The sequence below is a fragment of the Diorhabda carinulata genome, chromosome 1 (assembly GCF_026250575.1).
Source record: "Diorhabda carinulata isolate Delta chromosome 1, icDioCari1.1, whole genome shotgun sequence".
In the NCBI taxonomy this organism is placed as follows: Eukaryota; Metazoa; Arthropoda; class Insecta; order Coleoptera; family Chrysomelidae; genus Diorhabda; species Diorhabda carinulata.
The window spans coordinates 28,779,476-29,019,723 of NC_079460.1; the positions used below are offsets into that span (position 1 = coordinate 28,779,476).

At 30.6% G+C, this 240,248-nt stretch overlaps 8 protein-coding genes across 13 annotated transcripts; 3 read left to right on the top strand and 5 right to left on the bottom strand.

Annotated features, from left to right (window-relative positions):
• Window positions 1–2,901: 2,901 nt before the first annotated feature.
• On the bottom strand, window positions 2,902–17,931 carry LOC130896258 (polyadenylate-binding protein 1-like). Of its 2 annotated transcripts, none has more exons than XM_057804230.1 (5): window positions 17,522–17,931; window positions 9,524–10,090; window positions 8,194–8,925; window positions 3,996–4,232; window positions 2,902–3,218 (listed from the first exon to the last, which is right to left on the bottom strand). In XM_057804230.1, exons 1-5 carry the CDS (start codon window positions 17,712–17,714, stop codon window positions 3,064–3,066), a joined length of 1,884 nt encoding a protein of 627 aa, XP_057660213.1. In that variant the 5' UTR covers window positions 17,715–17,931; the 3' UTR covers window positions 2,902–3,063. The 2 variants fall into 2 exon arrangements, with proteins under 2 accessions (XP_057660213.1, XP_057660222.1); XM_057804239.1 differs by having other exon boundaries at window positions 8,224–8,925; window positions 17,522–17,918.
• Window positions 17,932–22,531: 4,600 nt separating this feature from the next.
• On the bottom strand, window positions 22,532–37,051 carry LOC130896285 (polyadenylate-binding protein 4-like). 2 transcript variants are annotated; one of them, XM_057804288.1, is made up of 5 exons: window positions 36,065–37,051; window positions 31,243–31,809; window positions 28,437–29,138; window positions 24,099–24,335; window positions 22,532–23,031 (listed from the first exon to the last, which is right to left on the bottom strand). In XM_057804288.1, the coding sequence occupies exons 1-5, from the start codon at window positions 36,255–36,257 to the stop codon at window positions 22,877–22,879; spliced, it is 1,854 nt and encodes a 617-aa protein (XP_057660271.1). In that variant the 5' UTR covers window positions 36,258–37,051; the 3' UTR covers window positions 22,532–22,876. The 2 variants fall into 2 exon arrangements, with proteins under 2 accessions (XP_057660271.1, XP_057660264.1); XM_057804281.1 differs by having other exon boundaries at window positions 28,407–29,138; window positions 36,065–36,561.
• LOC130896270 (SAFB-like transcription modulator) lies at window positions 36,802–50,942 on the top strand. 3 transcript variants are annotated; one of them, XM_057804252.1, is made up of 13 exons: window positions 36,802–36,898; window positions 36,972–37,148; window positions 37,819–37,891; window positions 39,288–39,463; window positions 40,613–40,658; window positions 41,160–41,268; window positions 43,849–44,125; window positions 44,220–44,450; window positions 44,550–44,657; window positions 44,901–45,292; window positions 46,348–46,694; window positions 46,752–46,893; window positions 50,674–50,942. In XM_057804252.1, exons 2-13 carry the CDS (start codon window positions 37,026–37,028, stop codon window positions 50,792–50,794), a joined length of 2,145 nt encoding a protein of 714 aa, XP_057660235.1. In that variant the 5' UTR covers window positions 36,802–36,898; window positions 36,972–37,025; the 3' UTR covers window positions 50,795–50,942. The 3 variants fall into 3 exon arrangements, with proteins under 3 accessions (XP_057660235.1, XP_057660244.1, XP_057660252.1); XM_057804269.1 differs by lacking the exon at window positions 36,802–36,898 and adding an exon at window positions 49,310–49,425 and having other exon boundaries at window positions 36,905–37,148; XM_057804261.1 differs by having other exon boundaries at window positions 36,870–37,148.
• Window positions 50,943–69,212: 18,270 nt separating this feature from the next.
• On the top strand, window positions 69,213–102,266 carry LOC130901791 (NGFI-A-binding protein homolog). The gene is made up of 7 exons (XM_057813395.1): window positions 69,213–69,562; window positions 85,169–85,601; window positions 87,530–87,979; window positions 89,496–89,652; window positions 97,558–97,640; window positions 97,967–98,054; window positions 101,756–102,266. Exons 1-7 carry the CDS (start codon window positions 69,331–69,333, stop codon window positions 101,948–101,950), a joined length of 1,638 nt encoding a protein of 545 aa, XP_057669378.1. The 5' UTR covers window positions 69,213–69,330; the 3' UTR covers window positions 101,951–102,266.
• A 3,504-nt stretch (window positions 102,267–105,770) lies between these two features.
• On the bottom strand, window positions 105,771–151,215 carry LOC130901782 (protein tolkin-like). Its single transcript, XM_057813383.1, has 11 exons — window positions 150,817–151,215; window positions 138,763–139,181; window positions 124,005–124,056; window positions 123,100–123,417; window positions 116,573–116,751; window positions 115,849–116,079; window positions 112,586–112,924; window positions 110,842–111,309; window positions 110,412–110,777; window positions 108,795–109,513; window positions 105,771–107,585 (listed from the first exon to the last, which is right to left on the bottom strand). The coding sequence occupies exons 2-11, from the start codon at window positions 138,956–138,958 to the stop codon at window positions 107,454–107,456; spliced, it is 3,000 nt and encodes a 999-aa protein (XP_057669366.1). The 5' UTR covers window positions 138,959–139,181; window positions 150,817–151,215; the 3' UTR covers window positions 105,771–107,453.
• A 2,247-nt stretch (window positions 151,216–153,462) lies between these two features.
• On the bottom strand, window positions 153,463–185,110 carry LOC130894934 (uncharacterized). The gene is made up of 13 exons (XM_057801984.1): window positions 184,922–185,110; window positions 180,091–180,402; window positions 178,794–178,926; window positions 178,377–178,537; window positions 171,870–171,971; window positions 171,292–171,604; window positions 166,689–166,865; window positions 165,315–165,385; window positions 156,886–157,215; window positions 156,154–156,289; window positions 154,811–154,971; window positions 154,143–154,244; window positions 153,463–153,863 (listed from the first exon to the last, which is right to left on the bottom strand). The coding sequence occupies exons 1-13, from the start codon at window positions 184,992–184,994 to the stop codon at window positions 153,547–153,549; spliced, it is 2,388 nt and encodes a 795-aa protein (XP_057657967.1). The 5' UTR covers window positions 184,995–185,110; the 3' UTR covers window positions 153,463–153,546.
• Window positions 185,111–192,278: 7,168 nt separating this feature from the next.
• On the bottom strand, window positions 192,279–201,580 carry LOC130901798 (protein ABHD8-like). Of its 2 annotated transcripts, none has more exons than XM_057813414.1 (7): window positions 201,359–201,580; window positions 200,725–201,260; window positions 200,005–200,305; window positions 199,668–199,915; window positions 198,678–198,851; window positions 197,762–197,972; window positions 192,279–194,951 (listed from the first exon to the last, which is right to left on the bottom strand). In XM_057813414.1, the coding sequence occupies exons 2-7, from the start codon at window positions 201,105–201,107 to the stop codon at window positions 194,940–194,942; spliced, it is 1,329 nt and encodes a 442-aa protein (XP_057669397.1). In that variant the 5' UTR covers window positions 201,108–201,260; window positions 201,359–201,580; the 3' UTR covers window positions 192,279–194,939. The 2 variants fall into 2 exon arrangements, with proteins under 2 accessions (XP_057669397.1, XP_057669389.1); XM_057813406.1 differs by having other exon boundaries at window positions 192,279–196,965; window positions 201,359–201,543.
• Window positions 201,581–205,468: 3,888 nt separating this feature from the next.
• LOC130894354 (electron transfer flavoprotein subunit alpha, mitochondrial) lies at window positions 205,469–210,353 on the top strand. The gene is made up of 6 exons (XM_057801165.1): window positions 205,469–205,705; window positions 205,901–206,041; window positions 206,289–206,553; window positions 207,722–207,937; window positions 208,852–209,003; window positions 210,103–210,353. The coding sequence occupies exons 1-6, from the start codon at window positions 205,679–205,681 to the stop codon at window positions 210,277–210,279; spliced, it is 978 nt and encodes a 325-aa protein (XP_057657148.1). The 5' UTR covers window positions 205,469–205,678; the 3' UTR covers window positions 210,280–210,353.
• Window positions 210,354–240,248: the final 29,895 nt, after the last annotated feature.

Here is a 240,248-nt window from a genome sequence, read left to right on the forward strand (position 1 = left end):
AGTGACGTGTGGTACATTCCAATATAATTTGCTTATTTCGACTCTTGGCTTCTCAGTTTCATCGGAACTTATTATTGCATCAGTATCATCACTTGCACGAATTAATATCAGATCCTGTTTCATATTGATAATTTTTTAAAAATCTTCAAAAAAACCAGATAAAAATCGTAATAGTATACAAACATTGAAATTTCCAGTTGCGTCAACCAACACCTTTTCACTCTTCATTTTTGGGAACCATCCCGCGTTTTGCATGAGAATACTCTCATTTTCATTCAGAGACAGGTAATTTTTTATTGTCGAAACAAGCCTTACATCACGTACAGAATCTATTACGACACCGTTCAGCTCATATCTAAGCTCACACAAGAATGCGATAGCGTTGTTGATAAATTTCAATTTAGTTGGTATAGTGCCTGTAGAAGTTTGCAGCTTTCCTTCAATGTATAAATAACTGTTTGAGGGTAGTGTATATGCATCTCATAATTATAGTTCAATTTACCAGGTATGAAGGGCTGATATGTGTGAAACTGGAATTGCGCAATAGTGGTATCATTGAAGGGCTCATCAGCAACATGTAGGATCTCCATTATATAAGTACTTTGAATCCAAGATATTTCAAAAATTGTCTATTTTTGGTTGTGAGTAGTGTCTTTGCTTTTATCAAACCGATGCCCCTACCAGAAATGGGGACCTTCCAATTAGAATTTTTCCAGGTGATATCAAAGGCAAATATAATTCCATTATCCGACCAGTATTGGAGAAGCAACGAGTGAGAGAAAGAACTGGTTCCGTACCATCTTCATTATTGAAAGTAGTAACAACCCGAAATATGAAAAAAAACCGGAAAGGGTATGTTGATGGAATGTTACCAAACCAATTGACTATAATTACTGTGATGATTACAATCAAATAGAAGAAAGATTAGAATTAGTTGTAGCTTTTCAGGCTGCCGGAAATACTGGTCATTCAAAGGAATTTGTATATATTATTGAAGAGTTGCGTGAGGCTGGAATAATTCAATAAATAAAGCGGAAGTTTATATCAGTAGTTCGTAAATCATCAAACAATGCCTATCAACAAATTTGGTAGCCACTTCCTTTCGAAATCAACCCATGATCGAGTGATATACTTAAATCATCGCCTCTATATCTATGCCAGCCAGATACCTATCACACAAATTTCATTCTTCGTTTAAAAGGTCAAAAGACTAAATTGAACAAGGAATTTTATGTATTGGATAATGGAGGAATTGCATTCAAATTTCCAAACAGTTGTAAAATTTCAAGTGTATCTCATTATAACGCCGATGGTGATGTAGTACTAAACAATGACATTTTCAAACTTCATGCACTTACTGGTGTATCCATTATAGAGGGGGATGTTATCAAGTTTAAATTAGGGTTTCCCACGTCCATTTGCATTGAAATGCTGCTGGAGTCTTCGATACAAAAAATATATATAAATGAGTCTTGGACTACATCATGGATCGAAGGAAAAATGTAATAATGTTTGTAAAAAAGAATTCTTATATAACTCTCTCTCGAAGAATGTAAGACAGTATTGATACGCATTTTCAGGCTGTATAAACCATTGCAACCAACTAAATCGATTGGCTCAAACAAGATCGCGCAATACTTCTACATTCATTTGGTTATATGCATCTAATGCGGATATGGTTAAAGGACGGGAAAACAACACCTATTTGTGAATTACCTTTAAGACACTCTAAGCCAAAATATATTTATAATAAAAACAATGTGTGTGCACTATCAAGTGTGTTATTTTATATATGATGCTTTTATAATGAAATAAAATGTTTTCAATATTTTATTGTTTCAATTCGTCAGGAATGTATAAAAAGCAACTCTCTCGTTTGTGATTCTTTTAATACAGCATAACGCTAGAGAAGTATTTGTGTGTTTTGATCAGTTGGCGTAGACTAATCGTAATTATTATTTACGAAAAAATAATTTTTGGAACGCTTGGTATATGATGACTATGATTTTGGTGAATTTATCGCGATTAATATTGAATAACGTAGAGTCAAGGTTTGTTGTCCTTGTTTAAAGTTTTAATTCTAATTTGTGTGTGTAATTTTACCATGTGCATACCGGTGCCGCCTTGCTGTGTGTGTAAAGGTATGCATCACCTACTTTACTACAATATCATCTAAAAATATTCTTCGATTTATTAACATATTAATAGCAAATCATTGAGTGATTACGTCACCCCAGCTGATAATTAATACTGTTGCGGTTTTGTGATAAATTCACTTCTTATAATCGTCAGCGAACGGTGGAGTGGTGGGGGGCATCTGAAGCTGCCCATACTCTACTTCTTAACTTCAATTTTGAAATCCAATATTTTCTAAAAAATTCCATATTAAATTTAATTTCCAAATCAACTTTGCTTTTATTTGAGATTAACTTGAGATAGGAGATTTCAATCTTTGAGGCATAAGTCACAATTTGAAAGAGCCGAAGCCATACAAACTGAAACGAAGAATTGAATATCATAGACTTTGAAAACTAGTACCATAAAGGTAAATTGGTTTTTTTAGAATTCCACATTTACAACGAAAACTTCTTCAGTTCTATCATCACAAAGCGCATCCCTCACTATACAATCATTCAAGTACTCAGAAATATGGTAGATTCTGGAATAAAAAGGTTCGCTAACAAGCACAAAGCTTGAATACAGCTATGTACTACAATGAAGAGAACACTTAGTTATTTTGCTATTTTAAGGCATACTTTTACAAATTTATTATTCTAGGGTAGAATATAATTGTTGACTGAATTGGCATAAGAATAAGAAGTCGCAAGCCATTATTCAAATTAATGTTTGTCAAGTAGTTAGAAATAAAATAGAAATAGGAGTTTGGTTACAAAAACAAAGTTATTTTCTTTTATTATTTAATTTGAAAAGCATGTGTACAGGAGAATCTAAAAAGTAATTCATTCTTTAAAAAGTAACGCACCAGATCTACCTAGTACGATTTAGTTCTTCCTGTGCATATACATTCAATATGGGCGAGATTTATAAACCCACCAACATACTTCAATCTTTTTTTATTTGAGTAGCAGCTTGTTTGGCTTGATGGGCTTGTAGTACAGCGACTGCTTCTTCCACTTTGTTCTTCAGCGATTCTTGATGTTCCAACATGTGTAGCAGTTCTGTATTGTCAATTTCCAGCAACATACCAGTTATTTTACCTAAAAAAATATTTTACATTACTTCATCAATGAGAATCTGAATCACTTATAACTAATAAAAATATTCAAATCACAACTTTCCTCACAAGTCAAGGACAACGAAGCATGTAATGCTTCATAAATAAGTAAACTATTTTATGTTGAATTTCTAAAAATCCAACTGCCTAGATAGAACTATTTCTAATTCCTTCCACATTATTTCATACTTTCAGTACAAGATATTGATTAGTCGAAAAAACTAGAGAGATGGTCCTTGTGCTCAATTGCCACCCTCGGCGGATATTCACATTATTATAAATGATCCAAGTATATATTCGCCATACCATTCACTGTTGTGCTTTTATGTACAGTACTGTTCACAAGATCCACGACGTGTAGCTTGTTCTGTCTCCTTATAATGGAACTCTAAAATTTACGCAGAATCGTTTGATGTTTGTCGGCGACTTTGATGAAGGTTTTTTATAAACATCGGCGAGTAGTTTGTAATTTTTTTTAGAACTAATTTCTAGGAACTGTCTAGAAATGTCCATTCTGATATATATTCGAGCTTGTTTAACAGCGAGTTAGTTTATGTTAAAAAGTTGTAGTGAACGGAACAAAATTACAAAAGTAACTGGTGAATTTAAATAAATTATAAAAGTTAGTTAAATCATTACAGTACTACTTTCTCCATGAAGCACAAACCAGATATGGGAATTGTCTAGGATTTTTTCGAAAAAATGAGACTAAAAAGTCTGAATTAGATTAAGCAAAATACATTATTAACATTTTTTTTACCTGCCAAATCAGGGTACATCCGCTGAATAAGTGGGAACAATCTTTCTCCCAACATTTGTTTTTGTTCCTGTGGTGGAGCTGCAGCCAACATAGTAGTGGTGAGTGGTTCTTGGCCTTGAATATGTACTGCTTGTTGTACGGGTGGCGCCGCTCCTTGTAGACCCATAGCTTGTGGTGGATTTCTCATATTAGAAGTATATTTGAAGTTTGCCGTTCGGTTACCGGCTGCCACAACACCTATAAATTATGAAATAAATATTTAACTCAGTACGTATTTATTTTTGTGAATAACTGAATAATCATTTGTTTTCTGCCATATTTTTTCAAAAATGATTAATTTCAGTTTTCAACTGAAAATCGTGGTAATCACTTCGGGTACAGCTCTACTTAAGTATATTTTGTTTAAACATATACATTTAGAATAATACAACAGAACAAATCAAATGAGTTATCAATTATTATTATTAATTCATAGCAACCAACCAAAAAGCTTAATTCCAACTAGCCTTTTAAAATGTATGACTAGGTATTTGAATTTAAGTCAAAAGCCCAAAGTAGAATATTTTTGCAAAAGACACAGGAATGAAATATGTAATCGCTATTAATTCTAAATAAGAACTACTTAATTGAAATATATCAGATTTTTCAGGAAAAGTGAGGTATGAACCAGTTGCATAATTTTCAAGTTCCACATAAACATTTTGCGTAGATAGATATCAGCGCTTCGACGGTTCAATTTGGAATTTCAATAAACAAAAATGTAGACAAACAGAATATAAGTTTCGTAGAGGATATATTTTTATTAATCGGAGTTTACTTGAATGTCATAGGCACCTCTATAAGCAATTAAAAACCTTGTTGAAAATGAGGCAGTTTTAAGGCTTTTTGCTTTACCGAAGTGTTTCTTCGGTAAAGCAAAAGAATCAGAAAACAATCCCTGCAGTTCTAATAATCTATATATCTAAGGGTTTTGTTTGGAACCAGAGATTATAGCGCCTCCTTCTTCAGATTATTGAACAAGTAGGTGACTATTCAATCCAGTGTTTGTCAACATGACAAACGGAAGTAATAAAGCCTACGCCGCATGCATATTTCTGCATAGTGAAACTGAAGATGGTAAAGTTATAGTCAACCTTGTGCAAGCTAAGGCACGAATCAATATTTGTTCCACAATGCCTCTACTCGAGTTGATGGGAGTTGTGATTGGCATTCGATTGTTGAAGTTAGTGAAAGATGTTCTTCATTAGAAGGACGTTACCGTGTAGGGCTGGTCTGATTGTACAACGGTTGCGTGGATACAGCGCCAAATTGGTTCTTGTATAACCTGGCTTCATGTTCTGGGGCAACTCAACCCAGCAGATCTTCTTTCAAGAATTTGCAAAATCTATCAGCTTTTGGAATTGCAACGGTGGGAGGGCCCATTGGCTGCGCCAGGCTGAAACATGCTGGCCCCAGTCCCATTGCACATTCCATAGATTTCGCGTCAGAGTCGTGAAAAAACAGACAAATTCTCATCTGGCTGGAAGCATAAACAACTGTTGGCTCTATAATTATTTCTCAAAATTCGAGCAGATTGTGCGAATGGTTGCCTTTATGAGAATTTTTGTTCAAAATTGTCACAATAAACGGAACGGGCAGACTAAAATTGAGATGTCCGCTGCTTAAAACGTGTGAAAATTGGTACAAGAAAGTTTGGATTCTCTAAAAGATAAAATGATTTGTGACTTGCGCTCTTTTAGGGATCAAACTGGCGTTATAAGGGTGAAAACCAAGATTGCTCAAAGACATGATTAAATTCATGAAACAAATTCTACTTTCCTACAAACATTCTGTTGTGGAGCGGTTGTTTGTTGATAGTGATAAACGACTGGGTTATGTTGGATCGCAGACGGGTTATGCAGAACTGTATTACCTGTTGCCATCATGGCTGTAAAAAATTTATACAAAATCGCCTTGTCATATGGTTTTGTTTTTGAGGTCTGTGGGACAGATTATGCCTTTATGATGACCAAAAGGTTTGGATTGCCTCGGTCAGCTAGATTAACTGGGATAAAATTACCAAATTCTGTAAAATTGAAAGAAATTCAAGCCCCCTTCACCTTCTTGGTGAGGCGATTTTTTCGAGAGGATGGTGCAAATCGTGAAATGAGTATTATGTCTCCTTGACACAATCATATAGCAGTTTTTGAAAAATATTCAAGCAAGGGAAATCCAGACTGTGACGTCTTTTACTGTTATAACATCAATCAAAGGTTATAGTATCGTCAGTTACTGCTAGATAACTTTGCATCCAAATACCTTGGGTGGACTCATAGAAGAGGAACATGTGAACGTAAAATTGTCTAAAACTAGTTCGTGAGACTGATAGCAGCATTTGTGTACTGTATTTAAGCACATTCAAAGCAATATGGTTATGACCGCTTCAAAGAGTTTTCCCATTAAGGATTGACGTTGTTGCGCTATGTATTTCGTTTCTGTCATTCTATTTCCCAATTTGTTACAATTAGTTAATTTCATAGTTTTTTTCACAGGTTTTATACTTGTATATTGAATAAACGACAACACATCTTTCTGCTTCGTTTTTCTTATCTTTCCAAATTAATAATATACTGTAATTTATCTATATATAAATAATCCGTATTGGAGAAATGCAGTGACGTTTAGTAACTCTCACTTCTTTCTTGACCTGTTCCCAAATTTCAATTTCAAACAGGACATTTTTCTTTCAACGAGTTTCCCCTAAAATTAAGTATCCAAATAAACTTTCAATTTATATTGGAAAAAACGAAACTTATCCTTACTTCCATGAATTACTGCGAGAAACAGAAATAAGACATAGAAATAGAATCGAAAATTTTCATCTTTGAATGAAATCTGAAAAGAGCAAACTGAACAGCATCAAACCAAGAATCAAATAATGTGCGAAACAAAAATTTCAATCACTGGAAATAGTGCCAATGATAGTAAATGAACAGAACATAGCCAAATTTACTTACAGGTCTGCATTTACAGTGAAAATTTTTGAGCTTGTATAAGATCTGAATACCTTTATTTTTGTTTTGATGCAATCTAATTGCAACCATATGTCATAAAACAATTACTGTGATTTCGAGGATATTGAGTACTGGAAAGAAAATAAAAGGAAAAATCTAGCTCGAATCCGGATGAAATCTGGAATAAATTTCACTTTCTATTTTTTTTGCATATTATTGGTGTAATTGCAACTATTTCATTCCTAGCCAAACCCAAGCATGATGTAATAGATTATTGAATATATGTTCATAATATACAATGAAACTACAGAGCTGAAAAAATCCAACATACAGTATTTTGTAAAATATCACTACAAAAGAAGTAGACTAGTTAATGTGGATTTTAGTTATAAAATAAGAGCAAATTATCATCAAAAAATAACATTTTAGATACTAAATTTTTATAAACCGAGTCAAGTTATCTTGTATGTCTAGATTTTTCCAACTATCAGTTCTTATTAATTACCACAATTAGAATAATAAAATTACCCGCACCAATGTAGAAATTTTAATATATGTTTATTTATGCTAAAATAAAAAACGTGCTTCTAAAATTTTATAACAATTTTTGGGTACTTCAATATTAAAAAAAAAGCAGTAATAATCAACAGTAATAGGCAAAAGTTTAGAAAAACGTTTTTAAATGAATACATACTACATTATGTAAGGTCAGATACTTTTTTACTAGTCATTTATTCAATAGGAACAAAAACAAAAGAACGTGTAATTAGTTAAATCAATCTATTAAAAATTAGAATTTTGTTAAATAAATATCTAACCTTTTGGTTCAGGTTGGTTTGTTGGTCTTTAAATACACCACTATATTAAATATAGTTGTTAGAATCTAAATTCTCTTCAATATACAAATGATGAATATAATTAATGAAGATTTAATCTATACTCAATAGTAAATAAGCCTGATATCACCTAAATTTTGATATTTTGATTAGGAATATAATAATTGTAAGGATGGTAAAGGAATTTATGAATCTTTTTTTGCTGTATTATATGGTGTAGAGAATTCAAGTTGATACAGATGAATAGTTTATGTGAAACTACAAAGTATAATAAACAAAATTTCAATCCAATAAAGTTACAGAATTCCATCAATAAAATTAAACAAACTACCAACAAACTAAACCTGAACACCAAATCCCTCCCATTACCTTGCCCAGCAAGTGGACGGCCTTGCATACTTGGTGGTTGTTGTCCAGTGATAGGTCTAGGTACACTTATGTTGCTGCGCATTGCTGTGGATTGATTCGGTGGACGAGCGGCAGCTCTATATGTGTTAGGCATACCGGTATATGCTGTAGCTCCACCTTGGGCGCCTGGTCTTACTGGAGTTTGAGCTGGCCATCTGGGGCTCGCACGAATTTGAGTCATTTGTGCCGGTCCATAGAAGCGCTGGGTAGTTGGAATAGTGGGAACAAAGTAACCGCTGGACGCTCCTGGTTGAATGAATTGACCCATCTGGTGCATGCGCATATTTGCCATGCGCTGCATGTATTGAGAAGTTAAATGGGCTTTACGATCTTCTTTGCGCTGAGCTAAGGCAACATACAAAGGCTTAGTACCGACGATTCTACCATTCATTTCAGTTACTGCTTTCGTAGCTTCTTCTGGAGAGGAGAAACATACAAAACCAAAACCCTTACTACGACCTTCTTCCATCATTACTTTTGCTGAAGTTATGGTTCCGAATGGTGAAAATTCTTTGCGAAGACGTTCGTCGTCGATAGTGTCATCCAAGTTTTTAACATAGAGATTTACACCCTGGTAACGATTGAGTCTCTCCATTTTCAAAGCTTCAAAACGACGTTTCAATTCTTGTTGTCGCTCAGCCTTCTTTTGAGCCCTTCCAACATATAAAGGCTTACCTTCTAACAATTCTTTACCTAGAAATTAATCAAAATATTGGTTAAACACATCTCTAGTTTTAAAATTGAACTTAAATTACATCTATTTCATCCACATAAATTAAAGGAAATTAATACAAAGGTTCATTACCATAGTATAGTGAGTAGAATTTAGTTTTATTTTTTTTTAAGTACTTTCTATGATTTCTGCTTCTAGTTTCTAAGTTGAGTTCTTGTTAAGTATTAAAGAAGATAAAAAATGTATCAAATTACTGATAATTAACAATGACATTAATAATGACATGTGGTATTGTCAGATACTATTGAAAGTATATGTGCTTTGTCTCAAAATAACGTAACTAGTCTTGTCTTTACAATAATACTTTCAAAATAATTAACACTTGATGTACCTTACAGGAGAGTGAGAGTACATTTTATATATATATATATATATATATATATATATATATATATATATATATATATAAATACTAAAACAGCTGCATTTAATACTGAAAATTGATTATTAGACATTTTATATGTATATTATATACTAAATCTTCTCATTGAACTAATAATAACCTCAATACTTCACAAATTACTTGCAGTAGACTATAGAAAATAATTGTATACTCACCATTTAGAGCTTCAACTGCAGTTTCGGCTGCTTCTGGACTTTCAAAAGCAACAAAACCAAATCCTTTTGATTTGCCATCATCTTTACTCATTATTTTATAACTTGTTATTTTACCATATTTTTCAAACATAGAACGCAATTGTTCTTCGGACAAATCTTCTCCAAAGTTCTTAACGTAAACGTTAGTGAACAATTTTGCTTTCTCCCCGAGTTCCTTTTCTCTTTCTTTGCGGGGAATGAATCGGCCTACATATACTTTTTTACCGTTCAACAACATACCATTTACTTTTTCAATAGACTTATTTGCCGCTTCTTCAGTTTCAAAGTGAACAAATCCATAACCTTTACTTGTACCATTTTCATCTTGAGCCACTTTACAGCTGAGGATATTTCCGAATGCCGAAAAAGTATCGTACATTGCTTTGTTATCAATAGAGCGGTCCAGGTTTTTGATAAAAACATTTCCAACGCCAGATTTTCGCAAGGAAGGGTCTCGTTGGGACCACATAATGCGAATTGGTCTGCCTTTTATCAAGTCAAAATTCATAGTATCCAGAGCGCGCTCAGCTGAAATAAGAAAATTATTTTGTTAAATTATTAAATTGGCTACTTATTTAATCCCTGCAAAAAACATTTTTGCTTAAAATGGATGTAGTTAATGCAAATAGGCCTGCATTTTGTAGGGACAAAATTCACAGTATCCAGAGCTAAAACAAAAAATCGATTTAATGAACATCCTATAAATATATTAAAGAGATTTCAACTATGATATTAACATTCTGATATATCCTGTTGGGTGGTTCTATTAGCATCATCTACACATATCAATCATTAAAAATGTTTTCTCTTAAAACATACCATGACCTTGACAAGAATGCCTCAAAAAACAGGCGCTGCTTTAAATGTGCTACTATACAAATGCGACAAATATCAGCACCATATAAAACCCTTCAGTATAAGGATTCAAGACAGAACACCAGTCCCTCGGCAAGAATTGTATTAACAGAAGTATGACCTTGAAACTTTTATGCAACTTTCTTCTTCAAGAATTTTAGTTCACCTTGCCAATAATTTTCTTAGGTTCACCTACTAAACTACAATTATCCTTATGCTTAATGTATCTGGCAAAAGTAAAATTCTTTAATAAATTCATATATATATATATATATATATTTTTGTAATAAATTCTATTCAACTAGAAAAATCTTAATTATATTACTTTCAACTTCGTTGTTTGAAATTTGACCTGAATATTTCTGTAATGTGTAATTTCACCGAATGAGCAGGTTTGTAATGGAAAACATTCAATCAACATTATCAATAATTTGTACGAGTTCTATTCAAGTTGTTCTTTTATTGGTGTCTAAAAGATTAAGTAATTATAATAACACTTAACAAATCTTACAATATTTTTTGTGCTTGGTATTAAAAATGCAATGAATAACGTTTTTTGTAAGAATTATTCTCTAGTGAATTTACAGCTCCAGGCGGAGGCAGTAAGGCTCTAATCCTACAGCACATATTGTCTCATACATGATCAATGGACAAGACTTGTTGCAGACCAAGCTAGAGTTTCAATTTCTACTTTCTGAAGATAATTTTGTAGTACTCTAACCACGTAGGGGCATATAAAATCATGCATTAATAAAAATTCCTCTCACAAAAGGGTATCAATATGGTACCACACGCAGTTCTAAAATAACTGTAAAACCTTTCACAACCAACTTTCTGATTCAGCGTTTCAGTGTTCCTGGACAATCTGGAGACACTGTCATCGATAATATGAGTTAAAAAGAAAAATTGACATTAAGTAGAGTAATTTGAGTGGCAATTTTGACTTGATTGATGGCTCCGATGCCCCAATGTCGATCTTCTCCAGATCTTTGGTTATTATTGGTTACTAACGTAACCCGGAATCGTACCAGTGCTCTTATAAATTTTGTCTTTATACTTATTACTGGCCATAAGAATCATAAAATTGTTCTTCTGAGAATGTTATCAACTTTATATCAATATTATGAAATAGGCAGCTTCTTATGTACTAAATACAAAAACAGTGACTCAAAACATTGAAAAGATCGTCAAAAAATTAATATCTTAAATCCATTGTATCAGTTTAAAAATTTGACAGCAAATGTTTTAGTTTCAAAAATTATACGATAATTTTTGAGCAGCGTATTTACACAGAATAAAAGTTCAAGAACAATGGCAGTACATATATTACATAATTTTTCACATATTAGAAACTTATAACCAACAGCAATATAACTTGGTATGGTACTAATTAAGAAAAAATATTGATTACAAATTTAGTACTGTAACTATATCACAAATGGACTAATGCAAATTATCTTATCATTTAAGTCGAAGTGGTATTAAAAGTGAAGTAACTTGAAATATTCAGTAGTATCAAATACTCCGCCACATTGGTTTTTCATGCTTGATTCAAGATTTTGAAAATAATGTGAAACACACAAGGCACAATCAACAGTCTTGAATTTGCACTAAAAAGTCGCGCATGAATTGATGAACACAAAGTGTAGAAACAATTCGCTTAATATTACAAACTCCAAATTACAACAATTATCAAACACGTTCATTTGGCATGTAAACCTCAGTCCCTTAGTCTAATTTCTTAATTCGTTGTCCACCATGCACATTGGTACTTAAAACAAATTCAAAATTCTTACGAATAGAATACTAAAATTTCTATTTCCTAATCAGATCCCCCAATTCATCAACTAAAGCTCCTTCAGTATTATAGACAAAATGCAGCAACGGCTATATTTGTTATTCCAGTTAAATAAAATTTATAGAACCAAATTTGTTATCCAATAGCATTTTGAATAATTAAGACGAAAGATCGTATATCATAGTCTTTGAAATGAAAGACTGCAAATATATAAAAAAAATAGCTTTTGAAAGACTTATGGCACACACGTTCTCTGATATACCGGAGAGACAACCAGCTAAAAATCGAAATTCAATGATTTTTATGTGCGCTGTAGTAAACTTGAATGTATGTGCGAGTCGTTCCAGAATAACTGCAGATTTTTGGATAATTCTGGCTAATTCCTTAGGTAGCGAGCATCAATGCTCTCCCGGTCGCGTTAATATTAACGATTTTGGTAAACATTTATCCACAAATAATTACAGTAATCTTTAGGATCTGAACTCAAGTCTTTTGTTCCTCGATTGTGCTAAAATTTCCCAGTTTGATATAACGTGTATAAGTTCTAGTCGGCACAATTTGTAAGCTTTACCAGAAATGTGGGTGGCCGGCTTTAGGTACTAAGTTTATTACTGAATGATCCACTGAACAAAATTGTACCAATTTACAACTAAAACAAACTTCTTAATAAATTTTAAAGTATACACCTGTGTTCAGGAAAATCAATTAATTTGTTAACTCATTGGCGAAGTTTTTGGCCGATTATTTGGTATAACTCATTATTATTATCATAATTATGTCAGAGCACAAAATAAACCGAAATGTGATGATAATCAAAGATAAACTAGACCAGTTCCATACAGGATCATCAACACATCAGGTGTGATAAAAGCCCGTTATATGTGCTATTAAAATGATATATCAAGTTATTTATAAATATAGTAGGTAGTTTTAAGTAGCACCGCATATTTTTCTTTCAATGACCTTCACATCATGTTTAATATATTTTAATTGCAATATGGTATAAAAGGTATTTAAAAAGTTGACTAATAGCGGAAAAAATTCAGAAGTTCAACGTCCTATATAAGTCGAGGGAACATTTTGAAATCTACTGAACAAAGCGTTATTTTTCATTTATGATAGAAGTTTGATACTTGGCAGTTATGCACAACTTTTCACACCCGATAAAAATGACAGTATTTATAGTGATCTAAACCAGCGACCATATTTCTAAATTATATATACATTCTATTGGAAACGCTAATCAATGAGTCCGAATTAAAAAAATATTGTATTTGAAGTATTCAACTAACAAGTATATAGAATTTAAGCTTTGTTCGCGGGACTGATTCTGAATCAGTTGGTAAAAAATTTAGAATCGCCGTAATGCGCATGCTTGATTCCTAACCTATTCAGGATACTCCATTATTATTTCTTTTTATGAGGGTTTATTACCACTTCTTAATATTAGGAACTTATTGTTAATAAATTCTAATTCATTTTAATGTTACCACTCTTGTTAATATCACGTCTGTTTATTGCATAGTTTAAAAGTTTTTGATACAATTTGATGTAGAATTGAATATTTTGTGAAGCTTAAAATCAAGCTTAAACTATATGAGAAAAAAAGAACCATCAAGTTTTTATCTTTTCACTACAAAACACATTTTTTAGTTAAAATCGACAGATACTATCTAAACTTAAGATATCTCATTGCACAATAAATACAAACTGCTATTGAAGCATATATTAAATTAAAAAATTTATATTGAAATGAATACGTAAAAAACAAGCCAACAAATCTAACAGCTGATACCATTTCAAGATGACCCCTACTTTTTTGTATTACGCATGAGCAACCGAACGGAACTATTAATCCTCTAACAAGATCCGAGAACTGCTATAACTGATACGTAACCGGAAACGGTGTGACCCGCGAATACGGAACTTTTACTCTAAATTCAGAACTCATCGCCCCGCGAACGACAATTTTGGAAGTGCTATTCGAAATCAGATCCGCGAACAAAGCGATTACTCGTCAGTTGCAGTATAAAGTGCGCATCACTTAAATTGACATAATACTGATTGAAATAGTCAACCGGAGCAAGACGTCATGGTCGTCATATTTGTCGCATTCAGCGGACAAAACCGTTTTGCAACTATTGAACGACCCTAGCGGAATCGTTTGGTGACATTCGCTATAAACTAAATACGTTCTGGAGCGGACATCATGTTTCGGAGCGCTTTTAATTTGTGAGAGGTAGCGGAAGTGAAGTTTATTAAATCGACCTTGTTCTGTGATCAAACGTCAAGTTGTACCATTCTCAGAAGAAAAATGATTGAATTAATTTATGAAGATAAGAAAAATGAAACAGAACTGCATGAATTATTCTATATAATTTCGTTTTAAATTATAATGACAATTTTTATATACATATAAAAGTGGGTGAATTGTGAATACACCTTGTAATTTTTTGTAAAGGAACTAGACAAAGTACCTCCACATTTACCACTTATTAAGTCCAATACCAGTAACCAAAATATCGTCTGTTTCGAAAAGATAGCCGTAATAAACTAACAAGACACAGAAAACAAAAGTCTTGACAGCGAACGCTCAACATGTTCCCGATCGTTACAGTTATCACAGGTGACAGTACACCCGCTGAATGCGACCATTGTTATAGTTCACTTCCCAAAAAATTTTTGTGAGGTAGTGTGGATTCTTTCAAGATATTTAAAAAGTGTTCAATTAGTTTACTGTTGGATAAGATGGTGCATTGTGCCAGAAGGTATTTTTGCAAAATTCATCAAAGAAAAAATAACAAATTACTTAACATATATAAGATCGTCAACTAAGTTAAAAATTTTGTTTAGGAAGTGATCCCTGACCTGCCCTTAGAATGACAGTGTGTGACGTCAACTCTCCTGTAGTCTATTAACAAATATAAATAAAAATATATAAAAAAACTTCAAAATTGCCATTAGCTGAATCACTCATTTTTTTTAAATATCAAAATTTAGTTATATAAAAATATATTTGTAAAAATTTTCCAGAGTTCCAAAAAAATGGAATTACTGATTTAATGTAAATAAATACTTTTATTAAAAATACATTTATGATAGACAATTGTATTGTCAAATAAAATTCAAAGATGAACTTGTTGGGTTTGTGAGTAATGCTATTGGAAACTTTTCCTTAGCAGTGCGTATGTTTACTTGGAATTCACTAGAAAGTGTGCATTTGTTCAGTGTTTATAATTGTGTCAACAGACTTTTATCAATATATTGCAGACAACGACTTTAAGATGCATAAATTAGAAAGTGGCTAGCCAGGCAACGTTCCCATGAAATAGGAAAGATGGCAATTAGTCTTGAATAGGGCAAAAGGGCAAACGACTGTCAACAGGCATCTGATGGAGTTTGTATTTGGCAGTTATTGATAGCACACTATCTCGTGATTTGATAAGAAAATGGACAATGCAGTGGTAAAAGTACGAATTTTCTACAACAACGGAGGATGCTAAACATTCTGGATGCCCTGTTAAGGTCTACAATACAGGTGTCGTTTTTGTTCACTATCAACCACAAATGAAATTGTGTGATAACTTCGCACAAACTTATTGTGTCAGTATTAAGATTCAAGACACTTCTCAGCGTACAACATGAACAAATCAGGATCAATTAGTACTTCATTGTATCAAATATTACACAAAAAAATTCAAACTGAACAACTGCTTTCAATTGTGGTAGTATTTATTGATACGAGTCGATACTTTAGTTATGAAAGGGTCTTGTTAGAAACTGTATATACCTTTTCATTACATGGTGAAAGCAAGTAAGGCTGCCATATTGAAAAAAGATAATTCAAAGAATTCGTACTGATTTAATATCTACGAAAGCATTATCTGTACAAACAAATGAATTAATTTAAAAATTGTTTGTATAAAACTATAGAAGCACATAATATAGTTTAAGTGCATGACCATTTTCAATGTTTAATGCCGCAAAAATGTTTAGCAAATCAAGAGTGGGAGTGAAAGCAAAGCCATGCTTGCAGGAGAAAGTATATAAACCATGTGGGTAAGAAATTTACTAGAATATTGAGTATTTTCCAATATAACTGGAGCAATAAGCAGCTTGATTCGTTTCATAAGCTAGTTAGATGCAAGCAACAATATACCTTAGGTCAAGTGTAAGTTGATAAAGTTAACCTAATAGAATATCATAACATAATTTATACAGAAACATTTACAAATTTATTATTTATATATTTCAAATAAGGTGGGCAGATGACCTATTGGTGATAAAGTATAAAGTAATATTTATGTTGATAGTAATTCATGTACATATTATAATAAATGGTTGAACTATATATGTGTGTAAGGTTAAATCAGTTGCAATCAAATAGGTTCCTAATATTTGAAATAAATTGTTTATTTTCACCCTTTACCTATATGTAACATTAAAATGTTTCAACAAGCCAACAACCTACCCCCTTTTATTTCAACACAGCCTTCCTCTTTAAACAACTTTGAATTTTCAATATATATATATATATATATATATATATATATATATATATATATATATATATATATATATATATATATATATACATACAGCAGACCATTTAATGAAGTTTCACAAAGACAATAAGATGAATCCTCAAAATTAATTAAAAAAGCAGAAAAACTACCTGTGAAGCCTCATTTTATTATTTACAAGATACCTTTTAAAATGTACAAATAGAAAATATATTAGAGTAGGTTCAAAAAAAACAAAAAACTCGAATTGTTTATCAGAAGAAACCAATCTAAAATTGAAAAAAGTAGATTTTCGTTTTTCATAAAATACAAAAATTGATAAACTGTTGGAAAATGTAGCAAAAAATGAAATATAACATATGGAGCAACCCTTTGATCTCTGCCTATATCCTCAAAATTTTCAGAGACTATGAGGTTATATAAAGGAAGCAATGGTCCATATACAATATAAATAGTTAATTTTTTGAAACAATATTTCATATTGTAAAATTCTTTAGTAATCTTTGAAAGTAAATAAATAATGTGAGACAAACGATGAAGTCTATTTCTTTCTAACACAACGTAAAATTATGAAAATTATAAATTTTATTAACTGTTCTATGCAGAGACATTAATGATTAATCTTCAAATAGAAAACATACACGTGTTTTACTTTATCTACATGAAAACCTGTTAATCATCAACCAGAAAATTGGTATAAAAGACACAAGTAAATATTTGGATATCGGGAACACAATTTTTTCATACGAACATTAAAAAATAAAACTGAACTAATTTCCTTACCATCAGCGGGCTGTTGGAAGTTCACATATGCATATCCCAAAGATCTGCGAGTTATCAAATCTCTGCAAACGCGAATCGAGAGAACAGGGCCAGCAGTTGAAAATTTTTCGAAAAGCATGGCTTCAGTAATATCAGAGTGCAAATCCCCGACGTACAAAGACGCCATGGGGTAATTTGGGGCGCCTGGATTCATTACGTTTTTTACTTTTTTACACTATTTTTCGATTTTTTTTGTATTTTTTTATGGTTTTTCTTATATTTTTTTGTATTTTTAAATTAATTATTTCACAATTTTAAGTGGGTTGTGAAATGACCACAACACCACTCACGCTCACAGACTAATTTATAACAAAATGGAGCAAAGGAAATAATTTCTCACGCATTTATATACTAAGGGGATGTGACGTGTTGACATTGACAAAGTCAATTTGACAGTAAACTGTAATTATCACGGTCTTACAAACGTATGTTAACTGACGTTAAACTCTTAAGAACAAAATACAGACTTTTAAGTTTATTTTTTTATACTAAATAATTCACTGTATAAACAAGAAAGCATTCTATGAATAATTAGTACATTAGTTTTGAAATAATTACAGAGGCTCAGTTAACTACTATAGGTACGTTTGTTATCGTTTACCAATAGCTGTTCGGAGCTAAAGTAAATCATTTCGACAAATCAAATTACATATTCAGTTTTGAGACATGATACAGTGAATTAAGCAATTCACAAAAGAAATGGTAGTAGTAAACATTAATTTGATTTTATGAAATTTTGTTGAATGTGTCTAGAAAGACGCAATATCATAGAACTAGAGTTTTTAAAATTCGTAATTGTTCGTTATCAATCATTTTCACAGGCTGAGAGGCTACACGTATTTTAATTTGTTATTTTCGTTTATAGTAGGTATTTTATTGTCATTGATACCAATTAAAAAAAGCAAACGTGGTACGTACGGAACGCCGCCCATGAAAGTTATAAGGTTAAGGGTCAATTTCACAACATCGACTTATTAAAGGTTATGGACCAGCCCAAACGATTTTAAATCGATGCCAACGCAGTGCAAGAGAGACAACATTATAAGGATAGAGCTAAAGAGGGCAAAATAAAACGAATTTATATCTGGAGCCTAGCGTTTGCTTCGTTTGCCTATGTTTAATTACGATACTTCATCTTTGAATTCCTAAAAGATCTTTAAGTGCCCTCTGTTTGTTAGTATCTTACCAACTGTCACTCATTATATTTTGGGATATTGATGATTTTAATAATGTTTTCAGTGATTTTCCTAGTAAGATAATTAACATCAGTATTAATTCTTTTTCTCCCATTGGAAATTAATATTTTCTAATCATTACAATGTTAAATTTAAGGATATCTTGTTATCTTGTCTCTTCATTGTACTTTTATTTATAGACTTATTGACCATTTCTATTATTATTTATGGATCAGGGTTTTTATACTCCATACAATATACTATTTTATGATTTGCATTATATTTATATATATATATATATATATATATATATATATATATATATATATATATATATATATATATTTCTCCAATTTCTTATTTCTCAGACCTTTTGATATATCAATGCATCTAAATGTTTCAAAATTAGTTTTTTTTGATAGTTTTTAAAAGAAAGATAAATTTTGACGTTTCGACTTTTCTTTAAGTCTTTATCAGAATATGATATTGACACTGACAATTTGCTTATTTATATTGATCTAAAGATCACCTTCATCATGAATATCAAAATAAGAATAAAATCAACTTAGAACTTTGTTCCAATAAGAAAAATTAATTTTTCCTTGGTTTCCACATCTCAAATATATTAAATTTATTAGAATTTACAAAATAGAGCTATAAATTTTACTTAAATTATCTAGATCTTTTTTATTATTTATAGCTTTTTCGTTCTTATGAATGTGAACCATTTCTAAAATTTCTCTTTTTCGTGTATTAGATTCCGTTTTAAGAATTTTTGAATCTTTATAATTAAAAACTGCATTGAGAGAAAATAATTTTCCGGAAAAAATGATAAATAACATATTCAAGAAAAGGATAAACAGATACTACAATCAATTTAAAAACAAAACTGAAACGATACATCAAAACATAAAACATGTTTCCTTACCATATGTACAATACCCAACAATTATCGAATTATTTCAATAAATATGATATTAGTATAAGTCATAAAGGACATAATACATTATCCAAATATTTCACTAAATTAAAATCTAAAACACCAAAAAACAAAAGAAGTAATATTATATATCAAGTGCCTTGTACTAATTGTGACGCTGTCTACATAGGGCAGACAACTCAGTATTTAGAAAATAGACTATAAGGTGATCAATACAATAAAAAAAACAAAACCATGATATATCAAAAAAACATTAATTCAATTATAAAGATTCAAAAATTCTTAAAACGGAATCTAATACTCGAAAAAGAGAATTTTTAAAAATGTTTCACATTCTTAAGAACGAAAAAGCTATAAATGATAAAAAAGACCTAAATAATTTGAGTAAAATTTATAGCTCTATTTTGTAAATTCTAAAAAACAACAAATAATTCAATTGATTAAGTACTGCTACATATTTGAGGCATATATGGGCGTAGTTTCTGGTTTAGAAATTGGCAAGATTTTATAGAAAAAATTATTTACTTCACACCTATTTGACTAATTCTACTTCTTCAGGTGCCATCTCCATTTAATGAAGATTGGCGACAATTTCGGCATACTTATTTCGGTCCTGAGTGGTGCGAATTAAAGATGATGTGTTCACACCAGGCCAACCGAGTATGTTTTTCAACCATGAATGTTGTCTGCAACCAGGTCCACGTTTTCTTTCGATTTTTGACTAATAGTTAGTTTAATTACCCGTATTATTTATATATCACATTTTAATACAATTAAAATAATTAAATTATCATTAGTAACCAATATTATGTATTAATTAGTATTCAATCTAAAATTTTTTAAGAATTTCTATTTTTTCTAATAATTATATTTATTTTATGTTGTCGATTCACTTGTAGAATTAGAAATATTTAAACACGATACCCCTTATTTATATGTTATTTATTTTAGCTCGTGTTTATTTCATTTATTTCGGATAAGGTAGTTTCATGTAAGTGTCTAGGTTTAAAATATTGTTTATTCACCTACACAAATATATGATTTCGCCCAAACAAACAAATAAAATATACCCATAAAATATCAAACACAATATTATCAATTGAATAATTTCATAATTTTGCTGATCATATTTTAGTCTCTTATTTAACGGAACATGCAGGAAATTATATTCTTTTTAAAATCGCACGTGGCCTTAAGAACGTGAAATTTAACTTATAAGTTCAATAACTAAATAAATAACACACATGTGTTAACATCAAATATTACTTTTGGAATCAAAATAAAACTTTAAAAGGTATAAAGCACACATTATACTTCACATTTTATTCCAACGTGACGTCACATTGTTCGAGAGAGATGGCGCATTCTTACAAACGTAGTCACCGACTTTAAAATTCTTTAGATTTAATTTTACAATTCGTTGTATTTTTTTTTCGTTTTCAATAATATGTATTCTCTATTTTACATTATGTCTACCTATTAGTTTCATTATTAGTTAGTTTGTGGTTCATTATTTCCAGACTGCATAATTTTAGTATGACTAGTATTCTATGTCATCACTGCCAATCTAGTAACTTTTCTAGTAGTGTGATTAAAGTTTTCTTAAATGGTCCTCTTAGTTTAAAAATAGGGTATACCTACAAGAGTGGAAGAAGTTATTTTTTTGTTTTAAACAACTTTTTAAAAATTACTCCGAAGTACTTTCTCAAAATTTTTATACCCTACTGTTTTATTTAAATACATTTTTGGTAGAAGAATTGTTTACGTAATGAATTGCTGAATTTTTGCCAATAATTTTTTCTCTATAGTACAGAATTTGTGAAAAACGCCTGTATATGTGTTTTAAATATTTTGAAACGAATTTTAAATTTGTAAATAATACTTTTAAAACAAAACAAAACTGACCTACAATACCTAACAAGTAATATGAAACAAATAACATAATATTCTGTAACTTACCTTAATTGCACTTCTCAAATAAATAAACCAAATTCGTAGGTAACCTTGGACCAAGTCTAAGTTTCACTTTAAAAATGAAGTTTTTTAAAAACAACATAAGATCCTAAAAGCTTCACGGAATATAGGGAGATATAGCACTTGCACTGAACTGACTCTAGAACCAGTGCAAGCAGTACAGTGAACTGGGTGAACCAGTTCTCTTGCGCTGCTACTAGCGCTTTAGGGTACACTTCCTAAACATTTCTGCTAGTGCAGCTATTAAGAGTAAACCTATTGTTTGTATTTAATGTTGCGAATTTCGACATTAGTCGGAAGGCTTTTAACTATACAAACACCAACTTGCTATTCCTCGTTGGCTCATTCAAAATTGGTGTTTGAAATACATTTTGTTCAATTTCATTCTTAATTCATAATTATTGTTGAAAATAAAAATTTTTTAAATAAAAAAATTTTCTCAACATTCCTATATTTTAATCATAAAATTTTCATAAATGTCATATTTGAATTTCCCCTATAATTTGATTCATGCTTTCCTAATATATTTCATGGGAATAAACTAAAACTTATTTTATATTTTACAAAAAATTTAATAGTAATTCAGGAGTCAATTGAAGGACTAAGACTTATAAGTACAAGGTACTGTAGAAACACACTTTCACAATAAAAAAGCAACTATAAATATTAAGTAAATAAGTTGGGTATTCAAACTTAACATTTTTTACTCTATAGGAAGTCATATATTATTATTATGGTTGTATATTAAAAATTGTTGAGTTCGATTCAGACGTTAAGAAATTAAAGATTTGTATGTTATTCCAAAATATCAGGAGTATAAAGGATATTTGGTTTGAGAGAGTTCTAACCTGCTAATTAAATTGAAAGAATAGAAAAACATAATTAAATTGAAGAGATAAATGTATTTGTATAATTTTATAAAGATTTTAAAATTAAACCGCTTTTGATAAAATAGCTTATCTATCAGTCTAATACAATTAACAATATCACAATATCTGAATTGTATTCATTGATATATAAAATTTCAACATCCCGTTTGAATAATATAATATACATATAAATTTCATTGCTTTAAAAGAACATGTTAATTCCCGATTTTCAATTTTAATGGGCGAATTGAAATCAATCATAATGAATCAAATAAAATAATTAAAAAAACAAAGATTGAGACGTAATATTAGTTTCTATTTTTTTATTTCCAGATGCTGTTGGTTAATGTAGAAAAGTTTAATCTTTTTTAATTGGGGCAGTGGTTTGTTTGGCTTGATGGGCCTCTAAAACAGCGACTGCTTCTTCAACTTTGTTCTTCAATAACTCCTGATGTTCCAGCATGTGTAACAGTTCGGGATTATCAATCTCCAGCAACATACCAGTTATTTTACCTGTGAACAAAAATTTGAATTTCATCTATGTATGAGTTTTTTATTTTGAAATAAACCTAACCCAACCAATTGTAGGAAACCACTTTCTGTTAACATTTATAGCAGTATAGTCCGATGTTTACCCTATTCTAGCTGAAATTAATATTTTTGATAAAGCTTGCTATTAAAGTGACAAATAAAAAATCACTAATAAATCATTTGCTACGGTCTCTGAAGAAAATGCTTACAAGCAAAGAAACAAGAAACATTGCCCTTCCTAATATATACGTTCACTTGATGTTTTTTCAACTAGAAATATTTAATGATAAGTGAATATTTATCTCGAAAGATAATGGACGAAAGAGGACCGAAAAATAATCGGAATTATTTTTAAAAAAATATTTACTTTCAATTTTTTTCACAAAACTACTATTACCCTTCAAAATAGTTTCTATTACAACTAATACATTTATCCCACTCATACTTTCACTGTTTGAAACATTCTGTGCAATCATATGTAGAGATTGCTGGCAGTTCCATCCTCGTTTGTATCTTTTTTTTGATTTCGACCATGTTGTGAAATCGATGTTTTTTATGTCTCTTTTCATGCGTGGAAATAAGTCACTCGGGGCCAGGGCAAGCAAGTAAGATGTGTGGAACAATGTGACAAAGCCATAGGCAAAATCTGTTGAATGGAAATATATGTAGAACCAGCTTCTTGTCTTCCACAAATAGAGTCTGATAAACACTGTTGCGCAACAAACAACGAGGTTTGTTATCAATCGACATGACGCTATTTTTAAGTTGTGAATAGCACTCGTTCACTTGGGTTATTACTATAGCATCACCTTTGTAACTTACGTTAAACATGAAAACAGTTCCACCAGTCTTTTTGCCAAGTAGAAAATAACATTTCACAGCTGCACGTTGTTAACTTGGCGTCATAACAAACGAACAAGACAGCATTACTGCCCACATTAATTTTATTCAGGTTATTTTTAGGTCCCAGTAGTATATTAGAAAATACAGCAAACATAATGTTGAAATATGGACAATATTTATATTGAAAAAATACTAATGCTCATTACCTGCCAAATCAGAATACATAGTGTGAATAAGCGGATACAATCTCTCTCCCAACATTTGCTTCTGTTCTTGTGGTGGAGCGGAGGCCAACATGGTAGTAGTAAGTGGTTCTTGACCCTGGATAAGTACAGCTTGCACAGGTGTGGATGGTCCTTGTAGATTTATCCCTTGTGGCGGGTTTCTTATACTGGAAGTGTACTTGAAGTTTGCTGTTCGATTACCAGGTGTGTTTCCAACACCTACAAAATTATTTGTTAACCTTTACTTAACTATAACTTACTTAATTATTCGCAGACGGCTATACCATCATTTCTCGATTTAATTACATATTTGTCGCATATTTTTTAGATAAAAATGTTTGGTATAGCCTTATTATTTTTTATTCAATACAATGCACATTATTAGTAAGAAGAGAATTATTGAATAAAAAATATCAGTTTTTATTTGAAAACAATATACAAGGTGTAATGTAGGTAATGTCTAGAGCCCATAGTACATCCATAAATAGTAGTACTTCTTGATGCACACTTTTCTCTATAGCTGAATCCTATTTTATGTTCCTTCCCCCTTTCTCCTTCAGGTCTTATCAGATTCTTTCTGTACCCATTGTTTCCATTTTTTCTGTCTCCTGATAATCTTTTTGTTAGAATCATGTTTTTTCTTTCCTTATTTCCTATTTCCCTTATTTGGTCCATCCACTTTCTAGCATATGCTTTTCTTCACATTACTTCCCGCCTTCCCTCTATCAGATTAAATTGTCAGGGAATGTCCATACCAATTTAACTATGTTCTCTAATATTGACTCTTGTTCAGTTATTTGTCTTATCTCTCCATTTCTTCAATTATCTCACTTCGTTTTTCCCTTATCTGGTGTTTCATTTCAATTGTATTCATCTTGTCTTCATAATTCTTTTTCCACGTCCAATTTTCGATTGTTACTATTGGTTTCGTTATTGTATTGTGGATCTTTATTTCCACTCCCATGTCAAGATCTCTTGTATTTTATTCTTTTTGTTTTGATCCTGTTGTTTACAAATTATAATCAGTTGGTTGGGTTTTCGAGAAGTCACTTTCATGTTCATGTTTTTTTTTATTTCTTTCAGTCCATATACTCACTAGCTTATGTGCACTGTTCCAAATGTTCATATTTTAGTAGTGATTATAATACATAAGAAAAATCATATCACATCTGACCCATATTTTTGAACGCAGCTAAACACCATCAGTTTATATTTGTTCAATTATTACAGGAACACCTTTTTTGCGCAGATAAGTCTGACGATACGGTAGGTGGTGACATCAAATTCATTCGGACTTATAATTTTTTCCAAAATCAAAATAGATATTTGAAAAATAAGATCCTAATCCATTCTTCAAAGTGTTGTATCTCCCTTCTCCATTTCCAGGAAAAATGATATTTCTATTTTATTTTTGGAAGTACTAACGCATTTAGGCATTAATGTGCGTAATTCTGGACCACCTTGTATATCACTTAATTGAAATCGATGTAGATGAGGCATGTCTTAATGGAATAAAATAAATTGATGACTATGATTACAATACTTTTTATATTGCCAGATTTAGACCTTTGCTTTTTTGGCACGGTTTTCTTCATCACCTGTTACAATGATCGAATTACACTTTCTTGGCGCTCGCGGCAAAGTTCTAAAAATTGCTCACAACATTCTACTCGACGCTGCTGAGACCTCGAGGCACTCACCTTGCACTAATTTTTGTCATATTAAATGCTCATGTAGGATCTTTAGAACACTTGTTTTGAAACTGCCGGTCGGTACTACAATTTTTTTTTGTTTTTAGGCGCCAACAATATCTCAACTAATTTAATGTTTACTGGAATAGTCGCAGAAACTCCCGCTCGTGGGTCATCTAATGATCCTCATCTCCAGCGAAACAAGTTAAGACAAATTTTAAATTGATGAAAATGATGGGACACAAATCACCATAAACAAGCCTACATTCTGTTTTTAATTTATGTTGATGTTGATCCTTCTTCAGTCAAACTCAATTTGGTACATTTTTCTAGTTAACTGAGTGGTCGTTCAAGTCATGCTATAAAGAAATTAATCGAAGCAGCAAGTTGAAACTTTATGTAAAGCTAATTAAGAGTAGCCATTGACGCGTTAATGAAGATTTTTGCGAACGCACTACATATAAGTATATAAAAACAATTTGCGACTCTCAACCCAAAAAAACTGTGTGGTAAGCTCTAATCCCAAAGTACAATGCGGTAGGCGACGAACTAGGTACGTTTGTGACACTTGCACCCTTAAGCATATATTAAATATTAGGGACTACTTTGAACTGTACCATTTACTACATTATAAAATCTAATTTGTTCGACTTGTATCTAAATTTATTTAATATGATTAGTTGTCATTAAGATAATGTTTGGTTGTATTTATGTTCCTTCCTCCTCAGGATTCATCATTTTTGAAAACGTTTTTATTTAGCGATCTACAAGTTTTCTTCTTTTTATAATGGTAGCCAATTATTATGTTTAATTTGAATGAAAATCTGTGAAAAAATATTTTTTTAAAAATATCCCATTTTTGCTTTTTTTTTCTAAAACAACAGAAAAATTTTAACAATTTCATTTTGATTCATACCAAGTGTATCTACTACGCAATTGTTATGCATTTTAACAAATTCCCATATAAAAAATTCCTAGTAGATAGATGAGTAGATAAAATAATAGTCCAAGTACATTCTAATCACAACAGAACATAGGGGCCATCCATAAAGTACGTCACACATTAATGGGGAGGGAGGGTATCACCGAAGTGTGACATCGTGTGACAAGGGGCACGGGGGGGTCAATAGTTTTGTGACGTCACATGTTAAAATTTAAAATACTAAAACGCAAAGTTTGGATGTGAACTGAAAATTTAAAAAATTTTATGAAATGTTGGACGTTATGTTGATTTTATTAGATTATTATTTAATAAAAATAAGTAAAAAATGATGATAGCTGTTTTCTCTCGATTATTTTTAATTACATTAATTTAAAAAATGTGTGACGGCACATCAGGAGGGGGGGGAGTTATAAAAATGTGACAACCTGTGACAAGGACGAGGGGAGGGGTTCAAAAGTCCTAAAATCCGTGTGACGTACTTTATGGATGGCCCTATATACACACTATATATATATATATATATATATATATATATATATATATATATATATATATATATATATATATATAGATTGATAAGTGATAGCTAGAATCTGAGGCAATAAGCCTCATGTTGAAAAACAAATGTTAAGTTATGTATCATGAATTTTCATAACAAAAAATTTAAAACCATAAATTTGACAAAATATGCCGTAAAATTTGAAAAATATGTCCAAATACGCGGGCCGCCGTTAAATGTGGAAAAACATCTAAAAAGCCTAAAATGCATTTTGCATATAATCTGAGCCTTAATAAATCATAACTTTACATAAAATTCTAAAGAAAATTTGAAAGGTGTGCTATAAAATAGTGTTGTTGACAACTGTTATTACTTTATGTATGCTATGTGCTGACAAGCCATGCATTAACATTGATTTTGGACTTTTTAAAAATTATCATTGTACAATGTATATTCAGAGCAGGTATACACTAACATAGTTTTTTCAAACTAAATAAATAAAGTGTAATAAAAGCTTAGAGAAACATTGGCTGTTCTCAGTAGAAAGCAAAAGCAACAATTAAAATAAGTACAAGATCAGATATCAGATAATATAACATGTCAAGCCTAATATCTGCACAAGTAAGTGTCAGGCTTTTTTGTTGGTTCTTTGATCACTCTAAAAACAAAATATAATACAAAAATTAGCATATCAGTAGGAATCTGAAATTGAGAACTTCAATAATTCTTTTCCATACTTCATTCTGTGATTTAAATATTCTAGAAATGTTTCATAAAAAGTTATTTTAAATTGTTGATAATATTTGTTTGTTAGAAAATTGAAGATTTTCTAAGATTCAGATGGAAACTAATTGAAATAATACCATATAAAAATGAATTTCATAAACTTTCTTATGTTTCAATACATGAGATAAATTAATTAAATTAGGTTTCAAATGTAAAAACCTCAGAAGTATGAATTTATGCTTATTTTAATTAACAATGGTGGTTGAAACTAGATTTGTTAATCACAAACATACATACACTAACAAACAAACATCAAAGCAAAGTGAAAAAAATAATTGTAATGTAACTGACGAAAAGATTGACTAATTTTTTTGCTGAAATTAAGCTAGTTGCCAACAAACCAAATCTGAATACCACAACCCACCCATTACCTTGCCCAACAAGCGGACGGCTTTGCATACTTGGTGGTTGTTGTCCAGTGATAGGTCTAGGTACGTTGATGTTGTTGCGCATTGCTGTGGATTGATTTGGTGGACGAGCAGCAGCTCTGTATGTATTAGGCATTCCAGTATATGGTGAAGCTCCACCTTGATTACTTGGTCTTATGGGTGTTTGAGCGGGCCATCTGGGGCTAGCTCGAATTTGAGTCATTTGTGCTGGTCCATAGAAGCGCTGGTTGGTTGGAACAGTAGGAACAAAGTAACCGCTGGACGCTCCTGGTTGAATGAATTGACCCATCTGGTGCATTCGCATATTTGCCATACGTTGCATGTATTGAGAAGTTAAATGAGCTTTACGATCTTCTTTGCGCTGAGCTAAGGCAACATACAAAGGTTTGGTACCGACGATTCTACCGTTCATTTCAGTTACCGCTTTTGTAGCTTCTTCTGGAGAAGAGAAGCATACGAAACCAAAACCTTTACTTCTACCTTCTTCCAACATTACTTTTGCTGATGTTATGGTTCCAAATGGTGCAAATTCTTTGCGAAGGCGTTCATCGTCGATAGTATCATCCAAGTTTTTAACGTAGAGATTTACACCCTGGTACCGATTGAGTCTCTCCAATTTCAAAGCTTCAAAACGACGTTTCAATTCTTGTTGTCGCTCAGTTTTTTTTTGAGCCCTTCCGACATATAAAATTTTTCCTTCTATCAGCTCCTTACCTGAAAAAAAAATAAAAAGTGGTTATCACATGAAATTTATTTAAAAAAATTGGGACAGATTGGATGTAATTAATTTTCTTCAAGAAAACAAATAATAATTGAGTCAAATTCTTTAATTTACTACTAAAAAATTCGAAAGCACACTAAATAAAACAAACCATACACTTTTTTGAAGATGTATCAACAAATTTTTTCTTCAGAAACTACACACCAAGAGTTGATAATTGTGACTATACTTCAAATATGATTCACGAGCCGTAGCAAATGTTATAGAATTTATCTTTAAGTACCTATATAAATAGAGCCAAAACACCAATTTCAAAAATTCTCAATAAGTCATAGAATGTAAGAAGTACTGTAATACAGTTTGTTAAAGCCATAGAAATTGTTGCATCCCTGACGGATTATAGGGCCTCAAAGGAGGGCCCAAAATTTCGAAAAAAATTAACTTCATTGCAACCAGATAAGGGCATTAGGTAATTGTAAGTGGAATGCAATCAAATCATTCTAGGAAAATAATTAGGGGTGACCTAAACTTAAAATTTTTATCTGCCAGTTGATTAAAAAAAAGTTATCTTCATGCCATGGATAATTTAATTCTAAACCTTTTTTCACTTGTAATTTCAGTCTATTTTAAAAGAAAATATTATTTGCACCTAGCGTTAGTTATGAATTTTATTTCAGATGTAACAATTAATAGATACATTTCAATAAGAACAATTTTGTGGAAAAATAAATTAATAATATTGTAAAAAGAAGATGAACATTTATAAAATTTAAATAAATTGCTGAAAATGATCATCACTTTCTCTTAGACACAAAATTATTCTTTGCCATAAATTTAATTCGACACTGGCCAGTAGCTGATGATGAAAAGTCTCTTACATTTACACTAAAATGAGGTGATGCTCCAAATAATGATCGATAAAGCCGACCCAAACATTAATCTCTGAGCCAAGTTTTGAGGTAACAACTCTTGCACTTTTTGGGCATGATATGGATGAAGTGAATTACATCTAATAATTCTTTGCACACATGATCATTATACGCCACTATGTCTAGATAAAGTTTCAAAATCAATGGTATCCAAAATAAGTTCTTCATTTCATATATTCATTTGAACAGTTTGACGTTCTCGATCAACACTATAAAACTTTTCTGTTTCTCTAGCCCGTCTTTAAACATTAGGAACTACTTGATTAGAAAACCTCCCCGGATATTCTCCTAGGCTTCTTCCGCGGCTTCCTTCACAACTAAAACCGATAATATATCCACTTGTTCGCTAAATGAGAATTTTCCACTCATCTAATTTTTTTTACATACACGAGGCTAAATCTATTGCACTCGAGTAGTTCGAGTGGTGTCTGCTGTGTTGAGATGCCTGTGAATATTGATCTTCAAATTCTCTAGGTTGTAGTTTGCAGGAAAGACGTGCCTTGGTACAGGATTACACAGGCTTGCACTTCTCCAAAGAAAGGAGTCCTGATAAATTGACGTTCTAGGCATCTGCAACGAACTCGGTGTTCATGAGCCACGCCCGCCTATCGAGGAAGTCTTTCAAAAACTGCTTTAGGTGGTATTATATTGGATAGCTCGGAAGAGCATTTGCCGTAATAGTATCGGTAAAGCAAAGTCAGGTCGGCGACCAGCTGTGGACCAGCTATAAATCGAATTGCTTTTTTCTGTATTGAATCGAGCTTCTTCAGAGTATGCTTGGGAGCCGAGCTCCAAATGTGCGACCATTACTCCAAAGATTGACGAATATGGGCCTTGAAGAGAATCATAAGCTTTTTGGTCTTAAAGAGAGCTCGAAGTTTTTGTGAAGCTGCCTTAATTAATGTGTAAATTTTTAGCAAAGTTTTTTGTAACTTTTTAAATAATATTGTAGAAAACATCTGTTTATACAATTTCTTCATGAAAATGACAAAGTTTCATGAAAAATTAGGATGGTAAAATGTTCTACGTATGGAGGCAAATTCCCCTCACATTTTGGGTTCCTCTATAAGCCTCTGCTCTGTCGGTTTTTATGTGAGATACCTAGTATACTAAATTTGATTTTTTTGTAACACTTCTTATATCAAAAAATTAGAATCCATATACTCACCATTTAAGGCATCAACTGCAGTTTCTGCTGCTTCTGTACTTTCAAATGCAACAAAACCAAATCCTTTTGATTTGCCATCATCTTTACTCATTATTTTAGAGCTCGTTATTTTACCATATTTTTCAAACATAGAACGCAATTCTTCTTCAGATAAATCTTCCCCGAAGTTCTTAACATAAACGTTAGTGAACAATTTTGCTTTCTCCCCAAGTTCCTTTTCTCTTTCTTTGCGGGGAATGAATCGGCCTACATATACTTTCTTACCATTCAGCAACATACCATTTACTTTTTCAATGGACTTATTTGCAGATTCTTCGGTTTCGAAGTGAACGAATCCGTAGCCTTTACTCGCGCTGTTTTCATCCTGAGCCACTTTACAGCTGAGGATATTGCCAAATGCTGAAAAAGTATCGTACATAGCTTTATTATCAATAGAGCGGTCCAGATTTTTAATAAAAACATTTCCAACGCCAGATTTTCGCAAGGAAGGGTCTCGTTGGGACCACATGATTCGAATGGGCCTGCCTTTTATCAAGTCAAAATTCATAGTATCCAGAGCGCGCTCCGCTGAAATGAAAAAAATAGCATATGTAAATAAAATGAGAAGTTACTTACATTATTTAATGGGAAATTATGGTGAAAAATTATAATAAAATAATTATTTGTATATTACAACAAACAATTTGCTGTAATTATAGATTCCGATGTATTTTGTCATTTTTTTTTTCTTTTTGAAACTGCAATCTGAAATTATGACTAACATTGAATTTTTTTAAAATTTGTTTTTCAAAATCTAAAAAATATGTCTAGACTACACTAAAATTATTTAAATTACGTTTTCAATAATACAATAATCATTTTGAATAATATACCTTGTTTCTCAAAGCAGACATTTCCGAAGTAATTTCAGTGTTGGATACTGATAGATTGACAATCCATAGAATGGTTGTTTTAAAATACGTGCTCATTAGTGAGCATCTGTCAGGGTATAATTTGGTAACACTTTTGTGAGATGTAATCCGATTAGTGAGTGACGTTTTACATTGACTAATATATTTTTTTGGTAAGGTTTAAACAAGAAATTTCATTAATTTGTAATTTTTATATTGTCGTTTGAAGGTTCTGGAAAGTATTAAAGGAGTAAGATTTATAGATAGGTAAGATATTATTGTTAGATATAATATGTTCTGCTTTATGTCAATATTAATATAAGGAGTATCATATAGAATTCGTTTCAAAAGATATAAAGGATATGAGTTTTCGTGGAAAAGTTTGTACAATTTTTTTCGCTTCGGTCGTTTCTGTCAAATATGTTAGCAAATCGAGGATAAATTTTATCAGTTATCATTTTCCCTTATTCTAAATCCATTAATCAATATTTCAATTTTGGAAAACAACAGGACTGTGACCGTCCCCTATCTGAATGAGGTCCATTAATTGGACCGCATTTTTATTTCTTGGCTCCGTCTCCATCTCTTTCCTCGACTGAAAATAAGTTAAAAGATCGTAAATTTTCTTCCAACGAGGAGGTCTGGTTTGCAGAGCAAGAAGAAACATTTTTTTTGAAAGGTCTAGAAACGTTGCAGGTTCGCTGTAATAAATGTATCCAATTAAGAGGAGAATATGTTGAATAATGAAATATTTTCACATTGAAAATTTGTTTGGTTCTACAGTAATTTTTCAATATATCGTCGTACATTGCCAATTATTTGTTAACTCAAGAAACCCAAAATAAATTTACATGAAGTATTAAATAATTATTCACTGAGAAACTGCCTCACTGTTATCACTAGAAAAAGAAACGATTATCAGTTCAATTCTCTCAATTCCATCTTCTTTTATGACATGTGCAACACAATTTAGCAGTGAATATTTGTCACATTTTCTAAAGCTTGCATTCAGTTCAGATCGAACCATATTCATAGTAAACTGTATATTTTTAAATTTTAATCATTTTTGTATGTCTTTTTTAATATAGATGTTGAAATTTTTTACTCTACGGCTGTGCATTGTCCATTACAATTACACCAACGTCTGGTGATTTTTTTTTAGAAATTCAGAAAACTAGTTTCCTTTTTTTACTTTCAAATATTAGCAATGCATTTTTAACAAATCTATGTTCAGATCCCGCATAAAGGATTATTAAACGTTTGCCTTTTTAGATGGATTTTTCACACCTGTAGACAATCTTTAAAAAAATATGACTTTTATCTTGAATAGAGGTGTGTATCCATATTTTAGAATTTGTATGACCTTCATTTAACCAAATTTCATCAAGGTAATTAGGTAATTTCTTCTTCATCTCACAATATCGTTGCTTTCTATCAAAATACTCTTTCTATTTCTTTTTAATTATTAAAAAAGGAGCTTCCAATTCATATAAAAATTAGTATAATTTGTGGCTTACTTAAAATTTATTTCTTTCATAACTTTATATAATGACAAAGAGAAATTTGTGTTAAGTCCGGGCATTTTTTATTTCAGCTACAATTTTATTCAAAATTTGTATTTTATTTAAAAAAAAAACTACGAACAATGCGTCGAATTATATTTTTTGTTGTATAATCGAAGGTTTCTTCAATTCCTGGAAACCTCCTCGATGATTAGAAGAGAAAATTATTCCAGTGTTTCTATATTCTTTAATAATTCGAAAGTCGATCTAGCAACTCCTAGAAAATAAAATTTGTATCTTTTAATTCAATACAAAAGTGATACAAAAGTGCTATTTTCGATGAATTGCCCGATGTTTTTAAAATTTGAAACACGATGGCATTCACCTTTTTCTCTGATCCATCATTTGATATTTGTTTATACTAATTCATAATGTTTTGCTTCACTATAGCTGATAAGTGCCCTAAAAATACAGAGCTCCTTTTTTTAGAGGGCGAATGATGTCTGCTAGTATTTGAAATGCTCTCTGAGTTCATTTTCAAATCAGTCCTGACGAGAACTGTTTTCATATTTTAATAAAAGAATACTAAGAGACCCAGATAGAACAAAATGAACATAATATATGTCAAATGTGCTGTGTAAAACCAGTTGCGATTTGACCAATCAGGAATCTACAGTTCAAATTTAAGTTTTGTTTAGAAACAGGATATAGTTCAACAACAGTAAAAAGTAAGACCGCATACAACAAGAATGAAGACTGAAAAACTACGCCAGTACCAGAACCTACACATTCTCCAGATTATCCTCTCTCTGATTATTCTTAGTTTCAAAACCAAAACCTTTTAAGTATTTTAGTTTTTCGAAAGCCTATTTAAAATGCACATCACAGCAATATTCATTTTAAGAAATATTATAGAAGAATATTTGCAAATGATTTTGAAATATGGAGCTTAAAGCCATTTACTATTTTTTGATATCATCTATAATATTTATAATAATGGACTCTGTCACAAAATTTAATTTTAAGTTTTTCGAAAGCCTATTTAAAATGCACATCACAGCAGTTGCTTATAAAACGTTTCCACTTTGAAACACCAGCTATAAAATATGAAGGACCATTTTCTTTTTTTTATCCTGAATTGTGGACCAATTTAATATTAGCTGTATCATGTATAGAAATAGGACCTGTTACACTATTGAAATAACATGTTAACCTTGGAATTCTTATGCAACTTACTTAAACAATTTCATTAACCTTGTGACTAGTATTGATTGCAGAATTATCCATATTGCCCATTAAACTTTAATGAAGTGAAAAATCTAACCTTCTCAAGCACATGAGTAATTATAAGGTTAAAAAGTAGATTAATTAAATAATTACACCTTATTATTTCTGACTAACCCGAGAAGTGAAATTTCATTTGTTTTACTTTCATATTCGCCGTTTGAATTTTAAATTGAATGTATAAATTCCTTGAACAATCTGTTTGGTATTAAGAAATTGGACAAATTTAAGTCTTCAGTCTTCTTAATAGTTTGATATTTGTAATAAAGTTTTATGGTAAAACCAATCATAAAATTATTTCAAACAGACAGAAAAATACTTTGGAGAAGTAGTGTATTCATTTTCCAAATCTATCTAATTCAAATACCAAATAAACAATTAATAAGCAATTATCCACATTTACACTAAAAAATTTGAAATCAGTTCAGAAATGATTTTATCATATCTATTAATATAAACTTTAATTTGTCATTAGAAAAACTAGTTTCATTTATAACAAATTATACTAAAAATTGAGTTCAAGAATATGAGTGAAACCTGCTTATAGAATAAAAAACAAGAACCAATAAAAAGAATACTGAAATTTATTTTTTTGGTAATCTCCTGAAATTGAGAGTCTGATAAGCAATTTAGAAAGCAAATATTTTTTATGTTGATGTTATATTGAAAAGCATCTTCATTAACTTCAGTCACACATGTTCCTTTGATAGACTACTTCCAGATTCACTATACCTAATAACTTTGATAACTAGTTGGAGATTGAAAAAATCCCCATGAAGATGGAAAAACATAGAATTAGATAAATTGAACATCTATTTTTTTTGAAATCAAATACATTCAGTTTGGTAATGTTAAAATAGATGCAACCAAAGGTGTTAATTAAATGAAAAAAAATCAAATCAGAATAATTATTATTCTATTAACAGTAGTTTATCACTTATTTAAGATTAACGATATAACGTATTTTCCAAGAATTTATAAAGATTAGAGCTAATTTATTAACAAGTATCTGATTATAATACAGTAAATACTCCATGATTTTTAATAATTGCAAAAACATTTCATTTTTTTGTTTTGCGATGCGAATTTAACATGCATATATACATACATAAACGCTTTCCATATGGAAGTTTAAAATTTACTCACCATCACCAGGTTGCTGGAAGTTCACATAAGCATAACCTAAAGATCTACGAGTAATCAAGTCTCTGCAAACGCGAATTGAGAGAACGGGACCAGCTGATGAAAATTTTTCAAAAAGCATGGCTTCAGTAATATCAGAGTGCAAATCCCCGACGTACAAAGACGCCATGGGGTAATTAGGAGCGCCTGGATTCATTCTGTTTATTTTACTTTTTTATAATATTTTACGATTTTTTTGGTTTTTTGAAATATTTTTTATATTTTTTTGTATTTTAAAATTATTATTTCACAATTTTCTGTGGGTTGTGAAACAACACAACACCACTCACATTCAAACACTAACTCAAAACGAAATGAATGTATATAGTCTACTTATTTATATATTATCCGGAAGTGACGTCTAACGAACTATAGCACAAAACCATAGAACTGACTTTCCTCTTACCAACAAAACTCACGGAAACTAGATAAGTTTGGAGTAGAAAATGTTGTGTTAGTGTGAACCGGAAATGATGTAATTACTGTGCATATTGGAGCGAATAATTCAAAATAATATTTTCCGTATCTGTTCGATTAAGTTAATTTCGGATGTAAAATCGATTTCATAACTATGGGTCAAAATAATACAAAATCATATTTCTCTGAGTGTCCTGAGGTTATTTTAGCTATTTATTAATTGTAATTATTAATCTCTCATCTTTTTTTCTAAAGCAATGGATCTGGAATTGAAATTCAAATCGACCTAAGAGGTAGATGATAATCGAGAGCTCTCTTCGTTCGTTTCAGTTCATTCACATATCGTCCCTTCCACTTGGCGTCTTGTTTCTTGTTAATCAGGTACGGGGAAGCCATATTCGTTTGCTTCCAAAATCGTTGTGTATAGTATCAATAGTAAATTTGTTTTTTATAGAATTTTAATTGCTTGGAATTTATAAAACCACACTAAGACTTCTTCACACACAAAATGTCAGACAATGATAGTAAAAAACTGTCTGGCCTAAGAGTAATAGATTTAAAGATAGAATTGGAGAAAAGAGGTCTCGACAAAAATGGCACCAAGCAAGTTTTAGTGGAAAGGTTGTCAAAGGTGAGTTTAGTAAAATTAATTTTCTAAAATCCTTTTCCAAGAATAAATATTGTTATATCCTATCAACTAAATATTGTATTGAAAATTTTTAATTAAATTAATTTATTCTTATCACCAACGGGTTAAGCGTCAAACATGTGTGTTATGTATAGATTTGTTTTTCTTATTTAAAAATTTTCTCAACGATCATAGGTCTATAAGTTGAAAGTGACATGCTAGCCGCCAATTATTATTATATGAATCAATGGTGGTAGAAGAGCAGCATTTTGATGTTGACAAACCTGCTTGGTTGTGTAACAAATAGAAAAGTTTATGATGAAAGGACTCCAAACACAAAACCTTTCTCTAAAAAAACAATATAAAAGTTATGAGTGTTTGAACATGGAAATATCACAAACAAGTTGATATAATGCACAGTTATGCTGTCTGACTCTTGAGTCAAATACAAAATACTTCTTAAATTCATTAGTAGATTAGGTTGAGTTTAGTAAGAATAATTGAAATAGCCACTACATCACTCGAGGGCGTGGTCCCTATTATCAGCTTAAGAAAATTTAGGAAGATCAACTCCTCAACCATTCATATCCATCTCTAATTAAAGAAATTATTGCACATTATTGTAATCATTTGATCAATTTTTTTAAATAACTAAAATAATTCTTATTTTTAGGCAATCTCTGATGAAGGTTTTGATCCCGAAACATATGTATTTGATGATTCTGAGAAGAAAAAAGATTCAACTCGTAAGTATTATATATTAGTAAATAGGTAGAAAGACTGACTCAATGACACATTTATAGTTTTTATTGTTGGCAATTTAAATGAAATGTTTACAAAAAAATTTATATAGGTTTGTTGAAATCTACATGTCCTTGTCCAATTTTAATATGTAGTCAAGATGAACAGTCTTTACAGGAATATTTAGTGTTCATTAAAAAAAAATATTTGATTATACACATTGAAATTTTTTTTATAAATATGTTAATTTTCTGGAGGAATATAGCTGTTCCTGTGAATCACTATTAACTATGGCAATAAGATAATTTTGTCTTTCAAAACTTTGTCATAAAAAATAGAACTGCACAACACTGCCAGATGCTTGATATTTTCTTCAATTGCATTTCACATAACTATGAAATGTTTCAAAATTACATTGAGGTTTTTCTTCTATTATTGTTACATTTTATGTTTCTAAGGGTAATGACATTACTATATTTTTGTTTTAATCATGTGAAAAGTAAATTATGCTAGTATTTCATGCATGATTATAGAAATTAGAGTACTTCTTCATTTAATGAATAATAAGGTAGACTCTTTGAATGGGCGAATTGAAAACCTTATTTTTCAAATATCTGCCAAACGATTTTGTTTGAGTTTATGTTTTGGGTAATTATAAACATCACAATAATTGATTTCCTGTCACTGCCCACGCCTTCCCATATGAATGCAGGGTATTTTTTTAAGGTAAAATAAGGTTATTGAGGTTACATTCTATGCAACATGAAATTAACCTCATGTCTTATAATCACTGTAATGGCAGTCATGTGTTTGGTAGATATTTGAAAAAATAAGTTCTAAATTCACCCCTGCACAGAGTGTATCTGTTTTCCTATTCAGATTTTGAAAAAATGTACATAAAGTAAAAACCTTATTTTTACTTCTAAAATATGTAAAATGCATTTTTAAATTATCTAAAAATATGCATATCAAGTTTCTCATAATACTACAACATGATAGTTATATTTTTTAAAATGCATATTGCTTCAAAATAATTGTGAATAGTGAAGTAAGGAGTAAAAACAAAATAAATAAATGAAATGAAATTATAATTAATTTTGATATTATTACTCAAGTCCAATAGAAGTTGAAAATAGATATCTTCATTTATATTGGAAAAAGGTTAAAAAATTAATTAAAATATTTACTTTTTTTGTGCTTCTTATGTACAATTTATAATCAATTCAAAGCAATATTCATTTTAAGAAATATTATAGAAGAATATTTGCAAATGATTTTGAAATATGGAGCTTAAAGCCATTTACTATTTTTTGATATCATCTATAATATTTATAATAATGGACTCTGTCACAAAATTTAATCATTATTTAGAAATAAATACTATATTCTAATTAAAACTAGGTGTGTCAACTGGAAATGATGAAAAATCAGATAAATGTGATGAGGTAGGGAGAAAATCCGAAGCAGTGAAGAGCAATGATGGTGATGCTGGAAATAAGAAAGATCTGGAACATGAACGACCTGAGTCACCAATTCGTCTTACTTTAGATGATGAAGAAGCTATAAATGAAGTAGAGGTAATTGAGATTTTTGTATTTTGTCATTAATGAAATTGTTTTATTTCACAATTTCAATAACTATGATTGATGTGAAAATTACTTCCCAATACAGAAAACAACGGGTTTTAATGTATAGAGGAGATTTTATTTGTCAATTTTTTTTCCCCTTCAGCTATCTGAAGTATGTTTTGTGGTATTAACAGTGGATGAATCGAAAATTTAAGTGAGAATTATGATGGATTGATTTTATTAAATGCAGTAAACAACAGGCATCTGAATATTTGAGAGAGCAAGTTTATCTATTATTCATGGATTTAGCTTAAGTAGTGTGATCAAGTGGCCTACCAGATCACAATATTTATCTCCAAATTTTTTTTGGGATAAATTAAAACAATGTTTAATGTTTATTCACATGGCTACTATAGAATTACAAATTTTTATGAATGTGCTAAAAATCAATTAACTTTGAGATAGAATTACAGTTGAATAGGTGAGATATATGATAATAGATTTGAATATTAATTAGTTGAAAGAAGTGGATTATTTGAGTCCTAATTACAATAAGATTTGGTAAAAATTGTTTTTCATCTTCTCATTATTTTTAAGTTGTTCTCAAGTTCATTTTGGTAATTTTTTGTTCAGTTTTTAGAATCTACCTCATTTCCAAATTATTCTGGTGGAAACAACTATTTTTTTCTATTTAAATTAGGTCTAGCTGTTCTGTCACAAATAATTTTTTAATAATTTTATAATAATTTTAATTCAATAAATCCACCTTGACCCAACCTTCCTTTTATTTTGTTATTGATCTATTTCGTTTTTAATAACTAGGATATTCAATGAATGGATTGATAATCCAGTGAAACAGTTGAGTTTATTATAATTTTCCGTACTGTTGTATTGAAAATTGCAATAGCTGGAATTAAGTCACTTAGAAATTTTACTTTGAAGTCCTACGCTCCACAATATTCAAATTTTCTATTTTTGTATTTCATCAACATTTTCAATAATTTTTTGACGCTTGTGATGCTAATGTAAGAATCCTATTCAATAAAAACATTTAGAATTTAATGTTTACATCCTCCATCTGTGGATAAGGTTTTTATACATTTAGGTTTTAAAACAAATTACTCAAATGATTCAATTAATATGAAATGTTTTTTACAGAGTGAGACATCTGACAGGTCTAAGGAAACTATAGGAAAAGATGAAGGTAAGTTTTTTTTTTCATTATATCCCTTTGTAGTATTGTGGGAATTTGTCAAAAACTAATTGCATATATACATATACAACGGATCTAGAAGATAATGGAAGCAACATTAATGTGAAGAAACTATGTAAAAGAAACCTTGAAGAATGAAGAACAAGAAGCTTTATTTTCTACAGAAAAGAAGAAAGGAATAGTGGATGATACAAATACAACACTTTTTTTATGGACATTATACATGGTTTCCAGAAACGTCCTTGAAGAGATATATTTGTATATGCAATTAGTTTTTTATACTTTGTGTTATAAAGAAATGTGCAAATGCATAAAAAATCGTGTTTAAATAAAAAAGTGCAGTGATCTCGAGGATTTCTTAATCATTTAATTATTATTTTTCATGTACAAATGAATCCAATTGTCAAGTTGTACTACTGCTAGATATCGGATTGGATGAATAATTGAAAGTTTATTATTAAATATGACATCGAATTTCATTTCTTCCTGTAGATAAGAAGAATGATGACGATAGTTCGCAGCCAACTGAACAGGGAGAGAAAAATGCTGTAGCCAATGGAGAAACAAAAGATGGAGAAAAAAGCGGATCGGCAGAAAATAGGTTGGTTTTTCAACACTTCAAAAGATCTCATCAAATGCTGCCTACTAACTTACGAATAGATAAATTCGTAATGATTTAATCAGTTTTCTAAAGTAACAAAACATAGACATGATTTCCAAGTCCAGACGTCGCTCCTCCTCCAGTTTCCGTAACAGAAAATTTAGGACATGGAGAAAGAAAATTGATGCTGTGATGCAGTTGAATCTGCTTCGCTTTAGGAAGAAATGATGAAGATAAGTTATGGAAGATATAAGAATGAAGTAAAATGTATGAATCTGTTTTCTGTGATTATTTTGGAATTGTAAACTAAATCAGTAAGAAATAAATATTATTTCCAAGATACATTATAAAAGGCAGCATAATGATGAGTCTTTAATATATAACCAAAAATGATATAGAGCATAATTCAAGTCTCTTGGTAAGGCAACAAAGGTAAAACATAAGAAGTTCTTCATGGAAATCTCATGGAAGGTTGTTTTATAAATATTACATTTACTGATTTTTAAGTTGATCATAGTTAGAGTCATTTTTATTATTTGGATGGATGCAAATATGATTAGAGTATTGTACACTGAAACTTCATGATTATTGAACGCCAAATTCATAATATCTTTTGAGTTACATCTACAATTTTGAACATGAGCTGAATTTTTGTTTTGTTGATATATTTATAGAAAAGAGCTACTGACTTGAAAGAAGTATCTAAAATATTTTTATTGTATTGGAACAAAATACTTCACTTTCTGCACAAGTTGAGTTAAACATTTGTAAAACTACCTGATGCTGTTAATTTATTTTTAATCCAAGACAGATACAGACAATTGTTATTTACTTATTCATTTTATACTTACTAAAATAAATTTGTGAATAAAATCTTAAATTTCATACATACAATTACATCTTTATTGGTGGCAGCCAACAGTTTGGATTTAGTGTTGGAAATTATTTGTTTTGTCAAGTTTCTACCTCTTGCTTTCTTGACCATTAAGAAATAACAGCTTAAGAGGATATTAATATTTCTTAGTTATCAGTTCAGAAAAAAAAAACATTTTACTGGCTTTTATGTTTTATATAGACATTATCTGTTTAGATCATTTTTAAATGTCTATTGAAAATTCTTAAATTTCTAATTCTCACAGATTGTTTTGTATGGATTGTAAAAATTAAGCCTTTTTTGAACATTTATGGTTTTATTGGATATTATATGCATATCTAAAAATAAAACTTTTTTACTTTCAATGTTTCAAAATGGAAAAAATAGCAATTATTTCTTGGTTGAGTTAATAATATGAATTATTGGTTAGAGTTATCCTTTTATCTATTTGCATTAAGATTTTAAGTATTTAATCACTATTAACTTTTTTTTGAAAGATAAAGTATCAAATTCAAGAGTTAAAACATCAACATACATAGAATGTGAAATTTTGAATTTGTATCTGCATATAATTATAATTATTTTGGAATTGAATAGACTGTTTAGAAGTTAAATATGCTAAACTGTTAAACCGACAGGGCGCATAAGCTTAGAGCTAAGTTGATAAACCATAATTAGATTGTTGTCTTCAACCAAAAAGGATTTATTCCATGATCAGTTAGTTCCATGCTATTTTTGCTTTGAATCGAGAAATTGTTTATTGTCAATAATTTTAATATACTACAATTATAAAATTGAGCGATATTTATATAATTAGAAAATGAAAAACCCAATAAGAGATGTAAATCATTTTGAGCTTCCTAATTCTCTCCATACATTTCATACTGATATGATTTTTTTGGTAATACTTGACGGGATATTATAATTTACTCCTCCGTTTTAAAGCTATAATTTGAAATATCTTTGATTTTGAAAGGATAAGTGATTTTTTTCAAAACAATATCATAATCAACTCGACTTCAAGTAAACTATAAAAATTTGAATATGAAGCAAACCATTTTTTCATGAATAAATGCTATTTTCTTGTGTTTCCATAATTATTTATCATTTTTTCCATCCACTTTCACATAAGTCTCTATTGCATAATTTTGTTTCGTATCACTTTTAAACAACAATACCAGTTTCTTATACAGAATTTTGCGTCAGTGGATTTGAAGTTTTCTCTCTTAAAATATGGTATAATGTGTTTATGGGTTATCAAATACGAACATTAAAAGAAGAAACTTGAGATTCGCTGAACATTTTGTGGCAATTGAATGTTAGAAATGACTGTATTGGTGACAAGAAACAAATAATGGATATTTAATTCACATTTTACCAAAATTTTGAGGTTTTGAGTACAAAGTGTACAACTATGCTGAATAAATTTAACTGAAAGCTTAGTAAAAATATTCTTAGTCAATATGTTACATAACCAATATACCAATATATAGAACATCCTGCAATGTCAATGCTACAAATTAAAAGAAGAAAGGGAAATACTTTTAGTAAAAATATGAAGAGAGCGAACAAAGAAGTTATTCCATCAATTTATCAGTTGGCACATTAAAACTGTATTTTTTGGGAGAACAGGGTACGATATTGTCTCTAATTATCTCTAATATTCTTTTGGTTCAGTTAATAATATTTTAATTTTACATTTCTAGCAAAACGTCTGAAAAATTGCAGAAGAAAGTAGGTATTAAATCTAATCCAAATGTTGTTTGGATAAGTAACGTAGCTCAAAATACTAGAGCTAGTGAATTAAAAGCTGCTTTATCAGCCTGTGGAAAAGTGACTGGGGCAAAAGTCGTCGTGAATGCAAGGTTTCCTGGCTCCTGTTGTTTTGGTTATGTGACTATGAGCTCTGTAGAAGATGTCGAGAATGTTATAGCCAAGCTCAATAATACTGAACTGAAAGGACAGATAATCAAAATTGAAAAGGTATATCGAATAATATATATATATATATATATATATATATATATATATATATATTTATTTATTTATTTATTTATTTATTTTTTCATATTTTCAGTTTGATCTGGTTCGAGCGGAACAAATGAAGCAAATGAAGGCAGAGCAAACGAGAGAATCAAGATCCCGAAAAAGATCCAGGTCCAAATCCAAAGCAGATGGTAAAGAGAAAAAAGAAGAAAAGAAAAAAGATAACGAAAACAAAGAAGGTACTGGGGAAGGTAAACCAGAGGGAAAAGAAAAGGGTAGAAGTAGAAATACATCTTCTACAAGACCAGATAGTGATAGAATGGTTAGTTTTCCCTCAATTCTTATGAACGTTGACATTATTCTAGATTTTTTTCTTTTTCATTTTGTTGGGTTACGCTACTAGAACAAATTTACTTTCCAGAGATCTAAAGATAGAAGAAAGTCATCTAAAGAAAAAGATAGGCGTCCAGCCCATTCTGGTTCTAAAGGTCGCCATGAACGTGATGTACTAACTTTTGACAAAATTCGTGTAAGTTGATTAAATTTTTTTATGAACTTGCAACTAAACAGCAGTTTTTTTGTCTTTTTCTTGACAAAAGTGGGAAATTCAGATTTAAATGTTGATGATAATGAATAATGTTAAAGGATCTATTGAATTGAATAATAAAATACGCTTTCTATGAATTTGGAAATGCTTTTTATTTTTAAGCAGGAAATAATATATCACTATAATAGTATGGAGTTTTATAAATCATATCGAAAATATTTGTAGGAAGAACGTGAAAGACAAAGACTCCGTGAGAAGGAAAGACAGTTACGAGAAGAACTCCGGCGCCGTCAAGAAGAAGCTTCACGTCAAAGAGAAATTGAAAGACGTCAACACATGGAAGCTCGTAGATTGGAAAGGGAGAAGGAAAAACTAAGAATGGAACGAGAAAAGATTGAACGTGAAAAGGTAGAATTGGTGAGAATGGAACGTGAAAGACAACGATTAGAAAGAGAAAAACTTGCTATTGAAAAACTTGAGCTTGAAAGAACTTTAATCAGATTAGATGAAGAAAGAAGAGCTGTCAAGAGACCAGCTCCATACCGCAGGGATGACTTTGATGACAGAAAAAGATCTGCTTCAGACAGACATTACAATGAAGCCCCTCCTCCACCAAGGTTTGTGTATTTTTTGACATTTGGATTATTAAAAGTGTACAAAATGATCAAAACACTTGATTATTTCTAACAAGATGGTGTAATATGTGGTCATATCTATACCCAGTATTTGTGATACTAAAAATATTCTAATAATTTTATTGTACTCTTTAGTTGGAGGATTTTCCTATTCCTTATATAGTATTCCTGTTGAGATATTATGGTTTAACAAAGTAAACTGTATTATTTTGTTGAATTATATAATACTGATTTTATTATGTAGTTAATTGGCAGATTGAAATTGTAAGTACATAGATTTTGTGATTTTGTCCCAAGATTATTTTCAGAAAGTTTTGAGTTAGTGTGGGACTTAAGGACATTTTCATAAGATGTATGAATTTAGCAACATTTTAATCAACATGTGGAAATAGGTCCTTGAAAACTAAGAACATACTTTGAAATTCAAGAATGTTAACCAATATTATACGTGTTATTATTGTACTACCCCTGTACCACTTCATATGGAAATTCACTTCCCAAGCCCTTTTATTTCTTGCAATCTAATTGATTTTTTGTGGATTTTGATTAACGATTAACTGGAAATATTTCAGATTGTTGATTTTTTCCCACCTATTATTGAAATAAGATTTCAACAGCAGCACTTAAGTTAAAAGTGCAAAAACCATTTTTCAATATTTTAGGTTCCTTATTTTATAATTAAATATATTTATAAATGAAATTCCTTCGTGCTTACAACTAATGCTAGTTGGCCAATATCATTTGACCCATTTTTTTTGTTTTCCATAAAAAAACTTTCATGTCCACCTCTTCAGGTCGTTTTCTGCTTCTATTAAGGAACAGTTGTTAAACCCGTCGAAGAGTCCTTTGGCAGAGCAACTGTAGGGACTTATGGATTGATTGTGATCGAAGCAATGCTTTTTTGTTTGGGAAAGTTCACTTGTATTAAAAAGTTGCCATTTAGTGAACTTTACCAATATTGTCACACTTTTGAAATCACACTGTAATAACTTATTCTACGATGTATCAATATTTAAACAATATTGGTTTTTAAAAAGTATAAAACAGAGAGACTCCAGTCCAAAGAAATTTGTCAACTCCCCTAAAGGTCGCCCACCATATGACACAAAACGTGATTTATCTTATCCCGAAAAACGAGGAAGAGATTATGACATGAGCCGTGCCGCTCCAATCGGTAGACCAAACAGTGGGCCAAGTCAAGGTGGCAGACCTTATGATGGTAGAGATGCTAGGTCGGATATAAGAGGAAGAGAACTGCCATCTAGACCTAAAGATGTCCGGTACGATGACCGTGAAAGAGGAGGTCGGGACCGAAGTCCACATTTCAGACAAGAAAGAAGGCCTATGGGAGACGGTAAACTGGATATACAAATGCCCTCAAGAGGTAAAATATTAACTCCTAAAATACACGTTCATTTGTAAGATGTTGCTTTTATTTTAGACGCTGGCCCCAGAAGTTTCGACAATAGAAGTGGCGGAGCTGCCGGTCCATGGCAAAATCAAATTCCAAAACCATTTGGAACTACTAATTCACCAAAATTTTTTGAAAAAGAACCATGGAGACCCAATCCCGGTCAAGACCGGTAAGTCGAATTACATTTGATCAGTTTACCGTCGGAAAGTTTTTACCACATAGGAAATATGTATATGAAGATAATTAATTTGAAATTAAATACAGAACATATTTATGAACTGAAGACTTTTTCTTTATAAATAGATTTTAGATCTATTAGTGAAAACCAAGATTTTCACACATCACAATTACCAAAAAGATGGGCTATTTTCAATGGAATATAAATAAAGTATCCGGAACATTCTTGTGAATGAATACTACTTTGTAAACAATGGTACCGGCGGCCAAAGCGAGCAAATTTTTCCTTCTTTATTTTTATGTTATGAATGTGATTCACAAATAAATAAATTTGAACTTGGGGATTTATGAAGTTCTCAAACCATTTGAAGTCTTGTTATTTGAGTTTCATCTTTTTTTTGTCATTCATACTCTTAATATATAATTATATATATGACTGAGATTGTTTCTATGAAAATTCCAAAAAATTGTTATTCAATGATATGTTTGTTTGTTGATACAAATAATATTTTGCATATGCTAGTATGTTACATTTCATTGAGTACATGTATTTAGCTTACTTGTGTAATAAAATATCTTCAAGGTTTTATATTGTTGTCTGTATTAATAATTTTTGCAGAATCAGACAGGAATTAAATATTTGAATAAACTATAACTCCATTTTTGAACAATATGATCAAAAATCGTTTAAAAATGTTAATTGTGACATGCATATAGGAAGTTAGGAACAAGGAAAACTACCTACTAGCAAGCCTATCAGTAGAACATATACTGTATTCATGGAGTAGTACATATACTAGATTTGCAAAGTAATGCTTTCAAATTTGTTGATAAAAGAAATTTTATTCTCTCATACATTTGTTTTTTGTTAAAAGTGAAGATAAATTTACCCAGCATGATGGAAGTTTTAAGAATCTATAAATATATCATTGTTTATTGGTAAAGAATACATATAATAATAAATATTTAGTTTTAAGTATGTATTTGCATTTCTATATTTTTAATGAAGGATTTTTTTCCTATTAGATAAAGATATTTTACCCAATCCTTCTGATTCACTTTCTTGCATTTTATTTCATTTCAAAAATGGTGAGAAAAAAAATTGTTTCATCTTATAAATCACAATTTTGTAGATGTACCAAATGCGACATTAACAAACATATTGTTTGTACAAACAACAATCAACCAAAGCAAAAGTAATAATAAATTGCTTCTTAATTCAGATTAATGAATTAAGCTACTCAACTGGGAATGAACAATTGCATCCTGAGGTATTTAATTCCGTAATGTTTGTACGGCAGTTATCTGGTTGTGAACGTACTTTCTACTGGTCATATACACAATATGATCTGCAGGCTGCAGATCTATCGATCAAGTGGACGAAGAAGATTAATCTAGAATTTTTTGAGTACTATTTCAATGTAATCACTACCATATAGTAACAGTCATTATTCTCCAAAATATAATATTTTAAAACTTGTCTCGTCCACGGGTGAATCCAAATTCTGGTCCATAAACAAAATCAACACTCCTTAATATATTCCAATTCTTTCTTTCATTGCACTATTTTTGTTTGTAGTCATGGTGGTTATTTGTTAAAAGGAGAATTAACCTTTGGCTATAATATTGCAGCACATTGTTAGTTTATCCAATTTAGGCCAACCAAATATTTTCCACTAAACTTGTACTATTGAGTTCCCTGAGAGCTTGTAACGTCAACCATCGATCCTCATGATCAGTTGTCTCCGAGATTGCCAGAACTCACCTTACATTTCCAATTTCTCCATCAAATACACTTCCTTTTTAAATGTTGAGCGATTGCTTTTTTGGAAAAACTTGCCATATTTTGGCTAATAATTTGACCCCTTAAAAATCAACATGATGAAAATAACTTAAATATATTGATAAATACAGCATAATGCGTTTTTTAGTTAGCATGTTATAACGAAGTTTTAGATCATCAATTATAATGCATTTTTTATTTTAATGTTGCTGTTGTAACTGTATGTTTTAAGTTCTCAAGAAATTGAAGATGGCAAAAATACTGGGTATATGTATTTCTATTTGATAAGCCATCTTGACATAGAATGTTTAAAATCATTGTACAATTTAACTATTGCTGTAAATACTAAAATAATTGCTTTCGCACTTGAAAATTTAGAAAAATGTGTCATATTCATCTTTAATCCAGGTTTTTCTAATTCACAAACGTTTATATGTAGAAGATTCCTGGAGAATTCGGATAAAGTATTTAATTTATTTTTGGAATGAAATAAAATCAATATATACTTGATATATATATATATATATAATATATATATATATATATATATATATATATATATATATATATATATATATATATATATATATATATATATGTATTTTGATTGACACTCATGACACAGGCGCAGTAATTTCATTAATCGTCCGTTTCCTCCTGTAACCAGTCTCAAATGGAAAAATCCGAATTTAATGTAGTGTGGAATTTCATGTGCCAAGGAAAATGGGCCTAGATGTTGATGTAAGTTCATTTAAATCATGTGTTTTATTGCAGTAAAAGTGAAACCCAATTAATTAATTGAATATCAAATAGCAATATTCTTATAAAATGTGTCTGAAAAGTATTAGAACTGGGAACCCAGTAATAAAATTATCAAGTGCATAAGTTATGTTACGGTAATTTGGTGTTGAAATAACATACTTTCCAAGTCTTAAATTACCATTTACAGACATTACTTTCACTTTTATGTAGAAACATTCGTTTTAACATTATTGATACATACAAAAATATCTACATATTTGATTTGAAATTAGGCAAAGTCATTTTTAGCAAAACAGATCATTAAGTTTAAAACAAAATCACATTTTAGGTAAATTAGAAAGAATTCTGACTTAATGGAAATTCCTAACAACTTTGGTTACATTCATACTGATCACTACACCAATCCTAATAATTATATTGTTTGACGTTCGTTTTGATAACGTATATAGATTATAGGTTATTGGAGCATAAATCAGGCAGCGTAATTGTGTGTTGGTGTGCGGTGGTAGTGAATGATGCTCAGTATCATCTATAAGATTATAAAAATACTTATTGGATGATTTAATATAGCCCCAATCTTTTCATGCATTTTTTGTTTGTATTTTTCTTTATTTGTATACCTAAATTTTAATAACCACTACAGAAAAGTCAAAATTTTTTACATTGAATAAAAAACCTGAATTCTTTTCTTTATAAGCTATAAAAAGCAGGCGGCTACACTTCTTGTATATTTGATACACTATGCTATTGTCCATTTCCTGGAAAGTATTCATACTCAATTTATTGTATAATTAATAGTACATCCTAAACAAATGACAAATTACAAATGTATTGTTTGGTAGTGGATAAGTAGACGGGCTATAAAGTTTGAATTTGGTTTATTATTTTATCAGTATCATAAACGCAAAAATGAAATATTGACTTTTTTGTTTACTATAGTAGTATTTTTAATTACAAAAAAATGAAGAAAAGTAGATCAAATTAGACGTTAAATGAAATTACTGTGTCTGAATACAAAAAAGTCGGTTTCTCATTCGCCTTGTACTTAAAAACTCAGAGCTTTCCCAATTTTATTATTAATGAACCATGTTTTGGATGTTGTTTCTTATTGGTTGGAACATATTTCTCACACAGGATCCAGACTATTCAAGTATATAAACATGAATGGCTAAAAAAATTGAACATCTGCTGTTAAAAATATATTTTACTTTTTTTTTTTCTATTAAGGTGGCAACAACCTGGAAGACCTTTTTCTGGTAACTCTAACTTAGGACCGGCTTGTCCACCTCCACCCGGCTTGAACAATTATCCTGAACCAAGATTCAATTCCAACATGAGAAAATACTAATTGTGTGAAAAAATTTTCTTGTGATTTGTATTTTATAGTTCAACATGCTTTTAAATTACTTAGACTTGTATAATTATATAATAAGGTACTAAATATACACAATTTACAAATGTCTTACACTGTCAATGTAATAAAAAATAGTATATGATGAAGTTTTTAAAAAGTACCCATTCCAGTGGACAGAATACGCTCGTTGAAGCGGCCAAAGAGCGAGATTGCAGTAGATTGTGAGTTTAAATGTAAAAATTAAAAATGAAATCGAACAATATATGAATATACCAGTTATTGATGTTGAAGAAGATCCACTGATAAGATCCTAACCTAACGCAAATGTATTTCCTTTTCTTTCCCAATGTGCAAAAAAGTTTCTCTGTATTCAAGCTTCCAGTGTTCCATCTGAGCGAGTATTTAGCAAAGGAGGCCAAATAGTAACTGACCTAAGATCGTCACTAACTGGAGATCATATTGACCAGTTGTTTTTTAACTATGAATAAGACGTTTGTTAACATTCCTAAAAATTTATAATAAACATTTTTCAAGATGATAATTTTTTGTTTTGCTTTTAATTGCAAGCCTAAATCTAAGACTAAAAAGTTTATTTTGAAACAAGCCCATTAAGAGCTAGTGATAAATTATCACTTTTAATTAATAATATACAAAAGAGGTTGTTGTGTAAGGTGGAGGTTGTAGACACCATCCTGTGAGAATTTGGTTTTATAAAATACAATGTTTCTTGCCTATTTTCATTCTCAAAAATGCATAATGGTTTTGGTACAGTTTAATTGAATTTAAAAGAGAGATTTTAAGTGACTTTATTACAAAGTAAAAAACTGAAATAGTTTTTTGTATGCTTAAGCCGTGAAATACCTTTTTAACGTATCGAAAGAACAGTTATCGCCGAGACCGCTTGCGGCGGAGTCAAGATAATCTTGAGGTCGTTAAAAAGTTTCGCGGCTATGACATACACACTATTTTTCGTACAATCGTTAAAATAATCAAATAATATAATAATTAATTTAACGATTAAAAAATTTATATTCTCAATAATTACTTCAACATAAATCGATATCAGAATCTTACTTCCAAATATCTTCTGTAGGTTCATTATTTGGTTTGTTTTTATTGGGAATCAAACCATAATGTCATCTGTATGTTCCTAGTGGTATACTCGCTCTTTATCTTGTTTTTGTAGGAATCAAACCACAATCGTTCTTTTAAAGCTTTATTTTCGATTAATCGAACACACATGTTGAAAAACTAAGACAATAAAAAAAAAGGAATATGAGCAATACAATAATTTAATACAAATTTTCCATTGCTAGATATAAAATTGTGCAAGCGATAGCGTACGATTTCCCATATAAATGAATCTGATATACGTATTGATGATAATAATATTACCAGTTGCGTATTGCTCTATTCTACGAGCCGCCTAAATATTAACTTAAGAGGTGCGAATAGGAAAAAACAGAGGTATTGGGTCCGGGTCCACTCATATGGCTACAGAGAAGCTAAAACATTCATAATTGGGACAAACCTGTCGCGACGAAAATACTGTAGCTAAGTAGAAAAAAAGATTGATAGGACTCATTACAGATATACAGATTGGGTCACTGATCCGTACCGCCTGGTTCTAAGGAATAGAAATTATAATACACATCCTCTGTTTCTAACAAGGTTTTATTAACACACAGAAAAAAATCATGAGACTAGAAAAACTTCCCCGTTCTTAATTATAGTAATACAGTAACAGGTTTCAAAGTGTAAAAAACGCGCTCATGCCGATAGTTATTCCATATTAAGCTCTTGAACCGTGCTATGCCACGAATTCACGGCAAAGTTGAAACCGTGAAAACAGGTAAGTTGAGGTGAGGTAAATGCAAGTGTCATATATATTAAAATTTTGTAAAAAATACCATTTTGATATTGATTGATAAGAGTAACATTGCAAGATTTATATTTGTAGAAGATTTGAAAGTGGAGCAGTTGTAAAAGAATAGTTTTTACTGCATTATTGTCTCTATCTAAACTGAATACTACCACTTTCATCTTTGAACATTTTAATGATTTACTTACAAACTTGAGACATTATAATTTATGTAGGTAAACAGTGGAGAATGGAACGTTAAACTCCTGAGCTACGTAAATGTGGTCATGCAGACATACTTTACCCCCAACAATGCCTTTCTTAAGTCATTGTCACTGTATTTCTTACCTTGGCTTTATTTTTCAGTTTCTAACTATGATACCTGCAAAATAAAAACTAATAATTTAAAGTTATTAGTTAGGTGACGTGTTACATTTACCAACTAAAAATATTCACCCTAACAACAAATTTATTATAAAGTATCTGAAAATCATATTTATCTGCTAATATTTTGTTGATATTATGATGATATCATAAATATCTGGCACCAAATAAAAAATGTATTTATTTCGCAGCAGTTCGAGATTAAATGGAGAGGAAACCTATTTTAAAAAGGAATAATAAGGAATACAGAAATGGTAAAAAGCATTTTCAAATTTTAAAATGTACTTTTTATATGAAATATATCAGAACCGAAATATAAAGTAGCAGAAAATTATGCACTTTAGAATATAGATGTATTTTTTATATATTTAAGTATAATTTTTTAAATACCATGAAATTTACTGAAAACACCACTTTTTTGCTTTCTCTCGGGAGAGCGTATCCTATATAATCCAGTCAAAATAGACAAAAATAAGTCATAACTCAGCCAAAATTCGCATAGAGCTGAAAATTGACAGAGACGTTAAATATATCATTATAAATGTCAAAAGTCCCCTTCGATCCTACTTCTGCAAAAAAATTTTATTCAAGGTCAAAAGTACAAAATTAAGGTTTTTTCCATTTTTCTCGAAAACAGTAAGTATTATCGCGAAAGTGGATGAGACAAAAGTTGTAGATCATACAATTTTCTACAAAAATGGTCCATTCACTTATTCTCTTATGACTCACCATTCGTGAGATATCTCGGTTTTAATCATTAGAAAATTCATATTTTACATAATATGCACTAAAATGCAGCCTATACGTCACCGGACGTTAAATATAAATGAAAATAAGAAACTATTGTTTTGTGTTACACAATAAAACTTAGATACATTAAATGAAGATTTTAAAATATAATTGAAACAGCAATAGAACAATGGAAAAGTTCAAATACAACTGTCGTTGTTGGGGAAGATGTTGATTTGTTGATATTACTGACTGCACGGACTCCAAATGATAAAATTATTTACTTTTTAAGACCTGGGAAAGTACAATCAACATTATATTCATCACAAAGTCTGACTGCATATCCGAAATGTCAAGCTCATATTTTATTTTTACATGCAATTACTGGTTGCGATACGACATCAGTAATTTTTAGAAGAGGTAAAACATCAATATTTAAATTGTTTTAGAAACGTAATGATTTAATTCACTGCGCAGAAGTATTTACAAGTTTTCTTCTTGCAATATATGGTGCTCCAAAAAAAATTGATTCCATTGACATATATAGATATTTGAAGTTTGTAAAATCTGCATGGAACAATAAAATAGTACAGTTGTCTTGTCTGCCTCCAACATCTACTTCTGCCTTACAACACTTGTATCGTGTGTATTATCAAGTTCAAGTGTGGCTAGGCAATGAGCTGGACCCAGAAGAATGGGGTAGGAAATTAACAGATAATTATTTGGAACCAATTCAAACTTTACTCCCGCCTGCTCCAGAAAAACTACTCAATACTATTTTTTGTAAATGCAAGACAGATTGTAGTAAAAATTGTGGCTGTCAAAAAGTGGGATTATTTTGTTCGTTAGTATGCATCAATTGTCAGGGTCAGACTTGCTCCAATATTGAAACCAATACAACAAATGAAGATATTTATGATATTAATAAAGAGACTATTGATGCATCCCTTTTCTTAGAACAGCGAACAGAAATTCTGCAAGAAGAAGAAATAATTGTCGAAGTAGAATTAAACAATCATGTTATATAATGAAATGTAGAAAAAAAAAGAACCTATTCCACTTTAAACATTAGCAATATTACTTTCTTTCAATTAATAGGATACGATCTGATTAAACTTTCTTTATTACAATAGATCGTGGAGTATACGTACTGGGGAAACCACGTTAAAAAAAATGCGCCAAGTATATTACATCATAGGTGGTGCGGTCACTAAAACCGCGATATCTCACATAAAATTTTTTGCAGAAGTAGGATCGAATCTGACATTTCATTTATAATTATGTATTTAATGTCTCTGTCAATTTTCAACTCTATGCGAATTTTGGCTAAGTTATAACTTATTTTGACTGGACTAATGGACGACGACTTTCGCACTGAATATATGTGAATTATAAATTATCGCCAATAATATTCAGGTTAAGACACATCTATATTTTACAGTGTTGCCGAGAACAAGAATTTGTAATCACCAGCTACGGTCTCCCCTATTGTTATAAGTGACAAGCGTTTTTTTGACTTATGATTGAAATTCTTTCTACAAACTAAACCTCATAAATGAATATAAAATTAAGAAAGCAGCTATTCAAAATTAATACATATTCATATTGTACCAATATATACACATATAATGTACATTTCGACAAATGTCAGTCTATCATAGAAATTGGATTCTGGTGCTCAGTAATGGAACTATTGTACTCAGACCCAGGCAGTTGAATGGTATATGGAGTGAGAGCATTCTACGTGGAGCCCATTATTTTGAGATGTTATGCCGCGTACCATTAGTCAATAATCAACCCGATCAACAGTTTTAGATGATTTCTTTCGAGTTGAATGAGACTGGCTCCCGGTACCTTGGATGGCCTTCTAAAGAGTGTTTTGGTGTATACAATATGGAGATTGTTTAGATCCACCTGTTTAGAAAGCTGCCTTCAACTTTTCTGCATTGTGATTAAACCATCGGGTGCGGAAATTGACATATATTATCCATCGTTATTCCCGAAGACACACTTCTCACACTCATACTAGTCTTCATTTAGTTCAACACTCTATATTTAAATTCAAACGAATTATATCAACGTGAACTGGTATCATTCCAATGACAATAGTCCAATGATTTCTATTCAATACTTGTATGTTTCGGTTAGAGCGATTTTAATTGATTTCTATAAAGAATTAGGAAATTAGCTCATTAATCTTTCCATTTATAATTTTCCAAAATTGAATTATATCATTTAAAGTTAGTTACTTCATTCAATATTACATGTTTTTATTCTAAAATTTGTCATTGCATGTCATAGTAATCAAAAGTTCAGATTGATGAAATTTATTTGAAAAAACTGGTAATTAAGCAAAAAATTTATTCAGTTCATACACATGTGCTGCAAGGTATACGTACCAAAGTGAAACGATTTTTCACTTCCCCTTCTAAAATTCAAGATTAAAATCCACCCTGTTGAATTGTAGAAAGGGTCAACGTTCGAGAGAATATACTTTAAATGACCGACTGAGATCCTTAGTATGTAAATTCGTTATAAAAAGTATTACTGGAACTCCCTTTGCCCTAAGCTGTTTACCTGTGCGGTGTATGACTAGGAATGATCAGTTTTTTGTATCGTTTGGAATATATTGTCTCTCGATTTAACGTAAGGGGTTAAAAAGTAGAAAAAAACACCGAAAAAAGATAACTACGATTCAGATTGGATGAGAACCTACTCACACAGGAATTCTCGCTGGACTTTTTTGCTTTTGGTTATTTTTTACTTTTAGACGCAACAATTTTAATAACAAAGAACTAGATAAATACAATTCAGTATAAATTTGATACATCTTTTTCTCATTAGGATCTATGAATATATATTTATTTGATAAATGTCAAACATAAAATGAAAAACCTAATTAATCAGAAGTTACATTTCAATTTCGGCCTTCACTAAAACCCTAGACTTATATAACCCTTCTTAAAAAATCCAGCATAAACTGCATTCACTTATACAGGGTGACCCATTAGTGTGTGAAAGTGCAATAACTTACTTAAGATAAAATATACAAAAAAAATTTTTAAATAAAAGTTGTTATATGTATTTGCACAGATACAGATTTCTAAAATATTTTGAGATTCAGTCTAAGCGTGAGACAATTTTTAATAGGACACCCTGTATATTTGTTCACCATCAAATTTAGCGTAAAATTCTGAATCTAGCCCTGTCTTTTCTTTTCCCATAAATTGTGACGTCGCCAAGTTGGAGCGAAAAATAGGCAGATTTCATGAAAATTGGTGCACTATAAATGCTGCCTAATGAAGGTTATTAGTGAGTAGTAATTAAACTTGTTTGGTAAGTACGAAAGTAAAGAATGGTTGAAATGTCTGAACAGAGTAGAAGTTTCGTTTGGGGTTCGGGATGTTTTTTAGATAACCATTAATTCAGGAGATTTCAATTAGCAAAAAGCAGTATATTAACTAACTAACTAACCATCTTATAAAACTATTTGATCCCTTCAAATTATGTCTGGTAATGTACACTCTAAAATTTTTAAGAAAATTGCATTTTTAGTTTATGATTTAAAAATATTCACCTTTTTAACAAGTAAACACTGAATGTGATGTTTAAAATACTTCTAGTTTTTATGGTAAAATCAAACCAGTAATTTTATACCTTTAAAAACTGTAATAAAATAAATAGGGTATCTACAAAACTAAATTAAGCAAACATCACCTTACCAACAAATGAAATGAAAATATCCATAGTTTTATTGAGTAACCTGTGAATTTGACATTTTCACAGTTTAAGTCAGAGTGATTAGTTATTATCTAGACGTATTACAAAGAACGAAGAAGCAATTAATATCATGAATTTTCTGATACAAGAATGGACAGATATGATTTTTGTAATAGGTGCCAGTAATAAGAACTGTTTACTCGCACAAAAGATTTAACAATAGAAATTTCCAGAGAGAAGCCAGCCAAGAAAAGAGACATTGGTAAATTTGTTTCAACGATTTACCAGAACTGGTAGTGTAGCTTACGAGAAAAGCGAAAGGTTGAAGAGTGCAATGTCACAGGACAAAATGCATCCTCACCGTATACAGCGCATGCAGGAACTATTGGATGAAGATTTTGAAAAGCGGTTAACTTTCTGTGAGTGGGCTCAAGAACAAATTCAACAAAACAGAGATTTTTTCAATTTTGTATTATTTGCCGATGAAGCAACATTTCATAAAAATGGGTTTGTTAATAGACAATTTCCATTAGGCAACAGATCAACCGCATTTAAACTGACTATCAGTCAAACAAGGTGGTCACTAAATGTATGGGATGGAATAATTGGGAATCATGTCATAGGACCATATTTCTTTGACGGAAATGTTAATGGGCAAGTTTATTTAAATTTGATAGGCGGCGAATGTGGTACCTACATAACGGTGCACCAGTTCACCATACCCAACCTATCAATACACATTTAAATAATGAATTTCCCGGACGATGGATTTGTTTAATTTGTTTATTTTGAGTTTTGTAGATACCCTATTTATTTTATTACAGTTTTTAAAGGTATAAAATTACTGGTTTGACTTTGTCACAAAAACTAGAACGTCACTTAAACGTCACATTCAGCGTTTACTTATTAAAAAAGTGAATATTTTTAAATCCTAAACTAAAAATGCAATTTTCTTAAAAACAGGTAATTTTAGAGTGTACATTACCATAATTTGAAGAGATAAAATATTTTTATAAGATGGTGAAGTAATATACTAGGTGCTCCATTTAAAAAAATAAAGGTTTTGCTAATTGAAATCTCCTGAATTAATGGTTATCTAAAAAACATCCTGAACCCCAAACGAAACTTCTATTCTGTTCAGACATTTCAGCCATTCTTCACTTTCGTACTTACCAAAGAAGTATAGTTACTTCTCTCTAATAACCTTAACTAGGCAGCATTTATTGTGCACCAATTTTGGTCAAATATTCCTATTTTTCGCTCCAACTTGGTGACGTCACAATTTATGGGAAAAGAAAAGACAGGGCTAGATGCAGAATTTTACGCTAAATTCGATGGTAAACAAATATACAGGGTGTCCTATTTAAAAAAAAACTTTACTTCATGTTGTCACGCTTATGCTGAATACTCTGTATACATCAAAATATTTTAGAAATGTGTATCTGTGCAAATATAACAACTTATATTTAAAAATTTTTTTTGTATATTTCACCTTTTTTTGTTATATTTATAACTTTTTTTATTTAATTGCTAAAATTCAAAGATTTAGCACTTGAATTATTCATAGATAAATCCACAGTATTTATAAAATGATTTACTATATGTATACAGGATGTCAATTTGAAAACGTTCCACCCTCCATATTTCGGCTCCTCTGGAAAATTCAAAAACATGTAAATCCATGTCATACATATTTTCAAAGGGGATAGTTTTAAGCTGGTTTGCAATTGAATTACATCAACCCTTTACTGGGGGGTTACAGAACTCCTAAAAGATGGAGGTTGAGTGATACCTCATTTTAAAAGTCTGCCTTTTCAAAAATATCAAATTCTCGATCTTTATGAGTAGTTTTATACAAATCAAGTTAAATCGCGATTAATGAGCAGAAACCAAAAAGTTTCTCGAAATATTTTCCATTATTTTCTAAACATTAATAGAGTTTGCTCTTAAACTCTCTATTTCGATATGTAGCTGTTATTCATTTCTTAAAATCTCCCAAATTGTGGGTCAGCAACTCGATATTTATGCACCTCTATGAATAAATCTAGAAATTTGTCGATCGCGGTGGCTATTCTATTGCTCCCCTTTGACCAACACATCTGCCAGAAAATGTATGAATCAACCACTGTCTACCTAGAGATTTAGAATTTTTTAGAATTTCAAAGTGACAAAAATTGCCAGAATGCTATACCTGGGTTAATTTTTTTCTCTTTCTTAATCTCTAAGTATAATACTTTGTATATAAAAATAATTTTTAGCTAAATATTATGCTCCTTTATTGTTGGATATTAGTAGTAAAAACACTATATCGTTAGGTAAAACAACTTCAATTTATCCATTTCAATACATATCACAAACTGTTTTCTATGCCTAAAACCTGTTTACAGTTTTCACCAGATTTATCGCGAGCTGCCAGAAAAAGGTCAAGTAGGCAATATTTTTAAAAAGAACGAGGTAACAGTAAACTCATTTTTCCATTTAAGATTTTAGGGAATGCGCCCGGCTCCGCTAGAGAGTTGATGTAATTTTATTGAAAACCAAGCTACAAATTGTCCCCCTCAGAAATAAGTGTAGCTTTGGAATTTTCATATTTTGTATAGGAAAAACTTCACCCTGAATCACTACTAGGGTAAAAACTTTATGAAAAAAGGATGATAGATGTCGAACTTGATTTCAATTGGTACACTATAATACTTGTACCCTTAACGTCACCCCTCTACCATTCACAGTTATCCTCTGAAAAAATTAAATCTTTGAACTTTGAATTTTTTCACAATCGTCTACAGCTTTTTATGAAATGTTCAATGGGTTTGTGGAACTAACACTTACTAAAACATCAAATTATTTACTAATTCGTCTGCAGCTAGAAACTCTATATATAGTATCATCACTTTCCAGAATCTTTGATTTCCTGTATATTTCTGATTTGCCGTAAACAAACAATAAGATCTTCTTGGAAATATCTCTATGAAACTGACAAACATAATGTAAACAGGCCATACAAATAAATAGCCTAGTGAAAATGGACAGAGCTTCCAGGAAACCAATAATTAATGTATTAACCAAACTATAGATTCGATTAATATATTACAACAGGACCGGGTTCACGGTCTATATCAACAATTTTGAAATGCTTTGCGTACATCCCTGACAACATTTGGAGTCAATAAATAAACGAGATTGTGGAACGAAAATTTTATAGATTCAGGTTGTATTGCAAATATCTTCAATTTCAGAGAAAGATATGTAAAAGCTTTAAACAGGACGATCAGTCGGCCACTCCGGTAAGCTTATTATAATTTATTTATCCGACGTTCTATTGAAATTTACATTGGTAGATTGTAAAAGTTAGTTAAAGTGTTTACAATAAATGTTCCGTAAATTATACCATTATATATAATGATGAGCATCTTACAAATCAGAAATTGTTCCACGATCGATCGACTGGTATTTAATCACACTACATCGAAATATTTGACAGAAAGCAGATTAACAAAATATAATACGTTGACATTAATATTGCAAATGACGATATGACGAGGGCTGTTACTTAAGTTTTGAGATAGACAAATAAAAACAAATATTTATAATTGAATATGGTTTTATTTTTTCTCCATTAAGATCCACTTTTGCATGGGTTTGAACCAATTGTCGAAGCATTGTAGTGATGGAGAATAATTCTGCGATTGGTATTTTTCGAAACTTATGCCAAACAATGCTAGTGTACCAATCAGAATTGACCGTTCTACGTTGCTCTAATTGAACGGTGGCGACATGTCCCTTTAATCCTAAAAAACAGGCGACCATTTGCTTCGAAGTGCTTCGAGCGCGAGCAACTTTTGCTGGATTTGGCTCGTCTCGCCAAATGTTCCTGCAATATTGAATGTATGGGAGTGGAACTATGCCGAAGTTCCCACGGTATGTCACATGACGATCTAGCAATATCAGTTTACGATGTTTTCTGGCAGAACAGCCGATTTTGGATGACCTTTACGAAATTCATACGAAAATGTTCGCGATTTAATTCCATTTTTTGACCAAGATGTATGTTTCAAGTATCTGTAAACAACTTAAATAGCACTCTTATGACAACATGTTCTAAATATATTCACCATTAAATATGTCAAATTTTATGATGGCAATGTCATATTTGACATATTTACATTACTGTTGCCGTATCTCAAAACTTAGTAGCAACCCTCGTATAATCCACACTTATCTTTCCAAATATTTACTGTCAAGAAAGTAACAGAAGTTGATCATTAACAAAGCCCGCTTGACGAGATTATAGAAATTTTTTGTCGCCGAGAAGATAAAACTCTACTATATACTAAACAGTAGTTAGGTCAATTATTTTTTTTATTCGGAATGATATTTTGTGTCCAAAAAGATAAGTGGAAAAAATAAAGCATCATTTTTCTAAATAAATTTCTAGACAATACATTAACTACATTCATCTGATTTGTATCCTGCAATTTTTTTTGCAGTTTCCAAAACGTACATCATCATTTAGAATCATCCTTTTTCGGTAAATAGAATGCATGAAAATAAATTCGCAGGGAATACTGAAATCAATTCCTGAAATAGATTCAACAGACATTTTGGAGTGATTATTCACTAACGTTACTCTCTTATTTCGGAGGAGGTCTATTTTTAAAATTATATTAGAATATATATTGCATTGATAGATTTCCAGACATCTTTTGATATAATAAGTTCATGCAAGGTAATTTAGTTGTTTCTTGTATATTAAAGGGAGTTTATTTTTATTTAGAATTCAATCACTAATCAAGAAATAAATGTCGATCTGATCGACGAGCTCATACCTCTTTTTTAGTAAAACCATTTTTCTGCGGTAAAGAACTTTTGAGTTTTCTAGGCGGAAAAATAAGCCACCTGATTTTCCAACTGTTTCTAAAATCAGCTTTATACCATGAAGAGGATTTTGCAGAGTTCAAACAAATTATCCGATAGGGCAGATCAGGGTTTCCGCCTAAATTTTCACAATTTTTAACTAGTCCCTAATATATGTGCGGTCTGTCGTTTTGCAGTGAAAGGCAACACCTGCTTCAATCTATCAGTTCTAGATAATACTCATACACATAGTCAAATTACTAGTTTTACTAGGCTTAAGCATGGTAAGCTTCGCACATTATTGTCGTACAAGATCCAATTCTCATTGTCTTGTCAACAACTTAAAAATCCTCACTATACATAAACCTTCATATAAAGATATTTGTAATTTTGCCATACTAAATTCTCCATACGATAAAAACTGTATTAAAATGCAACATTAATTCATTCAATTATCAATCATTTCAAAGTAATTGAGAGAATCCATAATAAATTAAAAGTTGTTGTAAAGCGACGATTACTTTTTTTATTGACAATGAATATCATAGTAACGGTCAAAAGCAAACAAAGGCAATTTGTTTTTCTTATTTTGAGGGGAATGTCTAATGCGTATGTATGGATGTGCAATATATAAATAAAGGCGCTAAAATATCACCCCTTAAGAATGAAAACAAGTACAACCCCTACGTAGAACGTAGTTATTTGCCGTTAGAGAAAGGATTTTTTTTAAAATATAATGTGAAAATTCATCATAACTGACATATGGATGATGGACATTAAAAATATATCGAATTTTATGACAAATGGCTAACTAATCGAACGACTCTTTACAAATCAACATGAAAACAGAAGGCAGTAACATAAGAATTCTCTCATATTTCGCAGTTATTAAACTTTCACTATAACTAAATAATTTAGATCAACGCTTGGACCCTTTAATTTTTTATGAAATAGGGACACTTCTTCTGGTATTTGAGAATATAGTATTTTATACGTTAATCAATTATATGAATCACCCTAAATATTTAATAGTTATTTGATAATAAAGCAAAGTGTAGTTTAAAGCCTGTTGAGATTTTCTTTATTTTTTGGAAGTTAAACCAACAGATATACATATTAAACTTTTAATCTAGTTAAATCAGTTGAGAATTAGTGTTGTTATTGTGAATTTATTTCGTGTTGATGAACATACGAAGTAAAAGCATCCAAGAGAAATCGATTTTTTTTTTAATTATCGGGGAGTACCATTTCTTCCTCTTCTGTCTTCGTAAGACCGTTACAAAATACCTATATTTTATACTTCGCTTAAGCACGTTGCTAAATGATAAATTCTTGTTATTTCTTCATTTGCACATAGGATGATGATCAGCCATTTTACATGGTTAGTTTGTTTTTGAAAAATATGAAGAAGACTTGGTGATTTTTTCCTACTGAAGAATATGGATTAAATATGATTAATAAAATTTAGTACTAGAACTAACGTAAAGTGTGGACTATGGCATATTTTTGAGCTGGGGATGGTTTCTACGTCTGTTCCAAGAAATAGCTCCCGAATACATTATGTGTACCTATTATTCAAAATGTTCTGCATTGCATTCGCATTTTTGAGAACAACGGTAACTATTATTCGACATGGCTAATAGACCAGCCGCTCACGGCTAGTAAATTATATCAATTAGTACTTTATGGCATTTTGGATGTAGAATAAGTTGTACAGTATAATAATTAAATATGCTACACATGTGAAATAAAATTTTCTCTTAGAGGGTGATCCATTTATGTATTATAATCACAATAGAGATTTAAATCAAAAAGCAACACAATTAATTGGATCTCAACCTAATAACTCAGATACTTTCTTAATGGACACTTGAGACTTCCCATTATAACTTTTGGTATCAAATAATTTTATTCTTCACGGTGTGGTAAATTCGGGCAGAAAAATTTGGGATGCAATATTTGTACATGTTAACTTGACCTGATTTAAGGATACTATTTTAAAACCAAAAAAACTCAATTATTTATAATTAAAATATTCCAATTGAATAATGAAAATTGTATATAAGTATACAACTGTATATGTAAACTTATATTTTCTAAAATATACAAAGTGATACGAATACAACAATAACTTAACCTAACCTAACCTAAAATATGAAAATCTCATTTAGGAACGGTTTTAAGTATATTATTTTATTAACATGTAAATTAGACTATACCAATTTAGTGAAAACCATTGTCTTTTTTCCGTTTTCGGATACTTATCTGCCTACTGTACTCAGGACCTGTGACACTTTTTGGCCAAATTTCCCGTGAAGTTAAAACGACCTTTGTGAAATTACTCTTGCTAGAATCCATATTAACTGATGACATATAATAGATATACTATATATTACTAGAATGGTAGAAGTACTACTCCAAACATTCCAGGATTAAAATCCACTGCAATAGTTAATGGGTAATATAGTAAACATCATAGCTCAAAGTAAGTTTTATGATAATTACAATAATATAATGTTCTTATTCATTTAAATAGTGTCTAAACGATGGGGTGAATTTATACACACGGTGTATCTTACTTACGTAATTTACTTATAAACTAACACTAAATAGACAAAGTACCTACCACAAGAGTATATTTCTTCCCATTCCCTCCTCTATCCACTATATTGCCATCGCAACATTTAAGAGAAGCTATCAATATGAAAAGATCTTGGATCGATGCAGCACTCTCGTAGCCGACCCATTCTAGCTTTCCTGCAAGTGAGGCGTATCGTTCGCGGCAGTCCTGGGGCTCTTACATGAACTGCGTCCACACCATAGCTCGCCATAAATTCAGCATCTGATCTTTGGCTTCATGTCAACCACACCTTTAATTAAGTTCCTGATCTGGTCAAGTTTATTCGCATCATCTTCTTCATGTATTGGTCTGACCTTATTAGATCCCGAAACCTTCGTGGTACCTGCATATTCAAGAGAAGGAGACAGCATCTACTTACGTCTTCGGCTGAACGAAACGAAGCATCCTCTGCATATCATGACCGCGTATGCCCTCAATAAATGCCTGAATGCCCAAACATTCCATCATGTTGTTTGGTGCGGATGGATAAGCTAATCAGAAAAGTCGGGTAATTTCTACCTTCTACCCTTGAAAAGTTTTGTCACGTTTATGCTTTCAGTTCTTCAGCTAAGATTAGTACAAGTGTTCTAGATGTTCGTAACCCTATCACAAGTCCAAATTCCTCTTCAGCTGTTTGAAGTCATTCGTTTAACTGTTTAACGTAATGTGTCCCTCCTCCATGGCAGAAAGCAACGACATTAAGGTGGAAGCCTCGTCATTGAATAGAAATGTTTCTGGATCAAATCCGTCACTTTCCAGTGCCACTTTAACTAATGATTATCCAATTCCACTTTTATCTCTGTCAATTTCAGGCCACTTAGTCACTTAGACATTTTTACGTCTCTATTTATATTACCCCACACCTGACTCCAATCTAATGCTCTTATTTATTTAAACAGTTTTTAAATGGTCGGGTAAATTTATACATACGCTGTATCAATTTAATTATAAACTAGCATTGAATGCATCAAACAATTCACTAACACTTATTTCTGAACTATTCACTAATACTAATTTATTTAAATACACCGTTTTGTTTACTTTTAACTAAAGATTACCACCGTGTAACATAGTCGAACAAGACCGCCTTCACAGTCTATATCGGTGGACGAATTCGTAAAAATATTCTGATTAATTTGAAATCTAGGTTTAAAGCAAAAAGATAATTTGAGGCAGATTAATAAATTTGAGTATACCATAGTATAATAAACAAATTGATATCCTTTATTGAGTTACATAACCAAAACAGCATTGAGTACTAGTTATCTGGACGGGTGGGTGGTATCAGTTGATGAATTTGATCTAAGAACAGTCATCGAACTTGTCAGATACATATACTTAAATATTAATTTTGAATTATTGCCATCTATGCGTCATGGCCATTTTCAAGAATTAACTGGAATTTATTCATAAATTTTCAATTGATATCTCTCTAGTTATCAATAAAATTTAGATATCTTTATAATTTCAAACATTATTAATTTTGTGTATTCTGTTGTAGATTTACTCGTATCTTAGCAGAAGTATTTCTTTGGACTGAGTTTGTATATAAAAATCACAAGAAAATCTCATTCAGAAACAAATATATAAATTTATTTCTAGACATAACCCTATATGTATAAATTATTTATGTACCGACATTGTATAAAGCAGAGATGGGGAACTTTTTTCTTCGCGTGCCAATTTTTGCTAACGAAATATATGGCGGGCCAAGTAGCACTACATTATTTAGTAAAATAGAAATATTGTTTTGATTTTTCTGAAACACTAATTTATTGTGCAATATTAAAAAATAACATTTTCAATTGCAATTAATTGAGCTCAAGTTAGCCGCGAAGTAAAAGGTTGAGGAGCGTTGGTCTTTGTGGGAACATGTGACATATGGAACTGTTTTTGTTTCTGCATGATTTCATCATAAGCCGGCTCCATTTGTGATGCTGATTTGCTAACAATGAAAAAAGGAGGTCATCCGAAAGCCTATTACGAAGGCAATTTTTCCTTAGTTTCATTATTGAAAACGTTTGTTCGCACAAATAGCTTGTACCAAACGTAGCCATTATTTTCTGGACATGGGCAGCTATATTTGGGGATTGTGTCCTAGATAAAGACTTATAAAATTCCAATTTGCTGGTGTTCAAAAATAGTTGCTTCAAATGGGTAGCGCGTTCGACGGCAGACGCACCTACTCGAGCTTCATTTTCGGTTTTCGCTCATATCCCAGTCCGCGCTCGCACATGTTGTTTTATGTGCGACGCGCACTGCCATTCCTGCTAATTGTATGTAGAGAATGTAATTTCTGATAACAAGAAAGCTGTACTTGATTTTTGTTTGACGGTCGCGGCCCGAATTTCAACGCTTTGAGGGCCGGAGACGGCCAGCGGGCCGTAGTTTCCCCATCCCTGGTATAAAGAATAGGATAGTAGAACAGTGATAATGTTAAAACCATTTGAGGCAATTTTGCATGCCATCTAGTAACTTTTACGTTCGTTCTTCATAAAAATGACCCGTAGCTTAGTGTCATCTGAAATAAACAGCACTATTTTCAACAATTAAATTTTTTTGGAAAGATCCCAACTAAGTGTGAAGTTTTCTTTATCTTTGAAATTCGAACCGACAGTACATTGTTGCCGATTTTACTTTTTATTACGAAAGTGACACGAATTACCTATTCGATAGGAATCTTTACAATAAATAGATAGGGCGTATTTTGAAATATCATGTTTCTAATAATGTTATAGCATGTATTCATCACGAACCGAAAATGAATTTAATATCAGTACTAATTATTTGTCACCAATTCCAATGTATAAAAAAAAGATTTTTGTTATGAGTTCGTGTAGCACTAGCAAATGAAACAAATAATTTTTCATTAATCTGTTAATCACTTAAATTTGGGTTTAGGATAGAAAGAAGGATCCTTGCACAAAGGTATATAAAATATATCTTTTCCTCTTTCTTCCTGGGAAAAATATTTTTGATTTTGTTCCGCTTTCGTACTGTATTAATATATTTGATAAAATCAAAAACAATAACTTGTAAAAAGTTCTAACTATACTAATATTTTAAATATAACGAGATGAAATATACTAAATGTATCATAATACAATATCGTACTAATAATTCAATTAATGACATTGTAGAATTCTTCAATTGTGCAATATGTCCTTTCTTGAAAAAATGCCGTCGTCGATATTCGGAACTTACTAAATCTATTTGTTGCTTATAATTCTAAAGATACCTAGATGATAATTTTTTAGCATGAAGGTTTTAACAGGTCAGAGGTCGGTTGAGCAATAAACATCTTATGACATTACCTAATGCTTGGACTTTCAGTTAAATTGTAAACAGACGGATTTCAATATAAATAGAGTAGGAGGAGTTAAAATTTTGTATTTTCAATACAATGTGAAGTTATGAAGTACATTATGAATAAATTGAAATAAATGAATGTAATAAAAAAAATGTTAGATTTTGGCAAAAACGTCAGGAATCACGGATTTTTGCTCTGAGGTAATTGCATCCTTCATATTAGATAACTAAATAAAACACTCAAAGTTTTAGTAAATAAATTTATTAGAAAATATCGAACAGAAATATTAAATAATGTAACAATAATAACTACACTTTTTATGAAATTGTTGATATAAAATCATAACAATTATAGACTTAGCGTTTGAAAAAATTATCAGAAACTACAAGTAGTACGGTGCTGTATATATTCCTAGTGCATTTTACAGCTACAACATTGTTAGTGGGAAATTCGAATTCCCATTCTTTATACAATATATGCGTTCTTGAAAACAAAAGTTATTTGCTTCAAATAATTATTATTTTATAAAATAGTAGCAATAATGTGATCTATAATAAAGAAGACGCGCTAAATTCGTTTTAAACCATCTACCCCACATCGCCGTTAGTTTGATAGATGCAAATGAAAGAGCAAACGAATTTAAAGTCTTAACCGAAATTATACAAAAAAATGGTGTTGCGTACTTTTCAAAACAATTACTATAGCCGAAAAAGAGTGGGGTTAGCCCTAGTGGGTAGGGTGTATGGTAGGTAAATCGAGAGCGTCGAGATTATATCGCGTAAGGATATAAGAATATTGGAACAAGGATGAAAAGGATAAAGTCCGGTGCCGTGGTCGGACGAAAACCCTCAGTCAGAATCTCGAGCTTCCGCAAGTAGAGGGGATGAGAGCGCGTAAAAGTGGGGAGTAAAACAAAATAAAATCGTCTTTTGGTGCAGTTCAAGTTTCAACGGTTCGTCAGTTTAATACTGCAACTGAAAACAACGAATACGGAAAAATATAATTATTGTTATCCTTATGGTACAATTTTTAAAAAAATCTAACAAATAATTATGGATGGACTATCGAGTAGCGAAGAGAACGGCAACGTTCCCGCGCCTATTTCGAGTAGTTCGGGTAATACAAATGTTCCGGTGGTGTTGGGAAACTGTGCTAGTGGTAGTTTAAGTGCTAGGCACTCACCAAAAGTGTGCGTAACGCCTGCTTCACAGATTCTTCTCCAGAGAAATTCTCTTTCTCCGAATGTTCCAAGGAAAGTGATGAGCAAGAACAACAACAACACAAGTTAGTTTATTTACAAACATAACTGACCTTATTTTTTTACATAACCCTAAAAATTTGTATTTGTTAACATAATTCAAAACAAACTTCAGTTGATCATATATTAAATGATTTACTACAATACCTAAATTAACTTAGTGAAAAAGTGAGAAAATTTCTTTTGTAATTTTGCATTGAATTAGACTTTCCACTTTCAAATAGAAAAAAATTCTTTAAAAAGTATACATATGGGGGTTACAAGTTTAGATTTCTAAAAATACATACTAACATTAAGTTACTTTTTATAAATTTTCGTACCCTGTCGAATTGATTTTATTGGTATTGAGGTTAGATTTTTTTAACTATAAATATTTGTTGGAATTGTACGTAGTTAGTATTTACCATATTTATTAGTGATTTATCACAAATTACATTCGATTTAATTCTTTTCCTTTGGCAGAATTTTGATCATTATATGTACCTAGAAAGAAATTTAATATGGCTTAATATAAATTTTCTAGTAATATTCCCACTGATTTTTCATTGTATGTCAGTTTTTTCTTCCTTATATCGACATTTTATAATAATAATATGATCGTTTGCTTTTTCATATTTTATCATTCCTGTCTTTGTCTATATAATTATGATTACCTAATAATCATAAAATTTCCAAAGTATACATTTCTCATTCATATGTTCCAGTAGGCTTTTCTGTAGAAATAATTATAAATTATATCTGGGAACGTACTTTACACCTAATGATCGTACTAGAACTAACCTATGTCTTTGCAGGATACACCGATTGATATTCACATACTTTTCTTCACTTTGCTTTGCTCCACGTTGTTTGTTAGGGAATCCGCATTCTCGCCGCACAATTTTGAATGTGGTATACTTAAATACCTCAAAACTTTCAAACTTGGAACATTAACTAAAAACAGACGTTTTTTGTTTCTTATATCCTGTTTTGATTAAAAAAAATTAACTTTAGCCATAATACTTAATTGAAATGAGCACTAGTATTTCCACGCAAATGAATATTTTTTGTATAAATTCATACCTACTTTAAAGTTCGATATTAAACCTTTTACATTTGACACTATAAAAATCATATTTAGAATTACTTTGACCCAGAGGCGGATTTAATTTATTCAACTGACGTATTCGTTTTTATATTGAGTTATTTCAAGTCTTGGCTAAAATTCACTGATTGCTTTATTCCAAGGAATCTCCAGTACTACGTCTCCTAATTATATTGCAGAAATCGAGTTTTTGGATATGGCATCATCGATTAGTTTGAGAATTACTACTATTACTAGACTAATTGCATTATATTATTCTCTGAATAAACCACTTTATAATTATAATTAATATGAGGATCTCTTTGGAGTTCTATTCCCACAACAGAGGCACTGATTAATGTTTCTTAAAAACCGGCCACTTTCTTTCAACACAGGCAAATATGATTTCAATATTGTTTTAATGTTCAGTATATTCAATGTATAACAATTCATATTGCCATCGAGTGAATCAAACAGTCAAATATGTGAAAATTATTTTATATTTGCGCCACCAAATTTTTTGAATCGTAAGTCGTAATTTTGAAGTTAGTCACTCCATCATCGACAATTTTGAGAACTCATCTTCAACTCTAAACTTATAGCATAGACATCAATATAAGAAGTAAAGGTAATTTTACGTTAAATGCAAGATATGTAAATATCATGGAACATCTACTTAAAATGTACTTAAGCTTACTTATATACTTAATAATAAAACATTTTCTCATATGCTACGGATTTAAGCGGATATATTGTGCAAGTTCAAATAAATATCCCTAATATTCAATAATCTACGACTAATAAAAGAAATATCACTACCTGTGTGTTGCGGTTATATTTCAAACAATACGTTGCGAAACAACATTATTCCTCAAACTGTATTTTATAAAAAATAACGATAGTTATTTTTTATTTCATATGAACTGAATATGACACTTTTAAAAGTTTACTGATTTGTTTAAGTATACATATTTCTCTTTGATTGCTCTTCGTTCTCGCGTTGCAACCAGTAAATTTTTTGATCGCACAATGAACAATTCTAAAATAACGGTTCTGACTACGACTAGTTGTTTTTCTATAGCAATAAACATTTCATTCATATTCGATACAATATTATTTAAAAATATTACCAAATTTACACTATGCAACTTGTTTACTTTACTGTTTTTGATATTTTCTGAAACTTTTATGTTGTAATCCTTGAACTCTTGTTTAATTGATTTTGTAGAAGCTAAAAGACGGTTTGGGTACATTATTCGTTGGAAGCTAGGAGGAAATATATGGTAGTGCTATAAATCTAGATTTTGAAAGAAATGACAGGGAATTGTTAGCAGAGAAACAGAGACTAAAAATATTTCGAAAATCAACAGTAGAGTCTTCGAGTGCTAAGTAGGAGGACAACATAATTAAGCTCAGCGGAGGCACACAGATTTAACCTCCGTCGTGGTTAATGTTATAAAATACTGATTGTCTGTGATCATTAGCGACAGGCTAAAGCTTGTAAAACACTTATTTTTGTTGTTAAACATGTTCGCTGTACATTTTATATTGCTTATTAAGACATTTTGTCGTTTTTGATCACAAACTGGATGATGAGTTTAATTCTCCTAAAACCGTTATTATCAACGTATGTTGGTTGATACGCATCAGTTTTGATTTTAATAATGTGTCTAATATAAAACGACTGTTGAAGAATGCTGAAAAGAATAATTAGAATATTTTTGGAATATATTATATTGTATTTATTTACAATTCACAATTATTTAAATATTAAATAAAGGGTGATACGAAAATGCAGAGCCACCCAAATCATCCTTTGCAGTTATTGAAAATAATCTAAGGAAGATTACTTACAATCTATTTAAAAATGCTCTACTTTCTATATTTTCCCAGCTTCCTATGTTTTTGTAATTCCCCTCATGTCTTTCAAGTATTTCATCTTGACTGCTTCTTGTTACTTTATATTTTAGTTGTAACATCTGAAATTGACTTGTATACGGTTTGTATAATATAAATGTTTATCTTCACAACCAAATTCTCTTCATGTTTTAATAATTACATTTGGTTAGCATCATTAATATCTCTGATCAGGACCATTTATTTTTAATCGTATACCAATTTTCACGAAAGTCTCTATGTATTGCAATATTTGAGGTCATAGAACAATGCTTATGATTTTTTTCGCGCCATTTTATCCTTCCTTTATCTTCAAGTGGCATATCCATCTAAATATATTTTTAAATCAATATAAAAATAAAACATCTCAAAAATTCAGTCACTCTGTAAATTTAGAATACATACATATATATATATATATATATATATATATATATATATATATATATATATATATATATATATATATATGCAAAATTGTAGGTATGTTTTGTACAGGAAACGGATATACTTTGGTTAACGAATAATCTACCTGAATATCATATCTAATCATTATGAAGACAAAAACTATGGTCATTGTTAGTATCGCAGCAATTATGAATTATACTGAGAACAAAAAGTTTTTTTTAAATTTTTGTTCTTTCAAATTATTATATCTATCGTGACAAGAGTATAAAAAGATCATTTTCTCGAGATAGTGTATAAGGGGGTAAAAAGCGTAGCATTATACGTTGTGGCATAGCTGGACTTATTTCCTAAATCAAATACAGAAGTTTTTTGCTGAAATGCAAAGAGTAAGATGAAATGATATGAATACTATTTTGCATTTTTTCACTTAAAAAAACAATATTTGATAGACACAAAAAACCGGTACTCCGCCTATAATGTCCCGGTCCTATATATCCAGGAAAAATAACAAGAATCGCCTCCTAATTATGAATATTATTTAATAAAAATAAAAACACAAAATGTTGGGTTTTCTTAACAATCACTGCCAATAGATCATTTCCTTTTCTTTCAAAACATAATTGTAGAACTCTACACAGTCCATCTTATAGTTGTAGAGAATTTGTAAGATTGACTCAAGGGACTCCACTTCCATCCTGCTTCTTTCATCAGTCCATTGTATAGTCATGAAAGAAAAAATTCTTTCTATGTTTGCGTTGTGAGCTGGTATTGCAAACAGATTTTGTGCAATGTTCACAATCTCGGAATATTGGTGAGGATTGTCACAATATTTAGAAAAACTCACCAATTTCTCATGACATTGCAATGGGGATTCCTTTTCGTCATTCCACTTTTCAAGGTTTTCTTCAGTGAAGTTTTTTAGTATTCCAAACGGATCAAATAGAATGGAATTTTCAATTTCAATTTTCTTCTCTTTCAAATAAGCAACTGTATTTTCAAAACTTCCCCATTTTGGGGAAATATTCCACACAGGTGCCATAAAACTTGTCAACTTCCTCTATAAAATTTTGTTCAACTGATTGTGATACTTCTGCTTTTTTAAGAACTGATTTAACATTAAAAGAGATGAAATTCTCCTCTTTTCCTCCTGGTAACAGTTTCAAGGAAATTTTTAGGACTTCCACTATCTCTATTACACTTTTCGTGCTCCCTTCAATTTTCTTTATTCCATGCTGGAACGTGGAAAGTTGGCTGTGAATAAAATGAGCTTCACTGATAGGATTGCTAAAAAATTGAACCAATATGTTTTTGGGCCTTTTTTTTTCATTTAGGAAAAATTCTTTTAGGGGTTCAATCAGTTTGATGACTCGTTCAACTGCTGGAAATAGAGATTACCAGCGAGTTTTCGAGTGACACATTATTGTCATATATTCAGTTCCTACGTACTCACAAAACTCCTTAAGCCTTTCGGTTCTAACGGTGAATATAGAAAAGTACGAGAATATTTTGACAATGATAGTTTTAACATCACAGCTCATAGTATCAGCAGCGTCTGCCCACAATTGTGTAAAATATGCGCAGAACAGCATATTCCCTAAATATTTTGTTACAATGCTGCCTTTAATTTAGTTACTTTTGCCTTTTCTTTCTAGACCACCGAAATTGGTGTTTGTATTGTCTCCACAAAATGCGACACATTTGTTTTTTTCAAGAGCCAACCTTTCCATAGTATTTAAACAAAATGGTGAAATTTCATCATGTTAGGGAACTTACTCTCAACAGTTTGGACTGAATTCCTTCAGTAATATCGAAAAACTGAACAACGAATGGAAATATTTTTGCAGCTTTATTGTTGCTGGCATCAGTAGAAATTCCGTAAAAAACAGACTTTTTGATTCTATCAAGACTTTCCTTTAAATTCTGGGGAACTGTTACTTTAGTTCTTGCCGAACTTAACTTAAATCATCAAACATGACGCTATTAAGCTTATTAGTACAATCACTAGATCTGAAACTTTGGTGATGTTTTACCGTGTGGTAGGCTAATGTAAGCTCGGCTGTTCGAACTTTGATGTTTTCACTTGACTGTGGTACAACAAAATAATTTTGTAACGTCTTACTGCTGCTCGGAGCACTAAATCTGTTAATATGTTTTTTTGACTTTATGTGATCAACTATGTCCGAACGCCCACCTTGACTAATACTAATAAAAGAGTTACACACAGAACACTCTGCTTCATAATCGAAACGACCTCTCTTAATAGAATAATTGTCACTGAATTTGCACGCACGTTTTGGCATTGCGATGAATCACTATTAATAAACAAGAAAAACCGGTATTGGTATTACTTTTACCTGACATAACCTCAACCACTACTATTTTGGCTGTAACAGCTATAACTAGGTTAGTGGGCGTTGTTAGTTCATATGATTGCCAACAGGTGTAGTGATTGTAGCACCACAGCCAATCAAATGCAGATGTGAGTCAAAAGTAACCGAGCAAAATCTAAGTTAAAACCTAATGATAAACTTTATACCAAAATTCTTTTTCAATCTAAGTTTTACTAATAGGGAATGCTGTATTTTATTTAATAAAAACAAACAAGTATTGTAGTTTATTCTTTTGTTCTAGTTAAAAATGTAACGGAAAATCTTAAATTATATCTAATCCTGCTAAACTGTATAAGCTTTGCAAGTACTTAATTAATTATATGAACATAAGTCTGAAACATAAAATGAGTATATTTGACGTCATTATAAAAATGTTTTCAAATAATCCTAGATAATTGCATAAGAAATTTCATTCCGTAATTTCATGCAAGCTATTATTCTTTTTTAAACAAAGTAAAATAAATGAAGAGGAGTAGTACATAGTGAAATAAAATCTGTAAGTTCAATAAAACTTTTGTCCTCGACTGTACTTTGTGAAACTCCAGTCCGCTATGAAATTGTCTGAACCGGTGAATGAAAAACTGTCTCGGAAACTTTTTACTGGTGGTTTTTTTCTCTAGACCGACAAACTCGTTGCCGACTAGTTTTTACCCTAAAAATTTTTCGAGCCCGAGAAAAACTCTAAATTATCGATTTCATAGCGCTACCGAAATTGAAGTGGGCATTCCACTCTACAAAAAATGCACACAAAAAGTTGTTCGATGTATAAAGAGATACAGGACCGAACTTTAACTATAATTAAGAGAGATAGACAACAGCTAACTTAATGTGACAAGATTAAAAATATACTTAAATCAAAACAATAAACACAATTAAAATGAAGGAGATATTATTAAAATCATGTTCAAAATACAAATAAATTAAAATTATAAATACGGAATCTAAGGTTACAGAGACATGTAACAGGTTAAATAAACGAAAGTAATATCGGAAATATTATTGAATCTCTGTTTGTTTTTGAATTAGTTTCTTGATGACTCTCATCCTTTATTTTTTGTATGGCTTTCCATAGCATATATTCATAAATAGAGCTCTAGACTTTCAATCAAAATAATATATAGTTTTTCGATTAGTGATAATAAATGTTTTTTCTTAAAATACATGAGATGTCAGTAGAAGTTACTTATTGGATCACGGTATATCCGTAAGACTAAATTAAAAGACATTGAGCAGTGTTAAAAAGGGTAGTCAGCCACATATTTTACCTAAAAATATTTGAGAATTATTCACTAGAATTTAATTTTAATTATTCCTATTATCGAATTGTCATTTTAAAATTTTTTAAGCAAATCATTAATTTGAATAATTTATTTTAATAATTTTGAATGTATTGGTTGAAATGTAGAAACTCAATTTAAACTCAATTGTACATAAATACAATGTGACAATTTTCAGCCCTTAATAATAATTTTTTCATGGATCATAATAAGCTTACCTAATTCCGGCTTACCTATATGTGTGTGAAATTGTGTTGAGCCCAGTCCTGAGAGATCTGTCTACGATATTAAAAAACTTATCCCATTTGCTTGGCCTCGATAATACCGTACGATTCAAAAGACGAAAGCAAGTTTTTGTGACAGAAGAAATATTTTATTTTCTTGCTTCATATCATTTGTTCTTCGTTCTTTTCAGTTAACTATATCGAATTTAATAAATAAACGTAACATTGTTTTTTTTTGTTTTTCTTTCACCTGAGTTCAGTCTATCATATTCGTTTTTGACCTCGGATTATACCGAAGTTTTCTCTTAAAAAACTCGAGAAATCAATATTAAGTTTACTTAGGTTTTCCCAGTGTTTAAAAATTGTATATGAGCTGTGACTAAAGGTGCAAGTGACTAAGTATTACGTATTGGTGTTTTTTGTTAAAGTGCTGAAATTGAATATGTCTTTGAAAGGGAAACTTTTTATAAGGTAATTGGACTCCGGAATCTATTGTCGTTCATGTTCTATATTAACTAGGTACTCTCATTCATATTCCGGTTTACTCTCTTTATATTTACAAGTGGTAGGTATGTAACTTCCCGAAAAACAGACATACTTTTTTCATGACGTTTTTGTCTTAAACCGTTGTTAATAAATATACAAAATTTCATAAAGATTATGAATTATTGTTCCGGTTATCATTGTAAGTCATTCTATTATATCAACTTATCTACATGAACGTTTCTACATACGCGTTTTCTTCTATTATAAAGAAGTTATTACATTCACAACGAAATTAAGAGTATATAGGTTTAGGCCACTTGACATAGAACAAAACAATCAGATCAAATTGCATATGATGAATCTTGCACTCACAAACTTTCGTCTTTTTATTTAATATGGAAGAACAGATCACACGAACAATGTATAGGTTTCTATCACATATCGTGGCGTTATACGAACTTGATGAATGAATAAATTAACGCCTTTCTTTTCTTTTCCATTTTCATTTCTATATTCATGTTTAGAATCATAGCAATTTATATTTGTACTTATCTAATCGCTCTATATGCTGTCCAAGGTCAATTGATTTCCACGGAAATTGGGCCGCTCCTATATTTTCCAAACTGATTTTCATCTCTTATAGGTATCAACAAAATTGAATAACCGTTACCAAATACATAGAAAAAATTAAGATCGTCTACGCCAACAAACTCTTCTAGTAAAAAATTGTAATGGGAAACTACATTGTTAGCCATTCTAATACTGTTATGACTGTGTCATTATGTCACTGACTATAGGTACTTTTTAGCAATGTAATCTACAAGGAAAAATATTCGAAAGTTCGAAATGAGACGAAATAGTTAACAGTTAACTGATTGCCTCTTCTCTACAAAAATATCCATAATCATCTATTCGTATTCGAGGATATAAAATGAGAAATCTGAATGGTAATGATTAATTTTTCGTAGGTTACTCGTATATGCGGCTTATATGCATGAACATATTATTGAACATAATAAGGTGGATTTTTTCAACAAAGCCTCTCTTAATATGTTCTTCATTGATGTAGAATGATAGAAAATTGATATATTTATATTTTACTGCATTTTAAACATCATATATATATATATATATATATATATATATATATATATATATATATATATATATATATATATATATATATAAACAAAAATTAATTACTTTTTGACTGAATCCATAAATATACGAAAATAATTTTGCTCTACTTGAAACTTTTAGTACAATGATTAATCTCGCTATTCATATTTCTGTAAATGTTGAAATTTGTCACCGGAATGTACAAGAAGCCGCTACTACACTGAGAAGCAAGACATTTTTTGTGTCCGACTTGATCTTATACCTCTAGTTTTTTTGACAGATACCTCAACTGAAATTGGAATTGAATTGCAGCCATATTGCTGGTATTTATAAGAGTTTCTCTAGAGAGTTATATATTTATGTGCATTCTGACTATAAATAGTTTTTTTTTCCAGAATACCAAACACAAGTTATACCGCGATTATGCAAATCACTTGTTATACTTATATAAAAAATTATTACATTAACAAAATTGCGATATTTTATTTATACAAGAAACATTTCACTAATAGGACAAATTAAATTAAGAGGATCGTCCGAAGATATTACAATTTACTTACATACAAAGATTATTGAAATACTTCATCTTTAATGTGCAATAGGTCAACCAAAAAGTTATTGATTAAATGAAGTGGTGCAAAATTATTTAAATAGTATTAAGATGACAACAACAATTTTCCAGTTTAGCAACAGAGTAAATATAAATCAAAGATATGCTGCTTGCTGCAGGACAAATTTTTAACAAAATATATTTATATAAATATTAAACTATGAAGCAGATTAGATAGCTTTAGCTTATTTTAGATAAGGTTTATGGTAAACATAAAAATTTAAATATTTGTTTGTATTTTCATAAAATTACCTATGTACTAAATTGGTCATTTTAAAATGTAGTAAAATTAAACGAGTTCCGTTCTAGTATTTACATAATTAGGTATTGTTTTTAATTTAGTGAACAGATTATGTCTTCATTTATAATCAATATACAATCTCTTATGATAAATAATACAATCAATAGAGTAGTAAAATAGCATCTAAGTTGTACGATATGTTCAACGGCAATCAATTCTACCCTCTAACAACAAGCACACAAAGTATTCCCCTCAAATACGTTTATTCTTTATAATCATTGGCAAAAAACTCTCACCCCCTTTTGTTTCGAAAAATATATATATAGTAAACGGGTGGTAACCGTCACCCTATAGATTCTACCCCCAGTTGTTTACTGTAAAATGGCCTAAAAAAGCTAGGGGTAGGAAAGTATGGCGACTAGTTGTATACTTCCGTTACAAGGCGTGTTTTGCATTGTACCAAATTTGGTAGGTACTACTCGATCTAGGATTGGGTGTTAAATGTAAGGGGGTGGGTCACGACGTATAGGGTTGCTGTTTAGTGTACCGACTACAGGTAAATTGTTAACCTTCAGAGAAAGGCGTTTTTTAGGCACTAGATATAAAAAGCTACCTCGTCAAGAGTGGATATTCTTTAAAGAATGAGATGGAGGTACATACTCATCAGGTGTGGGATTCTTGTTTTTTTCTCTTCATGATGTAGTGGTTGTAATTTTTTCACGTCATAAAAACTACGTGAGAATATTTTTTGACATAGATAATTAAAAACTATTTTGCATTTCCGGTTTTTTCGTAATAACTAAAAAATGCATATGTGTGGGAATATATTTCCATGCAATTTTTTATTGAAATTTTATCGACATGCTAATTTCCTTTTTCATTACTATAAACTTTCAGTTTAATTTCTATCTATATTAAGTGGAGTACAAATGATGAGATTTTTGCAGCTCTCTGTTTTTTAAATACTGGATATTTACAAAGGAATATACTTTATACTGTTCGTTGTTTGACGTGGAAAACTATTTTTTAGTCAGTACAAATAATATTTCTAGAACTAATATAAGATAATGTTATATAATATGCAGATTCATTTTTAAAAAGTGAGAAGGTTGCGAGGATTTAAACTGGTTACGATCTTATACTAGAGGAAATATAGACAAATGATGTATTTATTTACTACTTAAATAATCAATTGATTATTTTATTTCTAATTATCTCATATATTGTATCTATACCAAGGGAACATACGATTTGGTTTTGATAATCAGTCAACCAGAATAGTAATAATATCATATTATCATTTTTACATAATCGATAATTGCCTTCACAGGTATTATTTACATTTACCTACTAGGTAGGTATATAACAATAATAAAATTATTATATATATATATATATATATATATATATATATATATATATATATATATATATATAATTTAAACTGATCATTCATAGCTTCAATCAATGTGTATTCGGAAAAGGGACTTATAATGTTCAAACGTTTGCTTAGAAATATTTATTATATCGAATATTTGAGAATTAGCAACTTAGTCTATTCGCCACTTTAAAAAGTAAATATTCGGTGTATTAAGAGTCTGTAACGCGGAAGTTGTCTGGTTGGATAATTAGTAACATTAGAGATACAGGGTAGGACGGAAGGATGGAAGATTAGAAATCCTTTCCCCAAATTTGAGTCTGTAAAAGTGACTCTTCATTTTGAAGCAAGAAATTAATTTGCAAAAATACAAATAAAGGAAAAATTCTGTCAAACTGAAAGATATGTTTCATATTGGGGCTAGTTCTTGGTTGTGCTCCACTTTCTCGGTTTTTTTTTATATATTGACCTAAAAATATTTTGATCTTGTGATATAATTATTCGATAGGCCAATACACCTTATCATTGTGAAGTTTTCCTTGTAAATCCTGGTGATACAATCAAATAAAGAGGCTACGGTACATTCAGTACAATTTTGTTTATTTATTAATAAATAGTGATAAATAAAGTTAAATTCATACATTATTTAATTACTCGCATTAATTAACATGAAATTGCTTCAGTGAAATTTTCCACAATTTGTGAGAAATCATATTACAAGAATAAACATCGTTTTCTAATAACATATATAATATGTTATGTGAAATGTATTAATATATGTGTATAAAAAATATTTTACTTGATACCGTGAAATATTTTTTACAATTAGATATGTGCATGACTTCAAGTTAGTTATATTTTTTTTTTAATTGAAACAAGCTCTATTAGTGCAAAAAGTTATACAAATAATTAAGCATAATTAGGGAGTCTAAAAAATTTTCATGTAAACTATGAATGACCAATTAAGAAATTTATACTTATTGGCAACATGAGATTGCGAAAAAATAGAAAACGGGTCGTGATTCTAAAAAGGTGGGCAACTTCTGTTATAAATAATAGTTTCGATATTAGTAGATCTAAGTTCGTAAGGTTACATTGTTCTTTTCATGTTATAATGATCCAAGTTTACAAAATAATTAACCTTCTCAATAACCTTCAATTATACTTTTATATCTATTTACAATAAGAGACCGTCCTGCATGAATTTTATTTAATCAAGCGACCCTTCGGATTAATAGTTTTTTTGTAAATCTTAACGTTAGACAAAAAATGAATATAATCCTCTTCGTTTGGGCCATCAGTTCATTTGCGTGTGAACTGTACAAAAACCCTCGTTGTTATCTATCCATTTAATATGCGAGAACACGGTGTGTCAACATGCCTATTTGAATAAAAGCACCCACGAAAAAAACCAGGTACATCATCTTTTGTTTTTTTTTCGGACCTTCCAAGACTTTACCCCTTTTCTCACACTGGGCGATCTTTGAAACTTTTTTAGGAAGAAAAAAACTCAAATTTTAGATATGCAAGGAAGTGGAAGGTAATGTATGCGAATATTAATAAAAAAAAGTACTCAGGTATCTCGTAATGGCGTGTTCCTACCAAATAATAAAAGGGCTCGATCCTTTCTGAAGCGACTTATTATTTAAATTTACGTTTGCCCTTTTATAATGAGAATGGATTTATTCACCTGGTCATTATGATCTGATAGTTCCGTTTAGGACATATTTTAGTTTTTATGGAGGTATTAAAAGTTTTGTTTTGTTTTCAAGTTTCAGGGAGAGTTTTGAATATTGCAGGCAATAAAATATTTTTAATATGGGATGTTCCTATTTTTTTGAGAGCTATTCTCATATTTGTAAGTTTTTTAAAATTTTACGTACTTATTATCATAGAAGCGTATAATTTTGCTTTAATTTATCATTTGTGGAACGAAATCGATTATAGTTAAAAGAGAAACTCATCCGGTGTATGTGATGATTGTGAATTTGATTTAACTAATTCATTTCATTATGTAGTCTTTGCGTAACGTACCCAAGCTGTATAAAGGGATGAAACACTTCAATACTTGACTCTTAAAAAAGAGCCTAATAAAAAAACAGATCATACGTTTAAAAATGTAAAACACCTTGACTTACCATATCAACTTTCTTAACAGCTATAAAAAAATAAAAATTTAGTTCGTTCGAACAGAGTCAAATATAAGTTAAATAGAATTTTTAGAAATGGTTCATATACATAAAATTGGGAAATTGATAATAAAGACCTAAGCAATATGAGTAAACTTCATAATTCTATTTTGAAAATTTCAATGAAACTATAGATAATTCGAATTGATAGTTGCATATTTTTCGTAAATTAAAATTTGAAAGTGTTAAAACAGATAAAAAACAGGTGGTCAAAAATTTGAAAATATTTTCTACTAAATAATACATTATTTATTGAAATAGATTCAACATAAAAATATATTTCCTAGAATTACCTCTGTTGTTTCAAATATCGAAACATGGTCTGCCGCGTCGAGTATTGAATTACATCTCTTCGGATGAATGGCTCCTAATTGCAAGGAGAGTGGTTAAATTCATTGACCGGTTTGTATGTTCTTTCATCTCATCAGAGCTGTTGAACACCCTTAAGTTCGGAATTTTTAAATCGAATTGAACTTATCACCAGCCAGCCTTGCTATTTGGTCCATGTAATTGAAGACGAGGCATTTTGCTGCCTTCCTAACTTCCTAATCATCAGTTGGGTATGTCGACTTGTAGTTGTCGATGGTAGGGAATTAGCCTAGAAAGTGTTTTATCCTTCGAAATAATGCAGGCATCAACAATTGTAGGAATTCTATTTCAATGTATTAGGCGTACCTCGTACAATACCAGATATTTAATTTTTATATATATACACCAAAAATGGTGTGATAGAAAGACCCAACACGCTTTTTATTGGTTGTATCTTCCAGAAAAATTTTTACAGGTCCATATAATGTTTGCCTAAATGCAGTTCTCTATATGTAATTTTACAAAATAACTAATGGCTACGTCTTCACTAAGACAGTGGTTTGTATTTCAATGTATTATGAATTGGCTCTTTTTATTCAATGCTGTTAACTACGTATGAAAAGTTTCAATTTTTATTTTATAAAAGTCTTTGTGCCACACCTTAACAAATCCCTGAAAAGAATATAAATATTTTGTTCACATCAAATCGAACAATAGATACTGCAAATAAAATTTAGGAAAATAACCAAATTTTGAATATATTTTATTTATGTTAGATTATCGGCATTCCTTTCCACATAATATTTTTTAATAAGGCTGAAAAATTTCTTTGAAGATGCGCAAGTCTGAAAAAAACTACCAAAACAGAAATGCAGACACTGGGTGCAACGACAATTGAGAAATCGATAAAAGTGCAGGTCAGGATTAAATTAGAAATATAAAAAATGTTTTGAAATAATTCGTTTGTGAACTTGAACATTATAATGCATATTTGGCATATAATTATCATATATCTATGAAGTATTATAATGGTTTATGGGTTTCTCCACCAATAGAGAACTGGATTTAATTTTGTTATGAAAATACTATATAATACATATTTTCATAATTTTTTTTAAAACAGATAAATATTTGACGCTCGACATATCGAAAGGTCCAAGAAATAACAAAGAGTATTAACTATAATACATATTTTTGTATAGTACTTTATCATGTACTTTACAATAATTTCAGTCCTAGACGATGAATACATAAGTATTCGAAAGTTCGGAATGTATTAGAGTTAGTAATCTTTGGTGATTACTTTTGCTACATTCCCATTAAGAAAACGCTATATATATATATATATATATATATATATATATAAAATTTTTAGTCTGACTGTTTTTCACGTTTCAGGAGTGTAGTGTAGGTTTCATCTTAAGTGAAAAATCCGACTCATTTTGTTAAGTCGCGTTAATAAGGCGAATTGAATGAGGAAACGCGGTGCCCAACGTGCGAATAGCTAAAGCATGCGTAATTCTTTAGTCAGTATAATATGGCAAATATCAACTTAATACGTTCGCGTTTGATTCAGATGTCCAAAATTTTATGGTCGTGAATACTGATGCAAAGTCTTCATACCTAGTGTTTGAATCCTTCTTTTGTGTAGTTGTATTGCCTTTCAGCAAATATTCAATAACATACTTAATTTTACCAATTTTTAGACAAATATTCACAATTATCAAATAGAAACTAAGCTCCAAATGGCTAAAAGTTTAGTGCAATTCACTCAACGCATGCGTAAATATATTTCTGAACTTATATTGATTAGTGCTGACATCTTTAGGTGAGGGTCGGAAACTTCCTACCCTCTTTGTATGAGTTCTTACTTACTTTTCAGAATAGTTTTTTTCTTATTTTTGATGGGTATATAAATTAGGCATTCAATAATTTGCCAGTTTCAATCATCCACTCTATTATAAAACTTTTATATAATGCAACAATATTCAGGAAGAAATATGTACCTACTGGAATCTTCTACCAATATTTGTTTGTTTCAGTATTTCCTACATCATATCCAAACAATCAAGCTGAGCTCCAGTTATTTAGAGTGATGCAAAATGCGTCTCTACTTCTCTATTACGATACCCTCCTAGAAATGGGTGGTGACGATGTGCAACAGCTGTGTGATGCAGGAGAAGAAGAATTTTTGGAAATAATGTCATTAGTAGGTATGGCGTCCAAGCCACTACATGTCAGGAGGCTGCAGAAGAGTTTACAGGAATGGGTAACTAACCCATCAAAGTTTAAAATACCTTTAGTGCCGGGTGAAGACTTTGAATTAGAATTGTCAAGTCCTAGAGTGACTAGTAATCATGTGTTTTACTCTGATAGCGGTGATAATAGTAGGACAATGTATTCTCCTTCTCCTGGTGGTGATCTATGTGCCTTACCTCCCGTATCTAGCCCTGGCTTGACACTTAGCAACAAAAGGTAAATAATTTTCTCAGATCCTAATCCTAATCGTTTTTTAATTCACTCTCTATATTTGTTTTCTGAATATATAATAAACTGTCCCATTGAAGATTTCATTGTTAATTTAAATTTTATGTGAGACATTCACTATAGAAGAAATTGGATGTTACCCATTTTCTGCTGCCAGGGTAAAAATCATAATCTATTCAGTTTAGTGCATATAAAAGAAAGAATTTTTTGACAATAAATCCAAATTATACAAATAGTCTACTAAATATTATACATAAATTAAATATTAGCAGCGTTCAAGAATTTCAGTTTGGCATTGCTGGAACTGAACTGGGAGGACGGTACATTACTAAAGTTCTTTTTGTCTCATTATAAAATTGGAGCATTGTTTTTCTTATACCATTCATGTCTATGTGACAATAGTCTCAATCACCATTAATTGGGTATCCTTTCTTTAATTCCTCTTCTCTAACTTAAATTTGCTACCGAAGGATGAAAAACTAATCTTTACAGAAATTGAATTAATAAAATCAATGGTAAACCTAGTAATTCCGATGAATGAATGATCTATACCATTTTCAACTTTTTTTAGTTAGAAAAATTTCTTCACGATAGTAAATCTTTGATTTGAATCCACTTTGATTATGATTCACACTTTGCTGACACATATGCATATTCTGAACAAATATCAGCTTTTACTTGAATTATTTAATACTTATAAGAGTAGTGGCTGCAGATTTAGTAACTAAGATTGCATTTAATTTATTAGTTGTCTAATATTAGAAATCCAGGTCTAAATATCTTTTTAAATTGAGCTAATAACTTCTAGTAGTTCATTTTCAAATGGTTGGAAAAAATCAAGAGGTTTTAGAAGTTTGGAAAGGGAGTTCCACATGAATTAGCCAATGGCAACCTAATCAAAAGGTAACAACCTGAAGGTGGCTCGTTTCTCTCAAAACCGATGGCCGTTTTTACTGCAAATTGTCACCGAAAATGAAAAATGAGAAGAATTAGAGCTTTGAGAGAAAAAAATTTGCCAGTTGGGACGGGAAGTTCTCCCAATCTGCATATTCTCCAGAGATTGCCCTAATCGTCTATCAATTGTTTTATTAGTAGCTATTTTTTTCCTTCGAAATAGAGTTCCACAAAAACGTCTTGGCCGAATATAGGGATTAAAATACTACTTAAGCATGTAATTCAAAACAATGGCGACTATGTCGTGGATTAATTTTTCCTATTTTATTTAAATAAAATTAGTTTAACTTATTACTAGATCCTTTAATATGTTTTTTTCAATTTTTGACACGTATTTAACCAAGTTGGGATATCATTACCAAAAAGTTTACTATATCTGGAAAGCATTTGTCACTAATCTTTGACTTATTCGAAGTTATCAAAGATCTTGTATTTGTTGTACAGGAAAGATATTGTTACATAATTTGTACTGAATAAGCTCATTCTATTTGATAACTTCCTGTCTGTATTCTATTTATTTTGAGGTTAATCAATGAATCAAAATTAAATTAGTTTGTTACTATTTCTTTTGGTCTATTTTCATATAAATTTCAAATATGTGATAAAAACTTTTACGGTTTTGATTCAGCTACATACTTTTTTATAATCATGGTTGGTTCAAAAAATTTCAAAAAACTCTTTTGTCTCTTACCAAAACTTTTAAAAGCAAAAGAATTATAGGAAACACGTCACACGAATGAGATTTATGAAATGTTATTAATTTCATTGACCAAAATCACGAGGGTATAAATTTTTTAAATTAAATAAAGTTATTGAAATCGATAAGTTAAAAATAGAATTTTTCATTATTCAAAAGCTGTCTGTGGATTATTTAATTATTATTCATAAGCCATTTTTATTACTTATTAATGTCAGAAAGTGTTTCATTGTTTTTTAAACAAAGAAGTAACATTTCTTCCCAGGCCTTATTCTCCATTGGATCCAGCGTGTCCTCCATCTTCAAGTTCGAGTCCAGGAGCGAATATGTCCGTGCAGCTATCTCCAAGTTTAATGGAAAGCCAAATAGCAAAACTTGCACAAGCTGCGGAACGTTTAAGTAAACAGTTGCCTCAGTTTGAACCAAAGCCGCATAACACCAAAAAGAAAGTATGTAAAGAGTTAGAATTCGTTATATCAATGCCAGAAACTGACCCTAGACGAATGGATGAAATAAGAAGGTACGCTGCAATATATGGAAGGTTTGATTGTAAAAGAAAACCTGAGAAGCCTTTGACGTTACATGAAGTATCGGTTAACGAAGCTGCTGCCCAGATATGTAGGTTTATTCCTGCTCTACTTACACGTAGAGATGAGCTTTTCCCTCTTGCTAGACAGGTTGTGAAAGATTCTGGCTGCTATTATTCAAAAACTCAGTAAGTATTTTAATTCAGATTCAGAAATATTTGTATGATATGGTAACGTTTTTCGTATTTATTCACACTCTTTCTATTCGTGGGATGAATCAATAAACACTGTTACATTCTTAATTTTTTTACATTCTGTGATATACCGCCTTCTATAATAAAAAGGTTCATCAAAGGCGCGTCCGCCTTAAAAAAAAACAAATGAAAGGCGCCGTGCGAATTCGCCGAACTTTAAACTTGCATTGTAGTGGGACAGGGCCGGCTTAAGGACCCATTTTGCGGGCTTGTTTGTAACAATACGTATACATTAAAATTTCCTAATCTAGTGTGAATATTCAACACACATCATTAGCTTGTGTCCGTGCATTTATTTTAATCTACGGTCCGTACAATATTGAAGATACATTTTTAATTTTTCAATCGGTTTGAATTTATTGAGCAACTAATCTTCATTATTCTTTAAACACAACGAGGGCGTGTGTCAACTCATGATTTGAATATCCGCCATAAAATTTTAACTTTTACAAAGTGCTAACTCGTGATTGTGGATGTCATGAAGATTAGACAACTGGTGATGGAAGATTATGCAACCTAACCTAACTTTAGAGTGGTGACAATATTGTGGGTATAATTTTAACTAATTGCAGGTCTGCATTATTATATTATATGGAATTTTACAAATAATGGCTTCCGCAAATTTTAAAAATTTATTTTTCTATTGTATATGGTTTAGTACCTGTTAAAATGCAATTTAAAGGATTCAAAAATTCTAGGTTTTAATTTTGAATTTTACAACTTAACAAATTGGATATACTAAATTCCAGGTAATACTCTTAATAAATCCGTCATGAGTTGTATTAAGTACTCGGACTACTTTTTTTTTATCTGAAATATCCTCGTCCCGAGTTGTATCGCACCCCACAACGAATATTTTATATTACGCTTTGTACTGACATTAAGATAGTACTTAATGGAAAAATGGTATGGAAATAATTTCTACAATTAAATTAGTAATTTAATTTGGTATAAATTGTATACATGAAAGTTTGAAATGACTTAAGTTTAGGTATAGGATGAAAATAAGATGATTTAACTTGAGAACGATTTTCATAGCAAGTCGTATTCTGAGATGGTTTTGATTTTGATTATAAGTAATTTTTGTTTCAAACAACCATCTCGCCAACAAAATTTGTTGATAATTTGTAAGATTAGGCTGGAATCATCTTCAGTATCATATTTAGTTGCTTCTTCTGCGTTCCAATTCTCATCCAAAGCTCATTTTCTTTAGAGAAGAAGGATATATCTTGTCATGTAAAAATGCAACTCTAACATCAATATATACAAATTAATGATGATGATATTTAAGAATTTGTGAGCAAAATTATTATTTTTTCGAAAAACTTTACGCCTTGTACCAACTTTAGGAATTCTTAGGATTTAGGTAAGTTGGGTTAAATTTTTATTCCAAGAGTCTACAGTCTACAGTTCACATGATTTTGTTATTTTATTTGTTTTGCTCCTGTAGGTTGTCAAGTGTTTACATCAATAAAAATGTGAATATGGGACATGAGCGTGAAGCAGAGATATTAGCAAGAGCTAGCCCAAGAATGGGAGGTGAAATTGAGGGACCTTCAAATAAAAGGCCAAAAATTGAGGCTACATCGGATTCAGATGACCGGCAGGTCAGCCAAATAAATCGACTAAAACATACTTCTCAGTCACATGTCATTATTAATTTAGAACACTAATGCTTTGCAAAATCGCAAAAGAGAGATAAATAAAAGTATGTAGGTTGTGGCACTTTTAGAACTAATTAATTTATTAATTAGTAATCATATTTATTTTATAATTTGTTTTAATTTATTGGCAGCTTTGATATTTTATTGTATAATTATCTAATTTAATGAAAGTTTCTTTATTATATAGCATACTTGTCTAACCTTTATTTGCGTGAACTTTGCAAAGAAAACGGTCGGTTAAATATAATTATACTGAGGTACATGTAATAGTGCTGAAATAATGGGCACTAGCGTATGGAAAGAAAATTTATCTTGGCACCACGAGAGTAATTATGAGGGTCCATTTCTATTTATAGGATAAAGAATTATAATACAAAATAATCAAAAGAGCAACTTTGAACATAAACCTCGATTCCTTTCGTATAATGCCTAGGCATCTAAACTTCAATACAAATCTCAACAAGAAATGAAATGTTAGAATTTTCAAGACTTGTGCCGCTTTCTTTTTGACATGTTAGACCTACTCAAATCTCATTCCTTCCGATATAAATTTCACCTCATCAAACAGATAGGAATCGCTCGACCCAAGGTTCAGCAAATAAGAGATATGATTTAATACTGGTATGATGGACACCAGTAAGTGTACCTGTATTATGTATTTTTAAATGCGATGGGAGGGGTGCATATGGCGTAGTCGCCATATTCGGATACTGAACTTGGCTAGAAACCTCTTGACAGACAACACGAAAGAATTTTGTTTTGCTTCATATGTTCCTTTACTCGCTTATCTTTGCCGTCTATTTTTTGAATAGGTTCCCACCAGCTTAGCGCTTGTTGTACCAGTCCAATATTGGTTGTAATCCCAATTCTTCTTATATTTGTATTTCTGATTTTGTCTTATTCTGTCCAAAATTTTTTTGAGGTAATTTATTTCTGCTAGGTCTACGAGTGTTTTTTATTGGCATAGGAAAACTCAATTATTCTTTGCATCTTGCTCTTATGTTTCTTTAACAATATTCTGAAATATATGTATTCCTTCACTCGTTCTTTTTGTAAATTGTCTATTTGGCTGCATTATAGTTCTATTTGTATTAATTTTAATGCCATCTTCTTCCATTACATCTTTTCTTATTTATATTCTTTGTAGTTGCTTTTCATTCGCTATTATTAATACTACATCTGCAAAAAATACTTCAGCTATTTCGGTTCTTTTCTCTGTTCACTTTTTTTATTGATGTCCATACATACTTTGAGCATTGTCCCGCCTAGTTTTTCTACTTGTTCGAATCCTAGTTATATCAAATATGATTTAAATTTATTTCACAGAATGGAGTTTTTGTTTGTTTCATATATATTTCGATTAATTTTCAATAACTTTCTCTCAGCTCTTTTCATATTTTCTGAAAGCATCTTCTTTAGAAACATTCTAGTTCAGTTATTAATCATTTGCTTATACATTTTCACAATGGTTTTTAATGGGTTATTCCTAGATCCTTGAGTATTTGTGCTGTGAAAGACATTAGAATAGAATAATCTTCTACTTACTATTCAAGAAAATCCTAAAATCTTTTTTAGGTAGATATCTGATGATGTAGAAATTGGCCAATAATCAGTATCATGAATTCTTAAAGCACATCCTCACATACTTACAATCTTCCAGAAATTACTGGGAGATGGTCGTGTAAGATGACTGTGGTTTTGTGAACTTATTTTTATGAGGCTGCGTGAAAAGCAACATTTCGAAAACCAAACTGGCAAATGCTGAGAAGCTATGTGCTTCAATAAGAAATGGATATTTTAGTATTTAAACTGTTGAATTTATTCCAAATAACACTTTTTCTCTGTGTAGATAAATACGCATAGGTACTCATTAAGTTAGAATATTCTCAAATATCAGTTAATTTATAGATTATTTTGTTTTGAATTTTTTTATTCAAATCATTTAAAGAGAACGTTTAACTATATATTTAATTTGATTTTATTCATACTCATATGATTTATTTTAAATAAACACTTATATTTGTATATTTCAATGTAAATGGTCTTTTATAAATAGTTCTAAAATCGTCCACATATACTTATATTTATTTCTCTAAATGCTTTATTTACTACAGGAAGCGCTTATATCTACACTAGTTTCAAAAATTGCCAAATTGCATGCTGTATATGATTAAAACATGCTTAGGCGGTGCTTTTAGACTTTAATATGCATACTAGTTATAATTACTACAGCAGGGTTAACCATTAGTCTAATTTTCAATGGATGATATAGCAGTCATAGCAAGGACATAAGTATCTATGTCCTAAGGCTTGAGAAGATTATTTATTAGAAACTTTAATTGTTGTTTCATCAAAAAGATCTATTACTTCACAACTTTCCTTGGAGCCTGTGTATTAGCCTGATTGACAAAACCAAATATTATATTCTTCCATCAAATTGGTTCAAGTTACTTATAGAAAGTGTTGTTTGATAGATTACTGGTGCCACATCAAAAAAATAAAGTTTTTTTCTTTCATTATCCGATTCAAGTGATTTGCAAGGGAATTTTTAGGTTTGCTAGTTCGTCCTATAACAGATAGGATGAAATGTAATAGTTAATAGGACGTAGAATACATGAAAAAATTGTGAAGAGAACTTATATTTGATTTATGCAAAGCAATGCGTCAAAGGAGTCACACACAATCAATATCTAGGGGTATTTATATCGTGGGCCCAGTGCAGTGCAAATATGAATTGATCTGAGAAGATTTTTCCGAATTTCACTTTATTTTTGAATGAAATGTTCCTTCACTAAAAATCGTGCGCAGTCCTCTTGTAATCTGGTCAATTGTTGACGGAGTACTGAATCAACCGTTTGACCGAATTACAGAATTTTATAGTGTACAATTCCCTCCAAATCCCACCATACACACAGCATCACCTTATATTCTATCAATGTGGGCTATGCAGTCCCCTGTTACCAAGCCTCGACAAAGATCATTTTCCTTTGTTAATTTAAAATTCTATTTATTTTGCATCGCCCATTATCAATAACCTGATAAATGACCCCGTTTCATTGCATTTTAACAGAATATTGCAGAATCCATAATTAAGTTCCGTGCAAACATTTAGTTTTTTTGTTTCTCCATTTTGAAAGGTTTATAACTAAAACTAAAAATCTCTCTTTACAAAAATGGAACCTCAAAGCCACATGTGAAATGTGAATAAAGTTTGTCAATCGGACTAGTGATTCTCAATACACCAAACATGGGAAAATAGTTTTTATTATATAGAACAGATCTCATAGTAGTTCTAGACAGATTCAATGGTCAGTCAAACAATCGATCTCGTTATGGATGATTTGACAGCTTATAGTCTAGGCCCGAATTTCCTTTTTCTGTTAGTAAACGCAACGGCGCGTACTTGTGGTTATCAGTATGGGCTCTTGGACTATTAGTATAGTTGTAATCTACGCGCTATCTCTTTCTTCAAACAAAAAAAAATCTTACTAAAACCTAAATAGTTTTATTTATACGATATTTTAATTTTCAATTGTTATGGTAGACTGAACAAACTTTTTTGATAGACTGAAAGACGTTTTTGCGTGGTCACTACAAATTACTCGTTTTTTTTGGCAAACTAATACACAAATTATTATTATTCCTTACTCCAAAAAAACAATTATTAACATTTCTGTCACTTCTTTGTTTGGCGCTGTAAGGTAAAACCTAAAAAGTATCAATTTTGCGGTTTAATAATTTTATAACCGTGACCCAATGTTATATTGCGTTCATTTTCATAAAAAAATATCCTCAAGTATTTAGCTAGCTAGTTTCATTGAGTTTGATCTTTATTATCTTGCAATAGAGACAGGGTGTGAATTAATATTGAACAATCATTGTCAACCTGTACTTCTGTGGACCACTTTTAATAAATTTTTATAGTTGTAATGTTGAGAACGATAAACGTTACATTATTCCATAAAGGTTTTATTTTATTGGTCAATCTATATTCAAATTTTATTGTTTGTCTCTAACCATTTTTGTATTCATTGTATGTGAACTACTCTAAATTTTCTTCTTGGTGTTCATCGTATCAATATCCTAAATCAGATTTATTAGTATTCTACCACAAGACGTATCTATTTATTGCAATTAAATGATTGATGATAACTTCAGTCAAAAAGCCAAACAGTTTTCATATAAATGAATACCTTACATTGTTGGAACACAAAAAGTTAGTGTAGGTCAGTGTCTGGGTTCTAAACATATTAATTTTAATAAGCACCCAAGTTTGAAAACATTTTATTCAATTAACAGATTTTCGGGTTCTGAATGAAAAATTTTTATAGAAAGGTACTGACAACTCAATACGTATAAAAGTATGATTAAGAACTATTTTTGAGCACTTACCATTTGGCGCAGTAAAAATAATTAATAGTTAACCCTGGCGTTTTGTTTATGATGTATATCTAGTATGTATAAAAAGCAAATATATTTTCATAAAAAGATCTAGTCATAAATTTAATATAATTCCGTAATAGTTTTGTGATATAATTTTTTTTTTAAATTTGTTTAATAAAAAATGAAAATTTAGGAAAATTATATATTTCTATTTTTTGTTGGCTTTAAATTCAATGCAATAATTATCTGTTTAAAGCGGTGTATAGAAATCATTCATTAAAATGTAACAAAGCATATAATGTCTAGATATTTGAAACTTCATTTTATTAAAGTGAAAATATTCGTCACTAAATCAGCATATGGGGTAAGTTGAAACTTTGCATCTATTTAATATTTGTATAATCATATTTCAACATAAGTAGGTCTTAATCTTAGGAGATATTTACATCAAAATATTACAAATATTTTATAAATCTTTTTATGTATATTGGTACAGATGATGTTTCAATTTAAATTGGTATATGGAATACTAATTTTCAAGAAAAAATTATTCTCAGTGGTATTAGAAGTATTACATAGAGAAGGAATATTTATATTTTTTGGTAATGTGGTTTTATTAAAAATGAAATGAAATTATACGCAAAAAATTTTATTAAAATGTGCACGTCTAAGCATCAACATGCTCGTTTTAAACAACTCTGTAGATTAACGTGCCAGAGTCCGTGTCGTTAAACATTAGTTTTTAGAGAAACTTCAGAGGTTCACGTGCAATATACGGGCATACATTATCTTGCTGAAAAAGGATTAGTAGAAGCCCAGAAACCTCAGATGTTCTATAGTGTGAAATAATGGTTTAACCAAAATTGTCAAGAGATTGTCGATTAGAACAACACATATTTTTTGAAAAGTGATTAAGCTTTATAGCAATAAATTAACTTTGAAAATTGAAAAACATGAACCATCCGAAATTACTCTTTCCCGAACCCCGGATCACCAAGAGAGATCTAAAAAATCTATGTTCAATCAGGAAATCTGAATCTTTCTCTCTCTCTTTATACAAAGAGAGAGAATTCTTTCAATTAATTAAGATGAAATTGTACTAAATCTCAATATTTCTAATCTGCTTCGACTTTTGTCTAGTAAGTTGATGATGAAACGAAATCATAATTTATTCTAATACTGTTAATAATTGAAGATATTAAGAAAACCTTTAGGGGTCTACTTCTAGAGTGAAAAAGATACTTTAGCTTTCTTTTCTTTCCTACATAATTCGTAATGTTTTAGACCGTAATTTTCCAGAATTTTAGACCAGACTACAGACCAACAAGTTGATAATAAATAATTATGCATCTAAATTCATGCGACAAAATTTGGGAGGTGATTGCTCGTATGAAATTAAGATGAGGCTTTCCTCAGCCCACCTCTTTCTGAGATATCACCACATGTTTTATCTGATATTGAGTGCAATGTCTTCAAGTAGTCAGGAAGATAATTCTCGAGAAAATTGGTGTAAGAAATTCCATTTAATGGCTGAGACATAAAATGTGGCCGAATTAAGTTATCCCCTACAATATCCATCTATACGTTCAATGAAAAAACATTTTGGAAATGGTACTCTATAATCTCATGGGGATTATCGTCTGCCTATACGTGATTATTGTGAAAACTTATGATAGATACTCTTGAAAAATGTACCTCTTCCGTAAACAATACAATATTTAAAAATTGAAGATTTTGTCGCGTTTTGTGTGTTTAACCATTCACAAAATCTCGTTGAGGAAAATCTCTACGTAAAAGAGCTTGAAACCGTTGGATTTAGTGAGGATGTAACTGCTATTTTAAAACTCTCGACATATTTGAATAGCTGATATTTAGGTTGTTGACAATTTTTCTAGTGCTTGTTTCCGGGACATAAATTTAATTTAAAATTACTTGCTCTACCATTCCATTTCTAATTATCGGGAAACGAATAGCGTTGGTTGAATTTCTTTTTAACATTCCAGTTTGAAAGATGAGGCGTCATTCGTTGCGGATATTTTTCAGCATGAAGACGTCTAGCTTGTCGAGAATTACCATTTGTCATACCATACACAAAATGCATGTCCGCCAATTCAGCGTTTGTATACATGTTACAATACACAGATAACGCGAAAATAACAACCTAAAAACTTATAAGTACCTAAACTTCGATTTGTAACTATCAACAACAGTGCTGGACATCAGTCTACTACACTTTTGATAATCATTAAATTAACACGGTAAATCAATTGTCCAAGTGACAACAGTCTACTATTCTAAAAATTTGTAATTAAAAACAAGGTAGACGTGGTCATTTCCAGCATTTATTATGAATCGTATAACATTTTAGATCTTTTCTGTTTTCCACTAATTTTATTAAAAAATTATGAATTATGGTGGTGTTTATTTTTTCTCTGCAGCTATTGGTCTTGGAAAACAAATTTAAGAATAAAATTTTTTTTTAAATAAAACAAGGATTTTAACTTATAATTTTAATTTCCATAAAACGTCATCTTGAAAAAATGGCCGTGGTTACTTCTTTGCGAGTGCCCGAAAATACGGAATTTCAAGTTTCGAGCTTTTCTAAAATTTAAAAAAAAATAAAAATAAAAATTTAATTTTAGTCACCACCTTTTAAGAGTGATATCTCGGAAAGGGGTGGGCTGAGGAAATTTTGTTATAGGGTAGGTCTACCCACCCATGTTAATTTCTTACGAGCAATCATCTCGCGAATTTTATTGCATAAATTTAGAAACACCCTGTACATCGCCCATATCGCAAATATTTAGTTGCTGCATTCAATGCGATATTTTAACTTGTCAGTTATGCGTTATCTAACATCTATCATCAACAAATTAATGTCCATTTTGTAGAAATGTATATAGAAAGTTGTTAAGTTAATGAATTATGTTGATAAACTGATAAATATATTGCTCACTTACTTAGCATAATGTAAATTGGATGATTTATTAATATGCTCAGAACAATTGATATGCATAGTTTGTTTTTCAGAAAATCTATGGATTTATAATATATATTCAGCTGATTTGCCAATATGGCTTGCATGTCCGCTTTATTTATTAAGGTAAGCTTGTAGATTATTGCTTATGCTTTGCTTAACCTTTTGTCAGTATTTAATTGGTTAGTTTTAATCGATGTTAGAATTTTCTGAATGTATAATATTGTGGAAAATCTTAATGAAACTTTTTAACGCCGGTTGAATATTCTTTATAAAGGTTTTTTACCGCGAATAGCTGCTCTTTAAAAGTAGCTTCACAATTTTCTTCATAAACATTACTTTCGCTTCATTTTATCTCTTTATACAAAAGACCAAAAGTTGAACAAACAAAAAAATAGATAAAAGTTCTTTGAGGACGCCACAATATATAACTCTTAAAACTGACCCAAAGTTACAATTTTTTAAAATGAATTTTCATATATTTGTAGGACTACGATGACGCTCTTGTCGTAAGAACTTCAATTCATTCACTCTTCCAACAAAATTCAAAGAATCATCAATCAAATGCAAGGTAAGTTCTTTTTATTTCTCCATGATTCTTTCGGTTTTGCGGTTAACAATGCAAAAGTACAATCGTTTTATTTTTTAACTTCTAAACTTTTTAAACACTTCTTAGGCTGCATCAAGCTTTATCGTTTTCTCTCTTAAAATGTCAAACAAAAATGATATAAACTACCAGGGAAAACTTTAAACATACTAACTTAAAGTCTTGAAAAAGCCATCCCAATAGTGAACATGCCTTTTTATCATTGGAGAAAAATTGATTGAAGCATTTTTTCGAAATGATTTGTGATGCTTTTATTACTACCATATTTTATTATAACATTTTTATTATAGAGGTAACACATCACGAAGATCGTCAGTAGGAGGAGACGTAGAAGAATCGGATTCACAATTCACTTACAGCAATTCAAGTAGCCCTCAGGTATCTATTTCTGGATTTTTAGTTTGTTAATACAGGGTTGGCTACTGATAACAGCTCACTCTGACATTTCTTATTAAGCTTCGAGCGAACGCGTTGATTTTTGTCCGATTATAAAATCGATGTGGGTGGCGTGTGTTCATTTTTGTTTGTTAGTATACTTTCCTTATAATATAAGAAATATGTATAAGTGTATAACAATAATAAAATTTTACTTACAATAATTAATTAAGATTTTCAGTGGTTTGGATTGTATTAATTCTTGAAAAATTTTTAAATTTTTATTAACTTTGAAGTCTTTGCCAGCTATATTATGAGCGGTGTTTCTCATTGGGAACGTAGCAAGGAAACACCAAAGTGGACTAACTTTAATATATTTTCCGAGGTTTCGAATACTTATGTATTCATCGTCTGGGAAATTATTAATTGAGATTTGTGGTGGCTTTAAGTTGTATAAATTCTTGTAGAAATTTTTAAATTCATAGGTTTCAAAATTCAATATTCAAAGTGACGTTGTTGAAATATTGATTAACTTGAATATTCTCGCAATTGTAAGGAGAGGGTGTTAAACTGCTCTGATGAGACGTAATAACATTGAAACTAGTCAGTAGTTACAACCTCTCCTTGCAATTGCGAGGCATTGGGGATATTAATACCGACAAAAAGGTCGATTTACATCACGCTCTTCAGATGGTTGTATTCGTCGAAGCATTAGCCAGGAAAGTAGTTGTTTCCCCCTTTGAATAACGGCGGAATACATTTTCGAAATTATTTCAGAGGTGAATAGTAGAAATCCTTTATTTTGATACATTTGCACACCATATATATATATATATATATATATTCTCCAGTCACCACTACAATTCACTTATATAGATTTTACATTTTTCTAGTTCTTGTCCGACTACTATGATTTTATTATTTTTTTATTTTTAGCTTTAATGCCTACATGCAAGTTAACTTCTTTACATTTCTAGCCAACAATACTAAATCGTCGGACCAAACACATTTAGAGAATCCAACTACCTCTATATTGCTTCCTATCGATGGTTTTCTAACGCAACCTCGTAACTCGATTTTTAACGATTTTGGGATTTAAACGAAAAATTAATCGGTAAATATCGTCGCATCGATCTGTGAAGTTATAAATAAAAATATTCATCCAATTTTTTTTTATTTAAAAAAATACAAACTCGTATCTCAATTCAGAAAACTGTGTTATGCGCAACCTCGTATCTTAAAATCCAATATGGCGCATAAACAAGTTCCCTCTCAGCAGTTTGATTTAGTTAGTATTACAGTTGAGAAGATTAAAATATAGTCAAGACAAGATTATGTTTAAGTTATCCTTTGATAACAAATAGGAGGATCTTTCACAACGTTTGAACAAGAATATTTCTGTCAACACTGAAATTAAGGATTTATATTCCAAAGAAATGCCGTTAACTAAGCAAAAATACATGGACTTATTATTTCTTGAACTATTAATGCCTAAGGACTATCATTCTTGTTATGAAAATTTAAAATACGTGAATAATGAAAATTAAAAATATTTTTCAAAATCTGTCTGTATAGGCAATGAAAAAAAAAATAAATTTTATGATTATTTGATTTTATAATTCTATTCGAAAAGTCGTCGAAAGTGATTAAAAGTATTAATGAAACTATGTGATATTTATACTAATACTAGAATTAAGACAACAAATTTATCTAGATTTGAAAGAGTAATATATTGTAGTAATTAAGAACTCTTATTATTTGAAAGTTTAACACGTTTGTTCGATTGAAAATTATTTAAAAAGTTAATTTGATCGCAAAAAAAAATAGTTTACAGAACTTTTTCATGTACTTATATTTGTAAAGAATACTACGCAATCACGTATGTTACGTTTTTTCCTCTGCAGCAAACACGTATCTCAGAAAATAAAATAAAAAAAATTGATTAAATGTTTTAAATACTAAACTTATCTTGAAAATTTATCAAGAAAGTGAATATTTTTCAAATTAATAAAAAAATTGTTTAAAAAAATTCTCAATTTCATTATAAAACGTTTTTTGTCATTCCTGAAAAGTAGTAGTTTTTGAGATACGAGGTTGCGTTAGAAAACCATCGCTATATTTCTATATCCTACTTGTATTTGCTTTTATCTTCACTCATTTACTCCTATTATATACACTATTTTATTATTATGTATAATGCCAGACTCGGAATCATTTCTGTCATAATGTCCTCGGATTGGTTATTATTTTTTCTTACCAGGCTTCTGATTGTTTCTTGAGGGCATTAATATTATTCCTCAAATTAACTCCTGTTTGTTGCGAATTTTTTATTTTTTCCGATATTTTACATCGCGAAGTCAGTTTTTGATTGCTCCTTATAAAAACATCTTTTGCAATTGTCAATTTATAATAAAAAATTTGGTGGACGAACTCATAAGGTTCTTCTCGTATATATAAGGGTTTCAATGCGCAATTAAATCTTTAACCTATCCTAAGTGATTCAAATATTAGTGTATAATAGTTTTCAAAATCTAGTCGTTATTGTTCCTGTTTAAACAATGCAATTTTTTGAAGATATTTCAACATATTTTTATTTTTGTAGACTTAGATTTAGAATGAGATTATAATATAACGTGAATTGCGAGCTAAAATATCTATTATGTGCCTCCTTTGCTAGAGCAATTCTGGATATTTATGCTACAGTTCTTTGTAAAATTTACCAGCATTGAGGATTGCTATTAATTGAGACGATTTTGGGTCGGTTAATTATCAGCTTTCAATTAAGGTCTATTTAAATATCTGGACATTCTAGGCACGGATGTCTGCGGTCTTAGTGAATTCCAATATGTGTTCCGGTGTTTGACCTACTTCTCATCAAATCCTTCGCACGCGGATGTTTTTCTTTAGTATCATCTCAACTTCTTTAATCAAGTGACTGTGTCCTACCAAAAATCCTGTGAGAATGCGTAGGTTCCTCCTGTTATTTCTTAGACATTTCGGGTTCGAGTTTCCGAGGAACAGCTTCCAATATCCAATACCGGATGAAGACTCCCAATAGAGTGCTCAGTAAATTGAATACACTGTTTAATGCTAACACTACACCCATGCTCACAATAACATTGCCTGTCGCGTGTTTCGATAATTTATCATCTTCAAAGAGCGAAGATAACCTTGTCTTCAATTTCTGGAGACGCTGCTTAGACTGTGTAATTGTGAGTGTGTAGCAGTAAACAGTGTGGTCAGTATGAATATCACTAGCGGTTCTAGAAACTTAGTTGCTCGATGGAGGTTTTCTATTTCTTTTAGTTTTTATTTGGTGAAGAGCATTATACTAATAAAATTTTGATTGATTTCTTAATATGAATATACCAGGATATACTTTTTGCTTATGGTACACTTGGTATTAAAAATATGTCTTATTTTTTGAAAAATTTTCTTTAAAAAAATATTTAAGAATCATGCCAATTTGCAACAGGTAACTCTCTACCGAATGGTTTCAAGATACTTATAATATTTTAAGGTTATAATGTCTATTATCACTAACATTCAGAACGTTTACATCATATTGATAAGTTAGATTTGCTGAATAATGAACTTGTTAAGTAACAGTAACTTGTTCGAGTTATCAACTTTGTGTTACATGTAGCTACAATACCTATGTATGAAGCTCATCTTCTTTTTTCTGGATATAATTTACTTTTTAGAGAAAACTTGAAGATACTGGAGATAATGAAGAGGACGCTAGTAAATATTCTCCTAAGGTACAAATAATATCAGCAAGTGGAGATAACATTATAGCAGTAGCTAATCCAGCTTTAGCCATGTCGTCGGCGATTATTCCTCCTATTCATTCAAATGCCATAATAGAAGTTAGAGAAAATCGGACGGAAATAGATTGACCGGATAGCTGTATCTATATCTCATTTCATTTTATTGTTACGATGTTTATTATATATAATACTGTGATTTCATATGTTATCTGAAAATCATTAGAATTGACTGATACGTTGTAAGTTATATTTTAAGAGACAACTGTTGAGATGTTTTTCGTCACACTGTAATCAAAAATCTTTTATGTTTTCTAATGTATTTATTTATTTCTGAAATGAGTTCATTTCACTAATATTTAAATTGCTGAAGATTCAAGTATATTTTGATAAAGTACAATTTCATGTAGCTATTGTTAATAAACTGTTTGAATTGATCATTTTCTGATAATTAGTTTTTTATTTATTTCAGTCTATAATACATATGTGAGAGTTGAGATAAACAATAATTTTTTCTTATAAAAAATCCATACGAAACATTGATTTTCCTATTTCTTCAAAACATCTTAAATAGCTAATAAAGTTTGAAGGTTCGATTTAATCTTGTTACTGTTAATTTTATATTTCATGATGTAAAGACTACTGCTAAAATAAAAGCAATAAAATTTAATTCGCAATCACAGGAAGGCCTAACTATATCAATGTTCCTTGCCAAAAAAATAATAATTCTATTGATTGACCATGATAATTAGTAAATAAAGAAAAAAATTTTCTGCAAAAATAATAAAAAATTAATAATAATGCTGGAAAATAACATCGACAAAATGAGGCGTTAAATCACGTGACATTGAACACCAATTAGAAAAGCGTGACGTCACACCTCGGAAAACACTATGTTGTAACTGTCATTTTCGTATAAAGTAACCAGGTTATTTCGAGTTTTCAGCAATTATTATGAAATTATTAAAGTTCGTTTAATTTAAGACAGGTATAAATTGACAGGTAATCAGGATTTAACAAAGCAAACGGAAGTAATTTGTCCAAAATTAACGCCATTATTCTTGAGAAATTTTTTCCAATGAACACCTACTTTTGTAAGTAGGCAAGGAAGTCCGCAGTGTTAAAATTTATATGTAAGTATTATGTGAAGAACAAAGTCTTATTTAATTAGCAGTTACCAGTCAGGAGTTGTATTTACCCGCTGTGGAATGAAAATAATTTATTGATTTTGAGGTTAGCGAATACAAAATATCAATAACTCAATTAAGTCATAAAATTTTATATGTTATGTTTGGTATATTATGGTAGATTTTGCAAAATTCATTCCTTTTACTATACATTTATAAATATATACATCAAGTTTTGTTTGATACTTGCATCAAAATAATCCTCACAGAAATATTTTGTGGAATTAGTTGATAAAGTAAGAGCATATCTCCTATTTGCCATTTTCTTGGTATTTTTTTATTGTTTGGAACGTACATGAATAATTTGACTGGCATTTTTATTATGGTACTTTCTCAGTGGGACACTATACAGTATTTATAATATGAGGATTCATTATTTATTAAAAAACACAATTGTCTGTCATAAACAAACACAGTTGCTTCACGAGGTGTAACGTTATTCAAGATGCCATGACAGTCTTGGCCTAAGTTATAGTTTTAAACTAATTCCCAAATTTTGTCAACTAGCCTTACACTCTATACACATACACGATAATTTGGTTAATGGAAGAGTATCAGATGTAATGATGAGTTTTGGTGTAGTATTAGTGGTAAATAGTGTGTTTAGGATGAAGGTCATCTACGATTGTAGGAATTCTATTTTGTAATGCTACCTTGATATGGTTCGCGTATATTTTTTAGGAAATCGCACTAGCCAGTGTAATTTCTAATATTTTTCTAACAGTGAGAAATTATATATAAAAGTGATTCCTTCTTATAGGTACTATTATATTTTAATAACGTTGAGTATTATAAATTCTGATGTATCCTTCACAAGCTTTTAATTTAAAAGTTGAGATCTTCAACATGTAACATTAATAATATTGTTGATTTCAATGTCTTAATGTATCCGTAACAACGACAATAGTAGACTGAATGGATGGATATTTAATACTCAAAGTTTTGTGGCATCGTGATAAAAAACGCGTTAAGGAATACGGAAGTTGGAGAATTATCCGTTTAATAATTAATATTGCCACGATGATAATTAATTTGTTAGGTACACAAAAATTTGGTGGATCTTAGGGGATCTCAAGTGTCAATAAATTTTCACGGATTGTAATAATTCTGTAATTCTTATTATGAAAGATATCAAATCATTAAAAGTCACTTGTCCATTCTCATAATAAATTTTTGGAAAAATAGTTCAAATTTGATAAATTGTAACAGAGTTAAGGTATGTTATTTTTGACAATAGAGTTAACGGTTTAGTTCATGATCTACTTGTAGATTTAGTTTTTTTAATACCAGTTAAATGGAAGGTATAATAAGGTTTTCATCAATTAGAGTTCCTATTACATTTTTTAATCAAAGAACGAATTTTCAATGAGACGCATGGTATTTTTAATTAAGAAAATAAGTATCGAGAACTTTATCTTGATGCTAAATTGATAAGAAATCTTGGAAAAGGAATAGACCACAAAAGGTACACAGATGGATGAAAACTAATACAGGAACTGGCGGTGAAGTGGTTTAAAACCAACCATATTAGCTCGTTATTAGCAGTTCATCAACGATCTTTGAGCAGCAGATTTGATATAGAAGAGATAGATATAGAATTTGATATAGAAAATAATTTATTAAGGAATATTTCGATATTTTTCATGTTCATGGTAATCAATTAACATTTCCAAGTAAAATTAAACATTAAATAGAACCACAAACGATGTGCCTATTTATTCTAAATCGTATAGATATCTCGAAATATATCGACAAGTACAAAATCAGATACATAGTATGCTAGAGCAAAATTTTATAACGACTTTTTAATCACCTTGGTCAAGTAGAATCCGGGTTGTTCCCAAAAAATTAGATTCTACTGGTGAACAAAAATTCAGAGTAGTCATAAATTATCGTAAGCTCAATGAAATAACTGTTGGAGATAGACATTACTAAATATATCTATGAGATAAATTAGGACGTTGCCAATACTTCACCATCTTAAATCTTGCATACGGATTTCACGACATAGAGATAACTGAAGAGGATATAATTATAATGTACTTCACTACTGAAAATGGCCACTAAGAATTTTCAAGAATGCCATTCGGTTTGAATAGACCCTCAGCATAGTTTCAAAGAGTAATGGATAACATTTTAAGAAGTGTAAAAAATGAAATAAATTTAGTATATCTTGACGATATCATTAATAATTTGAAGTAAGTATTTGAAAGGTTAAGAGAATCGAAAATACAAACCAGACACAGCAGATTTTTTTACTACTTTTGTGGTTGTTTTTTTCTCAGACTTCTTGGATATTATAGAAAATTTATTGAAGATTTTTTAAAACTTACTAAAACTTCAACTAATCGCCTTAAGCAAAAATATGTAATTAAATGATCCCGTTCTACAAAATAAAAACTTTTCCCGTCCATTTAATTTATTCAACTATTGAAAAAGAACTCTTTGCAATTGTTGCAGGTGTTCTAGATGTTCGTGACCATATCGCATGTCCAACCTATTCTTCAGCTGTTCGAAGTTAACAGTTTCTTCAAGAGGTATCGTCTGAAATACATCTAAGGCGTCTCCTTGCAATGCGATAGTTAAGTTCAGCGGTTTTTTCCTTATCGGACCAATTTTTCACTCTAGCAGCAGCTGTTTAACTTAATTGGTCCAAGACGTCTTACCGTCAAACGTTGGGGCCTTGACTCGAGCTAAACTGCTAATAAATGTCTTCTATTTGAATTTGTGCTGGTGGATTGTATGATTTTCTATGTTCGATCCTCTTTTCTTCTTTTGGAATGTTTTCTATTCTTGAATGTGCAATTTTTTCTCTAACTCCTTGATTTTCTTGCCCATCTGACTTTTCATCGTTGTCATTTCATTCTCGATATCCGATTTTAGAGATGAGATTTTTTTCGACGTCAGCGGCAATGTCAGTTTTCAATGATAAATCGTTCTTCATTTCAGAAATTGGCGAGCTCACTTACCAGTGCCACTTTGAGTCTTTCTACTAATTCAGTTTTCTTACCGGACGCTTCCATCTCGTAATTATCCAATACTGCTTTTAGTTCTGCCACTTTCAGGTCACGGAGTCTCTTAGCCATGTTTACGTCACTATTTATTTAATGAACCCCACATGGAACACCAATGTAATATTTTTCTTATTTATTTAAACTGTTTCTAACGGTGTTTCTCACTTTCTTGATTTATTTACATAACACTTACACCAAAAACAATAAACTATGCTCTAAACAATAGACTACTTGTCATTTATAACAATTCTGCACTAATACTAAATTATTCACTAACTTATATAATTTATCTAAATTACCGATTACTATTTCGATCCGTTCACCATAGCATCCAATTATTTACTGACCTTTTTCGCTGATAAACAAGATGACTATTTTATACAAAAAGAATTTCTCGATAGATTAGTTCTAGAAAGTAAATAGACAAATAAATAGGCCTTCCTAGAAATTGCTTTTATAAAAATAATATAGATAAATAAGTCATAAAAAACAATGTCAATGGTTTCCGCTTATTCCTACGAAGTTTGTACCCGGCGCGTCCACCAAATTTTTGTTTCCTAGTAATCGAATAGGACCAGCTTTCGACGAGTTCGTAACAGTATTGTATTGAATGTGATTTATCGATACTGATAATTTTAATTATTCAATTTCTTGTGGTATTTTAAAAAAGGCACTTTTATTGTTAAATGTAATTTACTTTACATAAGAATAGAAGGGCATAGTTTTTAAAAGTGTCTATTTAAATCCGTTAGAATATCATAAAAAAATTCCATATTTTGCAATAAAAAATTAGACTAAATGGTTTCGATTCAATTCTTCTTAAAATATTATGCCCATTTTAACCGGAAAGTATGGAAACTAAACAAAAATTCATCGAACATGAGTTTTAATAGTATACGTCTTTTCATGAGAATAAGAAATGATAATAAATAAATATATACACATTAAGAACAATTTGAAAAAACAATATACAGTTTTTCTAAAACTTCTGCTTTTCACTTTTATTGCTTTCAATAATATTAATGAGAGAATTGGTAATTGTTGGTAATTATTGTTCATAATAACTAAACTATCTGATATTGCTCTTAATGTATTAGAACACTGATTTATTTTGAGCTTTAATATGAATCCCACATACACATCTCACAGTAAATACTAACAAACATTTCAAATACACATTTAACAAATATCGTGAAGTGAAAGAGGATGGCTATAAAATGATCTTACAAAAATCTAACAGTTCAAAACGTAAACACACTTACAAGAAATCTCGATAATTTTGAGAACCACTGTTTACATATGTTTCTCGTTATATTTTTAACAGGAGCTGATTTTAGTATTTCACAGGTACACACAAACAAAACCGGTTTCGCCATCAAACACGTCTTGATGTTATCACGTCGTATACCAATTGCAATTTTCATCTTAGTTTATTCATATTTCTTCTTCACTGGTTGAAGCTTCAACTGCTTCATATACAAGACTAAATCCTTTGCCGACAAGCGTTTCGTCCGTTTTGAATATAACCAGTAAAGCTTCATGTGTGGAAATGATGTCGAAAGGTTTCTGAAAAATATAAAAATAAGAATCTAACATCTAATATTTTTAAAAGAAAAAATTGCAGACATAAAAATTTTGAAAATATTTTTCACTGATATTCGTATATTTTGGAGTCATTTTGTTGAAAATCCCTAAAAAGTAACAAAATAGTACCTAAATGTGTACGTTTGCAGCATTGTTTTATTGATCAGTCCCGTTTGCTTATAATTACCATAAGCATACTAAGCAAACTAAACTATTAAAATAATATTCAGTTCAGTATTCAAGGGTTTAAATATTGAGTCTATTCGATGAATCAACTACTAGGAAGTTTTTTTGGTGTATAGAGGTTCATCACAATTTGTATTTTTTGATCTTTCTCGTCAGTATTAATTAACCAAATCACTAAGAGGGTTTGTGGGAAATTATTAACATAACGCCCAGCTGTTACACTGCCTCAATAAGCCTGGCTAGCATATCCCCAAATTCTTACTCAAATAGGACACATGCCTTTTGGCGGTGCCTGCGACCGTTATATGCATCTAAACACAATTGTGATTTGCCCCTAAACACGTTGACCACAGTTAGGATAAACTAACATCTCGATAAGTCCACCTCCGTAAAAACTGCTAACGAAGGTCAACTCCCAATAACTACAAATATCCGTACTATTCGACTTCCGTAAGCATATTTTTTCATAAAAGAAAAAGAGAAAATGTTTTTTCGAAACATGATCGAAAATAAAACGTAGATATTTTTAACATAGTCTGCTCTAAATAAGACGTTATCATTAATGTCACTGTTTATTTTTTACGAGATATTATATTATATTATATATTATAAATACATTGTTCAAATATAGCCAACCCTTCATTTCTATTGACTAGAATTCAATACCAAATTGTTTTTAAATGCGTTACAATTTCATGGACAAATTCATCTAAAAAAATGCAAATACTGATAATTTTGGGCTATTTTTTTCAATTTTTTTCTTGTTCGATTTTGAACATTTGGCTAAGGATTTGTTTACACTTTGATATCATCACTATATTATATTATCTAAGAATCTGAAATCATAAATCATTATCTACATTAGCTCACATCTAACTAAAAGATAATCTGTGGTTTAGAATTGAATTAAACAAATTTTATTTTAATTCTACAGAATCTATTGGAGAAATAAGTGAATATCAGACCGGAAAAAGGAGTAAGTTGCTAAGCACATTTTGTCTTTACCTTAGTTCCACAGCTTTTTCCGTATGAAAGACCACTTGAATCCATTCCACTAAATATTTCAACATAGTCGTACTCACATTCTTTTTCATCTTCGATGTCAAAAGTTAAAAAAGATAATTTAACGTTATAACCTCCTCGTGCTTCTATTGTCCAAACGCAGTCAGCTCTATTATCGTAACTAGCACTGCCAAATTTAGGATGGGAATAAATATGTTGTTTCTCAAAAGTCGCTTCTAATATTCCGCCACAAACTGTAGAATGTGATGCCCAGAAACCTTTTCTTTGTACAGAAGCATCTGACCTGAAAGTCATATACATCTGGTTTCCTGATGCTACTATGGGATGAGGCAGCTTAGATCCACATAATCTTCCCAACGAAGGTGACTCAGGAGATGGACCGTCATAAAAGTCTACATGGTCGTATGAACATTCTTGATGCGGTTCTAATTCGAATATTTGGAAAGCTATTCTAATTCTATGTCCAGGGGTGGTAGTAAAATGCCAAACGCAGTCCTTTTTGGGTGGGTAGTAATCAGGATAATTTGGACTTCCTAATGTACCATACGGAGTGGAAATTTCATATTTGCAGCCTCCTTCTTTGCAGTCCTTACCATTTTGAGCTAGTGTGTATCCATTGTGACATGTGCATATGTAAGCTCCGAGAGTATTTACACATTCATGTTCACAACCTCCATGGTTAACCGAACATTCATCCATATCTAAAACAGTATTTTCTTATTCAAATTTTTTATTATTGATAAAGAATTATAATGTTAATATATACTGGACTAAAAAACTGTTCTTTTCAACTTTTACAAGCAATTCTTTTAAAAATAAATATTTTACAGGATGTTAAATATTTTTTAAGAACATATTTTAATCTTTCATGATGATATATCAATTCTGAGATCCCATTGATCACAGGTTTAACAACTTTCTATTAAAATTCACAATTTATACTCAGGATTTGATTCCCCGAAAATGTATTGAATAAAATTTTGTATCATTGTATCCATTTTACAGGAGAGAGAGAATTTTAGACATAATGAATAATAATAATAATGAATAATAATAATAATGAATAATATCTTTAAATACAGAAGGAGACTATAATTTTAGCTAGATTGCCAAATTTCATTTTTTTTCTGAAAAATGCTAAGAGCTGTTGATTAATATTTACAACGAATAAGACAATTGCGGTACCAATCATTCAATGGATAATTTTGGTTCTATAATATAATTTCCTATCATCCCTGTCGCAATATTCTCTTTTTATGACCATTCAGTATGACCTCTCAACTGTCCTTGATTTTCGTCTACTAAATGTCAATAATATCGTCGATTACTTCACGATTTAATATAAACTGAGTGACTAATCGATTTATAATTTAATCATAAAACTCCAGACTTTTATCAGGATCATCTTCCAGAATTTACTGGACGATATGTTTTACGAACTTGTGCTACTGACCATTAGCTAAAGTTAAATTCAATGAATAGTAGTATTCATCTTGTTCATTATTGAAAAAAAAAGTAAATATCGAAATCATTCCATATTACACATATAGTATATGAATGAAGTAAGTGTAATTGTAACAATTTTAAGTTTAAAACAACCTGTGAAAAAAACTGCTGCAAATCCACTTTTTTGTACGCTGGTATCGGATGAAAATATTATTCTCATAACATTTCCTTCAGATGTTATCGGTGCTGGAGCTTTAGGTCCACAGTACGATCCATGTTTTTTCAGTTTTTCTTCTTTTATTTTACTGTAAATTTCTACTTTATCATATTCACATTGCTGGAGTGGCTGCGGGGTATTGAAGTTACCTTCTAAATCGAAATGGGTAAAATTTAAGGTAATTTTGTATTGTGGATGGGCCACTATTTCCCATACACAATTTTTGTTAAGTGGGTATAAATCGGGGAATGATGGAGATGTTATAGTACCATTAGGTACGGTGAATATTCCTCCGCAAGCATCTGCAACAAAAAAATATTTTATACTTGGAGTGTCGAGAGTATAAAAATTGTTAATCAGTTTTACCTTCACAATGTTTTCCATCTGAATGAAGTTCATATCCTATCTGACATGTACAGATATAGCTTCCCAATGTATTTATGCACTGCTGCGCACATCCATGATCACTTCTAGAACACTCGTCATATTCTTTCATTATAATAGCCGAGAATCCAGTTTTCTGTACCGAACCATCAGATACAAACTTAACCAACATTTGATTTGACGATGTTATTACATCTGGAGGTACTTTGTGTCCACAATAAACTTTCAGTATCGGACTATCAGGCATGAAACCATCTCGAATCTCCACGTAATCGTAAACACAACTGTCGTGGTTTTCTACGTCAAAAGACTGAAAACGGAGAGCGACTTGGTGACTTTTGGGAACCGTGATTTTCCAAATACATTCTTTATTTGGCTGGTAATCTTCTGGATAATTAGGCGATTCCAAATGACCTTCGGACTCAATAACGAGATCACCACCGCATATAGCTGCAAAACTAGACTGTATATATTAAGTGTTAAATTACATAATACGTATGTTATTTGCCAAAACCAAGTAAATTTAGGACAGTACAGATATATGAGTGGTAGTTATTTGGATATGCTCTCAAAAAGTTTAAATAGATATAATAGTGAGAAAACTACTTTTTAGATATATTTGAAAGAAATAGTTTCTACTGCTGTGGAAAATTTACTCAGATTATAACATACTATAATTGGAATATTCTATGAATACACTACAAGCACTTTGTAGGAACTTCTTATTCAAATTTATCTCCTTAGGACATGGTTATATTCTCAATCTTCTTTACTCCACAAAGATAATTTCTTGTCTTTTGAATAAAATATTACTGAATTTTATTTGGTATTGAGTTTTTATTTGATTTATTCCTAAAGTTAAGTAGGTATAACACTGAGTCAACAGCACGTAAACTCGATGTTTGAGTGGCGCATAAGAAGAAATCTGAGATACTTTGTTAAAATCGAATGAAATGGGGCTGAAAAGATGAAAATGAAAACTTAAGTTCGTAGTCGGAATGTGGTGAACAGACACAAATGACTACAAAGCTCCGATTGAGGTGATGCTCTTTGCTCAATGCTCAAACACTCAATTCAGAACTACACTGTCGATAATTGATCATATTATAGGAAGGAATTCAAAGAAGCCCCTGAAGTTGGTGCGTAAAGCGAACGTTTCACGTTTTTCACCACCAGTGCCAGATTACACATATTTTTGAAGATTTACTAAAAATTTTTTGAACTTGAACTATAGTTCAGATATTGCACTGTCTGAATATTATTAGTTTTGGTTTTTGCAAATATATTGTTGATGTAAAAAAAATCATGCCACTAAATCACAGATTCTGGAAAATGGCAAAAGGTCGTGTGTACTTGAATAACCTCGATTTCTAATTAGAAAAAATTATTCAAAAATTAAATGAACATTAGAAATCACATGTGACGCTATATTTTGTTTATATATTTTGATTTGAATAATTTTCTCAATCAAACTTTCTCGTACGTTTTATCGTTTAATAACTATATTTCTGAGATTCTAACAACTACTTCGCGTTTTATCTGATACAATTTCCTCATTCAAATAGATCCTTATTAGTAGTTGGGAAATTTCTAATAGTTAACATTCGATTTTTAAGTCAATCGTTATAAAAGCTTTCCTCTCGTCTCGAACCTCTATGAGAATGCAAATCTTTCATTAGGTTAGTACACTTGTCTAAGGCCTCAAAGTATATAAACGTAAATTTACCTTCATAACTAGCCGTGAAACCTTTGTGTCCCTTAGGATTTTTGGACACATACGTAATCAGCATTCTACTTCCAGTAGATTTTATTAAAGGAAATTGACCTGTACCACAAAATAATCCCAATGTGGGTGACTTGTGCCAGTATCCATCTTTAATTTCTATGTAATCAGTTTTACAATCTTGTGATTTTGCTATATCGAGATTAGTGATGTTGAGTACGATTTTCTCCCCATGAGTTCCCGTAATTCGCCATTCACAGCGTATATCATCTTTTGGTGCACTTTCCATGTAAATTGGAGGAGAGAAAGTACCAGAATTAGTTTGATAAGTACGTCCACATTCTAAAAAAGATAAAGTTTGAATATTTGAATATATTAAATATTGGTTTTCTTATCAACTTTTTTAGGTAACTATATTACTGTTATAAATGTAATTTAATGTTATTCGATAACTATGGCGAAATAACTCAAGTTAGATACGAAATTGACAAAATAGAAAATTGAGAATGTAGCAGATGCTTGACAGAACGGCTATGAGTGTTTAACAAATTGAATAAGAATCAATCAGTACTTCTATCAATTTAATAATATCAGTAACCTATTGAATATCAAATTAAATGGTGACACATTACGATGTATGGTTATTCATTAACCGGACTGAATAATTACGAGCGCAAGAATCTCGACAAAAGATAAGCACGTACATCAAGGATAACGAAGACGTGTGATTAGAATTTGTTCGTAAAGTATCAGGGTGGCAGGCTGAGGTATCTGGTTTTAGTGACGAATAGCTAGCTCAGTACATTCTTTGCATATAGAATTCTCGTTGCCTTATTACTGATTTCTACATTGTTGATTATTACGATTTACAGTTCTGGTTTTGGGTATATATTCATTACGTTCCGTTCTTTTGGGATTGTAATTATTGTTTGCAATCATTTTAGATATTGTACATTTCTGGACTGCACTTTTCTTTATTTATTATATTATTAATTACACTTGATAGTTCAAAGGCAGTTTTTTGGTGAAAGAAGTTTGAATTGTATAAATAAGTTTCATAAATGGGCAACAAGACGAGGAAGACGTGATAGTTCAAGCAGTCAAAGCTCTAGTTCGGATTCAACGAGATCAAGATCATACGAACGAGTTTTGTCCAAAAAACGAATATATCAGCAGCAAGGTGGCTAGAAAAACTGCCTAGATAAAATCGATCAATCAAAGGGACGATGTCACTATCATTTATCACTTGCAAGATCGTTTGGGAGCCTGGATGTAATGGAAAAATTTGATTATGAAGACATTGACTTTGCTAAGACTAAGAAAAATGATAAATCGACAAAAGTTAATGGATGAGGAAATCGCGAGTAATAATGTAGTCTTTTGTATCATAGATAGTATTTCAGACAATACGAATCAAAACGCTACAAATGCTGGTCGTAACGTGATCACGGAGGTTCTTTTTAAGAAGTACCTATGTGCTGTGAATAAGGAGAGTCACTCATGAGAAGAAACTAAAATCTGCCTATTTTCGCAAAAGATTTTCCAGAGCTGATTTGAGTAATTCTTTGTCATTAAGTGAAAAACCGTACGAAAACCGTATTTACAGAATATTAATTGCTTTAACTACAAGGCAAAAGGCAATTTTAATCGCTCTGTCCGAAATCTCATGTTACGTGCAAAAAAGGCAATTTACTGGGACTTAATTCAAGTTGATATGTGACGAATAAGGATAGAAGTGTTGACTGTGAAGAGTGAGTCAATGCAAGTTTTTATTATCTCAGATACAAATAATTCTCATGACACTTGTTATTTCATTGATTGCATAATTAATTAACAATCTTTGAGGGGATTTGTAAATTGAGGTTGTGTAACAGTAACGATACGGCAGTCGGATGCCTGTATAGGTACTAAAATACGTTTATGTGGTTATGCAGGAGGTTCTATCATCGTTACGTCTAAAACAAAAATAAATTTAAAGGTTGATCTTGCTTTTGTGGAGGCATTAGTGTTTCCCAGAAGATGGATTGGAAGGCGTGGTTTTATCGAATGGCCCCCGCGATCACCCGACATGAATCCTTTAGACTATTTCCTATGGAGTCACTTAAAAAACATCGCTCATAAAACGAAGCCTGACAATATTCAGGAATTAAAAGATAGGATTACCACAGAGATAAGAAGAATTCAGCAGTCAGGGATGTTGCAAAAAGTATTGCAAGGTTTTTGAAATCGTATTACTTGTTGTATTGAAGTAAATGGACAACATTTTGAGCATCTGCTGTAATCGCCTTTACTGAATGTTTTCTAAAATTCGTATTTATGAATTTTCTACTACTTAAACGTAGGTCTACTTCTAACATGAAACAAACATTTAAAGATTTGTCTTCAGTTGTTGTAGGTTTTCACTTAACTAGTTTCGTTAAAGTTTTCTACTATTTTACTGACAGTAGATCTTGTTAAGGGATTTCGGTTAGGATATAAATTTTTAAAGATATTACACGATTTTTGTTGACTTCTACGCTTATCACCAAATCATAATATCAATTCGTTCTTTTTCAGATAAACGATCCATTGTGACTTCAATTCAATTCAATAATTTATTGAAACGTCAAATTTGTAATTGTAGCCATAGCCGCCTAAATGTATTATTTTAACTTAGGTGGAGGTAACGCAAATGTAGCTATAACTCCGAAATTATGGCGTTTAGGTATAGGAAACTTTAGATAAAAAACAATAAGTATTCTTCAAGAATATCTGAAAGCGAAAAAAAAATACAGAGTGATCCATTTGAAATAATAAAGTTCATTAATTTTCCGGAAAAAGGAAATCTGAGAACAATGTAAATACCACCATAATACCGGCCGTATCACAAGACTCTTGTACACAATAAAAATTTATAAAAATCATGCAAGCCGTATATATATTTCATATTATATATGTATGTAAGTAAAATTTTATTATTGTTATACATTTATACATATTTCTTATATTATATTTGACTATAATTTCAGTCCCAGACGATGAATACATAAGTATTCGAAATCTCGGAGAATATATAAAAGTTAGTCCATTTTAGTGTTTCATTGCTACGTTCCCAATAAGAAACCACTCATTATATATATATATATTTATATATATATATATATATTATATATATATATATATATACATTTATATATATATATATATATATATATATATATATATATATATATAATCAATTAGAAATCTAGAAAAAATATGTTCCATGTTCTCAATTTTTTACTTACTAGGACACTTATAAAGAAGATTTGTTTGAGCAATATCTCCTTCGCTAAGTCTAATTCTTTGACCGATTTCGGGACGTTTTCTTCCAGGTACATCGATAGGTTGAATTGTATCCAAGTAAGTCCCCTTTGAAAATGTATTTCTAGCATAGTGCATTATAGAATCATAATCGTATGGTACACCCAATGAATTCACTTCTTCGTCACTTAGTTTATTGAAATTATACTCTTGACCTAAAAACAAGCTGCAATGTAATTCAGGTAGTTATGTAGTTAACAGATAAATATTTGAGAAGAGTGTCTGGAGTACATACACCACTGTGGTGTATGTCCTAATAACAGAATAGTTTAGTCATTGGAATATAATATAACTACCCAAAATGTGAGAATTCATAAACCAATATCGTATTTTTCACATATTTATCATATCTTTAATATTATTGAGTTATAAAATGCTCCTTGTGGTTTTTGGTTTTACAAATTTTGAAAATGTATTCAAATCTTGATTTATGATTATCGAGATTCTACCTAAGTCTACCTTAATTTATTGATTGTATAAACTTATCTATTTTCCGAAATCAGTGAAATATAAGAAAGAATTTATATATATATATATATATATATATATATATATATATATATAAATGCTTTCTTATATGTATGGAAATTGATCTCCACAGTTTTCCAAATATTATCTATATATTATTCCACTACTAAATAAACTTACCACTCATTATGTTTTCTCTAATAATGTTAACATGTCTGTCTCTATCAGGTCTTGTATGCTCATGCCAAAAACCAACAACATGTCCGAGTTCGTGCACTATAATTCCAAATTTATCACAGTTTTTTCCTATACTAATAGCCTGACCCCCATTACCTCTTTTTCCTACAAAAGAACAGCATCTAAAAAAAAAGATTATTTCTAAATTCTAGTCAAGTTATTGTAACTTAATTATTCTTTTTTAAATGATATTAGATTTAGTTGTTCTTATATTATTAACGTTATAATGTTGTGAGTTGGTCGAATGTATTTATATATTTTACTTTTCGCTGTTTCCTTCTTGTCTATTGAACATGTAGCCAAATCTTCTTTCCATATATTTGAGTATCTCGTCCTCTAATCAGTACTCGTTGTTTAGTTCCATTTGATCACGTTTATTTCTCCTATGTACAATTTTGTTTTCTTAACGATTTCTCTCGTATAAAAGCTAACATATGTATACAGATTGAAAGAGCTGAATTTAGATATTTCAATAGATATTCCATCCCTTTTTAGTATTCCAACTTTACTAAGTTTATTTTCGGCATGAAACTTTTTAATATCGTCACTAACTAAATTTTGATTTAAAAATAATAAATAAAAATAACATTCTGATAATATATTATTTAATAAATTAATATAATCAACTTCGAGACGTGGTCTGATAATCAAAAATACCTAAAGAGTTAATTTTCTTAAAACAACGTTCTCTTTCTGAGTAACTTTATTGAGCGATTCTATATATGATAATGGTAATCGATGTTCTATTGATAACTAAGGTTTGCCCTATTCCGTATTGAACCGTCGTAGTGTACAGTCGAGTTTTCCAATTCGATAAATAAAATAAGTAGTTTAAACCAATCAGTGTTAATTCCAAAGCGAATCATAACAAACAGTAAGAGTCCAGTTTAACTTTTTATTAAACAGGAATAAATAAACAATTAAGAATTCAACCAAAATTAACTCTTGATTTGATACTTGGTAGAAAGTATTCTGTCAGATCCGTATTGAAATATTTGAATGAAATGCAATAGTGGATGCCAACATACCTCAAAATGAGTTTACGCCCACTAAAAATACAACTCAACAACCAAAAATATAGTGTTCAGTAGCGAATCAACCAACAAGTAACTTTCCTTCGAGAAATCACACTATCCTATTTGATGCCATCGAAAACTCTGGGTTAGAAGATTAATTCTGAGCTCTTAGCCAAACAATATAACCAAAGAATATTATTTTTTGCTGAAAGTTATTTAATAACAGAATATGTATATATTTGGCAAATGAAAATTGACCAACAATTACTACAGGCACGTTGACTAGTCACTCCAAGTCAAAGATTTATCGTATCAAAACAAAAACTAGGAATTAATCCTGTCACCTTTATCCTTCCTGCGAATAGGCATCTCAGATCCAGCATTTCAGCATTTTCTTAGTTTTAGAAGACAAATATTTATATCTCCATTGAACAACCAATCTCTTCCAGGTTCATTCTCGATCACATACGAACAACCCTCTTATAAAATATTTTTGTCCAATGATAATCAAGAATGCTTACAGTGCAAACAATAAACCCATGCTATGAAAGACTTCCCAAATACTATAACAACTTCAGCGCACCCAACCCAAAGACCATAATGCCACCAGAAAATTCAGACGATAATCGATCCAAGATGTAACAAACATTTCGCATGATCAACAGGATCAATCAGATACTCAAACCGAATCGAACCATAAACCTTGAATGCTCAAGTAGTTAATTCCATCGAAAAAAGTATAAACCGCACATGACAGTCGAAAAAAGCCAAATTGAAACGACCAAACCACAGATTAAAAGAACTGCAGCAGAGCTCTCTCCATCACATACAACATCTGACATCCACTTACTTTCACAAAAACAAAAAATAACCTGAAGAAAATGAAATAAACCGGAAATACTTAATAAAAAAAGACATTAGAAGGAATGTTAAGTTACACTGAAGTAGTTTTTGAGAAAACAGACAATAATTATCCTTTAACCTATGAAGAGCTTATAGATTTATTTGAAAATTAAAAAATTGGTTTTGTTAAAAATGGAGAAAATGCAAAAATAGCTAGTAGAGGAGTAGCAACCCATATCAAAAATACAATAGATGTAACATAAATGCATCTTATATCATGAATTGAAACAGTTGCCGTAAGAGTGAAAGACACACAAACAAATTCCAGTTCTCAGTTAATAAATAGTAGGAGATTTTAATTCCCCCAATCACATTTGGAGCTCTTCTGAGCTAACAAATTTTTGATGACAATATGTCATCCATCTCTCTCATCAAAACTAAATTGGAATGTATCAACGTATTAATATTATAGTGACCATTATCCCATAATAATCATTAATGAAGAGGAGATTATACCGCATCAAACAACAAAATGGAAAATTAACTTGGCAGATTGGAGCAAATTTCGAGAATTAATTGAAGAAAATCTCCATTAATAAATGAAAATGCAGACATCGATCAAGAAGTGCACTTTTTTAACGAACTAGTAACACACATAGCAAACGAATATATCGGACAATACGACCATAATAACAAACTGCAACTGCAAAAAATCCATGAAGAAGCTTTTAACAGATTCAAAGAAACAAAACAGAGCAAAACTCAATCGAGTTTAAATGCTTGAGTGCCATTGCTAGAAGCACTATTAAAAAGGCCAAACAGTAATAAAAGAAAGAATATGCTTCAACAATAAATAGCTTAACTCCAATGTCCACTATATGGGAAAAGGTCAAAAGAATATCTACGCCAAAACAATCCGATATAATAAATTTTCTGGAGCTCAATAACATAGTTTATTAAAACTGAAACGAAATAACAAACATCTTAGCAATACCAAAAATATTCTAGCGAATCAAACTATACACAAGTTTTTTGGAATTATTGAAATAAGACAAAGAAGCAATGAATAAACATTAACAATATCCAGCAGACGAACAATCTAAACATCGCAATAATCATTGATAAACGCGAGTATTTATTACAATACTCTGTGCAGGCCCTGACAATATTATCTTATTTTTTGAGAAATTTGAATAACCGAACCAAACAACAACAATTTACTAAAGATATATAATCTAATAATGAGAAAAGAGAAACTCCCTAAAATATGGACAACCTCTATCATAATTCCCATTTTAAGCAAAGTAAACCGAAATCACATCTAGAAACATTAGACATATAACACTAACATATAGCATGGGTAAAGCTCTTGCGAAGATAATTAACAACATACTTCTTATGAGATTTGCAATCAGAAAAATTAATAGTACCCTAACAGTGTGGTTTTCGCATATTGGTGATACATATATGGGCTTTCGTGAAGATGGGTCCACGTTTGATAATCTTGTAGATTTAGAATCAGACATCCATGAGGCTTTTGCAATAAAACAATATTTTTTGATTTTCGTAAAGCGTACGATACAGTCTGGAAATATTTAATGATTGAAACACTCTACGACTGGTCAATATATATATATATATATATATATATATATATATATATATATATATATATATATATATATATATTGAAATATATCTCTAATTTCCTAGAACATCGTCAGTATCAAGTACGAGTAGAAGGATTATACTCCCAATAGAAGACACAAGAAAATGGCATACCACAAGGGTCAAATCTCTGTACATTATTTCTCTGGCAATAAACTCGATTATTGCAAACAGCAAATCACCAGTAAAATTCAGAGATAAAAAACATAGAACAAATAACAGCTACAATAGAACATTGGTCAAAAACAAGTGGTACTTGTCCTGTAGTTTCTATACTAATCGTATTTTATGAAGATTGAATTTGTGGGACTTTGAAATTAGATCAACACTAGCCTGAGCTACTTTTCTTATCGACTTGGTATTATTCACCTGTTAGTGATCAAAAAATGTAAACTCGACTGCCCCATTCTTGATCGGTCTCCAAGATTTGCATCATTTCTTTTCCATGGTACCCATTTACATAAATATGTTCATAAACTTTGGAACATACTGATGACCAATGCTTTTATTTTGCTGATTTTCATTTACTAAGTGCGCTGTGGTTCTAGCACGTTCAACATTTTTGAAATAAATTCTCAAATGTCTGTTTTCTCCTGAATACATAATTTGAACAACACAAGGTAGTAAGTAAGTGCACCTTCAATTTTGTTCTACTTGTACTAAGTACTTGTTAAACTTTATCATTTATCATTTATTGATGGACATTCAAAGAAAAAATCAATAATAAAAAATAAATAATGACAAGATACTTAAGCATGGCAACAATAATACAGTTAGTGTGTTATAAAGTGCCGGGTATTTCCAATAAATATTTGTTGGGAAAATAAGCATTTTAATTTCTAGTTTTTATTCTTAACATCTAAAATTATTAAAATATAAATAAAACTTAGATTATTGTCAAAAATCGTTTCATAAAGGTATCATTCAACACATTTAGCATTTAAATTTTTTTGAGGAGACGACTGTGCATATAAAGTAACGTATACAAGTATAATGGTTAAATGTGCCCACTTCAATGTCGATGTATCACCACTTGTTTAGAAATTTATAACGTCCACAGTTATGTTCGCTACTTTTCGTTGGCACATCAAGTATACAAATTATTGTATATCTGATTACAGATAGATAAATAAATTCATTAAATTTAAAATCAATTCAATCAGAACCCTGAGTAACTTTCAAAAATTCGTTAATATGCAATTTGTCTTAATTAATTAACATTATTTTGTACATTTGTCATGTTATTGAAAATAGAAGTTCATGTTTATTTTATAGTCTTAATTCATAATAATTGACCTAAAAACACAAATAATAACAAATTCATTTATTATTTATTATTTTCACTACATTTACAAGTATTAACATCAGCAACCTTCTAAATTCAATCGTCTTTGTCAAGGACATACAAAGTACTATCGTCAGTACACACCAAAAAAGTGATTAATGTAATAGAATAAAAAAACGAAAATTGAAAATAACAATTTGAGAATAATACCAATATCGATAAAATAAAAAATCTTTTCTCACATCGATTTATAGGAAATTTTCCAAGTGTCTGTCGGTTTCAAAGAAGAGATAGAATATTTTTAACTTATATCTGTGATCATTGACAAAATTTGCTACGATATACCACTGGCTAGATATTGCTTACCCATATAATTGATGCGCACGTGGCAAACCAGATAAGCTATATTTATAATGAAATATCTATATTAAATTTATTAATAGGGGCATTACTAAGCTGTTTCACCTAGCAACAAATATATGAAAATTTGTTGAATAAAAATTGTTACAACAAATATGTAATCATCGAATGGATTATACGACGTATGACAATGAAGTTCCGAGAATTAAGTCACACCTTGGGAATTGGCAACACTGCCTCATCCGCCTATATCTAGCAAAGGGGCTCTTTTTCCAGTCTTACTTCAAGTTTAAAGTCAATAGCACGTTTTTTTTTTTAATTTTTATAGTGTCTCTGAAAATGTGTGACTCACATTACAAGCAACGTAATTCAATTTTGAGTGAAATTTGATCCTCGGAAATCCTACTCAAGATGCAGTTTATATGTAAAGTGTATTTCAAAAACATGCGTTGTCGAATGGATGAAGGGATTCAAAGAGGGGGGGGGGGTAAATCAGAAAATGATCCATGTTACGGAAATCTTGACTACGAAGCTTTCACACTACACACTCCGCCATTATTTACATTCAGGCGTCAGTCGGCGTTGTGCTACAGTCCTGTAAATATGTCTGCCATAAGAGTGACAATTTTTCTACAGGCCGAAGGTTATAGTGCTGCAGAAATCCATCGGAGAATGAGTCGTGTGTAAGGGGAAAACTCAAAAGTAAAGATGGCTGTAATGATTGGCATGATGAAGGGGACCAAGGACGCAAACTGTTGTTTCATATGATCTAGTTCAACGAGTTGACAGAATGATTAAAGAAAACCGCAGATTCACCATTACTGCTTTGTCGACGGAATTTTCAGAAGTTTCAAGGTCTGTTTTGTATTCTATTGTTACTGAACGGTTAGGCTACATTGGCGGCAGTTTTCTTTGAAGAGGGTATCGAAAAGCTTGTCCACAGATATGACAAAATTTGATTATGTCAAAAAGTAACCATGAGTGTACCAATCTTTTGGTGATAAAATTATTGTTTTATATGAACTTGCCTTTTATTTATAGCCTATTGGCTATTAAAAGAAAAACGGCCCTCGTATTTATATGAAAATTTCTCAATTAAAATGTTATTGTTAGTTTATAGATGGTATATAGGTATAATAGGTAAATTTCTGAATGCTTTGCATTATAAGCTGTTTCCTAACTGGACAAATTAAATAATATGTTATTAAAGTCTGTTGAAGCTATTATTATAAAACGTAAGATATTTTTCAATTCACTTCTACGTATACTGAACTATATATAACAAATTATTTACATACCCACATGGCTTTTCTGTAAAAATGATGTAATTTTGATGTTCATCCCTGATCCTTTCAACAAATTTTACACATGTAAAATTTTCCCAATGCCTCATTGCCTGCTTGAATAGAGCTTTATGCAATCCACTGAAATTTCCATCTATTTCGTACGGTATTACTCCATAATCCCAAACTCTTTCTTTTCTGGCAGTTGCTGCCCTAGTAAACCGACGTTTTTCGTAGCTGGCAGTGCTCTTCCTCTTTAAATCAAAATTAGGTTCGAATTCATGTACGGGCGGATCTATGGGAAACTTTTGATTATTAATAGTCCTCCGCATTCTGAAACAAATAATAAGAATTCACCAGTTTATCAGTTGTATAAACGCATCTAAGAATGACAGTAGAAACATGGTAGAGAAAATGCAAAAAAAATGAAATGAGATGAATTCAAATTATTGGATACACAACAGAGATACTGGAAGACAATTTCACAAAATATATCCTTTGAATTATTAACTTCCAGTAGAGAATCTGTCATTCCACCAGCTCTGATTAAGACCTGACAGCACAATTTACTGCCAATGATATCAAAAGATTTATTCGGATCTACAATAAAATATGAAATTTTAGATGTTGGTAAGACAACTAATTAAGCTCTATCTATTGGCTTTAACTCCAAAAGCTCTAAACAACTCTCAAACTAGTACTTGGATGTCGTAAAGGATCTTGTATGTCATTCACTAGATATATTCTGGCCAGAGAGCAGCAACTTACAAACGGTTCTAACTACATAACGTTCATAATATGTTTACGCTAAAAATGTCCAATTTCAAACTTTCCATAACTGCACCAATAGTCCCAAAATATAGAAAGTAGGTAATTGGATCTATAACTGTATATAAATCTTACTGACTAGTATTACCAACCTGGCAGGGATTTTTCCACCTTCTCCTATTGCTATATCCCCTAAGAATGGACCTGCAACAAAGATTAACATAGCTTCAGCTAAACAGATTCCATTATTTTTTTAAACCATGCAGTCAAATTATCTGGAAGGGTTGTGAATTTCATTGTAATCATTAAGAGACTTTTTAAATCTCATTATTCATTATGTCACCACTGAGACGATAACTTAATTAGCTGGAACAGTTTAAATTTACTTCGAACAATAAAAGCTCAAGTGATAAAAAGAAAAATGCTAACAATTAACAATAATGTGCTCCTATAACTAACTAATCTATTAAATTGTAAGAAAAAATCAGCATAATAAGGTTGTCGTAATAAGATTTGTTTGTGAGAATGAGACACTAACTGTGGAATTTTTTAATCCCAGTGATTCATTTTGTAGGATATAATATTATGTTATGCTAGAAAAAATAAAAACCGGGTGACAAGGACACCTTATCATTATAGCTGCAGTAAAAAGAGACTCTTCTGAGTAATGAAGTATTATCTTCATACTCTTGTAATCTTATATATTCTTCAAAATTCATTGTATAATCAGTCTTGTCTTAGCTTTTGTTCACTATTCGTTTTTAATATATCAATTATACTTCGTATATTTTTTAAAAGCCGATCTTTATTATCATAAGTTAGAACAGGCGCAGTTAGTAGGATACGCATGGGTCTTTGAAAATGAAAAAGTATTTTCTTTCATTCGCTATCTGTTCGTATAATAGACTTCGATTCTACGTCGTAATGCGTATTTTACGATCATTATGTATATTTAGTGAGCAAACAAGTGATCATAGAATCAACCACCCAAGTAACGAGTCTCGGGGAAGAAGTAGCAATCTACCATCAAGGTAAGTCTCAAGTTCCTTCGCGCCTTTTCTTATAATTGCTCTTCTGAGGGAAACGGAAAGTTGTTAAGACATTGCATATAACAAATTTTCAACATATTTATCTAATTGATGAATGATCCTGAAAATATATTAGTACTTTTCAAGAACCTCAACATAAATTAAACAAAAACTGAAAGCAGTGAATTCAGTAGTACAATTGAATTAGATCAAATAACAATGGCTACTTCTCAATATGAAGAGCGTTCAATCAACTGAGGATTATTGAAATCAAAAGTAGATAATATAAAACCATACGACGGATATACCAATACCATTTTATAAAGAATAGGATAGTAGGTTAACCATATGAGGATATCATTTGGCGAGGTGGACGCCACCAATAGATGGCAGTGGAGAGTTGGCGTCCACAGTACGTCTTTTCTTACTGTACGTCGTAGTTTGAATTACGTGTTTTCTTAGCTTTGGTTGCCGAATTACCCCAATAGCAGATGGTGCCAAAATTATTTAAAATACTATATTCAACCCTTAAGCTGTGTTGTAAAGTTTCTTATTTTGGGTGCCTATAGCAAAGTTGCGATTTGAGTTCATTATTGTATTCTGTTCGTTGTGTTATTGTTGAGTTTCGTTGGTTGTGCATTTGGATTATTTTTTTATTTGTTTATTTGAGAATCTTTGAACTTGGATATATATTTCATTTTTAAGGTAAGTGGATATTATGACAATAAATTAATATACATCACTACACTCTTAGTTAATATGTTCAAATTATAAGAGGCGCTAGATGTATAAAAGCTACAACTTACAATTTCGAAAAAAAAACTGTATATTTAGCGAACTACTTCTTCTTTTCAATTTTTTAGAAATGTCTGAAAATAAGTGTGTTTATTTCAAGTGTGGGTTAAGTAAGAGATTAGATGTACTGATTTCCTGTGAATGACCCTACCAGATGTCAAAAATGGATCATACACTCGGGTTATTTATTCTTAAGACAATTATTTTTCATAAAGCAATAAAAAATAGTGAATGTGAATAAATGACTGTTTACAAATGTTCAATACTAAACATAAGTAGGTAGTACAATGATTTACTACAAATTCCAAATTCATTCAATCTTATAAACTTATCAAAAGTACTTGAATCATACCTAAATTTAAACTTAGAAGCCACCTGTAAAGACAAAAAGAATATTTCAAACTTATACGTAAACACAACTAACCGAATACAAAGGACTGAACTTTAATATTTCACAAAAATTGAAATAGTATTTTTTGTTATTTTTTTGTTTATGAACTAAGCACATAATAATAAGGTGTATGTGTGTTTATATTTGGAAATTATCCTGTCAATAAGGCAAAAATTTCACCTGTTCAAATGTATATGTATATGTTTTTTTTATCACATATTATAATATCGTTATAATACTATATTCTATGCCATATCAGATTGACAAAATAGTAACAATTAGGGAGAAAATTATAATTTCCTCCATTCTCAAGTAATACATGAAAATTATGCTTTTGTTTTATTCAGAAATTGGTGAACTTATTTCAAGTACTGCTAAAAATACGGCTAACTTTGTTCTAACCATGAACAATTTATTTGATACCCTGAATAGTACACGTTTACATTCAACAAAACCCTGTTATCGTGTTCTAAGCGATACGAATCCAGTAGTGCTAGCAGCTTTAAGCTCAGGATATGATTTTATTTAATTAAATAAATGTTTAGATGGCTTCAATTGCAAAGACTGTAAAGTCAGTTTAGAAGCTTCTGATGACATAAACAGTGGACAAGAGCTTCTTATATTCTATAAGAATTATTCTTTAAATGATAAGTGTGCATTGAAAACTCCACCAACATTATTGAAAAATTTCACCATGATCGTACTTAATAGCTTTGACAAAAATATAGGGAAAATTTCAGATAATAAAATAATATTAAATTTGAAAAATAAAATTGTTGGAAAAATAGAAAAAATTCTTCCCGAGTGGTATGCAAGAAATGCAATCTGTTGGAGTCATAGGCAGTACATTTTCAATTTATTATTGCGAACTCAGATTTTCAAATATTGTAAAACTTTTTCAAGTTCATTAAAAACTAGACAAACTGAAAAAAATTAAAAATTATCAATAATTCAGCACGACTGAACAACCAATATATTTTTTATGTTTCTTAAGGTATATTATGGTATATTCTTTCTGTTTTTTTTTTGGTAAATCAATACACAATCTTTTTTGTCAACGTTTCGGTAGCGTTGATCCAGCTACCGTTATGAAGAAAAATGTTTTATAAAATTGTTGGTCCCTAGCTGACATTAATGAAAAAATTCGAAAACTAGAACACCAAGAATATCTAGAGGTCATCGCAAGTAGATTCTATATGTACTACATTTTTGGGGTTTTACAGTCTTCTTAACGGATATTCAGGTTGTTTAGTGGATTTTGTCCATTTCTTTCTGTGGTCAAAATTAAGAGCTACTTTGTATATATTTTCTTGATAACACATAGTCCAAATGGGTCGGGTGCTGGTTATAAAAAAAATAATTTCCAGAAAACAAAAATATTAGAATATGAATAATGTTCCGAAGCAACACTATCATAGTTTTTAACAAACATTTTGAGAATTTGAAAAAGTTTTAAAATTACAATAAATTTACTCAATTTGTTGGCCATTCGAATTTCCCACTAACAATGTTGTGGCAGAAAAATTCACAAGGAATATATACAGGACCGTACTACTTGTAGCTTCTGATAATTTTTTCAAACGCTAAGTCTATAATTGTTATGATTTTATATCAATTTCATATTTTATGTCAAAATCTAACATTTTTTTTATTTAAATTCATTTATTTCAATTTATTTATAGGACATATTGCACAATTGAAGAATTCTACAATGCCATTAATTGAATTATTAGTAGGATATTGTATTCTGATACATTTGGTATATTTCATCTCTTTACGTTTAAAATATTAATATAGTTAGAACTCTTTACAAGTTATTGTTTTTGATTTTATCAAATAGATTAATACAGTACGAAGCGAAACAAAATCAAAAATATTTTTCCCAGGAAGAAAGGGGAAAATGGATAAATCACATAAATCAATTGAAAGTTAAAAAAAAACATACAAAATAGCCAGGACTTATTTTTTCGCCTCTTCAAAATATCATCCAAATATGAATGTTCCAAAAATACAGAGATCAAGAAAATTATTATTATGATTAGCTTACTCTATTTGGGAGGTGTTCTCAAGTGAAGTCGTCTAAATGCCAAAGAGTTGTGGAAGAACAATGGAACTGGTGTTGAACGAATCCGCCTTACAACATTTACGTTTTGATGATATAGATACACGGTTGGAAAGAAAATCTACGGACAAGTTGGCTCCAATCAAAGATATCTTTGATTTCATACATTGATACATTCCCAGTAAGCCAAATAAATAAGGCTTGAAAATTTTGCAATGGTGGATTCCAAAACTTTTTATACGAGCAATTTGGAGGTTTATGTTGGTAAACAGCCGGATGAACCTCACTCTTTGGACAATTCTCCTTGTTATAATAGAAATCTTTAGGAGTTATTTTAAGTTAATGCTTTCTTATAGAGATGGCGCTTGATTTGTAGAAATAGTAGTTTAATGTTCTATGTACATAGTTTTTGTTTTTGTAGTTGATTATTATTGAAAAAAAGTAAGGTTAAGTTAATATATGGTTTTACCGGGTTTTTAGCACATGGTTGGTTTTATAAGATATAAGTGATAGATGATGTATATATATGAAGATGTAAATAAAATGTATATAAAAAACCTAGATTGATTTTAATCAACACTGCTGTGTAACAAATAACAACACTCCTTTAGTCCTTGTTCAACGACTAGTTGAACCAATCAGACATTCTAAGAGAAATGTGACATATGATAACTGGTTTACCAGTATTCCTCTAGTCCGTACTCTGTTCACGGATTTCACTCATATTTTTAGGTACTGTTAGAAAAAACAAGCGAGAGATACCTTTAGAAATTTCGAATCCATTAAAAAGGCCACAATAGGTTCAAGTATGTTTGCTTACGATTCAAATTTAACGTTGGTCTCTTATATCCCCAAGAAGAGCAAAAACGTCTTACTGATATCAAGTCTTCATCATGATGATAAAATTGACGAACTAACAGGAAAACCAGAAGTGATTATAGATTACAACAATTCCAAGGGTGGTGTAAATACTCTAGACAAATGGTGCGCATCATATGACTGCTAGAAATACGAAACGATGGCCGATGGTAATTTTTTACTCATTACTCAATATAGCCGGAGTTAATTCAATGGTACTTTTTCATTTACAAAACATTGGCCAAAAAATAACAAGAAGACAGTTTTTGCATTTGCTAATTTCTCAAATAGCCGAAAATTATCTTTGTAGTCGAGTAGTACAGACCAATATTCCCAAAACTATAACGATTAGACTAAAGGAAATATATGTAATACAAAATCTGCAACCTGTAAATGATGCTGAAAATAGTCTGGACGTTATGCACACTGTGACCGAAAGAAAAACCGACCTACGCGTTTTTCATGCCAGACTTGTGGCATGTTCATGTGTCTGGGACATTTAACTTGTATTTGTAGCGAATGTAATTTACATTAATTTTCAACTTTATATGCAATTATTTTTATTTTTCAGAATCAAAATATTTTATTTGAATTTATATATTTTATAGTTTAATAAATATTAAAAGTTTTTTATCGTTATTCTTATTAATCTGATGAATATGGTATACAACATTCTCCGTGCGACAGAAACATATGCGGAGTCACAGTCCGCCGTCAGTGGCCGTGCCCAGAATCTGAACGCCAGTTCCGGAAGGTTAAAGTCAATTATATCAGCATCTGGATTGTATGAGCATATTGACGTTATGTTACTCGCACTGTTTTTGCAGTGAATAATCACATTGCCAGTTTAAAAATTAAGAAATAACGAAAATATTGCATTAACAAAAGAAAATGTCATTCAAATATTTCTAAAGCAGCGTTCATTCTACAATGAAAATTCGACGTTGTACTTTTCTTTTTTACTTTACGATTATTTGTGGTTGAGCCTACATACAGTAATGATTCATCAAATTGTAGCTAATACAATATTCTGCATGATAGTATGCTTTTAAATGTAGTTTTTTTTGTATTTGTCCAAGCGACTAATGACGGTGATTTGAATAGGAAAATATACTTTCTATTTGAATATGAGATATAAACATGTTTAAGATTAATATCTCATCATTTTCTGTATTTAAAGCTTATATTATTTTTGATAAAATATCTCGACTGTCGTCTAATAACAATTGAATATATCACATCTGTGTTGTAGTCATTGATATAATTAAGTTTAACATCCCGTTTAAGTAATGTAACAAATCTTTTATGTTCACTTCCTTACACCAAGAGATTCTATTAAAGGTCGGCCGAATTTATTTACTTCCTCCGTTAGATAATCTGTCACTTGTCGATAATTGAATTTATTCGATAAATTTGAAAAAGACTTCTTGTTTGTTAATAATTATAACAAACGTTAGCGAAGTAGATTCGATTACATAATGTTACATCATTGTAGTGATAATGACAAACGTTATATCATTGATTCGCATAGTAAAACTTGGAGGAAAACATTTTAACGATAGTGTGAAAGAAGATTGTTATTAGAATCATTTCTCAGAATCTGAAAGTACCTACTGCAAACTTTATATATATATATATATATATATATATATATATATATATATATATATATATATATATATATATATGTATATCAGATGGTAAAGACAATGTTAAGAAGTTCTAATGAAGTGTCCGACCGGACAGATACTCCTGATTTATATTGCCATTAACCATTCAGTTTTGAAGATAAAAATTTTTTATGCATCAAAAAGAACTTTTTAATAAAACTAAACATGGACACACTAATAAAATAATAAAAATGAGAAATTAAATTGTTTTTATATCATGTTGTAGCTTACTAAACTATCAGAATGACTTAGAACGTGTCAGGGACAAACAATTTTTACACGAAAATCGTGTTTTCCGGCTTTTCTTCGTATTGCAATAGAAAAATCGTACATTTACCATGCTAAGACCTATAAATTTCACTGATCCTCTGTTTTATAATTCTCGGACATATTTGCGATTCTAATCCGTCTTTTAATTTTGGGTTCCACAAATTTATTGCTATTGCTATTGCTATGTCGAATTTTCACAAATTTGTATTCGTAAAATTCTGTGGTGATTAATGTCAATGAATTTGAGAACTGGTATAAATGATTAAGAGCATAATTTTTTCAATAGTTTAATTGGCCACATACTTGTCTATTTAACTATAAGAGACTCCAAGTTCCAATCTACAAACTTAAATTTGAATTCAGAGTACACACAAAAGGATTGAAAAATTTTATTTCCAACAAATAAAACGAGTGAGGATGGTCAGTTGAACACGTAAATTGTTTATGAAAAAATGGAGTTAATTTAGCCGAGAACTTAATGAATTTGTTTCGAGATGATCGAAAGAATTTATATTTTCAACCCAAAGTCATTTTTTAAACTTAATCGGTATGCTATTCATATCAGTATATATCGGTTCCCGGATCTCAAAACATAGTTATGTTGTTGTGCTTGATAAAATTAAGTGAATGTGATGTTGGTAAAAAATTGAAATGTTCAATAAATACTTAAAGTGCTTAAACATGTTTTACTTTAAGTTTACCGATTTCAAAAAGTTAAAATGAAAATATAAATTCATTATAATAAAAAATACTCCACCAAATAATCGACGATCTCACCATTACATGTTAGTTATATATTTTCTAGTACTTATATTTACTGCTTCACCAAAGAGCACAATTTGCAAAAAATTTATGAACAGTAAATATACAAGACTGGAAAATTTGTAAATGCTCATTGTCAGACTAATAACCTTGATCTCAGTTAACCAAGTTTTGAAAAGATAAAATGTTATAGTTATATTAGAGGATATTCAGAGATCGATGAGGGATGTAATGATGATACAAGTGATGACGAAACTCATGTTGGGTGTTTGAAAAAGTTCGCATTTTACGGAATTGTAACTAACGAGAATGACACCAGAAATTATATTTTCTATTCATACATGATAACGTATTATTACCTTCAATATATAGCCCTTCCCTCCTCTATCCCTCCAAGACTTCATGCGAACCTTTTATTCTTCTCTTTCAAGGTGCGTACCGCTTTTGCTTTTCCAGGCTCAACAATCTCAAATCTTGATCTTTTTAATGTAGATTTTACCTAATAAAATGGATAGAAATCGCACAGCCCAAGATTCGGTGGATAAATCGGGTGTTTATTTCAGAAAGTTATAGAGTAATAAAATCTCATTAGGTATGCAAAGGGATCACAGAGTGACCCAACGAATATTTAAGCCACTTTCATATTTTGGCATTGATTTCATTGTAAAATTCTTCCTTTATATCAAGTGCAGGTAGGACCACCCGAGTTAGGGTCAATATATGGGTTAAGCCTATTGTTATCCATTCACAAACACTGGAAATAGTGTGCCAAAGGCGTGCCGGTAGGATACTCGTAAAAAGGAAAGAATTTTATTTTAACAGAATAATAATTAGGCATTATGTACTTGTACATAGTATTAGGTACACTTATTTTTTATTGAACATTATACAAAAGTACATTATACAGAAATTAAATTAGAAAAAATCATAATATTCTTCGTCATTTGAGGAACTGTCATCTCCTCTTGACGTTATAATTAACGAGTTGATCGATCAAGTAGTCAAGATCCCACATTTTCTCCTCTTCTTTACAAACATGCTGGACTGCTTTTCGACAGTTCTCTGGTGTCACCTCTTTAATGGCTTGATCAAACAGTAGCTTAACGTCTTTCATTTTGAATGTCGTGTTGTATCTTGCTACAAACTATTTCACTTGAGCCCATATGAGTTCTATAAGATTTAGTTCGCAATGATATGTCGATGTGTGCAGCACAGTTACACTATGTTTTTCTGCTATATCTTCCAGGGCGTATTTCATAAAACGATGTTTGTGTAAATTTGCTATAGCTAATAGTTCTTTTTTTATAAAATTATCTTCAAATACTTTTGGAGGTTAACCAGTCAATAATTTCTTGTTTTCTCCAAGATGAAGTTAGAGTCTTCTCTATGCTTCGAGAATGATAACTTGCTTTATCCATAACTACTACTAAATCAGCCCCGGAAGATATTTTATCATTTCACCAAAATAGTCTTCAAAAACATCCGAATCCATGTCCTCTTGGTAATCTCCCGTATGGCACGATTGAAAGGTTAGCAAACCTTCTTTTAAAAATCCCTCTTCGCTTCCAATATGGACGATTATTAGTCTTTTCCCTTTACCTGAAGGCACCTTAATACCCGTTGACAGGCCTTCCATGAAAGATTGGCGAGCACTGGTTATATTTTTTTCTTGCCACATTTTTGGTACTGTATAACCTTCATCAATCAATGTCTCATCAAGATAAAAGATTTTCTTCCGCTCTGTTCTGTACTGCTTTATACTTCTTAAGTATTTTCGTCGCCAGCAAACAAAATGTCATCGCTTTCCAGTAAAAGTGCTTTGCGGTTATACTTTTCCCAGGCAAAATCCATATTTCTGAAAGTGGTTCATAAAAGTTTTTTAGTTATCATCGGAATACTGTCATCCTGGCAAAGCTCCATTAAAATCTTATCTAGGGTGGGTATTTCTTTTTTAAAATAAAAAGAGTGAACTTTTCTTCGAATTACACGTTTGGTATCTTCATCAAGGACTTTTACTGGCTTGCCTGGACTTTTCTTAGGAGGTTCCACTTGGTCTGCTATCTTTCTCCCCCGCAATAATTTAAAAACGGTGGATTTTCGAACTCCAGTCATTCGGGAACATCAGTCGACAGTTTCTTGTACAGTAAATTTCGGGTAATTGTTTTTATGCAATCGTGTATATTTAAAATAATAAGTTTATCATTCACTGATGGTGGAGAATTATTGGAACATTTTTTCGTTGGTGTAAATGTCGCCATTTTATTACTAATCTTATAATACTATGAACACTATTTACGGCTTTACAGCAAATACTGATGCGTTAAACTAAACAAATATACTTATAAAGGTATAAAACTTTTGGGTAAGGCATCATTGCCCTTACGGCGCATGGTTAAGCCGAATCTGAAATAGGGTTGGAATTAGGCAGAGGCACTAATAGAAGGTTAAACGGTACCTGTTAAACGTAACTGTATAATCTACTACCTACGTAATCCCTACATAATATTTCGATAATGACACTTCAGGCCAGAAAGCATACTTTTCCTAATTCTCTCACGCAACTACTGGAAATTTTAATATTACAAACAATACTATTTCAAGATCTACACCTATGGCCGACACCGAAATTGAGCCGAACTGGACGGAATTCCCCATTTTATTACTCTATACCTTTCTGAAATAGACTATAATACTAGTATGTTGAACTTCGCTATACATCTTAACAGACAATATAGAATGAATAGGCACAAATACAAACTCGGCACGTACGAGGGCAGTTCAACGGAAAAGTGAGTATTCAATGGCAAAGTTACTTTACAGTAAAAAAATATTTCATATTCCAACACAATCTCCTTTTAACTCTAAGCACTTAATTCTGCGAGATTCCAATTTTAATAATCTCTTGAAAGTTCCACAAAATACCAATTCATTGGTCTGAAATTCCTTACCATCCAACTAAGGAGACCAATGAGGTATTTATGGTTCTTCAAAAGATGCCTTCGTTTTTCTCAATTATTGCATCAAAACGTGCCAGTAAATCAGCATATTGGCCAATTATCGTTTTCCCTTTTAATAAATAATCAATAAACATTAAACAGTTATATATACTATAAATATGAACTTATTGGCCTGAAAAAGGTTTTTGCTTTCTTAAAGGCATATTTATTCGAATGAAGTTTTGACTCAATTTTGGTTTCCGGGTTAAAATAGTATACGCAAGTTTCATTTTTTGTGGCATATTGAAAGAAAAATTCATTTGGATTACGTTTGAAGTTATCCAAATGTTCGTTTAAATTTCAGCATTGGGGCACCAATGTTGCTGATAGCTTTTTCACAGGTAACCACTTCATGTAATTTATTACGTACCTACCCAATCTGCTTCCTTACGTATTTTTTCCCTATATTTCTCCAACAACGAATACATTTTTATTTATATCTTATACAACTAATTTATAGTTTGTCGTACTTATATAAAATCTTGACAGAAATTAAGAATATAATCACCGTAGTTTAATTTTTTTTCCAAACAAAGCAAAATCATTTTTCCGTCAAATTGTTCTTGTATTTCCAATAAGCTTGGGTCATTTTTATCGGCATTCCAAGTATCATTATAAAAATTCTTCCAAATTTCTTGTTGCTTAAACGCGAGAATTTTAGGTACCGATTTGACACAAACTTTCTTCCTTTTAACATGTTCATGAAAAATTCATTTTTGACGCGGACAGTTACACTCACCATTTTTCAGGCGAAACAAAAAAAATCTATTGTGAATGATGGTTATTAAAATAGTTATTTGTTTCCAGTAATGAGTGGCATTGCACTCGTTACAAAAGATTTAATGGTAATAGCTGTTGGTTACTGGTCATTAGCTCACACATACTTATCATATACTTATTATTTAGTATCCACACGTCGTATTAACTTTATGGCATTTAGGCTTCCAAGCTAACATATCCTTAAAAATAATGAACTGTCTATGACACCGAAAGCGAATATATATAATGCATCTAAATGTTCTTAATTTTAGGTTCTCTTCTGTTTCAAAATTAATTTTTTTTGATAACTTTCAGAAGAAAGATAAATTTTGACGTTTCGACTTTTCTTTAAGTCAAAAGACTTCAATATATCAAAAGGTCTAAGAAATAAATTTCTTTTATATATATATCTTATCTTGAAAAACTAGAAAGATCAACAGTGGTTTAAATTATTGATTTATATATAATCCAATAACAATTAATTTTAATCAGTAATTACTACATAAATAAAAAAATAATTGGATGAATGTGAGATTCCAAAAAATTGATAAAAGTATGGACTTAACTGCTTTGCTGGAAATACTTTTTCAAATATTTAAGCCACTTATCTAAAGGCTGACGTCAACACAATGTGTTCTTCTTTAACCCCAGATAAATTGATTTTTAAATGTTCCGTCATAATAATAGGATTAATCGGACCGCATATATAGTACCAACGTTGTGGTGAAAATCCAATAAAACGTGTAAAAGTAATAATTTAAGTTAATAATAGGCAAGTGGTTTACGTATAGATTGTTTTTGAATAATCACTTTTAAATGTAGTTTATTCCTAAACATCTAAGAAATTTGCCAAATATTTGCCTAATAGTAACAATAAACGTAGATACGTAAAAGTTGCGTTGGAATTTATAGTATTTAAATATAAAATAAATATCTAATATCTAATAAATTGGTCTCAAAAATTTTTTCTTGATTACTGGTCTATTTGAATAAATAACGTAAATGACGTTTTGTTTCGTTTCCGTCTTACGCCGATATTCATCAAAATATTACCACATATTCACAACTAAATTGAAATTATACTTTGTACAACTTCACAACACTCAAGGTCACTATCTAATGTAATTCGATGAACGAAGTAAACGGTAAACGTATACCTTCTTTCTTTGAAGACGATGACTTTGTTTTCAAAAACCTCATCAGTTTTATTTTGTAATTTTGAGTGTTAAGTAGTGTGACCAGTATAATATTGACTAATCTTAGATATATTAATAGATGAATATCAAGATACAGCTATTGCAACAATACAATAACTCCTTAATTGGTAAATATTAATATACAAAAAATAAACAATTATCAATTCAAATTATTTTTAGACACATTGAAATTTATAGAATAAATAAGTTATAAATTACGCTTAAATGGCCCAGGTATTTTTTTATGTATAGAAAACGTTTGTAGAGCACAATTTATTTATTATTTGATCTGATTATTTGTTTGTTACTTCATGGTATGTTAATGCGGTTTATTCTCTCTTATACTGATAACTTTTAATACAAATATTGAGATGCTGCTACTATATATACACAACAACAATTACTACAAGGAATTTCATATATTTCAGAAGTCTCATTCCCCCTCGTATCTTTGGAAGGGTTATACATAAAATAGTGAAATATTAGCGATTGTAACATGACATATTAGGGATGTAATTGTTATAGCTGACGTCCTAGGGTCATTATGACCAATAATTTCAAATGCAACCATATCTCAAGCAATGATACTACTACAAAAATTAAATCAATAAGCCGTCAAATTCAAAGACGTGCTCAATAAATTCAGAATTCAAGGTCCACCTTTTGGATAGTCGTCAAGAGTATTTTTCTAATTATACACGTTTTTTATGTTTAATTTTAGTATTTTTTAAGAAACAATATGGTGTGCGCGCTCAATGTGAAAAAGTAGCAGCTTAGCAGCGATCTTAATACTTTCCAAGAGTAGACTAAATATTCGTACAAGCAACGCAGTTTAATTGATCACCAACCATCACCCTATTTCGTAATATGATATAAGCGGTAGTATTTATTATGCAAAACTATCAAACAGACCGCAAATTTCTGATGATAGAAAAATTTATTCAATGATAGTAGGTTAATGCTACTTCTTCTACAATCCAAGTTTCATCTATCTGTAAAGTCAGTAGTACTGTTTACCGGGTATTGGAAAACATCAAATACAACAATATAAATTGAAAATGGTTTATTAACCCTCAGACGACGTGTTGAGATGAAGGAAATCTTCAAATGTTTCATAAAAACATACATAGAGGGTAGGTATCCTAGGAAACCATATTGTAGAACCTGTTTTTTTCAAATATCAACTCAACCGGTGAGGTATATCTGGAGTTGTTGCAGAATGCCAACGAACTAATTTTCGAAATCTATAATTCAAATGAATTAGGTACTTTTGAAGTAACATTCAAAGAGGACTATTCATTAGTAAAACGGTATTTGGATGAGGATTATGGTGGTAGATGAATTAGACAACGAAGTCCATTGAAATGGTTAGTTCTGTTACCTTTGGTATTTTTCTAAGGACATCGAAGGTTTACTCAACAGACAATGCAACCTATTGTTGTAGAATGTCGATCCATTTTTGTGGACTTTTTGAAAAATTGCGCTTTTTCTGCTGTCAGAAAGTAAATGAGTCTTGAAACTGTAATTACACTCAACAACATAAATAACATAGTTATAAAACAAAACAGATATTACAGATGGATTCCCCTAACCAGACAATTTCAATGTAAACCTCATACGTTTATTGTGATTTTATGGTGATTTTATGATTTTTATGGTTATTAACCATTATTTGGACATGATTATGTTATCTGCTGTTGGTGAATGCGATACTATGCTTGTGTATTTTGATTCCTAGAGGTCGTTAGTATACCTGTCCCAATGTTTGACGTATATCATTTTATTCCATTTACTTGGTCATTTGATATCTTCATCAAAAGAATCATATAGGCTGTATCAGTGCCATTTAATTTAGAAATAAAATTAAATAAAGAGTAGAGCGTAACAATGCATATGATGACTGATGAAAACAAAGTCTAAACGAACTAAAATGTTGAAATAAGAGATGAAGAGGTGAAAAACAATTTTAATAATTAATAACAACTGTAGGGAAAATAATGAATTGGAAAAAATGAAAATACGCCTTAAGAGAATGCTTAAAAATGTAGATGTGGTATAAGTTTGATTTCATAAAATTTTTAGAATTATTGCGCTTCAAATTCAGTATGTTCAAAGTATATTACCTGCTTTACATGGATCTAAGTCTTCGTCATTTGAGGACTTCTTTGGAAACACTTGATTCATCAATTCATCTATTGTATATTTTGAATGTGGCGAAAATGACCACCAGTTTTCTTTCTTCTCCACTAATACAGTACTGAACACTGTCATGGTATGTAAAACATAAAAAGTAACTAGAATTCTACACATTGAAAACATTGTTTAACACTATATTTGAAAACGGTTTTATCACAGAAAAAAATTAATAAGCGAAACTTTCTGTTTATTTCACATGCCTTTTTGAATTCGAACCTCCTCACGACTGTAGCAACGTCAAGTAGCCAATAAATTATTATTTATTATCAACAGCGCGTTCAAAGATCACTGGTCTCTCTCGTGGTTGTGACAGCAGATGCATCTTGAAGTTTTGTTTAGTTACTCCCTGAAAAAATATAGACTGAGTTGATACAACAGATCATTGATACCAACTCATGCATTAACATTTATCATCAATTTTGGTAATTAAATTCTCGTTAACTCATTTTACTAATAGTAGAGCGGTCAGAAACTTTAATTAGCGAAATATTTTTACAAATTAGGTACTAATTACAAAGATCTGATAAATACGATAATTGTTACATACATAGCTTTGAAGTGAAATATTTTTTTAGTATACGGGACTAGAACAAAAATATGATACACTTTAGAAAATAATATAGTTTATTCAAGTAGTCTAATAAAGCCTGTATTTTTTCATTATCAATTGATTTTGGCCTACATTTTAATTATTTTAAACTTGTAAAAAAGATATGAAAAACGAATTTAGAAATAAAATAAACAATAACTCATAGCTTAGCCGTGCGGCATATTAATAAATTCATGAAAAATGAAAAATGTGAATTTTTAACCTATTTTTAATTGTAGCTATAAAGTGTAACGAATAATTTTAGAGATGTAGCTTTTTTCGATTTATACAAAAGACATTCATATTTAAAAAAATGCTTTTTTTAGCCAGCCAGAAGGACAGATACCCAAATTCCGTGAAAGTATACATTTACCCAATATGTCACCTGTTCTGTTGTCCTGTATGTATATATGATTTTAAAAATGTACTAAAATTTGCATTTTTCGATATTTCAGATTTTGATATTTTATTTGGGGGTATGGTAAATTTATGCTAGAATCAACTTTGATTGAAAAATGCAGGCTTTTGGATGGTATTTGTTTCCTAATTTTATTATATTAAAGGTTGCAAACGGACAGTGGAAACTTATTTGAAAATCGGAAAATCGGCCAATGAAACACAAAATAGGAATTATCATACACAATTATTTTCTTGTTTTAATAGTATAGGCAGCTTTCGGAATAACACACCAATGAACAATTTTCCTATATATCCACTAAAGACGTGTGCTTCATGCTTCAAAATAGTAGTTTTTAGAATCGAAACAACAAATTGGTTGTAGGCGTATCATCAGTATCCAAGTATATTCTTGAGTGCTGCAATGTCATTTTGGTGGAGTTTCCTCGTCATCAATCTAGTGTCTATCGAAAAGATTGCTCCTTTCAAACGCTGCATAACGCTCAGAAAAGATTACTATCCATTGACTAATAATAAAGTAATAAACGTACGCAGAGTTTACGTTTTACGATTTTTACATTTTGCTTTTGCATCGAAAATTGACAATAGCAAGTCACATAGTCACACCATTCTTCGAAGATCAATTGGAATGTGATAGATTTGCCTCGTTCTTCAGGCTATAGACGTCTTCAGCAGTAGATAGTTAAATAATTTGGTAATATTAGCTGACTACAATCACGTACCATCTTCTTTCTATTTCGACAATATCAATCGGAACTTTATGCATAAAAGTAATATGAACAATACTTTGATTAACGGATAATTAGAAGACGTCTTGGATAATCAAATTTAACATTAACTGACACATAACAGATGCACAAATATTCTTTCTCTGTATAAAATATTTTTTATACAATTTTTATCAATTATTCAATATACTCCCATAATTTAAACAAAGTTGACTAGGATGAAAAATTTCCAATTTCTTACTTTGACCTCAAATATATCAGTTCACATAAAAATGTCAAAAGTTCATAAATAATCTAAGATAGTTTATTGACTGTAAATAAATTGAAGTGTGTAAACTAAAAACAAGGTTGTTCATTGTATCCATTACCAGAAGTTACTGTTCGCTTGAGCATTATCCAAGTTATTTATCATTTGTTTGTCAATTTTTCGATTACATTGTACGAAGTTTTAGTTTCAAATCATGTAATCGTTTTTAAGGCCACTTATAATCAAGCGAAAAGACTTATTTATAGTATTTCAATTGACATCGTAGAATTCGTCATTCTGTGGATAACATTAGCGATAATCAATTTATAATCTGGAGTGTAATAATTAATCCAGGTTTATTAGATAAGATCATAATATATATCAACCCAAGAAATAAATTCTATACTAGTAGCAATTATCTACATTCCTATTCCTAAAGCTATTAGCCTATTTGTTTTTCGGTAGTTGATATCTTTATTATAGCTACTAAGTTTATATACTGTATCTTCTTCACATTTAAGGTTCACCTTTATTTACGAGTATATATAAAAAATACTCAAATTCGAGGCGTGTTTCTAGAGTTGGGATTAATTTTTAGTGAATGCATGCTGGATAGCTATTTTTGTTGAAGAGCAGCAGACGTCTTCACGGAACCATCCAATCGAGTCTACACCATAGATGTATCACATATAGAGAAGACATGCCTATAGGTGGAGGCGTCTTGCGATTAAAAAAAGAGAATCATTATGTAATACTCCTATATGGACAGATCTTATGGGAAAAAACGTCTCTACATTACGGTGCCGACAGTATTAATTTTCTCTCTCGTTTGATTACTGCGTAAGGTTCATGGGCGCAAAAGATGTATAAAACTAACTGAAGCGCCCGGAGGAGAGAGACAACGATACACAACTGTCCATATATGTCCAGTATTTCATATATGTTTATATATTTCTCCCTCTCTTTCGTTGCGTACTAAGCATGCGCGACTCTGATTCAACTGACAACAGTAAAAGTGCGAGTCTAGCCTGTACGTCTGTAAATAAATATCAGAACAATCTAATTTCATAAATACTCAGCTATTTATTAATTAATTTATTTATTTAATGGGTTACAAAATAAAATTCAATATTATGTAAAAATATACATAAAAAAATAATTATTTATTATAAGAAATAATAACTTTGGAGGTTGGAAACCACTGCAATACAGGATAAACTTCATTCTTATATGAATCAGAGTGCTTTAGAACTTTTGAATAAAAATTTAACTAATAGATGGTGCTACAAGAAATACAGAAGATTTGAAATTCAACCAATAGGTAGTGTAACTAAGTGCAAAGTGATATTTATAAAGTAAATAAAGACGTTTAAACCAATTATATCAATAGCAATGCCAATGATTTAATCTGTATTTTTATTCACTGTTAATTATTATTAACTAAATTGAGTAAAATTTCGTAAATTTTTTCCTGACAAATTCTAGGTCTCCTTTAATGGGAAATTAGTTGCAAAAAACATATATAAATTGACGCTTCTACCTATCGGTTCTTTATCGAAATATAACTTGACACTGAAAATTTGCATAATTAATCAATAAATCCACCTACAACATGAATATTAAAATAATTTTAATCACAAAAAATATTTTTTTCTTTTATAAAACAAAACTACAAATTGTTTAGGTTTTTTTTAGATTTAGTTTTGAGAAATACTTCCGATAATGTATCATGTCCTTTATGACTTATACGAGAATTTATATTATTGAAATAATCCGATAGTTGTTGGGAAAGTCCTTGTACATATGTTATTCATCATTTTTCAGTACAGTTTTTGCTTTTTATATAGCTAAATATCTAAATTCAGAATCTGATAGTTGGATATATCTATCAGCCAAACTTATTATCAGGGATTTTTTTTGTGATATAGGATGACATGAATTGAAGTTTAAATATCTTGAGAACTAAGTTGGCTTTGTATACCATTCTGTTCTTATGTTATTGTTAATATTATATAATGTGACATTAAGAAATTTTATGATTTCGATTGTGAATTATATCTGATTGTTTTCAATCCCATATATTGGGACAGTAGTAACATAATGAACTACATAACGGTAAAAGAATGAAATATTCATGTTAAGTTTGCTCAAGGGGACAGTTTCTTTAAGATTTTCTATAACTATTTTTGCTATAACATTTGATATGGATGCTCACATAGCATAACCATCTTTTTTCTATATATTTCATTTTCAAAATATAAAACATTTCTCCTTACCATATGTATAAGGACTTTCTCAACAACTACAAACAAGTTAATTTTCATTTTTGAACTTTGAAATGTAACAACTGAAGAAAAATGTGATCTGATTATTAATATTATTATGCAAACTGTCAATGTCAATTTTTACATATTCTTTTAAACTAATTTTTTATCAAAAGAGACCTAAAGACAAATAATCAAGAAAAACAAATGAAAAGGTCTAAGAAGTAGAAAGTTGAAGAAATTAAGTATAATTTCATATTTGAATTTTGTTGCTCAAGGATTTATAGTCAAATTGTCGTGGGTTCAAGGCAGACTAGGAAATGTGCAATTTTGCATTTATGTCAATTGATAATAGTATTTTTCCATAGATTTATTCAATAATATATTTAAATGATCCTTTAGCTAAAGGAGGTTTCAAATGTAAAGTTTCAATTGGCCAATGGTTCGTGAACGCAGCTTACAATTCTATGGTTCGTGGATCGAATCTGATTCCATTTTTTCTCAAAAAAATGTAAATTTTTACTTTAAAACTATTTGAATGTTTTTCACCATACTTTGTTTAAAACACTTTAAAAAAATAAAAACTATTAATATTGCATTCGATAGCGTATGTTTGAATTTCCTAAAGGGTTCAAAATATAGTTGGTTATACCTACGTAACAAACCAACACCTTGTGTACTTTATTAGAATAAAATCATGCGCACACAAAAGTTACATAGCCCTTTGCATTTATATTTTTTATTGCACCTTCCGATATGTACGAAAATGCTATTTATATGTAGTTTCCAAATTGTGTGTATAAATGTAAAGTATATTAAACCAGTTTGCAAATTTAAGCACTTTGTAGATTACGGAAAGCCCTCCGTTGACCATTTGTATTTTCAGGAGTTGTAAGAGTAGGTTAAAAGTAGTTTGAAAGATGGAAACTTATGTGACTGCATTCTTTGAAGATCAAGAAGAACAACGAAAATGTTTTTGAAACTTTCTACTTAGATTTGCTTTAACTCAATGTGTTATAAACAAAAGATTATGTTGTCCGTGTATTGTTAGAATTTATATTCTCATTCTTCTATCTTTAATAACAGTACTTTAGATTGGCATTAGTAAAATACGTGCCCTGAGACAAATTTGGAAGATCTACATAATAATTCTTAGCCTATTAAAGAACCAAACAAAATTTCAATGTCAAAATATTTTATTACTCAACATATTCTCCGCTTAATTGGATACATTTATTACAGCGAACCTGCAACGTCTCTAGACCTTCGATGTTTCTTCTTGCTCTGTAAACCAGACCTCCACAGCTTTTATTACCTCCTCATTTGAAGAAAATTTACGACCTTTTAAACTTTTTTTCAGTTGAGGAAAAAGATGATAATCGGACGGAGCCAAATCTGGTGAATAAGGAGAGTGTTCTAGTAATTCAAACCCTAAATCACGAATTTTTTGCATGGCAACATAAGATTTGTGTGTAGCGGCGTTGTCCTACAAAAACAAAACCCCTTTGGATGGTTTTCCGAGTCTTTTCTCTTTAATTTTTTCCCGTAGAGTGCTCAGTAATGTTGAATAGTAATCTCCAGTTATTATTCTACCTTTTTCCAAAAAAACAATCATCATTAATCCATGGCAATCCCAAAAAATTGAAGCAAGAACTTTTCCAGCAGATTTTTGGACACAAAACTTCTTAGGTCTTGGAGAACCAGAGTGTCGCCATTCCATCGATTGTTGTTTTGTTTCTGGATCGTAGAAATGTACCCAAGTCTCATCCATAGTAACAATTCGGTTTAAGAAGTCTACATCGTTTTCAAATCAAGCATAGATCGAACGCGATGGTTCTACCCTTGCACGCTTTTGGCCAATATTTAAACATTTGGGGATCCATTTTGCAGCAATTTTTCTCATGTCCAAATTGACGTGAACTATATGATGAACGCGTTCATATGAAGTATTCAGTGCTTCAGATATTCATTTTAACCCAATTCGACGGTCTGATAAAATCATGTCACGAACTGCTACGATATTTTCGGGGGCGACACAGAAACTGGCCTTCTTGATCGGTCATCATCTTCAATGGAAAATTTACCTCTTTTGAAGCTTGCAGACCAATTTTTCACGGTCGCATACGAAGGACATTGATCATCAAGGGTATTAATATATATAATGACTCGATACTCCAATTTTTCGATTTTCACAATTTCGGTGGACATCTTTTTTCTTTTAATTTATTGTGTAGCTCTGGTTTACTTCTTTGACTGACACTTCTAATAAGTTATTGTTCGTTGCTATGGTAACGCAATATTTTGTTTATGCATGGAACTGGTCTAGGCTAACTAGATAACAATACATCCTCGTATACATATGGTTACTGAGCACATGGTTTGATAGAAAACCAAGAACATAGTTTACTTAGTAGGTACCCTTCGCCTCTTCCCTTTTCCTATTTAAATACTTTCAGAAAGTATCTATTCAACTGCTTTTTTAGCAATTCTAACACTCGGTAAGGATCATAGACATATCCTTCTTGGGTTAGTGAGCATATATGTAATACTTTTATATGGACAGTTTAAATGGGAAGGAATGTCCCACTATTAAAGTGCTGACAATATACTATTTTCTCTTTCGTTCCAGATACCTCGTTCAGGTTGCGTATGCTTGATAATGCGCAGAACCGAGCTGGAACCTCGGAGGATAGAAAAAGCGTTATCATTCTGTCTTCCTTAGTATGAACAAATTCCACTTATAGACACTGTCCATATAGAAGTATTACGATCGGGTTAACCCGATCATGATCTGAATGTTCGGATACGAACTCGTATCACGATAATTATTTTTCGGAAACTAATTGAGTTAATAGGGTCATAGTCATTTATTATTGTTTCATTTGTCTATGGATTTTTGAACTATCTACTATTAATTCTCATAAACAGCGGAATTGGCAGGTTACTGAGGTTTGCGGTTTTCATACTTTTCGCCATTTCAGCATAAAAATAGTTTCTAGTATTAAACTTTAGTGTAAAATCCGTGTGAGGGGGTAAATCGTTGATAACTGCCCAATAACAATTATTAAAACATTTAAAATCTCTAATACAACCACATAAATATCATAGAAGAATTAATGCATAAAAAGGTAATAAAATCCAAAAAATCTTGAATTGATCTTGAAAATTGAACGTGACGTTCATGATCTAAATCTCGTTCTGGTTTAGGATCCGCAATTAGGTGATAGATGATCTACCTGTACTCAAGTTTTCTTCCCGAAAAGTTCTAATGATAGATTCAGCTTCCAATTTAAGAATAGATTTCTGAGGTAAGTATTTCCTTTTAACTCCAATATAAGGCACTATACGTATAGTTCACCTACTTGAACGCGGTTTAAGTTGTTTTCTTTTTCTAAAATTAGTATATCTGTAAGCGATCTGATCTGATTAAATAACTTAAACTTACTATAATATGTCCACAAAACTATATACAAAAATATATACAGCGACAGATAATACTACGTCGCACGAGCTAATTGATAACGTTGAACGAAGCGAACTCGTTGCTCTGAACGCCAAAGTTCTTGTTGCTGCTGATGTGGTTGAGCTGGTGCGTCGTCCTTTGCCGGTCGACTTTGTAAGTAGATAGTCACGCTATTGTCGTCTGATGATGGCTCGTTCAGCGTGTACGCCGGTTTTAGTCGGTCGATCGGTGTCCGTGTGCCATGCCATTTGATAGGTGTTTGTCGTAGGAGGTCGAAATGCCGGCGTAGTTCCTTGATAAACTCGGCTGGCTCACTATCCGGGCTCGCCGACTCGAAGAATTCCCCGGGTAAACGCATGGATTGTCCCAATAGTAATTTCGTACAGTGAAACGTCTATGTCTTCCCATTCCGTCGCGGGGATGCCCATGATGACAGATTTAGCTTTCGCTAGGTCATGCTTTGTCTTTTTGATTTGCGTCGCTGCGGGAGTCCATTGTATCAGAGCCTTTCCTTTCAAGTCTCCCTTTAAAATCTCCTTTAAAAAAGCATGCGTTTGCTGTATGTGGCATACCAATTCGGTAAAAAATTAAAATGTCGAGGTATTGACGCAGCTGTTTGCCGGTCTGCGGGTAATCGAGGATGGCCTGTACTTTCTCTGTCGGTGGCTTGATTCCATCGTTGTTGATTGCGTAACCGATGAATACTATTTCGTTGACGCCGAATACGCACTTACGTACGTTGTTTACGACGAATTTAGCTATTCGTTCGAACACTTCTTTGAGGTGGTTTCGGTGTTGTGCCTCATTATCAGACGCTATGAAAATATCATCCAGATAAAGAAATACGAAATCCAGGCCGCGAAGCAATTCATCCATAAAACGTTGGAAGAATTGGGCCGCACTACGTAACCTGAACGGGAATTCGTGAAGACCGAATGGTGTTATTATTGCCGTTTTATATATGTCTTCCTCAGCTACCGGGAATTGGTTGTAAGCTTTAACCAAGTCGATTTTCGAATATATTTTCTTGCCGTGCAGAGCCTGCGAGAAGTCGGGAATATATCGGACGGGATATTTGTCTGGTATAGTGCCAGTGTTGACTATGCGATAATTCGCGCATGGGCGCCAGTTGCCATGTCTAAAGGTGCGGCCCAACTGTTAGGCGATGGTCATAACATACCCAGATCTTTTCTCTTTGTCAGGGAGGCTTCGTTGAGTGGTTGTTTTTCTGTGTAGTCATAATTATTCGAACGGTTGCGGTTAACTCCTCCTTGAGTTTATTATACGGCTTGACTATCTTTGGGTTTAAAATCAAATCATCCACTCTGGTACTGTAGGTTAGGTCTAGTATTATGATCGTGTAGGTGAATTTTTCCTCTTCGTCCATTATATTGTATGTGGCAAAATTTCGCTCGGTGATCGTGAACCATAGTGCCGTTTTCGCAGCTAAGAATGCCGGTAGTCGTAACAAAACGAGGCTATTTACTGATTGTCATTTCCGCTGTTCGCTGTTCCTTTTACAGGGAACGAACTGAGGAACTATCACGGAACTTCACTGAACACTGTGTATTTACGCTTTTCGCCTACAAAAATGTTCACTGTTCTCGCTTCTTTTGCTGATCTCGTCGGGGTCACCAGTTATGAGCACTAGTCTTAGTGTTGAGGGTAGTGGAGAGGTAGCATAATAACAAGATTCAATAAATTAAACTTACTATAATATGTCCACAAAACTATATACAAAAATATATACAGCGACAGATAAAACTACGTCGCACGAGCTAAGTCTCCGGAAACGGCGCAGCTTCGTTGAGATGTCGGCGTTCTAGATTAGATTGGTTCTCGGTCTCGAAACTGAATGAATTTTCTCCACGATTACGAAATATTAGTTACATATCCACATTTGAACACTCGATTTTCGCTATGTTTATTTTTTACTGGATTTTGTTGTTTGCCTGGCGATTTTGAAATGTTTAACAGAAGTTTAGAATTCGAATTGTTGTTTATTTTGTTAATACACTGTATTTCTTATTTAATATAATATTTGAGCAGTAGGTGGCGCTGGAATTGGGAGGAATACATTTGGCTTAGGGGAAAATGGTAATTTCTGTCCGCCATTTCGATATGATGTAATATTTTGACGAATTTATTCTAAGGTAAGAGCAATTTTGAATCATGTTTTCGATTCGTATTCAATATAGACACCACTGAATATAGTTTGAGCTCCAATTCTGATGTCACATAACTAAACGTTTCGAGTTACTTCCTTGTTGTCAATTTTTTTGTGCGAGTGGATTTTCTAGGAATAGCGATCAAACCAAGTTATACTCGGTTATATCGGTTATACCGATCATGACCGGCATTACCCCACAAAGATTGATATGCTAAATTCTCATTACAGATGCCAGAAAATAGAAAAAGAACAGCAACTAGGAAAATTTGAACAGAAGAGATATTAGTCAATGCCTTAGCATGTATAGAAAATGGAAACTCAATTCGCAAATAAATAGTACAATATCCCATTCACCACTCTATACGATAGAAAAACAAAAGGCATCAATATAGAGCCAAAAATGGGTATAAAAAGTACTTTTTGCAAAGAATTTATTTTATGGTTTATCACCACCACCAAACAATTATATTTTTATGCCCGTTGTAGAAAATATGTCAACACCGAAACATGCTCCTAATGCTGTTCAGCTCAAGACAACTCATGGCCCTAATGTTTTGCAACCAATTACTGATAATAATTCTATTTTTATTCGAGTTGAAATATTATTGAACCAGCCAGGGCCAGGACCTTCTAAAATTAACACAAAGGTTCTGAATTCTCATCCTGACTCTGAATCATTTGAAAGTCAGCTAACTTGTAGTTCAACTTCTTCAGCAGGTTCTAGAAATTCAACAAAGGAAAAACATTAGATGAACTCATTCCATTTCCAAGCATACATGTCAAGCAGAAAACTGGATGTAGAGCTAAACAGAACTCAAAAATATTCACAAACACTCCTTTGAAGCAAGTTCTAGAAGAGAGAGGGAAAAAGAGAAGGAAAATCAAATTGAATAAAACATCTAAAAAATAAAGGCTGGAAGGCAAAAAACAACTAAAAGTACGGTGAAGGAAAAGGTGTTTAATAGTGACTCAGAAGATGATTACATGGATGAAAAAACCTCAGACGATGAGGATGAATTAGAGGGCATGAAATATGGTGAAATGAAAAATGATGTTTGTTTGATTTGAGAGAAAATCAGGATGTTTTATTTTAAATTTTCATAATGTTTCATAATTTGTTTTTCAATAAACCCATTCACTTATTGCTTTTCATAATGAATACCTTTGAAATATCATATTACATCGTGATTGCCATTACCCCATAAGGTGATCCGTATTAGCCGCAACGTGAGAAAATACTCATCAGAGGAATCTCTGAATAAAGGAGCTGCAGTTGGTATGTTTCGAAATATACATGTACAGCTTTTGACTCAAACCTAATTTGTTTTTGAGCTAGGTATTAACATTCAGTTAGTTAGGTGGTCGCCCAAAAAAAATATGATATAGTATAAGTATATTACATAAATTAGTAACTGAATAAATTATATTGTGAAACGATATAAAACTTGAAACTCTACATAGACCTAATAAAAAAACCAATCGATAATTTGTTACCAGCAAATCGGTTGTTTCCTATAGTATTATAAGGGATGTATTGCTTGCTTGCTGTTCATGTTTTCTGTTATACATGTTATTACTCTTTGGAATAGGCAGAAGCTAATATGTAATAAAGATACAGTACATATTGATAATGCTGCGTTTTGAATTAATAAAATGATTTTCAAACCATATCGTTCCATTTTTTGCCTTGTAAGAGCAATTGGCGACATCATTATAAATGTCCAAAAAATATAATGTTGTTCTAAAATATGAAGATTGTAGTAAATGAAAATTCAGTGAAATATTTTTCTCTCCATTTGCAAAAATTTAAAAGTAGACAAAAAAGAGTGGTTGGAGAAGATTGTATGTAGCAGATCAGATGTATACTGTATATCAATATCGAAAAAAAATTCTATATTATCATTTATATAACACAATATATTTATTAAATGTCATTATACCTTAGACAAGCAGTCTATGCTTTATTACTACCTACCCTACGTCAACGATTGCTGTTTTCAAATATGAGAAACCAGAAGAATTTTTAATTCATTCCTATAGGTTAGTTTTAAAACAAATAGTGCCAACTTTGGTTTCAACAATAGTTACTCAAACTATACTCACTTTTGAAACTACCGACTTTTTAAGATTTTCGGATGTTAGCTCCACTCAAATCCACTCCTGGAAAATAAAATATGGAATTCTATGATCAGTTTTAAAATAATAAAACCAATGATGGCTGCCATTTTAAAACAAAAGTGCAGGTCCGGCTTAAAAAATTTCCAATAATAACACATAAGACGCACAACATGTTTGAAAAACTTTTTAAAAACACCACTGTATATTTAAAATTTGATTAATGTTTTTGAATCCATCCAATAACACAGGAATTGAGATCACGTATTAAAAGTAAAAGATTATAATGAAGATCAAAAACAAGAGAATACTAGAAAAAAAGTCAGAGACCCGTCTCTGCACACTACTGCAGCGTGTGGTCTTTCGATCAATAATGAGAAGACATTTTTAAATCACCACTGTCATCCGTACGGATTTCCTCTAGGGATACCAATATAAATTCCCGGTTTGAATTCACAGGGAGACTAACTTAACAGCATTCCAGAATGTAAATTCGGGCAGTTGTTTAAAAATATTTAGGTAACCAATATTGCAGTTAATTGTGAAATGATTTAATCAAAAGATATAAATTTCATTTTTGATAGAAACAAGCGTATACCCGGTGATCCATAATAAAAACTTTATATTTATTCTATTCACACATATTGTTCTTACACTGGTTTTGATTGTGGAAAACCAAATATGTGAAAAGTTTACGGTATTTGAAATCGATGGATAGCAAATAAGATCAATAAAAGAAATAAAAACTTTAAACAGACATTTAACTTAAAATGATGTAAAATATAAACATTCAGTTGAATGAATTTGAGAATTTATTTGAGATGAGAATTTGTCATTGTTTTATACATTATGAGCCCTTAGAGCACAAGTATTCGTTAGAGTTGGAAAGACGAAATATACTGATTGTCTTCATTAATTAGTATTTAAAATAAGTAGATTCATTTTTAATTCAATGATTAAATGACATATCTTTTAATTGAAATTTTTTCTTCCGCTTTATGGCTCAGTACTTTGTTTTTTATGGAATAGGTAAGATTCATATAAATTCCATAGCAACTGGTATTATGGCACAATGCTCTATCTTCGTCTAAAATGTTTTTCCCCAATATTAGGTATTATTTTTAATAATAATTTGTATTCAAAAAGGCTGAAATTATATGAAAATTATCGGAAAAAAGCGTATAGCAAGTAATAAAAGCTCTCAACCCTCGGGAAAGGGGTAAAAAAAATGGAAATACGATTTTTGGGCTTTGGGTCATCTAGACCACTTTGTCTACTTTTTTTTATGAATTTTCATGTTTTCATCACTCTAAACCGTCCTAGGGGCAAAAAGGTGCGTTTTAGAAAAAAAAGTTGTCTAGATGAAGTAGGCATAAAAGTTTATGCTCTACAACTTTCATCTTAAATTTTTTTATATTTTCAGAATATAACCCAAAAATCGTATTTCGGTATAGTTTTTAATTTTTTTTACCCTCTTTCCGGGGGCAGAAAACTTTTTTATTTTGTTCACTTTTTTGTACGCATTTTCCGATTACTTCCATGTAATTTTAGCCATATCTGCCAATAACCCGATATCATAGTCTTTCTGAATGCAAATGATAAAAATTAGGTTTTTATTGCATTAAAGTCAGGATTGCGAAACTTCTTACACGTGTTGACAGTTGTTTATATCAGTAATATTTGGCAAATATCATTTAAATAGTTGCTAATTATTAAATGGATAAAACTGAAACTTGATTTAGCCATCAGAAATAAATTTCACAAATGTCGCCATAGAAAAACTAATTTCATGAATGCAAAAAAATATGTAAAATATTGAATCATTTTGACCAAAATTTTGCGAGAAAGTATAAGTAATCAATAAAATATTGAAAATATACGTGACCTCACGGAAACATATACATTGTGGACCATCAATTTTTGTGTTTAACGTAGGAATTGTGCGGGGAAGAAATCGGGGCTGTAGCTCGCGCGGTTCCTCCCTTCATGGAAATTGAGTCACAATGGATCGCTTCTTGGGAGAACAATGCGCGTTCAGCGTGAAACAATTTCACAACAACAATGCTTCTCACGTTATAACTAGTTTTCTGTTTCGATCGTATTACTTATTTTACTATATTAATCAGTGTCCAAATCTAAATTTAATTTAATCACAGGTTAAAGACTTCAAAGCAATTGAAACGCCTTCTAATGGAATATAATTCGTGCGGCTACGGAAAAGGAGAAGTGAAGAAACCGTGGAATAAGTAAACGAGTCTTCTGGGCAATCCAAGGTTGACTCCGATGGGGATATCCCGAATAACTTTCCGTCGGATATTGAAATTGAAGATAAAACTACACCCTTTTAAGGTACAGTGAATAATAGAATTTTAAGAAATGATTTAAATATGATGAAAATCATCGTCGATACGATGTTCGAGCGTTTTGGCTATTTCAGTAAAATATACTTTTCGGACGAAGCAGCAAGATGTCGTAACCTGTCATACATGCATGGAGTTCAGATGATCGCTTTTTATAGGAGTTTCTTAAAAGTCGAGTCTACGTTAATAAGCTAAGAGCAATACTTCAATAGAAAGAGAATATTATTATTATAATAATGTATATAAACATTGTGCCAATGAATAATAAAACAGATTTTCATGAAGTTTAAAAGTATTTATTTTGAAATACTTAACACTAATATTCACACATCCTTCTTATTTCATATAAATAGCTATTTCACTTCACTTTTTCTTGTATCCAGTCAATATACTTGGTAACTCTTGTATAAACTCCAGGATAACCTACCTCAGCGCATCTAAACCCATATGAGACTATTCCAATTTGGTAAAACTGAATTGCATCATTTTTGATGGTTCCCCAAAACAATGGACCTCCTGAATCTCCTTGACAAGCATCCTGGCGGCCATCAGCTCGACCTGCACAAATAACGTTCTCGTCGATGGATATGTTGTGTTTAGCGAAAGCAGTTTTACATTTTTCGAACTCTACTACTGGAGTTTGAGCTATTTGAAGACTACTACTTGAAGGACCATCTAAAAAAAACACTGATGAGATACAGATGTTAAGGGAACTCTTTAAGCAAGATATACGTAATTTTTTTAGTACAGTTTGAAGTCGATTTTGTATCGATCGATCAGAAAACGTAGGGAAAAAATATTTGAACACAAACTGATTACATTTATAATTGGAAAAAGGAATTTTAGAACAAAAGACATCACAGTTTACCATATCAGACCACTTTTCCTTTAACCATTCTTTTTTCCTAGTTTTATATTTTTCCCATCATTTGGAAGTTTCAAGTGGAGACTTACTGTAATATATAGCTCCCCAACCGGCTACTGTAGCTGTCCATTTTGCAAATGATTTTGATCGTAAAGATTCGTCTATTGGTAAACAAACTGGCCACACCCAAGCTAAAACAAATGAGCTTGATTTGTATTTCTACTGACTGTTTTACTGTTGACATCCTCAAAAGTTGATAATCAAGAAATGATTTAATATTGTATTTAAGGTTCTTTTTATGGATTTATGGATCAGACATTTTAAGAGCTCTCTATTCATCATATGTGATAAGGTCAAAGAGCATAGCTATTTGGTTCATGTAATTAAATATTCCCCAGCGAACTCTTTCTGGCGCTATCCTTACTACGAACTAGTGGTCAGGTAGAATAGAGAATATTTAATTACATGAAAGAAATAGCTGTGCTTCTTGACGTTGTTACTTTTGCATTTGGTTGGCGGATGGAAGGTCTTGAAATCGGATCACTCCTTAACTAATGGAAAAATAATTCGGCAGGAGAATGTTGCAAATAGATAAAATTTTTGTTTGAGAATTTAACGGAATTACAGACAACAAATAAATATCTCATTGAAACTTATTGCAGTATTTTTACAAAAAAATATTAAGATGAGGAAAGTTTCATTTTTTATAAGGTAATATGTAATGTAAAGATGCTTGGAAAAAATAACTTTTACTCACGATGTGTAACGGGCCTTTCTACAGTTACTATGGCTATGTCGTTAATGAGTTTAGCGCGGTTGTATCCTTCATGAGCTTCTGCTTTTAACACATTTATATCCTCAGGATTAGCTCCATCTGACGTATTAAACAAATCCAATTCTCCAAAACGAACAACATACCTATGAAATGAATTTAGTTGATGTATTTTAAATGAAACTCTACAGTCTAAATCAAGTTTCGCTATTATTATTATTATAACGCTAGGCTATACTCTAGTTGTGAGTATAGCCTCATCATCATTGATAAATTGTTAATGTAAGAACACGTGTCTTCACGTAGATTTCAAGATGTTTCAGTTTTTGTAGATAGAAATTCTAGTAGTCAATTGCTATATCTTGTGATGTCAATAAATATTCTATTTTAACTATTCAAACCTTTTCTAATCTTAATTATGAAATTTCAAATTTTAATATACGAAAAAGAAGCAACTATTAATAAAAAGTATTCACATTGACCGAGAAATTTATAAAATAGAATAATAAATTTTGCTCGAATTGTTCAGTCATTGATGGATTTCTGATTGTATGTATTTGAAACATTTACAAAAATTCTCTTTTGTGTATCACTCAGTTTCAATGATTTTTGGATTCTTAAAATTGAATATATTCATTATTTTTTAATCTATACTGACATATCTGTCCTATGTAATAATTGAGATGATGTTTGAATCGAAGTCTGTCGATGGATTATAAATATCCCCTTGCAGTTGCGAATCAGTCGATATCGAAAGAAGGGCCGCTTTGTGAGACGTTTTTTGGTGGAAATGTAATTTAATATTAGTTTTAGACAATTGGTCAATATCATATTTTGATAAAGACTGAAGTTAAGTCGAAACGTCAATTTTTTATCAATCTTTCAAAAATTATTAAAAAAAACTAATTTCAAAACAGAAGAGACCTAAAATCAAGAATATTTTAGAAGCATTAATATATAAAAAGGTCTAAGAAATAAGAAATTAAAGAAATTATTTTCCAAATCACACAACTATCTATTATCGAATCAACTACTCTCATAGAAAAATGAAAAAATGACCCAAAAAACAAAACAATTAAAATAAGTGAAGCAATTTCTATAAATATTTTACAAAAATTTTAAGAAAAATGTCGAGAAAGAACTGAATCACTTTTTAATATGCAATGAGAAAAATATAAAGAAAATTGATAACCTATTATTAAAATAACAACTTATTTCTAAAAATACAAATGAAATAAAATCAAAATTTTTAAGGCAGATAAATCTAATAAAACTGTTATGAAATCAGAAGATTATAATAATATAAGTCAAATCTTAACTATACTTACAAGGGTCTGTTCACTACACAATGGGCAGCTGTAAGAACATGCCTGTCTGTTATAAGTGAACCCCCACACAACCATTTCGGAACCTTCGGGTTTTTAGGATCTTTGTAGCCCAAGTTTACAATAAATGATATTTCGTCTGCAACAATATTTTCATTAAATGTATTACCTTTTATAAATATTTTTCGACAGAACTGACAGAAAACTTTCTCTCTCGAGAAAACACATATTCTTAAAGACAAAAATATATCAGACAAAAGCTTATCAGTTTATTGCAAATTGTGTATCGTTATAAATAATCCTATCTCTTTAACCTCAAAAGATATAACAAAAAGTTAAGGAGAATTCAAAGAGTCCTAAAGGTTCACCAACAAAAAAATGCATAAGTAGAAAAGATACATAAACCCGAAGAAAGAAAAATAGAAAGGTGAAATCATGAATAAAAAAATTAAACAGGGATAGAAGTAATGTATGTAAAATAGTACTTTAGAAATAAATATGTCTTGGTTAGCAAGTAAGTTATTAAAGCAAAATGAGACATTGTTATACGCTAACATCATCTATAGTAAATCAACGATCATACATTTCGGCTCATCTAATTATGGATCATACCAGAAAAGTTGATAAATCATAGAAAATCAGACACAGGAAAACAAAAAGGAAACAAATTTTATACTTTGGATGTGATGTATTATCGAATTTACACTAATACAATCTAAATTTTATACAACTTACGTAATTTCGCAGGAATTCCACCAACTATTCTAAAGTTAGTTACATTACTGTAACCACATTCCTTAGAATTTATTCGGTACCTGACTTCATTGGTATTTTTTGAATTATCTAAGGTAGTACTCTGTTGATTATTGTCAATATCATTGGATTCTGGACAGCATACTCTAGGATCAGATCCGTCATATCCACAAGTTGAACCTGTTAAATAATTAACTATATCAGGATCTTGACTTCTTGTCTTTAGTAATCGTACCATAGAAGCGCATTTTCTGATATTTTGACATATTCCGTACTCATTTCTAGCTGAGTAACACGGTTCTCCTTCCGAAACTGAAAATAAATGTTAAATATTTGATTTTAAATTTTATTTCAAAAACATTTAATACTGAAATGTAGTATAAATTAATAATATTCCCCAAAATTATATTAACTATTTCACTATTTATATGAAACGAAACAATGAAAATAAGTTATAGCCTCACAAAGATGAAGGTTCTGGAGTAGAATTATTTATTATGTCCAGATGAAACGACTGACATGTTATTACCAATAGAGTCATCCATCAGAGTCATTGGAAATGTTGTATTTCTACTGAACTAATTTTATTTTGGGTCTATGAAGACGGTAACTTGTTTATTGATACGTGCGTCAAACAGTATAAGTGTCTGTTTGTCAATTGATAGTGTTATACCTTGAATTACCGTTTGTATAAGGTCATGCCAATAAAAACCGATATAAGTACCTCTATATTTATAATCGAGCTTATTTTGAAATAAGTTTTTTGGAACTATGTGAATTCATTTTTTTCACATGGATGAAATATATAAATCATGAATACATAACTTAGGTATTCGATAGATTGGAATAAATAATGAAAAGAGAATACTTTGGTATTTTATTGCCTCAACTCCAATGGCCAATTTCTTACTTTTTAGACCTTTAAAATATGTTTTATTTTTATTGTAATGTCTTATTAATAGAAATTACCCTTTCGAACCAATTTTTATTTTTACTAAAATATAATTTGACCACTTATAAATTTTTCATTATTATGTTATAACTATTATATCAATCAAAAGAATACAAACTGAAATCTGCTTAAACTATACTAAACATTTTTCATCCCCAGTTGTGTGACAACTGTGACACATAAGCAAGTATGAATTTGATTTATGCTCAAATATATTGAAATTTATAGAATAGCATTAGCTTTCTCGCTTCTAGGTATGTGAAACATTTCTAATAATTTCCTTTTTATTGTATTTGATTTTGTTTCAAGTATTTTTGAATCTTTATTATTAAATTTTCTGTATTTTATGGTTTGTTAATGCAGTTTCATCTATTTCTTAAATATTGAGAAGTATTTCCTTAGTAAACAGCGTTACAATTATTACAAAGAATCTCTTATATAATATTATTTCGCCTATTTTTAGGTGTTTTAGATTTTGATAATGTTTAATGTCCTTCATGAATTTTCCTAGTATCATATTTTTTTAAAAAATTTATTAGTTGGTGAGAAATTCTTTGCGCATGTGGTAAGGAAAGGTATCTTTTGACATGAATTGAAGTTTTAGTATCTTGAGGACCAAGTCGGTTTTGTATACTATTCTGTTTTATTGTGGATTATATAATAATTAATCCATAGTGTGCCCAAAACATGATTTTATTTTGTTTTACAGTAGAAATTGTTACTGTTACTGTTGGTGGCTGGAATTGGTTGTTTACGTCAAAATCATTAAATAAATTCGCTGTTTCTATTGTTTATAAAAAATTTGGAGTTTATTTTACCTGTGAATATAACAAAGTTATTACTTATTTATGTTCATGATAACAATTTATTGTTAATGTTATTAATGGATATTGATTTATTGTTTATTGGTTATTATGGGACGTATATTTTTATGAAAAATTAAAAATTGAATTTTATAAATTTCAATAAATATTGCAATATAGATTTAATAATAAACTAATATTGATTGAAAATTATATTTAAAAAAATAGAGTTTTTACAATCTATAATTTATCCTATATTCCGTAAATTCTGAATCTCTCTCTCGATGGATTAATTAGTTTCGTATAATCTACTATTAAAGTCATTTAGCAAAAATTATACTAAAATTGCAAATGTTTTTACATGCTTATTCAACTTCAATATTGACGCTTAAATTTAGGAATTAACATGGAAAGGAACTTTTCGCATTGGTATGTAACGAACAGATTCGCGCCATGCATAAGAGCAAAGTCGTGTATAGTGTACGAGTACGCTGAAAAGCCGAAAAGATATTTCAATAAAGAAAATTATCGAATCAAAATTTATAATGTTGAAAAAACAGTAAGGAGTTGGTTGCGAATACATTGTTTTATTAAATTATTATTATTATATAAATTATTTTCTTTTTATTCATTGAGACAAGGGAATTGACTAATAACATATATGTAAACTCAAACAAATCTGATTTTATTTTTGTTTAAGCTTGAAATTTGGCTTTCAGCGAGCCGACAAACGTTTTTTCCTGTCTGAGCTTTCGGAGTACGAAACTTTATATATTAAGCGCTGCATTGGTTGCGATGTCATTTATTGTCAAACGCTCGATCGATAATTAACTTGCGTTTTGTGCTTTTAATTAGAGTGAGTTCATTTATAATTTATTTTTTATTTTAGATTTGTTATAAGATTGAAGTCAAAAACTTGCATCTCAACAATCATTTTATATTTGATTATACAAACATCATTATTATTTATAGTAAACTCAAAAAGAATAATAATTGAATAGTGCTAATATTACTATTCATAAAAATAAGTAAAGTCGAGAAAATACATGTTTGAGTTTGAGGCATCGAAATATTTCTCTTTTTCATGAATAATTTCTTAATTTGTTTACTTACTCATTAATTTCTTTATAGTATAAAGGTTATAGAAAGCGCATTTTTTTCAAATTCCGATTCTACAGTGCATAATATTAATGAACAATATTACAGCTGAATCCCAATATTCTGAACCTGTACGTAAAACGAGTATAATTAGTAGACAAGAGACTGATCTAGAAAGCAATCTATCAACTTCGTCAACTTCTGCTGATAATGAGAAAATAACACTTGAAAGATGCAGCACTATGACCTAATAATAAGAATTAGTCGAACGTGGCCGTGCTCATTATCAGAACAAACGATATTTATCTGAAGGGTAGTTCGAAGTAAGTAAGTCCCAATAGTTACTTCTTTAGAATTTTACCAAACGAAGAAAAAATTGTTGTATTCTGAAACAAAAACTTCACTTCACTGCTTCTGTTGTAAAATTTTCAATGACAGCTATTTGAAATCTGTGAATGAATTAAAATTTTTTTAATGTCATAACTTTTTGACATTGAAAAAAATATGGAAGTGCTGTTGCATAAATGTTAAGCCTAGGTCTAGCAGTAGGTGTCGCAATGACGTACAAATTCCTTATATATCAGTCCATTTTATTTCAGTCTAACTTTATGTTTGAATTCTTGTTAAAACTAATCATTCTCAAACTTGCTGCAAAATATGATCGTTATATATATTTTTATATAGAAAATCGTATATATTTTACCGTTCCATGATTCCTGATGGATTTAGAGCCAGAACTTGTAATATTATGAGTCTAGGTGGTCTTACTTTTATGTTTGAAATGGCGAATTCTGTTTCTTCATGAGTTGGTACTCCTATTATATCGATAGTTTTGCTTATAACTGTTCATAATATATAACATTCTCTTAATTTCTTACGAGAAGTTATTTTTAGCATGTAATCAGCATGTGTAAACTGGTATACATAATAAACTAATTATTATATAATTTGTTTTGAATACCAACACAACAACTAATAATATCCTGTATAAATGAAAGCACATATAAAGAACATGAAATACGTAATTCTAATTGTATATATATATATCCTGGTTTTCCCGATATACAGAGTGTACACAATAGAAGTAAAAAACAAAATAATAATAATTGATTAGTAGCTGTAGGCGTCCATAACTGAAAAAAACAGATGAAAGTAACTCTACCATGGTTTGATTAAAAAGCTCTAGTTTTGAATACTTGGAAGTAGACCTTATTACTTCACTGTTATCACTTCACCCAATGATTTACATCTTTAAACATCCAATAGAAACTGTATTTTCACTTTCACTCGTAAGGAACTTTAAATTAATATGCTCAGTGATATGGAAACCGAAACACACACCAAATATTATTTTATTTAAAAAATATATCATTTACATGTTTATCATAAAATAGAAGATTAGGCTTTAGGCGCAATCAGATGAATATTCAATTATTTTTTGCTGTAATATTACAAAATTTTATAAATACAATGCCTTATGAGTGTTTATCATGCTAAGAGTAGGAATAAATACAAATTATCGGCAGCTAACTGAGTCTGGAGAGAAATTGTTGAATTTCGGGGATCTGTGTTATTGCTGATAAATTATGGGTAAATTAAACAGAAGTGTGAAAACTTTTATCAGATGTTATGAGGCATGGCGACAAGGTCAGCAGTTTGTTGTTGGAATTAATTTCTCAAAAAGTAATTATTAATTCATAACTCATGGGACTGTTTTTTTTGCAGCTTACTCAAATGCTTCACGTTGCTAAACATTTATGCATTCTGTTTCGACTCAGAAAATTGCTTGCAAAACGAAAAAGGATAATTATTCACTCTTCTTATGAGGTCTATAAATATAAAGACTGACTTTCCTATGCTTAATACCGCGAACCGGATGCTTGTTAAAAAATCGCAGTGACGTATGCGCTCTGCTGCTCCTTCCTTTAATAGACAAAATCTACATAGGACTCCTCTGTTAATTATAACAATTTAAGATCTCTCTTGAGCTTACAATGGTTGAAAGACTCAGAAAAGTTTTGACCGTTTTCCTGTCTGTACTTCAGACATAGGTTCAAACCGATACAATAAATTTCAATGAATAATCTTATATTAAAGTTAAATAACTTTTTTACAATGGTATTAAATTATGATAGAGATATTGAAAAAACTGAATTGGGACATAAATCCTCTAGATCAGAATCAAAATAACTTATCCCACACCACTAATTAATAACGGAGGAAATGTCATTTGTAGTAGTTAATAAATTACCGCTACATAATCCTAAAGTAGTTAATCCAAACAAATTTACTTATGTATTTTTTTCACTATATTTTCGTATACTAAGGAGGTCAGATATCTTACAATACGCGAAAGGACGGCAATGACTCAGTTTTAGAATCTAATGAATGATGTACATTGTCTATTAGTATGTAACATGCGTGCTGTGGACGTATTCTAAAGAATCAATTCGTAGAAAAGTATTAATCAGCACATACAGAAAAACTATGTTACGTTATTTCAATAATATATATATATATATATATATATATATATATATATATATATATATATATATATATATATATATATATAGAGTATGTAATAGACTCGAATAGAACAACATGATTATTTTCCAACAGCAGAATAAGACACGAATCTCCAGAATGTGATGAGTTAGATAAAAATCACATATACCCTTTTAACCACTCGGATCTCAATAAATTTTTTTCATTAATACAGTGTGTTCATAAACTAACGTAATAGTTAACTAAACTAAAGTAAACTATTGTCATGTTTTTTAAATATAGCAGCAGTGATAATACCTGCTCAAATAATGTTTTAAAAATTCCATGTTCTTGTATGTGGCTAGGATTAGTATCAGCCCAATATCAACAAGAATTTTTCGTCTTTATTTACGGTTTTTGGTCGACCTTTATGGTTAAGCTGGATTAAAATTTAAATTAAAATTACATTGACATTTTGCAGTTCCTTACTAAAAAGGAATCTTCTGCGGAATTGAAACTTAAAAATGTCATTCAATTCATCGAAACATGTCAAAATAACAGGAATTCATCTCCTACACTGCAGAAATCTCAAAAATGTACCTCGACCAAACACACACAAGTAGATTACACTTATCTGTGTACAATACTAAAAAGGAATAGAAATATTCCTCCTCAAAAGCCACAACCCACTTAATTTGCGGGAATATGCCAAATACTGTTGTGATGCATTGGACCACAAACCCGATAAATATGCAAAATCAAATTCCCCTACCTGTAAAAATTGTGGCGGTTCTCACCCCGCTTTCCACCTCCGTTATCCGAAGAGAATGGAAACCCCAAAAATCCCCCAGGAAACTGTCACAGTCACCCTGGAAAAGCCTCAAACTCCCTTCGACCTTTCAACCGACACCAAAATCCTTATTGAAATCCTGGCAACAACCATAATGAATTCCATCCCCACTTCTCGCTACAATGCCTTATTCCCCCTTATAACGGATACAACTGTACCGACACTAGCGGGTGCGACATCGGGATAAGTAAATTGTTAGCCAAGAGCGGCATTTTGGATGAAATTGATTAAAAATTAGGTATGTTACTGTTTTACTTTGTTTTCAATAAAATAATTCACCATATTTTTTATCTTATCTCGTGAATTTTTGGTTAGGAAAAATCAAATGTACAGCGATTATTCTAAACTTCATTTTCTAAAATAAACAAAAAATTAAGATGAGTAATTTTAAAGAAAAAGAAAGTATGGAAGTTGGGTTTATACATATATACGTCTATAGTTGTGAACATTATTGAAGAAAAATTATTTATGTCATATTGTCTGATCTACTACAAGCAGCAGCCCTCCAAACACTGTGTACATGCGACTATTCAGTGTAGGGACAGTAACATCTACTTCCTCCTTCCTATTTTTTGTGTTTCTCTACCTTCCACACTTAAGACGAAAGCAATTTCGCGATATGATAAACCAAGATCTCGACATATCACAATTCTGTCTCTGTTAAAATTACAAATATGATGATAATTTTGACGTTTTCTAGCTCCAGACGAAATCACAGGAACTGAAAATTCGACTTTTGTAAACAGAGTTTCAAATTTTTCAATTTTTAATGCTGAAATAATTATCTATTCTTTTCACGGCTTGATTTTGATTTGTTATAAAAGTTAGTTCCGGCATAGATGGGATTTTTGCGTTCTGCAGAATCATTTTATAAAAACAAGTTTCAGTAGTTCCCCAGTTATAGTTGTTTGCTTCTTCAATTATTAATATGGTTTGTGAATACCTATAGTCTAACAAAACATACACAATTTTGCATATTAAATCTATTGCGTACTCTTCCATAAACTATTATGGAATATTTTATTTGCATTTCAACACAACAGTCAATTTTAAAAGTTGATTACACGTTTGTTCGCATGTTAAATAGTTGCATGATTTGAACATATATTCATTCTATTCTATACACCAGGTGTTAATTGAGTATCGGTGATTTTTATACTATCAAGACAAAACAAAGTATGGTACAACATACGATTTTAAAACTTTCCTGAATCACAACCAACTCCGTATTGTCTTCAAAACCAATACTACCCAAGACCATATCACTTTTCTCCGCAATAGACTAGTCGAACCTACGAAATATTATTGCTGCAATGAAGAGCTAGTAACATTGTTACCCTATTCCAGTATTCCGGCTTTGCGTAGGTTTTCTTTGTATATATTGATATATAATAACAATCCAATTAAATTTGTACATTTTTTAATTTTATCTAAAATTACCGTTGATTAAAACATAGTTTTAACAATTTTCAATCATCTTTTATATGAAAAAGAAGAATTTTTATTTGTATATTTAATAGTTTAATTAGAAAAAAAGTGTGTTTCAAAATGTCAACTACACCAATTTGTATAAACAAGTGATACTACCAAGAGATCCAGAAGTAGTTAGAAATTGTGAAGCATTACAATGTTATTGTTTAAACAAAATATAGTAATTTAAAATTAAATGAGAATGTGATAATTTTCCTACACTCCAATCTTATATGAATCAAATGAAGTTTATTAAAATATTACGTAAGTATCATAAATAATTAGGTTAAAAAATGTTTGTACATACTTAGAAGCAGATCTTTCTTCACATATTTAAAACAAGATGGAATTTATAAACTTATATAGTTAATATGCCATTTAAAAAAAATACAACTCATTGCGTGAAAATTAACTTAACAGCTTAAAAACTTCCCTATAAGCAAGACTATAAAAAACATTGTGGAATTATTTAGTTGAAATCAACTAATATTACTTATTACAATATGTGCACATTAATCTTCTCAAAAACTTTTCATTTCGAATGTAAAACGGACTGGCATCTGTTCCATTGTTAAGGTTATATGCATAATTTAGAGATAAATATTATTATCATTATTAACTATCCATTTTTGGTAAAATATCGATAGTCAATTATCAAATAATTGTGAATAATATGTGAAAAATTTAAAAGAATGTTCCCATATTTTATATTCAGTTTGGAGTAATTTGGATAAAAGTTGAAATCTCTTACTTTGTGATCGTACAGCACTAACTAATAAAAACAAACATAAGCACCATTGATGACCCATAATGTATGGAATTCTATAAAATTATTAAGCAACACGACCCAACCTAATATATAAATATCTAGCGATATTCACTCTTGTTGTTTGTGATATGTACTGAGATGTGATCTCGACGATTGCATTTATAACACTCGTTAAGTTATTTAATTGAAAATAAAGCTAGTTCCCCGCCATGGTCAAACAATCGCCAGAAGGTCGAGAATGTCAACATAAAATAGGAAAGATTATAAAGCAAATAAGGTAGCTACTGAGAGTTTGCTAATGATAGATTTTTCTTCGTGTGCCGACGAATTTTTGGATCTGATCACATATTTTTGGTATTTGTTATCATTCATTTTATGAATGATATGTAATCATCATGGTATTGGGAATATATAACAAATTTGAACTTGAACTACAATAATCTGAAAACAATTGAGAATCAATAGTAATTTACATACAGTTTATTACCTTTAGCACACAAATATAGGGTGAGACTTTAAATTCTTCATTTTGTATGGAAGCTTGTGTGTAGGACTTGAAAAGTTGGTTCGCTTGTTCAAATAAAAAATTTCACTTCCTATACGCTTATATAAACTCAAATCAACATTTCTGGGTCGTGGCATGTCGACCTCAGCTTGGGTCTTGCCAGGGGACTTCAATATTTTATTATGCTTTTGTTTTTGTCAAGATGCAAATTTTGACAGACGTTTCAGACAAAGTCTCAAGTTCTATTTACACTCGTCAACTGTGGCACCATGACAAATAACGTCATCAAATAAGCATGGCATTTGGACAATCTTTGCAATATCTAGTAAATTACTTTATTAATTCAGGAATGGCTGTTTTTATACCGAAACTACATCGGTCCATCCTATACATGCCTCTATGAGTGGTAATAGTTTGAATGAGACTGCTCTGTTGGTTTACTTTCAAATAGAACTAAGCTATATATAGATTTGTAATTTCTGAGACTGTTTACCTCATCTATGCCTAAAATGGAAGAATTTGCGGAGACCAATTCGTCATCAACCCCGACCTTATAATCGGAGACCCCTCTCAGACATTGGAATAAGCACTACTAATAAACACTACAAGGAAGTCCCAGTCACTAGTGACAACGGGGGTAATCACACCTGCTTTTTCCAGTGAGTCTAGTTCCCTATGGGTACGGTCTCTCAGGGAAAAAAGTACGTCACACTATTGACAAAATTTAGGCGAACTACCTTCCGAAGAACCATTGAAATTTTGATACCAGGATTACAATCTATTTTTTTGTTTCAAACACATTAGGAAACTCCGCAATTATGTATTCGATTTCAGACAATTTAATATTTTACTTGCTATCATGACAGACTGAGACATCTCGTTGATTGCCCGCATTCATTTGTTTCAACTCCATATCAAGCTCACGTATCCAATCGCGCCCTAAAAGTGAATCGTGTCCTTTGGGCATACCATTGATATCCGCCTGGATAGTTCGGCCTTTATATGTCTCAGTTAACAGAGCTTTACCCCTGCAAGGTACTAAGTCATTTGAAAATAAACGAAAGCAGGTGTTGGAAGGTTTTAAGTCAATACCCAAGTCAAGCTTGTGTAAAACAGCTTCTGGTAAAATTAAAAACTTAACACCAGAGTCAATCTCCATGTTGTTTTCCATTTATGGCTATAGTTGTGATGTACTTCTCTGAGAATGGTATTACTTCAAATAGGTTGACAATATCCATTGCGTTGCACCCGCAAGAATAGTCAGAGTTTTAACTTTTATCTATGTCATGCGTGTCTATGAGCTGCTTTGTTGCTGCGTTCTTCTTACTAAGCCTCCCAATCCTACTGTATATCTTAGGCCCATTTCGCACCAAGCCAGTCTAGTCCATTCGCGTCCAGTCAAGTCGGACGCTTTTGAATTGGAAATATTAACTTGCATTAGTGCAAGCGAAAGAAGCAATAAAATTATGGCTTGCAGAAGAGCATCCATCTTGTCACAAATTCTTGACAATACTGACTGACTGAGACTCAACAAGCGACATATTCAGTGCGAAAGCAAATTTTGATGTGACTTCACTGAACAAAACTTGACTAGACGCGAATGGACTGGACTGGCTTGGTGCGAAATGGGCCTTATGGAATTCCACAAAAACTTATCGCATGTGGACCCCCAGTCACCAACGTCTAGGCAGGGATCGTCCATAAACTACGTAGCTGTTGATATTTTTTAAATAAATATGTGATAGAAAACGTAAAATATTCTGAAATAATACCAAGTTGCATTGGGCAGGGTGGGAGGTGTCATGGAAAAGACTACGTTAAGCAATGTGCAGGGTGGAAGGGGTCCCAAAAGGACTATAAATATGAGCACGTGGTTTATGGACGCTTCCCTGTGAACTTTCCTAACATGTTAATATTACTATTTGGAAATTACTTTCACTTTATTTTTGGTAACAAAGATCGAAAATTTAACATTTTCTGTTTTTTTTTCATTTTGTTGATATTTTTCAGATTATTTAAAGTAAAAATTAAACCTAAGTTTGAAAACCATAGTTTTTTGTCCAGAAACCAAAAACTATAAATTCCCTGATTTGTTTCCAAAATCTGTATTTATAAATTGTTTTGGAAGAATGTCCTTTCTTCATGCTTCGTAATGTTACGTGACCTTCACAATGATTTAATTAACGTATAAAACTTTTTTTCTTGTTAATGAAAGTAATAATACGATTAATAATATGATTTTAATTTTATTCCAACCAAAAAAGTGTAGAAATTTTGGTTTTCAAACTTAGATTTCATTTTTTATCTTAAATGCGCCGAAATATAAACAAAATGAAAAAAAACTATTGAGAATTTTAATTTTTCGATTTTTTATGACCAAAAATAGGGTGGACTCCAAACATTGACTAAATCTCTTTTTTCACTCTAGCATCTAAACGATCAAGCTAAAGTTGAAGGCGATGTCTTAAGAAAAACTATTTTCTGGCTGAGAACGTCAGGGAATTTGTGTTCAATTATAGAGCCACCCCTACTACGTCTGGAATTTCTCCAACCGAATCCTTCCTCGGAAGGAAATTACGGAGCGGACTGGTCGTGTTATAACCGTTTAGTTAATTTGACTTCACATACTTAGAAAAGATTATATTCATCAGACTTAATATTTATAATCAAGAACAAAGAATTAACGTTTGTAGTTTATTACTACATTATCTAAAACTCTATGTAATATTACAAAAATCGGAAGTCAACTGAAATAAACATCTAGAATGATTCTCTAATATAGAACAGATTTGACTAAATCATAAATGTCAGTTTTTCATCCATCGTTTCCCATCCCATTCACATTATAACTGAGCACGTGTTATTGCAAGATATGTAAATACCTTGCGCGAATAAAATACTTTATAAACAACTTTTACATAATAATTTTTTATTTTCTAATTACATGCTAATGCAATCAGTGAAGTGAAATAGATCAAATAAGAACATCATCATTTAAGATTTCCCAAAGCTGCTGTTGAATATGTTTCATGCTAGATTAAAGTTTGAGTAACATTTGAGAAATTATAATGTATTTCATTTAATCACACGTCCACGTGATTGTAGGATGTATAAATCTAGTAGTAGCAAATTACATTAGCTACGGTTAAACCTATTGCATGAGCAACTTTGATCCAAGAAACCTACTCGCAGTTATTTAAATAAATGAGTGAATTATGAGTCACATCCAACGCAAGGTACGTAAATATGCTACTGATCACTATCAGTAGCATATCACAGCAATTAACAAACACATAGACGCTGGAAGAAGGAGCGGGAAGGTAGATCAACATTAAAGAACTAAAATATGTCTAACAACTTTGCTCTAGCTAAACTTTGAATACCTAAGAAATAAATACGATTGGTGAAAATGACACTAAACAAAACCGAAAACATAGTAGCCATATTTACATATATTTGATATTGCCTTTAGTTTATTTTAGATATTTCATAACGGTTTTTCACCTTTTGCATTAGATCTGTCAAAAGTTGGTGGAAAGGATTTATATAGGGTGCAATTAGCAATTCACTATTTTTAAATGTACGTGTACCAAACAAAATAAACTGGACACAAATTTATCTTATTATTTTATCGTTTTAAAATATAAAAACTATGAATTTCAGATTATTACTTAAAACAAACGGCTCATTAAGCTAGGACTTGTTGAGGTTAGATGTTTTTTACTTATTATGAATGTATATGAAATAATCATGGTAGCATTTACTCGCCTTATTTCATAGTCTGAATGAAATATTCATCTCAATCTTGTATACTTCTTATTCAAATTGATTTATTTCAAACCCAGACACTGACCTGTATTAACTCAACATCATACACAATGTACATATTTGCAGTTTTTGCTTCCTCTCGAGATTCAAAAACGACTTTTTCCTGCAATTGTACTACCTGTTCAGGTCGGAAGAAAGGAAAAAATGGCAGGGAAAAATGAGAGAATTATATCCAATATTTGCTTTTATATTATTGACTCATCAAGTTATTCACAAAATTAATATATTTAATCGTACATATACAGACGCAATATATAACCTAAATTTTAAGTATGTGAATAGTTACAGTTTTATTTAAACAAGCAGCAGAATACCAATAAATGTAACTGGAAATCAAAGTATGATGCAGACGCTTTGATCGCTTATAAAGATTATTTGTGTCTGTAATGCATCATTGGCAAAACGTTTACGGCTTACGGCTATGAAAAAAAAAGGTTTTTAGTATAAAAAGCAATAACAAATTCATAGAACTGATCGATCAATCTTCAGCATCAAAGCCATCTAAAAAGAAGAGGGAAAGATCAACCGAATCACCACTAATATTTTAACGATTTCACAAAAATCTAGTGCAATTGGATTTACATTGTAGCAAGCATTTTTGGAAAATTCTAAAAATCATGCTGTATGTACAATCATATATGGTAGCTGTCAAAACGACTGTTGCATAGTATACTTATAATTTGATAATTTGTCACATTTTCGGTATTTTAAAGGTAAAATTCTGATTTGATACACTATTATATCAACATATATCATCACAAATTGTTATTTACATCGGAAACAAAACAACCGAAAGTTGTTTTTCTAAAAAATGACTACTTTTATAGTGGGTTTGTAAATGGTGGCTAGATAATAACACAAAGAGGTGTTTCTTTGAAACTATTAATTGTAGAGACTTCCGGAAAAAAGTTTTCCACCCTATTATCCAAAAGACCATGGAAAATTTTTCCAAGATGATCGCTATGACCGTAGTCGCTATCTTCAACTTTTAAACTTATTGTTCATTGAAATCATTGGAGTTCAGAACAATAGGAATAGATAACAATAAACACCGGTGTAATAGCGTCTTTCTATTCTTCCTTTGATATTTCAGGCTACAAATGAGAGGTCGAGATGTGATACTCATCAAGCCTATTTAATTATCTCACCACATTGTTATAGGAGAAAAGTTTATGCATTTAATTTTTTAGTTAGTAGTTTAGCAACACTAAAAATACGATAGATAATTCCCCTCTACTACTTTATTTCATAAATACGTCAAAAAAATAATTGACTGAAATTAAGGTTTCAGTTAACCAATTATTGAAAAGTTTTAGGTAGTTGTTAAGTCTTCTATATTCTTCTGGTCACTTCAGTGCAAGCCTCTAGAGTAATAGTTTCCCAGATAGCACCCTGTGCAAATAAAAATCGCCATCACCTTGCAGAATGGATTCCCAGACGTACTGATAGTATAAATATCAATGTCTTCAGTTGAAATTTGCAAAGAAAATTGATTCATTTCAAATGCTCTTAAATTAGTTTGGGCTTCGTTTTATTATCAAGTCCCGGTTTATGTACAAATTGAAATTGAGTTTAAAAAAAACTCTAATCCTCTTAGTTTCATTTTTTAATGTCGAACTTAATAATCATACAACATTCTTTTCAATCCAATCCAAGAATTTCGTCACTTTTGTGAACACACCTGGATATCCTTTTTCAGCACATTTATACCCATAAGAAATTATCCCTATTTGATAATAAGTAAGAAATTTTCCATTTTTTTCAGCATACATTAAGGGACCTCCAGAGTCTCCTTTACAAGTATCTTTAGAGCCAGTAACGTAACCCGCACATATAATTCTATTGTCAATTACAGTAGCTGCACCAAAAACTTTTTGACAATTGGATTCACTCAGAACTGGCAAATCAGCAACCAGCAATATTGAACTTCTAGGTCCATCTGCAAAATACAAATACCAAATATCTTAAATTGAGAATTAAAGCAATAAATGTTGGATAAAAATTCCAATTTTGCCCTTTATTTTTGACATATATTTCAGTGTTCATTGATTTGATATCAATGATCCAAGTTTTTATATTTATTATAGTGTCCGAAAACTCATCCTTTACATCAGAAATTATCACATGGTTGAAGAAAAGTTTTCTACTTTTTATAAACTTTGATGTTATATTCTTCATAAAGCTTATATGTAATAGATATTTACCATAATATATTGATCCCCATCCAGCAACTATACCATTTTGTCCTACGAAAGAGTTACTTCTCAAAGAATTTTCGATCGGCAAACAAATTGGCCATACTAAAGCTGAAAAGAGAAAAATGTTCATTTTTCGAGACATCGAACTAATACTAAATAGAGCAATTTACTTCCCCCAACACATTTAAAGCAATAAACACCTTCGCCATGCCAATCCTCTATATTCATTTAGAGATAAAATGATAGAACTAAGATCTGGACGAACCTAACAACAAAAAAAAATTAAGAGATAAAAACAGCCATGTCATACGTATAAACTGCAAGCAACACTCAACCATAGATAAAAATCTACGAGGAAGAGCCGATTGCCAATCGTGTACACTCGTCCTGTGAAATGACATCTACTGAAGGTCTGCCATCTTTGTGTGTCTATTACTTCACTGCCATTCTGTTACACTAAAAATCGTCGTGCTGAAATTCACCACCACTCATCTTCTTCAGTTTATGGTGAAGGTGTAAGAAATGATGCACATCTGTAGGCTTTTAAATACAAGAAGAACAATGTTCACGATACAGAACGATCTGTACGGCCTAACGTCATAAATGAACATTTGACACCAACAATTAATGAGGACATTTACTCAAACAAGCTAACAAACAACCTAAAAGAAAATCGTACCTCTAAGAACTGCAGAAAATCCTTGAAATGAAATTAATTTAATGCCAAATGAGATTTCCAAGTTAGTAATAAACTTGTTATTCGTTCTCATTACAATTTCTTCCACACACAAATCAATCTCTATTGACATATTTTTGTAAAATATGAGTTCAACAAGTCATTGCTGCTTTGCTTAATTGATTTTAGAGAGCACTGAATCTCTTCAATCAAATGGAAAGTTATCTTATCTTCTGCTATACTTTCAGGTGAATGGAACAAAAGGATTTAGAACTTTCAGACAATTCTAGCAGACATAAACATTGCAATGTTACTATACTGTTCATACTCGTTTATTTACATATATGCAGATAATATATTAGTTCACTTTATTCATGTAATTGAAATTGCCTTTTTCCTCACAAGAACAAATTGGCAATGGAAACTTCTAAATAAAATATTTGTAAAATATCGACAGAATTGGTAGTTTATATTTTTAGTCCTGTTTCATTTAATGATTGACTTAATTCAATGAAATTAAATTACTAATTGGAAAAACTCGCGCAATTCCATGTCACAATATGTAATCGTGACAATGAACTGGTTCCTTTAGAAGCTGAAACTTAACCTTCACCACATTTTGTTAGCAATATCGAATTTCAAGAATACAAGGCGTGACTAATAATTATGAGAATTGTTGAAATCAAGACAAAATAACATCCGTTATGGAAATCATAACGAAGTGGACACAAGTGAGCCGTTTTGTGCGATTAGAATGGAATAATATGTTCTTAATTGAATAATGAAAATAAATCCTTTTTTATATTGTCTATTGACAAAATTTAGACGAAGGTGTATATATTTAGACTTTTGAGTAACTCTACACCGTAAACCCCTCCAGCTACTCTTCATCTTAAAAAATGATCAATAAATATTTTAGAAATGAATTAAAAATTTTGCACACTAGTGAAGGAGCGATGACAATACACTAATTTGATCATTTCGTGACAATACCTTATTATGAGTTGGGCATAGAGTGTTCAGAAGGTGTAAGGCTAAACAGTTGATTATGTTATCTAAGTTCTTGGCTATTTTCTGATGGAAAACTAACAAAATAGCACTTAGCCGCCTATAGTCCTTATGAGGTATATGAATAGAACAGTAACATAATATTTATTTTATCGTCGACATTTTATTCTTATCATAAGAATAATGTTTCACTATAATTAATTTTAAAAGCATGCTTTTCAGATTTATTTTAAAATCTAATTTATTACACCAGATTGTGTATTTCTGTTATCAGTTTATCTGTTTCAAATAAATGAAGTAAATTCTCATGTAATATTTATGTTATATAAAGATACTATTCCAATATCAAATCAATTTTCAGGTATAGAATATTCCTTATAATAATCAAAAACCGATTATTTAATATCTCTTAATGTTTTTGTCAATTTTTGTCAATAAGGTGAAAAATTACTGAAAGCACACCTTAGGCGAAGACCATGTATTGTTATTCGTTAAATTTAAACATCTTGAAAGCAGTTAAGTCATACAAATAATAGTTTTAAACAAAAGAGTTGAACCTTTTGAAGCTCCAATATCGACAATATTGTAAAATACCAGAGTTATCGTAAAAATCAATGAACTTACAGTACTAATGCTTAGCAAAGACCTAAAACAAATCAAAACGATTTATCCGCAAATGACGACGTCCTAGCGGGTATGAATAAAATCCCTAAAATCTAAAGTTATTGCTTTATAATCTTTCATATCATTATATTACCTTTTCAAAAATGGAAATATCTATCTTTGTTTAAAATGTTGAAGAAATCGAATGAAACCGTCTAGATATTTTATGTATCAAGTATTTGGCTATAAAATAAAAAACAATAGAAAGTAACTTATTATTTTTTTCTCGAAATGTTCATTATTCTCTGAACAATGATAAATTTCGCTCTCTTTAACTTTTCGGAGAACTTCTGCCTGAAGCTCTCCACACACAGCTGTTCTACTTGTCATATTTTTCAAATCTTTAGGCTCTATATTATAAACGTTGTGGCCAGTCTATTGCTCCTTTTCGAATGATTATAACTAATCTGTATGGAGATATATCATTTAGGCATTGTTCAGCTAGAAGAAAGTAATTTGGTGTAGTACCAACTTGTTAGAAATATCTTCTTATATCTTCAGAACTAGTGTTTTTACAAAAAAATACAGTTTAGTTAAGTTACATTCTTTCTTAAAATAATTTTCAATAACTATTTTGCATCTTTATTTGTTGTTACACGAATTCAGTATGATTCATTTTTATTTATTAGAATAATACATTCCTAGAGAAGCCAGGATGGAGTTGTTTTATACCCATATTCCAGGTTCTACAAAGAAACAAGGTCTAACAAACAAATCCAATCCAAATAATAGTTGCCTTCTTTCTCCTCTAAATAGACGTTGGCGTATGCGAGAACGTTCTCCGAAAAAGGAACTTGAGGCCAGATCTAGTGTATATGGAGTTTGGTCAACCAATTGGAATTTTAGCCATAACGCTCATCGAAGTGTGAGAATGGCAGTGTCCTAATGGAAAAGTAATTTTTTGTTGTTCAAATCCTCTCCTCTTATTGTTTCACATTTTTTAAGATAGTCGAAAAGTACAATCCCATGGCTTATCCCAAAAAAAGTCACCACTTTTTCGGCCTTCGGCCTTTTTTGAAGGAGACTCAACCTTAGGAATCCACTGTCATGACTGTATTTTCGTTTCAGGAGAGCAGTGATGGATCCAGATTTCATATACAGTATGAATCGATACAAAAAAAACCGACTTTTTGCTTACATCAGTAAGACCTGAAAAAAGTGCTTTTAGCGAAATTTTTCGATGATATCTCTAGTTGTTGCAGTTTATGGTCGCCCCTACTTCTCGTCGACAAGTCGCAAGCCAAGCTGATACTACCATGTTTGAATTCAAATGGCCAAAATTTTCCAGTTGTAAATGATAGTACATTCTCTCCTTACACAGTATCTAACTCTTTTATTTGCGTAAGCATAATGCCCGTCAAAAACAAAAACTTAATGACATAATGACTTTTTTCATTTCCAGAAAAATCCTCACAACTATTTATACTACTATCAAACAGAAACTAAGTGTGCAAAATGGCTCAAATATCCATATATATGCATATGCATTGTGCATGGTTTTTAATTAACAACTTGTGGGAGCGTAGTAATAAAATACGAAAATTATTATTTTCAAAATGGAATCCTAACTTTCGAATATTTATATACGAGTATATTCAACGTCGGGAACTGAAATCTTTATGATTATGAATATGATATAAACAATATAATTGTTGTATATATTATATGAACAAATTGAAAAAATTACTTACATTATTTATTGAAGATTATGGTAAAGTTGTTATAAAACGGTAATAAAATAATATCTAAACAGAAGCTCAGTCAAAAAACAAGTTTCACATTAACATTCAACCAAATTATGGATTTTGTTAATATCTTTTTAAATTGAAGGTTGCTACGACTGACGTTTTTTTTTTTCAAACGTATATAATCTATGATACGCCTAGATTTCACTAAGATTATTTAAATCGCTGTTTTTAGTAATATGATGATTATCTTGAACAATATATGCTGTTTCCAAGATCAGAGGTTTTTGCTTGTTATTTTTTGTTGTTAAGACTATGGATTATTAATCTGAAACATACTTTGTGGATATTAGACTAGATTTTGTTGCCTCAGATCACCATCACAGTTTCAAAACAATCTCCTGGTTTATTAAAGCAAGTAACTACATCATTACCAACAAAATAAAATTCAAATGTATAATCTGGAAAACCAATTGAACAATTGGACATAGGAATCTTGTTAAGCATTTTCAATTAAATTCTATTTAAAAGTTTCCACTTTCGGTAAGTCCGACAACATACTTTTATAGAAAAATGTGAAGAACTGCGAGTACCTAAGCAGGCAAATAGAAAGGAAATTGATAGTCGCTTTCGTGTGAAGTTATTAGAATATCAATTTGTTTCATTAAATTAAATTAAATTATGAGGATTTTATAATATTATTATTAACTGCTCTTCACTACAATAAGTCTTTTCAATTTAGTACTCTTATCTATCGAAATTTCTTAATGAGCATTTTGATTTGTGATTATTTACCAGTTATACGACTTATACCATTTGGTAATAAATATTTATATTACCATTTAAAATTTCATTAGCTGAATATTTTATAATAATCGAATGAAGAATACTAATAGTATTGTTAATATTCAAGTATTTATCAATTGATTTGCATAATTCCAACCTGATTTTTCAATTATCTGGAATACACGCTCGTTTTGAATAATAATACGAAACATAAACAATACGATAAATTGAAAAAATACTCATCATTTCTACTGAGATATAAGAATATTCTAATTACAATAAATACAATATAAACCGCAAAGGTGATGAAACTCAATTTTAAACTATATATCTCGAGGGCTGATATGATCTCTAGCACATGATATGATGTACGTTAATGAATGACTTTTCACTCGTTTCATAACTCTTATTGCTCGTTCAAACACACCGAAAAGTTAGACCAAACAATATATGTACGAACAAAAAATCGACCGAAATCGGTCAATTAATCCAAAAATAATAACTTCGTTGCCGTTTTTGCTAAAGACAACATTATCAATTCGCTTGTCGATTGCAATTCCACAAATCAACGTGAAATTTATTTTGTTTGAAAAAGAATTCTTCGGAGTGGTTATTTAAAGAAATACGATACTATACCTGCAGACTTCTCTAACGAAACGTCTTCCCAAAAATCCAGAAACAAAGAGTTTCTTCCAATTTTCTAAAAAAAAATTCTTAGCCAGAAATGCAACCTCTTGCAGAACTGCATGAACCCCATGAACGTTTTGAAAATCAAATGTGGTCTAATGACACATCATTTAAAATTAATTTCTCTACACCATTATGCTTTTTTTATTTATGCAATTACTTTGAAGATATCATAGCTTTTAATAATTTATTTGTTGAATCTCAGAAATAATACCAAAGAAATGAAATTTCTTGAAATTAAATAATTATATGTTCGAAATGACCGCCTTTTGATGATACAATTTGGAAATTTTAATGTGCATTCTGTCGCAACTCTAAAAGAGCTGCAGGTAGAGTGACGTGTATTTTTGATATGTGTCCCCATGAACAGTGATTTAAAGAGAGTTCAGATGATTTGACCGGCCACTCAATAGGACCCCCACACAACAATTTTTGTTTTTTAACTGACGAGTTAGGAGATTCAAGTTGTTAATGGAACACCATTTATGGATTAGGACTGTTTGTTTAAAACGGTCTTGTGTGCTGTGCTTTATTTTTTATCACAAAGCTGGTGTTCTCAAGACTATGCTTCCACACAGAAAATTACATTTGAGTATAAATAAAAAGGATTTCAATAATGACTTCAAACAGCTTATTACAGAAAAACATGTTTTAACAGCTGTTCATTGCTGTACATCAGATTTGTAAGTTTTATTTCCGACACTTTCTTGACCGTGTTATTGTGATGATATCACTAACTATAAGACAACATAAATTTATGAAACTTTTAAAAATGAATATTTATATTAAATACAAAACTATAATATCACTTGTATCTCAAGGCAGAATTATATATTATAACATCACACAACTCTTGAAAGCATTAATAACTTCAATGAATGCATCAAATTATTTAATCGTTAAAGTTAATCGAAAACATATCTGTATTTGATACTAAGCTCATTCTCCAATTTAGTTGTTCTATAATACTGATAGGAAAACATGTATAGGTACGCAACTTATACTTACGGTTATTTGGTTTCTTCGATAGTGTTAGTATTGCTATATCATTAGTGAATTGTACATCGCTAAAGTTCTCATGCCGTTTAACACTTGTTATTGATATATCTTCGGGAGTAGCTCCATCCGTTTCGTCAAAAATAATATATTCACCTACCCTAGCCAAGTATCTAAAAAAGTTTAAGCTATAGAAATATACATCCTATGATGCAATGTAATGACAGCCTTTTTCTAATATTTTATTTAATAGGTTTGCACTATGAACTTAAAATGAAAATGTAACTGTATATGCACGCTATTGACACTTTATCAATAAAATTCATTATAATCCGTCATGTATTATTTAAGAGGAATATGAACAATTCGCTATTATCAGAATCAAATTATTTATTCTTTCTAGAAAGCGTCATAGGAAAAAAAACTTACAAATCTGGTGTACAGCAATGAGCAGCTGTTAAAACATGTTTTTCTGTAATAAGTGTTCCTCCACAACGCCATTTAGGGATAATTGGATTTTTCACGTTTCGGTATCCCAAAATAACCATAAAGGGAAATTCGTCTGAAACAAATATAACATAAATATGCTATCAATTCGTGTTACACGGGGAAATATTAATTTTACGTAGAATATTCTAGACGAAACGGCCTTAAAATATTAGACTGATAGATTCTACGAAGCTTGTGGCCTATTCAACTGCAACCATTTCAGGCTGAATCTTTTATGTAATTTCTTACCAGTGACAAATTAATTTATATATATATATATATATATATATATATATATAAATACTGACGGTATTTTATTTACACTCCACCAAGCTGGCAACGACTCCCTTAGTAGTAATGGCTTTATAATGGAGAGTACCCTTGAAGTTTCGACCTAATTTCGGTCTTTATAAATAAACTCCTCAATATATCACTTTCACATGAATATCAAAATAATATCTGTTTAAATCATACTAAAAAGTTTTTACACTTAGTTGTCAAATAACAAAAAAAAGCAGCCGTTAGTTGAAATTATTCATATTTACATGAAAATTTACAAAATAGAAGTATCAATTTTATTTAAATTGCTTAGGTCTTTTTTATCATTGATAGTTTATTTGAACCATTTCTACAAATTAATCTTTATCCCGTATTTGATTCTGTGCCAATAATTTTTTATAACTAAATGTATGTTTTGTTTGGTTTATGCAGTCTCATTTTTTATTTTATTAATTATTTTTTCATCTATTTTCTAAATAGTGATATGTTTGTCCTATGTAAATAGAGTCACAATTTTAAAACGAACCTGATCGATAAAATTACTTCTTTCGTTAAATATTCTTTAATTGTATTATGTCCTTTATGACTCACTCTAATACCATATTTATTAAAATCTATCAGTTCTATCAGCCAAATTAATAATGTGGGATAGGATGACATGAATTTAAGTTTAAATATTTTGGGAACCGAATTGATTTTGTATACTATTCTGTTTTTATTCTTAATTTGATAAAACGAGACATCAAGAAAATTAATTTCATTATATTGTTTAATCTCGATAGTGAAGTTTTTTATGATAAGAATCTAATGCTTAACTCATATTTCCAATTTTATATTTTGATACAGCACACTTAAATGAAAAACAATGGATTGTGTGAAAAAAATTATAATGAAATATTATATGCATATAAATCCAAAAACAATTTTAATTATGAATTGTTTTAATAAATGAACTTACTTAAAGCTGCAGGTACGCCTCCAACAACTCTAGGGTTCGTTACATTACTTAAACCACATGAAGGTTTAGTTGGTAACTTTGGGTGATTCTGGTCATTATTCATAATGTTCCTGTCACCTACAATAACTTTATCTAGTTGAGGACAACACACCATCGGATCATTTCCGTCGAATCCACATGTAGAACCTCGCAGATACTCTACTGTCTGAGGATCTGTTTGATGTGTAACAAGTAAATGAATCATATAGGGACATTTCTTAATGTTAATACATGTACCAGATTCCTTTTTGGGAGTATAACATGTCGATACATCTGAAAATAATAAGAAAACACTTCGGTATATATAATTTTTCCTTTAATGTTATTACACACCAATCCCATAGTCACGTGCGCTGTGTTGTTAAAGAGTTATTAATGTATTATATTTAACACGTAACTGAATCGTATGGAACGGAATACTTTCAATTTAAACAATTACTATCCACACTAAGGATTGTGAAACAGCTCGTCAAGCTGTTCCTGTCCTAGTACTTCAGAAGAAGGGCCTACATCTACATTTAATATAAAAAAATGTAGTTTCTACTGCTGGGAATGATTTCAGAATGCCAGTCTGCAACAATCTAGATATAGGTCTCCAAAATGGTACACATTTCTCAAGCGAATTAAAATTCGATTTGCTAGAAAACTCAACCAGAACTGCATACATTTCCTTCTGGACAAAGGAACTTAAAGTTCCAAAAGCTATGGCAAGCCGAAATTTCTCCGCTAGGCTATTCAGAATTATAATAAGTTGCCTTTTATATATAGTTTGCTATTTTTGTGAATAAAATTTCTAATAATTTGTAACTCATTTAATAAAAAATTTAGAATTTATACTATTTTCATTTTTAAGGCAAAAATGGCACGTTTCAAGTACGATTTTAATAAGGTTAGAAAAATCATGCTAAGCTTATGAGATTTTCCAAGGTGATGATTACGCAGATAGTTTTAAGTATGACAATCTTAATAGTATTTCGAAACGTACAGTCATTTTAAATTAATAATACGGTTTACGCTACCACTACACAACACTCACAAACATACCATCTGATACGCGTTTCGATAACCAAGATATTGCCTTCAGTGGCCGAAGTGGTGATGTAAACAGTGTGATAAGTATTTATACGTATTACACAGATATGAATAGATTTGAAACTTCATGACAAATGTCTCTAAACCATAACATCATTTTTCTTCGCAGTAGACATTCATAAAATGGAGTACACATTTATAATAACAAGCTCGACATTTTTTCTGTCAAGGAATTCATTCCAAATTAATCTCAAATTATTGTAGAAAATAATCTTGCGAATGAATTGATTTATAACTACGTTTATCACTAAAAAAGCTGAAGGAAAAATTAGATTTATTCCTTCCAACCGAAAATTAGAATTTTTTATCAAGTTCCAATAAACTCATGAATTTTTAGGATATCCAGATATCAAGGTGTTATTGGTACAAGCACCAATTCTAGAATGAAAAATATGATACTATAAAATACATGCAAAAAGAAAATTTCGGTAGGCCGCTACGTAAATCGATTATTCCGGCATATGATTTACAAGTAGATAGAATAGTCAATAGTGTTGAAACTTTTCCGAGAAGTTTCATAATTATCACGCAATACAATTTTTATGATAAGCTCATTGTTAAACTACTCACATAAAAAGAAAACTTAATCAATTCCAGTAACGTGTAAATATGGTTAATAAAGTATAGTCATAAATTCTGAAGTGACAAATATTATCCTGCTTCTGAATAGGATACTGAAATAATGAGTAATGGATTATTTATTCTATTCCAAGGCTTGTTTGAATACGCATAAATGAAGGTGCATGCTATCAAGATGATATTATAACTATAGTACTGGTCATATTTTGTACTGGATGAATTTTATTTCACGTGAAAGCTACTAAAACATTTAATCAATCTTCTCAGACATTTTAACAACTATTACTTTAGAACAATGCTTCTCAATAACGATTTCTTCACTTCAGGAATGCTATTAAATTCAATTGAAGAAGTTGTCAGTAGGACAAAGAGAAGCAAACTCTAACCACTTTTGAATCCAAGGTTCCATTTATACCATAAACCTAAAGTCTAACATGAGCTCTTTTAATCGTAACGCAATATTTGAGACAGAAGTTTTATACAAGATATAAATCACGAAACATATTCAAGTAAGATAAACTAACATGAAACAAGAACTAACTCTCAAACTCTGCTTTATTATAAAGTCCAGTTGTGCCACCAACTCACTGAAGTGTTAGTAGGTTTGCTTTTGAAAGGCATGTGCACAGAATTATTGGAATAGTAGTTACGGGTATATCGCTTAAGATATCGGATCAACACTTGTGTTTACTAAGATAGCTGGCCGTTATCTCATTATTGGAAAAATCGTTATGCCTAGGCATTATTTGATAAATAACTATTACACTTGTTAATTACTAAATTGTTAATAAATGGTATACTAATGTATTACTTATTATTATTATTATTATTATTATTATCATTATCATTATTATTATTATTATTATCATTATTATTATTATTATTATTATTATTATTATTATTATTATTATTATTATGATTATTATTATTATTATTATTGCTTCTACACAAACTGTCTAATAGCGACATAAGCCTACTTGAAAAGAAAACGAATTTTGATATTAAGAGATCTTTACGAAAGCGGATCACAAAGTGTATTTAAGTAAATGGTGGGCATTTTGAGCATTTGCTTTGAAGTTTTTTATTTTTGTTTACATATTTGTTATTGTGACATATTTAAGGAATAATAAAATATATATATATATATATATATATATATATATATATATATATATATAATATAAAAATAAATGACGTTTGAAAATGATGATTCAATGTTCGTGTCAATGTCAAATGAATTATACAAAATTCGTTTCAAAAAATTTGGGAATATGAGTTTTCATAAAAAAGTTTGTAAAGTATGTTTTTTTCATAAAAAATTTGATCAGAAATTTTTAGGATTCTATTTTCATCTGTTTGATTTAATTAATTTTAATGTTACGTAGGTGATATGAATGATAATTGATATATCTTCCAGAACTTATTGGTTTCCTATACCAGTCAATTAAAATGTTATTATTTTCGTTTCTTATAAATTTAGGATCAAGAAAAGGTAACGATTTTTCAGTATTTTCCTTTTCTATAGTAAATTGTATATAGGGATCGAAACTATTGAAGTAAAATAATAAATTATCAATTTCATTATATAGAAGGGATAAAATTATATCATCTACATACTTTTTAATTAAGAATAATTTGAAGGGTGAAACAGATATTACAAAGTCCAAGATATAATCCATTACATATATATATATATATATATATATATATATATATATATATATATTATTTTAAAAAATATGTTAATAGGTTATGTTGGAGTGACGGATAACCCTGTATACTTCTAATCAAAAAATTATTTTTTTCAATAGTTTTTTGTAAAGTTAAGTTACTTCATTTGAACAAAATTTATTTGAACATTGAATGGAAATTGGTTTCATATTGATGAAATTGATGGTAAAACACGTCTTGACAATATATTATCCATCTATCTTAGCTATCCCCACAATCTTTTCTGAAACTTCTCTACGATAATTCAAATTTTCATTTTATGTTTCAGTTATTGCAAAATCATAAAATATTACACGAATTACGTATCAATGGAATAGTTTTTAAATTGGCAATCATAAAAGAATGTCACAGTCTATTTAAATCATATGTCCGAATTTTTCAATAATGTTACAAAATAAGTAATACTAGTATCTACAAAAATATTTATATTTATAAGACTGAATGACCTGTAGAAAACGATCTTTTCTCTTATAGCGATAAGATATGAGGCTAAAAAATGATAAATATGCTGGTCAATTCTTATAATAATACTGCTAATAAATTAATATTATTAGAGGTTATACTGGATTAATTCATCAAAACATATTGAATACACCCTCCGATATTAAAAAAGTATATTCTCAAACAAAAAGTATAAATAGTGCAGTATAATGTAAAGATTTCCAATTTGTTCCTCTGAAAGGGCTTAGGGTTCTGTTGGGGTTTGTGTTAAAAATATTTCTTCATTAAAAATGATAATCAATATTGATATAGTTTTGAAAAATTGATTATATTATATACTGAACACGGTCAGCATATAAAGTATATTTTCCAAGCAAAAAGTTTGAACAGTGCGGAATAGGCTTGAGGACATTTAATAAAAAATATACGCATTAATTTTTTAAATAGTGTTATTTTGAAAAGGTATTAAAAATATACAATAACTACAAAATAAATATTTTCAACCCAAGTAAAATTGTGAATTCCATGACACAATACTGATTTGTTGAAATTTCTTGACTAAATTTGAACTTTTTTGCACAGCAAATAATTTTTGATCGGATTGTCATTGGCCTATCTGATAGTAGTTCCAAAATGTATATGAAAATAAGGTGAACTGTTCGGTTGTTGATACTTTTCAGACCATACCGAAGTATCGATTCACTTTATCAAACTTTTTATTTAAAATATTCCAGGGTTAATGTCCATAAAGCAAAAATATTACAGGTCTTAGCACTGATTAGGCCTAACACTCAACAAATTGTCTGCCTGTTAAAAATTTATTTGTAAAGATCACGTATCATTTTCCTTTTTATATTCAATATTGTTGTGTTTATTCATCGGTCTAAAAATAATTCTCATCTAACTAATCGAATTAACTTAATTAACTAACTACTTTTACGTTTCTTACCTTGTCCATGAACGCATGTAACTAATAAACTAGTGAATTTAAAAAAATAGAAAATTAGCACAAACTTAAACATACCCGCAAATAAAAGTTATCGCACATTTGAAACGGAGACTGTCGGTATGATTATAAAATGGTCAATCGCAAGAATTACATATTTATATCGACAGCTCGGGACTTGCCCGATGGTTTAGTCTAAACTGAAAATTAATATTTCACAATTACATTCATTTTTATAGTGGGAAAAGTGTATATTTCATTTACATCATTCTACGTTTTGTATACGAAATCTAATAAAATTCAAATATCAATATATGGTGAAACAATGCAAAACTTATCACTATGTCTTCAAGTGTTAGTATTTGAGTTATATAGTCGATGATATGAAAAGTAGAATTTTGGAATATTCACTCTTTATTATATGATCAAAATGATTAAATTCACCTTGTAAGTACATTGGTTAATCATGAAACTTTACGTTGTTACTATAACCATGATGTTTTGAATCTATTTTATGTATTTAAAAACTCTATCTTCTTTATGGCTTCTTATTAGAATGTTTATATGTAATTTCTTTAATTTATTAATTCTTCGACCGTTTGATATATTAATGCTTCTAAATGTTCTTGATTTTAGGTCTCTTCTGTTTTAAAATTAGTTGTTAAAACAGAAGAGACCTAAAATCATGAATATATATAAGCATTATATATGTAATTATATATAAATTTCATATTTGTCAGTGGTTTTTCTCGTTTATTATGAGGAAAGTTTATCTTGTTTAACAGTCAGTTATGACATCAAACATGAACTGTCACTTTACTTTCTTCAAACTTGATCATTTAGTCTTAAGGCAATTTTTGCAGCCATTATTATTTTTCATGAGCGTACATATTTTTTTTCAAGCTTCATATAGAGCAGTATATTATCCGAAAATTTCTTTCTTTATGCTTTATGCTCGATAATATCTTTATAACCTCTTGCATCATCATAATGATGGTTCTTTCCTATTATACAAATCTTTCTTCAATTTAACATCTTCTTGGCTTCTCTTCTCTAGTTGATAGGCTCTTTCTATTTGTCCACTATATTCTTACTCGGTAGTTTTTTTTGATTGCACTTACATTCTGATACTGCCTTTATCTACTTCGGTATTCTATCCTTCAGAATTTTCCAATTCTTCAATTTGGAAATGTGTTAGGTTGTTACTTTGAATAAGCTGCAATCCTTGATTCATTCTACAGTATTAACCCCACACTACCCGTATAGAGATATTTTTTCTCTGAAAAAATCTGGTTGTTACTTTTTCGTGATACGGGTCCATTGGTTTACAAATATGTTTTTCTTAAACTTGAAAGTAAGAGCGAGCTTTTTCAGAAGTGGACTTTTTGTCTAGTGCTATTTTATTAGGAAAAAAGGGAGCCTACGAAAGTCAAACCTTTCCAACTTCATTACATTGCAAAAGATTTCCTTTATAAATATGAAGCTCCTATCTACTGTTTTACGTTCCATGTGAGCTGCTTAACAATATTAGCTAATAGGCTACTGTTTAATTAAGAAGTATTATAATATACTAGGTTGATGGTTGAAGAGCTCGCTTAGATATATCGAAAATCAAATTAAATAGTCACCATGGTTTCTGTCTCACTCCAAATGTAAATGGTTTTAAAGAATATTCTGCGCAGAAACTACAGATTTCGATGACCTTAGCGTAGATTATTTGAGTTAGAAGACATTACTGAGTACTTGGCATAACATAAGTTTGTGCTGAAGTAACCTATCGGTTTTGAATAATTTAAGAGTGTTAATTTGTTGTGTTGTCAACGTATTACAGAACATAGATTGTCAAAAATTCAGTTCTAATAAAATCGTTACCAAACATTTCGACAAAACGAATTAGTAGCAATATTGATTGTTTAACACTACGAGTACCGAGTAACGTTGTTAGTGACTTAAAAATAAAAAAGCTAATGAGCAAAACATAGAGGGGATTAAGTAAACTGTCCATTGGAAAACTTAAAAAATAATGGAAAGCGAAAGAAACCGTGTTTTATGATCCATTAGTACATTTACTATTTTTTAAGCAAGTGAATTATGTTCAAATTTTAATTTCTGTGCCTTATTTGATTGTTTTATCATCAATATTGGATGGTATTCCGCGAAAATTTTATATGAATTAGAATGGTAAAATTAATATACCATTTAAGATTACACCTTGCCTCAGTTGATTACTTAATCAGACGTACGTAATATTTTTAATATTTGGATATAAAAAATGAAGATCATTTTCAAAAAGTACTTGAAATACGGTTTTTTGAAGGAATAATACGCACATCGAAAGCTTCGAGTGTAAAAATCTAACAATTTTATTTTTTCTAAAACTATCATTCTCATTTTTCGAATATATTGACATGCTTTTTTTTCTAATGAAATATGTTTAATCTAGTAACCTTCGTACCTGTTAACACGATATTTTTCCTCTAGATGGTCCGCTTCTGTCTTTAATTTTGCGTTGTATAATCAATCCGGTTACGTGTGTATTGCTTTTATTTCAATTATAAATTTATTTTTAGAATTTGAAAAAGTACTTGATCCTACAACTCTTTATAGATTCATAGGGCTATTTCAAGCACTCCGGTATCGAGAAAGTACTAGGAATTCATAATTCAGAAAGTCTGTTTGGATGAATTGTCGATATTATTTCTATATTTTTAATGTTCTTATATTACAAGGATTTTTGTGTTGCATACTCACACAATTATCTATTTAATTCTAAAAAGGAAAAAAAAAGAAACATTAAGTACAAATTAATATAGTCTGCACTGGCATTTACAAGCCATCACAGTAATCAAAATCATAGGAAGTGTACATTCACACTACTTACTCTTCAAGATATAAAAGATTTATTCATAATTTTAATTTTACTTTTATAACTTTTGCTTCATACGTTAGTTTTTCCATGGTTAATCATATGTATATATTTATAGTTTTATGTTCTCTTAATTCAGTTGTATAGTAAATTATAAGCTAAGAAAACTAGTGAAACAACCCGTCAGTTGATCAAATGTACTCACTGGTATAGAAAGGACTCTTCCATAAAGAATAGCACGGTCTACCTAACTTTTTAGTAAAATATAAACAAATAACATAATAATAAATAATGTGGTTTATTTCATGTACAATTTACTTTTTTCATACTGTTGTGTAAAGTCGACTTTACCTTGTACTTTACAGTGCTCTTAAATTCTCCCAATCCCAATATTTCCAAAAATTTACTGTGTCTGCCTTTGTTTACAATGTTACGTTAGTAACTTTTGATCATTTTTATTTTTTTAAATAATACGAGAATAATCAAAGGAGCTATTATTAGTAAAATTGTCAAATATGACATTTCGTATTTTAATATAATTTTGCTTTTTACTTAAAACCCAGAATAGTATGAAAAACAAGATATTATGGTATACTCAATATTACCGTTATTTTTGTGAATGTGACCAAGATGAAAGCTTCCTGTAATTTGTGACGTCACAAAATTTCATTGTGTGCGGTTAATTAAAGTAGACCTTCCTATTCCTTGTGCAAGAGCCTTGCTGGTATACTAGGGCAGAAAGGATATGATTACGACCGGGTCTTCCGGTCACTTCGTTCAGGGTCTAGACAATGAACCTGATTCGAATTACTTTCCGAACATCGTATCGGTTATTCCGATCTTAATCCGATATAAATATGAAATTGCAACTTCTTGACCATCGAATGTATATTATTTATTATATACAAGCTAAGTAATGAACAGCGTAGTACAAATCTGCCCTACTCTTTAAAATAATAATCATCAATGAACAAGACTCTTTTACTATAAATCTGTAGAGTTTGATGGCGGTTGTTATTTTAACTTTAATCACATGAGTGTTCTACAGAATTATGTGTATTCAATACCTATTTCTCTTCACAATTTATAAATAGCATCCTTTTGATCACACGCTCCGACATTTAACAATTTTGTTTACTTTAGACGAGGTCTTCCATTTGAAATTTTGACAATAATTCGACCTCAACGAAAATGAGCCATGCTTGATTGGTCATCATTAACGTAAATAGTAAGAATAACAATGTCATATTTTTTAATAAACATACATATAGTAATGAAATTTGCACCTTACCCAACCAATTTTATCCAAATCAAATGTAAAACAATTATTCCATTCCTCAGGAACTTATTTTAACCAAAACAGCTTTGATTCCTATATTTTATTAGTTCATCAACATTAGTTGCATGAAATTTGAGGTCTTTAAGGAATACAAATACATTATCATATGGCCTGAAACCGTTCAACGGCAATAGATAATAACAAAAACGTGTTTAGATTCTTATTATTGAACTGAAGATTAATTAATACCATATATTTGCATGAAACCCTTCGCAACAAGTCTCTCTTCATAAAAATATTGATTGAATTCATATCAAATCATATGGTAGACAAAACCAAACTGTAAACATTAGTTTTCTTATTATATTCAAAATTATTCACAAATAACAATAGAGGAATTTGTCGCATTATCAAATGTACATACAAATATGAAGGTAATTCACGATTTCATTTAGGTCTAAAATACACACATCAGTACCTATTATCTGCAGAAATGTCTACTTGCAATAACTTGTAAATTTGAAAAAAGGTTTTGATGGAAAACGATTGGATATAAATAAAGGATGTGAAAGCAGGTATTTTGATAAACCGAAAGATTCTTCTTTGGGTGGTTTGCAAAACTTGTGAGCTCGCTGGATAAAGTATTCGAAGATTTTTTAGAGTGACATAACTTTTTTCATAGCAAAGTTACTTCACCTTTATGTAAATCATATTCAATAAAGCCTCTCGCAACAATCATTATAAACTACAGTTACCTCATTATTTCCAAAAATCACAAATCTCACGATCATATAACAGAATAATGTAATTCTTGTACTAAAAATTGAATTTTTAATTTTGTCGTTATTCAGGTATTAAAAATACATTTTTCATTTCACTAGTTATACCGTTATTAGTAATAATAATAAATTTACTTGATAACAAGTGTTGAATATTTTCTGCTTTATCCAATTTGTAAATCAATTAAAAATTGTTTACAATTAATCATATGCGCATTATAACCAGAATTGATTAAAACAGAAATCACATTGATACAGCTTACCGAATTTGATAACGTTCTTGAAGTGGCCTTCAAGTTTGCCAAGAAAATTCGTTATCTGTAACTTCTATAGAAATATAGATAGTGAGCTGCTCTATATAGTTTGGAGTTTCTAAACGATTACTCAAATAACTAAATGTATTTTTTAATTTATAGCTTTTGTTTTTCTATGACCTGGTCTCTCACAATAAAACATTTATCTACTCCTAAATACTATATTAATTATTCAAATGCTTTTTAGCGATTATTAGTCCCTATAAACAAAGAACATGAATCATTATATATGTCTCATTATAATAAATCTGAAAGGATTTTAGGAATTCTTTACGAATCGAATATCAAAGTGGTTCTAAACTGTAGTGAAGAGGAATTTTTAGGTACACCTTTAGAAATAAAAAAAAATCCATTGCTCGTTGAATCCAAAAATAAGAAAAGGTGTTTACAAAAATCATTGTCGCATACAGAAAATTTATTTTTGGATAATTTTAGCGAACTTAACACTATATATGAAGCATCATATCTCTGTGGACTTTCTACTCCATGCTAAGAGCCACACTCGACATAAATATGGAATCAATATAAAGAATTATTTAAAACTATGGGCGTTTCTCGAACGTCCATCAATCAAAGTAACATGTAGCTGAGAAGGCAAAAATTTGATAATTTCATTAACAAAGCTCCTGATGAGAAATATCTGGCGTCGGAGGATCTAACAATAATTTAATTGTTTCTATCATCTAGCAATTACATAATTTATTTCTAGTCACTTTAATAAAGGGTATTATGGGTGCTTGTCGTACAACAGGATTGCATTTCAAGTAAAGTGCAAATTCAGAAGATCATGAATCTTTATACTCAATGTATCAAATACAAAAAAATTGTCAGAATATTTACCGTAACGGAAAATATTTCAATTTTCGTCCTACCAATATATCACAAACGATTTATGATTGAAATTTCGAAATGGAAAATATTACCTACAAAGAATTGGTATTATAAATTTGGACTATAATATATATACAGGGCATAAATTTATTCGTAGATGCTAGAAGAAATATAACTGCACCGGAACGCCATAGCAATTGACAATCAACTACTGCGGCTGAGGGATGCGTTAATGATTCCGAAAAAAATAAGGTAGATACTGCCATTAAAATTTATTAAATTTAAATTAAAATTAGAGGTAGATTTCTGAGCGATTATATTTATGAATGTTTAAAATTTTTCTTGTTTTTAATTAAAAAAAACCTATGAAAATTGAAGCTACATACATTTAAATCACAATAATGAAGTTAAATTATCTTAATAAAGATGATTCATCAAAATAGTTACAGTACTTTTTTTAAAAAAGGACATGTTCTATAGAAGGTCGTTATAATATTATTCTGTTCAAAAAATGAGTTTTTTCGATAAAATTTTTAAGATATATCAAAATTTCTTTCGCAGTACTAGAATCTTGGTATTTATTATTACTATACTCGTATCAACTTGCGGTAATACAAAACCAACACATTAACACTCGTTAAATAATAGACCAGTAATCATATATATCATTATGAGATAACTTTGGTCCGATTGTACTTTTATGTCATTTGAAATTTGTCATAGGTAAATGCACTGAGATTTACTGAATCATTATTAAAATTTCTCCTTCTAAATCTGCTTTAAAGAAAACTATTATAGCATTGATTGTAGATCTTCCAATTCTTCGGGCTTGTTTTCACACACTTTTTTAATGGGTTGAAATTCTTTTGGGAGTGATCTCAATAATTGACTAATATAGATCTTTCTTAACCAAGTGATAAAATGCTTTACAGTTTCTTAATTCCATTATATAGTTCAAAATTTTAAGTTACATTATATTTTATTGAAAACAGCTTCAATTTATACTGTTGTTGCTTATGCTTAGCGATGGAAATAGATAATAATTTTACCAATTTTATACGAGATATCAATTAAAAGCGAGATCTCTTTGTGTCCGATCATCGCTCATTACTTTTTACTGGAATTTGATTGTGGATTGAACTAAACCATTTTTCCCTCACGTATAGTCTCTTTCTGAATTTCCAACATTCTATTTCAAAACCAGTAAACGATAGAATGTGTCTAAGATCAAGTACAAACGCAAAACTTTTTAAACACCTATCAAATTTTTACTGGAAAATAAAACAAAACCTTTAGTTGCTTAAATAATTTATTGAACAATATAGGTGTATAAAACAATAAATAATTACACAAAACTAGTTGTATAAAGTTACTGTTTGGACGGAATCATTGCCAGATCACTTTGAACTTATTCTATATTGTGATGCTTTTTATATGTCTCAAGTATATTGTCAAAGTCGTGACATTACTATTTCACTAGTGATATTATAATTAAACGGTAGATTGTCAACCAACTTACAATTTGATGGTTTCGTTTTAGTCATTACAAATATCATGGACACTATAGTGAAATTATAATAAATTTAGGTATATTATGAGTTGACAAAGGGAGACGTCGAGCGCTCTGGTTGGTAAGTTCAGAACAACACAAAAGCTTCAATAACCAACAATACCACTATGCAAATGATGTTTTGGACATGAGAAATGAAAAAATATTAATTATTAAGCGCAAAACTATTTCTTCACTAGTGATAAAAGTTGTTACCCGCAAAAAATATTATGACATTTTATTAGAAGTACATATAGCTACCAGCCACGCTGGGCGCGATAAAATATTATATGCTCGGAAAGATAAGAAAATAGTGCCGTCGTTTTCAATAAAACTATTTAGTGACAAACGATATTAACTGGATGGAGCAAATGGATCTTATAGACCTTCAGGTTTCTCCGGATGCTTATTTTAAATGGTTGTTGAAATAGTAAGAAATTAAGGCAATTGACAATCTACTGATTAAATATAAATTTGACAATATAAGTGCGACATATATACTAAATGCAAATTTGAGGTAGAAAATACTCGAATTAATTTTATATAATTAAGAGTTAAAATCAATATGGAAAAATTCATGTGAGTTGTGTGTAGTTTTGTTTTTGTTAGCATTATTAAACTGTCTAAAGTTCATGCACTATTTGCGTTTTCTCACAAACAACTTTAAACTAAATACTTTCTCAAAAACCAAGTGAACAGTAAAATCTGTTTTTTCTTCTAAAAATACATTTATTTCGCTTTATTGAAACATAATGTTAATGAGTGCAAAACCTATGCATTTATATGTGATGATATATGATATCAAAAATACCTACAGCCAAATTTACTTAGTCTCGCTTCTTAATGTTATAACTTTTAGTGAACAGAAAAACATGAAACTGTGGTAGATTATGAAGTTTTTAGTTTTTATGGTATTTACGACCAGAAATTTTGATTTCTATTTGTTGAGTTACTATTAGCACAGCTCAAGTTACATTCCATTCAATATATAAGATAATAATATTCTTATGGAAATATAGTTTTTAAGAGTCACTAAGCATATTTTCACTTATTTGTATACATTATGTGCTCATATCCACCTATTTTACTGACATCGTTAAAACTACAAAAATCGATTTTGTGAATAGGTCTTCGAAACCTACAAAACTCGAGACTTTGTAAGTTTATATGTGGAAAAATAAATTTTCATCGACTTTTTTGTACAACCAAATCATTTATTTGAATGGTTAAGTTAGTTTGACATAATCGCCTATCTGGCATTAATGGGGATATTAATAGTAAAGTAAGGTTATTAGATTATAATCTTTTAACCAGTCTTGAAAGACAATTGTCTACCTCTACTTGAAATAAAGTGCACTTCACTCAAAACCGTGGTTTTGGCTGTAATATAATGAGTTAAATTTTTAATAAAAAATACAGTATTTTCTTTGAAACCAGATAACTTGTAGTTTGTAGACTATTATCAAGTATATTCAAACGATTGAATAATTCCTAAATACACACCCATTTGATTCATGTTGTTTTATGATAATACTTATTGGGACTCCAATGCGACCCAGAATTGTGGCCATCTACCAGATGTCTCAAACTTTGTATTCGTCGTATATAAAGCAATAAAAAAGTTCAACCATCTTGCACTAAAAGGCATTTTGAAGACAGTCAATAGAAATAGCTCCTACCAATGTTTTATTCAAGAATAAGCTGTGCTACTAAAGTTAAAAGAAATGATAACACCAATTCAATATATTTGTGAAAATTGTCTGTTGAGCTTGGGTGCGAATTAACAGGGGTGCTTCCAGTGAAACTAGCTATTTAAATTGACTTAGTATCATCTTTGTAAAATATTTTATGTTTTATAATATTAAATTCAAAAACTCTCACGCCTATCATTATTCTTTTTAAGTGTTTTTATATTTTTATTAATTTGAAATAAGAGAACGATTAATTGATTTATTTGATTCAATTAGAAATAAGAATATAGAGATAAGTTACCCATATACATTTATAGGCAGCGCTGTGAAGTAGAACAAACAATAAAAGGGTTCGAGTAGAATAAAATATCATCATCCCAGTGCTAGAGACGTTTATTTTTTTATTACATAATGTGTTGGCCAAATGGTGTGCCTTTAATGTTGTGTATCTAGGAAATCCTCAATCTATGTATTGAGACTGGCTGTATACATTTCTCTGCACAGAAACAATTAATTTTCTAGTAAAAATGGCCAGATTTGTCATATCGCAATAGTATTATTATGCTAAAAATACTTATTCCCAATTACTTTCAAGTGATAATAAAAATAATTGACTTGATTTTTTCATGAATAATAAAATTGACTATTTTTGAATATAAAACTTATTATTGTCATGTACTATCGGCTTACTATAGCCTTCTTGTACTATTGTTTATCCTGCCATCTGGAAAGAAATAATCAAGAAAATTATAACTGTATCAACTACTTTCTTAAAATAAAAAAAGAAGATGTTCTCTTAAACAAGAAGTTGTTGTTAAAGATGATACGAGATTTTTTTGAAACACTGAAAATTCATCATATACATCTCTGATAACATCTTATCACCCCCCTCAAAGAGACATTGAACCTTGACGTTGATGAGGAGGTTCGCGGCGGGACAAAGGAAAATTCATTTTTATTGGCTTAATCCAAGGCGGAAAAAATTGAAGATGGTTTGTTTGATAGAACGTTGGGTTTATCTATGAACTACAAGGATGACGTAAGAAAATGTTGTGTTATTTAGTAGCCTCTTTTCCATATCAATGTGCCGTTTAGATGTAAGCCTGTATCAAACCAACTTTATAATCATAAAAATTTTTAATCTCATGGAATTAACTTTGATAAAAAGTCAATTTGAATATTGAATTCCATGACATTAAAAGTTTTTACAAGCTTTAATAATATCAAAATCAACAGAAATCTTAATTAATTATTTCTTGGACGATTAATAATAATAATCTGCAATTGAACAGACTAAACTTGTAGTCAGTTAATTATTCTTGAATCTCTACCTTTTTTGACTAATCAAGGGATTGACAGTAAATATTTAAGGAGAAAAGGTCAAGTTCATCATAAAATAGCGCAGCTTAGATATTCTAAATTTTTAAAGTGTTTTTGAGGATAAGTGTCAAAAAACTATTTTATTTATTATAATGTATATAACACGTGGTAGATATTTTTGAGTATTTGAAGCATGCCGAAAATTTGTCATACATTACATCAATGAACTATAGCGAATATTAAGGAACCCCTAAATTATCAAACATAAAAATTTTTCCTCTAAATAAAAAATGAAGTGATCAAATCGATCCAGACTATTCACAAGGAATTTCAATTCTGCAAACAATTTCAAAAAATCGTTTTGGAACAAGCTGTTTTTACAGGTTATTTTTCAACATTAAATTTATGGAGGCGATGGAAAAATTGTAAGTTTAAATACAGAAACTAGAATGCAAACTGATTTGTTTGGCAGAGATCTATGGACTAAAAGATTGATGCTAAGAAATTTTGTGTTATCCAGTAACCCCTCTTCCAGAGGCACTGTGCCGTTTAGGTGAATAATTTGTATTGACTCTTCATAATTAACAAAGGTCATGCTCTCATTCATATTCATATTGGAACCTTGTTGCAATAACACTTGAATCTGTAGTTTTTTTTGTCCACGCATATAATTTTTTAAAAATGCAGAAACAAATTGAAAATTATGTTTATGTGTGAACTCAAAATTCTATTAGTAATTCAAAATTTAGAAATAATACAGAACATTTTAGGAATATCAGTAATAGTATGTAGTGAGAAGAAATCGAAAACTAATACATTGATGCAGTGATGTAGCTTTTGAAACATTTAATGATTATAAAGTTGGTTTGATACAGGCTTACATCTAAACGGCACATTGACATTGAAAAGAGGTTACTAAATAACACATGTTACGTCATCCTTGTAGTTCATAGATAAACCCAATGTTCTATCAAACAAGCCATCTTCCATTTCAATATTTCAATTTCCTGTATTTTATTACCACTTTTAACTTAATTAAAAATAAAATTTTGTTTATTTATATATTTATATTTTTTTAATTCCGGCTATCCTCCAGCCAGTTCGGCATTTCTGTGATAAGATGTTTATATATATATATATATATATATATATATATATATATATATATATATATATATATATATATATATTTGTAAAATATCAAATTCAAAAAAATTCACAATTGAATGTTCATGTACATTCAACTGTAATGTGTATCTTAAAAGTTTTGTAGAAAAAAGATAAACATTAGAAATTTCTATAAATCAACTCCACATATCTAAAAAACAAATAATCATGTGTATTAAATGCTCTGGTGTTTCAATCATTGGTAAATGTCCAGCATTAGGAATTAGTTCCAAAAAAGCTCTTGGAATTGTCTGTAAAAAAACGAAATTACACATAATATATCAACATTGAAAGAATACTTCAACTGCATCGAGTAAAGTATGCAGGCATAAAACATGTTATTTAAAACCATGTTCCAGTTATCCATCACAAATCTATATGTCAGATTTAGTTACTTGAATAATATCATTTGAATGTTGAGTAAGAAGTCTTATTTTCGTTCTACTACAGATATTTCTAGCTGATAATAATTCGTCATAAACTAGCGTTTGCATTTTTAGTCATTCTATGTGCAATGCTAGATCATTTCTATAGATCCTTGTTAAGCCAAACATTGCCATCAAATTTATTTATAAAAAACTTCCAAATACATGAATTTTTGGTTACTTTCATAATTTATCAGTATGTATTAGGCAGGTGAATTTTTTTCAATGTGAGACATAACTGTTTTGACATGCCAAATAAACTGTTTGAGTATCACAGCTGTTGATTAATGGAACATTCAAAGGAATACCATAACAGTAGCTTATGGAGGACTATAATTACCAATATTGCAGTCATTTGTCAGTTATTGAAAAACACACCCTCCAGAATAAGAAGATTTCATGATAATGTGAAATTCATTCTGTTTCAGTCATTTACTTATGTCTCTCCTAATGTGATATTTATTCAAGATTTTGGTTCCTTGAATACTCTACATGATATTTGAATTTATAATACAGTGGGAAATAGAATTGATTATTACTAAATCAGAAAATTAATATATTAAAAGCAGACAAACTCTCGAATTACTGTGTTAATATCAATTTTGATAAAATATTTACTAACCCTTTCCATCTCACACTCTTGGACTAATGTTACGTGTGTATCTTGTAATCCATGTACTAAAAGGGTAGGAGATATAATTCTTCTGTGAAAAGCTGTATCTCCTTGGGACCATTTTTGACCTTTTGTCATATTTTCGACAACATGTCTTGGTAAACCATTTTCATCATCACAAACTTTAAAATGTTTGCCTCTTGATAGAAAGAAAAGACTCCTGAAATGATTAATTTTGAATGAGCTATTAATTGTGAATATTATGCTGTCCGTGAATTAAAAAATAATAAAGCAATTGGAGATGGTAAACTTATAATAAATACAAATAACAAAACTCCTTTCTACAGTCAACCTAGATTCTAATATACATAAATTCAATCGAAGTTTTTTTCAACTTTATAATAAAGATGACAATTGCAGCATTATAACAATAAAATACCAAAATGTGATCTTTTTGAAATAATTCATATCTTTTGATATTTATATATTCATTATCTATGAATCAATGGAGAGTATTGATAAAGATGTGAAAAAATTATAATAAAATAATAAAATGCATATATTTCAAAATGTTCAGCATAGAAATATAGATTTAAAGTTGTTTTATGTCTATCAGCAATTTCAGACATAAATAAATGAATTTATAACACTTATTTTTGAAATATTTCGAAATTAGGTTTCTAAGAACGTTACAAACAGTTTATGGAGTAAAGGATTGTGTAGTGAGCTTATTGCTCTACAGATCGTTGGGTCAAGGTATCTACTAGGTTTGCATAATCTCATAGTCCCTCCTCTCATCTAATAGTGGGTTAAATTAATGAACTACATGTTAGCTTATCTCATTCAAATGTATGAACAAATAGAATATTATTGTTTAGTTGTTGGTATTGATTTGGATAATCAAGTTTGATTAAAAAACACATACCTTTTGACACCACAGTATAGTAAAGGATTCAGGAAAGTATATGCACATCCTAATGGAGATATTTCATTTTCTTTTACAGGTGGTGCTAAAGGAATTGGTCCACCACCACTTATCAATATAAGTTGCCCAATTTTCTGCGCTCTATGTGGATACATAGCAGTTATCAAACTACAACTAGTAAATAAGGCATATATTAATGATTAAAAACTGAAATATGTACTGTGAATGGATAGCTATTTCAACATACAAGTTAAAAAATGTTACCAATCATTCATTCAAATAGAATGTATACATAGGAATGTCAACTACAACAAATTAAATTAGCTGATACCACTGTAAATTCCTATAAGATGTAGAGATAAATCACAAATTTTTCTGTAATTTAATGATTGGAATTGAATTCGGTGATGTGAGAGGCTACTTGATCACACCATGTAGAGAAATAAATGTATTATCAAGTATTGTCCCAAAAATTTTTATTCTCAGATTTATTGCGAACTGAGCCGCATTGCTGAAACCGGAGATATTTTCACAAGCAATAGATTTTTTTAATTTTCATTTTCGTTTTATATGTAACTTTCTTAAAACTTCATCAGTTAGATATAGTTGTTTCTACTTTGAAGCAATAACCACTGTTTAGCCTTTTGTATGCATTTTATAGAATTACAATATCTAATACTTAAAACCAAAGTCAAATCCTCATTAACACATTTTAACTACTCTCTGCTAAAACAGAATGGTTTCATGCTAAAATTATTATACACACAATATGTCACCATTGATTACTTCATATGCTTAAATTGTTCTAAGATAAAAACCAAGAACTATAGAGTGAGTTGATTTTTCCAAGTCCAGATGATTATAATAATATTGTAAAGCTCATTACAATATCTGTGGAAAATTTCAAAACCACAATATAAGAATAATAAAATTTCCAGCAATATGTATATTGTAAAAAATTATTATATATGTATATATATAATAAATTACCCATAAGAATGTCCAATTAGAACACACTTTCTTTTACTCTCTCCCATGTAATGGTCAAAAATTGTGAGTGCCTGTCGAAGAAGATTATTAAAAGTATAATAGGTTGATTTTGTTGGTGCTGAGCTAAAGCCATGTCCTAACATATCAGGAGCAATAACTTCATAACCACGACAAGTCAAAGCATTTATAACTATAGTCCATATATCTGCTGATGTTCCTATTCCATGAAACAATATCACAAGAGGTTTCTAAAAAAAAATGAAGATACAATTTGGCAAAAAAAAAAAAATATATATATATATATATATAAGTATATTCAAATCATTATATTGCTTACTTGTATAGATTTTTTATGAATGCATGTTTTTCTAACACAAAAACTATTCCTCAAATCAGTCTTGTTAGCTGCAAAGTCATTTGATTTAGTCTTTTTACGCAATGTTATAACAATATTATCTTCATCTGTCACTTCATATCCTAAATTGATTTGACCATTGTTTGTGTTTCTGTCCCTATTATCTTTATTTTTTACCATATAATATTCATAAAAGGCTTCAAAAAATGTGTCTTGAATTAGACGTTCTACAAATGTTGCTATATTTGTAATTTTGGTTGGAGACAGTTCTAAACTGGGTACCCTAAAACAAAAATATACAGCTTATAATACATGAAATGAATTATAAGTAAATTCTAATATCAGTGGTTAAGGTTTTAAACCATAAGAACTAATAGGTAAATATTTGTTTTTAAGACATCATTTATGACTATTTTATACAGTTGTTTGATTTTAAAAACAGTTGTGTTAATCAACAAAGTGAGACAGTCTACAACAGCCCCAGCTCATATGAATTAATAATGGTTTTCACACATGAAATCAAGTTTTAGAACTTTTAATTTAATAAAAATTAAATATGAATTTATTGCATATTTTACTCCAGTTCAATTCAACTTATATCAATTTGACAGGTTTAGTATTTAAAACATCATATTATTTACTTTCATATATTTATAAATACCAATTAAAAAACAATACAAATATGAAATATTTTATACTTACAGTTTTCTACTAGTTTCATTACTATATCCTAGAGGTTGACTTGAAATAATGGAATGCCTGAATGACCTCCTAAATGAACAATTACAGTTTCCAAGTTTTAATGGTTTATTCCATTTGCTGAACCAGTATTCTTCTGACAATGAACATCTTTTAGTATCAAATAGTATTGGTTGAGAAACAACAATTGACCTCCTTACAAAACCAGGTAGAACATGTACAACTCTTATTTGAATCTTAGAATCAATAACTATGAATTCACAATCCCTGGACGGATTCTGATCAAGGGGATAAATCTTGTGTCCTGTATTCAGTGTATTAACTAAAGTTCTCCATGATTGTACTACTTTTGAACCACAGTCAGTTGATTCTATGTGCTCAGACATTGTTCAAACTGTTTATGTAACGCCCATTCTCAGTTTAAATCGAGTACAATCTCATTAAAACAATCAAGCTATAAGAAACAAATATGAATCATTTTAATAGGTTGGTCTGTACTTAATTAAGCTTAGATGTTCGTTACTCGAAACGGCACGTATCTGAAAACCATAACATATTAATATTTACAGAAAGAAATATTAAATAATTTGCAAAAAATTTCCATTTACAAATAGCTAAGAACGTCACGTTCACTTACTTAAACTGTTAATTGTTAATGAAAGTGAAAATATGCTACTATTTTAATATCATATTGGTAAATCAGTGGAACATACACATGTTCTTAATTTGTAAATTATTTATTTGTTATAATTAAAAAAAATCAGTGACAATAATCAGTCTTTCACAGTAATCTCAAACACTTTTACTTGTTGATTGTTATGATCAAAATTATCAAGGAATAAAACAAGCAAATAAAAAATTGACAGTTCTGACACACATTAGAAAGCCACAGAATATTTTCGAATAAGGATTGCACAGAACTATAGGAACAAATGTCTCATGTTATTTAGATAAACTAAGAAAAAATCACCTAAAATATTGGTGCTTACTAATCACTATGAAGCCATGATTATCATTATCTTCGACATATATATGTCGACATATTAGTATATATATATATATATATATATATATATATATATATATATATATATATATATATATATATATATATATATATATATATATATATATATATGGTGGTTAATCTAGGTATTCACTTATTAAATAGAAGTTGATAGCTGATTTCCATTTACAACAAAACTCAGAATATTCTCACTCAGTATGCACGTTCATATTCAGTCTGTCTCAAAAATTTTATTCACTGATCAGTTACGTCATTATTTGGTTATAAGATACATACAAGTGTCACAGTTCACTTGAATGTAATGGAAAGAGGCTATGTCAGTTATTAATATTCTCACTTAGTGATTGGTCGCATGTTCGCTGTTTTCTGTCCATCCTTAATGCGCAATTTCTTGTTGTTGGTTGACGCTGGCTTGGAACGTCAAATAAGATCACGTATAATTTCGACTAGAGCGTCATTTTAAATTGATGCATCGTCAAATATAAGAGCGTCAAGCTTCAAAATATACCATCTTTGCCAATAGACAATTTTTTCAATAATTGCTTGATTAAATTCTTAGATTAACTGAGTGAATTATTCTGATCTATAATATATCCTTATGATTATATCGTTAAAGTTATTGATAAAATACTCTAGAATATTTAACTCGTAGTTAATTGCCCTTTTTGACAACACTATGATAATATGAGTTAAGGTTTTTTGCTATAATATCTGAATAAAAAAGGCAAATAATGTTTAGTTTTGGACGCTACGACACTCTAGTCAAATTTGTACCATGTGACGACGTTTGATACTCTAAACCAGCGTTCAGCGTCAACGTGAAATTGCATCTTCAATGTTTGACTAGTGTATTTTTTACGTAGAAGGCTAATTTGATGCAAATGTTACATTTAAAACTCCAGCTACAAAAACTTTTGACTTTTATTACTTCAGTTATTTACATTAATTTGCCTATGATATTTCATGTTAAATATTCATAGATTTTCTGTGTTTATACGCTTATATTCAGTTGTATAATAGATTCTAGGTGTTTAATTCAACAGTTAGTAGCAATTCACCCACTTACACGGATTTTCCACTGTTTTTCATACCAATAAGCTAGAGATGACAAGCCGTAGTAACCTGTTAATTATTCTGCTCAGAATCATATAAGGGGAATTAATAATTATAATAAATAATAATAAATTTTAAAAGTTTGAAAAACAAAAAACAAACAAAGTAATCCGTCAGATAATCGAATTTACCCAATGATATAGAGTGCATTCCTCCAAGTGTTCACAGCGCCTGAAATACTCTTTTGGGCGTTCCACATAGCGACTACGATCGTTGTAGTCATGATTAACATTCACGATTACCCTTGTCAAGAGGTGGGTCGAAGTGAGCGTTGAAATAATCAACGGAATTTTTAAAACTCAAGCAATGCAGATTGCAACCATGAAAATCTATCTCATTATTTGATGCAGTATGGGATATTATAAGTACTTTTGAAGCATTCTTATTACGCACCACCAAATATTGTACTATCGCCAAAGAAAATATTTTGATTTTACTTTAATGTTAATCAGTTAAGCACTCCACGAAAGAAATCAATAACTTACAAATTATAACATAGCCTCTTAAAGCTTCCGCTTTATTTTTTTGTTTGCCATTTCTTAATATTTATCTTAACGCTCAAAACGCCTCATAATCCATTCCATTTGGGTTTACGATTATAACGCTCTGGACTAAGTGGAACAGAAAAGATCGTAGTCGTGAACGTGATTGTTGTGAGGAATGCACCTATATTGGGGTAGAAAGGATCATATCATATGGCTATGATCCGAGTACTTCTATCAATTTCAGAACGACAGTAAAAGTATTCTGTAAAGAAACTTTTTTATCGGCGTAACCCGACAATAGCATCAGAAAAGCTATGTGAAAGAAGAGCGAGAAAGAGCATGGGTTTACCACTCTCTATCTCTCTACTCACTATTAAAATCAAAACTTGTTATTCTTCTCCCTTGCCGTTCCCGCCACTCCCGTTATGGCGATGTAATCATATTAGAGTAGAGAGACATAGATATTTGTATCCCCATATATTTAATGCTCCTTTAATATTTCTAGTTGCCATAACTGGAAGCGTGTCCCATGAAGTGAGACAGCCAATGACTAATTCTATATCGTTCTTTTTACTTTGAGCGCAAGCGTCGCGCCTGTAATGGCAAGTGGAAAAAAGTAAGCCACTCCGTTCTCCAGCTTAAAACCTATTTATTATAATGAATTTTGTTAATGCTCTGTAGCTCATAGACAGAGTCGTAAACTGTGAACGTGGAGGTCGTGCGTTCAAATTACTTTTATTTTAATTTAATTTATATGAGTAACTAATATGAATATTTTCAAATAATAACATTATTTATGAATATTTCATGCATCGTGGAATTTTGCTTAATAATTTAAATGAAAAATGTTATAAACATAAACTTAAGAAAAAAGAATATGAAGTTCAATTATAAAATTGTGTTTGAGTCTACAGACGTCAGGTCAAACATCCCAGCCTCATGAGATAACAATTAATCTGAATAATGTAGTTAATTATTCGAAATGCATTTGTTCATATAAGTACGAGAGGGAGAAACTTGAATATCTACACGGAACTACCAAAAAAGGGCACAAGAGTTTTATTGGATACTAAAGTAAGATTTTAACAACTAGTACATTAACACTACAATTTCTACCACGTTTTTATTGTGTTCAAAGTGCAGCTTGTGGATGTGTGGTTGTTTTTTATCTTTTAAAAGCACTTTACACAGGTGTATTATTTGACTATTCAGATTAAAATTTCAGATAACACTTTCTATTGTTCACAAATCAACAAAATTGGTTCGTATTCTGGCTTTGCTGCTCGCCTATATTGGAATTTAAAAAAAAATTAACAGATGTCTCTCACTTCAAAATTTTCGCAAGTAACGACTAGTAATACGCTGACATAAAATATTGAGATAGGTTATGTAATTGTTATTTCCATCTGGGCTGCACCCAAGAAGTCACATTTCCCTAAACAAAACTACATTCATAACGACCTAACCTATTGAAATTTAATGTTATCCATAAATTTACCAATCAATATTGAACATCATTCACTACAACTTATCCTTATCTAACCAATAAAAATTCAACGTCATTTATAATCTAACCAATTAAAAATTGATGAAAACTCCTATAGTAACCAGAATCAATTTTTCAATTAATCAATATTTCTATCAACGTCAATTTAAATATTGAATTTTGAATTCCACGAGTTTAAAATTTTTTACAAGCATTAACAATATCAAAAATCACCGGGAATCTTAATTAATTTTTGTAAGTAGAATTTTATTATTGTTATACACATTTCTTATATTGCATTTGACCATAATTTCAGTCCCAGACGATGAATACATAAGTATTCGAAAGCTCGGAAAATATATTAAAGTTAGTCCACTTTGGTGTTTCATTACCACGTTCCAAATAAGAAACCGCGCATAATATAGCTGGCAAAGACTTCTTTATAACTCACATTTATATATATATATATATATATATATATATATATATATATATATATATATATATATATATATATATATATACATATATATGTAGGTGGTTTGTGATATAAAGTTCTCCTACCACAAACCATCATATGGTTTGTATCTCCTACTGCTGTTCTTTAATTTGGTATTCTCTCCTCCAATTCCTAACCTAAAACTAACAAAATAGCATTTGTGTAAATTATGCCAAATGTCATGTATCATATCACCACAGAGAAGAAGAAATGTCATGTATTGCATGTTATTCCACATAGGCAGCAGATGGATATATTGTATAAATTGTATTTTTGAATGAACTTTGTACTGTTAAGAAACTTCTTATTATTTCGTTGTTAACTAATTTACCACTATAAGATCAAATATGTTTTCTAGAACTTTGGGCCCACAGGTAAGCTTTGAAGCTTTTTTATTAATTATTTTCAATCAATTATTTGAAATTGAAAAATTATAATTTTTATTTAGTTACATATTTAGTGGTTAATTAAAATGTCTAGTACGGTTTTATTTGTTTTGTGTTGAAAAACTAACAACAGCTACTACTTGAAATTCCCTATTTTAACAAATGGATTATTCTATATTTTAGTTTAGAAGGTTTCAAAGTACATTAGTAATAGCTGAACATAATAATGAAGTCCTAACACCAATCACACAGAACGCTATAACTGCTGCCAAGAAATTGGGTGGTGAAATATCTGTATTGGTTGCTGGAACCAAATGTGGAACTGTAAGTATTTTTATTAATAAAGAAAATAGATGAAAAACTTTGTTTCTATAAAAAACATGTAAGAATATGTTGGAATAACATTTAAATAACCTTAGCATCTCCTTAATCTGTAGAATATTTGATTAAATCAGTTTAAAAGATACCTGTTGTGTTGCAGTATTGAATAATGTGAATTTTCTTTAGTTCTATTAACAAGAAAATAATTTATATTCTGGTAATAATTTTTGTTATTTGAAAAAAATTATAGCCCTCTTCATCTGTAGCTAAAGCAAAAGGAGTATCCAAAGTCTTAGTGGCTGAACATGAAGCATTTAAAGGGTTCACAGCAGAAAGCTTAACTCAGTTGGTATTAAATGCTCAAAAACAATTTAACTTCACACATATCATTGCTGGTGCATCTGCTTTTGGAAAATCTCTTTTACCTAGAGTAGCTGCCAAACTTGACATCTCTCCAGTATCTGATGTTATTTCAATCAAATCAACTGACACTTTTGTAAGGACTATATATGCAGGTAAATGAAAAATAAAAACTTTTCAATTTATCATACTCTGGTTACTGAAATTGATGTTATGTACTAATTCCTTATTGTAACGATGACAAAAGTGACTATTTCACCAAATAATAATTGTGAAATTTTGGGACGTCCTCTCTATTATTTTCACCGCAAACAAGCAACATCTAATTGAAATCACTATATGAGATAAATTGCATTTCATTCCTTTGCTTCCAAACGTAGTTAACATTTTTCAGTATCACCTTCATAATAACTTTGGGACTTAATGTACTTTTATGTGCTTCTTTAAAATCTTTAGTTATAGTTCAATGTTGGGAACATACATTTTGCAATATTTTTAGTAACATCCCAGGTAACAAACATATTTTAAGGTTCTTACACACATGTGGTAGTAAAACTTCCATCCCTATTTAGAATAGTATGGAGTAGATATCTGCCCTTAACATGTATGATTTCAATTTATTTAAAGCCCATCCTAGCTTATCTGTATCATAAAGGAGTGATGAGACAGGAAAGTAGGTGTTTATAAGTTAACTCACACTTTGCTTCCTACTTTCTGTATTGTAAGTGCCATCTGCTTTCCGCTTGCCTTCTGCTTGCTGCCACAATTGCTTCACTAACCGTTTCAGCTGCCAGATTTATAGCTTTTTGCCTTTAGGTAACTATTTCCATACCTCCTTTGAAATTTCCATTGAGGGAGCTCCAAAATTCTTTCTTTTTTGTACCTCTGGAGTTATAGTATTTGATTTTTACTTGAAATATATTCAGATCCGATTTCTTATAATGAATATTGGTCTATAAAATTTTCACTTCCCATTGCAAAGATATATTCGTGGCTCAGAGAGAGAACTTTCCTTCCTCGATGGGAACAGCCAGCATTTGAATAAATATTTTTTTGCAAACAGTTTACTTTTGTTTAATCCAGATGACAACTTGGTTATCATATGCTTGTCATATAGTGTAGTTGTGAGTGTACTGATAGTAAACAGTACACTTTACCTTAAGTATTTTAATTTTAATGTCATATTTTCAATTATTTCATCAAATGCCTCCCATGTTAGCTCTAATTTTGTTTCTGTAATGTCATTTCACTTAGATATATTAAATAAAATATGTACTATTTCTGTTGTGTTTGAACTGACTGTTATTATTTTTATATTTTCAGGAAATGCCATACAAACATTGAAAGTAAATGATCCTATAAAAATTTTAACAATTAGAGGAACAAATTTTGAGGCTGATTCATTAGAAGGTGGATCTGCACCGACTGAAAATATATCTGCTGATGGATGTGCCACTGATATGACTACATTTATCAGCCAAGAACTCAGCAAATCTGATCGACCTGAACTAACAAGTGCCAAAGTTATTGTTAGCGGAGGTAAATTAGTATTTTACTCACACTACTATTCAAAACATCTTAAGAAAATTCTTTTAAAAATATTGTAATATTTTATTCATATAAAAAACATTGTAATCAGCATCCCACATTGATAATGGTTTAACACATGATTGATTTATTTGTTTGGGGCTCTATAGGCTACTTCAAAGTTTTTGTCAATAGTATTTGCAGGTTTTGATTTAGAAAACCATAATACAAATAGAAAAACCACAGCAGAACTGGACAATACCACAATGGGAATGAAATGTTTTATTTGTTGGAAAGTTTCAAGTTTTTTTATTCAATAGTGACTAGACATATATACATTGCTATTAGTGTTGGTAGTAATGTTAGAGATTGTTGGTATTGATTATAACTGGAAAAGTGACTGCAAAAAGAGATTCAAAATAGTCCTAACCCCACCATATACCTTGGAGTGAATCTTATTGATTTTAGATAATGACAAATCATCTTGTTTAAACTATGTCAGAGCTTATTGAACAGAATAAAATATGAAAAATTTCTATAATTTACAAAGTCCATCTTAATAAATTTAGCTGCCATTTGTGAAAATATAACAATGTAAGAGCAAATGGAACAAGTTGAACGAAGATTATTCTCATCAATTAATAGATTGGTTATATTATGTAAAAAATATATGAAAAAGGCTATTGGCTTCTTGGTTTTATTGGATTACTACTTGCTGTTTTCAAACCTTCTGAGCTATTTGCCTAATATCTTGAAGATACAGAGTACAGAGTAGTTTACATCAATTATGGATTAAAATATTTGTTAAAAGTTGCATATAAATACAAGTTTTAAATAGTTTATTTATTGAGTTGTAATTTAGATAATTATCCATATATATTTTATTAGTTCATACAAATCCTGTACATAACAATAATATTTTTTAGGACGTGGCTTAAAATCTGGAGACAATTTTAAACTTCTTTATGATTTAGCTGATAAGTTGAATGCTGCAGTTGGAGCTTCCCGTGCTGCAGTGGATGCTGGTTATGTACCTAATGATATGCAAATAGGTCAGACAGGAAAAATTGTAGCACCAGTGAGTACTTGTTATACCATTTATCATTTACCTTTATTATTAGTATTTTATTTAATTTATTACTAAATGGCTTTAGCCATGTTGGTGTGGTACGTAATATTAATATCACCCTTTATCATTACAAATCAATTAAAATAAGAATATGCATCATGACTCAATCCTTCTGTTCGCTCTTCTGTGTACTGGGATACGTCGATCATTGTCGAATACCCAGAATCTGAAATCATCAGAACTTTCCATATGTCCACTACTAGACTTTTCCATTAGGCTTGACAGAAATCCAGTGGCACTTTCAGTCTGAGATTAAACATTACCTCTTTTTATATAATTGCTAATTTTTTTGTTGATAACTCCACACAAAGTTTTGATGAAGTGATGTAGACAAAACAAACCTTTGTTTAGAGCTTGAAGTCGCGGAAATCGGTCTTGATTTGCATCATTACTCTTGAATTTTCATCAATCACTTTTTAGGTTAAGTTTATGATTTTGGCAAATGCTAGTGATTTCAATGTTACAGTTCTAGGTCGCTTACTTGAACAAACTGATTTTAAATTAAATAATAGTTTGAAAAGTTGAAAAACACACTTCAATATCAGATCAAACTAAAAATTGGAAAATATTGTTTCAACACTTCAAATAATGATTGAGTGATTAATAAAAGATACCATTTTAATGTAAAATGTCTTAGAAAGTACTCAACCCTTATTTGAAGTATGAAAAAATACATTTGCAATTTTTAGTTTGTTTTCATATTAAGTTGTTTTTTCAAACTATTATTTATTTTCTAATTTTCAATTTGTTTTGATATTAAACCTGATCAAGATTAATTCATTAATTTTAAATAAATCAGACGTGAAGTGCTTAAAAATTTACATATTTACTACTACAAAGGTTCTGTTATAAATATAAGTAATTTCTTCATATTCTTTCAATAATAGTTTTAGACAAAATTCAAATTGTATATTAATATTGCGGGGGAGTCTATATTGAGTATTACATATTCAAGCAATTTGTAACTGTTTTGTATATGTAATCAATAGCATTTATTTTTTACGTGCTGATATGTCTTTGAACTAAATTTTTTAAATATTTTTTGAAGGATCTATATATTGCTGTTGGTATTTCTGGGGCAATTCAACACTTGGCTGGAATGAAAGATAGTAAAGCTATTGTTGCCATCAATAAAGATCCTGAAGCTCCAATTTTCCAAGTTGCCGATTTCGGATTAGTAGCAGACTTATTCAAAGCTGTTCCTGAATTAACTGAAAAGCTGTAATATTAACACATGTGTTATACATTTAAATGAATATCATTTATTAGCAGTATACAATATATTTTTACATTACATAATTTTATTTTTGTCTTACCTTTGTATATGTTAGTTGCTTCAAAAATATATATATATATATATATATATAAATATATATATATGTATATAAATATATATATATATATATAAATATATATATATATATATATATATATATATATATATATATATATATATATATATATATATATATATATACATATACAGTCGAACTCCGATAATTCGAACACCGATAATTCGAATTCCTCGTTAATTCGAACTTTTGCGTCGGTCCCTTGACATTCCTATTACTAACACATGTAAAAAAACCTCGATTATCGAATACGAATTATCAAAAAAATTCGTATTTTCTGTGTTAATTACCGAAAAATTCGAATTTTTGGCGTTTAAATAATTGAAAAGTTCGAATTTTTGATGTTCGAATAATTGAAAAATTCGAATTTTTCTTGTATAAATTATGTATGTACAAAGGTATTAAAAAATTCGAACTGTTAGTGTTGAAAAAAATTGAAAAATTCGAATCTTCAGATTAGAGGTAAGACGACGATATTTTGTCGAATCACTCGATTTGCTTCAAAGGAAAAAATCGTCAGCATGAAGCAATCTAGCATAGCTGATTTCTTTACAAAAAAATAAATATATGTATTTTTTTTTATTTTAAGATAAATAATCGGTCCTTTTTAGGACCAAAAATTCTTCAAACGTATACAAATTATTATTTTAAATAAATAAATAAATAAATAAACATGTTATATACAGTCGAACTCCAATAATTCGAACTGCAAGGGACCGTAGCAAAAGTTCGAATTATCGAGGTGTTCGAATTATCGGAGTTGTGCACATTTACATACATATATGTATGCATTTCGATGCATCTTTCCATTTTATAAATAAATAAATATGTTATGGGTATATAACATGTTTATTTATTTATTTATTTATTTAAAATAATAATTTGTATACGTTTGAAGAATTTTTGGTCCTAAAAAGGACCGATTATTTATCTTAAAATAAAAAAAAATACATATATTTATTTTTTTGTAAAGAAATCAGCTATGCTAGATTGCTTCATGCTGACGATTTTTTCCTTTGAAGCAAATCGAGTGATTCGACAAAATATCGTCGTCTTACCTCTAATCTGAAGATTCGAATTTTTCAATTTTTTTCAACACTAACAGTTCGAATTTTTTAATACCTTTGTACATACATAATTTATACAAGAAAAATTCGAATTTTTCAATTATTCGAACATCAAAAATTCGAACTTTTCAATTATTTAAACGCCAAAAATTCGAATTTTTCGGTAATTAACACAGAAAATACGAATTTTTTTGATAATTCGTATTCGATAATCGAGGTTTTTTTACATGTGTTAGTAATAGGAATGTCAAGGGACCGACGCAAAAGTTCGAATTAACGAGGAATTCGAATTATCGGTGTTCGAATTATCGGAGTTCGACTGTATATATATATATATATATATATATATATATATATATATATATATATATATATATATATATATATATATACATACATTGTTCTAGTGCGTTGGTGACAATATCCGCATCTTCGTTGAGAGCGGTTGACTTCCGATTGATCGTCCGCACTTCCTGCGGTCCTTACCGCGGCAGGTACTCTTATCTGAACAGGAACGCCACAAGCAGAATTTTGTAGGTAAACAGTTACTACATTTCGCCGGAAATCGCAATAGGTCCAGTTGTTTTCTGACTGTCTTTTGATCAGCCATGCATTTTGACAAGCTGCATCCATGCCAAAAGCAAACAAAGGGAACCACCACTTTTTGCCGCTATCCTCATGGAGTCAACGTTTTCGTCAAAGTGGTCTACCCCACCCTTGTACTTATTGTACATCTTGATGATATATATATATATATATATATATATATATATATATATATATATATATATATATATATATATATATAATAGAACCAAACAAAATTTTAAATCAAAATATTTTATTACCAAACATATTCTTTTAATTGGATACATTTATTACAGCGAACCTGCAAGGTCTCTAGACCTTGCATGTTTCTTCTTGCTCTGCAAACCTCCACAGCTTTTATTACCTCCTCGTTGGAAGGAAATTTACGACTTTTTTTTCCAGTTGAGGAAAGAGATGATAGTCGGACGTAACCAAATCTGGTGAATAAGGGGGGTTCTAGTAATTCAAACCCTAAATCACGAATTTTTTGCATGACAACATGGGATTTGTGTGTAAGGGCGTTGTCCTGCAAAAACAAAATACCTTTGGATAGCTTTCCGCCTCTTTTCTCTTTAATTTTTTTCCGTAGAGTGGTCAGTAATGTCGAATAGTAATCTCCAGTTATTGTTCCATCCTCAACCAAAAAATCAATCATGATTACTCAATGGCAATCTGACATAGAAACTGGCCTTCCCGATTTGTAATCATCTTTAATGGAAAATTTACCTCTTTTGCAGCTTGCAGTCCAATTTTTCACGGTCGGATACGAAGGACATTGATCACCAAGGTTATTAAGCATATCCTCGTAAATCTGCTTACCCCTTAAACCTTTTAAATACAGGTACTTGATGATGGCTGGATACTCCAATTTTTCGATTTTCACAATTTCGGTGGACATCTTTTTTCTTTTAATTTATTGCGTAACTCTGGTTCACTTTATTGACGTCAAACTTAATACTGACACTTCTAATAAGTTATTGTTCGTTGCTATGGTAACACAATATTTTGTATATGCATGGAACTGGTCTAGGCTAACATGATATCAATACATCTTCGTATATATATACAGAAGACAAACTATTACATCTATGAAGTTATAACCAATTCGTTCAGGAAGCTCGCTAGTCACATAAATCACCACATATTCTTATGAAGATGTAAAAATTCAGGAATACAATCGCAAGTTTTCAAATTTTAATGAAAGAAATTTGACGATATTATCAACACAACTAAATTATAAATTTAAGTATTACTGAATCTGTTAAACAAATAAAAAATATGAAAACACGTCCAATTTTGAAATAGACAAATTGAAAAATACCAGAAAACTCATTTTTAAATCTAGAAAAAACAAAATATGAAAAACAATTAAAAAAAAATAAACATCGCAAACTCAAAAAAGCTTAACAATCAGTAACTCGGCACAAAATGACATTAAAATAAACTCCGACTTATGGCTAGAAAATATCTCTAATACACACATACCAGAAGATATAACAGAAGTATTAGCATTTGGAAAAAATTTCGCTCTTCCATATAAAAATGAAAACGAACTACCATATATAGAATATGTTTCAATTATAGAAGCTGCTATTATAAATAAACCAGATCAAATAAAAGATAATATCAAAGCTGAAGTAGTAAATGCCATTACTAATCATAAAATAAAATGTCGTCATCATATAACGCGAAAAGCTAATGACACTCGAAAACAAATTAAAAAAAAAACTGGAAAAAACTAAATTACAATTTTACAACCAGACAAATGTAATAAAAAAATTAATAACGAATACCAATGATTATAACAATAAAATGACTGAGTTACTAAGTGATACACAGTAACGTTGCCAGGACTTGGAAATGAGGGGGGCGGCGGTTAGCACAGATTTTGGGGCTCTTCCTACTCTCAGAGTCAGTAAAAAAGGAAGGAAGGTTTTAAATTAATACCAAAAGTCTGTGTGTTTATTTTCATTACATAATAACAGGTACATTTTTGCAAGTTAAAATCACTTGTCTTCTCCCCTGCTATAAAACAAAGTCCATTCTATGTGGCTTTAAAGAAAACTCATCCAGCACATCATTTGGTGTGATAAAAATCTCAAGTTGCACATTGAGCAAAGCCAGACTATTTAAACGTGTCTCACTTCTTGTGTTTCTGAGGTAGGATTTCAGTCGAAAAAGACCTTTCACTTGTGGCAGTCGTTACTGGCAGTGTGGCAAATATTTTGAGTAAATTGTGGACTGCTGGTAGAGCAGTTTTGTCACACATATTTAGCGCTTCAACAGCACATTTCGGGTATTAAGGAGTCATCGTATAGTATTCAAAAGATCGAAAAGCCATCAATCATTATTCCTTATCATTTAATTATCAGACAACATTCACCCTCCACCAATAGACCTTTGCACTATCTCTAGGCTACCCTGTATGCCACATACAGTTTCAAACACATCTTGTAGTTGCCACAACTACCTGCCCGCCACATTATCAGCTGCACATCGCGCCCTGACCAAACTAACATTAGCCACTAATGTAGTTTGCAGTTGCGACTACACACTGATGCATGTGCGAAAAATACAAAAACAATTCAGGTCCACGACCTCTAGCAATCAGTGCGCCGCGTCATTGGTGGTCTCTTTTTCTACTATAGTCCCTATTTCAGGACCCGCATCAACAGTCTCTTCGGCACAACTTTCATTGTCCGAGCAAACATCCAATTCACTAGGAATATGATTCTCAGGCATCTTTCTCAACTTATTATGACTATACTTGAAACTCCTATTATTACCTAAAGACTTTAGTTTGTACCTGTCATTACCAAGTAATTCTGTTGCTACGAATGGACCTTTGAATTTTCTGTCGAGTTTCGTTTGATTGCGTTCTTCATTTCTTATCAAAACGTGGTCTCCGATTTTGAATCTATTGACTTTAGCTTTATTTTTATCGAATCTAATTTTCTCATAATTAGCATTCTCTTCTATACTATCAATCGCTCGTTGTCTTACATTAGAGATATCAATTTTTGGATTCGTAATTTTGGCATTCGGATAGCTAACTGTTGATATGATGAGACGTTCTTGAAGTAGCGGAGCATTTGAATTTCACATGGGGTTTCTTCTTGAATGATGACGGGTCCATTCTGGTTACAAATGTATTGTTCGGATGAGACTTCTTGACAATTCTCGTCAAAAAACATATAGGAAAGGTCATTTAGGATGAGGAATTTTGCTTGAAGTGAAATTACTTTGAAGGAATTCTGAGTGGGTACAGGCAATGAGTATATGTGGAAATAATTGTACATTTCGCTTTCTACTATAGGAATTTCTAGGACAGATACTATTTTGTATCCCTTGGTATAACATGTTATATTTTTATACTTGGTATATTTCTGTGACCTTTTCATATAAGAGAACATTTTCTACTCTTGGTTCAAATGGAAGCTTATTAAATTTCAATTGTTCACTCACAATCTTAATTTCATCTAATAGTTCTCTAGGTTCAATTATTGAATTATGAACTATATTTAATTTTCTCTAGAATGTTATAAATTAATTGATAAGTTGGAGGGATTTGAAAAACCAGTATATTGGTGACAAAAAAGTGATAATCTCCCTCTGATTGTCTGTTATAATTTCCAAGTCCATTTATGAATCCTCTTTTGATTCTTATATTGAAAACTGGATTTAATTGATTTAACTGAGTTTGTATTTTTTGCTCCAGATTTAAGATAAGGTTGCATATACATTGAAATTCATTAAGTAAGGCCGATTTATCTTTATCTCTTGGAAATGTTTGCAGAAGTGGTTTTGTATGATTTCGAAATGATTTACTATATCTGAAATGTCGAAAGTTTCAATAAAAGACCAAAAATCGATTTTATTTTGAGCATTGCCTAATTTGTAAGGTAGAAGATAAGGGTTATTATTTAAGTTATGGAGTCTTGGGTGGTTTGATCCCTCATGGATGTGGGTGGACAACCTGTAACAGTTGGAGGTTGTTTCATTTCCTTTATATGTATTGTTTCCTTCTTATTTTGATTTTTTATTGAGGTTATTTCTACTTTATTCCTATCTAAAATTTCTGTTATTTCATAAGGTCCTATAAATTTATTATCCTTTTTACTATGATAACGAAGGTTTTTCTTAAATACTATTTGTCCTAACTTAAAATAAGTACTAATACTACCTTTTTGATTAATGTTATCAACGACTAGCAAACCCGACGAACTCCGTTTCGCCACCAGATGGCTTCGTTTTATGTAACATTTCGTTTGGTGATTAAAAGATGAAGAAAAATTTTTTTCTTGTTTTATATTTGAAAAGAAAAAATTTTATTTCATATCACAACAGTAATGAATTCAATTCGATTACAAAAATGAAGTGTTATTTTGTTGAACTTCTCTAAGTAATTGAAAGTGAATCCAAAGTAAATACTGAATCGAAGCGTTATACGTGTCCGCAAATTATCCGTTTCATTGAAGTGCTCTTTGGTAAACCACATTTTTTGTTTCTTGGTCTGACGTTAACACAAACAAAGCAGATGGTTTCCCAACTCGTGAACACGCAACGTATAACTGCTCATGTGAAAAACAATGATTTTCTAAATTTATCCCGCAAACACTAAGCGATTGGCCTTGCGACTTGTTAATTGTCATTGCGAACGGAAGATCAGTCGGAATCATTGGTATTCGAGGAATACATACATTTTCACCTGCGTACTTTCCGTTAATAATGGTTGCCTCAATCAAATTCGGCATAAGTCTTTTTACCGAAAGTCGAGTACCGTTGCAAAGTCGCGGTGGATTCAAAATTCGCAATATCATAATAACTGTACCAACTTTGAGTTGCAAGTTATGTGGTGGAAATCCTGGTAACTCCAGAGAGTTCAAAAACTCCGTTGGATAATTTACTACATCATCGGGATTTGTTATGGAATCAACGGATTTGTATGTCACCAAATCGCCAGCAATTTCTGATTGAATGGTGAAATTCAGTGCGTGTACATCATTATTCTTTGCTGTAAGAACTGCTCGTTGACTTAACCAAGCATAATTCTGATAATTCTCACTAATGTTTGGGAAAACATTTTCAATAAGAGCTAATTGAGAGTCTACAAATCGGCAAAAGTCGTTGGTAAGAGTAATTAATCCAGATGTCGCATCAACTGGGACTTTTCCATTTCCAACAGCTAACAATTGTTTGAAAAATTGTGTAGCACTTTGATCATTTTGAAGTTGAACTCTCGTATTAGTGGTTAGCGATAATGTTTTTACGTTATTCCATAAAGGTGATGCCTTCAGGCAAGCATTCAATTCATCTGCAGGCGTTTCACGGGGAATTACTGGCAACGTCTGCCTGAAATCGCCTGCCAACAATATCATCAAGCCGCCAAAGATGTTGTTATTTCGCCGAAGATCCTTCAGTGTGAAATTAAGTGCTTCAAGTGATTTCTTATGTGCCATTGTGCACTCATCCCAAACAATCAGCTTGCATTACATCAAAAATTTTCCCATTGCACTGGATCGGGAAATTTTGCATGTTGGAGTGTCAATTGTGTTTAAATTGAGTGGCAACTTAAGCGCAGAATGTGCAGTACGACCGCCATCTAGAAGAGTCGCTGCAATTCCAGATGATGCTAACGCCAAAGCTATGTCACATCTTGATCGACTTAAAATATTGTAGTTTGTAGTACATGCTTTGTATTAGAGATGGCGCTGTATGTGAAAAAAGATTTTCCCGCATTTCTGTTGAAATTTTTCCTGAATTTTCCTTGCTATAAACCTCACGGAGCCCGAGACCTTTCCAACGAATGCAAAACCGTGGAAATCGGTTCGTGCGTTCTGGAGTTATACCGTCAGGAAGTAGATTTCAGTCTTTTGTTTTTCTATGGTTTATTTTATATTTTCTTATACATGCTTTAGTTTCTTTTTATGATTTTCAGTATAATCTGAATAAAATGCTGCAGGAGGCAAAATTTCGTTTGGATTTCGGGAATTAGTGTGTCCGAAGGTTACTTCGAAAGGAGTTAATTTAGTACTACTATGTATCGAGCTGTTATAGCCTAAGATTGCATAGTCAATTAAATCATCTTCATTGGGGTGCATCTCTTTAGAAATCTGAGATGTTCTATTAGACTGGAATTAAAACGTTCTGCTATACTGTGATGTCCTACAGTGCCAAAATGTGTTTTTATTTTATGTAGATTTAAAATTTCTTTTACAGTATCATTATTAAATTCATTACCACGATCAAGAATTATTTTTTCTGGTACTCCAAAAGTAGTGTTCTAAATAAAAAATAAAGTGTTCTAAATATCTATCTAATCTATGACGATGAATACAAATAAATTTAAAAAATTTCAACAACATATTTGGAGTATATTTAATTTTTTAAGGTTAGTTTGGATTAGTTGACTTGGTAAAATTGGTTACCGCTTCAATAAATTATTGTTTTATCTGAAACAGTACCCTGGTAGAATTTGATATTTTAAAGATTTGTCGGTTTTGTCTATAGGACTCAAGATTTGGGTATATAATTAACATATGTTAGAAGAATAATGCTGGTAAATCAGGACTTGATCGCTTTTCATGTGATCTCGTTACAGTTAATTTTGTCCCTGGAAGGTATTCAACATTTATTGGTAAACATTCAGCTATGGACCTAATCTTTTTGTAATTTCATGACCTTAGATTTTACAGTATTAATAATAATATTTAATGAGTTAGCTAAATTTAGATAACTTCATATTGTTCATTATTATTCAAATATAAAAATTTTTTATTTTCAATTGTATATTTATAACAATGCGTTAATTTGCATACGACTTGAACTGTGTAAACATTCCTTAAACCTTATTGTATTTGCTATCCTGCCTCGGAGGAATATTTTACTTTGGATAAAATTAGATCTTACTCCTTTCTCATTGCCATGCTACTCTAATACCCTGTTTCCTTCATTTATCTATCTTCATCTATTCTAAATATGTGTTTACCTGTGTACTCAAGTCATACGTTTTAATAAAATGTCGTCGAGTTCAGAAATTCGGAAACAGGTTTGTTACGAATAATGAAATAAACGCAACTTGAAATATGGTACAAAATTCAAGCTTTTCCTGTTAGTAATATAATATAGAAAGCTTTCTTGAGAGGTGGAAATGTGAGCCATTTTTGCGTTGGGCTTTTATTATATGTTGACTAATTCACATTGACGAAAGCATCAGCGTAGCAGATTATCCAAAAATAAAGGATGAAGTAAAAATATTGACAATATACGAATTTGGCAGTGTGCAATATGTAACAAAATAATCAATATTGGGTGCAATTAATATATATCAATAAACACTATATGAGGGGTTTGGTTTATACCTGGGCGTGGAATACACCTATTGTACAGTGTGTTATCCTTAGTTATATGAAAAAATAGTCATTCTTTATGAAAAAGTTTTACATGGTTCAAAAATTTGAACAAAATCATCAGATATCAAAACTTTTCATCCTTATACAAGATTTCAGAAAAAGCAAGAATTTTATTCCAGAATTAAGTATATTGTTATTGAAAAGGTTCATTAAAACAGGAAACTATTATCAGATAATCGATATTATCTACTTATCTGCCACGAGAGATTTTTTTGTGAAAATAAAATTTCCGCTATTTTATAGAGAAATATGATAATCTTTATGCTCATTATTAATTTATGAAACAAGTGAATGGATTTTAGTACAGATCGCATTCTTTTATCTTGCAAATGAAAAGATAATAAGTTAATTAATATGTAATAGGTAATACATACTGATAAAGTGAATTGGAAATGAAATGAATTGTTTTTTGTTCCACTTGACTCGAGCCTTATAATATTCTCAACCGCTTTCTAAACATTATTGATCATATCTGTACTAATTTCCTAACATCCCTCAATAATTGTTTTCTCAGAAAATACCATACTTTGAAAATGCCTTTGATGGTAAGCCCTAAATTTTAAGTAACCTTGTGAGAAATAATCTAACGGGATTGAGACAAATGCTGAGCATTCACCGATGATGTAGTCTCCAGTTTTTGCTCTCTTCCATGTCAGTAATGTGGAGATGGAGATGAATCTTAGATGCTCTGTCCGGTAAAAGCGCCAGACACCAATCAAATTTCGCACATGTTCAAGTAGAATATATATATATATATATATATATATATATATATATATATATAATATATCAAGGGTTGAACCTCGTTGGAATATTGAAAATTCTCCTTGTTTGGGCTCCCACGTTGCAGCCATTCTCAAGAGAGGCGTAGGGATAGGGTGGTTATTCGTTTATTGGTAAGAAGTGATACGATTTCGTGGTCTCGATCTGCCTTCTCCTTGGGATTGCACCGACAAAAAAGAAAGCTGAAACAAAAGTGGAAGTATAGAAAATAAATTTAAGAATAAACAGATTGCGAATGAAGACACTGAATCTGAAGTGATGCTTTCTGTCGTAGAAGACCCAAAAACGTTATTAAGAAAAAAATCATCTGCAATCCAAACTACTTCAGTAAGTAAAGATACCGTGGCAAATATTTTGAAAGGTAATAAATATCAGGCTTACAAACCGCAATTTGTACACACGTTATTACCAACGGATTACGATATTCGTTTTAATTTCTGCGCTCTGATCCAAGGAAAGTTGGCTGAAGACCCGTTTTCTACAAGAACTATAATGTTTTCCGATGAGGCAACATTTTCTTCAAACGAAACCGTGTCATCACAAAATTGTCAATGGTTGTCTAACAGTAATCCAACCTTTGTAATAAAAACTAATATTTTTTTAAAACGCACGTATGGTGTGGTGTCTACAAGAATAAATTAAATGGTCTTTTCTTTTTCGACATTCCTTAAAATGCTGCACAATACTCACAATTATTAGAAAATCAAGTAAGTGATTTTTTGCACGACCTTCCTATACAAGAACGTATGACAATTTGGTTTTAACAAGACGGTGCTTCTATCCTTAGTACATTAAATTTTAGAGTACTTCTTGAAAATATAAGAAGGTGATTCGTGGTATTCAGATATTATGCGGCCTCCTAAGATGGCTGATTTGACTGCCTTTGACTTGTTTTTATGGGGTTACTTAAAACAGCAGGTTTATCAGCGAGGACCATTTGATGATGTAGAAAATTTGGAGAAAATTATTGTTGAAGAATATTGACAAAAGAACAATTAAATGTTTACAAAGAGAAGGTGGATATGTCGCAGCTGTAGAACTTTGATTTAAAATTTTATTATTTTTGTTTCTGTTTGATAAATATTCTTTTTATGAATTTTTCAATTTCTACAATAAAAAATTATTATGCATTCATTACGTGTGTAAATAGCAAGGTTGTTCAAAAACAGTAATAAATAGAAAATACGGAATGATAGTTGCATTCTAACTTTTGATTCATGCAGTACTTTTTATCAAGAATAACTTTTTTTCATAAAACCACTAATAAAAAAGTTTTCCATATGGTTCCAACTTAAGTAGAAACACTGTATAGGTATATATATATATATATATATATATATATATATATATATATATATATATATAAGAAATAATATTCATTTAAAATAATAGGTAAAAATTGCCGTTCCCACTTATCCATAGATACACATATCAAATAGATCAAAATAAATTATAATTATAATTAATAATTCTCGATTAATTTAGTAATTTTTTAATATTGTTATACTTTTATATAAATTACATATTTTTACATTATACTTTGACTATATTTCTAGTTTTGTATTATTCAGTAATTACACAAAACAGAAAACTAACGAAAACGTGACAGACTTGCTTTTTTGTTCATTCTTTTCAATTTAAATACCCAATATTGATTCAATAATGATGCTATGTCTTGAATTCATTATATTGTCATCAAAACTCAATTCCTTTCTTGTTAATTCAGGTTACGTAAACATTTCTGAAAAGTAAACTAAGTTGAAATTAACTAACAAATAAAATAAATCTTTGAAGAGAAAAGAGAAGGGAAAGTTCGGAAAGTGTGAACCGATCATATTATTGAAATAAAATTCACTGGAGGTAATTTTGCGGACAGAAATCCACTCGAGCCACAAGTTGAAGAATCTTTCTTGAAAAGCACTAAACTTTGTAAATATTTAATCACATTTGATATAAGAATTTTGATAAGAAATGTGTTAATACAAAAGCAAATATAGTAAGAAAAAGGAGTGTACCGAAATTTCGGGCATTCAATTAGGTGTTACAATGAGAATTCAACTCTAAAACTAAGAATTTTTTCAGAATGAGAAGAAACACGTCAAATTTAATTGCTAGGAAAATTATTTTTCATGCAGAATTCATGCCCCAAAAAGCAACCTCCTATAGTATGACTCTAATTCCTATTTTTTTCAAAAGTATGGTCGTTGTATTTTCTCAAAATTTATGATACTGTGATGAAATTTCGGATCAAATTAATTTATTTGATGAATATCAGCAATAAGACGAAACATGAATGAACAAAATTAAATATTCGAAATGATACTGTTACTCTGAAATTCGACCGCAGGTTGAACCGATTCTTGTAATTGTTTTTCAAGAAGCACATGGAGAAAAATGTTTGATCTGTTTCTATGCCTATATACATTTGTATTCTAATTTCTAATTATGTTAATACATGAAAACTATTCAATTTATTGTACAATTTATAATAAAGTTTTATTCATAATGTATGATTTTAAAAATCTCTCAAACGTAGATATACTTCAATTGAGTCTGATTATCCAGAGATCATTTTCGACATAATAGTGCGAATCCAGGGGAAGGTAAACAACTTAATGGTTATAATCCCAGAAAGAGGTTCGAGGGTTTTCAGGATGATGGACGGGGGTGCTCGTAATGTCACAGGGAAAATGAAGTGGCTGCTTTAACATGTGTCCAAAGCCGTAATCGAGAATACAATGGTTACTTTTTTTTAGCAGAGTTAAAATCTTGGAATCACATGGTTTTCTGACAATGACGGATTTATCATTCTGTAATACGCTCTTTTCTTTATCAAACTCACAAAAATGTTTTTTAGTCTTTTGTTGAATATGGATGACAACATACGTCATATGAGAATTATATATTCAATGCAACATCGAGTTAAGAACAAAGGAACAAGATAAGTTGTTGGGTATAAAATATAATCTAATTCTTCTTATACATTGTTATCTGTCTTATTGTATTATTATAATTTATAGACCAGCCACCGTATTCTTTAGATTTACCTTTGGTTTCCTTCTCCGTTTTTCGCAACCCATTGATAGAAAATATCATTGAGTGCTCACAGTAAGTTCTGAAATATATTTCTGAAAAAACATCGAATTATTTCAATGGATCGATCACTCGTTGTCACCATCGTATTATGTATAAGTGGCAAATAATATACATTTCGTTTTTTTGCAGAAATTTCTATGATAAGAGTGAAAATCAACATCCGAGTGTTTTAAGAGTTTCTCTTTATTGCATATACATATAATAGTTTTGATTTAAACTCTGAATGCAGATGTATAAAATTTATCGTTAACTTTACTCACATATCAGCTGAAACTTCCGTCTTAAAACTTGTGTGATATATATGTTACGTTGTTTCTGTGTGATTTGTCCTCTATATGATATTTCGTATTCGCCTCATGTCTTTTTATGACTCCGTTTGTGCTTTTTCAGTTTATGATCATCCTGGGATCAATATTTTATTGCTTTCTCTTTATTTTATAGTTATATGAAATACGTTACAGCGTCAAATTATATATATATATATATATATATATATATATATATATATATATATATATATATATATATATATATATAATCACCGTGTGATGACGATGACTTTATCATTTTTTAATTTACTGTGATACCGTACCAAAAACAAACAAACAGAAGCAGTTCTCAATTGATCAAAGGCAGGAGTAGCTATTAAATTCTTTTCTAACATTCTGTATTTTAACAGCTTTTAGCTGACGGATAGTTCCAGGTCTGTTATTGTAGATGTTAAATAATCCCGTGAAGTCTAATGAGTTCAGATCAGATGATTTAGCGGGCTATCGCATTGCTCCTCTTCTTCCTATCGTTCCGTTGTGGAAAAGTTCTCTTTAGAAAGTTACAGCACAGCTGCATCGGAATGTGGTAATGTATCATCCTGTTGAAACCAGATTCTGCGTCTGAATGTTGAATATCAAAAAAAGTTGGATCAGATTGGGGATAATTGTATTTTGCAGACAGTTAATTTATTACTCCTCTGTTAAATTACCATCAAAACAATATGGACCAATTATTGTATTTTTCACAATACCAGTAGGATGATTTTTTGTAGTTTGGTGTATGGTATTTTTGCTCTTGGTGTGCCCTCAATCAATCAATAACATGTGTTTTGCCTATAAAGACCAAACGTTGCTTCGTCTTTTATTAATGAAATTATCATCATATATTTAGCTCTTCGGTCAAAGTCGTATTCATCCAAATCATGCATTAGTCATATTTTATAAGGATGGTATTACCTTTGGAAAAATCATTGATGCCGTAGACTTTCCAAAGCTCATATTCTTATATAACCTATAGTCTATAAACAGTGTGGATTTTCTACTGCCGACAAAATTTTGCCTTGTTGATTATTTACAAAATGTGTTATGATAACATGCTTAGATAGTTTCCAAGTAAACGTCCTTTCTTTGAAGCATTAATAATATGGAATTATACTAGCTTCTGATGTTTCGGGTATGTGAACATGTGGGTTGGAAATATAAATGAAGTTTTGCTTTTGGCTTGAAAAACAACAGCTATGCTATTATGACGTCATGAATTCGCCGTAATGACGTCATTCAATGTTTTATAAATTTTATTTACTTATTTTGAATGAACAATTGAGATGCGCTAAATAGGTTATAAAAGCAAAATTACTGTTATCTATGAGCTCATACTTTTTGAGTAAGGTCTTCAAAGTCCCAAAAATTCAAATCAGTTCAAATGAGGTTCAATTCTCAATAATCAAATAACAAAATACCCAGTTATTATAAGAGAGGTTTAAATGAGCGGCTCATATTGGGACCATTCCATTTCTTGACAATAAGCCATTCGTTGTTGGAATTCTTGAAACACTCAAGCGTATTAGGTCGAATGCTAAGGAAATCCTATCTCTCAATTCTTCGATTGATTGTCGTATTATTTTGTCTATAAATTATTCTATAAACGACGAAAATTCACTGGAGCAAGGTCTGGATCGGGTCGGCCAATTCATAATGAGGCGTAGCATATTGTTGGTACCATTTCATTAAGCAAATTTGAGATATTAACATAAAGACGAATTAATTCGGATACTATAAAAACCCGATCGATAATTCTTTTGATATATTGAAATGTGAGATTTGAGGTTAAAAAGTTTTTGCTTAGTTTTATTTTGATTGAGAAGGGACAATGACAAATGATTAGGCGATTCTAGTAACGAGCAATATACAGGTGAGAGAAAAGGTGCTATGGGAGTGCGAATGAGAACCATGAACTATGAGTTCGTTGGTTCGATAGAGGCAGGTTATGTAATGAAAATATTGGACGGTCGTACAAATGCTACTTAACACAAATATTGATTCAAACATTTTTTTAAATGTGACAACGAATCTACCTTGTGTGCAGCTATATACAGAATTGTAGAGACGTCGGGAATAAAATGGTTGTAAACCTATATAACCTTTTTTTTCAAACAGTTTCTAGAGAGTAATATATCCTGACATCAGTACGATATTGTAATTCTATCTCACAAACAGGTCCCATCTACCACTGAAGTAATTAGCGACAGGAATTATAAATGGGTTATATTTTTGTTTAGATGTTAATGTCATTTAAATATTTACAAATATTCTGGATATATAATTTACAATTTTTGCCAAGTGTTTGTTTTATATTGTTATTAAGGTTATTGTTCTATCTTGATTGTTGAAATTTTGAGCAGTTAGTTATTAGGTGTTTTATGGTGAGTTGTGTCTTGTTCACTTTTAGTGAACTTAGTCTAGCCTATTCGTAACCTAGTTATCTTTCGCTGATTGACTGCGACCAGGGTTGCACTTTCACTTTCACATCGCTTTTCGATTTCGATGTTTGCCACTCGTTGTGCCCCAATTTTTGCAATTTTGATTTGAGTAATAATTTTATATCGTTGTACATCTGCGTTTGCACTTCATTCGAGGTTTCATTAATCATTGCTTGTCGAGCATTGTGGTTAGCTTCTTCGTTTCCTCGTAGGCCAGTATGAGAAGGAACCAAAGTATCTCCACACAATTATTCATTTTTGTAACTGACATTATTTGGAGTGCTATTTGGTGTGTGAGTTAAAAAAAGTCTGTTATTATGGAGGATCTTTTGTTATTTTTTTGTTTTTATGCAAAACAGTGCTTGCAGAATAGCATATAGTTCTTCAATAAAGACGCTGCTTGTTTCGGATAGCTGTGCTGTTTTGTACGTTCAATGCTACGTCTACGCCGTTAGAGGTTTTTGGTACATCTGTATATGTGAAGTAAAATTGTAGAAATTTATCAAGAGGAAAATTCTTTCCTAAAAAGGATATTTGAATTTTTTAGTTTGTTGAATTTTCACAGTGCAGTGTCGGTGAGAGAGATCGACCCATAGATCAACCACATCCTTTAGATAGCCAAATCAAGTTCCCGTTTCAACACCATCTCTTGGTTTATTAGCAGCTCTAAATGTACATGAAAACAGTTTACTTTCTGCTTTTGGTGGCGTATTTCGAATTCAAATCTCTAGTCTAGTTATTTTTCAAACCAATTTAATGGGGTTGCATCAATTCAAACCGTTATGATCTTCTCTATTCTTGCATTTTTTGTGATGTATTTTGCTAGAGCTCTTTTCCTCTTATAGTCTACTAGGTTCCCGATTGATTTATTTTATTTTAGTTTATTGAATGAGGTTTTGTATTGTTTAATGACTTTATTGTGTTCCACCACGGTAAAGGTGTATGTTTCTGAGTGTTTTCGTTTTTCCTATATATTTTTCTACTGCATGAGTAATAATTGTTGTCATAGTGTTTAATATTTTCAAATGGTGGAGGCGTTTTGTTCGGAGATTGTAATTTTGATTGGATAATGGTCACTTCCATACAAATATGAGATAGTATCCCAAGAGATTGAAGGTGAGATATTTGGTTCACACATTGATAAATCTATTACTGACTGAGTGCTCGTGTGAATATTAGCTCTTGTAGGTCTACAGTAGTTTAGAATATTCATATTATATATGATATATATATCTTCCTATATTCTACCTTTGACGTTGGAGCCTGTTGATCCCCAAATAGGACTGTGGCTATTGGAATCACCTAATAAATTTGAAAGTAACTTGCGATACTTGATATTAAATTTGTATTTAGTGTTTTAATATGTGCTTCGTATGAGGTGTTTAAATACATGGCTACGTCTTCCTTAGCTTTACCGTGTTGTTTCTGTTTTTGTAGTAAATTAAAGTTCGATTATGAATTCCTGAGATGTGGTGAGAGAAAAATTGGATTCGTCATCTTCTGGTGGGAGCTTTAATTTTAATAATTTTTTTTGTATTAGTGCATTTGGTCTTTATTTGGCGATCGGAGAGGTGTGTATGTATTTTAGATAAGAGATTCAATAGTTTCAGTCCAATAGGGTTATAAAATTTGGGAGTACTTAGAGGGCAGCTGATATTTCTACGTATTATTATTAAAAGTCGATTATTTCTCGAAAGATATTATTTAAGTTTCATTATCGAATGATTGGTTGATTTAGAAGTGGATTAATTTTTTTGCGTTTGGTTCTGGTTTACTGAAGTTAATGTAAGACGTGCCAGAAATTCTTTTATTCATTGGATATTTCTAACTATTGAGAATGTTGTTTGCGGGAAAAAAATGTTTTTTATTACCATGTGTTCCATTAAGGTGAGTGTTATTTGATGTTGTTGCAGCTACTGTTTTGTTTGTTTTAATGGGGAGATACGAAGTGGTTTTTGTAATCGGTCTGGTAATTAAGAATGGTGGCATATTTGTTGGTGATTTAGAGCTTCTCCCACTTGCTAAATTTGGAGCAGGTTTTAATTGTGGGGTTTATTGGAGAAGTGATATCTGGTGCTTGAGTTGATATGTTTGTAGTACATGTGTTAGATAAGTGTCCATGCTGTCTGCAATGATAACACAAATTATCTATAGCAAGCCAAATACGATAAAGGGTATTAACAAAATTCACCAAAATTGAGTCTGGTATGGGTGTTATGGGGGTACTATATATGTGCTTCTTGAAACTAAATATACGTTTATAATAGGGGTTGGTGGTGCATATTCTTGAGAAGGAAATTGTAAAAGACAGTTCAAACCTATGTGTTCAAGCTATTTTTGTATTACGTCATGTGGAAGGGTGAGAGATATATTAGATAAAAGTAATCTTTCGCTTGATGTGATAAGTCGGCGTGCTTGTATATTTTTGTTATCTATCTTTATGCACCCATAATGTTTATTGATAAAATCATCTACGATATCTTTACTCGAAAGGTAAATACATATCCGATTGTTTCAGATTCTACATATGAATAATATTTTTTGAACTTATTGTGGAAACAATAACCAGGATATATTTTATATTTTTCTAATTTTAATTTGCTTAGAGAACCAGTAGTTCAGAAGAGTAAGTGGGTGTAGTAAGCTGTTTAGGTATGTTAACTACTTTACAGTAGGGTTGAGAGTTGTAGTAAGACTTGTTGGTGGGATATAGTTCAATATTGAGTGTTGTAGATGCATATTGAGATGAAGGTAACTGATTATTGCTGTTGTCGCTAGTTATAATGTTGTCTGTTTCCATGTTCCGTTAGTGTTCGTTTAACTTGAATACGGATCTGTTCCGTAGCAGACTCAGCTGATAAGGCTGGTAAATGATATGCTATCGGTTTGAATTTATATTGAACGAATGTGTACACGCTGAAATTTATCACAATTTCTCAGTAAAATATCAAATTTTAGCCTACTTTATTAGTCGGAGTCATTTACTATGTAGTTGTGCATGCTTGTATAATGTTTCTTTCAAAAGTTTGATTTTTCAATGTAGTATGTATGAATTTCTTGGAGCTCAATTCAAAGCACGTTGTTTAGCTATCGATCACAGCCGAACTATATCGTTATTCTGATTGAGCTTTTTTAGAACGTTTTATTGGTGTACTATACTTAAAAATCAATTGATCAAAACAAGCATCAATATTTGCATGCCTTTGTTTTCAGAAGAAACTGATACATAAAATGAATTCAATTCTACGCATTTGTTGAGCAGTATACTTCAAACGAAAAAAATTATCTTGATTTGATTGTGTACAAGTGAATTTATGATAAGTTGATTGATTTGTATATTGGAAATGTTCTCTTTCAGTTTATCGACCGAAAATGGTATTGGAAGATAAACAGCATATGAGTCTTAATATTTTTGGCATGTGGTGGTACAATTCAAAGTGTACATTATTTATTTGTGTGTGATGAGGCGATGTGACGAAAATAATGGATTTCCACTGATAATACTTTTTTCAGATAAATATATTTTTCATTTTAATTGGGATAGTTAACATGTACCATTCTAGTTTCTGGAGTTAGAAAAATCCACACTGGATACGTGAAGCCTATACAACATCTTCAGTAAATATATGATATACGAATAAAATAGGTCCATATTATAGGAAAGCCGTACAGCCGAACGTTTCTCACAACTTTTATAAACTTTGGAATTAGTACCTGCTCTAGTTGTTATGTTTCCCAATGAAGTATATTCAGATGTCTCCACTGAAACACCATGATTTTAACAGGATGACACTCCCTTCCATTTTGTTATTTTTGTGTGTCTGGTGACGACTTACAATGAAATACAATGAAATTCAATATGTTTTTCTGAAGTATTTATTCCTGTGTTAGTAGGAATATACAGCAATAAGTTACTATGAGACTATCATTCGGTGCTGAGCCCAAATACCTATTTCGCAAGCACTACTTCCTAGAATTATGATTTATTTGTCTATATTTGTTAATCAAGATTTTTATTCTCCGTTTATTCTCCGTTTAACTAATGAAACAAAACATACTTTCATCTTATTTAGTATTGTGGTTTAAATACAAGATAAAACACAAAGAAGCCTTAAAATATTTGAATTTATTGTCTTAGCAGGAGGTTTCTCGTATTAGCCTCTTAATGTATTCATTATATTGTCCTCGATAACATTATTCAAAAATCATCACAACTTGAAGGCGTTATGTTTTCTTTTCTGAGAATGCTACTAAGAGGTCTAAATGAGTATGTGTGGTACAATGCCTACGCTTTTAAAATTATTAAGCCAATCAGAAACAATTGTTGAAAAAGTAACAGAAAACTAGATCTACCGAATAAGTTTCTAAGTGCATTTTCAGCGACTGGCGATTCTTATATGTTACATCCTACACGTGCCTGAGATTCGTAATATGAGTTTTAATGAAAGAGAAGGTGGGTTGTAAGCAAGAGAATATGAGGGTTGTTTTATGAGGTTTGTCAAATTTCCGGATATACATTCATTCATAATGAATCAGAAGACATTGTGAGTCATCCATAATAATTATATTTGCACTTCTTTTGAAGGCAGCTTTCGAAAGACGGAATTCCTGCAATTGCTAGACTGTAGCTTAGTTTATTTTAGATGAGTTACAGATATTTTTGAGGCTGGCATAATGATGATAATGATTCTATTTCATTATGGTTCCACTCGACTCAGATAATAATATAATATTTTACTCTCTCCCTATTACATATACGATTATGAACAAATGACCCTGTGCAGGTTTAAAATTTATGTTTATGCTAGTCACACGCATAACAAAGGTCAGAGGATGAAAAAACTGGAGTCTATAAAAGGACCTCCTTTGAAAATGATACATCCCACATGCATATATCTGCCTGAAATCGACTAGAAAATCAGAAGACTTAAGTTTACTATATTTCTAATTTATTTGGCATGCTCGTGAAAACTCTTTTGTACATTTTATCGGAAAACTATAGTTTATATTCACAAGAATGCAGCTAATTTCAGTAATTTTAACATTCCAGCCTAATATCAATTACCACATGTTACATCAGGTATTAGAGTCGAATTTTTAAATCCTTATAACAGTTTGTTGTTGATTATGACTAGATGAATCTAATGAAACTTGGTTACATAGAAAATCATCCTTTTGGAAACAGAGATAGTAACTTGTCTCTTAATCCCGCAGTTGGCCGTTTATAAATTGTGACGTTAATTACGTAAATATGAAATAGCGGCTGCGATTTATGAAGCATACTGTACAATGAAAATGCTTATTACTAACTTTCAGTTTTATCAAATGTGTAAGATAATTTATTGAATACTGAAGCAACCGTGTAGAAGTAATAGTCAGCTATTATAGAGCTTCACAATTTTTGAATTCTGCATGATTTATGATACGTGTTGATAAATAGGTCACTTATTTTGTGTACAAACAAACGAGAAAATGGTTAATTACATCTATCTCCATTACGTAGTAGTTATACTGAACTAATCTACTTTTTCCTATTTAGTAATTATTATTCAAAGCAACAGAAATTTGAAATAGGTTATGAAACTTTCTATATCGGTAACTTAAGATAGTCCACCATTTTTTTTTAATTTATGGATCTGCACTTAATTAAGTTACAAGTGGAAGAGATATTTTTCTTTCCTTCATTTCGGTGTATGGAATTCAATCAAACTGCATTCAAATTAAATTAAAATGATGTACTTAGAATATGCGTGGTAGAGAATATTGCTTGGAAATGAGTCCACAGAATATTATGAATGAATGTAAACAAAACTCTATATTAATATTGAAAGAATTATCGAGAATATTGATGATGTTACTATTTTTTTAAAATGTAAAAGCAACGATATTATTAATTTTAAATATAAATTTATATCTCCGTTATTTTTCAACAGTATAACCTGAAAAATAGCACGTTTTTGATGTAAAATATTCTCCCCCGAAATTACTATTAAGTGTTCTTCCCCGCGTAATCTTCACAAGTAATAAAAGAGATAGTACTATGTCGAAAAGGGAAGTCGTTCCGCCGTTCTCACGAAGCAAGAAGCCAACCAAGTCCCGATCGGAATCCGCAGAGGTAGAAGGGAAAGAACGGTAGCAGCCTTAATATTTTGGAAACAAATGGTAGATCTTGAAGAACCAGTAGCCCGTCCACAACGCAGACTACGTCGAAGACAAGACTAGTAGTATTGTAAGTGTTAGCAATTTTACTCCTTTTAGTCCGTAAAAGGGTTTCTGCGCTAGTCCGTTCGAACTTAAATGAGAGAAATCCAGGTAAGCCGTTATAACTCACTGAATTGTGAGAGGTAGGTCAGTAATAGTATCTGCAACAACCGCTGAAGAATTGCGAAACTGATACTGGAGGTGCTGGGTATTCACACACCAGTAGAAGTCGCGGAACTTCCATTGAGGAGGCTGAGTATCGACATATCAGTGGTAGTCGTGTTAGTGTGTTAGTGCTTTTAGCCAACTGATTATACCGAGGGTAAGGCAACTGCTATTGGAGCGCAGGGTATTCGCACTCTAGTAGGAGTCGTGAAACTGCCATTGAGGTCGCTGAGTATTCACAGTGGTGGTCGTGTTAGCGGCTTCAACCAACCGGTTATACCGGAGGATAAGTAAACTGCGAGTAGGAAAAGAATAGTTCTTATCGGAATTAATAAACGCGAAGTTTTGAGAAACGCAGCCTACACCGTATAGCTGTAATCTTTTAGTAATAGTTTGTGCCTCACTAGTAATAGTAGTAACAGTAGTAGCCGCAAAGTTTATGCTTCTCGTATCGCTGCTTTTCCCAGCTTTGTTTTTCTATGAATAGTTTGTTTTTGTTTGAGTTTTATATAAAGGAAATAACCATTATTTCGCTTTTATATACGATTCCGTACCTTGAAAGTAACACTAGCAGCAAATACACATGTTACTAATCCAGGAGGCAAGTAAAATCAATTCAAATTCGTCATTACCATACTGACCTAGACACTAGAAAAAGTATCTGGCCAACCTGCGATACCAACAAAACATAAATTTTGAGTCATGATAATTACTATCACTGAGTAAGTTTCTAGAACACAGGCTCAAAATAGATGTTTACGTAAGTAATTACGTAATCGTCTAATAGTTTTTATTTCATGAACCGTCCTATGTTGTCCACCCGGTACTTGTTGTTTTTTCCTGGGTAATTTATCAATATACGCCATACCGAGATCTTTATACGTTTTATCATACATTTTCCATAACAATTCGGGTTTATATCTTCATTTAAAATAGGGGTACATTTATTATGAAGATCAAACTTGTAGCATTTTCTTCGGCACAGATGAGAACTATTTTGTCATTCCATTATTTCCCTCACATTACACCTAAAATATGACATTGAACTTTTTTTTAAAGTAGGCCTTTGTTTCGTTTTGTATATTATACAAATACATCACATGTACAATTTATCATCATTTGTCTAAAATATTTGAGAAATACCATGTTTATCATTTAAAGTTGCTGTTAAATTATTTATTTGATCAATATTGACATGAGTAAGACATTATAAGAACCATATATAAAAATTCTGATCAACATTTAGCTAAATTTTTAATTAGCAATTCCACGCATCTCTTCTAAATTTTGTGCTAATCGTCTATCCTCTATTGGAGTCCTGTCCCAAATTTATGTTTAATTTCTTCGTCAATTTTCAGTGATTCTTTCTAGATAATTTCACCTTTTTCTTTTGAATACAGAAGAATGGTTTTACTTATCGAATTTGATTTCTATATTAGTTTTCCTCAGTTTTTTTGGTATATATAGTATGTTAATTTGGAAACTATCCTCTATATTTCGATACTTATAGAAAGGAAAGCAAAGTCACCCCCCACTTCTTCTTAAGGGGGACCCCCCAGCAGAAGCAGAAACGGGAACAGACTCTTAGATTTCGAATAGAAATGGGGTTGAGTGATGACTTATTGTAAAAGTCGTTTTCAATAATGGTTATACTGAATTTGTAGTAACCGAGTTATACCGTGAAGATATTCTATATATCAATTGTTTTGAAATAAGACATGAAAAATTGTAAATAAGTAAAGACGGTATGAGGTCAACGCTGGTATTCATCAGAGATGTATCTTATCACCTAGACACTTTCTCCTGTACGTCAATGATCTACTCAACCCGATCTATAGCCTCGCCGACGATAGCACACTGGTCTAGACGTTCAAATCACACCGACAGCAACAGATCACCACCATTAATACCGATCTCAGAAAAATTCTGGGGTTGGGTGGAAGCAATCTGATTGAGTTTAATGCAGCAAAGACTTGGAGCAATATGTCGTGTCATAATAACGTTACCGAATTATCTAAGACAGTTTCACAAAAACTTGGAGCTTTTTTTTAAGACGAAAATCTATATACTACTACTTCTAATCGTCTACAAGGTTTAGATACGTCAATCTTTGGAAAATTGCTCGCACATTTGGACCTCGGCTCCCAAGCATCCCCTAAGAATGCTCGACTGAATGCAGAAGAGAGCAATTCGACTTATATGCGATCCAGAGTTGACCATAAACTTGGACAGCTTAGAGAATAGAAGAAAAGTCGCCGATCTATCGATATTTTGACCTGTCCAGCATAATACCACTTAGAGCAGTATTTGCAAGACCTACTCGACAGGCAGACGTGGCTCATGAACACCGAATTGGCTTGTGGAAGCCCAGAACGTCAATTTATCCACTACACTACGTCTTTTGCTGACATTACAACCTACAGAAGTTCAAGACCAATATCCACAGAAACCTCCACATGGCAGACACCACTCGAACCACTAACCTTTTCGCTCGCTCCAGTGTCATCTACCCAGGAAAAAACTTACTACATTTGAAATGATCAACCCTTACTATATTAAATCTTTTTTGTCTATGCAATGTGTGACTTTCTATATTTTCACCTAAAAATAATAAGTATGTAGTTATTTCAAACTTTCTATATTTTATCGTGTTTCCTAAATCTACTAAATTGATGAGAACTCTAGTTCAAATACTCCAGGAAATGATATACACTGTCAGAAGTCTCTCAGAACTGACTAATTTTTATGAACATATGACTTTTTATATTTATTCTCCATTATAGATTTTTCAGGACGTTAATAAATAAGTTTCAGTAAAGTATAATTAGCCCTTCACTGCTTACCCCAGTTTCAAGTTCATTTTGTATTTTGCAATAACTACTAAGAAATTTGGGTGTTTTTCTTAATTATTGGGTAAAAGTTTCCAATTCTTTGATAAATATGCAAAAAATTTATCCTTGACTGTATTAAAAATACAATAATTATATCTGTGCTTTCTACTGTTTACTACTAAATAAATGATGATCCATTATACACTGCATGATGTCACAGCAAAGACGTGTATGTGTATACGCGTATGCTTATATTTGCGAATATCATTTATAGCACAAACTCGATTATTCGCCCTCAGTTGTATTGAAGTTTGGTTTGTTGCTGCCATTTTTAGCAATTACCTAGCAATATGTAATTACGCAATAAAAAGTACATACAAAAACCGCTTTTCATTTTTCATCCAATTTACCAGATTTTCGATTATTCGAATGACTAACAACAATTATTACTTACTCGGTTGGTGGAGTTTTTACTGAACTTTGTTTGGATAAACGTTTTACGAGTGGAAATGTGGTAAAATTGAACAAATTAGTGTACTATGTTTAATATATATTCTTTCCGAGCTTTCTAATACATATGTATTCATCATCAGGACTGAAATTATGGTGAAAGTACAATGTAAAAATTTGTATAAAAGTATAACAATATCAAAAATTTTGTTGATATTAACATCCCCAATGGCTCGCAATTACAAAGAGAGGGTATAACTACTGACTGGTTTCGACGTTATTCCGTCTTATAAGAGCAGTTTAATACCCTTCGTTCGGGATTGAGACCCGAACTGAAGACAACGTCAAAGAGCGTCGCATGTAGTTAAACATTTCCCAGCGAACGCTAAGTGGCGCTATTCTCACTTCCAGCTACGAACCATTGGTCAGGTATAAATTCAGCGTAAAAAATGTCGATTCACATCACGCTCTTCAGAGGAGTTGCAATTCAATATTCGTCGAGGCATTAGCCATGAAATGAGTGGTTTTCTTCTTTGAAGAACGGCGGAATACATTTTCGAAATTATTTCAGACGTGAATAGTAGAAATCCTTTACTTTGATACAATTTACACACACATACATATATATGTATGTGATTTATCTTGATTTTAGGTTTTAAATATTTAAATAGAAAATTGGTTGAAAGTAACAGGTAAAAATTTGACGTTCCGGTTTTTTTCGAAATAGGACTTAACATTGACAATTTGAGTAATTATATTTATCAATACATCACCCACAACATGATTATCAAAATAAAATTGAAATTCGTAAAATAGAGCTATAACTTTCACTTAGGTCTTTATCGTTCCTACAACATGAATATAAAAATAAAAAATATTTTCAACCAAAATAAATAATTTTTTATTTGATATTGTCATATCTCTAAATAAAATTATTTTCAACCATAATAAATAATTTTTTATTCTATGTTGTTATATAATAAAAAAATTAGCAGTATTCAAGTAAATTATTAATAGCTTCATAGAAATTTATAAAATAGAATTATAAATTGGTTGTAGCAGGACAAGTTATTGTTATTCGGCCCCCAATTCCAACTTCTCGCCAAATAGATATAGTATTGACTGAACTCTGGAGGTATGGGTGTACGTATGATTATCCTTCAAACAGCCATATCTCGAAAACTAATTAAGCTAAAGAGATGAATTTAAAATAAGGTTGTAGGTAACGTTAAAGTATATGTTCGATATTTTTGTCAGAATATTTGAATAATTACGAGCATAGATAGTTAATGAATAAAAATTTTATCTTCCATTTTCTTAGTGACTCACAATTGTAATCTCTAAAATTTCATTATGAGTCACTTGTTTAATGATAGAGGTTCACATCACTAGCATAACCGTTTGTAGGAGGACGGCTGTTTAAAAGGTTTATAATATAATTGTTTTTTGATTTAACTTCTTCTTTGCAATAATATTTTTCTTCTAAAATTGGGTATCCTTCTATTATTAGAATAAATTCTTTTGGAGTCTTGACCAAGTACGGGTTGTTAAAGAATGAATATTTTTGGGTAATGGATAATAGAATACAAATGGAAAAACTCAGCAGTTTGGGATTTCATGAGTAGCAAAAATTATTTTGGAATTAGAAAGGTTACTTGAGAGCCCAGAAAGAGATAATATGTCAAAATATTATTGAGTTTTGAAACTTAGAAAATGAAATTGCATTTTTAATATTATCAAATAATGTAATTAAATCTTCACAATCCAGATTGATTTGTGAAATTTTTCTATAAAATGTGATAAAATTATTTGAAGTTGAATTTTTTCTAATTATTTTTAAGTTTTTGTTGATTTATTGTAATGATCAATTAACTTTTTATGTAAAAATATTTGTATATTGACAGACAAGCCTCAACATTAGTTATAAGTATTTTCATAAAACAAAATTTTCTTTGAATTTCTTGTTAAATCTATTTTTCAATAGTTCTTGAAGTGCCGTATTTGAAATAACCATTATTCACTCAGAAGAATTATAATTCTCGTGCTATTTTATGTTTAATAATATAATATTATTATCTTTTTATAATTTCAAAAATTTTAGAACTTGTGTTGTGATTATGATTATGGTATTTTTTCGAGTGTAGGATAAAACTTTTCAAAATACGCTAGATCTCACTTGGCTATGCAATAACATCGAGATGTGAAATTTTATTAAAACGCGAATTTCGAGAGTAATTATGAAAAAGCATCTCATAAAAACAAAGGAACAAGAAGAATAAAGACAGCGCTACATATGAAGTAGTAATCTGAATAAGCCTTATTCGGCAAAAGGCGCCAAAAGCGCAATTACTAAGATTAGAATGCACTATGCTCTAATGGTTCCGACTGAGTTCAAAGACGAGTTCATTCAAATCTATTATGCTTTGTTTAAAGATGGTGGAATCATTTAAAAGATATTTGAGAATATGTCAAGACTTAAGTTCATTAAAGTGAAAACGAAGTGAAAATATATTAATGTTTTTTGTTATATCCACTGATATATTTAAAATTTTTGAAAGTCTTCTCCCATTCAAGATCAAAGAATGATTGATAAATTAGTTATAACAAAATTATACAATATTCATATTTTTGACGTGGTTTTGTCTGAGGTGGAAATAGATGTTATTTATTGGGCTCAGTTAGTTGTAAGTCGTGGTAGTTTTAATACAAATATGGGAAAAAGTTCGAAAGAAAGCTACAGATAGATAAATTAGATAAAAAAAGATAATTAATGATAATGTGTTATCGTCATCTAGCATTGTATTTTTCTTTTTTTTTTCTGGTGAAGTACGAAACGAGACAATTTCTACTCACTTGAAATCACTGAAAATCCGATCAACAGTTCGTAAGCTAACACCTACAGCAGCCAAAACACGTTTACTAATCCAAAATTAATAATCAACGCTATTTAACAATGGGCATCCTTTGAATAATTAAACTTACTTTGAATTCAACTAAAACATAAACGAGAATCTACTTTTCCTAAAATATAATTAATAAATGTTATAAAGAAATTAATAGCTGAACTGAAAAAATCCATATTCTCGTGTTTAATATAATTATTGCCAATCTGGACATGCAAAATTGTCTACACGATGGGTACTACGAATGTTAATGCGTGCACACGAGCAAACTCGATTTCCTTGTAAAATTAGTAAGAATTGATGAGCAATGGAACTAATATAAAGAATGAGGTCCATCAAAGCTGAAAAATTTCAAGTTGTAACCTTCAGTAGGCCATGGTAACTATAGTTTGAGTAGATTTACCTGCTGTATTGAAAAATTAAAGTAGTATCACTACCAAATTTTTTTTCATTGTATATTGGACGGAAGAAGTAATTAAACACCTACTATGATAAATGTGAAACATTGACGATGTTATAGATTTACATGCCAATCGGGCTGAAAGGCGTATGTAATAAATGGAATTGTCATAAAGCTTCCAAATATTGTTCGTAATTTGTTGGAAATTGAAATTGTATTGAAGTCAAATATTTGTGAGATAATTAGTAAGTGTGATATTTTTTTTATATTAGCATTTTATAGCAACAATTTGAAAGAAGTAACGTCAATTCGTGTTGTACGATGGTGAAATCTTTCTTGAATTGTTTCTCAGAAAATAGGTTAAACTGTATTGTTAAATTGTTAATTTGACTTCACTTATCATTTATCTATTCATTTCTTCGCTGAGGATATCCAATATAATGCAAATTTCAAGAGTCATATAAAATTTTTGGAATGTTACTTTGAAGGAAATACATTTTGACCTATGATTATTCGAAATTATGTCGAGGAATATGTCAAAACAAACGTTTTAAGCGATTTATTGTCATACATTATTCGTCTAGTGTAGATATGGGATCGTGATGGAGCGTGAGTTATCAATTTTTGTGAATACATTATTTCATTTCCCCTTATGTTATTTTTATTATTAATACATAGCAAATAACGAAAGTTGATGCAATTACAAAATTTATGGGGGTAGTTTATAGACAGATAATTTGCTGAGAATAGAAAACTCATTTCATTTAACTCTTAAAAGTGCATGTGAATGTCGATAGTAGAATGTGACATTTTGATAGAAGCGAGATTTCTATTATTTGACCAAACAATAGCACATATGCAGCAATGTCGAGGCTTTGTAGCGAATGCAGATATTGATGTATATATTATTTCACAAGAGACTCACTTGTCAACTTATCCAAAGCACCCAGGAGATATTCATGGTCAGAATCGTTTGAATGTAAATTTTTAATTACCTACATTTTAAATTCCCATAAGGTATCAAATGTTCAATTGTTATGACATCTTCCGATAATAGCGTACATTATAAATAATGGTAGTGTATATAAAATTGTCAACACAATTTGCACAAGGGTAGTGGATTGTGAGAGAAATTCACAAACCGTGTTTAAATTAAGAATAATGTAGTGATTGCTAAATAAAACGCCATGAAAAATA

Bases quoted from the DNA above. Each gene is read 5' to 3' on its own strand.
- LOC130896258 (XM_057804230.1), bottom strand. From the start codon at position 17,714: ATGAATCCAGGCGCCCCAAATTACCCCATGGCGTCTTTGTACGTCGGG. The intron at 10,091-17,521 runs GTAAGGAAATTA...TTCTTATTTCAG, and splicing joins CTTCCAACAGCCCGCTGATG to CTGAGCGCGCTCTGGATACT. The intron at 8,926-9,523 runs GTGAGTATACAA...ATTAATTTCTAG, and splicing joins TGCAGTTGAAGCTCTAAATG to GTAAAGAATTGTTAGAAGGT.
- LOC130896285 (XM_057804281.1), bottom strand. From the start codon at position 36,257: ATGAATCCAGGCGCTCCTAATTACCCCATGGCGTCTTTGTACGTCGGG. The intron at 31,810-36,064 runs GTGAGTAAATTT...TTTTCATTTCAG, and splicing joins CTTCCAGCAACCTGGTGATG to CGGAGCGCGCTCTGGATACT. The intron at 29,139-31,242 runs GTGAGTATATGG...TTTTTTTTTCAG, and splicing joins TGCAGTTGATGCCTTAAATG to GTAAGGAGCTGATAGAAGGA.
- LOC130896270 (XM_057804252.1), top strand. From the start codon at position 37,026: ATGTCAGACAATGATAGTAAAAAACTGTCTGGCCTAAGAGTAATAGAT. The intron at 41,269-43,848 runs GTTGGTTTTTCA...TTACATTTCTAG, and splicing joins AGCGGATCGGCAGAAAATAG to CAAAACGTCTGAAAAATTGC. The intron at 45,293-46,347 runs GTTTGTGTATTT...GTTTTTAAAAAG, and splicing joins GAAGCCCCTCCTCCACCAAG to TATAAAACAGAGAGACTCCA.
- LOC130901791 (XM_057813395.1), top strand. From the start codon at position 69,331: ATGGATGGACTATCGAGTAGCGAAGAGAACGGCAACGTTCCCGCGCCT. The intron at 85,602-87,529 runs GTAAATAATTTT...ATTTCTTCCCAG, and splicing joins TTGACACTTAGCAACAAAAG to GCCTTATTCTCCATTGGATC. The intron at 89,653-97,557 runs GTCAGCCAAATA...ATATATTTGTAG, and splicing joins CGGATTCAGATGACCGGCAG to GACTACGATGACGCTCTTGT.
- LOC130901782 (XM_057813383.1), bottom strand. From the start codon at position 138,958: ATGTTTTCAATGTGTAGAATTCTAGTTACTTTTTATGTTTTACATACC. The intron at 116,752-123,099 runs GTATGTAAATAA...CTTTTTTTTTAG, and splicing joins TTTACAGAAAAGCCATGTGG to ATGCTGTTCTTTTGTAGGAA. The intron at 107,586-108,794 runs GTAAAGACAAAA...TATATTTTTCAG, and splicing joins GAAAAAGCTGTGGAACTAAG to AAACCTTTCGACATCATTTC.
- LOC130894934 (XM_057801984.1), bottom strand. From the start codon at position 184,994: ATGTTTAAGTTTGTGCTAATTTTCTATTTTTTTAAATTCACTAGTTTA. The intron at 180,403-184,921 runs GTAAGAAACGTA...TATTATTTTCAG, and splicing joins TACATGCGTTCATGGACAAG to ATGTATCGACATGTTATACT. The intron at 165,386-166,688 runs GTAAAATATTAA...ATAATTTTATAG, and splicing joins TCAGTCTGTCATGATAGCAA to AATTCCATACATTATGGGTC.
- LOC130901798 (XM_057813406.1), bottom strand. From the start codon at position 201,107: ATGTCTGAGCACATAGAATCAACTGACTGTGGTTCAAAAGTAGTACAA. The intron at 198,852-199,667 runs GTAATTTATTAT...CTTATTTACTAG, and splicing joins CTAATTGGACATTCTTATGG to TTGTAGTTTGATAACTGCTA. The intron at 197,973-198,677 runs GTATGTGTTTTT...TAATCATTTCAG, and splicing joins CTATACTGTGGTGTCAAAAG to GAGTCTTTTCTTTCTATCAA.
- LOC130894354 (XM_057801165.1), top strand. From the start codon at position 205,679: ATGTTTTCTAGAACTTTGGGCCCACAG. The intron at 205,706-205,900 runs GTAAGCTTTGAA...TCTATATTTTAG, and splicing joins CTAGAACTTTGGGCCCACAG to TTTAGAAGGTTTCAAAGTAC. The intron at 209,004-210,102 runs GTGAGTACTTGT...TATTTTTTGAAG, and splicing joins CAGGAAAAATTGTAGCACCA to GATCTATATATTGCTGTTGG.